The sequence below is a fragment of the Balaenoptera acutorostrata genome, chromosome 15 (assembly GCF_949987535.1).
Source record: "Balaenoptera acutorostrata chromosome 15, mBalAcu1.1, whole genome shotgun sequence".
Taxonomy (NCBI): Eukaryota; Metazoa; Chordata; class Mammalia; order Artiodactyla; family Balaenopteridae; genus Balaenoptera; species Balaenoptera acutorostrata.
In genome coordinates, this window is record NC_080078.1 from 89,758,547 (window position 1) to 90,028,573 (window position 270,027).

At 59.3% G+C, this 270,027-nt stretch overlaps 13 protein-coding genes across 47 annotated transcripts in view; 6 read left to right on the forward strand and 7 right to left on the reverse strand.

Moving 5' to 3' along the window:
- Nucleotides 1-2,948: 2,948 nt before the first annotated feature.
- Nucleotides 2,949-14,883, reverse strand: UCKL1 (uridine-cytidine kinase 1 like 1). Of its 6 annotated transcripts, none has more exons than XM_057528550.1 (15): nt 14,638-14,883; nt 8,653-8,852; nt 8,304-8,410; nt 7,847-8,017; nt 7,697-7,768; nt 6,781-6,970; nt 6,638-6,699; nt 4,951-4,970; nt 4,204-4,302; nt 4,030-4,123; nt 3,881-3,943; nt 3,676-3,798; nt 3,476-3,583; nt 3,250-3,406; nt 2,949-3,161 (listed from the first exon to the last, which is right to left on the reverse strand). In XM_057528550.1, the coding sequence occupies exons 1-15, from the start codon at nt 14,736-14,738 to the stop codon at nt 3,082-3,084; spliced, it is 1,647 nt and encodes a 548-aa protein (XP_057384533.1). In that variant the 5' UTR covers nt 14,739-14,883; the 3' UTR covers nt 2,949-3,081. The 6 variants fall into 6 exon arrangements, with proteins under 6 accessions (XP_057384533.1, XP_057384532.1, XP_057384530.1 ...); XM_057528549.1 differs by having other exon boundaries at nt 8,653-8,855; XM_057528547.1 differs by having other exon boundaries at nt 11,729-14,883.
- Nucleotides 14,884-15,024: 141 nt separating this feature from the next.
- On the reverse strand, nt 15,025-26,021 carry ZNF512B (zinc finger protein 512B). 5 transcript variants are annotated; one of them, XM_057528544.1, is made up of 17 exons: nt 25,274-25,786; nt 23,699-23,824; nt 23,277-23,419; nt 22,881-23,009; nt 22,165-22,787; nt 21,832-22,058; nt 21,630-21,701; nt 21,390-21,536; nt 21,104-21,228; nt 20,939-21,031; nt 20,634-20,732; nt 20,382-20,552; nt 19,951-20,145; nt 19,704-19,805; nt 19,331-19,393; nt 18,734-18,832; nt 15,025-18,465 (listed from the first exon to the last, which is right to left on the reverse strand). In XM_057528544.1, exons 2-17 carry the CDS (start codon nt 23,820-23,822, stop codon nt 18,220-18,222), a joined length of 2,658 nt encoding a protein of 885 aa, XP_057384527.1. In that variant the 5' UTR covers nt 23,823-23,824; nt 25,274-25,786; the 3' UTR covers nt 15,025-18,219. The 5 variants fall into 5 exon arrangements, with proteins under 5 accessions (XP_057384527.1, XP_057384524.1, XP_057384523.1 ...); XM_057528541.1 differs by lacking the exon at nt 25,274-25,786 and adding an exon at nt 25,904-26,021 and having other exon boundaries at nt 21,390-21,701; XM_057528540.1 differs by having other exon boundaries at nt 21,390-21,701; nt 25,274-25,787.
- Nucleotides 26,022-28,194: 2,173 nt separating this feature from the next.
- On the reverse strand, nt 28,195-32,771 carry SAMD10 (sterile alpha motif domain containing 10). Its single transcript, XM_057528334.1, has 5 exons — nt 32,487-32,771; nt 30,486-30,667; nt 30,234-30,405; nt 29,750-29,890; nt 28,195-29,550 (listed from the first exon to the last, which is right to left on the reverse strand). Exons 1-5 carry the CDS (start codon nt 32,575-32,577, stop codon nt 29,528-29,530), a joined length of 609 nt encoding a protein of 202 aa, XP_057384317.1. The 5' UTR covers nt 32,578-32,771; the 3' UTR covers nt 28,195-29,527.
- A 1,461-nt stretch (nt 32,772-34,232) lies between these two features.
- Nucleotides 34,233-70,799, forward strand: PRPF6 (pre-mRNA processing factor 6). The gene is made up of 21 exons (XM_007185178.2): nt 34,233-34,426; nt 36,010-36,178; nt 37,395-37,513; nt 41,426-41,504; nt 41,964-42,140; nt 42,365-42,520; nt 47,131-47,225; nt 47,677-47,833; nt 48,592-48,754; nt 52,918-53,036; nt 53,913-54,131; nt 58,970-59,092; nt 61,697-61,818; nt 63,260-63,398; nt 64,912-65,031; nt 65,282-65,458; nt 65,878-66,011; nt 66,650-66,741; nt 67,914-68,028; nt 69,992-70,118; nt 70,558-70,799. The coding sequence occupies exons 1-21, from the start codon at nt 34,356-34,358 to the stop codon at nt 70,708-70,710; spliced, it is 2,826 nt and encodes a 941-aa protein (XP_007185240.2). The 5' UTR covers nt 34,233-34,355; the 3' UTR covers nt 70,711-70,799.
- Nucleotides 70,800-70,980: 181 nt separating this feature from the next.
- C15H20orf204 (chromosome 15 C20orf204 homolog) lies at nt 70,981-75,256 on the forward strand. The gene is made up of 4 exons (XM_057529757.1): nt 70,981-71,127; nt 74,498-74,752; nt 74,836-74,988; nt 75,110-75,256. The coding sequence occupies exons 1-4, from the start codon at nt 70,981-70,983 to the stop codon at nt 75,254-75,256; spliced, it is 702 nt and encodes a 233-aa protein (XP_057385740.1).
- Nucleotides 75,257-84,751: 9,495 nt separating this feature from the next.
- Nucleotides 84,752-86,499, reverse strand: SOX18 (SRY-box transcription factor 18). Its single transcript, XM_057529521.1, has 2 exons — nt 86,047-86,499; nt 84,752-85,899 (listed from the first exon to the last, which is right to left on the reverse strand). Exons 1-2 carry the CDS (start codon nt 86,402-86,404, stop codon nt 85,082-85,084), a joined length of 1,176 nt encoding a protein of 391 aa, XP_057385504.1. The 5' UTR covers nt 86,405-86,499; the 3' UTR covers nt 84,752-85,081.
- A 9,908-nt stretch (nt 86,500-96,407) lies between these two features.
- TCEA2 (transcription elongation factor A2) lies at nt 96,408-104,610 on the forward strand. Of its 2 annotated transcripts, none has more exons than XM_057528998.1 (10): nt 96,408-96,879; nt 99,771-99,833; nt 100,144-100,249; nt 101,189-101,279; nt 102,350-102,480; nt 102,716-102,772; nt 103,132-103,286; nt 103,356-103,502; nt 104,099-104,170; nt 104,387-104,610. In XM_057528998.1, the coding sequence occupies exons 1-10, from the start codon at nt 96,547-96,549 to the stop codon at nt 104,393-104,395; spliced, it is 1,164 nt and encodes a 387-aa protein (XP_057384981.1). In that variant the 5' UTR covers nt 96,408-96,546; the 3' UTR covers nt 104,396-104,610. The 2 variants fall into 2 exon arrangements, with proteins under 2 accessions (XP_057384981.1, XP_007185238.2); XM_007185176.3 differs by lacking the exon at nt 96,408-96,879 and adding an exon at nt 98,891-99,021.
- An 887-nt stretch (nt 104,611-105,497) lies between these two features.
- On the reverse strand, nt 105,498-111,783 carry RGS19 (regulator of G protein signaling 19). Of its 6 annotated transcripts, none has more exons than XM_057529006.1 (6): nt 111,601-111,699; nt 108,239-108,336; nt 107,910-108,031; nt 106,734-106,808; nt 106,388-106,622; nt 105,498-106,316 (listed from the first exon to the last, which is right to left on the reverse strand). In XM_057529006.1, exons 2-6 carry the CDS (start codon nt 108,266-108,268, stop codon nt 106,125-106,127), a joined length of 654 nt encoding a protein of 217 aa, XP_057384989.1. In that variant the 5' UTR covers nt 108,269-108,336; nt 111,601-111,699; the 3' UTR covers nt 105,498-106,124. The 6 variants fall into 6 exon arrangements, with proteins under 6 accessions (XP_057384989.1, XP_057384988.1, XP_057384992.1 ...); XM_057529005.1 differs by lacking the exon at nt 111,601-111,699 and adding an exon at nt 111,021-111,156; XM_057529009.1 differs by lacking the exons at nt 107,910-108,031; nt 108,239-108,336 and adding an exon at nt 111,021-111,215 and having other exon boundaries at nt 111,601-111,783.
- OPRL1 (opioid related nociceptin receptor 1) lies at nt 111,740-130,456 on the forward strand. Of its 7 annotated transcripts, XM_057529000.1 has the most exons (5): nt 111,740-111,931; nt 112,670-112,774; nt 122,778-123,041; nt 127,916-128,271; nt 128,378-130,456. In XM_057529000.1, exons 3-5 carry the CDS (start codon nt 122,809-122,811, stop codon nt 128,899-128,901), a joined length of 1,113 nt encoding a protein of 370 aa, XP_057384983.1. In that variant the 5' UTR covers nt 111,740-111,931; nt 112,670-112,774; nt 122,778-122,808; the 3' UTR covers nt 128,902-130,456. The 7 variants fall into 7 exon arrangements, with proteins under 7 accessions (XP_057384983.1, XP_057384984.1, XP_057384985.1 ...); XM_057529001.1 differs by lacking the exon at nt 122,778-123,041; XM_007185174.2 differs by lacking the exons at nt 111,740-111,931; nt 112,670-112,774 and adding an exon at nt 122,061-122,305.
- On the reverse strand, nt 114,967-116,764 carry LKAAEAR1 (LKAAEAR motif containing 1). Its single transcript, XM_057529011.1, has 5 exons — nt 116,718-116,764; nt 115,947-116,091; nt 115,428-115,829; nt 115,174-115,296; nt 114,967-115,089 (listed from the first exon to the last, which is right to left on the reverse strand). Exons 3-5 carry the CDS (start codon nt 115,818-115,820, stop codon nt 115,030-115,032), a joined length of 576 nt encoding a protein of 191 aa, XP_057384994.1. The 5' UTR covers nt 115,821-115,829; nt 115,947-116,091; nt 116,718-116,764; the 3' UTR covers nt 114,967-115,029.
- A 3,662-nt stretch (nt 130,457-134,118) lies between the features above and the next one.
- NPBWR2 (neuropeptides B and W receptor 2) lies at nt 134,119-135,123 on the reverse strand. Its single transcript, XM_007198526.2, is given in 3 exon segments — nt 134,119-134,290; nt 134,292-134,916; nt 134,919-135,123. Coding segments are annotated over 3 exon segments (1,002 nt in total).
- Nucleotides 135,124-167,451: 32,328 nt separating this feature from the next.
- On the forward strand, nt 167,452-232,945 carry MYT1 (myelin transcription factor 1). 10 transcript variants are annotated; one of them, XM_007185173.2, is made up of 23 exons: nt 167,452-167,469; nt 188,239-188,339; nt 196,209-196,263; nt 197,253-197,283; nt 202,699-202,761; nt 203,511-203,758; nt 204,966-205,775; nt 206,872-207,006; nt 207,491-207,581; nt 208,620-208,733; nt 211,979-212,193; nt 213,566-213,753; nt 214,282-214,542; nt 217,248-217,402; nt 218,399-218,461; nt 218,574-218,642; nt 222,980-223,042; nt 223,372-223,455; nt 226,926-227,147; nt 227,731-227,822; nt 228,387-228,490; nt 230,625-230,768; nt 231,104-232,945. In XM_007185173.2, the coding sequence occupies exons 3-23, from the start codon at nt 196,209-196,211 to the stop codon at nt 231,242-231,244; spliced, it is 3,348 nt and encodes a 1,115-aa protein (XP_007185235.2). In that variant the 5' UTR covers nt 167,452-167,469; nt 188,239-188,339; the 3' UTR covers nt 231,245-232,945. The 10 variants fall into 10 exon arrangements, with proteins under 10 accessions (XP_007185235.2, XP_007185228.2, XP_007185230.2 ...); XM_007185166.2 differs by lacking the exon at nt 167,452-167,469 and adding an exon at nt 171,121-171,471; XM_007185168.3 differs by lacking the exon at nt 167,452-167,469 and adding an exon at nt 171,121-171,471 and having other exon boundaries at nt 213,629-213,753.
- An 18,760-nt stretch (nt 232,946-251,705) lies between these two features.
- Nucleotides 251,706-270,027, forward strand: part of PCMTD2 (protein-L-isoaspartate (D-aspartate) O-methyltransferase domain containing 2) — an 18,966-nt gene continuing 644 nt past the window's right edge. Inside the window, exons 1-7 of one of the 5 annotated variants that reach the window (XM_057529412.1) lie at nt 251,711-251,849; nt 252,298-252,357; nt 256,494-256,829; nt 261,302-261,404; nt 263,095-263,266; nt 265,013-265,136; nt 267,786-270,027. The exon at nt 267,786-270,027 is cut by the window's right edge and continues 644 nt beyond it. In XM_057529412.1, the coding sequence (XP_057385395.1) occupies nt 256,523-256,829; nt 261,302-261,404; nt 263,095-263,266; nt 265,013-265,136; nt 267,786-268,165 (1,086 nt within the window). In that variant the 5' untranslated portion in view covers nt 251,711-251,849; nt 252,298-252,357; nt 256,494-256,522 and the 3' untranslated portion in view covers nt 268,166-270,027. Of the gene's footprint in view, nt 251,850-252,297; nt 252,358-256,493; nt 256,830-261,301; nt 261,405-263,094; nt 263,267-265,012; nt 265,137-265,722; nt 267,756-267,785 lie in introns of those variants that run through there. The other 4 variants (XM_057529411.1, XM_057529409.1, XM_057529413.1 and 1 more) reach the window with 4 other exon arrangements.

Below are 270,027 nucleotides of genomic sequence, written 5' to 3' on the forward strand. Positions count from 1 at the left end.
CCCGGCGGGAGGAACCCGTCGCTGTGGGGCGGCCCCGGCCCCCGGCGCGCCCGGCCGCCCACCCGCTCCAAGTCCCGGGGACTCGGCTCCCTCTGGCCTCAGGGAGACCCCCCTGCTCGGACTCCCCAGAACTCCGGGGGGGCTCCGAGGCAGCACCCGCGGCGCCCGAGACCGCGGCTCCGTCCAGCCCTGTGCTCTCGGCCCTTTCCGTCCGGGCGCGTGGCCCCCAGCAGCCCTGGGCCGGGACACTCCGCTCGCGCTGGGACTGGGGGGGGCGTGGTGGCGGTTGGGGAGGGTCCAAGCCAGCGCCAGTCCCACCCCCAGACACGTGACGCCGGGGCGGTTCTCGGCCCCCGCAGTGGGCAGCCATCGGTGACCAGCGGCGCCCCAGGGCCCCGCGCGGGGAGTTAGGCCGGCCCGCCCGCCTGGCAGTGCGGCCGCTCTAGCGGATGTGTCGCTGCTGATGTCGCCATGGCTCCCATCCCGGGGTCACAGACCTGGGTCCCCGTGAACCCCGTGCCAGCTGCCCTTTTCTTACCCTTCTAACCCAAGCACAGCTAAAACCCACCTGCTGCCCCTGCCCTGTTCCTTCACATCTGAATCCACGACCCCCTCCCTTCCTGCTACCCACAAGCCCTCAGCTTGACCTCAGAGAGCCTGGAAGTCTCCCAGCGGCCCGCAGCATCTCTGGCTGCCTCGTGCCCCGGCCCTGGCCCGGGAACCTGTACAGGTGCCCCTTCCTCGGACTCACCCTGGAGCACTTAGGGCTGCGTCAGGCTGGGCCCAGGATACAGGCGTCTTGTGGGTGCGTCCTGACGCCAGGTGGCCCAGCGGAGACACCGTGATGGGCGGAGTCCTTGCCCAGGTGGTACCGACCCTCCAGATCCTTCTGCCGACCGGCTCAAGTGCACGTGCCCCTCGCCCCGTGGCAGCTGCTGCTGGGGAGGGGGCGGCACCTCGCGGGCTGACGAACCTGAGATTGTCCCTGGATGCTCACCATTCTCAGGTTGGACAGTCCTGGAGGCGCGGCCCGGGCGGCTGGTGGCGCCTCAGCAGGCACGTGGCTCCTCTGGGCTCCTCACCCTGTGTCCCCGGAACTTCTGGACAAGTGAGGGAGGGGCTCCGGGTCTGCCTCCTGCCCCCTGTCCTGTCCCGGGCTCTGAGGCTGCAGGCTGCAGCCCCACCCTCAGCTTCTTCCCCGCTTCCCCCCCGACCCCTCGGCCTCTCCTGGGCCCACAGGAGCCCAGGTGCCCGGAAGGCAACACCAGGGGCTGCTAATCAGTCCCAGCTGCCACACAGCCTGAGAGGTTTTCCCTGGGGGTGGGCTCCTCCGGCCCTGAAGGGCACCGCCCAAGGTTTCTTCCCAGACGGGAAGCCCCCGATGTTTCCAGTGGCTGTGCTGAGCCCTGTCCCCAGCATGGCCTTGGACCTTGGATCCTGGTCCCGTTTCTGGGACCAGGAGGCTCCCTGGGGCTGGAGGGATGCCCCTTCCTCCCATCGGCACCCCGAAGACCCTCTGTCAGGTCTGTTTGGAAGGTGACCCTCTTCTACCACCTCTTGGGGTCCTGGCAGGAAGTGGCCCAAGAACTCCCCTAAGCCGTGACCTCGTCTCTGATGAGGAACCCCAGCCTGAGCAGGCAGGGCTCGGCCCTAGGCCACCACCGACCCTCGAGAAGTGGGAGGAAGCTGTCCCACCCCCAGAGGCTGGTGGCTGAGTGAGGTGGGAGCCCTGAGCTGCATCACACACACGTGTGTGTCTGGGGCCATGTGGCCATCTGCACACGCATCAGCACATGTGGGTCTGATTTCTTCTGTGGGAGCTGCTCATCCTCTAGCTGGACTTGGGGACCCTCCCAGGACGACCTAGCTCCTGCCCAGCTCCTCGTCAACAGTTTTTGCCCCGTTGCTCATCTGGGAAGAGCTGGCCAGACAGAAGGGTATCAGCCGCGTCACAGCACCTGAGCAGGGCCAGGCCTGCTGCGGCCTCCAGGCTCCAGGCACAGAGCACAGGATGAATGAATGAACCAACCAACCAACCAACGAATGGGGCCCTGGAGATATGGGGGAGGGTCCACTCACCAGGTTGGGGAGGAGATGCCCCTCCTGCTGACCTCGGGGCTGTGTCGCTCCTCTACCCTGGCGCCTGGCCACCTCTGGACAAGCTCCCGCCTTTATCTGCTGCCCTTGGCCTGGGCCCCACCCAGGGACTTCCTGTCCCCGCCCCATGACAAGCTTTTCCATGACATGGCCTTTGTGAGGTGAGGCGAAACCGAGGAGACCAGGAGGGCAGGAAAGGGCAAGTGCCAGGCCAGGAGGCGGAGGACGGGGTGGGGATGGTTCTGAGAGCTCACCTGCAGCAGCTGTGAATCGATCGGCATCAGGCTCTCGAGCCAGGCTGGCGGTACCCTCGCTGGTGCCCTTGCCCAGGAGCGATGAAGGCAGGGCGGGATGTGGTTTCTGACCCTGAGCGGTGTGGCCGGCTTGGCGAGGCACCGGCCACGTCCCCTGCAAGTGGGGTTCCTGCGAGGCCAGGGCCGGTTCCTCACTCCCTCCTCCAGCCCCGCCCACACCCATTTCCGCCCCTGCCTTGCGGACAAACACGTGCTGGGGGAGGGAAGTGGCTGTGGAGGCTGTTGACATCTTGTAAGACCCAGAGCCCCAGGCCCAGGCCAGGTGGCCACCGAGGGGCCAGTCTAGCAGGGCCAGGAGCTGCAGGCCCAGCTCTGCCCTCTCCTAAATCTGCACTGACTCTGGACGGTGAGGAAAGCCACGTACAAGACCAGAAGCCCCTGTCCTGCTGCGGGGAAGGCGGGGGCCTAACCAGGACCCAGCGGAGGCCAGGCTCCTCAGTCCCTCCCTCTCCACAGTGGCCTCGCAGCTTGGGAGCCTCCCCAAGCCCGGGGCCCAGGCAGGACACCACTCCCGCACCCCAGCTAACCAGTCACAGCTTCATTTTCAAGTTTTATTTTACAAAATATTTAGACAAGGTACACCGGTAACACGTTTTTTAATTCAAATAAGTTAGCATCTCTACTCTGTAAGCCCCGGGGAAGCAGGAGGGGTTGGGGGCGGGGTGGGCGGCTACCCCGCAGAGCCCCCTTCCTCCTCATCGCTGCCATCCGGGACGGCGTCGGTCCCGAAGTAGCGGTCGCCGAAGTTCCCTGGGGGAAGAAGCAGGTCCTTGTGGTGGGGACTCAGGCCCACCTGCCCCCCCCCACAGCTGTCGCTGACAGGCCCGGGCAGCCTCACCTATGCCGGGGATGATGCGGAAGAGGTCGTTGATGCGCTTGTCCACCGCCGTGGTGATGATTCTCACGCGCGGGAAGGCATAGGCCACCGAGTGGACGCCCATCTCCGCCATGAGCAGCGACAGCAGGAAGATCTTGTCCTCGGGCACGTCGTGGTCCTGCGCGGCGAGGGCGTGAGCCGGGCCCAGCGCCCGCCCCCGCCCGCCGCCCCCCTCCCGCCCACTCACCAGCAGCACCCGCACCGCCATCATGGCCGCCGCGCCAGTGGACACTGTGCAGTCCATCAGGATCACGTGGTCGTCACTGATGTCCTTGGGGAGCCGCAGGTAGTGGAGCTGCAGGCGGCCGCAGGGTCAGGGCGGCCCAAACGGAAGGCTGCGCCTGGGCTCCCCACCCCCCCGCCCCCCCCCGTCCCCAGGCCCCCCACCTCGGGCTCCCCGGTGAACTGGTTGGTCTGGATGAGGATGGTGCCGATGCGCACGTCCTTGCACACGGCCCGCAGCGCCGGCTCCATGGTCTCACCGGCCCGCAGGATGGACACGCCTGTGATCTGGGGGGACGATGCTGAGCTAGCCAGGCGCCCGCCTTCCGGCCGCCCCAGCCCCTGGTCGCCCAGGTCGGGCCTCTGGTACCTGCTTCCCCGCGTAGCACTTGCCCGAGTAGTCCTGGCCCTGCGGGGTCTGCACGACGCAGTCCTGCGCAGGGCGGGGGCGGGGCGTGAGCGCAAGGAGCCTCCCCTCCCCCCTACTCCCCCGGCCCCCTCCCTCCCCCCGCCCCGCACCTGGAAGGGCAGGAAGGAGAGCGCGTGCTCGATGAGCAGCCGCATCAGCCTCTTAGAGTAGAAGATGAACTCGTCGCGGCTGGTCTCCCGGTCCCTGCCAAGGGCGGGCCCAGTTGGATTAGCGAAGGTCGGCCCCGCCCGCCCGCCAGGCCGCGGGAGTGGGATGGGCCTCACCTGATGATGGTGTGCATGCCCCGCACCTGCGGCGTGCTCTTGAGGACACTCAGCGTCCGGGGCAGGGGGTGGCACTGGTGCGCTGAGGCCAGCGCGGCCCTGGGGACACAAAGCGATTGGGAACTCAAGAAGGGTCATCTTCCCCCAGAGCCCCATCCTCCCGCTGCAGACTGTAGGGGGCAGTCGTGGTGGGCACGGTGGGTGTGCAGGGTGGAGGCCACCCTCCCAGTGGCTGATCTGGAGGGAGGGCCCCATCCTGAGATGCCCTCCCCCGTAACAGCCAGGCAATGGTTAACGGACAGGGTGGAAGGCAGAGCAGCTGACCGTTAGGCAGGAAGCAGGGGCTGCGGTGCGAGCCTCTCTTCCCGCTCCAGGTCCCCTCCCCGTTCGGAACCTGGCAGTGGGAGGGCGAGGCCTCACACATGCAGATGAATCTTAGCCCCCAAGCTGGGCACCTGGACCCCAACCTCAGGACACCTCTCCCTGGGGAAACAGCTGAGCTTTGGGGCCAAGCCGCGCCTAAGGCTTCCCCCCAGGCGATGTGCGGCCCCCTCAGGAGAGGCGGGCAGAGCTGGCTTCGCACTGCCCCTGCTGCCCCAGCCTGGAGCGGGGTGGGGCGGGAAGGAGGAGGAGGAGTGGGGGGGAGGGGGGAGGGGAAGGGAGGGAGGGGAGGGGAGGGGCGGAGCCTGCAGAGCGCCGGGCACACAGCGCGCAGGCAGCACCACGGCCAGAGCACTCTGTCCTCACAGATCCCAGCGCAGCTTCCTCTGCCCACCGGGTGAAGAGGCGAAGAGTAGGTCAGGGAGGGAACAGGGCAGGAAACCCCAGGGTTTACAAAGAAGAGGAAAAGAAGAGAGAGAAAAGACCACTTAGCGGGGAGCACAGTAGTCTCCGTGGCCACCGGCTGGCCTGGAGAAGGGAAGAGCAGGAGGCCGGGTTGGTGGCAGGGAGACCCTGCAGCCCGCGCCCCCGGGCCCGCGAGCACCCGAGAGTCCACTGCATTCGGCCCTGCGGGTCCCTCCCTCCCACCCACCGCAGCCACGCTTCCTGGAAACTTTTATTTCTCTGAACCAAGGCTTCCAGAGGACATGACGTGGCCAGACCCGCAGATGCCCCGGGGCCGGGTGAGAGGCAAGCGGAGACTCATGCGTGGGCAGGAAGCTGGAGGCCTGCGCCCGGGCCTGGAGGCATTTCCAATGCAGCTCGAGCTGGAGGCTCGGTCTGGTGCTTCCCAGCTCCGCCGACCACTGCGTGGGGACAGGCGCCCCATCCCTCTCGTGGGCAGGAAGGACACGCAGCCCAGGACTCCTGGGGGCTCCTCCTGGCTCTCTGTGCCTCAGCTCCAGGGCCAGGGTGGGCCGGGGTGCCGGGACGCGGTGGGTGGGGTGCCTCAGCACCGCTTGGGGGAGTAAAGACCCGCCCCTCGGCTCAAGCAGAGAAGGTGCAGACCCAGGCCTTCTGGCTGCTGAAGGACAGGCCTGGGGCACAGCGGTGCTGGCTCAGGACAGCTGTGCCCTCGGGTCCGACCCCACACAACCAGCCCCAAGTCGGGTAAGAGCCTCCAGAGAGGTCTGGCCAGCCTAGAGTAAGGGTGCTGTGTGAACTTGGGCAAACACCTTAACCTCTCTGGGCCTTAATTCCCTTGACTACTGGCAAGGGCAGGTAGAAGCGGTGTGGCGGCCACCACACCACTCCTTCTGTGCCTGGGGTGGGTCCACCACAGGGGGTGGGCATGGTGGGAGGGGACCTCGCTGCCTGCCTGGGTGACAGCCCAGACTCCGAGCTCCCTGTGGATGCTGGAAATGCCTCCGTCTGTGCAGACAGGTGTGGGAAGTCTTACCTGACACTGAGCTCACGCTGCGGCAGCGACACAGGGAGACACAAGGGAATGGGGTGGGGCATCAGTGATAGCAGACTGCTCACCTCGGAGTCACCGGACGGCACGGCCTGTCGCCACCGTGTGCCTCAGCCAGCCGGGCCACCCCCACCCAGGCACGGACACACCACAGCCCCGTAGCGGGAGAGTCCTGGGGGGCTGCCTGCCATGGGAGGGGGCCAGCTCCCTGTGGCCTCTGGGCTGGGCTGTCAGAGCCAGGACCCTTGCGGCTCTGTTCCGCAGGCCCCGAGCACCCCATCGTAAAGCCTGCCCGAGGGGTGGGTGGCGCCCTGGGCCGCCCCGCGGTGTGTGACCTCCTAGGATGCTCAGGACGTGGGACTCGGCACCAAAACCCAACGGTGGCCCAAAAGGGTTTGGAGGGACAGGAGCGCACCCTTCCGTACGAGGCCCAGCTCAGGCTGGGGGCGCTGGAGATACTCCGTGCCCCATGGTCCCTCAGGGAGCCCAGCTGCCTCTGGCCGGCACACGACGGGGCAGTAAACGTGGGCGCCGCCCAGGCAGGTGGCAGTGGGGAGCAGGGCCTGGACACCGGCTCACCTCTTCCAGCTGGCTGTGCACGTGCTGCACGATCAGGTCGATGGCCACTGTGTTCCCGCTCCCTGGGTCGGGACAGGAGGGAGGGTGAGGTCCGGCCTTGCCCGCCCCCCGCCCTCCCCCCACCAGGTGGGCCGCAGGCTCACCCCGGGGCACCACAATGTCTGCCACGCGCATGGTGGGCTGGATGTACTGATCGAAGGCGGGCTTCACAAACTTGTTGTACTGCTTGATGACACCCTCGATGTCCCGGCCCCGCTCGCTGATGTCACGGCGCAGCCGCCGCACGAGGCGGATGTCAGAGTCCGTGTCCACGAAGATTTTCATGTCCAGGAGCTGGACGGGGAGAGTGAGTTGCTGAAGCGGGCCTGACACAGGGGGCTGCAAGGCCCTGTCACCAGCAGGACCGGAGTGAGCAACAGGGGACGGCCTCAGGCAGAGACGTCTGGTCCGCGTGTGGGCCCAGGAGCAGACCAGGCCTGCGCGGCACCTCTCGGGTCTGGATGGGGCGGGGGCGGGGGGAGCGTGTGGTGTGGCTGCGTGTGTGGGGCGGTGTGCATTGCACGTGGAGTGTTGTGCGTGTGCGTGCGTGGCGAGCAGTGGGGTTCCTGGGGCCTGAGCACGCTCACACTCGGGACCAGCGAAGGAGCAAGGACAAGGGCATAGCCGGCTGTGCCCCCTCGGGCCTTGGCAGGGCGGGGAAGGTGGCTCCCAAGGCCTGGCCCGGAGTGGGTCACACCTGGGGCAGCTGCCCAGAGCCTCCCAGGGGACTGGATGTCCTCACAAACAGTGCAGACGCAGGAGGCTGACTCCCTCCCAGGCAAGAATACACACATGCACACCCACAGGTGAACCCACTCCCACCAACATCGCTCTGACCTTGGCAGCCACGAGGACCCAAGAGAACAGCAGCCAAAACCCTGACTCGGGGGGGGGGGTGAGATTCAGGAGACAATGTCGTTCCTCACCCAACCCTGGGGCTACGGGGATGGAGGCAGGTTTAAGGTGAGTCCCACGGGAGGATCCGGGAGCCAGGCCATCCGTCCTGGAGCCCATCCTCACCTCTAGCAGTGTCTTGTCAGCAAAGGCCATGATGCCCTCGAAAATGATGACGTTTGCACCGTAGAGCGTTTTCTGCAAAGGAATCGTGTGTGTTGAAGCGGCCCTGAGGCCCCTGCGCCAGCCCCGTGCAGCTGAGCCTGCGGGGCCTACCCAGTCCTTCTTCCGGCTGTGGGTGGTGAAGTCGTAGATGGGCACCTTGACACTCTTGCCCTGCTTCAGCTTTTTGAGGGTAGAGATGATGAGGTCGAAGTCAAAGGCATCTGGGTGGTCGAAGTTGAAGTTGTTGTGGGCGGCCTGTTCCTGCTGCTGCCTGGTGAGCACCTGCAAGGGGAGGAGCATCTGCAGGGGGAGGAGCACCTGCGGGGGGAGGAGCATCTGCAGGGGGAGGAGCACCTGCGGGGGGAGGAGCACCTGCGGGGGAGGAGCACCTGCGGAGGAAGAGCACCTGCGGGGGAGGAGCACCTGGGGGAGGAGCACCTGCGGGGGGAGGAGCACCTGCGGGGGGAGGAGCACCTGCGGAGGAGGAGCACCTGCGGGGGGAGGAGCATCTGCAGGGGCAGGAGCCGTGGACCTCATGGAGGCAGCTGCTCGTGCAGGACACCCTTACCTTGTAGAAGGAATCCATGGACAGCAAGACCACCCAGGGCACGTCCAGGGCCTCGATGATCATTCTGGCCACAGTGGTCTTCCCAGAAGCACTGCCGCCTCCCAGGCCTGTGGGGAGGGGCAGAGAGACCCTGAGCAGAGTGGCCCAGGTCAGTCTCACAGATGGGTCCCAGCGGTGCCCGCCACCCGACGCTGCCTCCACCCCGGGCTGACCTGGACCGAGGGGCCCGAGCGGCGCGGGTCAGGGAAACACCGGCTCGGGCATGGCGGTGGGTTCTGCCTGACCCGCCCACTCGGGGGTCTGGGCGGGCGGCGGCCTCGGCCCACCCACGCACCACAGCCACGCTCACCAATGGCGAAGGCCTCCTTGGACTGGGTGCCGTGCTCGTTGTACCAGGGCGGCCGCCCCGCCGTGTAGATGGTGCGCTTGCTGGTGCGCAGCAGGGGCGGCTCAGACTTGCACTGGCTGGTGGTGCGCTTCCGGGGCGAGCGCCCGGCGCCCACGGGTGGGAGAAGCCTGTCCAAGGACTCCGCGTTGCTGCTGCTGCTGCTGCTGCTGGGGGGGGGGGCGGGGGCACGCTTGCCTCGGCCCAGGGCCACCAGCCCCCCTGCCACCCCACACTGGGCCTGGCGTGACTGGTCCACGTGGTGCCTCCACGCAGGCACGTGGGCACGGCCAAGGTGAGCGGGCTCGTGCACGGACACAGCAAACCTGGCCGCGGCCCATCCGCTGGGCCCGGGGCCTCGGGCTGTCACTGTCTACAAATCCAGAGGGACAGCAAGTGGCAAGGAGGACACAAGGGGAGCGCTGTCCGGGCCCAGCTCTTCCTCCCACGTGGACTGGGCCGCAGCAGGGCCACGAGGGCCCCCTTTCCCCCAGGAGATGAGAGGTGGGCACGCCAAGGACACTCAAGACCCTGTCGAGGACTATGCCCTCTCCCCAGACACACTCTGGGCGGCCCTCTAGTTTTGTGCCACCCTGCGGGGCACGCAGGGAGAGGGGCTCCAGAGACAGAGGCCGCTGACAAAAGGGATGGGCCGGAGGTGGTGTGGACGGACCGGGAGGGAGACCCAGGGCGCCCTGCCGAAGGGCGGAGGCCCCCAGAGGCCGTGCACAAGGCGGGAACCCGCCTGGGAGACGCAGACGCCACCTGTGCCTGCTCTCGCCGTGCCACGCCACTCGAGTGGGGCTGTGCTGGCTTCTCTGTAGGTTTATACCCCTAAAGGGCACAGAAGTGATGACTGGCCCAAGGCCTCAAGGCCTCAAAGCCTTCAGGGACAGCTGGGGAGGCTCGGCTCGGCTGAGGGCCCGCCGAGAGGTAGCGTCTGCCCGATGCCGGCTCAGCCTATGCTGAGAGGCTGGGACGCAGACCCAGTGTGAAGGTGGCCCCGGGGGCAGGACCAGCTTAGGGAAGAAGGCGCTTCCACCACTGCCTGAGAGAGAGGCTGCTCACGGCGTCAGCTTGCAGGCCCGCCCCGGAGACTCCGGAGGCAAGCTGATCGGCTAGGCAGGAAGAAAGCACCGGGAAGCTGGGGGTGCAGCGGACAACCGTGGCAGGACGCGTGTCCACCCGTGGCTGGAGCCCCCGTGACGCTGCTCGGGGCGCGGGCGGGAGCCGGAGGAGGCGCCACACACGGCCGGCATCACGTGAGACGGCAGAGCGCCTCGAGCCATGAAAGCCAGCGGGAGCCTGTGAGACGCGTGCACAGAGACGGCCACCAAGGGCAGGAGCAAGGACTTCCGCCAGGTTTGCATGTTTTATGAGCACACGCCCCTGCTTTATCAGAAACCAAACCACGCCTCTGTCTGTCCTTGAAGCTCGCTGTCACCGCTACAGCCTGCTGTCCCAGCCAGGGCGCAGGGTGCTGTGAAAGTGGCCTCGGGGAGATGTCCCCGCGAGGGCAGGGCCGGCTGGCCCAGGGCATGACAGGCGCCTCCTGCTCAGGGTGGCCCGGGCATCCCCCGCCAGGAACACTGGCCTTTCCAGCTGTGCGGTGCTCCCAGCACACCCAGCGTTGCCAAGAGCCAGGAGGACAGCGTCTGTATGCACACGTGTGTGGGCGGGGGGAGAGCAGTGGGAGGAATTAGCTCAGGCCTAACACGTGACGAGCCACACCAGCAGCTCTCGAGGGCACAGAGGGCCGTGTCAGCACAAGTTATGCAGCAAGAAAGCCGGCCATCGGATGTGACAGGAGGCGTGCAGCACCGTCCGGGGGACAGAGAGCACCGGGCCGCCTCGGTCCTCCGTCACTGGGACGGCGTGGGGAGCGAGCCCCGGGAGTCACTGGCTGCCTGTGTTGCCTCTGGAAGCAGCAATTACGCGTCCGTGGAGCAAACAACACAGTGGGACACCCAGATGACGGGGCAGTGACGGCTCACTTGATGTCTCACTCAGCCAAGCAGGAGACGGACGGAGCGCAAGCAGTGGTGTCTTCAGGCCCCGGCCAGAGGGCAGCGCTGGCCATTGCCCTGGACGCACTCGTCCCCCAACAGCGAGCACGGGGCCCCCAGGGCTCACACACAGCTGCCCTGCCCGCAAGCGACCCACAGACCCTGGAGATGACCGACAGCCTACAGCCAGAGAGGGGAGCTCCGCACAGCCCCAGAGAAAAAGTCCAGTCTGCGCCTCTACCCGGGGAGGAAAAGCCAACACAGAAAGCCTGGCTTGCAAAGGAGCAGGGCCTCGGTGCCCCAGCAAACCAGCCCCTGTGCCCAGCACACTCACGGACAGCCAGACGGCCTCGCGGGACCGATGTGGGATGGGAGGCCTGGGCTGGCGCTCCTCCCGTTCCCCTGCGTTTCACCCCAGGCTGGTGCCCTTGGCCCGTCCAACAGGAGCCCTCACCCCTTTCGGTGACTGGCCCTTGTCCTACTGAGGTGACGACGACCACTACCACTGACGACGTCCAAGGCCTGTGGCGCCAACAGCCCGGGACGGACGCCTCCTCGGGGAAGAGCCAAAGGTTGGCCAGGGACGACCTTGCCAGAAACCCGCCCGGCCACAGGCCTGAACGGCATCGGGCCGGGTCCGCAACCAAGTCCAGCTCCGCTGCCTCCTCCAAAAGCCCAGCTCCCTCTCAAAGCCGGGGGAAGAGCTCACTGTGCCCTCAGGGCAGGCCTCACCCCATTTTCACAACGGGACAAACTGTGACGTGGGAAGGACTTCACCTCCCTGCTCACAGATGGCCAGGGTGCTGCCAGCCACAAGGACAGAAAGCAATTTCAACCAAAGGGTTATGAGCCACATGGACACAGGTCGGCTGGTAACTGAAAGCCCGAAGCAAAGCCGGCAGCTGGTCCCCACGAGCACCTGCCTGGCCTGTCTCTGCCCTGATGTCCACTAGACACGGCACACGGGGCTGGGGGCGGCCGAGACGCAGCAAAGACGGGCATCCTCACCGGAAGACAGCAGGCCTGCCACTCACCTGCCTTCTGCGCCAAGGGTCCAGCACCCCGAGACCCTGATGCCAGGGTAAGCCGGGGGGCTGCTCATGGCCAGGACACAGGGGAAACCGGGACGGCAGGGTGATCCCAGGTGTGTGCAGGCCATCATCGCGCCGCCTCAGACCCCCGGCAGCCCCCCAGCACAGCTCAGCAGCCCCCGGAACTGCTCCTCCACGGGTGGGCAGCACAGCAGGTGAGGAGCCCAAGTGGGGTCCAAGCCCTGGCTGGCAGAGGCTGTCCCCTGGGAGGCGGGGGGCCAGCAGGTGAGAGGCCCCGGGAGCCCGTGCTGAAGCAACAGCACTCACCGCTGGCCTCCGAGGCCGAGGCTACCGGCATAAGAGGATCACCCGGCTGGGGGCCGTGCGCTGGCCTGATATTAATAGCACTGACCTGCCGAAGACAGCCAGGCGGACCTCAGGCCAGCATCGGGTGTGAACTGCCCCTCCTGTGCTCAGGCTGGCACGCTGCCCACCCAGGGCTGGCTGAGGACCACTGTGCCCCCTCCTCCAGAAGAGCCTGGAGAAAGCTCCAGACCCTTGGTCTGCCGGGGACTGCAGGGCCCACCCCCGCACCCCCCCGAGCGGGACAGGGACATCGGAGGTGTCTCTCGGCCGGCCAAGCCGTCAGCGAGGAGCGGCGCTGAGCTGGGCACCCCTGCCCCCAGGTGCCTCCGAGAGGCATAAACAACCTGAAACTCTAGCCGGCTGAGGCCTCCTCCGAGAATAACTGCCCGCCCCACCCCTTCCACGACGGCTCCAGCACGTCCCCCAAGGCCACCCGCGCTCACTGCTCAGCTGGGGACACAGCCGTGCCCCAGTCTGGCAGCAGGAGGAAGAGCAGGCCCTCGGGTGGGCGGCTGCAGTATTCACTCCTGTCCCAGGTCCCTGGCCCCCTCCCTGTGATTAATCCAGCCCATACACCAGCTTTCCTAGTCGGCTTCCGACAACATCAACGTGGAGACGGCTGGCAGGGGCTCAGAGGAGAAAGAATTTCACTTGGGGTCCGCACACTGAAGGGGGCCCCTCCCGGGCGCTGCCTCAGGGTAACAGGCCTGCCCCACGGTAGCTGCTCCCTCCTGCTCCCGCCCTGCCCACCGCACTCAGGCTCGGGGCTGAGGAGCCCTGATGCCCTGTCCTGCTTTAGGAAAGTTTCCCAGGGGAGTGAGTCAAATGAAGCCAGAAGCAGGAGGGAGGAGCTGGCCCACTGGGGCCTGGCCTGGGGAGGCGGGGCGGTCCCAGACTGGCTCAGGGACAGGGAAATCAGGGCAGCTTTCTCAGAGCAGGGAGAGAACTGGGGGGCTGGGGGGGCTGCAGCCCTAAAGGGGTGCAACAGGCTCCAGGAACTTGCACTGTCCCCACCCCCCATTGGAAATCCCCCTATGGGACCCCCTCCTTCCCGCTGCTCTAGGCGAGTCCAGCCAGCTTCCTTCCAGGCGCCCAGCGGCAGCCCCCAGACCCGTGCCCACCTGGACCTCACCAAGGGACAGCCCGAGGGTACCCTGTCACCACTGCGAGGTGCTCACTTGTCCACCAGCATGTCCAGTACAAAGGTAGGCCGAGGTCCCCGTCCTCACCAGACTGACCTTCCGGAGGGACAGGCACACAAGAAGCCACGGCAAGGTACACCGACCACATCGTGCAGCCACGATGATGCGGAAGGCGAAGCCGGAGCCGTGGTCAGGCGGGGAGAGCCTCGGTTTGGAGACATCTGCACAGACACCCGGACACTGACCAGAGCCAGCTCTGGCCCCCTCAGGCCATGCAGGGACGGAGGGGGAGGGCACGTGCTTGAGGAACATCGCAGAGAAGGCAGGGTGTAACGGGAGCGATTTCCCCGTGACATCCAGAGGCAGCTCCAGGGCCACCCCATGGGCCCTGGCTCCCCTCTTGTCCCCTGAGGACCACGCTCCGAGGAGAGAAAGACCACTGCCGCCCCGGCCCCGTGAGGGGCACCCATGCCCACTACGCGCTCTGTGCACGGGGCAGAGCCAGACGGCTGCTGCCACCGTTCTGTGTCTGCAGGAAGTGTTCTTCTCAAGAGCTTATGTGGTCTCAGGCTACATCAGATTCTCTGGAACTAACAGGTGTCACAGACTCAGATCCTCCCTCTTCCACCTTATCACCCTGAGCCAGGCTCGGAGTCACTGCTCCCCAGGAGGGGGTGAGCCTAGAGGAACACAAGATGCTCCTCCAGGCCCAGGGAGCCTCTTCCTGCCGGCAGCTCACCCCTGAGACCCGTCTCCCCGCCTGCCCAGCGGCTCTGCTGGCAGCACCCAGACAGTCCCAAGCAGTCCAGACCACGGCACTTCCCAGGAACAGGTACCTGGCTGGAAAAGTTTCCTTTGGCCCCAACCTGGGGCCAGCGGTGGCCCTAGCCCAGGGACGGTTCAGATCCAGAAGTGAGGAGCCAGCCCTCGCCCGAGCGCCGCTTAGCCGTCACCCCCTGGGGCCTGGCCCGAGGCTGACAGCGGAAGCCGCCCCCCCAACCAAGTGACAGCGGCCCCCACCACCTCCCCTCCTGCAAAGCCCCCAGAGCCTCCAGGGTCCCCTCCCCCGGAGCCTGGCCGGCAGTCGGAAGGCACTGAGCACCGCGCCGCCCAGCATCACGACCTCCGGCCTCGAGTGGGGCAGGCCGAGCCCGTGCGGCTCCCGGAACGAACTGACCATCTAGGAACATCCGGCGGGCGCACAGTCCAGCCCGGGTGCTCGCTGGCCCGGCGCCCCGTCTGCTCGGGACAGACCGAGGCCCCACGCGGGCCCTGCCCACGGGCCCCTTCCCGCGGCCGTCCGCGAGGGCCCGCCACCGCCAGGCCCCGGGGACCCTCCGCTGGTCCAGGCTCGGCTCCCGGAGCCGCCCCCACCACGAGACGCGAGGGGCGCGCCGCGCCTACCGGTCCTCGTTCTTCCCCTCCAGCCGGTCTGGCCCGTCTCCAGCCGCTAGGGGCGGCGGCACCGGGCGGGGTGCGTCGGCTGAGGCCGGGAGCGCAGCCATAAGCTCGGGGGCCTCTCCGCGGGCTGGGCGGGGCTCGGGGGCCGGCCGCGCAGCCTGTCGGAAGCTGTGGTTCGGGGCCGGCACCAGGCGCCCGCCAGCGCACCAGGCGCCCGCCAGCGCGCCCCGCGGACTGCAAGTCCCATCAGGCTGCGCGCGCCCCGCGGACTACAAGTCCCACCAGGACGCGCGCGCCCCGCAAACCAGAAGCCCCACGAGGCCGCGCGGCGCGAGTGCGGGGAAGGGCCCCAACCCGCGCTTTACCACAAACTCAGCTGCACAAAACCCCTGGAAAAAAATCAATAAACATTTATTTGATACAGTCATTTTTAATACATACAGTTGATGGCCCGCCCCCGTGCCACTTGGGGCCGGGGTGCGGGGACGAGGACCGGGGACAGATGGTCACAAGGCGGGCAGGGCCCGAGCTCACCGTCAAAACATCTTGCAAATAAACACTTTGTAGATAGAATATATACGTATATATATGGTTACAAGTTGATAGCCGGAACCTCTCTTTCGAAATGCACTTATTACGGAGAACTGGCATTAAAACACCCAAACCAAGAAACCCCAAGTACAGGATGTGCGGCTGCCAGGCAAAACCCCAGGCCTCCAGGACAGCTGCCTGGGGCCCACCCAGGGGGACACACCGGGACGGCCCTCCCCTCTACGGGTCAGGGTGCACCCATTCTTTCCCTTCCAAACCAGAGGGACAGGAGGGGCCTACGACTGGGAGGGCCACCACTCACACCAGGGGACACTCATCTGCCCTCGCATGAGCACAAAAGCGCATCCTATTTTCGTGTGACGTGTCGGTCCCTTGAGTCGACCCTTTCCTGTTCTCAGGGCAAGGGGGCGTGGGCTGGGCCAGAGGTAGATCTTCAGAAAGGGACCTGACATTGTGCCCTGGGTTTGGGGTCTCAGGCAGGGTCCACACCCACCGCATGGAGGGGGGTGTCTGCCGCTCAGTCCCTCTCATTGAAGGTGTCAGTCAAGGCTACCTGGCTGCACTCCCACCAGAGTGGGAAGTGGGCAGATCTTGCTGAGCCGCCCAGGGCTCTGCCACCGTAGGAGGAGGGCTCTGAGGACCAGCTTGCTGCTGCCACCCACCAGCCAGAGCATGGAAGCCGGGAGGGGAGAGGGGAGAGAGAGGGGTCCAACCCAGCGCCACTTTGGGCAGCAGTCCCCACGCCCACCTTAAAGACAAAGAAGGGGGTTAAAGTGCTAAACATCAAGTTACCCAGGACCCCACCTCTTCCCACGTATCTGGTGGGGTTCCCACGCCAGGGACCACACGTGGACTTTCGGGGGTGACAATGAAACGCATCCCCCAGCCAAAACCAGCCCCCGCTCCCCAAGGGCCAAGTACCTGAGAGGCCGGGGCAGGCAGCTATCCCCAGCAGAGGTGTTGAGGTCCAACCTCCTCCAACCATTGGTGACAAGGACAAAGTGCACGTGGGGCTCCCATCAGTGCCTGCTCCCCACCCTCCCCCCGGCAGCTGCCCCTGCAGCGGCTGCCCGACCCACCTCTACCTCCACCAGCTGCACCCCAGTGACACCCAGGAGCACAGGAAAGAACGCCCTCCTGCCCCGAAGTCATGCTGCTTGCCTCAGCCTTTGATGCTGGATTACCGGCACCTGCCCAGGCCTCCACCCCCTGATCAGATCAGGTGCGTGTGAGTGGCGGGGGAGTCCACGTCTCCACACCCCCTCCCTAGCACATCAGGCCAGGACTGCCTGGCGTCAGAGCATTCTGGCTGAAGGAAGAAGCCGGAGACGGGCAGCACGGCGCCTCGGCCCCAAAGCCCTCCTGGAAACTGTCTCCCTAGCGCAGGGTGAGGAGAGCTGAGCCCGGATTGCAGCCCCTCCTCGCCACGGGCTGGAGGAGGACAGGAGCTGGGGAGCAGAGGGGTGCCCAGTCAGCACCGCCTCCCTGAGCAGGAGAGGGACCCCAGCCCAGCCCCCAGATCCACCGTCGGCACCAGGAAACCCTTAGCACCAAAATGTCAGATTGTTGTGAGTTTTTGTATAAAAAACAGAATTAAAAAAAAGGTTTGTTACTTGTCACAGCAACAAGACTGGCATCCACTACACCCAGGAGACACACGCACACGGGCAAATATCAAAATTCACATCATCCAGGGTCGGCAAGGCCGAGCCCTCAGCCCACCCCACCCCCCCCGTGGAAAACAGCCTCCATCCAAACGCAGCAGCTCTGAGCACCCTCCCTGTCCCAGCGATGCCATGGTTGGAAGGTGGGGCCCAGGCAGGAGGTCAGAAACCACGTGGCCGCATCCTCAGGGTGCCCTGGACGCTACCTGACCCAACCTACAGACCTCGCTGCCCTCAGGGCACCAAAGGGAGCCAAGACAGAGCCCTGGAGCTGCCACCAACCTACTGTGACCTTGGCCAAGCTCCCCCCGGCCTTCGGCTCTCACATCAAAAGGCCACACAACCAGAAACGAAGGAGCAGGTAAAAAAGGGGGAAGGAGGCTCCCACGGGAGCTTGGCCATGGGCCAACCCAGGCCAGCGACAGAGGCTGCTTCCCACAGTGGTCACTACTCGAGCCAGGCCCCAGGTCCCCGCCCCTCATGCCCGTGGGCCCCAGGTGACCCCGGAACCCAGACTGGCCCATCCCTAAACCCATCAGGCTACCCGACTTGGGCCAGCGGCGTTAGCGAAGCTGGAGGCTGAGGCCAGAGCTCACTTCACGTGGCCCCTGCTCCACAGCCCTGCAGTGGCAGAAGCAGAGCCTCCGCCTGGCCCCCAGCGGGCAGCGCTCCTGTGGACGGTGCAGCAGGGCTGCCTCCGCCACCATGATGCACACGGGCCAGTGGGGCAGGGCCCGGGCACAGCAGGGGCTGCACCGCAGGGGAGGGTGGGCCTGGAGAGGTAGAGAGCGGAAGTGCAGGAACCAGAAGACGGCAGGGTGGGGGTGGGGGTGGGGGGGGTGGGGTGTGGTGGGGCGGGCAGGTCAGCACGGCAGCTGTCAGACTTGGGGTCTGTCCCGGGAGGTAGCTGGGGGGTGCCGGGGTTCCAGTGTCGGGTCACGAGGTGAGGCTGCTCAGGTACCCTCATCAGCCCAGAACCACGGGCCACCAGGGACCCCCGAGCCTTGGGCCCGAGAAAGCAGATGGGGCATGGAGCTCACATGCCGAGGACCAGAAGGCCATCTGCCTGCTCCATGCCGCCCCAGCACCGAAGCCCAGGCTGTAGCCCTTCCTCTTGCCGGCCCGTGAAGGTCCCTCCAGACTATTGCACTTCTGCAGCTGCCCTGGCCCTCCTGGGAGCCCCAGCCCAAGGTGCCCTGCGGCAGCCCGTGTGGGGCAGGGCCACCCTCGGGGAGGGGAGAGGGCTGGCCGCCCCCGCTGGACAGATGAACAGGCAGGGGTGGGGGGTGGAGACCTGGAGGGCAGGAGGCTCTGGAGCCCCACCCTGGACAGAGGGGGCTGGGCCCCACCCACCTGCCAGGCTCCGAACTCACTTCTCGGGCGCCTTGCCGGCTCCCACCTTCCGGCCAGCAGAGCCCCGGGCCCCCTTGTCTCTGCCTCCTGGGGGCCAGTCGTCCCGGTGGGGAGGCGTCCCAGGGGCTGGATCCTCAGGGGGTCGCTCCTTGGGCTTGCGGCCCCGCTTCTTCCCGCCAGCCGGACTCTTCTCCTTCCTGGGCACCAGGGAGTCTGGGCCCTTGTGTCTGGGAGGCGGGTCTGCCGAAGTGCGGAACCAGTTCTGGGGGAGGGAAGCAGCGATGGAAACCCTGGGCCCCAGGACCCTGGAGGGCGGGCGGCAGGGGACCTGGGGCCTGGGGACACCCGAGCTTCTAGGGAAGCCGGAGATTGCTCTGAAGAGAAACCAGCAGACTCCTCAACGTCGCCCACTCGCTCAGATGAAGAGCCGTCACCCTGACGCCCCTGCCCTCCCCGGCCCCCTCCGTGGGGCCAGCGCATCCAGCCGCAGGCCCGGCAGGGCTCTCACACCAGGCCCGTCCCTGACGCACCTCCGCGTGGGCCTTGAGAATGTGGTACTTGACGCCACTCTCGGAGCTGAACTCCTTGGGACACAGCAGACAGCAGTACTTCCCCACCAGGTGGTCCCCCTGGAAGGCACAGGGCAGTCCGGCCCCTGGAGGTTGGCCCCCACCACTGGCCCTTGGAGGACCAGAAGTACCCAGACGCAGCCAGGACCACCCCAATCTGTGTGGCTCATCTGGATGGGTGCCTGACAGGTGTGCTTTGGGGACCCACGAGGCCACTCCGTGGCAGGACCACCAAGGTGCCCCCACTGCAAGGGAGGCGGGAAGCAAGGAGAGGGTGAGAGGAGGCAGGTGCTCCTGGGAAGGGTCGCAGCCCTTTGCCAAGGGCCCTTACCCCAAGCCCAGGTCGGGCTGCCCCGGCACAGACGAGCAACCCCCATAGGCAGAACCACCCGAGACCGAGTGACTGATGGCCGGGGCTGGAGGCGGCGAGCATCCTGGGCTGCGCTGGCCCTGGCCCCACAGGGGCAGGGGCGCACACTCGGTGTGTGCGGACCCCTGGGGGGCAGCTGGGAGCACCAAGCACGCACGCCTGGCCGCCGGGAGGGCCTGGACACTGACCTTGCTGCAGCCGGCCAGATGGGCCTTGAGGCCGGACACGCTGGAGTAGACGGCTTCGCAGCACTGGGGGCAGGAGGCGACCGTGGGGGTGGGCCCTCCGGCAGGCGCCCCCCGACCAGTGTGCACCCCTCGCCCAGCCCGGGGGACCCGGGGCCCATCTCGGGCAAGTGGGGGGACTTGATCCCAGGAGTCACCCCTGCCCAGGGGTGTGGGCAGGCTGGGCCGCTAGGGCTGAGGTCAAGGCCTCTCTGCCTGTGGGGCTCCGTCTGAGGACCCTGCAGGGGCCACGTGGAGGGCTCCCCCCAAAGGCCACCCCTGGGCCCTCCGTCCTGAGTCCCAGCGTTCCCACGCCTGCCCAGCCTCCCTGGCTCACATCGTTGGGGCAGTTGACGTGGCCCTTCTCCTTGACCTCATTCTTCCACTCCTCCAGCAGCTGGGGGTTCAGCACAGGAAGGCCGGGCCGCGTGTAGTTGAGCTGCAGACGTGGGCAGGTGCCAGGGTAAGCTCGGGGCTTGGGCTGGAGGTGACCCAGACGCTCCCTGCTGAGCTGAGAAAGCCCTCAACCACGCCCTCCCAGGTCACGGGGGCCTCAGGCTCAGAGACTGGGAGGCTGGGCTCACCCGTGCGGTCTCGGGCACCAGGTCGTCCTTCATCCGCCGCTTGGTCCAGTCTCGGGCCAGCTCGTCCTCTGCGATCTCCTGCAGGTGGAACACAGCGACCTGGGCCGACGTGCGGCGGATGCGGCCACTGGGGGTCCGCTCGACACCCAACAGGTCCTCAGCCTCGGGGGCCTTGTCTGCAGGCTCCTCGGGGGGCTGCGGGGGTGGGGAGGGGGAGGCCGGATGAGCCACGGGAGCCACGCGGCGCATGCCACAGAGAGCACGTACGAGCAAGCGCCCTGGGGACACGGAAGCCCACCCCAGGCTCACTCCCCCCGACCCATGATGCACGTGGGCCCCTGGGAGGGAAGGCGGCGCACGCGTGGCAGGCAGCACATGGACGCGCCTGCCTGGTGCCCGAGGGACAGGAGGCCGGGCTGTGGGCCGCTCACCGGGGCTGCGTGCTCCGAGCGCACGTGGTAGTCGTGGCCAGCCTTGGAGCGGTAGGTCTTGCCGCAGTGGGTGCAGGGGAAGGAAGGAGTCTCCACCTCGCAGGGCGGCTTCCCGCAGCGTCGCTGGTGGTACTGGTAGCCCATGAGGCTAGAGAAGGCGGCCCCGCAGCCCTGGGGTGCCGGGGGCAGGTGAGTGGCCGGAGCGCGGCGGGCCCCATCCCGCCTGGTGCCCGCACCCGCCGGCCCACTGACCTCATGGGGGCAGCGCAGCCGCCCCATCTGCTTCAGCACCTTCCGCAGCCGCTCCCGCCGCTCCTGCTCGCTCCCCTCCGAGGCCTCGGCGTCAGAGGGCTGGGGGGCAGGCCAGCCTCAGTGCCCCCGCCACCACGGGGCCCCTGCCCCTGCCCAGGGGCTGGGGCCACGGACGCCCCCAGTCAGGCACGGGAGCCACTAGGCTCTGCCAGTGAGAGGCCAGCAGGCAGAGCTGCGCGGGTGCGGGGGGCGCAGACCAGCGGCCAGCGGGCAGGGCCAGACGGCAGCTGGGCCCAGTGGCGTACCTTGGCGCTGTGCTCAGCCATGGTGTGGTAGTTGAGGCCCGCCTTGGACTTGAACTGCTTCCGGCAGTGCTGGCACTTAAGTGCATCCTGCAGCTGCAGACGGGCACGCTTGTGAGCAGCTGGCCCTGGGCCGCCTCCCCTCCCCGGAACCGGGGGCAGCCTTACCTTCTGACACACTTCCATGTGCTTCTTGAGCCCCACGAGGGTCTTTCGGGTGACCACGTTGCAGGTGGGGCAGACGGCCTCCCCCCGTTCGTGGATGGCCCGTTGCCACTGCTCCTCAGGGCCACCTGTGGAGCAGGGCCAGGGCCTCAGGGGCAGGCAGGAGCTCCCAGATGCCCTGGACGCCAAGCACAGAACCCAGGGTCCACGCTCGGCCCTCGTCCCCGCGGCTCAGGACCCGCCCCACCATCAAGACCTGGCCTGTGCCCCGCCACCCGGCAGCTCCCACCTGGGGCTGGGTGGGCCACGGGGGCCAGCACCTCCTTGCTGACGGCGCTGGGGGGGGCTGGCCCCTTCTTCCGCGCCTCCTCGGGGACCGGCCCCTCCTGCTTCTTGGCGCGGTGGATGCGGGCTTTGTCCTCCGCCTTGGCCAGGCCTACGTGCACACGCGGGAGGGGCAGGTGCAGGCTGAGGGCGCGGCCGCCGCGTGTGCTCGGCCCCACAGGTGCCCGGCTGGTCCAGGCCTCACCTTTGAGTCCGAAAGTCCCTGAGATGGAGGGCTGCTCACCCGTAAACTTCTTGGGTGTCTTCTGTTTCCTTCCTGACTCGGGGGAGAGAAAACAGAGAACAAGGCTCTGGTCAAATAACCATCGGGAGGCTCGGGCCGGCTGGCCGCTGCCCCCGCCCTGCTGCCGCCCCCGCCCTGCCGCTGCCCCCTGCTCTCGTCTTACTGTGCTTCGTGCGCTCCGCACCCTCCTCAGGCAGGGACACGGGGCCCGCGGCCCTCGGCGCCTCCTTGCCCCCCAAGGGTCTGCTGCCCAGAGAAAGGGGGCTGCTGCTGGGGTCTGTGCTCAGCGGGAAGGCTGAGCTCTGGTCTGTGGTGGACGGGCCGTACTCCCCGTTCTCCGGCCTCGCCTGCTTGGGCGGGAGGGGGCAGGCATCCAGGCCGTCTGCAGCCCTGCAGAGAGCAGGGAGGTAAGGGGCGGGAGGGCCCGCTCTGGGCCCTGTTACCCCTGAGCTGCAGCCGGGGACACCCAACCCCAGCCCAGCAGGAGACCCCATACCTTTTCTTACCGCTGCTCCTCCCCGCGGCCCGAGGAGCTTTGTTCTCAGACTTGGTCAGCAGCACCATCTTGCAGGGCGGCGTGTGTCTGCTGATGGCAATGGGCCTGCTGACCGTCACCGGCTTACTGACCACAATGGGCCTGCTGACCGTCACCGGCTTCGCAACTGGCACGGGTTTCGTAACTGTCACAAGGTTTGTCACAGACACCGGCTTGTTGATGGTCACTGGTTTGGTGACCGGCACCGGTTTGTTGACTGTTATTGGCTTGGCGATTGGCACAGACTTGGTGACCGGTATAGGCTTGTTGACTGGCACAGGCCTAGTGACCGGCACAGCCTTGGTGACTGGCACGGGCCTGCTGGCCGTCACTGGTTTGGTGACCGGCACGGGCCGGCTGACCGTCACTGGCTTGCTGATGCCGATGGGCTTGCTGATAGTGACAGGTTTGCTTACTCCAATGGGCTTGCTGACCCCTACGGGCCGGCTGACGGGCCCAGGCTTGGGGGCAGGCAGGGGTCGGTCCATGTGGTTCCAGATCCGGTGCTTCTCCAGCTGGGTCTTAGAGGTGAACGCAGCCTCACAGAAGGGGCAGGGGAAGGTCAGCCTTTCTGAGATGGCACCCTGGGTGGAGAGGGCAGGCGTGGACACCCCCAAGCCAACAGCCAGGGCAGGGTGGGCCCCAGGCCTCCCCTTCCCCAGGCCGCAGCCCCTTACCCCTTGGCACCGCTGGTAGTGGTACTTGAGCCCATAGATGCTGGGGAACTCCAGCCAACACCCAGCGTTTGGACACTTCACCCTCGAGTGCGCCTTGAACTCGTCTTTCCACTGGTTCATCAGGGAGAGCTGGGCGTGGGAAAGGCCAGGCTGTTGACCCTGCAGCCGCCCAGGCCTCTGCTGGCCAGCCCCCGACTCAGCACTGTCCCCAGGCCTGCAGGAGCCCCGCACAGGACCCGCTGGGCCCCAGGCCGTCTCTCGAAGCCCTCGCACACAGAGCAGCCAGTGGATCCGGGCTGAGGGCTCGGCACTGGACCCGCAGCAGGCAGGCCTGGCAAGGCAGTGGGCTCCCCGGCAGACCCTGCAAGAGCCCCACCCAGCCCTAGGGGAGCTCACAGGAATGTCTCGGAGTGCCTGGTTCTCGGCTTTTGGACGCCCCTTTTTCTTCCCTTCCGTTCTGTCGCTGGCTGGACTTCCCGGGTCAAAGCAGAGCGGGGCCTGGCTGGGCGCTGTCTGCCCACCCCGGACTACCGGCAGCCCTGCAGCACACAACACACCAAGGCTCAGAGGCTGCATTCCCCGCAGCCTTGTCTGCCACCCAGGGCGCTGGTCCCGCCTGGAAGGAGCCTCATTCCCCCTGCACTGAGGCACGAGGGGCAGGAGGCCGTGGCCCACCCAGGGCCCCAGGCTGCCCCCACCCTGGGAAGCCTCTCAGGAGCCAAGGCTGGGCGCCCAGGAGCTGGACACCCAGGGAGGCCCACACCCAGCAGTGGCTGTCCGTGACCACCTGGAGCTGACCCTGCCCTGACTCCTCTTACCCAGCTTCGGTGGGTCGCGAAGCATGGGAAGTCGGACTTCATTCCGGCCGCCATCCTTCCCAGGCCCACTCTTGCTGGACCCCGGGAGCCGGCGGCCTCCTCCAACACAAAAGGGATCGGTCATCTCTGCAGAGCAAGTGGACAGGCCCATGAGGTCCACTGGGCCCAACTCAGGACTTGACATGGGCTGCTCTTGACCCTGCCCCAGACAGGCCCACTCTCCGGCCTGAGGAAGGGGAGCCTGCCCGCCTGTGTTTTTAGCCACAAGGGAAAGCAGGTGAAGGGGTGGATGGGCGGGGGGGTGTTCCGGTTTAGGGGAGGGGCTGCTCAGCCAAAGTCTCCCTGGATGACCCAGAAAACACTATCAGCGTGGAAGAATCTAGCCCTGTCCTGAGACCTTCACCAGCTCCCGGGGGCTCCCTGCCTCCAGACACACAATCCCAGAGAGCGAGAGAATCATGCACCTTTCATGCACCTCGTACCTGGTGCTTAGCTGGGGATGGCTCCAGGAGAGGCGGAGTGCCCCAGGGGAGGGAGGCCAGTGACACCCCTCGGGGGCCAATTATGACACCAGCGTGGCTGCCGGCTCACAGGCTGTGCTGGCCCAGCACCTAGAAACACCTTCCCCCACAGCCCCACCCAGACCCAAGGCCACGTTCTGGGGCCCAGGTGGGTGCCCTCGCATCCTTCTCCCCAGGACACAGTTGGAAGATGGCCCAGGTGGGCACTGAGGGCCCCAAACCACTCCCCAACTGCGCACACACCCTCTCTAGGGGGAGCAGACCAAGGACCCTGCAGCACCGGCTTCTGGTCCCTGTGCCAGCTGAGCCACCCTCCCTGACCCCCTGCCCTGCTTTGTTTCCCGCTGGGGCCCCTCCAACCAGACGGACGCCTCATGCTGGATCCCTCCACCTGGCTGACCTCCTCCTCACCTCCACCCTCAAGAGACTCTCTGTCCCCAACCTACAGGCCCACCAGCGCCACTCCAGAGACCACAGGCCCCTGGCCACAGAGAACATTCCGCCGACTGAGGCTGGGCTTCTGTGGGCCTATTCTGCTGGGGGACCCCAGGCTCTGAGAGCTGGGGCGACTCTGAGTTCAGCCCTTTTGGGTCCTCCCACAGGGACGCTTAAGGCCACAGAGGAAGGGGGGGCGGCATGTGGGCAGGTTACCCCTCCCCTGATGGTTTCTAACTTTTTTTTTTTAAGGCTGCGCCGCACAGCATGTGGGATCTTCATTCCCCGACCAGGGATTGAACCGGTGCCCCCTGCAGTGGAACCGTGGCGTCTTAACCACTGGACCGCCAGGAGAGTCTCCTAACTTCTAACAGAGAGCAAAGGAAGGACCTGCTGTGCCTAGGAGGTCCAGAGGCCATCTGGGCGGCTCAGATCAGAGATCGGGACACTCACCGCCCATGGTCAGGGGGCTGCCTACAGCCTGGGCCTGGGGTCGGTAAGGGTCCAGCGGGCTCTGAACAAACTTCTCTGGAAGCCCTCACACTGATACTTCCAAGGAGACATGCCAGCGCCCTTTTGACCCCAGCAGAGGCTACTGTGGGTACCTGCTGAGCCCCACCTTTCCAGTCTTCCTCCAGCTTGGGTGGAGAATTCGGAGTTGGGAGCCCCCGGGACCAGGGCTGGCCTAGGAGGCAGACTCCCCTTCCATTCAAGGCCTGTGACTCGCGCACCAGGAGGAGAAAGGGCTCGCCCCTCCCCAGAGGGGCCAGCAGGGTCGCAGAGGTGGGACCCTCTGGAGGGGGCGATAGGAGCGCCTCGCGCTGACCACAGGCGACGCTGGCGGTGGGACCGCGGCCCAGGCCGCTCGGCCCGGGACCCCGGCCTAGGCCCGGGCGCGCGGATGAGGCCGGCCAGGGGACGCACACCTGGGGGCTGGCCTCGCCACCTACCTGTCACCTGCGGCGGGTGCGGGCCCGGCGTGGCCCCGGAAGGGCCGATCCCGGGCGCCTGGGGAGGGGGGGGCCCAAAGGCAGTGAACCAAAATGGCGACTTTTTCTGGAGAAGAAGGAGGCAGGGACGCGACGCCGGCGCGGGGCGCGGGGCGCGGCGCGGGGGTCCGGGCGCGGCGGGGGCGGCGGGCGGGGGCTCCGGGTCCGGCCCCCCGACCTGCGCGCGGGGTCAGGGTCGAGGGCGCGGCCGGCGAGGGGGCCGCCCGGGGTCGCGGCCGGGAGCGCGGCCGGGCGCTTACCTGCGGCGCCCAGCGGGCCGGGGCCGGGCGGAGGCCGGGGCCGGGCCGGGCCGGGGCGCGGGGCGCGGGGTCCGGGCGGCGCAGGCTGCGCGCCGCGCTGCGCACATGCGCGCTCCCGCCCCTCCTACCTTTGACAGTTTTACTGTGGGGGGGAGGGGGCGAACTCTCGCGGTATTCCTGCCGCTATCCGCGACGGGAGAGACGGGTCGGGGGAGGGGGCTCGTGCGGCCATCCGCTTGCCCGGTACCCCGTCCGTCGCCTGCGTGGGCTGGGCCGTCAGGGCGAAGTGGCCAGTTATGCCTCCGTCGGGCGGGAGGTGTTTTTCAGGCATTGGGGTAAACTGAGGCACGATGGGGCGCTGGGTGCTGCCCCAAGCCCAGGGCGCACGGATGGAAGCGACTGGAAGGGGCAGCGAAGGAGGCCGCCCTCCCCTGGGACCTTGACCTCCTGGCCCCCGGGGGCCTTGAGCCTGCAAAGCAGGATCCAACCTCTTTGCCAAGCAGCCCTGTGACCACGTCTGCCTGTGGCCACGCTCAGGAAGTGGCCCGGATCCTGGCACTGCCGGGGCAGTTTGAGGCCGTGGGCTTTATTGGGGTGACTGAGCAGCCTGTCTACTTTAGGGCGGTGGTCCTAGACCAGCAGCCAGTGCCCGCCTTGCTCCTTTGTGCCCCAGAACTGGGCTCTTGGCAGGGATGCTTGTGTCAGGTCTGGGGGTGATAGGGCACCCACCTCACCAAGACTTGGGAAGGAATGAAGTAGGGAAGGAGCGCTAGTTTGGAGACAGAGGTAAAAGGTGCTCCTCCTTCCCCGAGGCTCTTTCTACCTGCTCTGTCCACGCTGGAGCAGGTTCGGCTACACTGTTTGTGGGCAGGGCACAAAACATGTGGGCAGATTTGGAGTCTTCCTTTTCTCACAGGGACCTTTGGGAGCTGCTTCTCTCGAGGCACAGAGTGTCCATACTGGGGCAGAGGCAGGGAGGGGCCCTCTGTGGAGGGGTCAGTCAGTCCTTCCTTTGGAAATCAGAGCCAAAGAGACCTGTGTAATCCCTCCCTCATTCACTGTGCCCACCCCAGGGTCAAGACATGCAGGATTTTGGGAGGGGGGGCTCAGTGTGTGTGCCCTCAGGTGGATCCAATTGGTAGGTGTGTGTCTGCATGACCACATATGTCAAGCTGTGTCCTGTTTGGCCATCAGGGTGTCAGGGTATGTCTCTGTGTCCCGTACTAGGTGACAAAGAGGCTGGTCGTATGTTAGTATCCGAGTGACTGGACACAAGGTGTGGGGGGATGTCTGGGTCTTGGTGGATGTGTGTCCAGGCCACAGCACGTCTGCATGTCAGGGCAACGTGTGATGTTGTGTGTGTTGTGTATGGGGGGCACTGTGCCTGGTGTTTTTCTATATGTTAGGAGTTCATGGGATGCTGGGACCCTGTGTGTCAGTGTGTTGTGTGTCTGGATGCTGGTGTCATCGTGTCTCTGTGTGTTGGTGCATGTGTGTCCAGACTGCAGGGCTCGGTTTATGCCTCTGTGTTAGTATTTGTGTGTCTGGTTGCTGTGTGGGTATGTGTGGGGGCATGCGCTGTGACGTGTGTTTCTTATGTCAGGGCTTTCACTTGTGTGGGGGGCTAAATGGGGATCCCCAAAAGATAGTCACTTCAGATTCCTGGAACCTATGAATGGGACCTTATTTGGAATAACGTTTTTGCAGACGTGATTAAGTTAAGGATCTTGAAATGAAGAGATCATCCTGGATTATCCAGGTGGGCCCTATGTCCAGTGACAAGTGTCCTTGTAGGAGGGAGATTTGGCAGAGATTTGGAGATTTAGGAAGAGGTGATGTAACCCTGGAATCCAGGATGGAGTGGTGTGTCCATGAGCCCAGGGATCCCCCCAGGGCAGCCCCCAGAAGCTGGAGAGACGAGGAAGGGTTCTTTCCTGAGCCCAGGAAGGAGTGCTGCCCTGCTGGATTCCAGACTTGTGGTCTGTAGAACAGTGAGAAAGTTCGTTTCTGTTGTGTTAAGCCTCCCCGTCGTGGTCATCTGTCACAACAGCCCCAGGAACCTAACACACCTGTGTCCATGCTCTGGGTGCGGCCCATGGGGCAGCTGGGGCCAGCAGGGGCCTGGGGTAAACAGGCGCCCCACCAGGACGGGACACCATTGCCCCCTGGTGGCCCCAGCTGGAGGCAGCTGGCCCGGCGACCCCTCCTCCCAGGCCCAGGCCCAGGCCCCACTCAAGGCTCTCAGTGTCCCCCACATGCCTGGGTGGCCAGAGTCAGACACCACACTCGCGGCACTTGAGAACCAAGTTTACTTCTCAATTTTTTGTCAGAATATAAAAAAGCGCAAAACAAGGAAGATGAGACAGGAACACAGCAGGGCTGAGGGTCCAAGACAGGGAGGGAAAAGGGGAGAGAGACAGGAAGGGCTCCCTGGAAAGGGTCATGTCGTGATGGCATGAGGTGGCCAGGGATATTCAGGGCAGCCGGGCAGGATGAGGGGCTTCCCATGGGGAGGCACACGGGATGGGGGGCACCAGGCCAGTTGTTCAAATTCCACAGGGGACCTGCAACAACCAACCTCCCATCCTGAGGCTGGCACAGGGCACGGATTGGGGTCTGGTGGCTCAGCCTCATCTGTCCCCAAGATTTTCAGAATCCCCTAGGGGATTGAGTGGGCAGAGGTGCAAGAGGGTGGGGCTGCCAGGACTGCCCTAGCTATCCCCCTGCTGGGCCCACGGAGCGGTTGCTCAGGTGCTGGCTGGGTCTCCACTGGGTGGGCATGGGGGGTGCAGCTGTCACAACAGTTCTTGTGTGGATCCGGGTTCTCCTGGGAAAGGGGCAGTGGGAACGCCCACCCATGACTAAGCCTGGAAGGCAGTCTCCATGACCCTGGGAGGAGGGAGCTGTCCCCCAACCTAAGGCCAGGACACAGGTGAGCCTGGTGCTGGGCACTGGGCGTGGGGTCCTCCTGGGGGTCAGGTCTTGGGCGTGTGTCCAGTCCCCATGAGTAGATGGGGGCGTGGTAAGGGTTTCAAAAATGCGTGAGAGCACTTGGCACGGTGGCTGGCTGGGCTGGGCCGATGACCATTCTCTGGGCAAGGGCAGGGGAGGGGCACACACCAGAGGGAGCCTTGGCAGCTTACCCCGCCTGTGCAGGCAGCCCTCTAGGGGCCGGGGGAGGGCGTAAACGGGGCGAGGGGGCAGACCTCTGGCCCTGGGAGAGGACAGGATGCCTAGAAGACGCGTGATTCAGCGGGCGATGGAGGGCGCAGGTGAAGGGAATATAAATAAACAGACTCCTTGGGAGTCTGGGGGGATGTCCAAGCCGGCTCTGGCTCCAGGTGACTGCCCTGCATGCTGCCAGCAGCACCAGGGGGTGGGCCTGGGCTCAGGTCCTGGGAGGAAGGGCCCCACTCAGGCAGCCCCTGCCCGCCCGCCCGCCCACTCGCAGGCACAGCCTGGAATGCACACCCAGAGGTGGCTGGAGGTGGCGATGCTGGGGCTGGGCTTGGCCCCTGGGGCCTCACGCGGGGTCTGAGAGGGGCTGCACGGCCGGCTCTGCCTCGTCCTCGTCAGGGGCTCCGGTCACAGTGCTGAGGTCCGGCGTTCAAGCCTAGGCAGCAGCTAGGACATGTTTCCGAAGGAAGCTATGGGGTGAATGGGGGTGAGGAGGGTCGGGGGCCTCTGGCATCATCCCCTCTTGCCCCAGGTGCAGGACAGCCCTTACTGGGGTCCCCGGCCACCCTCCAGAGGTCAACCCACCCACCCTGCACTCCGGGGCCTCGAGGCCCAGCCCCCCCCCAGGCCTTTCTGAACCTGTGGGCATTCCTGGCTCCTCCCACTGACCTTGGCTGAGCAGCTGCAGGCTCCGCCCCTCCTCGCGCACCTGCAGGCGCAGCAGCTGCTGCAGCACCTCCTGCCGCTGCGCCTCCTGCGCCAGCCCCATCCGTTGCAGCTTCTCCGCGTTCAGCCGCAGCAGTGCCCGGCCTGGGAGGGAGGGGAGAGGGGTTGAGCCGAGGTTGCCATCCAAGGGGCTTCGAGAGCAAAGGCGGAGAGAGAGAAGGGAGAGAGAGGAAGAAATGGGTCGGGTGGGCAGAGACAGAGATGCAGAGAGAGACTCAGAGAGACAGGGCAAGCGAGGGAGAGAGGCGGAGGGAGGGCAAGGAGGAATAGAGGCTGAGCAGAGCAAAGCCAGGCGGCGACAGAAACAGAGACAAAGACCCAGACGGAGAGGCAGACTGGGGAGGAAGCAGAAGAGAGAGGGGAGGGGGAGGAGGTTCTCCGGGGAGCCCGCCCCTGCCACACCCCAGCCCCCCAGCCCCCACGGCACCGGTGATGGCGTGCTGGGAGAAGGCCTCCACGTAGACGAGGTAGTTGTGGGGACAGTGCTTCTTGAGCCACTTGCAGACGTCCTGCTGACTCCACAGGACCACGGGCCTCGTCAGGCCACCCAAGGAGGGACTTGTGTGGTACAGGCCATCGTGGTCAGAGTACAGCCGGCCCTGTGGGAAGAGGGGTGGCAGGTGGAGTGGGGTGGCAAGGAGGGCAGGGGCTGAGGTGGGTGTAGTGTGTGGGTGGGTACCTGGGGGGCCTCGGTGCCGGGCTGCTGAAGGAGCTTGACCTGCCGGCTGCCAGCTGCCCTCTGGCTGCGGGAGTCGTGCCACGTGAGGCTGGTGCCCTGGGTCCGAGGCAGGGGACAGGGGATGCTCTCGGCCGACACCGTGTGCTCCAGGAGGGTCCGGCAGAAGCTGAAGTGGGCAGTGGCTGCAGAGCAGGGGTGCCTGGTCACAGCGGTCAGGGGCAGGGCCTCCCTCCCTGTGATCCGGCTTCCTGCTCAGCCCATCTTCCCTCCACGGAAGAGGAGAGGCACGTTCCCAATTAGGGGTTCCCAAGCCTCCCCAAAGAGAAGGAAGTGTGCATGAGCTGTCCTGAGGACTCCACCTTCCAGAAGCATAGTCTGTGCTCTGGGGAGCAGGATGGAGTCTGTTTAATTAGAGAGAGACGTGCCCACCAGGGAGCCTCGCACTCAGAACCAGCTGGGGCTCTCCTGGGACGGCCCTGACCTTCTCCTTGGGCTGGCACAGCCACATCAGACCAGGGCGCACGCACGCACAGGCCTGCCTGTGAGGGAACGCGGCCCCCGCGTCCTGGGAGACTCTGTGCGCTGGGGAGACCCCTGTGGCTGGGCTGCCGGCCCACGTCGTCGAAGGCACCTGGTCCCTGCAGCCCCACCTGGCGTTCGTTGGAGGCTTGGCCTCTGTCCTGCTATGCTCACTGGCTGTGACTTGTGAACAAGAAGAAGCCTGAACTCTGGGCAAGCCCACAAGGTTCCTGCTCCCACTTCCTGCAGGCCCCCCGGCCCAGGGCAGCTCCCGTGCGCGGCAGCATCAGCGCAGGCACGCAGGCTGCAACCATGCGCTCGGGGACCCAGGCTGACGCCTTGTGCTTTCTCTTCCCACGCCAGCTTCGTTACGCTCATCGCGTTTTAGTTTTACCATCATTTCTGTGCTGGTTGCTGACAGGAGTCAGGGGAGGGTGACACCCGGACTGACTCCTCCCAAGGCCTTGCACAGGTCTCGGGACACAGGAGGTGCCCAGAAACACGGTGAATGACTGAATGGATGGATGAAGGCTCCGTGTGGTGTCCACGAGTCAACAGAGCCCTGGGGAGAGACAGGAAGCAGGGCCCAGCCTTGGCCCATCTTACAGCATCCACGCCCTGACTCAGCAGGCAGGATCGGGTTCCCAGGCCGGGGTCCTTCCCGCACCCCCTCAGCAGGAGAGTCAGTGACCCCCCTACCACAGACACAGCCCCTCACCCCCACTGAGGGCAGGGCTTGGTGGTGCGCCCAGGAGGTTTCAGTAATGAGGGAAACCCGCGTCTTCCTCCCCCTCCTCCCTCCCCGTTCTCGCAACTTTCTGGAATTGGATGGCAACTCTAAATTTGAGGTCTGGGGTCAGACAGAGGGCGCGGCCGAGGGTGGTTCTAGTACGGTGGGAGGAGACTCATTCTAAGCAGGCACGTTTCGGGGGACGGGCGCCCGGGTCGCAGGGCTTCGCCTGGAGGGGCCTCCAGGCGGGAGAACCAGTCGGGAGAACCAGTCGGACGCCTGTGCCCGCGCCGCACCTGTCCTGGGCCAGCCGGGCCCCGCCCATTTCCTGCCCGCACTGGGGGAGGGCTCTCCGTCCGTCTGTCGGTCCGTCCCTCCTTTCCAGCCCCAACGTCAGAATTCCAGGAGGAAATGGGGCGGGGACCCCCTCTGGGCCCCACTGCAGGGGCCGGGGAAGGTTTTCTCCGCGCGAAGGAAAAGGTGACCGCAGGGTGGTGCTAGCCTGGGGACAGGAGCCTCGGCGGGTCACCTCCCCCAAAACAGGGGGCGCCGATCCCCGAGGCCTGACCGCCGCCCCCCCCCCGCCCTCGCCCCAGCGCGGGATAAAGACACCGGGAACCCCGTTCGGCCGGGACGCGCCCCCTACTGCGAGCGCGACTGCAGTTCGGAGTTCGCTAGGACCCGGCCCTGTCCCTCCGGCCCTCGAGCCCCCAGACCGCGACAGCTCCGCGCCCGGGTCCAGCCCTGCTCACCGTCCACATCCCGCTGCTCCCCGAAACCGGCGCGCACAGCCCCGGCGCGGCCTCGCGGGGGGCTCGGCTTGGGCCTCAGCTCCGTGAACATGGGGCCCGCGGGTCCCCAGCCGGTGCACACGCCCCTCGCCGGGCGCAGGGCGGCCGTGTGGCCGGCGGGGAACGCGCGCCGCTGCCCCGCCCCAGCCGGCCCCGCGCCCGAGCCGGTCCCCGCGCCCGGCGAGTCTGCGCGGCGAGGCACCTGCTGCCGAGCCCTGAGAGCGGGGCGCGCTCCGGGAGCTCCGAGGGGTGTCGGCGGCGCGCGGATGTGCGAGCGCGGAGGGCGTCTGCCAGGGCAAGGGGCGGCTGTGCGCACCTGGGCATGGCTCCAAGGACGAGTGACTCTGTGCGGCCGCCCGGGGTCCAGGCGTCTGCAGGAGCATCTGAGGGTGCCTTAGTCCTCTCTGCGTGTGGAGAGGAGGGCGTGTCCTACCTGCTCCTGGGACCCTCTGCCCCATGGGGCCTAGGTCAGGGGCCAGACCCACCACTTCCCTCCATTCTCCTTTGTCAATTTACTTACTGATTCCTTTATTCATGCATTCTCCAGACCTCTCTGGAGGTTTCTCCATCGAATGGGCACTTGCTTCCCCAGAGAAGCCAGTTTGACCCTCTCTTACCTCCCCCCCCCCACTCTGTGAACTTCAGGAGGACATCAGGGTCTCTCCCCTTCCCTCTGTAGCCCCAGAATCTGCCTCAGTGCCCAGGATGTGGCACCGAAAAGGGGTAGGCTGGGGACAGGGAGGAGAGAGAAACTCCGAGGGGGCTGCAGCAGGCAGGAGGGATGTGCTTGCTTCAGGACTCCAGTGAGAAGTGTCAGGGTGGGCTGGGGGCTGCCTGCTCCAGCAGAAGGCTAGACTTGTGACCAGCTTTTTGCCTGCTCTGCCAAGAGCCCAAGGGCTCTCCCCAGGTGTATGTGGGGACCAAAGAATGTCCCACTGCCACCTCAGCAAAGGTGCACATGGACACACAGTCATGTATCCAGGTAACAGTCCTGCACGTCCACCTAAAATATGAGCACGGGTGGTCGGACTTGCACCCGTGCGCACCAACACACACGGAATTCACCCACATGCTGTGACCGCCCATGCCCACATACTGACTTGTTCTGCTGCATTTATTTATTTTCGTCAATTAGCTCTCTAGGGTCTGGGCTCCCACGGTCACCGGAATCACCGGAATGTTCAGGGTATCGTGGGGGTGTGGGCGGGGCCCGAACTGGGCCCAGGAATCTGAGCGCGGAGAGCTAGGGCAGCAGTCTGTACCGCGATCAGGGCACATACACCCCGCACACCGCGATCAGGGCACATACACCGCGCACAAGCCCTACACAGTCGGCTAGGTGTGCAGCCTGCTCAGGCGTGTTAGGCCCTACCCCGGGGCCAAGGCGACTCTGAAGGGCAGGGTGGGAGGCTCAGGGAGGAAGGGGACCCATGGGCCCTGCTCGTACAGGCAGGTCTCGGAAATGCATCGAAAACACGCAGTAAGCAGGGTCGCCCCTGCTCAGTTTTGAGGTCCCCCAGGGCTAGTCCAGGAGCACATCGCCTGCCCGCCGCACCAGGAGCGGGCGCTACAGCACATGCGCTCGCCGCGTCTCTGTCCCCTTAGCCGCGGTCCAGAGCCGCCGGGAGCCGCCGGAAGTCGAGTTTCGGAAACTTCCGCCCAGGGAATCCGCGGTGGGCGGGGCTACGTGGGACCACGAGCTCTGCTTCCGGGGCGCGGGTGACGCGGGCCGTGATCCTTCCTGTTACAGAGCCTCGGACGTCTGTGGTTTTTCGCCTCCGGCCGCGGCCTCCATCCCTTCCCTTCTTGGCCGTCGGCGTCACCGGCGCCATGAACAAGAAGAAGAAGCCGTTCTTGGGCATGCCCGCCCCGCTCGGCTACGTGCCGGGGCTGGGCCGCGGGTGAGGCCTGGGGCGGGCCGCGCGCTGGGGGAAGGGGCCCGGGTCTGGGCGGCCGCCGACAGCGACGGGGAGGACGAGAACAGGGATGGCGCGGGGTTGGCCTGATCTTGGTGGGAAGAACGGCGCTCTGGGTTAGGGCAGACCCGAGGGAGGCTGTCTGCCCCTAGGAGGCGGGACGCTTGGGCTTGAAGCGACGGCTCTGAGCCCGGTTTCTGTCCCCGGGGTGGGTGGCAGCACCGTCTTGCGAGTCTGCCGTGGCGAGGACGTAAATCTCCGTCATGTAGTCGGAGCACCGTGGCTACCTTCCCCCCACCAGGCCGGGCAGACCGGCCCCCTCCCCATCCTTGTCTTGAACGTGACTGATTCTCTCCCCACGATCCGGGCTGGAGTCCTCTGTGTGGCCTCTCACGGTGGTACCTTATTCTTCCCCTGAGGTGCTGGTGGTCACATTGCTGCTGCTTCAGACTCTCTGCTCCGTAGGGGTAGGGATGGCATCTGTGAGCCTTGTGACCGGGTCCCCCAGGTCGGATGACCACCACGTATTGTCGAGTCCGTGAGCAGGCATCGTCACCCTGTTTATTCGGTATTCATTCGATCAGGTTTCTCTTGTTGGGAGTATTATGTCCAGCGTTATGGACGTTAGAATCTGGGGCGCACACAAGTCTAAGATCTTGACAGTGTCTTCGGAGGACCTGCGGTTTACTAGGGGAGACGAGGTGGTTGCATAAATAAGTGCATAAAGAGGAACAGATTTAGAACTCTGGGGTTCCCGCGATCAACATCTGCGCCAAGTTCAGGAGGACGTAGGGGTGTACAGATGTGGCAGGGTTAGAGGAGAAACTGGTGCTTTGTGTGTTGGGCGTTTGAGAAGGAAGATGAGGTGCGGAGGAAGAGGAAGGAGCTGTGAGGAGTCTGTGTGGGTGGGACGTGCGGTGGGTGGCGTGGCGCTGCGGGAGCAGAGGGCCCAGAGCCCCCGTAGGCACTGCAGAAGTAGACACCTCAGTACGCCGTGCTCAGAGCTGTGTTGAAGCAGAGGAAAGCTACGCGCGGGGGTAGCTAACTTGGATCCCAGCCGTGATGGGAGTCATGGTCTCGGAGGAGGGATTTTGGCGGTAGACCCCGTAGAATTTAGAGACAGATGGGAGGGAGAGGGAGGCAAAGCTGATGCCGTGGTGCCTGGGACGGCACTGCCACCATCGGCTGAAACAACCCAGAGCAACCGTAGGGCAGGCGCAGAAGAGGAACTCCGACTGGGCCACGTTGGGTTTGGGGGCCTGGTTGGATTCAGACAGAGGGCTGATTGGCAGATTGTTGGGAACGGGAGACTGTGACCTGGGAGCAGAGAGGTCTGGTGCCCGGGGGAATCTCCCTCAAGGAGAATGTGGGGTGGCAGAAGGTAGCCTCAGAACCTTCTCAGGTTTCTCTCTTGAAGAGGACAGCTGTGTGGAGTTCACTGCTTCTGGGCTCTTTGGAGGTTTCCCAGAGGAGTTAGAAAAAAAGGTGTCATTAGGTGACAGCTGTGGAGGGTCTTGGCACAGGAACAAGGCCACTCGGATAAATGGGCATCTTGGGGTCTCCTGCAGTGCCACTGGCTTCACCACCCGCTCGGACATCGGGCCGGCCCGGGATGCCAATGATCCTGTGGATGACCGCCATGCGCCCCCAGGCAAGAGGACTGTCGGGGACCAGATGAAAAAGAGCCAGGCCGCGGATGACGATGACGAGGATCTGAATGACACCAACTATGATGAGGTGACTTGTGAGGGGCCCCCCGGCCAGCGTGCCTGCTCTTAACCCAGTGTGCTGTTGGCATCTGTGAGGAGTGGCTTGGAGTGCTGGGTACATTGACTGCTTCAGCTAGTCGGGGTAGGGGATAGCTCAAACGGAGCTTGAGAGGGGAGCAGGAAAGGTATAAAGAGATGTACCTTTTGTGGTCTCTTCAGAAGAGATGCACTTGCAAATATTAGCACCGTTGCGTTGGTGTGGTGTCTTGGCGGGTCTTTAATGATGAAAATTTTAAGTGGAATTGGTAATATTTACCTTCTTTTGCTTTAGTGCTTATTTTCTTAATGAATTCATGTTTGGTCTATTGAAGTGTTCTACAGGTATGTTACAATAGATGGCATTTTTCCTCAGAGAAAAGTTTTTTAAAAATTCAATTTTGAAAAAAAAAAAAAAATCAATTTTGAGTAATTTTTAAGTTACAGAGAACTTTCAAAGATAATATGGAGACTACCTGCATACTCTTCACAAGTTTCTCCCCATCTCACATGACCCTAGTGCTATTATTATTTTTTTATTTTTAAATTTTTAAAAATTTTCATTTTTTTGGTCGCACCGCATGGCATGTGGGATCTTAGTTCCCCGACCAGGGATCGAACGAGTACCCCCTGCAGTGGAAGCACAGAGTCTTAACCACGGGACTGCCAGGGAAGTCCCTATTTTTTAAATTTTTATTTATTTTATTTTTGTCTTTATTTTGAGGTATAGTTGATTTACAGTGTTGTATTAATTTCTGCTGTACAGCAAAGTGACTCAGTTATACAGATATATACATTCTTTTCCATTACGGTTTATCCCAGGATATTGAATTGGGTATATGCACCCTAGTACTGTTATTGAAACCAGGAAATTAACACTGACGCAGCAATATTAACTAACCTGTAGATCTTACTTGAATTCCACTGGTTTTTCCACCTGTGTCCTACTTCTGGCCCAGGACCCCCCCCTTGCACTTAGTTGTGCCTCCTTAGTGTCCCTGGTTGGTGTGGGTACTCTCTCTTTCATGCCCTTGACAATTTTGAAGAGTACTCATCAGCTATTTTGCTATCCTTCAGTTTGGGTTCGACTGATTGAAAAAAATTGTTGAGCAAGCATTTTGCAGCTAGACGTGTTCTATTGATGTTTCTGTTGGTGGGGGTTGTATTGGAGAAAAGCTGACACTCTAAGTGTGTTGTTTGGTTCTCAGTTTAACGGCTATGCTGGGAGCCTCTTCTCAAGTGGGCCCTACGAGAAAGATGACGAGGAAGCAGATGCTATCTATGCAGCCCTGGATAAAAGGATGGATGAAAGAAGGAAAGAGAGAAGGTAAGACAAATTATCGCTCTTCATGCTGTGTTTATCCAACTTAAAAAAAGTGTGTGTTTGTTTGTTTTGGGGCTGCACCGCGTGGCCTGCGGGATCTTAGTTCCCCGACCAGGGATCAAACCCGTGCCCCGTGCAGTGGAAGCGCAGAGTCTTAACTGCTGGACTGCCTGGGAAGTCCCAAAAAGTTTTGTTTCGATTTATTTCAGACTTTGAGAAAAGTTGCAAGAATAGGACGTGTGTCTGCTCAGCTTTGAGGCTGCCTGGGGCTTGGTCTGTGGCAGCCACACTTGGAAAACCCTGGACTGTTGCAGAGTAGCCTTGGGGCCTGGGGACTGGAGTGGAGAGTTTAGGAACTCCATGTTTGACTTCCCAGAAATCGACAGAATTTGGGGGATTATTTTGCCTATGCATCAGGGTTACCATCTTTGAAATGGGCGTGGTGATGTCGATGAGTGTATATTAAGTAATTTGGAGGTTCACTGAAGATGGCAAATGACCATCGCGGTCCTCGTGGGCATGCGGCTGTGTCTTGAGAATCTTATTGCACACGTCATTGTTGAGCTGGGCTGGTGGGGACGGACTCCAGTGAGCTGGAGGGTGCGAGGCTCAGGCAGGCTGAGGAAGGGGCACCCTCTGTTCCTGGGGGTCCGTTGGGGGAAGACCACTCCCTCTCAGAGCCCTCCTGTTTTCCCTCTGGGGCTCTCAGGTGGGTGTGTTGGACTGAACTTGGCCCAGCACGTCTGTCCTACTGATGTTACCTCATTGGCAACTTTCTGATTCCTTGTCGTTTTCTGGGGAAATATATGCAAAGTCAACATAGGATCTTGCAAACTATGATAAGTTTTATTGCTTCATAACATTTTTATATTTTTTACTACAAAAAGAATGCATTCTCACTCTAGAATATTAGGACAATAAGATTAAGTGTAAGTAAGAGCATAATGTTTATTCACAAGCCTGGAAGGTGACAGTTAACATTTTGGTTTACGTTTTTCTTTCTTTTTTTTTTTTTTTTAACATCTTTATTGGAGTATAATTGCTTTACAATGGTGTGTTAGTTTTTGCTTTATAACAAAGTGAATCAGTTATACATATACATATGTCCCCATATCTCTTCGCTCTCGCATCTCCCTCCCTCCCACCCTCCCTATCCCACCCCTCTAGGTGATCACACAGCCCTGAGCTGATCTCCCTGAGCTGATCTCCCTGTGCTATATGGCTGCTTCCCACTAGCTATCTATTTTACGTTTGGTAGTGTATATATGTCCATGCCACTCTCTCACTTTGTCACAGCTTACCCTTCCCCCTCCCCATATCCTCAAGTCCATTCTCTAGTAGGTCTGTGTCTTTATTCCGGTCTTACCACTAGGTTCTTCATGACCTTTTTTTTTTTTTTTTTTTTTTTCCCCTCTTAGATTCCATATATATGTGTTAGCATACTGTATTTGTTTTTCTTTTTCTGACTTACTTCACTCTGTATGACAGACTCTAACTCCATCCACCTCACTACAGATAACTCCATTTCGTTTCTTTTTATGGCTGAGTAATATTCCATTGTATATATGTGCCACGTCTTCTTTATCCGTTCATCTGATGATGGACACTTAGGTTGCTTCCATGTCCTGGCTATTGTAAATAGAGCTGCAGTGAACATTTTGTTACACAACTCTTTTTGAATTATGGTTTTCTCAGGGTATACTTTTTTCTTTCTATTGCTCATTATACATACAGTTTTCTTTTCATAACTTGTAGAATTTTTAGCTTTTTCAAAATTATATTAGAAGAGTGAAGTACCGTTCTTCAGGGGAGTTTTTTAAAAGCACGTTATTTTACAATGGAATATTACTCAGCCATAAAAAGAAATGAAATGGAGGTATTTGTAATGAGGTGGATGGAGTTAGAGTCTGTCATACAGAGTGAAGTAAGTCAGAAAGAGAAAAACAAATACAGTATGCTAACACATATATACGGAATCTAAGGAAAAAAAAAAAGGCCATGAAGAACCTAGTGGCAAGACGGGAATAAAGACACAGACCTACTAGACTTGAGGATATGGGGAGGGGGTGGGGTGAGATGTGACAGGGTGAGAGAGTGGCATGGACATATATACACTACCAAACGTAAAATAGATAGCTAGTGGGAAGCAGCCGCATAGCACAGGGAGATCAGCTCAGTGCTTTGTGACCACCTAGAGGGGTGGGATAGGGAGGGTGGGAGGGAGGGAGATGCAAGAGGGAAGAGATATGGGAACATATTGTATATGTATAACTGATTCACTTTGTTATAAAGCAGAAGCTAACACACCATTGTAAGGCAATTATAAAAAAAATATAAAAAAATAAAAAAATAAAAGCACGTTATTTAATCAATGTGCATGAATTTATACGTGTCGTAATTAGGTGGTTTTGCATATTAAAGAAGACTTGATTCCAATCTTCTGGAATTCATTCATTAAAGAAATCTGAGTGATGCGGATACATACAGAAAGTTGTTGTATTAAGTGGTTTTGGGGAAGTGGTTGGCTTTTGAAAACTTTTCACAATACAGAAAAGCAGAAAGAACCGCGCGGCAGATAGGCGTGTGCCCGCAGGGAGTCTGCGCTATTCGGTTTGCACGTTCGCTGCTTCTGCTTCTGCAGGTGGGCTTTGCTGGGTCCCGCTGGGGTCCGTTCGCCCTGGCGCTGAGCAGTCCATCCTTGTCACCCGGCAGCCGGTCCACATCCACTGTTCCCTGCTTGTCCCCAGAGCGTCGTAGGACTGCCTTTGACGAGCCATGCCGCAATCAGCACCACTCCTCGGGCATGTCTCCTAGCCACCACCCCCCTCTACGGAATGACCGTCCACCTCCTCATGGCACCCTTCTACTTGTTAACGCTCTCAGCGTTTCCTGTGGATTGGAAGTTGGAGCCTGAGGCTTGATTCAGATCAGGTGGAACATCTTTGGCCAGAAAACCTGACGGTATCTGTGCGAGTTGCTTCCCATCAGGAGCTGTGACGCCAGGCTGTCTCCAGCCGGTCGAGAGGTGTTTGTCTTTTCCAAGCACGTCATTATTCACAACGCATTCAAGTTCCTGTCTAACCTTATGGAGGGAAATATAAATCTCAGCGTTGGGAAGCCCTAGCTGCTGGGCTCATGTCGACTCCGGTTTGCCTAACTTGGTCGATACTTTGTCACCATTGCCCACGGCTCTTTGTGTTCACATATGACCTGGTCCTAAGTCACCAGGAACCCATTTGGATGAGCAACTAGGACAACGGTTTAGCTTTTCTTCTGAGCTGAGTTATTCAGAGGATGGCCCTACCTTTGGGATTTTGTAGAATTTTAAAGCAGTAAATGTACTTGTGTTCAAATGCAAGTATTTAATGGAGTAAGACAACTTGCTTTTTATTTTAGTGAGTTCTGCATGTTTTCATGTGGTAGCGAGTTGAGTTATTTGTGAATGTATCCATTGTTGCCTTAAAATAGATTTGATTTAACTGCTTAGTGTGTGAAATTACTTTTTTTTTTTTTAAAGAGCTCCTGACTTATTTATTTATTTATTTATTTATGGCTGTGTTGGGTCTTCGTTTCTATGCGAGGGCTTTCTCTAGTTACGGCGAGCGGGGGCCACTCTTCATCGCGGTGCGCAGGCCTCTCACTATCGCGGCCTCTCTTGTTGCGGAGCACAGGCTCCAGACGTGCAGGCTCAGCAATTGTGGCTCACGGGCCTAGTCGCTCCGGCATGTGGGATCTTCCCAGACCAGGGCTCGAACCCGTGTCCCCTGCATTGGCAGGCAGACTCTCAACCACTGCGCCACCAGGGAAGCCCTGGAATTACTCTTTTTGGTGATTTAAGTAGGAAGGATAATAAAGTGACTTTGTTTCAGAATGGACATCCAGGATTTCTAATATGTGCACACATTTTACTTCTAGGGAGCAAAGGGAGAAAGAAGAAATTGAGAAATACCGTATGGAGCGCCCCAAAATCCAGCAGCAGTTCTCAGATCTCAAAGTGAGCAGATGGGTGGCCGGCTGTCCCTCGTGGGCTTCCCAGCGGAGGACAGACGCTCTGGGGCACAGCTGTGCTCGCTCTGCTCTTTCTTTCATTCCGGGGGGAGAAGAAGGGCCCTGCTTGGGTGTGCTGAATCCTACATGTGTGTGCAGAAAAGCTCTCCTCCCCAGAAAAGGGGGGACAGAGGGGCTGATTTTCTTTGTAACTTTGTAACTATGTCCATTTAGACATCACGTTTTCTGAACTGTGTTCCCTGGGCTTTGACAGAACAATTTACATCTGAGTGAAGTAGAGCAGATCCAACAGGTTGATTTTTCTAAGCGAAGTAGATAAACCATGTCTGCATCAGAGTCCTTAAGGCATCATGATTTGGGCGATAGGGGTCAGGGAGAACATAATTTTTCTTGTGCATGTGCAATTCTGCCAGAGAATTAATGTTTGGGGGCCGGGTGTTTCCAGAGGAAGTTGGCAGAAGTCACAGAAGAAGAGTGGCTGAGCATCCCTGAGGTCGGCGACGCCAGAAACAAGCGCCAGCGGAACCCCCGCTATGAGAAGCTGACCCCTGTTCCCGACAGTTTCTTTGCCAAGCATCTACAGACTGGAGAGAACCACACGTCAGTAGATCCCCGGCAGACTGTGAGCACCCACAGAGAAGGCACACGGGGCTCCTTGTGTCTGGTCGGACAGATCAGTGCGGGGGGGTGGGGGCGGCGCTGGAGGAGCCGGAGTATGTGCTCCGGCTGTGCTGCGGCTGAGTCTGTCCGCTGGTCCAGATGTCGGGCTCCAGTGGAAAGAGTTTCCAGAGGTGAGAATGAAATGCATGCAGATGCAAGCCAGCGTTTTGTCCTTGCTTCCCCCAGCAATTTGGAGGTCTGAACACACCCTATCCAGGCGGACTGAACACTCCATACCCAGGTGGGATGACACCTGGATTGATGACACCCGGCACAGGTGAGCTGGACATGAGGAAGATCGGCCAAGCCAGGAACACTTTGATGGACATGAGGCTGAGCCAGGTGAGAGGTTGTGTCATGCGTTATTTTCCTACAGATTATATTAAAGAATTTTTGGTTTTGCTTATAAAACTAATTTATATTTGTGAAAAGTTCACCCTTTGAAGTGCTTCGTCACATGTTAAACAGACCTGTGACATGTCCAATTCCCTGTCCCATTACACAGTGTGATGGGATTCTGCACTCAGGCTGGCGCGTGTGTCGACCCGGAGGGCGGGCACAGGTGTGCTGCATTCAGTGCCGGCAGCAAAGGGCCACCTGATGCGGTTCTCCTGCTCCCTTGGGGCTTGGGGTCTGTGGCAGGTGACAGAGGGCTGCCTGAGGAGCAGCCCAGACAGGCACTCGTGACAAGCCACGTGCTTACTGTTGATGTCGCTTAATGCCCTTCCCTCTTTACATACAAGTTAAACATACGTGTGTTCCTCCTGCACTCTAGTGAATCCTTGTGTCCTTATGGGGCGTGCACTTGGTTCCGTGCTCTAGAAAACCCAGGCAGAGTGAAGACCCTTTCTCATATGACACGCACGTCAGAAACCGTGAAGGAAAATACTTTCAAATTGACTACATACAAATTAAAAACTTTTGCACAATAGAAAGCACTGTAAAGTCAAGAGAACCAGCACATCGGGAAGGAGTCATCATGCACATGAAGACCAGACCCAGAGTAGTCGTGTGTGTCGAAGAGTGTGGATCTGCACAGGCCAGGACGTGACCAGGGCGGCACACCCACACCACTGCGGAATGCTTTGTGTTAAACATCTTTATGGAAAAATTTCACACATACTTAGAAAAACAGCAGAGTGAAGTACTCAACCATTCCTGTTGCTGCAGTGGAAAACTTAAATTTTAATTGAGCTTTTGCTATACTTGAGGTTTTTTTTTTTTTTTAATTTATTTTATTTTTATTTATTTATGGCTGTGTTGGGTCTTCGTCTCTGTGCGAGGGCTTTCTCTAGTTGTGGCAAGCGGGGGCCACTCTTCATCGCGGTGCGCGGGCCTCTCACTATCGTGGCCTCTCTTGTTGCGGAGCACAGGCTCCAGACGCGCAGGCTCAGTAATTGTGACTCTTGGGCCTAGTTGCTCCGCGGCATGTGGGATCTTCCCAGACCAGGGCTCGAACCCGTGTCCCCTGCATTGGCAGGCAGATTCTCAACCACTGCGCCACCAGGGAAGCCTATACTTGAGTTTTTTATGGTGAGCAGATATTTTACAGTAAAAAAAAAATAGTAGCTTACAGATCCAAAAAATTGCACGTTTTCATGTTGCTAGATATGTATTTACTTTATAAATAGGAGAGTAGTTCATTGTGAATATCATGATTTAGTCTTTGATTGATGGACCTCTTGGGTGGTTTCTGCTTGTTCGTGGTTACAAACCATGTTTTTTTTTATTTTTTAATAAATTTATTTATTTATTTTTGGCTGTGTTGGGTCTTTGTTGCTGCGCGCGGGCTTTCTCTAGTTGTGGTGAGCGGGGGCTACTGTTCGTTGCGGTGCACGGGCTTCTCATTGCCGTGGCTTCTCTTGTTGTGGAGCACAGGCTCTAGGTGCTCAGGCTTCAGTAGTTGTGGCACGCGGGCTCAGTAGTTGTGGCTCGCGGGCTCTAGGGCACGCAGGCTCAGTAGTTGTGGCGCACGGGCTTAGCTGCTCTGTGGCATGTGGGATCTTCCCAGATCAGGGATCGAGCCCGTGTTCCCTGCATTGGCAGGTGGATTCTTATCCACTGTGCCACCAGGGAAGTCCCACAAACCATGTTTTGATGAACTCCTCGTGCTTCTATCTTTGCAGATTTAAGTAAATATTTTTACAGTATCTTTAAAGTGGAATTGTTTGATTGGCGTATTTTCACTTAGGTGCCGAATTGTCTCTCAAAGGCACGACATTTCACACTCGGCAACATGGGGGAGCTGGCTGTGCGATCGATTGCCCCCCACCCCCACCCCATTGGCAGCTCTGGTCAGGGGGCCTTTGTCTTTGTCTTTGCCAATCTAGGAGGCCCATTCCCTCCAACAAGCCTCCACTTAATTTGCATCCTTGTGAGTGGTGAAGTTGAGCTTCATTTATGTTGCGTGGATCTAGTTTGTTGTTTATCTTTCACACTTGTGTGTAAAATGTAGAGAGAAAATTGTAATGTTTTGTGCTAAGATATGTATAAGATAAAATTTAAAGTTTTAGCCGTTTTTAAGTGTATAGCTCGGGGGCATTGAGTACATCCATATTGTGCCCCGTCACCACCATCATCTCCAGCACTTTCTCATCTTCCCAAACTGAGACTCTGTCCCCATTGAACACCTACTCCTCATCCCCGACCTTAGCCCCTGGCCCCACCATCCTACTTTCTGTCTCTCTGAGTTGACTGCTCTAGGGACCTCATATGAATAGATTCATACAGTATTGGTCCTTTTGTGGCTGGTTTATTTCACATACTTTCGTTTATGTCCTCAAGGCTCACGCATGTTGGAGCAGGTGTCAGGATTTTCTTCCTTTTTGAAGCTGAATGATGCTCCATTGTATGTATGTATAAACCGCATTTTGTTTATCTTGTTATCTGTCGTGACACTTGGGTTGCTTCCACCTTTTGGCAATTGTGACTAATGCTGCTGTGAGCCTTGGTGTACAAATACCTGTTCAGGTCCCTGTTTTCAGTTCTTTTGGATATAAACTCAGAAGTGGAATTTCTGGATCGCATGGTAATTCTAGGTTTACTTTTTTGAAGAACCACCATGCTGTTTTCCACAGCAGCTGCACCATTTTAGATTTCCAGCAGTGCAGCACTGCACAAGGGTTCCAGTTTCTCTGCATCCTTGACAATATTGGTTATTCTTGGCATTTTGATAGTAGCCATCCTCATGGGTGTGAAGTAGTAGCTCATGGTGGTTTTTCATTGGCATTTCCCTGATTGGTGACGTTGAACATCTTTTCATGTGCTTATTGGTAGTTTGTATCTCTTCCTTGGAGAGATGTCTGTTCAAGTCATTTGCTCTTTTTTTTTTTTTTTTTGGGTGGAGGGGCCATGCTGCGCGGCTTGCGGGATCTTAGTTCCCCGACCAGGGATTGAACCCGGCCCTTGGCAGTGAGACCGCCAGGGAATTCCCCGGGTTGTTTGTTTTCTTGAGTTTTAAGAGTTCTCTGTGTATTTTGGATAACAGTTCTTTATCTGATATGTCTTTTCCAAATGTTTCCTCCTGGCTATAGCTTGTCTTTTCATTCTCCTGGCAGTGTCTTTCACAGACAGAAATTTTTAATTTTAATGAAGTCCAGCTTATCAGTTCTTACCTTCATGGATTGTGCCTTTGATGTAGTATCTAAAAAGTCATTGCCAAACCTCAGGTCATGTAGATTTTTTCCTGTGTTATTGTCTAGGAGTTTTTTTTTGCCAGTACCACACTGTTTTCATTACTATACCTTTATAGTAAGTCTTTAAGTTGGGTCGTGTTCTCCGACTTTCTTCTTCTGCTTCAATGTTGTGTTGGCTGTTCTGGGTCCTTTGCCTCCTCTCCATGTGAACTTTAGAATCTGCTTGTCAATATCTACAAAAGTAACTTACAGGGATTTTGATTGGGAATGTGTTGAATCTACAGATCAAGTTGGGAAGAACTGACATCTTGACAATACTGAGTTTTCCTGTGCATGAACATGGAATCTCTCTCCATTGATTTAGTTTTTCTTTGATTTCATTTGTTAAGACTTTGTAGTTTTCCTTTTACAGATCTTGTACGTATTTGTTAGATTAATGTCTAGGTATCGTTGACCCTTGAACAGTGGGAGGTGTTAGGGGCACTGACCCTGTATGCAGTCGAGGGCCGTTCATGGCCATCGGTTCAGCCAGCTGCAGATCGTGTAGCGGTGTGGTATGTGTTGAGGGGAAAAATCCAAGTATAAATGGACCCACGCAGTTCAAACCCGTGTTGTTCAAGGGTCCACTGTGTTTCACAATTTTGGGTGCTCTTGTAAATGTTGTTGTGTTTTTAATCTCAGATTCGACATATTCACTGCTGATATGTAGGATAGTGATTGATATTAACCTTGTATCCTGCAGCCCTGCTGTAATTACTTATTAGTTCTGGGAGTTTTTTGTTGATTTTTTTCAAATTTTCCACAAAGATAATCAATCAAGTTACCTGCAAACAAAGGGAGTTTTATTTCTTCCTTCCCATCGCTTTTCTTCTCATCCCTTTCTTGTCCTGCTGCATTTTTGCCCATTTTTTACTCAGGTGGTTTTGTTTTTGTTGTTGTCATGGTAACTTTAAGACACAACTTGAGAGAATGCTACAATGAACTGCTCCTTGAAAATGTAAAGAACATTAGTTGAAATCATCAATCTTTGTGATTTCTGGGTTTCATGCATTCTTAGATGGACCTTATGTTCAGTTAGGCTTTTCCTCCTGGGACTTTTTATGTTTTCTTTTTTTTATAAAATCTTTGTTCTGTATGGGTGAAATTTGCTTATTATCGTTACAAACTATTGTTTGAGTTAAGATTGTTTTCTTACTTAAAAGTTCCCATGTCCACTGGTAGTCGGGATTATGGGAAGGGGCTTCAGGGACCCTCCGAGGACCTCGTTCCAGGCATTCCTGGCTCTGTCCGACTAGCTGGGCTTGGCCTGTCTTGCAGGTATCTGACTCGGTGAGTGGGCAGACTGTGGTTGACCCCAAAGGCTATCTGACAGATTTGAATTCCATGATCCCGACTCATGGAGGGGACATCAAGTGAGTACCCTGCAGGGCCGGCAGCTGGGTGGGCTCAGGTTGCCGGGAACGTGTTGGATTTTATTTGAAAAATATGCAGCCAAAACAGGATGTGGATATTCTAAGAAAGGTAGAGTGGAATTGTTTGATTTCTCATTTAAAGCATATCCGTACCCGTTCATCGTGGACATTAAATTTGTTACGGATAACATTCCAAATCTGTGTGTGTGCCGAGCTAGCGAGCAGCTTGCCGATTGCGTCCCATGTTTCTGACCTTGACCTTGGGCTCGACGCCTGTGTGTGTGGAGGCGCCGCAGACTTGGAAGGGTGCCGACTGAGTTCTGACTTGGTTCTGTCAGCAGGGGCATCCGATGTGACAGTTTGGACGTCGTGTCTGCAGTGGCACCCTCCTCCGGGCCGGGCACGCCCTCGGCAGGTGGCGGCCTGACCCTGTGCTTTCTCGCCTGTACAGCGACATCAAGAAGGCGAGGCTGCTCCTCAAGTCTGTTCGGGAGACAAACCCTCACCACCCGCCAGCCTGGATCGCGTCGGCCCGCCTGGAGGAAGTCACTGGGAAGCTGCAGGTGGCCCGGAACCTCATCATGAAGGGGACAGAGATGTGCCCCAAGGTGGGCGCCCTCCCCAAGCCGCACCAGGCCCCTGAGGGGCTTCGCGTCTGGGCCGCGCAGGACGCGTGGGCGTGAGCTGGACTTGGAGGGAATTGCCTGCCCTTTGGTGTGGAAGCTGCAGGCGGTGGGACAGGCGCGGAGGGGAAGAAAGCGGGAAAGGGTTTTTCCTGCTTATTTTTACTTGGAGTGAAAGCCCGACTGCCGCTGCTTCAACAGGGAGATAACCTTAACTGGAGAGAGCAAGGCTGGTCAGCCCTTCCCCCTCCCTGACGTCAGAAACCTGGAGGTGGGCCTGACTCTGAGGGGGTGGGAGTAGATCAGCTCCAGAAAGTCCTGAGACCCTCTGAGGGCCTGTACGCTCACTGTGAAGGCTGGGGCACCCTGACAGCCAGAGGTGCCCTGTGAATTCTTCCCCCAGGACGTTAACACCAATCCGAACCTCCCAGGCAGACGCAAGGCTGCCTGCCTGTGTGCCTCCACCTCGTCGTGGGTTGACTTCCTGCCCTGAGGGCAGGCTGTGCTCTCCTCACAGTGTGGTGGCGTGTCTCCCACACAGGCACAGACGTGCTGTAGCTACGCTCCCACGTGTGGGGCTTTCAGGGGGTCTCTGGCGCAGGCGTGCTGGGCGCCCAGCTCACCGTAAACCCCGGGCCCCTCGGGTGGGAGGACCTTGGCCCCCCTGTCTCCGAGACTCGTGTGCGCCCTGCCGCCCCACCAGCCTGCGCGTACGCTGCCTGTCCTGTCCCTTTGCCCCCCAGAGTGAAGATGTGTGGCTGGAAGCAGCCAGGTTGCAGCCTGGGGACACAGCCAAGGCCGTGGTGGCCCAAGCTGTCCGTCACCTCCCACAGTCCGTTAGGATTTACATCAGAGCAGCAGAGCTGGAGACAGACATCCGCGCCAAGAAGCGGGTTCTTCGAAAAGGTGAGCCTCCCTTAGGGACCCGGCAGGAGCGGTGCCGCCTGGCTGTGTACCTGAAGGTGGGGGGCAGCCTCGCCGCTGCTTCGCTCGGGCGCTGCTGGGAGGGCTTAGAGAGTGGGGGACGCTCTCCAGGCCTTCGTCCGGCCTGGGTTGCTTCTGCCCTTGGAGCCTCTGTCAGGGAAGCTTCTGGCTGAGGTGCTCGGGCTTAGAGCTCACGCCTGCCTCTTCCTGCTGTGTGGCCTTGGTGAGGGCGGGTGCTCTGTGGCGCTGTGGAGTGCCGCGTGCAGGCGCTGTGTGTGGGGCGAGGGAGCCACTAGAAGCCGGCCTTGCGGCGCCAGCCTTCCCGCCTCCGCCTGCAGCAGGTACAAGGTGCCACCCGGGTCTGAGTCTTAACTGCCTTGGTGGTCGCACCAGAGTGGCACGTGAATTAACTCCATCCCGTCTTGGGACACTCCTGCAGGGCAGCATGTTGGCGTGTACGCCGTTGGCTTGTGGCACGCTGAACGGTTTGCACGCCAGGGAAACTGAGTCCACCTAGGACTCACTGCCAAGATGGAGCTTTTGTGGGTAGTTTGCTTTTCATTGTTGCAGAAGTGAGAAAAGAACAGCGTTGCTCCCTTCACTGGAGCTGTAGAGGAGATGCTGCTTTTGACTTTTGTTCCAGATTCAGCACCAGCTGGTCGGAGGGCTGACCTGGAGTAAGCCTGTGCAGACCGCTTGTTCCCCTTGAATTTGTAGCGTGGGTAAAATAGGTGTGTTTTGGGGAATTGAGGGCAGCTTGCAGTGGGCAGTTTCCAGCTCTTGTTTCTAAGCTGTGTGTTTGCGTGAACCGTCAGGGGCGTGTGATGTCAGATATGCAGGGGTTGTTGGCTGCGGCCTGTGGTGCTCTAGTCTCTGTGCTTGATAGGGGCCAGGTGGTGGCCACCTTGTGTGTGACCCTGACCGTGTGTGAATGTGTGTTCCAGTGTGTTTTCCTCTCTTGGGTCTGGTTTCTTGATGGCAGCCCTGCCACACTTAAAATGAGGCCGGGGCGGAAAGTTAGCCCCTGTCTTGGTTTATAGAAATCAGCTCATCTCTTTTCAGCCAGGAAAATAGTTCTCTAATGACAAACACATTAAACTCTGGGCAATTAGCACGATTTATTTAGGAAAGCGCTACTGAATTTCCCCTGCCACAGTGTGATGAATGGTCAGAATGGCTTTGTGGCCACTCCCTGTTCACCCCCAGATTACCTGGGTTCATTTCCAGTTGGCTTCAGATTTGGAGAGGGGACTGGGCCTGGAAGGGGGCCTCCAGGGGAGTGTCGAGTGATTGGTTTCCAGGCCATCCTGGGCCTCAAGGGGAGCGGGCTTCCCGGCTCTGCTTTCCTTCTGGCTGTGCGAAGGGGGGGAGAGCGTGGAGCCCCTCGCTGGCCTCCGCCCTGCTCCCTGGTCCTGTTCCTGGCCTTCCCCGTCCTTAGAGTGTTTCCAAAAACAGTGCTCTTTCTCTAGGTGCCTGGGGCACAGCTGGCGATGCCTCCTTTAGCTCTTGGTGAACCTGACAGCTACTGCCGGAAGGATCTGATATTTGGAAACCAGTGACAGTTACTTCCATCAGTGACCGGGGAGGACTCGTGCCAGCTCTCAGTTTCTGCTTGAGCTCTGGGTCCCAGCTGGTGCAGCTGACGTCGTGGTCCTTTGTTGGGAGAACTTGAGCTTCACGTGCTGCTCTGAGACCTGGGGCCTTAGGAGGCTGAGTGACGTGGGGTGGGTGCTTGGCCTCAGTCTGCGTGCTGTCGTCTGTGGGGGCCCCTGTGGGCCTGTGAGCACTGCGCCCCGGGGGCCAGGCTGCGGCTGCTTCCTGTGGGCTTCGCTCGCGATGAAGGTGTCAGGCACCGCGTCCCTCTGCTGACCACGCGGGCCTGGAGCAGTGGAGTGGCTCTGTCTCCAGACAGTGTGCTCTGGTCCGTGAAGCGAGTCCAGGGTGGCGCCGTGTGTCCCGCCTCGGGGCCAAGGGCCAGAGAGTGCGTTGGCCTCTGATCGCAGGCCGTCTGCTTCAGACTGCTCCGTTCCGGACCGGGCCGGCCCTTCCACCCCGGCTGGCCACAGCACTTGGAGATAGCCTTGACCTGGCGTGGTGGATGGTCTCTGGGGAGCACCTTGGTGAGATCTGAACTCACCAGCAGTGGTTGGCTTCAGCTCCGGTCCTGTGGGCTATTGATGAAATGCCAACAGAGGAGTTCCCAGTCTCTCCCGAAAAGTGGGGACTGTCCTGGGCCTCATGCCCATCGCGGGATGAAGTTAATGACCCCATGGCCACTGGCGTGGAGTGTGACCAGGGGGAGGGGGCGGGCGGGGCGGGCCCCCGCAGACCTCCTTTTCTGACATCACTGCTGAGTGGCTGTTTTCTCGGTGGTATTGGCTTTCTTGGGCTGCTGTGCTTCCTGGTGACTGTCACTCCGGGAAGTGGGGCTGCTCAGCCAAGCCTCAGGACGCTCTGGGCTGTGGTTGAGGTCTCCCCTCCCGCACACGGTGGCAGACCGGTCTCACCGTGGGGGTCAGGGCTCACCTCGCCAGCCGGGGCTGGTCTGGCAACACGTGGAGGCCAGAGAGCTGGCTCAGCCTCTGCCTCCAGTGCAGGAGAACCACGGCCACATCGTCCCTCGGGATGCGACCTCTGGACAGCTGAGTTCAAACCCGTGGGGACAGGGACCAGGCTCCCCCAGGGATGGCCACGTGCCTGTCGGCGCTCCCTCCTGGCCCTGGGGGTCCTGCTCGCGCGAGAAGCGCCGCTGTCACTGCGTGTGGCCTCCTGCGAGGGTCCCCCAGCTGGCGCGCTGCTGGCGCTGGGCCGAGTAACAGGTGTGGTCAGGCCAGGGAAGCCCAGGGGCCAAGCCCTTGGCTGCACCTCTTCTGCAGGCTGGTGGCGCTGTGGTCCTTGCAGAGCCCTGGGCCTCAGGCTTGGGCATCGTCTTGCATGGCAGGTGGTTCCGGAGTGGCAGCTTGTTTTTTGTCCTAGAGGGGAGGTCCCCATGAGCCCTGGACCATGGCAACCTTTGAAACTCACTGGGGGTGGGCCCCTGGGGTTCGTGGGGTGTGTCTCCCCACCTCTGGCCCACTGGTCTTCAGCGTCTCGGGCACTGCTGCTTCCTGCTCACCAGCCAGGGAGGGACTGGCGTGGTGTGCAGTGACCTGCAGCCACTGCCATCTGGTTTGGCCATAGGAGAGAAGGGGCACCCCTTTTTCAAGGGCCTGTAAAGGGGAGAGGGGTGCCCCGTTTTTACAGGGCCTATAAAGGAGGGAGGCCCGTCTCCCAGAAGTGGGAGGGGCTGCTTCTGCTGAAGGGAGGAACGCGAGAGACTTGGTGGGTCTGCAGATTCTGCACCATTGAATCTTAGGGCTGTTTCCCGCAAGCTTGGCCCGTGTGGTTTCTGGAAAGGAGATCTCCTTTGGGCTGTTCTGGTTTCCTGCCTTCATCAGCTCTTAGTCACCGTCACTCCTGCCAGGGGCTGACTGGAGGCCTTGCCTCAGCCTCCCTAGTCCCCCTGCTGCAGGGCTCTGTGTTTAGCTGCCCAGTGTTTTGGCCTTTTCAGTATGTTGCATCTGAAGGAAGGGCTCTGCTGCTTAAACAGAGGTTTGGGAGTTTCCGGACTGCAGGATGTCATGGCTTCTCCTGGGAGTTGGTCCCCCTCTCCTGCTGTCACTCGTGTGAACTGAGGCCCCGAGGCTGCCAGTGTGGTGCAGCACCTGGTGCCTTTGCTCTCGTGCTCCTTGGGGTCCAGGGAGGAGCCCTTGCTCTGCTGTCCTGGGCAGATGCGGATCGCAGAGTCATTGGCACTTTCTGTCCCCGTGACTTCCGCACACTCACTCGCACGCAGCCTGCTCGGCTGGCCCTTCCTGGGCAGCGGGTGTCTGGTCTGCGCTGCCTCGTTTTCTCGTGTTGATTTTCAAGCGTGAATGGGTGTGAGGTGACGCACAGCCTTCTCTGCCACCCTTGCTTGCCGATTCGGGACGTCTGCACTGGTCTCGTTGCTGTCTGTCCAGACCCGAGGGACCCGTGTGAAGTCCCGGCCTGTCACCCCGGACGGAGACCATCTGGACTTGCTGGCAGCAGCGTCCTCTGTGACACAGTGTCTTGCTTTCACTTCCGTTTTTCTGTGATCTGGTTTCTTGTTTGACCTTTCCCAGCCCTTGAGCACGTTCCAAACTCAGTTCGCTTGTGGAAGGCGGCCGTGGAGCTGGAAGAGCCCGAAGATGCTAGAATCATGCTCAGCCGAGCTGTGGAATGCTGCCCCACTAGCGTGGAGGTGAGTCGCCTGCCCTGCGGAGGCCTGAGCCCGAGGCCAGTGTCTGCAGGAGGTGTCGGCGGGGCCTTGAGCTCACTGAGGGACTCCTGGGCTGCTGCCCTGTGGCCCAGCTGCCAGGCAGCACAGTGACCATATGCTCCTGAAGGAAACGCAGAGCAGACCCTCAGCTCGGCCCGACCCCGTGGGGCGCTCCGCGCTGAGCACTCCTCTTTGGGTACCGGTCCTCCGGGTTCAGCTCGGAGTTTGTCAATGGGACCTGAAGGGTGAAGGGTGACACAAAAGACTGGCGTGTCCTTCTGCCGGCCCAGCGGGAGGTTGGCTCTGCCTCAGAGCTACTTGGAGCTGCTTTCTTTAGTTTTAAATTTTCTGATTCACAGCGTTTTTGTGATGTGACTTTTAGTCATGATTTTATGACGTCCCGTCTGTCTTTAATTATCCTAAGGGGTGTTGTGAAATTCTCCAAACAAAATTAATCTTAATTTATTTACATAAAAAGAAATAGAGCCCACACACATTTTTGGTGATAAACTGTTGCAGAATCAAGGCCTGGGGTGTGAGAACTCCAGGCAGCTGGACACCCGTGTCCTTTCAGTTTGCGCAGGCGACAGTCACACCCTGCTCACCTTCTGTCCTAACACTGTGTACCTTTAACCAGTGTTTGGAACGCGGGGCTGAGAACCCGTCAACTCTTCATGTTGCCCACATCACTAAATAAGTCAGAAGCATAGCCAAACAGCTTTCAGATGAGGCAGAAAATGCTGCCGCACACGTTCCTGGGCCCTGTTTAAATGGTCCTTGAAAACTTGTACAGAGGACTTTGTGCAAGGGCTGTGGCCTGTGGAGGGCCTACCTGACCTGGCGGGTCTCTCCGTGCAGCTCTGGCTCGCCCTGGCCAGGCTAGAGACCTACGAAAACGCCCGCAAGGTCTTAAATAAGGCCCGGGAGAACATCCCTACGGACCGGCACATCTGGATCACGGCCGCCAAGCTGGAGGAGGCCAATGGGAACACGCAGATGGTGGAGAAGATCATCGACCGGGCCATCACCTCCCTGCGGGCCAACGGCGTGGAGATCAACCGCGAGCAGTGGATCCAGGTGAGCTTGGCAGGTGCCGTGGTGTCCGCTTTAAACACGGGCGCCCTCCTGCTCGTCAGACTCCCTTGGAGGGTGGGGACACCGGGGTGGCGCCTGAGAGGCCCGTCCTCACGCTGGCAGGCAGAGCAGGCACAGGGGTGGCCTCTCCTTATGTGACCGCCTCGTGGCTTTTTATGGAGGTGCAAGCCTGAGTGCATCTTGGGGGAAACATCAGTGTCCCGATGCTTGCGACCAGCCCCGCTTTTCCAGTAGAGAGGATACGATTTAAGAGAGAGTGAGCCTTAGAGCTTCTGTCACTCAGGTCCCCGTCTTTAACTCCTTCTGTAGATCGTGGCCAGCGAGGTCTTTGAAAGCGCTCTAACCCGCCGCCAGGCCACAGCTGCCCTCTCCTGCCTCCTCCTGCCCCTTTGCTTCACCCGCTGCCCTCAGCCTCGGAAGGCGGCCCCAGACCTCTGCCGCCTCCCGTCTCCGCCCCTGCTGCCGCAGTGCTGCTTGCCCTCTCCCAGCGGCTCCAGTGCTGCGCCGGAGCTGCTCCAGCGTCTCCCTCCTCCCGGGGAGGTGGCGATGGATCAGTGCCCCTGTTCTCTTCCCTTCCTGTGTTTGGGCAGTGTTTTAAAATCTCAGGTGCAAGGCCTCATATGTATCTCTAAAAGCTAATCATCTAGATCCAGCTCCTTTACTTATTTAGTGTTGTCTAACCATTTTTGACATCCTCACTCCTTTGTGTGGATCCCGGTTTCCAGCTGGTGTCATCTTCCTTCTGCCTGACGGACTTTTTTGAACATTTCTTTCAGTGCAGGCCTGATGGTCAGTTCTTCCAGTTTTTAAATGTCTGGAAACAGTCTTTATTTCATCCCTGCTTTTGAAAGATATTTCCTCTGGGTGTAGAATTCTAGGTTGACAGTTTTTTCTTTCAGTGTTTTTTTTTTTTTTTTTTTTTTAAATTCACGTTCTTTTATTTATTTACTTATTTATTTATGATTGTGTTGGGTCTTCGTTTCTGTGCGAGGGCTTTCTCTAGTTGCGGTGAGTGGGGACCGCTCTTCATCGCGGTGCGCGGGCCTCTCTCCATCGCGGCCCCTCCCGCTGCGGGGCACAGGCTCCAGACGCGCAGGCTCAGTAATTGTGGCGCACGGGCCCAGTTGCTCCGCGGCATGTGGGATCTTCCCAGACCAGGGCTCGAACCCGTGTCCCCTGCATTGGCAGGCAGATTCTCAACCACTGCGCCACCAGGGAAGCCCTCTTTCAGTGTTTTAAAGACACTGTTCTTGCCTGGGTTGTTTCCAGCGAGACACCTGCTGTCATCTTTGCTCCTCTGTTAAGTACTTTTTTTAAAAATTAAATTAAAAATTTTTAAATTTCTAAATTAAAAGATTTCTATCTGCTTTTAAGATGTTTTTCTGTATCATGGGTTTTGAGCAGTTTGATTGTAATCTGACTTGGTGTGGTTTTTCATGTTTCTTGTGTGTAGAGTTCGTTCAGTATCTTGGATCTGTGGATTTATAGATTTTATCAGACTTGGAAAATTTGTGTCCCCTGTTTCTTCAACTCATCCTCTTTCAGGCACAATTACCTGCTCATTAGGCTACTTGAAGCTGTCTTCCAGCTCATGGTGAGCTATTCATTTTTTAAATTATTCTTTCTGTTTCATTTTTTAACAGTTTGTTAAGCTATAATTAACCGTCCATAAAATTTACCCATTTAAAGTGGGTAATTCAGTGGGTTTTAATATAGTGGGTTATTTATCTTTTTATTGTTTATTGTCTATTTTTATTATTGAGTTTTAAGAATTTTTTGTATATATTTTGGATACAAGTCATTTTTCAGATGATTGTATTGCTTATAGCACAAATGTTTTTGATATAGTCCAGTTTATTTTTTTCATTTGTTACTCGTGCTTTAGGTGTTATATCAAAGAAACCTTCCCTAACCTGAGGTTATGAAGATTACTCCTGTGTTTTTTAAGATTTTTATTTTTTTAGTGCTTACATTTAGGTCTGTGATCCATTTGCCTTAAAAGAGTTGAACTTCATGCTTTTACAAGTGCGTGTCCTGTTGTCCCAGCGCCACTAGATCTTCCCCTGTTGAGTAGTCCTGGCACTGTTGTGGAGAACCAGCTGGTCATAAGTGTACAAGTTTACTTCTGGAATCTCAGTCCTGCTCCGTTAGGCTGTATGTCTGGGTTTATGCCAGCACCACACTGTTCTGCTTACTGTGGCTTTGAAATGAGGAGGCTTTGTGAGTCCTCCTACTTTGTTCTTTACAGATTGTTTCGGCTGTGCTTGGTTCTTTGTGTTTTCATATGAATTTTAGGGTCAACTTGTCAGATCCTACAAAATAGCCAGCTGGGATTTTGATAGAGGTTGCGTTGAATCTATACTACAGATCATCTGGGCGGACTGTTGCCATCCTAACAGTAGTAACTCTTCCAGTCAGTGAACGTGGGGTGTCTTTCCATTTATTTAGTTTTTACAAAATTTTTTTCAGTAATGTTTTAGTGTACTAGTATTACACTTATTTTATGTAATCTAAAGTACTTTATTATTTTTGATGCTGTCATAAATAGAATTTTTTCTTACTTTCATTTTCAGGTTGTTCGTTGTTAGTGTGTAGTAATACAATTGATTTTTAAGTATTGATCTTATGTCCTGTGACCTTGCTGAAATCATTTATCAAATTGTAATAGTTTCAGCAGATTCTTCAGGATTTTTTATGTATAGGATTCTACCGTCTGTAAATACAGTTTTACTTCCTCTTTTCCAGCACGGTACCTTTTATTTCCCATCTGCTTGCCCGGCTAGAAGAGCAGTGGTGAGGGCCCCCACCTCTGGTCATGGACCTGGGGGACGTCTGGTCTTTCCTGTGGGTGTGGTGTGAGCTCATACGCCCTCTGATGCTCTGGTCGGTTACAGAAATACTCTTCTTTCTCTCAGTTTCGTCTTGGATAACTTATATTGCTTTGTCCTCAAGTTTCGCTAATCTTCTGTAATGTCTAATCTGCTATGTCATCGAGGACATTTTTCATCTTAGATCTTGGCAGTTTTCACTTCTAGGAATTTTGATCTTTTTAAAAACCTTCTATCACATCTTTCATGTTGCCACATAACATTCTGAACACGGGGATCATGATTATAATAATTGTTTTAGGGTCCTTGTCTGCTCTTTCTAACATCTGGGTCAGTTTGGGGTTGATTTTGGTAGACATTGAATATTTTCTTCTTCATTATGAATCGTCTTTCCCGGTTTCTTTGCATGCCTGATAACCTTTGCTTTGCTGCGGACGCTGTGTGTTTTCCCTCGTTGGGTGCCAGATGCTTTTGTGCCACTGTGAGCGTTCTGGGCTTCGGTGTTGGAGCGCGGTTCTGTTACTGGAAACGTTCTGACCCCGTGGGTCTTGCCTCGACCCTTGCTGGGTGGGACCGACCGTAGTCAGTGTGGAGCAGTTTGGGACTCGCTCTCCTGTGGAGGTGACCTCTGGGTGTTGTGCTCAGTGCCATGCATCTCCTGGGGGTCTCCGCTCTGGCCGGTGGGAACAGGCGCTGTTCCTGGACCCAGGTGTACTCCGAGGACCATTCCCACTAATCCTTTTGGATGGTTTTTTCCAGCCCGCCTGTGCTGGGTTGTGCTCAGTGGAGATCACGGGGGACCCTCTGCAGAGCGGGTACCCGGGGCTGTCTCCCTGTGTGGCTCTCCTCTCTCGTGCCTGGTGCTGCGTGCTCTGCCCTCCGTGCTCTTCCGGGGCGCTGAGCTCTGCCCCTTGGCTGTGGGTCAGCCTGTGCCCTCTCCTGAGCCTTTGCCCTCGGCTCTCCTCTGCCTGGGATGCCTTTCTGATGCTTATTACCGTGCCCGAGGGGCTCAGGCGAGGGCTGCCGTGCTGTGCTCCTCTCACAACCGGGGAAGCCTGGCTCGGCGTGTCCAGCCGGCCCGGAGTCTCTGGGTGATGGCGTCAGCAGGGTGCTTCCTGCTCCTTTAGCTGTTGCAAACAGTGCTGCAGAAGCGTCCTGGCGCATGCGTCGTTTTGAACGACTGGGAGTACCTTCCTTAAAAGGCATTGCTGGGTCAGCCTGTGTGAGTTTTGTTTTGATAGGGAGCTTGAAGCTGCCCGCGGTAGAGGTCGTCCCTGTGTCCATCCTCGGCCGCACGCACGTACCTCTGTCCCCACCTTTGCCTGCACACTTCGGTGTCGTTGGTCTGACGTGTGTAAACGCGCGTTCCTCTCTGCGTTGCCGGTCCTTCCCACCGGCCGTGCCGGAGGCTTCGGTGGCGCCCGGTGTCTCGCCTCTAGAACCACAACTGTCTTCTCTCTGCTTGTCCTGAGGTCCAGTGCTTTTCTGCCGGTCAGCCCGCGCCCCCTGCCTGCCGGAACGCCCTGGTGGCTGGTCCCTCCCCAGGTTTCCGTCTCACCTTCCATGTGCTGGGCTCCTTCCCCCCGTCAGGTCTGCCTCTTTGGGTTAGAGTGGCTCTTCCTTTTGTCCATTTCGAATCTGGATCCCAGGCCGACAGTACGAGTGTGAGTGACCTCATCTTTTACCCCCAAGTGCTTTGGAACTTTCTTAGCATAGCAACCCCTTATGGCCACTGAGTTGCCTACTCTAGTACTTTGTACACAGTAGGTGCTTATGTAATGTTTGTTCAGTGGGTAGGTTAGGGATTTGTGGAATACTTACCTGCTGGGTGGCAGGGAAGGATGATCACAGTCAGCGGGCGGTGGCAGGGCCACGAGGGCATCAGAACCCTTGGCGCTCACCCCCTGCAGCCCGCTCCGTCCAGGCCTTGCGTCCACCTGTCAGGCTCCTGCAGCTCTGGGTGGTGAGTTCAGTTCTGTGTCCCTCTTTCAGGACGCCGAGGAGTGTGACAAGGCTGGGAGTGTGGCCACCTGCCAGGCGGTCATGCGTGCCGTGATTGGGATTGGCATTGAGGAGGAAGACCGGAAGCACACGTGGATGGAAGACGCTGACAGCGTGAGTGTGGCCGCGTGGGCCTGGAGTCTGTGTTTGTGGGGAACCCGCTCTGGTTTGGAAATCTTTCTGATCTGCTGATTTTTATTTTATTTAATTAATTAATTTATTTAATTCATTTTTGGCTGCATTGGGTCTTCGTTGCTGCACGCAGGCTTTCTCTAGTTGCAGCGAGTGGGAGCTGCTCGTTGTTGGGGTGTGCGGGCTTCTCATTGCGGTGGCTTCTCTTGTGGAGCGCAGGCTCAGTAGTTGTGGCTCGCGGGCTTAGTTGCTCTACGGTCCATGGGATCTTCCCGCGCCAGGGCTCGAACATGTGTCCCCTGCATTGGCAGGCAGATTCTTAATCACTGCGCCACCAGGGAAGTCCCTGATTTTTAAACATAAGTTGCAACTGTAAGGAGTACAGTTTTCTATTAGTCTGCTGCAGAGCTAGAATTTGAGCGCTTGCTAACCTGGACCTGGAATCCATCTCCCAAGCGTTCTCAGCTGTTCACCACTGACCTCTGGGCCGTCCCTACCTCTGGTCTTTGCTATAACCTGAGCTTCAGAAAACATTTGCACATGAAGCTCTTGCCCCCTCTGAAATGATTTCCTTGGAGTGGTGTTCCAGAGAAGAGACGATGTGTTCAAAATCAATAAAAACATTTGAGGCTTTTAATACCTTAAATGTGGCCCTCTCTTTTTAATAGCCTCTTCCCCCCAGCTGTGTTGGGTCTTCGTTGCTGCGCACAGGCTTTTCTCTGGTTGCGGTGAGCGGGGGCTACTCTTCGTGGTGGTGCGCGGGCTTCTCACTGCGGTGGCTTCTCTTGTTGTGGAGCACGGGCTCAGTAGTTGTGGCACGTGGGTTCAGTAGTTGTGGTTCGCGGGCTCTAGAGCGCAGGCTCAGTAGTTGTGGCGCACGGGCTTAGTTGCTCTGCAGCATGTGGGATCTTCCTGAACCAGGGCTCAAACCCGTGTCCCCTGCATCGGCAGGCGGATTCTTAACCACTGTGCCACTAGGGAAGCCCAATAGCCTTTGATTTAAAAATAACTTTAGACTTAGAGAAAAGTTGCAAAAATGTAAGAAGAATTCTTTTACACCCTACGCCTAGATTCCCCCAGATTTACCCGTTTCACCACATTCGCTTTTGTGTTCTCCACACGTGCACACACACGCCCCTTATTTTCCCTGAACTGTTTGAGAGTACATTGCGCACGTGGTGGCCCTTTCCCTCTGAACAGTTCAGTGTGTGCTTCTTTAAAAGGGGGCCTTCTCTTGTGCAAGCACAGCATAGCTGTCAAGCTCGGGAGGTCACTGTTGATGTAGGACTACGATGTAATCTGAGGCCTTACTCAGACTTCACCGATTGGCTCACTAAGTGCCTTTTGGCAAAAGGAAAAACCCAACTGTGTTCTGGTTGAGGAGCTGCCCGGGAGCTGCCCAGGGTCATACCCACAGGGCTCCGTGGCCCCGAGAGTTCAGGGGAGGGCTTTGGTTTGTCGTGTTTCATGAGTGTGACTTCTTTGAGGGTACAGGCCCCTCGGTTTGGTCTCCGCGCTGTGTCCTCACGGCCGGGCTCTGTCCGTCCCGCGGGGTCGGTGGGGGCACACCCCCGAGCAGCTCAGGCCGCCGCCTGCCGGGCCCTCCCCTGGAAGGCTGCTGTGGCCCTTTGCAACTAGTACGTGTTCTGCGGGGAGGCACTGAGACTGTGTGAACATGCCGTTGCTCACCAAACTCTGACCTTGCTAGTTTGCGGGTCCATTAATGATGCTTCTGGCTTCTGTCGGTTATTACTGTGGTATCTGTCAGGTGCTGGTTTTCTAAATGTCGTGGCTTCTGCGTTTGACGAGAGTTGATCAGTTGGACTCCTGCAGTGCAGAGCTTTTCTTTCTCCCTTGTTCATGTGGGCGCTCTCCTGCTCCTCCGGTCCCTGGATGCAGGCCGTGGCCGCTGTCTGCATGGAACTCACGCGGTGTCACACGTGTGACCCGGGTGCCTCGTGAGCACTGAAGTCTCCAGTGCCAACATCGTGGTTTCAAGGCTTTTTTGTTACATGACATTTAAGACAGAAAAGTGTGAAGAATGACCTCACAGGCTCCCATGGTCTCTGCCCTGGGAGGAGACCCCCCCCCCCACAACGTGTGGAAGAGCCCAGCTCCCTCTGGTTGTTGAGCCCTTTTAATTCTGAGTGTGGACTTGAACTCTGTGCTTCTCCTTACTTTCCTCATCGCCCTTGACAACACAGGGGCCTCGGTGGGCGTCACCCTGCAGACAGATGACAGACTGGGGGAGCAGTAACTCTGGAGCCCTTTCAGACTTTCTTCCGTTTCTCTGTCGTCTCTTCACTTGGGCTGGAGCAGGCAGCTGTCCTCGGCGCTTTGTGACCTGCAGGAAGAGCGGAAGCCCTTGGTGCCCACGAGCGTGGGGCTTTCCAGGGCTCACCCCCAGAGATGGGCTGGCCTGCCCATCCCCCAGGCCCTGAGCGACTGTCACTTGGTCCCGTGGGGCCACAGGAGCCCCAGAGTCTTTGTAACTGGCCTACAGGGCTCGGGTCAGGAGTCGCAGAGCAGGTACCCGTCCTGGGTCGGTGCCGGGCTGCCCTGTTCATGGCCCTCTTTCCGCCCTAGTGTGTGGCCCACAGCGCCCTGGAGTGCGCCCGAGCCATCTACGCCTACGCCCTGCAGGTCTTCCCCAGCAAGAAGAGTGTGTGGCTGCGGGCCGCGTACTTTGAGAAGAACCACGGCACCAGGTACGTGGCAGGCCCGCCTTCCTGCGCCGGCTTTACGCCTCTTGTCCCCGCGGCTGGGCTAGGGCCTCGTTCGAGGTCCTGCCTCTGCGGCGAGGGGCGGAAGCTCTTGGGCTTTTCAGCCAGGCTGTCTTTCTGGCACCTTCTGCACTAGCATTGCTGCTGTTGTATAGTGCCAAGGCACCGAGGGGCCCATCTGCCCAAGTGCCTGCAGCTGAGCCAGGGGCACTGGTGGTTTGAGGGGTCCCTGGGGCAGGGCTGGAGCTCAAAGTCCCACGTCTGTGGGGCTCTGGCTTCGGCAGCGTGGGTGGTGCGGCATCTGGGCCCCGGCAGGCCTGTTTTTCATTTCAGCTGTGCTGCATTTGGGTTTGGGCTGGTTTTTGTGCTCCGAGGAGGTCCTTGACAGTTTTAATTGTGCTCTTTAATTGAAAAAACCTTTCGGGTCTGCCTCATTGGCTGTAACTGCTGATTAAATTAGATGTTGCAACGTCTGCAGTTAGGTGGGCAGCCTCTGCCCGGGTCCTCTGCTGCGTCCTCTCTGCTCGGGCCTTGCTGGTCCCACCTGGGCTGCAGCTGGGAGCACGGAGCCCCTGTTGCTTTTCTTTTGTCTCATCGATCAGTCTTGGGCTTTTTAGGGAGTCTTTACTGCTGAAGTTCCCGTTCCCACTGGCTGCTGTGTGTTTTGCAGTTAACTCCTTTGGGGACATTTTGAAATGACCCTGCCGGTTCACCCTGTACAAGTTCACCCGGACAGTCCTGTCTAGAGCAGGGCCGCTCCCGAGGGTCTTGGTCCCTGGGTTCAGGGGCAGTTCCCCTCCCCTGGCTCTGGCGTCCTTGGCGGGGTGGGGGGGCCAAGTGCTTCAGACCTGGGGGTCTTGGTTCCGGTGTCGAGCTTCACGCCATGCAGACAATTCTGTGCGCTCACTCGGTCTTGCTGCCGAGGCCCGGGGAGGTCGTCTGTGCCGGGGGTATTACAGGGGTGGTGGGCTGCACAGGGGTTGGGGGCTTCACACCTGAAACCCAGGCTTCTTGCTTGATGGTGACCTAAAATAACTTTCTTCCAATAAGACAGTTTCTCTGGATGCCGGAGAGTAGACTCGGGTCGTAATCTTTATCGGCGGATCTGTGGTTAGAGATGAAAAGGCCCCCGGCCCCCAGACCGCGAAGTTATCACGCCTCCAGGACACACGGCTGTAAAAGGCTCTCTTGAGAAGTTCCATCAGACTCTGCTGTTTGAACAATGCATTGCTTTGTAGCACCCTCTTCAGTAGTTGACTTTCGAGCCTTTATGGAGAGAAAAGATTTCCCCACACTCTCCCCATTGTAAAAGTCTGGTAAATCATTGACAGCGTCGAACTTTGAAGCGCTAACTGTCTTTTCAGTGCCCGTGGCTTGGCTGAGAGCGGCCTGCATGCTCTGGTGGTGACCAGCCCCTGTCTTGCAGGGAGTCGCTGGAGGCCCTGCTGCAGCGGGCCGTGGCCCACTGCCCCAAAGCAGAGGTGCTGTGGCTCATGGGCGCCAAGTCCAAGTGGCTGGCCGGGGACGTGCCTGCGGCGAGGAGCATCCTGGCCCTGGCCTTCCAGGTGGGTGAGGGGTGAGCCTTGGCCTGAGGGCGCCAGGGTCCCGTGCCCTCGTCAAGCCCTCCCCCCTCGTCGACAGGAGCTGACCCTAGAGGGGCCGAGCACGGTCAGGCCGTGTGGGACTTGGGCTGCTCTGTGGGCAGTGGGGCCCTGAGGGGGCCGGAGAGGAGGAAAAATGGCCCAGACGATGGACACCTACCTCTCAGTTGCCGCCACTCAGTCTGACCTCGGGCTAAGTGTTCCGCAACACAGACTCAGGGAGACGAGGGACAGCGCAGCAGCCAGAGCGCCATGTCCCCACATGAGGGCACGGCGACCGCCGCTTTCCTACGTGAACATTAGGGTGTCCAGTCCCTGCAGGAGGAAGGCCCGAGCATAGGTGCCTGCATTGGGGTCACACGTGGGCCACCTGTCGCTGCCCAGGCCCATCGGCGGGTGGAGTTGGGCTCAGACAGCTGCGCCTAGCAGGCTTACCACGCTGATGCCGTGAGCTGTGCATTTTTCGTTTCTTTTTTTAGATTTTTTTTTCCCTCTTTTTTTTGGCTGCGCCGCATGGCATGTGGGATCTTAGTTTCCTGACCAGGGATCAAACCCGCGCCCCCTGCATTGGAAGCGCAGACTCTTATCCACTGGACCACCTGGGCAGTCCCTGTGCGTTTTTCTTAGGACCTGATTTTGATTGTCACGTGTAACATCCTAATACTTTATGACCACAGGGGTGTTAGCCAGTGGTTTGCAGCACGCTTTTGTATAAACGAGGGAGTCTGCGTCCCTCTGTTGTCACCCAGGCTGGCATAGTCAAGCCTGTCCTTCCCTGAGTAAATACGTGGAGGGGCCTGGCCTGGGTCTCCCGTCTGCTCTCAGCTGTCGTCTGGGCGCCCAGGGTGGGGGACACTCCTCCTCTCCCAGTGGTCCCGGCGCTCTCCCGCCACTGCCCGGGCAGTGCCCCCTCTTCTCCTTAGCTGCCACCGGGGGGCTGCTTCTCAGGTTGGGGACGTGGTCAAGCTGAGTGTGGCCAGCAGCTGGCTGTGCTTTCAGGAGGCCGGAGGGCGCCACCCCCGTGTCTGCTGGACTCTGGGTTGTACGTGACCCAGTCCTGACCCTGGGAGCCCTCTCCGCGCCGTCCGTGATGTCCCGGGCATCCTTCCGTCCTATCCACGTTGACACACTGGGATGGCCAGTTCCTCATTGCCAGGCTTGGGAAAGAGCAGGGTTGGGTGGGCGGATCCACGCGGGTGGGACGTGAGCGACGGCGTCAGCAGGCAGAGGGTGGCGGTTGGCACCACGGCCCCAGTGCCATGGAGGCTGCACGTCTGTGCCAGCGAGACAGGCTGGCTTGTTTGTGAGGAAGTCGGTGTCCCGGGGCTGGACTCTGCTGTGTTCCCCGTTAGCCCAGGCCATGCCTGGGTCAGACGTCCTGCTGCTGAGTGAGGCCCGGTCTGCCTGCCAGGCGGGTTGCCTTTGGTTAGGGTGCCCTCGCCCTGCTCGCTTCTCATGCTGCGTGCTCGCCCCGCAGGCTAACCCCAACAGCGAGGAGATCTGGCTGGCGGCTGTGAAGCTAGAGTCCGAGAACAACGAGTACGAGCGGGCCCGCAGGCTGCTGGCCAAGGCGCGGAGCAGCGCGCCCACCGCCCGGGTAAGCAGAGCCTCCCTGCCCGCCACGGGCGGGGACCCCCCGCGCCCCCGCGCCCCGCCTGAGGCCACGGTGCTCGGAGCTCATTTGTTCACTCTTGGCTTTAAGATGCATTCACGTGTGTAGCCCTAGCTTGTCCCAGAAGATACGAGACAGCGCTCGGGGTGAGCTCTCGGTGAGGCGAGTGCCAGGAAGGGGCCGGCCCGGCCCAGGCTCAGCGCCGGAGCCGGGCTGAGGCCGTCTGATCCCTCAGGTGTTCATGAAGTCTGTGAAGTTGGAGTGGGTGCTGGGGAAGATCGCGGCCGCCCAGGAGCTGTGCGAGGAGGCGCTGAGGCACTACGAGGACTTCCCCAAGCTCTGGATGATGAGGGGCCAGATGGAGGAGCAGGAGGGGCTCGTGGAGAAGGCCCGGGAGGCCTACAGCCAGGGGGTGAGCCTCCGCCCGGGCCCGTGCGCCCTCTCCTCCCGCGGCAGCCGCTCAGCGGCCTGCTCGGGCCCAGGCTCGCAGGAGCTGCGGGCTCGGGGCAGACCCGTCCCCTAACCCGGTCCCGGCTTCTGCCCCCCACCAGGCTGTGCACTCAGCAGAGTACGGTTTACGGCCCGCGTGAGGCACAGGCTGCTGAGTCAATACCCGTGTGGGCGTGCACATGGCACAGCGTGCTCATGAACACGCACCCCGTGCACGTGGGCACAAGACAGCCGTGCGTGTAGACACACGCCTGGGCGTGAAGCGGCTGGGTCTCTGGAGGCAAAGGTGGCCCTCACTCCCGGCTGGAGGAGCCGCCACGGCTGTTACAGCCCCTCCCAGATGCCAGCTGAGCCCTCTCTCACTTGTGTCTGTGGCTGCAGTTGAAGAAATGTCCCCACTCCACACCCCTGTGGCTTTTGCTTTCCCGGCTGGAGGAGAAGGTTGGGCAGCTGACCCGAGCTCGGGCCATTCTGGAGAAGTCTCGCCTGAAGAACCCGAAGAACCCCGGCCTGTGGTGAGCCCCTGCGCCGCCCCCCCGTGAGCCAACCTCGCTCACACCCTCAGGCCGAGGACTTGGTGCAGCATTTCCAGCTCAGGCTCCGTGGGAAGGTGCCAGCCGTGAGGAGTCCTGTCTCGGCCGCGGGAGGGTTCAGACGGGCCTGAAGGTAGTTGGACACAGTGTAGCTTGTGTTCAGATTAAGGGTTCCTCAGGAGAGCCAGGAGCTGTTGATGGGGCATCGGGGGTGGATGACACCGAGAGAGTGGACTCTACAGAAGAGGTGATATCTGGGAAAGGCCTTGAGGGACGAATAGGAGTTTGCCGGGTGAAGAATGTCCATAGGAGGCTGTGCACACAGAGGTGCAGCGTGCGCCTTCAGGGCGTCAGCTCACTGCGGCGCCCCAGCAGCCATCAGCAGGCCTGTCTGTCTGCATCCTGGCCGTCTTCGTTCGCACCTCAATGACATCAGAGTCCCAGGTGTCGGCTCCTGCGGCGGCTTGAGGGTGGGGGGTCACCAGTGTCTCCCTCCTCTGTTAGATGAGCCGCTGGGCAGAGCAGGGAAATCCAGCCCCTGCGGCTCCCCAGGACCTTCCGCTTGTCGTCGGGCTGCCAGTGGACGGCGCTCGACCCCCGCCTTGGGCCTCTCTCCGCAGGCTGGAGTCCGTGCGGCTGGAGTACCGCGCGGGGCTGAAGAACATCGCCAGCACACTCATGGCCAAGGCGCTGCAGGAGTGCCCCAACTCCGGTGAGCACCCTGCTCCCAGGCCAGACAGTGGGCGTCAGGTTCAAATAGACAGAAATACATCTGTTATACGCGGTCATTTAGACGACTGAATCCAAGCCTCAACGTGAGGAGTTCGACCTCGTGTTCTGAGGTGCTACCATTCCTTTTTTTATATAATTTAATTTTTTACTCTTTCATCTCAAGTCTGTAAGTTAGTGCATGTGCAGTATAAACGCATTTGGAGCAGAAAAGGACATGAAAATCACCTGTAAGCCCAGTACTCCGAAATCACTGCTTTTAGCTTGTTTGTATTTTTACAACTTGTATTATTGCACAAAAAGTCATACTGTGTGTTTGGTTTTGTGCATTTTTTTTTTTTTTGACTGTGTTGGGTCTTCGTTGCCGCACGTGGGCTTCCTCTAGTTGCGGCGAGCGGGGGCTACTCTTCCTTGCGGTGCGTGGGCTTCTCATTGCGGTGGCATCACTTGTTGTGGAGCATGGGCTCTAGGCGCGTGGGCTTCAGTAGTTGTGGCTCGCGGACTCTAGAGCGCAGACTCAGTAGTTGTGGCGCACGGGCTTAGTTGCTCCGCGGCACGTGGGATCTTCCTGGACCACGGCTCGAACCCGTGTCCCCTGCATTGGCAGGTGGGTTCTTAACCACTGTGCCACCAGGCAGGGAAGCCCCGTGCCTTTTTTTAAAGCTGAACATTTTGTGAGAATTTTTCATTATTGAATTCTTAAGATCGCACATTTTTTAGTGGCATCGTAGAATTACCTGCGTGTATGTCAGAAATACACCACTCACTGGGGGCCAGTTTGCAGGCTGCTATCAATCCCAGGTTGTCTTTCTGCCTGAATCTTTAGTCGCACTTTCGGTTATTTTGTTACAATAAATTCTCAGCTGTGAAGTCATTGAGGCCCTGGGAGTGAACCCTTGGAAGTTGTTGGGGCTTCCAGCCTCGCCGCCCCCAGGATGTTGTCCCATCCGTGCCAGCGGGGCCCTGCGGCTCCAGGTGGGCAGTGGGACCGGCGGCACAGGTGGCCTCTGCTCTCTGCCCGAGCAGACGTGAGCGGCCATGCGGGAGGTGCAGCTGCGGACACCCGCAGTCTTCGAAGGCTGCCCTTGGGCAACCTGTGTGTGGACGGGCACGTCTCTGAAAGCTGAGGCGGACGTCTGTGTGTCTGGATTTCAGGGGTCCTGTGGTCTGAAGCCGTCTTCCTGGAGGCGAGGCCCCAGCGGAAGACCAAGAGCGTGGACGCCCTGAAGCGGTGTGAGCACGACCCGCACGTGCTCCTGGCCGTGGCCAAGTGAGTCGGCGTCCTGGTGGCGGTGCGGCGCCTCCCACTGGCCCCGGAGCAGGGCGGGCTCCCCTGGTCCGCGGCCCCCGCAGCTCCATGACCGCGCGCATCTCTGGGCAGAGGCCCCCTGGACATGGGCTACCTGGATGGCCTGGGTCGTCCTGGACCCCCAGGAGGGCGGCCTCTTCTGGACCCCGACCCTCTGTCCTGGTTCTTTCCTGTGGCTCTGCTCTCTCTGTCTCTACTACTCAGTTTATTCCTATGCGGGCCTTGGGTTGCAGGACAGACAGAGGCTTGCTGAGGCTGGTCCACACGGAATTTAGGTTACAAGCGAACCTTCTTTGGTTCAGAGGGCTGTAAGCAAGACAGTTGTTTCCAGAAACCAGACCCTTTGACCTGTGTGACCCTGAGAACAACCCAGGGCCCGTTGGTCAGGCCGTCAGTGTGCCTGGGGGTGTGGAGGCCACCTCCCAGCCTCAAGGGCAAGAGGAGGTGAGCAAGCGACCTCCCACTGCAAGCTCATGCAGGGCGTTGGGTCCGGGGCTCCCTGGGGAGGCGTGGAGGGCCTTCAGAACCTCCTGGCCCCGCAGGGTCTCTGCTCCCTTCTAGAAGGAGGACGACGGCCTGAGAGGAGCAACCTGAGTACCGGGCCGGGGTTGGGTGTGGCCGGGCTAGGAGCGACTGGGGTTGGGGCGGAGGGCTCCTCGGGCTCTCAGCTGGGCCGGGGGTGTGTGGGGCCCAGGAGCTCCTGTGCGCTGTTGCTGCCCCGGCAGGAGCCTGGCCCAGCGGCTTGCTCAGGTCCTGCCAGCACCTCCTCCGTGGGGGCCGAGGGCACCGTGCGTGGGGCTTCCCGCAGGCCCCTGAGGCGCAGCCCGGGCCGCAGCCTGGGCCGCCCCCCACCTGGCGGCTCCCTCCCTCCCGCCCGCCCGCCCGCCCTGTGCTTCCGCCTCCTATTCCTACTCCATTCTGATAGGGCTGCCATAAAACCTCATAAAAGGCTTTGTAAGGTAAACAGGCCCCTCCTTGCTGTTCCCAGGCTGGTGCTCTGTGTGCTGCTATCTGGGTTTGTGCTCTTTAAATCACAGTTTATCTAACATTAGCAATTAAGAATACCACAAGGCTTAAAAAACAATCAAGCTATCAGAGCGTGAAATTGTTCCGTTTTGTAGCTGAGACCAGCCCAAACAGCTGCCTGGAGGGTGCGTGGTGCACGTCTGCTCTGGTGCTTCTGGCTGCGGAGCTGGGTGGAGGGTGGAAGCCACCCACAGGCCCCGGCTGTCAGTGCCCACCGTGCCTCCCCGCTGGCCTGCCCTCCCCTCGCTGGCATGTCGGCAAGGCTCCCTGGGCCCCTGACTTGGTTTCTGACGCTGTGGGTCCTCTCCTGGGCCTAGTTTTCAGGTTTCTGTGTCTGCTGGTATAGCCCAGGTTCTCACTGTTGGCTTGGGTTCCTGCTGGAGCTGCCTGATAGGGCAGAACGTTCCAGAAGGTGAATATGGAGGAGCAGGCGGAAACTTCACTTTCCCTAATCAAAGCCTTGACTTAATTTTTGTCAGGTTTATTACTTTCATCTCCCTGTATTTTACTCAAAGGAAAATAATTTAAGGGAGTTTGAAGTTCTTGCTCTGGGGGTGGTTTTTTAAGAAATGCTTTGGTTAGACACTTGAAGGAGGGTTTCAGGTTAGTCACCTGGAGTGGTTTCCGGGTGGTCAGGACTGGTTCCTCGGCACCCCTGTGGGAAGCCCAAGCTCTCCAGGGAGAGGACAAGACCAGCAGCGCCTGCGCCAGGCTCTGTGCCGCTGCGGCTGCCTGTGGCAGGCCACTGGGCTCACCAGGCTCGTCGTCCAGCCCACCCGGGAGCGAGCTGTGGCCCGAGGAGGCCAGGGCCACCCCCAGCGTGGCTCCTGTGGCCCCAGAGTGCCCCCCAGCACCATGCCCTGGCCACTCACTCGGTCCTGCCCTGCTGTCCCCACAGGCTGTTCTGGAGCGAGCGGAAGATCACCAAGGCCCGGGAGTGGTTCCACCGCACCGTGAAGATCGACTCGGACCTGGGGGATGCCTGGGCCTTCTTCTACAAGTTCGAGCTGCAGCACGGCACGGAGGTGAGTCACCTGCCGCCCGCTGCCCCCGCCCCGCCTGTCCCGCAGCGCTGACGGCTGATTCAGCTTCCACGCGGCTTTCTGGCTACAGCCTTGGAGCCTCTCAGCCTGACATTTAGCTGTTTGGGGCATCTTTTAATGAGTTGGTTGTGATGGGGGCTCGGGCCATGGCAGAAATGGGACTGGAGCTGGAGGCCTGGGGGTCGTCCTTGTGCCTCGGGGGCCCTGTCCTGCTGTGCAGGAGCCCTCCCGGAGCCCAGTCCCGTGGGGTCCCCACGGGACGTGGAAGCCAGGCTTGGGGGAGCTGGTCGGCTCCTAGTTGGGTGGCGGGTGCGGGCCCTGGTGTGAGGCCTGGTGGAATGTGGCGGGCCTGCTCCCGGGGGGCAGGGCTGGGGGCGGCGGGGGAGTGGGGGCGCCTCACGCGCCCGCGGTCCCCACCCAGGAGCAGCGGGAGGAGGTGAGAAGGCGCTGCGAGAACGCCGAGCCCCGGCACGGGGAGCTGTGGTGCACCACGTCCAAGGACATCGCCAACTGGCAGCGGAAGATCGGGGAGATCCTGGTGCTGGTGGCAGCCTGCATCAAGAACGCCTTCTGACCGTTCCGGCCCTGCACTGGCTGGGGGCGGGGCGGGGGGTGCGAGAGCTGTCTGTCCTGTCTTTGATTAAAGGCTTTCTAGTAGTTGTGCGGTTCGTGGCCGGCGGGTGTTCTCCGAGCCCTCCCCTCGCGCGCTTTGGCCGCCCCAGTCTGCCCCACGCTGGACGGGGCTCACTTTCCAGGAGGCCTCGTGAGAGCCCGTGCCCACAGGGGAGACGCCAGGGGAGCGGTGAGGCTCTCCAGGGCTTTATGGAGATGGTGGCGGGACCTCATGTCCTGGGTAAAAGCCCTGCGTGGGGACAGCCGGGGTCTGGCTGGCCCAGTGACTCCAGTGCCCCTGCGGGTGCACGCGCTCTCCCGCCCCGGGGTTGTCTGCGGCCCCCACCCGCCCACAGCGGCAGGCTGCGTGTGCCCCTGGGTAGGTGACTTTCCTGGGTGCGGACGGGCCTGGCCCCTGAGGTGCTGCCCCCAGCGTGTGAGAGGCTCGCTCCCATTGGCAGGTGAATTCACTTTTGCTAATTTGTAGTCAGCAATTTTATGCTAAAGCACTTGTAGCTGTCCTCTCTCTAGACTGAAAATGCATTCATTACTTGGGAGACTTGAGTGTGTTTTCACCATGTGAGGATGAAGGACTTCCTCGGGCTCTGGATCCCTGCGTCTGTGTCCAGTTGGAAACTAGCTAGTTCTCTTGGAAGGGGGTGCGTTGGCCACGGCTGGAGACATCTGGCCGGAGGCCAGGGTTGGTCCAGGGGCCATGGGCCAGAGAGAAGAGATGCAGATTGTCACGTGTGGTGACGAGAAGGGCGGCTGGCAGTTATTCCCACACGTTCTTCTGTAAGAAACGATCCCAGAGGGGCTCCTCGGTGCCTCGTTCTGCGGGTCAGTCACTGACCTGTGGCTTAGCCCTCTGGCAGCAGCCGAGGTTGGGGAGCATGCCCTCCTCATCAGCACCAAGGGCGTGGGCGTGTCTGCCTGCAGAGCGCGGGCCCAGCCGGGTCCACCTCCGATGCTCTGGGAGCCACAAGGACGTGGCCAGCCCTGGGCAGGATCGGACCATCCCTGTGTGGGGTCAGGAACTGTTGGTGCCAGGGTGGGCGGCCGGGGCAGGCCCCGCTCACGGATGGTCTGTGGCTCTGGAAACCCTTCCTCTCCTCACCCGAGGTCAGCCGGTCCCCGAGGGCCGTGCCGGGGGTTCCTGGGTGTGTGCACTGACCCTCAGGAGTCGCCTTTGGTCTCTTCTGGAGGAGGTGGGAGGGATCCTGCCCGTTGCACTGAAAAGCGAGTCCTGAAGTTTTTAGGAGCTTGAAAGCCTGTCCCTGTACAGATGTGGAAACTGAGGCCCAGGAGGGGGCAGTGACTTGGCTGCGGCCACAGGGCAGCTGGCAGCCCTTGGTTGTGGCTTCTCCCGGACACTTTCTCTGACCTCAGGTCAGGTGAGGCCTCCCACAGGGCCCTTGGAACGTTCCAGAGCATCTGATTGTCCACGTGCAAATGTCTTTCCTCATTTGCCTGGGGATTGTTTTCTCAGTGCCTCGAGGTGGTGGTGAAACTACTTTTCTCCCTGGGAAAAACATATCTTAGCTTTTCTTCCACTGACATTTTTCAGTTCCAGCTCAAGGCTAGCTGAGTTCCTAGGCTTCCCTTGTTCGGAGGCACTGCTGGGGACAGGGCGGGCTGGGCAGCACCAGGATACCGCCCAGCAGGGTGCTGCGGCCCAGCTCCCTGTAAGCCTGGCTGGGTGAGTGGCCGTGAGCTCCCCCAGCAAAAGACCCCCCTCAGCCCAGGACGGGCGAGCAGTGGGAAGCAGCTCTCCCCTGAGTGCTGGGCCAGCGGGGAGCCCGGGAAGTCCCCTGCCTGGGACCTGCTGGGGCAGGACCCCCCGGACGTCAGGGTGGGGGAGCTGGGGGGTGGGGGGGGTTAAGTCCTGCTCACCTGGTCCTGCCGGTGGCCAGGCTCCTGGCAGAGGCAGCACCTGCTGACCACTGAGGAAGGCCCTGGAGGAGGGCGCAGGGCGGCCCCCGCTTCTCCTGGCTGCCCTTCCCCACCAGCTGGGCCCTGCCCTGCTCTCTGCCCACGGAGCACCCTACCCCCTCCCCGGCAGAGAAGATCTCCCAGGTCCGATGGCTTAATCCAAGATCCACTGGGTGGGAAGACAGCCCGCTGGGGCTGGGCTCCAGGGTCAGGTTAATTGAAGAAGTGATTGGATAGCGGTGGGGAGAGGGAGGGGGCAGGGCTGGGATCCTGGGGCCTCCCTGCTGCTCCCTCCCCCCTTTGCTCAGAGGAGCCAACTTCAAAAGCCTCGTCTGCCTGCCGTCCAGGGAAGCCTTGTTGGCCGGGTTTGGAGCAGGACCTGGAGCGCAGCGGCACTCCCCACCTGAGGACCCCAGGACCATGTCCGAGGCCCACTGGCGGGAGTGAGGGAGGGCCTGACCCTGAGAAGCCCATGGTGAGCAGCGGTGGGCCGATGGGGAGGGGGCTGACTTCGGCTGAGGGGCAGGGAGCGTGCACAGCCCAGGAGAGGCTGCTGTCCCGCTGTGTCCCCACCGGGAAATCCCCCTTGGTTCCCGTCACCGCAGCCTGGCCCGGAGTGCTCCTGACTGGCCTTCCCGGCAGCGGCGGGTGGGGGGAGTCTCCCTCCTGGAGCTGGGGCCACCGTGTCCTCATGGGTTGGGCTGGCCTGAGCCTCGGGCCCTGGTCAGGGGCAGACAGGCCTTCCCGGGACCCCCTGGGCAACCAACCTACCCCACTTGGACATCCTTCCAGCACCAACGGCTCTTGTTCTCACTATGATCTCTGACCCTCAGCAGGCAGAGGGGGCGACCGAGTCGACCATCATGCTAAGCCTGTCTAGGGAGGGGGTGGGTTTCAAGAAGGGCCCACAGCTAATTGCATTTGATCCTCCGGCCAACGCTGCCAGGTGCCTCAGGCAGGGAGCCCCCACGGACTCCAGGTCCGGCCCTGCGTGGTCAGGCTCTCCTGCCAGGCTGGGAAGCAGAGTCGAGTCCTGTGTCTTGAGTCCCAAGTCTCGCTGGGTTCGCATGATTGATTTTCCAGTGCTGTGTGACTCCAGCCTGGGGGCTGGGAGCCTGCAGACAAGCTGCTCTTGCTCTCTGATGTTTGGGCTTGTGAGTGGGGGTGGGCTTCTTCCCCGTGAGAGCCAGTTCTCTTCATTCTGGGGGAGGGGAGCCCTGGTGGTGTGGACCGCAGTCCCCTTCCTCCCTTCGCCTTGGGCTTTCCCCAAGCCTTCCCCTTCCAAGGGGGTGTGGCCGTGAGCTCTGAGCCCTCACCCCTGTCCTGGTTGGGTTGGGGGTGCAAGGGAACCCCAGCTCCCACGGCTCTCAGAGCTGGTAGCAGAGCCATGGGGAGGGTGAGGAGGAGCTGCCCGGCCATCGAGGGGGCAGATCAGTTCTGCCCTCTCCTGTGGGGCACCTGGAGATGAGCCCAGCTCTGGTGGGCATGGGTCAGGGCATGGCCAAGGGTGAGGCTGTACAGGGGGTGCTTCCTGCTGTAGCCAGACCTAGGTCAGTCCTGCCCTCCAGTCTTATGGGCACTTGGGCCCTCACACCCATGCAGACCAGAGCTGCGGTGCTGTCGTCTGTCCTTCCGCAAACCTGCCAGCCCTGTGCCTAGAGCATTTGTTGAATGGCATGGCGACGTCTCCGTTATACCAGCTCAGAGATTCCTTTGTACGTGTGTGTGGAGTCGGGTGCAGAGGCGGGGAGCACATTGCCCGCAGTGCTGCAGGAGGGTCGGCCCCTCCGCAGACTCTGAGCCTGTATCCCTTCCAGGGGCCCCCCAGGCCCGCGCTCTGGGCGCTCCTGCTGGCGCTGCTGGGGGCTGCACCGGGCCGGGCCAGGCTCGGCGCCTGCAGCGTCCCCGACGTGCTCCACCACTACCGCGCGGTCATCTTCGAGGACCTGCAGGCCGCGGTGAGGTGGACCGGGCCGGGCTCCAGACAGCTCCATTTCATTCAGAAAAACCTGACTGGAGCCGCGGCCTCCCGATGGCGGGGCCGGGTGGGAGCCTCCTGTGGCGCCCAGAAGGTATGGAGACATCACCACCCAAGCCCTCCAGCCCCCTCCCCACGGGGCTCCTCCCCCAGTCCCCCGCTTCCTCCCCTCCCCAGGAGCACAGTATCCTACTGTCCATCGTGGCCCTGGGTCGGACCCTACGTGGGGCGGTGGCCGGGGGCCGCCGCGGGGCTCTGGAAAAGGCGGCTTGGACCGTGGCCGTGCGCACCGAGGCGGTGATGCGGCGCCACTGCCGGACGCTGCGCCAGGTGCGCGTCCCCGCTCGCTCCCACGGCCCCGCGGGCTCCCTTCCCAGGGGCTGGACACGAGCTGCGGGGGAGGGGGCGGGCGGGGACCGTGCCCACGCCCTGACCGACGCGTCCCCGACAGCGGAGCCGGCGGCCCGAGACGCGCCCTGTTCGGCGTCGGGGCGGCCGGAGGCGGCTCCTGCTGCGCGCCCTGGACGCCGTCGCCACCTGCTGGGAGAAGCTCTTCGCGCTGCGCGCCGCGGCCACCGACGGCTCCTGGGGCTCCTAAGCGCCCCGAGCGCGCGGGGCTGGGAAAGGGCCTTGCGGCCCGGCCCCTCCCTCGCCGCGGCCCGCACTCCTCGGAGGGCCCGGGACTGGGAGGCGGGGCCCGCCTGGCGAGCAGGTCCCGGAGGGGGCCCGCCCTCCGCCCCCAGCAAGGCCTCAATAAACTGAGCTGGTGCTGCGGCCCTGTTCGCTCTTTCTTCGCCTGCCAGCTGTGGGGCCAGGCAGCCCCGGGTCCGCGCCTCGGTGGGGAGGGGGCGCTGGGGCCTCCTGCACACGCGGTGTTGGGGAGGGGTGAGCGGCGGTGCTCCCAGGCTCGGCCAGCAGGGGGCGCCTCGGGACGGGACTCCTGCTAAGTCGGCGCTGCAGGCTTGGGCGGGGGGCGCGGGGGCAGATGGGGACTCCTGCTGGTCCTAAAATGTAGCATCGTATCCGTCCTGCTCCACTCTGGGATGGGGGAAGGGTGGAAATGGAGGGGAGGGGAAGGCTGAGCTTTGTGAATTCGGAGCAAAACAACCGGATAAAGGAAACGGGCCTGAAGGGAAGCGAGCTGCGGCCCTGGCTGCAAGCTGGGCCAGGCCATTTCCCGTGGCCTGGGAAGGGTGGCAGCAGCTCCTCTGCAGGACTGGCCAGGCCAGCCAGGGACCCACCGTCTTGTGTCCTGGGACCTTATGTTTGCGTGGCAGGGTGGAGGGCTGATCCCTGGAGTCCCGCGCCTACAGCCGCGTAGGCCTGGAGGTCCGCGGCCCCCTCCCGGATCACAGCCTGTGGAGGGGGGGGCGCAGTGGGGCAGGCAGAGCACCTGGTCAAGGTGGATGCCTGGTCGGCACACCTGTCGTCATGCTCTTCCCTGACAGGTGGACGGACCCAGTAGGCACCGAAGTGGGCCTTGCCCTGGGCACCCTGGCAGAACAGAGGCAAGCAGGAGATGCAGACAGGCCTTGCTGGCGGAGCCGTCAGCGGGGCGCAGCTGGCCCTGGCCGCCCCCACTGTGTGTGTGTGAGCGCGTGCAGCCCGAGCAGCAGGAACTACTGTCCCTGGTTCGTACACTAGGGAACTGAGGCCCGGGGAGCTTTCAGGACTTGCCCCAGATCTCACAGCCAGGAAGTGTGAGAGCCGCGATGAGAGCCAGGCCCCAAGCAGATGACAGCCCGCCTGTGCCCTGTGTGCAGGTTGGGGACCTCAGGGTGCATCCCGTCACCTTATAGGCTCCCAGGCCACGTGGTCGCACTCTGAGTGTGAGGGTGGCCTGGGCAGGGGGCCTGTGTGGGTGGGGTGCAGCTGGAGGAGGTGGGCTTGGCCGTGAATGGGGTGAGGGGAGGTCCGGGCAACCCCAGGGTCCTGGCCTGAGTCCCTGGGGGAGTCCTCATCTTGAACTTGGGGAACACTGGTGGAGGAGCAAGCTGAGGGGCGCGGTCACGTCGCTGGCTCCCGCTGTGCAAGCCTGGGGCTGTGGCCAGGTGTCCGGGTAGGAGGGAAGAGTCCTGCTTTGGTTGGAGCCCAAGGCTTGGGGGAGCTGAGTCGGGCCTGGTAGAAGGTCAATAAGAGAGTCCGGGGGTCTGGGTGTGGGGACGGGGAGGGGACAGGCCCTCCACAGAGGCCCCCACCATGCTCCTGCTTTCCCAAGGGCACCTGGCTCCTTGCACTCGGACCTGCCTCCGCGCCAGGGCCTGTGGGGAGAGCTCTTCTCCTAAGGGCGCCTGGGCGTGGCCTCTGGGCCGTCATGGCTGCCGCCCGCCCACAGCACTCCTTGCTGCCGTGGTGAGCGGGCAATGGGCAGCCCTTCCGTCCGCCCACGCCTGAGGCAGTTCCCAACAAGCCCGTTTCAGGGGGGCTGGGAGGAGGAGCAGAGGCCTCAGTTACGGGGACACAATCTCCGCCTGAGTCCTGGGCTGCAGCCATGGTGGTGGACGAGATGCTCCTGTGCCCTGGCCCGGCTGTTCCTCCCTGGGGGCTCCTGCCAGAGCCTCCCCGGTAGTGAGCGTGTGTGTGTGTGTGTGTGTGTGTGTACACAAATGTATATGTCGAGGTGTGTGCACGCAGGGATGTGTGAGTGCGCGGGTCCAGGTTCCTGCCCCACGCTGCCTGGCAGGGCGCCCCTCTCTCAGGCACACCCTCCTGACGGCTAACCCTGGTCTGTCCTGGCAAATTGACTGCCTGGGCGTGGGGGCTGGAGGCCTGTGGCCTGAGCTCGAAGACCCCAGTGGTCCCTCCCTCATCTCACTTCGAAGTTGTTCTCAGCACAAGACCCCCACCCCCCGCCCCGGCCACTGCTGTCCACCCTCTGCACTTTCTCTCGAGGCCTCAGTGCCAGGCAGAGGCTCTGCACATCGTGCCCAGGCCTGCTTCTGCCAACCCCAGATGATGGGTCAGCATCATGGCTGTGGGGACGTGGGCCGCTGTCCCCATATCTCAGAAACCATCTGTATTAGTTTCCTAGAGCTGCTATAACAAATTACCACAAACTAGGTGACCTAACACAATAAAATTTTCTTCTCTCACAGTTCTGGAGGCCAGAAGTCCAAAATCAGTATCATTGGCCTGAAATCGGGTGTTGTAGGGCTGGGCTGTGCTCCCTCCAGGGGCTCCAGGGGAGAAACCATTCTTGCTTCTTGAAGCTTCTGGTAGCTCCGGGTATTCCTTCGCTTGTGGCTGCGTTGATCCAGTACCTGCCTCTTGCTTCGTGTGGCCGTCTCTCCTCCCTGAGGATCTCTGCTGCTGGATTTAGTGCCACCTGGGTAATCTAGGATGATCTCCTCACCTCAAGATCCTTAATTACATCTGCCAAGACCCTTTTTCCACATAAGGTCCCACTCATAGGTTCTGGGAGGTGGACGTATCTCTGGGGCCACCGTTCAACCCACTTCAGCATCTTTGCTCATGCAGGATGAGGGCAGGGTGGGCTTCTGGCTTCTGGGACGAAGTTCACTTGTCCAGGGCGGGGACATCCCAACCAGACCACGTCTGGGGCAGGTGGAGGGAAAGCTGGGGCCGCCCTGCTCAGACCTGAGGTCTGGCCCTCCAGGCTCAGCACTGGGGCACATGAACTACCCAAATCTTTGCTGGCTGGAACTGACCAGAACCAACAGAGAGATGGAAAGAGACTCAACGGTGAGGACAGAGCCACTGGCCACGGGTCACGGTGCCACGGAGGGCAGAGTGTAGGCGGTGTGACCCGGTGGATGGGCCCCGCCTGTCGTGGACTCGAGGTATCTGCCAGGCCCCAGTGCCCTGCCTTCCCTGCCAAGGCCCCGGGCATGTGGCCTGAGCCTGGTTCTTCCCCCATAAAACACTCTTTCTGGGGCACACACGTGGTGGGGTTGGGGCCTGCACCCCGTGGTGTCCTGTCCTACACGCGTGCCTTCTCAGCTGCTTCCCCGGGGCGGAGTGGGGGGCGTGGGCGCTGGGACCCAGGGGGAGGGGCTGTGCCGGGGTGGCAGACACTGGCCAGGGAGCCAGACCGCCCATGTGCAGCGCTGCAAGGAGGGGCCAGGCAGGCTTTGAAGGGTAGTCCGGGTCCCACGGCCTTCCCAGACTGGGAGCCTTTGAAAGAACATCTGGAACACGGGCGACAGGCAAACGAGTCTCTGGATTCGGAAAACCAAAAACGTGACCCCACCTGTGCCCCTTGTGTGTCCCCCGCCCCTGCCCACAGGCCCCTCTCTCCCGACCCCCACTTCCCACCTCTGCCCCTCCTCAGGCTGCCAGCAGACCGCAGGGGTGGGGGCCGTGCCAACCTCGAGCACTGGTCCTTCTGAGGGCGGCAGAACGCCTTTGCCCTGCCTGGGGCCCACTCATGGGCCCCAGCGGCACCTCCCCCGTGTCCCCTCCCCGACTGGCCGCCACCCCAGCCCAGCTGAGCGCCAGGAGGCGGTGGGAGGTTGTGGGAAAGACGGGTGCCCGCCATGCCAGGCCCTGAACAGACACACCTCCGCGTTCGCGGAGCCAGGGCTCTGGGACAGGACGTGAGTCGGCCGGACCCTGCATCTGGCGCTGGGTGCCGCGAAGGCGCGGAGGAAACACCTGCAGCAGACCTGAGGGCCCTCGGGCTCTTGCCTGTGAGCCTGAGTGTGGGGTCCCTGCCTGCAGGTGTGCGCGGAGGCGCCGTTCCAGTCGTGGTTGACGCGGAAACACACGCGGCCCCCCACTCCAGGAAGCAAAGCACATACTCATGGGGCGGGGGGAGGGAGTGCCAGGTGTTGGAGCCCATTGTCCCTGCCAGTGGCCTGCGGGACCCTGGGGGGCGCCCAGGGACAGTCCCCATCCTGCCCCCTCCCCAGGAAAAGACCCAGCCTTGTAAACACAGAAACAACCATCGGCGCGCCGTCCCCCCCCAACCCAAGAGTTAAAGCCCGGAAGAAGCAGCAGGGAGCCCGCACCTGCAGGGCAAAGCGAGTCCTCGTAAGGGGGGAAACGGGGTGGTCAGGGCCTGGGGTGGGGCGGGGCGGGCCAGTGTGCGTTGTGGGGAGGTGGGGCGTCCTGCGGTTGGACACCGGCCCCTGGGTCCCCGGGCTGGAGGGGCACAGCCTGGCCCAGTGAAGTCCTGTCGCCTCCCTCCATGGCCCAGTTGTGACAGTTGTGGCTCGGTGGTAAGGCGGCCAGGGCCCCCCGCCAGGTGAGCAGGCCTGTCCTCCGGCCGCCCCCACGTCCCCTGCCCGGCCGGCGCGGGGCGTGAGGCCAGGGGTCCGGCTGGGGCCCGAGATAAGCGCCGCGCCCGCCGCCGCTTCCTGCGTTTCCTTCCAGCGCCGCCGCCGCCGCGGGCCGCTTCCTGTTTTCTCGCGCGGGCGGGCGGGGGCGTGGGGCAGGGGGCTGGGGTCGTGGGGGAATGGCTCGGGGGCATGGGAGAGGGGTCCTGGGGGGTGGGCCGGGTTGTGCTGGCCAGAGCAGGACGGGGGCGTGGGTCGGGGGCGTGGAAGGTAAGGCAGAGGGTGGGGAGCCCTGCCGGGCTTCCCTGGGAGGCTGGGTGCTTGTGCAGAGGTAGAGGGGGTGGAAGGAAGCGGAGTGGGCTGTGTCCTGAAACACAAAGAGGAGGAACACTGGTGCTCCCATCCCTCCTCCTCCCCAGTCCCGGGCCAGGAACTCCCACACGCTTGGCCAAAACCCACTGTGGACTGGACAGGAGCCTGCTCCTGGGGGCCCCTCCCCAAGCCTGGGGCAGGAGTGGGGGTGGGTGGGCTGGGTGGAGGGTTGAGTCTTGCTTGTGAGCGCCCAGTTGGGATTGGAGATCAGCTGCTCTGGAGCCCCCCCTTTGGGGGTAGCTGCTCTAGCATATGATTTTTTTTTTTATTGGAGTATAATTGCTTCAGAATGTCCTGTTAGTTTCTGCTGTACAGTGAAGTGAATCAGCTCTATGTATACCTATATCCCCTCCCTCTTGGACCTCCCTCCCACCCCCACCCCCCATCCCACACATCTAGGTTGTCACAGAGCACCGAGCTGAGCTCCCTGTGCTATACAGCAGGTTCCCACTAGCTCTCTATTTTACACATGGTAGTGTATTTATGTCAAACCTAATCTCCCAATTCGTCCCACCCTCCCCTACCCGCCCTGTGTCCACATGTCCGTTCTCTACCTCTACATCTCTATTCCTGCCCTGCAAATAGGTTCATCTGTACAATTTTTCTAGATTCCACATATGCGTTAATATATGCTATTTGTTTTTCTCTTTCGGGCTTACTTCACTCTGTATGACAGGCTCTAACTCCATCCACGTCTCTACAAATGACCCAATTTCATTCCTTTTTTATGGCTGAGTAATATTCCATTGTATATACGTACCACATCTTCTTTGTCCATTGTCCTGGCTATTGTTAAAGAGTGCTGCAATGAACATTGGGGTACATGTGTCCTTTTGAATTATGGTTTTCTCAGGGTCATTTACCCAGCATATGAATTTGAGGTAATCTACTTGTTCAGACTTGGTCATTAGAGATACACACTTATGTTACTTTACTGAAAACACATCCACATACAACCTTGCACACGAATGTTCATAGCATCAGTAATCACAGTAGCCAAAACATGGAAACAACCTCAATGTCCATCAGCTGATCTAGAGATAAAGAGACTGTGTTCCATCCATACAATGGAATATTATACAGCCTTAAAAAGGAATGAAGTATTGATTCAAATTACAACATGGATGAACCTCGAAGACTCAGTGCTCAGTGAGAGAAGCCAGACTCAAAAGGCCACTTATTGTGTGATTCTACTTACATGGAAAGTCCAGAATAGGCAAGTCTACAGAGACAGAAAGCAGATTAGTGTTTCCCAGGAGCTGGGAGCAAGGAGGATGGGAAGTGACAGCTAGTGGGGACGAGGTTCTTTTGGGGTGATGGAAAAGTGCTGAAGTTAGTGATCATAGTTATACCACCCTGTGAATAGATTAAAAACCACTGAGTTGTCCCCTTAGAAGTGTCTGTAGGTGTTGCAGGCCGACAGCTGAGCAGCTGGAATGTCTAGCGTATTTGTTCATCAAGTGGACAGTTAAGTTCCTCTTCACCTGCCCAGCCTGGCCTTGTTGGGGGCGGGTGTGTGAGCACAGCTTTGCTCCTGGTGTGGTGTGTGGCTGGTTGTGTGTGGGGTGTTCCTGAAGGTGTCGAGGTGATGATCGTGCCTACTGGGGAGAGGGGTGCACCTTACCTGCTCTTCCCCCCCCACCTCCTCCTGTGGGCGGCTTGCTGGGGAGGGTTCCACACCTCGGCTCAGGTCACCCCCGGGCTAGGCTGGGTCCTGGGTGTGGGAGCTGTGGCTTAGGCCAGGCCGGGCTGCTAGAACTTCCCGCCAGGAGCTAGGTCGCCTGGGTCTGTTCCTGGCGGGCCTGACTCAGCGGGAGCTGGGGGTGGGGACTTCCCTTCTCTGACCTTAGGGGAAGCAGGTGGGTGGAGCCGGGGGGGGTGCGTGGAGGGGGGGAAGCCTGACCCAGGGCTGGAACCACCCAGACCCTGGAGCTGTGGTCCTGCCTAGGAGGGCTGCCCAGCCTGCCTTGGGTCCCTTGGGAGGGCCCCAGGCATGGTGCCCACCTGAGGCACTCCCTGAAAACAGCTGCCCTCCGTGTGTGTGTGTGTGTGTGTGTGAGTGTGTGTGTGTGTATGTGTGTCCCCAGTCCTGATTCTGCTCCTGAATGCCCCCAGCCCCTGGCTCCAGGGACTTGGTCCAAATTGGGACCCCCGGACCCCCCCATTCCCCCCCCCGGCATCCCACCCTGGCACTGAGGGAGGGTCTTCTGGGGAGCAAGCTACTCGGCCCTTCCCCACTTGGGCAGCGGGGCCTGTGCCACCCCAGGCACCTTGGGGCCCCCATCCTCCTGCCTCCGAGGGTGGGGTGAGGAGGGCATTAGAAAACTGTTCCACGTACAAGAGAGACAGCCTTGCCTGCCCGTCTGCAGCCTCTCTCTGTGTGTGTCCATGGCTGTCTCTGGGGTGGGGCACAGGTGAGGCGATGCCTGGGCCCGGGCAGGGGGGCCCTCCGAGGGGCTTGTCACCTGGCTCTAGGCGGTAGGAGAGGCTGGGCTGGTCTTCCCTTCCCCCGGCCCTGGCCAGGGGGTGGGGGGAGGAGATGGGAGGGTCTGCCTCCCAGGGGGTGGCAGGGGGCAGAGGCTGCTGGACTCTGGCGGCTATGGGTCCCCATCCGTACAGAGGCCATCCCCACGGGGGGGGGGGGTGCACCTTGGCCCTGCTAACCCAGGGCTCCAGTGGGTGGGTCACCTGTCCCCCTACCAGGGGCAGGCCCAGAGTGGGAGTCAGGGGCCATGAGAGCTGGTGTGCACACTCATGGGTGACGTGAGCCTTCGTGCGTGAGCCCAGGACTCAGCATTGGTGTCTCAGAGCTCCCTCCGCCATGACAGATGCGGCTGGACTGGACCACCCTTGTCGCTTTGGGCCTCATTCCCTGCCTCCTTCCTGTGTACCAGCACTGTCCTTGGTGTCCTGGGGGCCATTTCTGTTTGTGCCTCGACCCGCCCAGGGCTCCTCTCTCCACCTCCGAATCCATCTCCTGCCCTCCTCAGCTTGTCTTTCTCTGTCCCTTTGTCTTTGAGGTTTCTGGGCCCTGCTCACTATGAGGTGGGTGTGGGGGCCCAGGTGTCGCTCCCCGACTCCACCCACCGAGGTGTGGGGCTCATTCCAGCTAACAGAGAGGTGATGTCCCCGTGCCTCTCAGAGGCAGGACACCTGTAAGAACAGCCCCACACCCTGTTCACCTCTGCACACACGCTCAGGCAGCAGACCCACGTGCACGGACACCCAGGCTGACACACAGACACACGCATGCGCACACAGAGGCTCAGACACCCCGGGTGTCACACACAGTCATCCTCACGGAGGGTCCCGTCGAGTCACATGGTCACACTGTCACAGCATCACAGCCATGCTCGGAGCACGTGCACACACTTGCTCACACTTGCTCACACACGCAGTCGGATTCAGGCTCACGGCAGCCACACGGCAGCGCACGCCATCAGAAGATGCCCACGCCCCAGGGCGCACGCACGACATCAGAGCTGTCGGAGGGCAGCGGGACACCCCCCCATATGCTACTGGGGCAGCACAGGCCAGGGGGACACACGACCTCTCGTCTTGGCTGGGAAGACCCGTCAGACCCTGGGAAGGGTGTGAGTGTGTAGACGCCTCACTTCAGGACCCGGTCCCAGGAGAGAAGAATCGCCCAAGATGATTGTTGCCAACTTTCCCTGAACCCATGGGCTCCCCAGTGAGGGGGCGCTAGTGGAACCAAGGAAGCCGTGTGGAAAGAGGGTGTCCGGTCCTGCTGGGAGAGGGCCCACGGCTAGTGCGATGGGTTCCAGAGGTGGAGGCTTGAAACGTGAGGCCTGAGCTCCCCTGCTCTGGTCATTGACCGCGTGTCACTGGTAGAGCCCACACACGTCACCCTGGCAAGCAGTGTGGATTTGTCATGGTGCTGCCCTCTCTGGGGACACTGGGTTGAGAGAGAATGACGGATGGGAGTCCCAGGATGTCATGTCTGCAGACAGGCGTCAACCCCACCAGCCTCCTTCAGAGAGGGGCGCTGTCCTGGGCACTCACTGGGCTTGAAGGAAGTTGTTTTCAGGATGAGATGAGGATGGTGAAACCCGGGTGAGGGTGTGGAGGGAATTTCTGGGTGTAGTCTGACCGCGATGAGGCTTGAGTTAAAATGGGGGTTGGGGGGGTGGAGAGCTGGCAGGGTGGGGAGTGCCCACGCCCCCTGCCTCCCATCGGCTGTCTGGGGTAGTTGTCCTGGAAGGGTGCAGAAGTGCATGCTGTGGAGCCCAGCTGCGAATCCGGTTCCCTGGACTTCGGAGGGAAGGGCACGCCCAGGACCCTGGGGGGAACTGCTCCCCCACCCCCAGCGACCACAGACGCGGGAGTTCCGAGGAAAGGAGAGGCACTTTATTGTGGCCTCGCCAGGGGCACCCAGCTCCCGGCTCCTCCTTTACAGCAAACGAACGTTATTTAAAGAGCCCTTGCTACATTGGTGCTTTGCATCACTGAAACCCCTTGCAAGAAAAAGTTTAAAAGTTTAATTAAAAATTAAATATATTGTTTCATGTATATAAAAAAGGCAAAGTAAAAAATACAGCCTAGTTCTAGAAAATACACGGCAAGAAAAGGATTAGGCGCTTCAAAAACTTAGCCCTGGCAGGGCCAGCCCACACGTCCTAGGCCTGGGCTTCCCGGCCAAGCCCCGGGACGTGTGGGGACCGCCCCGTAGGGGCGCCCTCCGCCCGGCCAAGCCCCGGCGTTGCCGGTTCCTGCGGGGCTATGACGAGTAGCGGCAACTCCGCCTGCGAGAGAGACAGAGCGGTGACACGGTGACACGCGGCGCCCCGGGCGGCCTAGCCGGAGATGCAGGCGCTGTAGTAGACTGCGGAGCTGGCGTCGGACAGCGCGGCGAGCAGGCTGCCCTCCTCCGGGCAGGACATGGCTCGTGGGCCCAGCTTGGCCAGCGCCACGTGGTACGGGAGCCCGGCGGCGTCGGGGCGAGTCCGGCCGCAGTTGAGGTACTGGTCGAACTCGGTCAGGTCCACGTCGCCCCACAGGTCGGCGGCGGGCCCCAGCGGCTCGGCGCCCTCCAGCGGCGGGGCCTCGGGCGGCGGCGACAGCGGGCCGGGGTAGGGGCCCGGGCCGGGCACACCCGGGGCGCCGTAGTAGAGGCCGCAGAGCGGCGCGGCGGGGGCGGGCGCGGTCCTGAGCGCCTCGGCCGGGGGCGCCCCGAAGCAGCCGCCCGGGTCCCGGGGCAGCTCGGCGGGGCCGTAGGGCGCACGGAAGGCCCGCAGCGCGCAGTCCTCGGGCGCCGCGGGCGGAGGGAAGAAGGCGGCCTCGCCTGCCTCCAGGCCGTCCAGCGGCGAGCGCTCGGGCGTGGGCAGCCCCAGGCCGTCGAAATCGGCGCCCAGCGGCGGCAGCTCGCGGAAGGCCCGGGCCGGGCCGGTGGCCGCGGGAAAGGGCTCGGGCGGCGGCGGCGGCGGCGGCGGCGGCGGCGCCAAGCCTGGGAGCAGGAGGCCGGGCTCCAGACGCCGGGCCTTGCGCGCCTGCTTCTTGCGGCGCGGCCGGTACTTGTAGTTGGGGTGGTCGCGCAGGTGCTGCACGCGCAGCCGCTCCGCCTCCTCCACAAAGGGCCGCTTCTCCGCCGGGCTCAGCTCCTTCCACGCCTTGCCTGCGGGCGGCGGGCGCGGGTCAGCCGGGTGCCGTCGGGCGGGCGGGCGGCGGACCGCCGAGCTCCGCGAGCGCCCTGGCGTGAGGTCCCCGCGCGCCCCGCCCGCCCACCCCCCCACGCCCCCGCCCGCGCCCGGCGGCCACTCACCCAGCATCTTGCTGAGCACCGCGTTGTGCAGGTCTGGGTTCTGCTGCGCCAGCCGCTTGCGCTCGTCCTTCGCCCACACCATGAAGGCGTTCATGGGCCGCCGGATGCGCGACTCGTCGGCCGCCTGGCGCTCCCCGCGGCCGGCCGGGCTGAGGCCATAGCGCCCCGGCTCGGGGCTGCGCGGCGGGCTGCGTGGCGGGCTGGGCGGCGAGGCGGGCGCGGCGGGCGCGGCGGGCGCGGCGGGGGCGGTGGGGAGGCCGCGCGGCTCAGCGGCGGCCCCGGGGCCCGGGGCCCATGCACAGTCGCGGCGGGCGGGCGGGTCGTCCTGTGCGCCGTAGCCGGGCGGCGATCTCTGCATTCCAGCTGGGCGCGGCCTGGGCGGAACGGAGCGCGGGAGCGCGGAGGGTGGGCAGCGGGCACGTCGGGGTCGGACGCGTGGGGCGGGTGGGCGGCGGTAGGGACGGCGGTGGCCTCGCGCCGGGTGGGCGCCCAGATATAGCGGCGCGGGGCCAATGGGCGGTGTGGCGGACGGGGCGGGGCGGGGCGGGGCGGGCCCGGGCCGCCCCCTCCTCCCGGGGGCTCCCTTTCTTCTCGGCCCGGCCGGATTCCGCCTCCTCTGCGCGGCGCCCCCCGCACCCTCTGAAGGAGAGACCCCCCCCCCGAGTGGGAGAGGGTGGCTGATGTGACCCGAAGCTTGGCAGGGGGCGTCCTCTTGGGGGCTGTCAGGCTTTCAGAGACGAACCCACACACACAAAGAGTCAGACCCCCCGGGGAGGAACTGGGGAAGGCTGCCTTCCCAACCAGAGGCTGGCTCCAAGGGAAGGGCGCCTAGGGAAAAGCAACTTGTGTCTTGGGGGAGCTGCTCTGGATAACCCCGTGGCATCATGCTCGCCCACCCTCCACCCACACGTGGAACTTGCAGCGCTGGGGGCTTGGAGCCCCTCCGCCACCCCAGGCCTGTTCATGGGGTTAAAGGAGAAGATGGTCTCCGTGTCCCCCACCCCACTCCCAAACCGACTGGGAGAGGGTAGATGCCCCGGACCCATAGCAGAGCCGGAGGGGAGGGGCCCAGAGTGGGTGGAGCCCCGGGCCTCATCCCCCTCCCCCGGGCCTGATGGGACCAGTAGTAGCTGGTTACCCAGCGGACCAGACCAGCGCTGCAGCAAGAGAATGAGGCTGGACCTCGAGTTGGGGCAGGTGGGGGGAAGAGGGGCCCTCCCCTGGGCCATCAGACCCCAGAGGGTTCCCCAGAGGAACCCCTCCTTGCAGTCCCCTCCCACCCCATCAGGAGGGGTTCTGGGCTCCAGACATTGAGGGGTCTCCCCCAGGGCAGGCCCCCTCCCCGCCCCTCCTGCTGAGGGTGGTTCTCTTGGGGCTGGCATGAGTTTTCCCTCCTGCACATCCATTCGCAGCTTGGGAGCTCTGTAGCCCCACTACCACATCAGGAGCCCCACCCCATGTGCTGGGAGCTCCACGGTGCGTGCGTGACCATAGGTGTCGGTGACCCTGGGTCTGTGTGGCCAGAGCTTCTGGGTCCTCTGTCCCTGGTAGTCCCTCTAGGCCACAGTCAGTGCTTAAGAGTGGGGCGGGTCCCCTGTGGGTCCGACAGCTCCCCCCAACGGCTGCTCCTGAGCTGTCCTGGGGAGAGGCCAGCGCGCCCACAGGGGTCCTCTGAGGGCCGTTGGGTGTGCACCCTGTCCCCAGGGCAGGTTCTGTGGTGTAGGGCTGGGTGGCTCAGACTGATTTCCAGATCCCCCAGGCCCTGGCACCTAATTCATGGACCCTCACCCCATGCTGGGGCACTGGGGATAGTCAAGGTGGGTCCTCTTGGATCTCGGGGGAAGACTGGCTTTTCCTGGGAGGCAGGCAAGAACGGGGGGCCTGGGGGTGGACGGGTGCACAGCCCCTCCCAGTGGTTCCAGCTCGCCTTTGACCAGTGTGGGTGGGTGGACTGGGCAGCCTGCAGGGGTAGAGGGGGGAGACGTGTGAGGAGGACTCCAGGCTGAAGGATGGGTCCAAGGGGCCAGCACTCGGCAGAGGTGGCCTCTCCCTGCAGCCTTCTGGGTGTGATCTAGGGTCACCAGGGCCTGGCTCAGCCTGGGCAGCCGTGGGTCTGGGATGATCATCACTGGGCTTGGGAAGGAGGCTTCCCGCTTCCTCTACTGTAGCGCCCTACCTTGGGACGGACTTTGGGTTCCCCTAGGGGCCCTGCCTGGCCCCGTGCAGCCCCTGACAGCTGAGTTGCTCAAGCTGCTGGGAGCGCAGTGGCCGCAGTGCCCGCCCCCCAGGGCGGCTGCTTCTTCTGGCGCCAGCCAGCGACCCTCCCTCTTGGCTGGGCTGCGGAACTCAGGTGTCCGGCTGTCACGTCCTGTGGGCCAGGGCTGGGCAAGGCAAGGGGAGCGTCTCCTGGGGTAACCACCCACCTCCTGGGGGTCAGGCTACCCTTCCCTGTGTGCTGCCCGGCGGGCACACGGACGGTGGCTCTGGCCCAGGGTCCAGTTGGGAAGACAGAGGGCTGGGAGCTGCAGTCAGGGGGGCCCTGACCTTGGAGCCTCAGGGCTGGCGGTACTCCCTGGGGCTGTAGGGGGGCCGGCGTGGGTGTGGCCAGTTGTGCATCCGAGGTGTGTGTCTGTGCATCTGTATGTGGTCTGTGTGTTCGTGTCTGTCTGCCCGGGTGTGGGGGTGAGGCTGGACTCTGCCATGGGGAGATGGGGCCCCGCGGGGAGTAGAGTGGAGGTTTGGCCCTGGACACCCACCAAGGGAGGGGTTCCCCAAGACTTCTCTGGCTACCAAACTGTGGCCCCTGATCCATCCACAGTCTGGGGGCGTTCCTACGTCTCCAGGACCCCCCTCAGGCTGGCCTGGTCCAGGTCTGCTGCCGCCCACCCTTGCGGGGGCCCTGTCTGCAGCCCGCATCTCCCCAGACAGAAGGTGGGAGGGAGGGCAAGCTTGCTCTGCGAGCGGGGGCTGGCCTGGGCGTCCAGTGGACACTGCCTTCCTGGCCCTCCGCCCACTCCCTCCCTCAGCCTGAACTGGACCCCTAGGCTCTGGTTGAAGCCTGCAAGGGATGCTGGGTAATCCCCTCGGTGGCTCTGAGTGGGGGTTTGGCTGGGTCCTGGGGGTGGCGGACCTCCCAGGCGCTGCTGCCCGGGGCATAGACCTCACAGGCTCCCAGCCGCCCGGGCCTGGCTGCTGCAGGAGCCGCGGGGCTGGGACCAGTTACTGAGTCCCGCGGGGCAGGACCCTCTTGCTCCCAGAGGGCGGGGGTGGGGTCCCCGTCAGACGCTCATCCAGGTGGAGAGGGCTCTGGTCTCCTGACACCTTGGCTTTGGAGCCAGGCCGCCCACTTCAGACCCTTCCTTGTGGTCCTAGAGACCAGGGCTCCAGGACTGGCCCGGATCCTCCGGCTTGTCCTTGAGGCTGCTCCAAAGGCTGGAGGCGGGTGGGGATGGGGGTGGCTTCTGGGGAGGCCACCCGATGGCCTAGAACCAAGTGGGCACACGCCCAGCGGCAGGCCTGATCCTGGTGGACCCTGGGGCTCAGGCCTGGGGCTGCAGGCTCGTGCCACCCATGCTTTCCTGCTCAGTCCTGGGGTGCCGGGCCCAGTGTGCAGAGGGCCACGGGGGGACGAGGGAGCTGGCACGGTGCTCACGCTTGCAGGGCGGTGCTCTCAGGAGTGCTGGGGTCAGTGCGTGGTTTGCCACCGTCGTGGGACCTGGGAGTCCCCGAAGAGCTGGGCGCTGTGGGAGCTAGGGTGTCGGTGTGCTCGTCGGGGTGCCCCGTGGGCACCTTGGGCGCGTGGAGAGAATGGCACCATTGCAGGTCTCAGGGCTGTCGCGCAGGGGTTGGACCCGCCCCTGAGTGCTTTGGGCCAGCAGGGGCAAATGGGTGGGGGGCTTCTCTGGGTTGAAGGGGCCTGTGGGTGGGGGGGCACTGAATGCAGTGTGTGTGAGGAGGACCCCGTGACGGTGGCTTCAGGGGGGCAGGCGGGCTGTGGGCAGTTGGGTTAGGTCACTTTTGTGGGTGTCCCAGGTGTTGGGGTCTTGAAGAGGCATTTCCAAACGCCGGGCTGCTGTGCTGGAGGGGAGTTGCGGTGCTGAGCCCGGCGAGCCCGGGGGCATCGGGGCCATGCTCATCATCCAGCGACCTGCGTCCTGTGTGGGCCCCGCTTGGTGCTCAGCGGGGGCTCCGTGGGAACCCGGGGGCAGGGGGCCCAGGCCCCTCTTGGTTTCCACGGCAACAGCAGGGAGGAGCCAGGAAACACCAGCTCAGGAAGGAAGGCCGCAGCTGAGAGGAGGGAGAGGAGGGCCAGCCTGATTGAGCAGGCGCCAGACACTCTGTCTGTCCAGTTCTCCGGCCCAGCTGGCCAGCCAGGCCCAGTGTTCCTGTCTTTGGCTCCACCCCCATGCCGCTCAGTCCGGGCCCCGGGCAGCCTCTGGGAAGGCTGGCTTTGCTCAGACCTCGGTGACCCCGGCCCAGGTTCTCCAGGAATGGTGCCCTGGTCCCCCTCAGGGGAGGTGGGGCAGAGATGGGGCTCTCTGTGTGTGCTGCCTGGGGGACTGTGTGTTGACACACTTGCGTATCCCGGGCTCCCACCCCGACTGCCCTGCCCTGGGCTGGCCTGGCTCCTCTTCTCTCCTACTGGGCTCTGGTGACAGTTCTCGTTTGCCCTGGGAAGCATGGAAAGAAGGGGCAGAGCCCCCCAGGTGGTCGGTCACTGGCCCACGGGGCCTGGTGGGCACGGCAGCTGTGAGTTTCTTTTCGGCTGATGCCCTGGCTTTAGTGACAAATGGCTTTGATGGTCCAACCGGTTGGGGCTGCCAACTGGCCGGGGGGCAGGCCTGTGTTCTTGGGGACCATCTACCCCTTCTTGCTCAGGGGCAGGAGCCATCCATTCATCCATCCATCGATTGGTTATCGACCCCACCGTGGGTCAGGCCCTGTTCCAGGAGATAGGGATTTAGCAGCGCAACAGAACAGCCCCAAGCCCTGCTTGTGGGGAGTTTCCGCTCTGTTGGAGAGGGAGCCGATCAACAAATCCACAAACAAGTCAGAATCCGGAGCGCCAGGCTGTGGAGGAGAGAGGGCTATGTCGGGGTGCTCACTGCCTGCCCATTCAGGAGGTGACCGTGGAGCCAACCCTGAAGGAAACACGTGAAAGCAATGAGGGGACACGTGGGGAAGAGTCTTCTATGCAGAGGAAACAGCACATGCAAAGGCCCTGGGGCAGGGACCTGTGCTGGAGAGGGGACCAGGGGCTGTGTGGGGCCTGGGAGGGTCTCGCTTTCTTATCTGAAGGAGACTTGGTGGCTTGGGAGGGTTTTGAGCAGGGGAGGGGTGTGATCTGGTTTAGCTTTCCACAGCTGCTGTGTGGAGATGGGCCTGTGCAGGCAGAAGGACGGACTCACCAACTCACCACTGGGAGAGAAGGGCAGGGGTCTGCTGTGGGAGTGGGGCTGGCCAAGGCCGCCTCCCAAGGCCTGGCTCCTCGGCCCCCAGTCTGCCTCTCCCAGGAGTTTCCTCTGTCTCTCTCCACCAGGGCAGGGCTGGTGTGCCTGGACCGCTAGGAGGCACTGCCTTGGGGACCCCTGTGAGTCAGACCCCCTGCTTTCACCGGAGCCCCTGACCCTGCGGCTGCTGGGGCCCCTGTGGAGGGGGAGGGTGGAGTGGCCGCCAGGCTGGCGGGCTGGCAGGGCAGGGAGGGCGGTGTTTCTGGGAATTGTGTGGGGGAAGCGCATTGTTAGAGCGAGCCTGGAGCAGGCTGCCAGGGCCGGCTGCTGCAGGCCTCTGGGGGATGCCTCCTGCCTCCCCCAAAGTTCTGCCTCTGGGGGAGGGAGCTGGGCCTGGGCCAAGGCTGTGGGCTGGGCTGGGGACTTTCCGCGAGAGGCTGCTGGGGGCGGCGGTTCTTCCCATTCTGCAGACTGGGAGACCGAGGCCCAGAGAGGGGGGCGGCTGGATGGCAGAGCCGAGATATGCACTGGCACGTGGGACAGGGGACTCGTGCTGGACTTGGTCCCTGGTCACTGCCCTGCCTGAGCTCAGAGGCCGGGATTGGAGGGAGGCCTGGATGGGGTTGGCTGGGGTCCGAGCTCCACAGAGCCCCTGTGGTGGGGGACTGCAGCCCCCGGGGTGGGCTGGAGGGTCTGATGAAATAGGGTACAGAAACAGCTGGGTGCCTGGGTCGGGGGAGAGCTGCCGACAGGGTGACAGGGGAGGGGTGGAGGCTTCTGGGGCTGAGAGATCTCCCTGCCCCACCCCCGTGGCCATGGGGAGAGGGGGAGCGGTCTCCGTGTGAGTTTGGCAGAACTGGCCTTCCCACCGAGGCCCCTGCCCCAGCCAGAAGGGAAGCACAGATTCGACCTGCTGGGGTCATGGCCGGCTTTGGGCGGCAAGTGGTGGGGGACACAAATAGAAAAATAAATGGCCTGAGCTTCCGATGTTTCCGTGCACTGAGGACGGGGGAGGGGCAGGCCTCTGGGCCAAAGGTGCAGCCCATCCCTTGGGGGATGGACCCTGGACGTGTTGTTGGGATGTCCCCAGACCCCTGTCAGGGCTGTGTTTGCCCCCTCAGAGCTCCCAGGACAGGGCCAGGCTCCCTACAGAGCAGGACTCCTGAGGGCAGACCCATGTATCTCTCGCCATAAAGGGGTCAAGCGTGGAAGACTCCTGCAGGAGGGGACACAAGCCCTAAGGGGGAGCTGGGGGGTCAGCCCCAGGGTGGGGGCAGGAACAGGGCTTCTACCAGGTGCTTCCCTGGGGACCAGCGCGGGGATGGAGGGAGGCCCCCTGGCGGTGGGCTGGTGGGGTGTCCAGGAGGGCATCCTGGAGTAAGGCGGCTGGGTGGGTCTGGGAAGGTGAGCTCGTCTGTCCCCCACCCTTGGGGGCTCTGTCCCTGCTCCTTGCTGATTCCTCTTCACCTCTGACCTCTAATCAGGAGCCCTGCCCCCACCCCACCCCTGCTCATGGCTCACAGTCTCCAGACATGGCCTGGCACCTCCTTGTTGGGTGCCCCTGGCCCTCAACAATCCGTGCCCCACTCCTGCTCCTCCTGGGCCCATCTCAGGAGGAAGTGGAGGGGCTGGGGGTCCTAGGGAGAGGGCCCCACCTGATTCTAGGAAGGTCTGTGTGTCAGGCCTGCAGCCCAGAGTAGCAGGCAAGTTGGTCCCGAGCTGGCCTCTCACGGGGTGGGGGTGGGTGTTTTGGGGGCTCCCCTGCTTGGGGGTGGCCAGAAGGTGAAGGTGTAAGTTCTTTCCAGCTCCCCCCAGGGTGCCACGTTCCTTCCGTTACCCAGTAGGTGTCTGGGGGCTGGGATGCAGCAGAGGGTGGAACTCAGGCCTGGTTCTTCTGGCCGAGCGGCCCGGGGAGACAGACGTCTCACAGCCCCTGTGCGTGTGTGCGTGTGATTTGTACCATGCCCGGCGTGCACGCACGTGGGCAGCTTCACGCGTCCCCCACGTGACCCGGGCGGTATGCCGACTCCCCGGGTGCAGCAAGGAGGACATGGGCTCTGGAGCCCCGGTAAGCACGCTGTTGTGGGCACAGCCAGGCTCGCGGTCCTGGTGTCGCCCGGCAGGCACAGCTTTCTGAGGGCGCGGGAGGGTCTGGGGGCCCAGGCAGCTTGTTGGGGGACGTTCCTTGGAGGAAGAAGTTCTCAAGGTTGGGTAGGGTCCGAGGGGTCTTGGGTGGGCCGTGACTGACCTGAGCAAGGTTCTGGGGGTTGTGAATTCATGAGGGGCCCTGGGACCAGGGACTTCTAAGGTGGGGAGTTGGGGGTTTCGGGGTTGGTCAGTCAGTGCTACCCTGGCCACGGTGGGACCCACCGACAGACCCCACACGTGAGGGTCACTCTCCAGGACTAACCACAGCCCCACCCGGGCTGCTTCGAGGTTGTGCCTAGAACCCACTGGACCTCCTGGGGGGTGGGGAGGGTGGTGGCCACCAGGCCCGCAGGCCATCTGTGGCTCACTCCTGCCACCTAGCGGCCTCTGCTCATTGTGGGACCTGCAGGACACAAGGCGGGTCACCCGGGCCGGACCCTGCGTGGGGGTGGCTTCCACGTGGGACTGCACCGTGTCAGGGCTCAGAGCTCCCGTGATGGGGCGAAGGGCCGTGGTCCGCAGGTCCCCAGCTGGGAAGCACCCCGCCTCCCCTGCCACGCACCCCCGCCTGCCCGTCCACTCCCCCTTCCCCACCACATGCCCTGCCCGGGCCAGGCTCCCCAGGCTGGGCCCTCCTCCCGCAGGACGCCCCACCTCCTGGCCACTCTTCTCGAGCGCCGTGGCGTCTTGGTCTCCCTTTTTTTTTTTTTTTTTTTTAAATTTATCCCTGTGTTTTTTTTTTTTTTTAAATTTTATTTATTTATTTATTTATTTTTGGCTGTGTTGGGTCTTCGTTTCTGTGCGAGGGCCTTCTCCAGCTGTGGCAAGCGGGGGCCACTCTTCATCGTGGTGCGCGGCCTCTCTTGTTGAGGAGCACAGGCTCCAGACGCGCAGGCTCAGTAGTTGTGGCTCACGGGCCCAGTTGCTCCGCGGCACGTGGGATCTTCCCAGACCAGGGCTCGAACCCGTGTCCCCTGCATTGGCAGGCAGACTCTCAACCACTGCGCCACCAGGGAAGCCCTTGGTCTCCCTTTGTGTGCAGCCTTGGTGGCCTTAGTCGAGAGCTTCTGAGACATGTCAGGCTCCTGACGAACTGTCTCCGTGGCCCTTGCCGGAAGCTCCAGAGGTAGAGACCACCTGGCCTCTCATGAACGAGGACGAGGGCCTGAGGTGGGCGGTCTGGGTTTCCCACTGGCCGAGCCGGGGCAGGGCCCTGGCGCTCAGCTGACAGCCCCTCCTCGCCTCCCTGTCCTCGCTCTGGGGCCACATCGCGCGCGGGGCAGCGCACAAGGTAAGCCCATGGGGTTACCATGGAAACCAATTACACCGAAACACAGTTACCAAATTATTTTCTAAACTGTGTGATACGGAACCTAAGTGCTTCTTTATCGCTGCAGCTCCCGACAGCAGTGGGCCTCGGCAGGACGCTGGGGTATCAGCAGGATGGCTGTGACACAAAGTGGCTCTAGTTTGTGCTGTGGTCAGTCCCAGCCCTGCTGCGACACGTGGTTCACTGCTTCATTCGTAACTGAAGGGACAATACGTGTCCCCTAGAGAGCAATGCAGAGGCGACCGGGAGTCTTTCCCACCAGTCTTTCTGCCAGGGGGTTGGTTCCTGACCCGCAGGTTGACACCCTGTCCTATTCTCCCTCCCCCCCGACCCAGTCCCCCTCCTCAGCTCCCAGACCTGCCCTGTCTCCATCTCTGCCCCCCGCCCCAAGTTGGTCCCTGTCCTGCGGCCGCCTCTGTCCCTCTCGGCAGCTTGGATACGGTCACAGGGGCTGGGTTACAAACTCTGCATCCTTGGAATACAGTCCCCAAGCCCCTGCCCTCCTCTGTGTGCCCAATGTTCAGTGTCTACCCGGCTGGCTGGGGGCCGGTGCCTCTGCCACTTGAGGAGAAAGGACAAAACCCTAGGGCCCCACCCCTGGGGGACAAGGGGCAGGGCCCTTCCTTCTTAACCAGCTTCTAGGTCATGCTTTAGAGTCTCTGTGGCTTGAAACATCCAACCCAGTCCCACACATAGAAGCCTCCCTCACTCAAAGCCAGGACAGAGGAGGCTACCCAGCTAGGCCTCCCCAACAGACAAAGTTAAGCTGATTCGAGGACTGATAGGAGGAAGTTCCTCCTCCAAGCACCACGACAGGGCATCCTGAGATGCTGAGCTCAGCCATGGCTTCTGACAAAGGCTGGAGCACAGGGGAGAGCGTGTCAACCACACGGTCAGCATGCAGCAAAGCACTCAGCCTCTCCCCTCTGGAGTGGGCGGATGTATCTCCGAGAAACCTCAAAGCAGCTTCCGGTCCCTAAGATTACAGTCAGAAAGGTGAGGATCAGGAGAGGCCTCCCAGAAGCATCACCTGGGCTGTCAAGAAGGGCTCGTGCCAGACAGTCCAACCCTGGCGGAGGCACCAGTTGAGGCAGGGTGTGGGCCATCAGCACAGCGCCCGGGAGTAGGTCACTGTTATGGAGCCAGCCTCGAGGCCAGTCCCCATCTGATTTCTCCGCAGGGCAAAGGAGGACAAAGTGCTGTGGGTTGGGGGTGGGCATGCAGAAACCCCGGAAAACCAGCCTGAGGACACCCCCCTTGACCATGCCCCGAGGGTCCCCGAGGGTCCCCGAGGCCACAATACCGGCCTGAGCGCTCAGGAGGTCGGGCAGCGGCCCCGGGACAGCGGAAGGTGGCGGAGGAGGGCTCATGGGGCGGGGAGAGGGGACGGACCTCAGCGTGCCTTTGCGTCCCTGCGCAGTCGGACCCTGGCCGCCCCGCGAGGTGTTGGGAGGAAAGCGCGGGCTCGGCGCCGCGGCCCCCACGCACGGCCGCGCCCCGCGCTGCCGCAGCGCCCTCCGCCGGCTAACCGGTCCACAGGCGGCTGCCCGCGGAAGGACTACACTTCCTAGGATGCCCTGCGCGCCCCCTGGCTCCTGGGAGTTGTGGTCCGGGGCAGGGCGGGCGCGCGCGTGGCGGGCGGGCGTGAGAACTACGTGTCCCAAGATGCAGCGCGGTGCCGCGGGGGCCGGGGGTTTGAACGGAGGGTCTCCCGCCCGTGGCGGGGCTGCGTCTGCTGCGGCGGGTGCGGGAGGCTGCGGCGGCCGGGGCCGGGGTCCGGGCCGGGAGGCCGAGGCTGGCGCGGCGGGCGCTGGGGGCGGTGCCCCCGAGGCGATGATGGGCAAGGAGGAGGAGATTGCGCGGATCGCCCGGAGGCTGGACAAGATGGTGACCAAGAAGAGCGCGGTGAGGGGCGCGGGCCGCCAGGACCCCGGGACCCCCGCCCCGCCGAGCCCCCGCCGAGCCTGCCGAGCCCCCGTCAGGGCCGCGGCGACCACCCGAGGGGCAGGACGAGACTCCGCCCCGGGAGAGACTCCCGGGACACGGGGAGACCCCCGCCGGAGGCCGAGCCCCCCGCCCTGGGCCAGCCCTGCCCTTCATCTCGCACCCACGGCAGAGGCCGCGATCCGGTCTGGACCTTGTCCCGGGAGCCAACCGCTCTGGAGTCAAACCCCAACTGCCAGACTGAGACCCCGCAGGCCTGGGATCCGCCCGCTTCCTCCCCTCACTCCGGAGCCCCTCGGGAGGCCGGGCTGGTGGAGACCCTCCTCGGCCCAGTCCCTCCAGGCCCTGCGGAAGCCCCGGCCCGTGCAGCCCTGACTGGCCGCCCCGCCCTCCTCGCCTTCCTCCTCCCCAGCCTGGGCATCCTCGAAGTCCCCCAGAACTCCCCGCCGAGCCCCATCCCCGACTCAGAGCCCTCTGTCCCACCCTAGGTCTCCCACACCCATTCTCCGCCTTCAAGAGTTTGGAGTGTGAGATTGGACCCCCTTTTCCCCTGGAGCTACAGCGCCTCCCCTACCTCTGCCTGGCCTGGGGTTTGCGGCCCCCATCGTCTCATTTTCACCGGCCAGCCGGCCAGAGGCCTTTCTTGTCTGGGAGGCCCTTTTTTTTTCCTTGTCTGTTCAGCCCCCCAAGAACCAGGTTGCCCTAATAAATCCTTTTCCTTCTTTAGCCAGGGCTCAGCCAGCAGCTACTGGGGAGTGGGTAGATGCGTAGGCACCCTTGGGAAAGAGCCCTAGGAAGCCCCCAACCTAGCCTGGGAATACACGGGCGCAGGACTCCCCCCGACCCCCGCGACCAGCTGTGCTCACTCTGTGGCCGGCTTCTGTCGTCCCTCGGCCAGTGAGCCTTTGGGGAAGGCTGTGCCCGGTCTCGGGCTGGTGGTGGTAGGGGTGGACAGCCCATGGGGCTTCAGTTTCAGGCCCCTCTCAACTTTGGACCTTGATGATCTGGGTATCCTCGCAGGAAGCATCTTTGGTGGGTGGTACCTGCCTCTAGGGGGTGGAGAGGAGTCCTGCTGGCTCCCTGAGAGGCTCAGTAAACGCGACCTGCTCTCTCCCCAGACTGAGCTCCTGGGGCGGGGCCGAGTGGTGGTGGGGGCCGTGAGGGAGGCTCAGCTGGGGTCTTGAGATGCCTGCCCAACCACCCCAGGGCTGTGTGCCTGCACTGGTGGTCTGGGGGTGACTTTTGGGCTGAGCATGGTTGAGTCTGGGTCTTTGGACAGGGTTCTCCCCCCGGGGCTGGGAAGGGGGCTGGCTCCCACGCTTTCATTCATCCATCAAGCAGCAGCCGCCTGCCCCAAACCCTGCATGATGTTCACACCCCTGGGAGGCTGTGGGCAGCACAGAGCAGGGATGTGGGAACACCTCTGGCTGTTTCCAGAGATGACCAGAGAAAGAAGCTGCTTCCGCTCTGAAGGAGACAAAACAAATGCCCCCCAGGTGGGGGCAGAGATGGGCTACGGAACCCACGGAGGGCTGGGTCGGGCCAGGCAGGACTGGGGGAGGGGGCATCTAGCTGGAGCACCGCATGGATGGAAGCCCAGGGGAGAATGAGGAGGGGGGACAGGTGTGGACTGGGAAGGGGGCTAGGGGGCTTGGGGTGCCATGGAGTGGGGAGTGAGAGCTAGCAGAGGCTCCTGGTGGGTCCCAGCACCTTTGAGGCCCCTTGGGGGAGTTGGGGGCCGTGACTGGGAATCACGTTTAAGCCCCTCTGGTCCGGAGGCCACAGAAAGCTGGCGTTCTGCAGCCCGGGGCTCCGTTTTGGGGAAGATGATCGATCGCAGAGTGGCGCTGTGCCCTCGGTTCTGGTGCCCATCTGTCCCCTCCGAGGAGCTGACTGCAGGGCTGGACTGTGTAGCCCAAGGGGCGGGGCCTGCGGGGGTGATGAGGGGGAGGCAGCACCCTGAGCAGAGGTGCCGTCCAGATCAGGGATGGGGCCGGTTCTGCCCCTCCCACGGCCAGGCTGCAGGACATCTGAGGCTGTCACCCCTTGGATGGCTGCCTCCTTCATGTCGTGAGAGAGGCACGCACACGTGAAACCACACCGGTGGGTTCCGTGAGCCTTCTGTGGAGGAAGGCAACGCAGGGAGCCGATGGGGTGGTGCTGGGCTGCTTGCCGTCTCCAGCGGGAGAGGCCTCACCGAGAATGTGTCATTTGCACAAAGCTCTGGAGGGAGAGTGGGGCAGGCGTGTCGCTGGCAGTGGGAGCAGCAGGGGCAGAGGTCCCGGGGCGGGCAGCTCGGCCCCCTGAGGGGCCCTGGGGAGCTTTGTCTGCTGCGGAGCCATGTGGCCTTTGTGTGTGCGGCTGCGAGGAGGCAGATGCGGGCAGGGATGCCGGGCAGCGCAGGGAGACGGGGCTCTGTCACAGCCGTCCAGGCGAGGTGACGCGGCTGGAGGGAGTGAGCAGGGGGTGTGGGGTGCACATGAGGGGAGCAGAGGCCCCTGAGGGCTTGGCCCCAGCAGGCGGCACTGAGGAGAGGCGGCCTGAGCCACGTGGGCGGGGGATGTGGGACCGGGCAGGTGCGGGCACTCCTGGGGCTGCGCTTCCCCCTGGTGCGGTGCCCCTGCTGGGGAGGGGCTTTGGCCCTTCCCCGTGACGGCCCTCGGGGGCCCTGGGCTGGGATTGAGTGCACAGCTGCTTCCCCTCTCATGCCTGCCTTCCCTGGGCATCTGACCCCAGGTGGATCTGCAAACTGTCACTGCCTTGTGTTCCCCCAACCCTCGTGTGTGGGAGGAGCTGAGCTTGCCCACTGAGACCTCAAAGTCGTTCACGAGGGTCCTCCCTTCTCCTTCCAGGAGGGAGCCATGGACCTGCTGCGGGAGCTGAAGGCCATGCCCGTCACGCTGCACCTGCTGCAGGTAGGGCCCTGTGTGCCCCCCCAGCTCCCAGGCACCTGGCAGAGCTTCCTGCCCCCACCCCGGCCCTCGGTTGGCATGAGTCCCTGCCCCTGAGGAGACTGTCCCTTGCCTTTCTCTGATGCTCCAAGAGACAGGGAGGGGCGTTCAAGGAAAATCCACTGCGTCCCTCACTGAGCTTCCCGCAGATGGGGCAGTAACCGTCGGGAGGGCATCCCTCCCCTCGCTGGTCCCCAGCCTGCACTGTGGGAGTCACCGAGGGTCTGTGGGGAGGGTCTGACCGCTGCCCCCAACCTGGCCGCTTGCCTTGCAGTCCACCCGCGTTGGCATGTCCGTCAACGCCCTGCGGAAGCAGAGCTCGGACGAGGAGGTCGTCACGCTGGCCAAGTCTCTCATCAAGTCCTGGAAAAAGCTCCTGGGTGCGGGTCAGGCAGCCTAGGCTGAGCGTGGGGGCAGGGGGCACCCACGACGCGCTGGCCCTTCGCAGACTGTGCTGTTCCCGAGCCAGGGCCACCTGGGGCCCAGTCCCGGCAGCACGGGCTCAGGCTGGGAGGAGAGGGGCTCCACGAGGAGCAAGGGGAAGAGTAGAGGGGAGGGGGCTGCGCTGAGCCCTGGAGGGGGACCTGGCAGAGCTGGGGGAGGTCGCCCGGGGGAAGAGTCAGAGGGCAGGGGGCAGCTCCGGACGTGGGGAGGGGAGGGGGCGGGGCGAGGAGGGGGAGGAGGAGGAGGGAGGGGGGTGGGGTTAGGAGGAGGAGGGAGGGGGGTCTGGAGCCGCTCAGGGGGAACAGGGGCAGCCTCTTTCTAGGGACAGTGGGGCGACTGGGATGCCACCACTGGACCCTGAGGTTCCCCTCCCTTCCCAGCCCCTCCTGGGCTCTGTCCAAACCCTTGGGAAACAGAGCTGCATGTCCTGGGCTTCTCTCCAGTCCTGCGTGGCTGTTGGGCTGCGTGTTGGACAAGCGTATTTATTCTGGTGGCGTATGGGACGCTTCTCGTCCTGTGGGAAGGTCCCCAGTGCAGGCTGGGACTCACTCGATGGCTCGCTCTGGGGCCTGAGGCCCAGCTGGGGAGTGGCCATGTCCAGCCTGCCTGCGGTGACCAGCCTTTGTCCAAGTCCAAACGTGCCATCCGTGAAGGCCGTCACTCTGGGGGGGATTTCTGTACTCAGAGAGACTTTTCAGGACCTTCCTTGGCTGGGGAGAGAGGACCCCAGTCGTTCGCAGGAAGCTGGGGCTGGGGGCAGGGTCCGATGGCTGGGGCTGTGCCTTGGTGGTGGTCTGCCCCCCTCCCTGGCCCTGCCCTGCCCTCCGGGTCTGCCTTCTCCCAGCCAGCCCTCCCTTCTTTCCCGGCACATGTAGATGCTTCAGACGCCAAAGCCAGGGAGCGGAGGAGGGGCGGGCCTCTGCCCACATCGTCCTCCAAGGAGGCCTCCGAGGCCCAGGACCCCAGGTAGCACGTCTGGAAGGCAGACACACACCCCGCCCATGGCCCCACCTTCTCGGCAGACCAGGGTGCGGATTTCCAGGGGCCCTGGGTGCGGGGGCCGAGGTCATCAGCCCTTTCAGCTCCTCGGAAGGGACTCTCCCCAGGGTCAGCCTCTTGCTGGACACTTTCCCTCCAGAGACGCCTCTGGATCTTTTAGCCCCAAGCATCTGAGGGGGAGGCCCTGTCTGCCGGGCTGCACGGAGCTGACCCACAGCCTGAGCGGGCCTGTGGGAGCCCATCGCCCACACCCCCGGATCCAGGCCCCGGTCCAGGGTCTGGTTCTCGCGGGCTAACTCTGGCTACCCCCGTTGGCCTGGTGTCTCTGGCTGCCGGCCCCTCCCTCCCCGGCGATGCCCCAGGCTGTGGCATGGTGCAGGTTTTGGGGCTACTGAGGCCTCCCTGCTCCTGCCGCCCCAGGGATGGGCTGTGGCTGAGAGGCTGCTTTGCCCTTGACCCCACTGGGCAGCAGTGGCCAAGGGCGAGGGAAAGCTGAGCTTTGGATTCATGGCATGGCCGTGCAGAGACGTGGGCTCATCCGCCCACCTGCACGTGTTATTTTTCCTCCAGGAAGCCGCCTGCTTCCACTGACTTCCGTGGAGGTCACAAGGTCACGAGATGCAGGGGCGTGAGAGGAGGGCCGTGGGTGGACAGAGCCTTGTGGACAGGCAACCCATGGAGGGGGTTGCCCAGACCCACAAGGGGTGGGGCTGCCTGCATAGTGGTACTTGGTCTTGGGTGATCCCTAGTCCCGTCTGCCTCTCCCTGACCTGGCAGTTTGCGTCGGGCAGTGTGGCCCCACGTTCCAGGTCTCCCTGAGGGTGGGGATCCCGTCTGGAGTGTGTCCCACCCAGTGGTCCTCACTGCCTCTGGCCAGACCACATGGACGTGCTGGACCTGACTGCAGATGGGCAGGGTTCTGGGCCGCTGTCAGGGTGGAGCAGACGGGGTCTGGGGGCATCGTGGCTGTGACATTGGCTCTTCTGGGGACCGGCATCTCATGGAGGTGCACGCGGCCCGAGCGGGCCTCTCTCCAGCCGCAAGAGGCCAGAGCTGCCCAGGACGCCATCGACACCCAGGATCACCACGTTTCCTCCGGTGCCGATCACCTGTGACGCCGTGCGCAACAAGTGTCGCGAGATGCTGACCGCTGCCCTGCAGACGGACCGTGAGTGCCTGGGCCGGGGCCACCCAGCACACCTCGGGGTCCTGGCTCCTGACACACGCTTGAGTCCCAGGTGGCCTGGGCCCTGCCTGCCTGTGGAGGCCTGAGTCCAAGCCCGTGCTGCTGACCTTGGGGGCAGGGAGCCGGGGGTCTTTGGGGAGCAGGGAACCTGGATCCCGCGCAGACTGAGGCGTTGTGGGGAGCCGGCAGGGCAGCTGGTCAGGGCTCCTTCTTGCAGATGACCACGTGGCTGTTGGTGCAGACTGCGAGCGCTTGTCGGCCCAGATCGAGGAATATATCCTTTGTGCAGCGGCTCGGGGGCTGGAGTTCTGGAGGACTTGCGGGGCCGGCCAGGCTCAGCTCTGCTCGTGGTCACTGTACTGCGCCCTCGCCAGGGGGTTGGGCGGTCGGGTGGGCTTGCTTGTCTTTGACCAGGGGGCTCCTCCCAGACCCTCTGGGGTCTGACCAGGCCTGCGGTGGGCCTGGGTCCCGGGCCTCCAGCCTGCAGCTGGGTCTCAGCCGGGGAAGCGTCAGTGTCGACGACCCGGTGTGGCTGGCTCTTCCGACACGGCCCCCACGAAAGGCCCTGGCTGACCTGGGGCAGGGGTGGAGGGCAGGGCATCGGCCTCCCTACGGGTCCTTAAACGTCTGCACGCATCTTCCGGGACGTGGGGAACACGGACATGAAGTACAAGAACCGCGTGCGGAGCCGCCTCTCCAACCTCAAGGACGCCAAGAACCCCAGCCTGCGGCGCAATGTGCTGTGCGGCGCCATCACGCCCCAGCAGATCGCCGTGATGACCTCGGAGGTGAGCCTGTGGGGGCGCGGGGGGCTGCCCCTGGGGGGCCGCGGGCTAAGCACGCGCCCCTCGCCCCAGGAGATGGCCAGCGACGAGCTGAAGGAGATCCGCAAGGCCATGACCAAGGAGGCCATCCGCGAGCACCAGATGGCACGCACGGGCGGCACGCAGACCGACCTGTTCACCTGCGGCAAGTGCAGGAAGAAGAACTGCACCTACACGCAGGTGAGCGTCGGCAGCCCTCCCGGGGCCCCGCCCTCCCGGGGCCCCGCCCCTCCTCGGAGCCGCCCATGCCCCTGCTATGCAGGCTGGATCCCCCTTGCGCCTGGACACGTGCGGTGTGAGTGGCGCTGGGACGGGGGTCCGACAACCTAGTCTCCGATGGGGCCGGGAGCTGCAGTCACCCTTGGGGCCTCCCTCTTGCCGAGGACCCCTGCTCCCCAGTAGGCAGTCTCGGGCGGTGGGTCCAGCCCGTCCTGGGGCACTGAAGTTTGGGAGCCCGGCCCCGCTGTGTTGCTGCTGGTGGGAGGATGGGTGTCCGGTGGTGGTAGCAGGACTACACTCAGAGTTGTGGAGGTGGACGCTGATGTGGGCCCCAAGAGATGTCGGGGGCCCTGTAAGAGGAAAGCGGTTGGGGCGACTGCAAGGTTGGGGTTGTAGGGCAGCCTCAGCCCAGGTGACGTGAGGCCAGCGCGGCCCGAGGCCATGGGTGGCGGGCTCCCCAGGTTGTGACTCCTGGGAAGTCCTGCTCCCTGGGGCTTCCAGCTGCAAGTGACTGAGGCCCTGGGGCTGGGCCCCTCCCACCGTGGCCCTCCCCACAGGTGCAGACCCGCAGCTCCGATGAGCCTATGACCACGTTCGTCGTCTGCAACGAGTGTGGAAACCGCTGGAAGGTAGGTGGGTGAGCCCAGGCCATCCCCAGCCCTGTTCTCTGGAGGTGGGTGTCTCCAGCCTTTGTGGGGTCTGTGGTGTGACTTGGGGGATGGCCATGCCAGCCAGCCCCCTGGGAGTTTTGGAGATGGTGGATGGAGACCCCAGCCCTGCCTCCTGCCCTTTGGGGTCCTGCGGGCCGCACGGCTGGATGGACGCCTCTCACCTGTTTCTTGCAGTTCTGCTGAGCCTTGCGCATGTGTGCCTGCAGCCTTGGGCCACGGCCAGTGCGGTCCATCGCCCTTTCCCCATCCTCTGCCAACAGATACAGCTTCTCTGGAGACCTGCCCTTTGCCCACCTGGCCTTCCTCAGAAGGCAGCACACCCTGCCCCCCACCCTGCCTGCAGTGCACCTTTCTTCCTCTTTCCCCCCAGTTATTAAATGTTTCTTTTTGCCACTGTTTTTTCCCTGGCCCTTGGTCCTGGTGGGCCATGCACAGGCTTGGGCTTCAAGCTGGGTCCCCCATCCCCTCATCTCTGGTTTGATCCCCCCAACCCCCGCCGCTGCGGGGACAGCCCACCTCCCTGGGGTCAGGTGACGCTGAGGCTTGGCCTCGTGGAACAGCACTGGACGGAAGAGCCCGCTGGCTCTCAGAGGGGCCCGAGTGCGCCCGTGGGAGGGGCAGGGCTGGGCACGCATAGCATGAGGATCAGGTGGGGAGGGCCGTGGGCGCACGGAGGAGCCGGGGTCTCACGACCTCTCCAGGCACCGCAGCTCAGGGTCCAGGGATTATGGGCGGGAGGCTAAGTCTGGGCCCCACAGCCGTGCCTGCCTGCAACCCTTCACGATGCCCCACTGCTCGTGGAAGCAGTGTGGATGGGGGTGGACCCCTGACCAGACCCTCTGCGCCCCGGTTGGTTGCAGCGTTGAATCGCTTTACCAAGCAGAAACTCAGGGAACAGGGTGGCAAGTGTGTGCCTTGTGGGGCCCGTGAGACAGTACAGGTGACTGCCTGGCACCCAGGGTCTCGGGGAGGTCTCCCCCGTAAGTGTCCTGCCCCAGCCGGCCAGCCCCTGCCAGGGACCCTGCCTGCCCAGGACCTGGCCGGTGCCTCTTGCTGCGTTGCCACCCTTGGTGGCCAGGTGCCTTGGGGGCCACAGCGCCCTCACGTGGGGAGGGCGGAGCACAGCGGCCTGCTGAGGCCGTTGCTCTGAGGGGCGGGGTTGGAGCAGAGCACAGGGTCCCTTCACTGAGCCTGGCTGCTCCCCTGCTGGGGGTCCTGGGCAAGTCCTCCTCCTCTAATTGCCCCCGCAAATGTGGACAGAGGGGAGAGGCTTTTACTTTAAAAATATCTTCAATAATAAGATTCTATTTTGGGGGGAAGAGGAGTGGAGTTAAATATGAAAACTTTTTTTTTTGTTTTTTTGATAAAACACACAGTGCCATGTTTCCTGGTTTACACTCAATGAACACATAAAAGAGAGACCGGGTCCTGCTGCCTTGAGCCTCGTTCTGAGGTCCTGGGTCTGATCCCGGGGTGCACATGGCACCAGCTGGAGGTCTCCTCTCGTCACAGAACTGGACAGAGGTTCTGTTCTCCACCAGAGGCATTTCTCAGGGCCCCCAGGGGCCCGGGGAGGAGGACCGTGTGAGCTTTGCGGGTCCAGGATTCTTTCAGGGAGGGCGCCTCCTTTCACCAGGTGGGAACCCCAGCAGGAAGCGCTCAGTGGGGGTGGTGGTGCTGGAGGGGCTGCCTAGGCCCAGAGGCCCTCACGCCTGCCTCTCGGCTGGATCCCGGGGCGCTGGGTCCTCTGGGTGGGGAAGGGGGCTTCTGGCCTGCCCTGCACCCGGAGCTCCTGCCTGGGACCGCCCGGGGCGCTGGGCCCGGCGGGTGTGCCCCACACGTGAAGCGCTCTTGTGAAAGGAGTCTCTGCCCGCGGGAGGGGTCCCGCGTCCAGGCAGCCACGGTGGGCAGTCTAGGCTTCACTGGAGGACGTGGAGCGCCCCCGGAGCAGCAGGGCGCGGTAGGCGGGGGAGCTGAGGAAGCGGGGGTAGGAGTCTCGGTGCATCAGCGTGTAAATCTGCAGCTGCGCGTCGTCAAACGTGTGCGCCGACGGCTCCTGCATCTTCTTGTTGATGCCCTCCCGCACCCGGGAGTCCAGGCTCACCTGCGGGACAGGGGCCGCGGTCAGGGGCCCGCAGGCGCCCCCGCCCCCCACCCCGGCCCCGCGCGGCGCACCTCCTTGGGGGACAAGATGGACACATAGTCCTCGTAGATGAGGCGCGCCTTCTCGTCCACCACGTGCTGGTTGGCCTCGGCCTTGAGCTCCTCGCACGCCAGCCAGAAGAGCATGTTCTCCTCGCTGTACTCGGTGCGCAGGAACTCCCGGAACACGCTGCGGCCCGCTGGGCTGTGCATCAGCTTGTCGAAGGACTGCGCCCAGCTCCGCACCTCCTCGGGGCTCGGCGTGGCGCTGCGGGGGATGCGCATCCGGGTATCCGCCACCGGCCGCGCCAGGCCCCGCCCCCTCCGCCCGGATCCCCCCACCCGCCCACACCGCGCAGAACCCCCGGCCAAGACTCACCAGGCTTCGCAGCTGGGGAGGGGCTGTAGCCTGCTCTCGCGGGAGGCCCGCCACGCTCGCCGCCGCTCCTCGTTCCTGCCGGCAGAGGGGAAGGTGGCACTGCCCTCCGCGGCACGCGTGTGCGCGCAGGACGCTGGTCACACAGTGACACCGACACGTGTCTGTATGGGCACGAGGCCTAGGAGCTCTCAGCACACGTGTGAACCCCCTGCAGGGTGAGTCTGCTCCTTTCCCAGACTCCGGTCCGGCCCTGGGCCCGTTTTCTTGCCTTTGGGGCTTCACAGGCCCCTGGGGTAGCTCTCCCTCCCTGGCCTGACCTCGACCCCCACTGCTGTCTCCCAGAGACTCCGGCTGATGTGGAGAAAGCCCCCAGCCCGTGTGTCTGACCCCGGACTCTCCCTCGGGGTCCTGCTTCTCTCCTGCGTTCCGGGCACAGCGTCAGTGCTGGCTCCCCAGGCCACACCTCCAGCTGGACCTCTCCCCAGGGTCACTGAGACAGCTAACGGACACCTCAAACTCAAAGGGCCAGACAGAACTCAGTCCCACCCTACCCCCACCCGCCAGACTCCTCGCTTGGCCCCCACGGCCAGATGCTCAGCGGGCCCTGACAATTCACGGCCTCGTGTCTCTAACCCCAGGCGCTCCCTCTCCTGTTTCAGGCCTCAGTTGCTCACTGGTCAGCTGATCCCCCTTTGGGTCCCCTCAGCGCTGTCCACTCAACAGCCAAGGGATGGAAGCCCGAAAAGGGCCAGGCCTCTGCAAGGCACAAAAACCCCAACAGGTTCCCCACGTGCCTAGAAACCACATTCCCCCTGGAGGCCCCATGTCCACCCCCTGCACTGTCCCAGGACCAGGTCTCTGCTTAAAGCTCCTCCACCTGACACAATCTGTAGGACCTGCTTTTGTTCTGCTGTGGGTCCCCAGGGCCAGTCTGGGCCGTGCGCGTGCACGTGCTGGCTAGGTGCCTGCATGTGGACACAACCTCGGCACACCAGCCATGAAAGTCACACACACAGAGGGGCCTGGGCACTGGCCGCCGGTCACCAGGCCCCTGGACGAGGGCTGTGGGTGATGCCTCAAAGGCCCCCGAGGGGTTGAGGAGTGGGGTCCTGGGCCCCAGGCCCGCTCAGTGCCCCCCTCCCCGCTGGGCACACGGTGCACCCCAGGCCCACGTACCAAGAGCAGCTGCAACAGCAGCACCAGCACAAGCAGCAGGGGTTTCGCCCGGGGGGGGCCGGGGGGGCCGCATCAGGACTGGACATGGAGGGAGGCTGGTCCCCCTCCTCTGGCCCTGTGTGCTGGGGGAAGACGGGGCCACCTCAGCCTCCAGGCAGAACCTGTCGGAACCACCTGCTTCCCCCCCGCCCCCCGCCTGCCTGCTGGGGGCCGTGCTTGCTCCCGGGGGGGGCATGACCCTTCTGGCCTCCCAGGTGTCCAAGGGTCTCCCAACTCCTAGTCATGCCCCCAGCCCCCGAGGGACAGAGTCAGCGGTGGAGGCGGCCCACCTGCTTCTCAGCCTCAGGCGGGGTGGGCATGGGTGGGTGGAAGAGGTTGCCGGGGCTCCGTGGTGCCTGCTCCAGGACCCTCACCACAGCCTGGGGCTCTGAGAAGAGAGGCCGGGACTCTCACGGAGGACCTGACACCGGTGGCGGCCTGCCGCCCTGGAGAGGTCCCGATCCTCCCGGAGGCGTCCCCCCGCCCCCTGCCCGGCCTCCCGCCTCCAGACCGCTCTGCCCAGGCCCTGACCCCCACTCCAGTCTACACTGTGGCTGTGAGGGGATGTGAGGTCAGGAAGGAGGGGACCCCAGACAAGATCTCCACAGGAGGTTCTGGGACACCCCCATCTGCTCGCTCCCTGGGAAGCCGGAAGCCAGGGTTCCTCTTTCTTGGTTTCCGGCTCCTGGCCCCTCCCAAGGGGGCTGGAGGCCCTCAGAGTCTGGGGCTATAAGGGCGGTGCGTAGGGGTGGTGGTCAGACATTTAGACCCCCCCCATCCCAGCGCCCTCCATCCCAGGTTTTCCTCGGCTGGTGGGAGGTGGTGAGGGTTGCTCCCCACGAGGAGTCCGGCTCAGCCCTGGGGAGGCCCCCCACCTGCTCCTGGGGACTCAGCAGGGGCAGCAGACCAGGCCTGCGACAAGGAGGACTTGAGTAGGACTTGGGGCTGGGGCGGGACGTCCTGAGGGTGCGGGAAGTGCAGCAGGCGCCGGTGAGGAGGGCCGAGAGCCGCCAGGGACCGCCACCTTCTCGGCCCGGTCACTGGCCCGGCACCCGAACACTCGGCTGGCACCTTCCCGCGCCCAGGGTCTCCCGGCCTCCCTTCCCCTCCCCCCCCCCCCCCCGCCAGGCTGCGGAAACCGCTGCGGCCCCAGGCCTCGCCGCAGGGCAGGGCAGGGCAGGGCGGGCGCGCCGGGCGGCGGCGGGGGAGGGGGCGCGTCCTGCTCCCGGGCGGGTCGGAGCCGCGGGGTCCCTTCCGCTCGGCGTCGGGGCGCACCTTCCACGGTGCGGGCGCGCGGGGGACGCCGGCGCCCCATCCTGGTGAGCGGCCCCCGCGGGAAACCCGCGTACCCGAGCCGCGGGGGCGGCCAATCAGGGTCCAGGAGGCAGTTTTGAACGCCTCCCCACCTGCCTCCCAACCTCTACCTCGGCCTGCGCCCACCTCGGCCCAGGCGAGGCGCCCCGCCCCACCCCCGGGGCCGGGGGCGCCCCCTGGCACGTCTGCCGCGCGGACCTTCCTGAAACCCCGCCGCGAGATGCTCAGGACTTGGTTTCACTTTATTTTCTCACTAAATGATCATCCTCCCTGCTGCCCCCCATCCCTCAGCTCTTGGCCTTTCAACGTCTGTTTGGTCCATGTTGGCCTCGTGGGGTGTCCGATGGCAGGAGAGGAAAGTGGACGCTCTGGGACAGGCCCCGGGTCAGTCACCAGGCTAGGCAGCTCCTGCCTCCCAGCCACTGACCAAGTGCTGCGCTCAGAGGTGACAGCCCGGGATATGCACAGCTGGGGCACCTCTGCCTCCAGAGCCTGGGCGTGCGGAGGCCTCGGCCTTGACCCAAATCTGGGGGCCAGGTGTAGGGTCCCACGGGGCCTTGGCCACTCAGCCACCTCCCTGGCTTCCCCTGAGATCGCTGGGGGCGACCCTCAAACTGGATCCCACTGGCTTCCAGCAAACAGATGGGGAAGAAGCAGCCCGACAGCATGCCTACCCTCAGGGGTCAAGTTTCTAGGGAAAGGAAGGGGTGTGGCAACCTCTGAGGTCTGGCAGCTGTACCCCAGACGGGCTGTGACTTCCCCAGGCAGAGCCGCTCTTCCTCCTCTGCACCCCAGAGGTCCAGCGTTGCCATTACGGGGTGGGGTGGGGTGGGGTGGAGGTGGGGGGGAGTCCCCATAGGCTACTTGCCCCGCTCTTCCTCCTCTGCACCCCTACCCACTGTGAGTGGGGGCAGGGCCCCAACCCCCACCCCCCCCAGCACCCTGAGGCACCTCTAGGCTGCCTTCTCCAACTCAGCTCTGACTTGGACGAGGGGAGCTGCCTGAGGATGCAGGGCCCAGGTGCTGGGGCCGAGTCGGCGGTGGGGAGGGGCAGGGGAGAGGCCGTCCCTTCTGTCCTGGTTGTAGGCCCTGCACCTGGTCACCCATCCCTGGGCCTGGCTCCCTGCACCCTCCTCAGGCTGGCTGGGGCCACCTGTGCCCCTGGGGCACCTGCTCTCTTTCTTGGTGGGGGTACAGGGTCTGAACCAGGGTTCCCGCCCCTCATTCGGGCACGTGGGAGGGGGCTCCCTCCCCTTCCCCAGCCCCTCCAGGCTTTGGCCCCTAAGTCTGGGATGGGAGAAGCTGGACAGGCAGCAAGTTTGGCCTCTGGGGACCGAGGCTCCCTCGGGAGCGGCTGCTGCTCTGCTCCACAGAAGGAAAAAGAACGTCCCCGAGCCCGCCCAGTCCAAAAAAAGAATAAGAAAATGTGACAATCCCAGGAAAGAAATGCCATAACCTTTGGGAGGGGGGTTGACAGAGGGGCTCCATTCCCTTCTTCTCATCCTCCTCAGCACCTTTCCTGTCTGCTGCGCCGCCCCCCTCCCCCGTAGGGAAGTCCCAGCCTGGCTCCTCCAAGGCAGGCCAGGTCTTCCTGGCCCTGGTGACCCTCGCCACGGCCCACCTCTACAATGGTGGGGGCAACCCACTTCTCTCTACCTCTCTCTCATGGTAGGGTTTGGCCTGGAGAAGTCTGCCCCTTCCTCCAGCCTCTGAGGCCCCCACCCCAATCTCAAGGAACTCGCCATGCGCCCCACTCACCAGCGACCCAAAGGCGAGGCAGGGGCGGGAGGGGCCAGGTTCGCTCTGGGCCCCACCCTGGCTGCCGAAGGGGCGTGTACTGCAGCAGCAGGACTCAAGTCAGACGGCAGGAGGTCCTCCTGCGCGTTCTGGAGCGAGGCTGGCGCCAGGAGCCCCCGATCGGCTCGGGCCGGGGGCGCAGCGCCTCCCCTGCGACTGGCAGGGATGAGTGGCTGCCAGATCCAACAGGGTGGGGGCGGGGGCAAACCGGGTGTCCCGCCTCGGCCCCTCCCCACAGGCTGAGGGGGGGGACGGGAGACGCGGAAACCTGGGTTCTTCCGGCCCCCCCACCCCCGCTTTGAGCAATCACTTCCCCAGGCTTTGAGCTGCAGAAAAGGGGAACCCGGTTGCAACGGCCCCTCCCCCACGCGCGGGGACGGGCTCCAGTCCCGCCGCGGCCCAGGGTCCACGTGGACCCCGCGGCGGAGTCCTTGGGGCGCGGATTCCGGCGCCGGTTTCCGAGGCTCCCGCCCCGCACGGCCCCCGGGCCCTGGCCGGAGGGGCAGGGCCGCGGTCCTCAGCGCCGCGCGCGCGCACTCACCGGCCGCGCTCCCGAGCCACTCGCGCCGCAGCCGCCGGCCCGCGCGCTCCGAGGTCCGGCCGAATCGTCGGGGAGCGGGCGCAGGCTTCAGTGCGCAGGCGCCTCGGCCTCACTTCCCCAAAGCGCGGGGCCGGGACTTCCTCGCGCGGGCAGACGCCGGCCCGGCCCGCCCCGCCCGGCGCGCCCCGCCCCGCGCTCGGCCGGCTCCGCGCCCCACGCGCCCACTCCCCACCGCCCCGCGCGCAGGAGCGCGGCGCCGCCGTCCCCACCGTCGCTTGGGGTGGCCCGTGCTGATGATGGGGCCTCTGGCCCCCCCGGGCCGGCTGAGTTGGTACTGCGGCAGCTGGGGGTGTGGCCGTGCCCCAGCTCTGCTCGGCGGGGCCGGTCCAGCGTTGCCATTACGGGGTGGGGTGGGGTGGGGTGGAGGTGGGGGGGAGTCCCCATAGGCTACTTGCCCCGCTCGAGGGAGAGGCCGCTGGAAAGGACTGTCCCCCGTGGTCAGTCCCGGCCCGGCCCTAGCCTCTCTGGCACTGGGTGTCCTCCCCTGTGAAATAGGGTTAAGGGCGCGCTGTCACCGTGCTGTAGGGGACTTCCCAAGGAAGGGGGTTCCTGGGCTTCGGTGCCAGTGATGCCGGGGGTACTGGTTCTTATATCCGGCGTCGCCAAATGTCCCTGTCCGTGGGGCCTGGCTGAGTCCCTTTCAACCCCTCCAGTTGCCCCCAGATGTTCTACAGTTTAAAGCCACACCTCCCCTTTGCCACGAATGCCTGTCCCTTCTCTTTGGACAACTCTCCTCATATTTTATGACCTGGTATAGCTGTGAGTTAAATTCCTTATCCCAGCATGCTTTGGGCCAGTGTCTGGGAGGCCCTGAGCCTGCTCTGGAAGTGGTCTGCAGAGTGTCTGAGTCCCCCTGGCCTCCGACCGTATGCAGCGCCTGTCCCCTGGTGCCCACAGCCCGCTCACAAAATGCCTTCCAGTTGCTCAAGTTGTAGGTGCTCACTTTTTTCAGTGCTCTTGGGGGTATAAAGGGGAGTGGAGATTTCACATGTGCTCTTCATTCATCCAGCAAATGTCTGCGTGTCCCCTGTGTGCCAGTCAGTGGGAACTGGCAGTGAGCAGGACAGACAAGCCCTGGAGCAGACAAGAAGTGGACTTGCAGACTGGGTGAGAGGTGAGGAGGGCTAAGGAGAACCACAGAGCGCGGAGGGGGGTGTTTCAGTGCTGCCTCTTGCTCAGCACAGGACGGAGCTGGAGCCGCTAGTAGAGCAGCAGGGCAGGAGCTGAGCTGAAGAGAGTGCGGGCCAAGGTCAGGGAGGAGAGAGGGGCCCTGCAGTCTGGGGGGCCTCTTGATGCCGTGTGCCCAGGGGGCTCGGCTGCCATGTTGACAGGCTGGCTGGAACAGGGCAGAGGCTGGAAGCTTGCCCAGATGGGAGGTGGCTGCTTCTTATTTAGCCTAGATAACAGTCCTGGGAGGTAGGTCCTTCAAAGACGGGCCAGAGCTTAGTCAAGGTCACACAGCCCTGCCTATGCCATGGTGCTTGACGTGGCATCTTCACCCACCTCCTGAGACGTGTGGGGCAGCTGGATGCGGGTGTGGGTCAGCGCACTTCTCTTCCACTCAGGCCACACTCTATACGCTTCTCTGGCCCGCCCCTCCCCCTCCCAGCCCTCCATACACTGTCCTTCCTCTCGCCACCCCTGCATGTCCCCCGGCCACTTAGGCCTCTCCATGCCCCTTGCCTCAGCCCTCCTGGGTCTTCTGCCCTTCCTCTGGGGAGTCTATCCCATGTTCCACAGGAGGAACCAAGTGGGCTGGGCAGGGGCTCATTTAAGGCTGTGCAGCAGGTAATGCTGGGGGTGGGATTTGAACCCAGGACCCTCTGTCTACAGCATGAGCTCCCAGCCCCAGAGACCCACCTGATCCCTCACAGCCCCCAGTACATTGGGCTGTGGCCTACATGCTTTGCTTTCCCATAGCAGAAACCTCCTTCAGGCCCTGCAGAAATGTCCTCGGGCACTTTCCCGGGCCTTCTCTGCAGACCGAGGACCCTTCCCTGGTCTGGGGATCAAAGGGTGCCCATGTGCCAGCCCCACACCTGGTGCAGAGCTGTCTGTGAGGCCGCCCTCTTGCTGGCCTCCTCAGGGCGGTGGGTGCCTCTCTCGTCCTCTGTCCTCAAGTGCCTGCCTGATGCTCCCCTTCCCTGTCTCTCTGCCCCTCGCCCAAGCCACCTTCTCTTCCCCTGTTCCTTGTTTCCCCTACCTGCCTGAACCGCCCCCTCCCGCCCATAGAGAGCTCCCCCCTCCCTCATGGAGCTTCCAGTCTCCAGCTCCACACACAGTTCTGGGCTTGGATCAACGCCAAGGGTGCAACAACCCAGAACAGGCGAAGGGTCCTGTGAGGGGGAAGGGCTCGCTGAGGACACAGAGGGCTCAGGTCCCCATTCTGAGCTGCGTCAGGGAGGGCGTTGGCCGCCACAGAGCAGGAGTCCTTGCTGGACCCCAGCTCTGACCTCTGCCAGTAGAGGGCCCACCCCTCCAGGACCAGTTCTCTGCTGCAGGCTGGCAACTCTGCCAGAGCCTCCTGGCAGCGGAGGGCCTTGTCTGAGGCCCCCACCTCTGTAGCCCGCTGGACTGCTGGGAGGGAGGAAAAGGGAGAGCCGGCTAAGAGAAATCTCAGTCTCTGCAAAGAGCCTGTGTTGGGCAGGAGAGTAAGTTCTCGAAGGAGAGATCTGTGCAGAAACTTGGGAGGTTCTTCAGAATCCAGGGGGTTTGCAGGATGTGGGTTTGTCAGAATGGAACAAGGGCGGTGTCCTTCCTGTCCTCTGTGTGTGTGCATGTGTATGTACGTGTGTGTGTGTGTGGAGGGTCCAGTAAGGGGGATCACAGGGGCAGAGGAGGACTATCAGGATGGAAAGGAAAACCCGAGGGTGATTTCTGCCTGAAGGGGTCTCCCCTTCCCCAGTCTCCTGTCCAGAATGTCACCTTCCTCTCTGATCCTCTGATGGAGTGACCTGCAGTCTGGGGCGGCCCACTCGGGTACCACTTTCTCCCTGCGGCTGCCCTTACCTCTGGGGGTGTGACTGCTGCTGATGCAGGCTCTCCCCATCACACCCAGGCTGGGGGCTCCCACGGACTCGCAGGGCACCAGACTGCCTGATGGGGGCAGCGTGGGATTTGGGGGATTAGGGGCGTCCCTGCCCCCTGTGAGTCTGATGTCAGCCAGCTTGTAGCTTTCCACTTTGTTGGAGGAGCTGCACCCTGAGTACCCCAGCGTCTGTGACATCGGATGTGGGAGACGCAGCATCCATCCGTCCCCCTTCCCTCCCAGGGGACCTAGAGAAAGGAAGCCTAGAGACCAGGGGGCGCTTGGAAAGTGAGAACTTTATGTAGGAGGGTGGGGCGCAGTCGTGCACTGTGGGGTCGCCATCAGCGCGGGAAGATGCTGCCGTCGACTTTCTCCTCCAGAATGGTTTCCACGCGCCTCCGCTGCGGGGGAGGAGGTGCTGGGGCCGGGTGTGCGGGGCGGAGGGCGGGCTCCCCCCTCCCGGCCCTTCCCGGGCTCGCAAGCACCTCTTGACGGTCCAGGGGGTCTGGGATCCGCGTGGGCTTCAGCTGCGGCGGCAGGAACAGCTCCAGCCGGAGGGCGGCGCGCGCGGACTTCTGCCGCAGGATGAGGAGCGAGACTTCCTCCGCCTGCGGGTGCCGGGGTCAGGGCACAGGGGTGTTGCGGAGCCTTAGCGACGGGCGGCCCCGCCGCGCCCGCAGAGCCCCGGGCCGGGTAGTCCCCCCGTCCCGACCTCGCCCCGGCCCCGCCCCTGCCTCACCCGCAGGCGGGCGTAGCGCAGTCGGAGAGCGCGGACTCGGCCGCGGGCCTCGGCGGCCTTGAGGACGCCGAGGACCCGGTCCTGGCGCTGCGCGGGCGGCTCGAGCGGCAGCGTCCACGCGCGCGGGTCAGGCATGCGGTACCCCAGCTCCGCTGACTCGCTCGGGAAGACGGAGGCGGCCGCGCCCACGTCCTCCAGCAGGTCGCCGAAGAGCAGGTGGCTGTGGCGCTGCGCGGGCCGCATGGCCGCCAGCCCCTCCAGCGTGAGGGCCCAGCCCGGCGTCGGGGGCTCCGCCTTGGCACACCCCACGCGGGCCCCTGCGCCCTGCGCGCCCTTGCCCGCTCGCTCCCGCGGGACCCTGCGCGCGGTCCCCTTCGTCGGCTCTGGCTGCATCCTCGGGCCCTGCCGAGGGAAGACGATGTCCCGTTGGCGCCCGCTCCTTCGGTCTGACCTGGCCCCGCCGTGGGTTCCCAGCTCCGGCCCCTCCGGACCCCGCGCAGCCCGCCTTAGGGCCCGCACCTCTGACCTCTGCACCTTTGCCGCACCTCGCACACGTCCCGGTCAGCTCGGCCTCCTTACTCACTCCTGCATTCCGCTAGAACTTTCTGATCCACTCCCTTCCTGCCCACGGGCTGTTTCTGCCGCCCTGAGTTGACCTCAGGCACTACCCAGGGGTGGAGACAGCTTGAGACTGCTCTGGGTGAGGCTAGGAGGACACTTCCTCCCATGCCAGGACCCTCGCTGTGTTCAGTCGCCCATGTCTGCGTAGGCCTCAGATCCCTCTGTCTTAGTGTTAGGGGCTGGAGATGGAGGGGGTGGGCCTTCATTATATCTTGGGCAGAGGACTCATGCTTTTCTGGGAGATGTGTGTGCGTTTGATGTTGTTGTGTGGGTCCGTTTGTGTGTCTGTGGGAGGTCTCACTTGTGTGCGGGGGAGTCGCAGAATCGAATGGACAGCTGGCTTGCTGCAGGGGAGACGCCATCCCCCCAGCCTGGCCCCCGCTGGGTCTAGATGGAGTAAGGGAGAGAGGAGCCCAGGGAAAAGGTGGTAGAGGGGGAAGGGCCCACGAGGTGCGAGAGGGAGACACCGCGGAAGTCCCGGTGCAGCCCTGCAGGGCTCCTTTCCTCGCCCGGCCCAGCCCACAGCACCCCAGACCCCGGACCCCAGATCCTGGGCCGGGTCCTGGCCCACACTGGGACAGAGGCTGGCGGTCCGCTCCCTCCCCCACCCCGTCCCTAGCGGCGGCGGTCGAGTGCCCGGCCCTTGCCTCCCATTTCCACACCCCATACTTTCCGCCTTCTCGGGTCTGGGCCTCCAACGCAGCCCAGACTCTCTGGGACTTGTTGACGCGGTTGCTCGGCAACCAGGAGGCCCGCCCCTCCCCCAAGCCAACGGGGGCGGAGCGAGCCCTCGGGGAGGTGCGCGGTCAGAACCGCCGTCCAAGTGCGCTGAGGTCCTCGGCCAGATGCCCCGCCCCGGGACCTCCCGGCTGTCAAGGACCACGAGGGAGATGACCGCCAGCTTTAACAGCCCGGGTGCGCTCTTTTTCCTTTCTGAAGAGCCCCAAACGCACTCTTCTGCGGGCTGTGGGCCCAGCTTCCTGGCTGGAGAGGTCTTTGCTGGCTAGTTTTGGGGTAAAGGGGCGCAGATCTGAGGAGACCTTCGTGGGTGAGCCCCTTCCCCCTCTTCATGGCCCACGAGGCCTCCCACAGCAGAACTCAGGACTCTTCACCTCTTCCAGGGCAAGTCTGGGGGTCCCAGGGGTGGTATCGGAACAGAGTCGGTTTTTTTTTTTAGACCATTGGTTTTTTTTTTTTTTAAATATTTATTTTCTTCCTTGTTTGCAAATAAATTTATTCATTTATTTATTTTTGGCTGCATTGGGTCTTTGTTGTTGTGCACAGGCTTTCTCTAGTTGTGGAGAGCTGGGGGCTACTCTTCGCTGCGGTGCGCGGGCTTCTCATTGCGGTGGCTTCTCTTGTTGCGGAGCCGGGTCTCTAGGCGCACGGGCTTCAGTAGTTGTGGCACGGGGGCTCAGTGGTTGCGGCTCGAGGGCTCTAGAGCGCAGGCTCAGTAGTTGTGGCACACGGGCTTAGTTGCTCTGCGGCATGTGGGACCTTCCTGGACCAGGGCTCGAACCCGTGTCCCCTGCATTGGCAGGTGGATTCTTAACCACTCCGCCACCAGGGAAGTCCTTTCTTTCTTTTCTTTTTGGGCTGTGTTGGGTCTTAGTTGCGGCGCGTGGGCTCTTCGTTGCGGCACGCGGGCTTCTCTCTAGTGGTGGTGTGCACGTTTTCTCTCTCTCCTTGAGGCGCGTGAGCTCAGTAGTTGTGGTGCGCGGGCTTAGCTGCCCTGCGGCATGTGGGATCTAAGTTCCCCGACCAGGGAGCAAACCGCGTCCCCTGCATTGGAAGGCGGATTCTTTACCACTGAACCACCAGGGAAGTCCCCAGACTCAGGTTTTGACTTCTGGGTCCTGGGTCCTAGATTTCTGTAATTTGTTTGTGCATTTGTTAATTTCATAATATTTTATAACTGATTCACTTAATTGATTAATTCTTTAATTTGTTCGTGCACTCGTCAGATTATTCTGGATTCATTAATCCATGTACTCATTCCACAGTTGATGTTAGGCCAAAATTAGTGCATTAAGTCCATAATTTGTTAAAGTATTGGTGGTTCCCACAGTGTAAACATGCCTCTCCCCTTCATTCATGGATGTACCAAGGTGGTCACTGAGGCCCATGGATGGTGCGGCTTTGGGAGTTCACAACCTGAGTCCCTGAGGGGAGAGGCTGTCCTGGCTTTGGGGGTGGGGTCTCAGCTGAGGTTCTGGCCTTTCTGAAGCAGGCTGTTGACTGTTCCCATTGATTTTGGAAGCTTGCTCTGGCCTCCCAGTGAGAGGGTAAGCTTTTTTTTTTTTTTTAAATACATCTTTATGGGAGTATAATTGCTTCACAATGCTGTGTTAGTTTCTGTTGTACAACAAAGTGAATCAGCCATATGCATGCATATATCCCCATATCCCCTCCCTTATGTGGCCCCGTATCTCCGGAGCTGGCATGCCATCCCCTCCTTCCCAAAGCTGCATGGAACTGTCCATCCTTCCAGCCCCCAAGCCTTTGCAGGAGCTGTTCACTGGATGCTTCCCCTTGCTGCCGCCGGGCTTGTGCCTTTAGGGTGAGGCCTGGGCCTTGGGATTCAGCATCACTGAGGGGCTTGTGAAGGCAAAGGTCTCTGGGCTCCAGAAGAAACAGTGAGGGCTTAGGCAGGCTGACCTACCTCCTTCAAGCAGTCCTCCTGGATACACACAGCCCAGGCCAGTACCACCTCTGGCCCTCACTCTGCGCTCCCACAGGAGTGAGTTCTCTGAGACAGGAGTCTGGGCCCTCCTCTCAGCTTCCCAGGGTCCCGGCCAGGGAGATGCGGGGAGGAAGTGACTTGCACTTGGGGAGAGGGGGAGAATGGGCACACTCTCCTGCAAGAAGGGGCTTGTAACTTTCCCTCTGTTTTTGTAGGATTGAAAACCTTTGACACCCTCTCCTCCCTAATTCCCAGAGGGCCTGGTGTTGGCACAGTTCACATTCCTGAGAGGAGCTTCTTCCTGCTTCTCCACCCCCCTACGGCTCCCCTGGGAGTGGGGGTGCTCCCTGTGTCTGGGGCCCAGCCACTGGGAGGCCCTGGGCCACGTCTCCCGCCTGTTTCTGTGTCCAGGATTCACGTGTTTTTCAAGGGCTGATGGAAATGCTGAGATCTGAGAGCATGCTGATCAACGCCAAGGCCTGAAAGTAAAGCTTCAAAATAGTATTAATAAGTATTATGAAATGACTGCAAAATTTAACATTATATTGCAAATCTACAATTCTCTGTCACTGTATGTAAATATTAGGAAGTTAAAATCACAAGGAAAAAGTAATATTTTATGAAGAAGCCCAGAATTATGAAAATCCGTTTACTTTTTTTTGCACGCAGGCTTTTCTCTAGTTGAGGCGAGCGGGGGCTACTCTTTGTTGCGGTGCACGGGATTCTCATTGCGGTGGCTTCTCTTGTTGCGGAGCATGGGCTCTAGGCACGCGGGCTCAGCAGTTGTGGCTCGCGGGCTCTAGAGCACAGGCTCAGTAGTTGTGGCGCACGGGCTTAGTTGCTCCGCGGCATGTGGGGTCTTCCCGACCGGGGCTTGAACCCGTGTCCCCTGCACTGGCAGGCGGATTCTTAACCACTGCGGCACCAGGGAAGCCCCATTCCTTTTACTTTTTAACAGCACAACTGGCCTGGTGACCGAATCCCTGGGGATGGCTGTCCTGGGTGAGGCTGCTGGCGACTGTGCTTTGATTCCTGTGCCCTGCTCCCGGGGGTGGGGGGTGGCAAAGCATATGCGGACCGAGGGGCAGCAGACAGTGTACCATCTGGCGTTGACGGGCCCTGAGTCACTGGGTGCAGGAGTGAGGTGCGTTCACCCCAGTTTGTGGGTGTCACCGGCACTCTGGGACCGGGGTCCTGCCCGGAATGCCTGTGACCTCCAAGTGTAGCCCTGGTCAGGCTGTCACTTGATATGTTGCGGACCCGTGTTCTGTGCTGTCATTCACGTAAGCTGCGTGTCTTGGGCTGTCGCTGGTACCCTTGCATGTTTTGTTTGGCCTGCATATGATGTGTGTGTTTGAGGTTGTCTTGCTTCGATACAGATGCTCACACGTGTTCCCTGCTGCCCCATGTGTGACACATACGTTCTGTGTCTTATCCTGGCCGTACAGGGGTCGAGAGAGGCTGGGCCATTTCCTGGGCCAGGCCCCCTTTGTGGGAACCCTGCAGGGTCCAGGGCTGGGGGCTACCATCCCCAGGGAGTGTCGTCAGCACCCTGGCCTGGCCCCCCACCGTCCTGTCCTTGGGCTGAGACTGCCCGTGCGGGCAGGTGGACCCAGGTGTCCTTGTCCTCGGTGCTGTCTCCGCCCCATGTGCCCTCATGGGAGGTCTGTCCAGAAGGGAACTCACACCCAGCCTCAAGGCAGCCTCCGAGCCCCGCCCTTTCCCCAGGCTGAAGGCCATTAGGAAATGCAGCTTCGTAAACTGGCGGGCAGGTGGGCCCAGGTAGTGGGGGTGGGAGGGGCTGAGGTTGGCTGCTCAGGCCTCGGGAAGCCCAGGTCGGGGAGGCTGCAGGAGGGCAAGCCCCTGGGGTTCCTGCCCTGCGGGGATCCCAAGGTCAGTGGGATGGGGCTTCGAGCTTTGCCTGGAGAATGTGGTGCACGTGTGTCCCCTGGGCGTCTGAGGCTTTGATCTGCCTCTTCTCCCGTGTCTACCTCGTGCCTCACGTGCACCCTAGTGTGGGTTTGCGTGGGTGTGGCCCATGGGTCTGTGGGTCCCTTCGAGTGTCTGTGCGTCCTCTGAGCATGTACCCATGTCTGTTTGTTCACCTGTGTGCCTATTTGGGCATCTTTGTGTGTGTTTTTGTGAGTCTTTGTGTCCTGAGTGCCTCTGTGGATGTGCCCCAAGTCTCCACACGTGTCCCTGGGTCGACTGCAGTGAAGATGCAGAGATAAGTCCTGGGGGACAGCCTGGGATGCTGAGCCCTAGGGTATTTGCCTGCTCTGTCCTCTCCTGATTCGCCAGGTATCCTAGCGACGCTGCTGCCAGTCGCCTAGCAACCAGGTCCCCATCCTTGGAGACAGATGCTCCAAGCAGGGTCTGGGCTGTGTGGGCAGAGCCCGGGCAGGAAGAACGACCCCTTGACTGGGTGGGGCTGGCAATTCAGCTCAGGGGTCACCCACAAGGCATGTGACCCCAGGGATGGGAAGGAGGCAGCTCCATGTTCTGCTGTGTGGGTGCTGGGGGCCCAGGCTGTGAGGGAATGATGTTCAGATGTTGTTCAGGGACCCAGCTGTGGCAGAGGTGCCCTTGGTGGGTCTTCAGGTGGCAGACAGACCTGGCTTTGAATGCTGTCTCTGCCACTTTGACAGGTGGCTTCACACTGCTGAGGTGCTGAGGCTTACTGCTCTTGTTGGCACAAAGGTGGTGCTGAGGCCCACAGTTAGGGGTAGTGGGGATGGACAAGCTCGTGCTTGTGACGGGCTTGGCACCCAGGAGGCACACGGGACACACTGGACAGTCCAGACATCCTGCTTGTTTATGAGGCTCTGATCTGATCAGGGCTGGCTGGGCACGGCCCCAGCCACCCAACCGGCGGCCCCCTGTGGCTCAGCTGCCCTGGGATCCCAGCTGAGGGGCGCTGTTCTGGGCATGGAACTCAGGCTGGGGCAGGTCTGAGTCCGTCCAAGGCCCTGCTTCTGTGTGAGATGCAGCTTCACGTCTGTCTCTGTCTTGTGTGTGTCTCTCCGAGTCTCCGTTCCATGGCTTTGTGTGTTTCTGCATGTCCTTTGTGTCTCTTCTTGTGTGTTTGTCGCTGTGTCTCCATGTGTCTGTCCCTGAGTCCCTGTGTGTCCGTGTGTGTGTGTGTGTGTGTGTGTGTGTGTGTGTGTGTGTCCGTCCACGCGTCTGAGTTCTCACGTGCACCTCTGTCCCTGTGTCCATGTGTTCGAGCCTGTCTCTGTCTGGGCTCTGTGGGTCCAAGCCTCTCTGTGTTGTTCATCTCTAAGGGTGCACCCTGGTCCCTTTGCATCTGCCCCATCCAGCCTGGGACCGCCTCCTCCATCCTGCACGGCCCCTCCCCCTCTGGAGCTGCAGCCTCCTCCCCTCCCCCGGCTCCGGGCACCAGGCTGCTGCGTCTGGTCTGGCGTCTGAGAAGGAGAAGGAGCAGCTGCCACTGAACGGCAGCCGCAGTCCCGTCCAGACCCAGAGCCGGGTCGGGCTGGCGCTCCCAGCCCTGCTCTGCCGCAGGCCGAGGGTTCGGGTCTCCGGGGTCCCAGCTCCCAGGGAGGTCACTGAGGTAAGGCTGAGCCGCTGGGGGCTGGCGTGGAGGTGACCTGCGGTGGCCGCAGCCCTCAGGCAGGGCTGGGGAGGGGCAGGAGGAGGCCCTGGGCTCGGTTGCCCTGTGTCCAGTGTTCCAGGTGCTTCTGGGCGTGTCTTGGTCCCTTTTGTGTCTGCGTGTGCACGAGGGCAGCTTTGGGCATCTGTGTGTGTGTGTGTGTGTGTGTGTGTGTCTGTGAGCCCCCGTGGGTGGACACATCCCGCTGCGTAAGCGCATCCGTGCATCCCATGTGGGAGCCCGCAGGCCAGCTGAGACCGTGTCCCTGTGTGTGTGCACGTGTGCCCCTGTCCCTGGCATACACGTTTGCGTGTCTCCATGTGCCCCGGTGTGTGTGTGTGTGTGTGTGTGCGCACGCACGTGCCTCCGTGTCTGCGGCCCGGGGCAGGGTGGGTGCTGGGTGCCGCGCTCACATGCCCCTGTGCCTTCCCAGGTGCCGCGGGGCTTTGCGCGCAGGGCGGGGCATGGAGTCCCTCTTCCCTGCGCCGTTCTGGGACGTCCTCTACGGCGGCCACCTGCGGGGCAACCTGTCCCTCCTGAGCCCCAACCACAGCCTGCTGCCCCCGCACCTGCTGCTCAATGCCAGCCACGGCGCCTTCCTGCCCCTCGGGCTCAAGGTCACCATCGTGGGGCTCTACCTGGCTGTGTGCATCGGGGGGCTGCTGGGGAACTGTCTCGTCATGTATGTCATCCTCAGGTAGGCTGGGCACCCCCCCCCCCCCCCAGTTTCCCACTGGTGAGTCCCGAGCAGCTGCCGAGGGGAAAGGGGCAGGCGCTGCTCTGGCAGGCTTGGCGGTGGGGATCTCCCATTCCCCTGTTCAGTTCCCGGCCCCCTGCCACTGGGCAGGGTCAGTGCTGAGGCCCTGGTGGCTCAGCTCCGCAGGGCGGAGGCACTTGACTGTGGGGACAGGGAGAGGCCGGGGCCGGTCCGGGTGTGGGAGGAGGTGCAGCTCTGTCCCAGATGGAGCGTCACCCTGACTCCCGAGAGGCGACGTTCCATCTGAGCCATGGGCCAGGCTCCCAGCCAAGCTGCCGCGTGAGTACCCCACGGGCCCCCACAGTGATCCCGGAAGGCAGCTCTTGTGGGCGGCGTCCAGGTCCGGCGCTGGGGCAGCCTCACGAAGCCCCTTCCTCAGCTCCGGGGCTCCGTGTTCACCGCTGGTGTCTGGGCCGATTCCAGCATTTGCTGGCGCTCAGAATGGGAACGCTCGTGGGGTCAAGGATGGCAGCCACGCTGCTGGGGGGACATAATGGGGGATGGTGTGGGGACATTGTGGAAGGATGGCCGAGACCGTATGAGGGGACAGCATGGGGAAACAAAGTGGGAAGAGCGTGGGAGAGAGTGTGGGGACAGTGTGGGGGACAGCGTGGGGACAGCGTGGGGGACAGTGTGGGGACAGCGTGGGGGACAGCATGGGGGACAGCGTGGGGGACAGCATGGGGGACAGCGTGGGGACAGCATGGGAGACAGCGTGGGGGACAGCGTGGGGATGGCATGGGGAGCCAGAGTGGGAAGAGCATGGGGGGGGAGTGTGGGGACAGGGTGGGAACAGCGTGTGGGGATGACATCGGGACGGTGTGGGGACACACGCACGTGTACATGTGTGTACACACGTACATACATGTATGTGCACGCATGCATGTGAGCATGTAAATGGTTGTGTGTACACACACGGGAGTGTGCACCCGTGTGAATGTGTACACGTATGTGAGTGTGTGCATGTCTGGGTGTGTGCATATACGTGTGTGTACTGCACTCTGTACATACATCTGTGTGCATGGACACAATACATGCGAGCATGTATGTGTACATGTATGTGAGCGTGGGCATGAATGTGTGAGCGTGAACACACACACGTGTGTGCATGTGGGTACACGCACATGTGCTCGTGTATGTGTGTACACACACGTGTGCATGTGCACATGTATGTGTGCACGTGCACACACCCTTGTGGCTGTGTCCGTGTGTGTGCATGTGTGTAAGCATGCCCTTGTACATTTGTACGTGCTGGTGTGTGTCGTGTGTGTGCTCAGACAAGGGGCTGGGAGGAGCAGCCGCCCTTCCCCCAGTGCTGACCCCGGGGTACTAGACTCACGTGCCCCTTCGTGGCTGGAGGGTGTGCTATGGGTGAGAAATGTGGGTGGGGGTGGGCTTGTTCCTCCTTCCGGTTGTGAGTGTTTCTTTTGGGGCCTCTCCTCTGCGCGGGGGCATCAAAACCCTCAGAGGCACGTCTTGATTAGAGCAGAGAGGGGAGGTCGTCTTGCCCACGAGCAGTCCCCACGGAGAGCGGTGCCCGCGAGCTGCTGTGAGCACGCCGGGCTCAGAGGCAGAGCGATGTGTTCTGAGCCGTGGGGCCAGGGGGGACTGCCTCAGCGGCCAGAAACACCCAGCTCCAGTCCCTGCTCTTTTTTTACAGACAATGTTCTTAAAGCAGTTTTAGGTTCACAGCAAAATTGAGGAGAAGGTACAGCGGTTTCCCATATAGTCCCTGCCCTGCCCTCCCCTCCCCAGGCATAATCTCCCCCATTATCAACATCCCCACCAGAATAGTACATTTTCACAACTGATGAACCTACATTGATACATCATGATCACCCCAAATCCATAGTTTACCTTAGGGTTCCCTCTTGGTGTTGTACTTTCTATGGGTTTGGACAAATATAAAATGGCATGTATCCACCATTACAGCATCACACCGAATAGTTTCATTGCCCTAAAAATCCCATGCTCTGCCTTCTCCTCCTTTCCCACCTCCCAACCCCTGGCAAACACTGATCTTTTTACTGTGTTCATAGTTTTGCTTTTCCAGAATGTGGAATCATACAGTCTGTAGCCTTTTCAGATTGGCTTCTTTCACTTAGCAATATGCATGTAAGGGTCCTCCATGTCTTTTCATGGCTTGATAGCTCATTCCTTTTTACTGCTGAATAATATTCCATTTTCTGGGTGAGCCATAGTTTATTTATTCATCCACCTACTGGAGGACGTCTTGGTTGCTTCCAAGTTTCAGCAACTATGAATAAAGCTGCTATAAACATCCGTGTGCAGGTTTTTATGTGGATATGTTTTCAACTCCTTTGGGTAAATATCAAAGGGTGGGTGATTGCTGGATCTTATGGTAAGAGTCTGTTTTGTAAGAAACTGCCAAACTGTCTTTCAAATGGCTGTACCTTTTGACATCCTCACCAGCATTTAGTGGTGTCAGGGTTCCAAATGTTGGTCATTCTAATAGGTATGTAGTGGTATCTCGTTGTTTTATTTTATTTTATTAAAAAAAAATTATTTTTGGCTGCGTTGGGTCTTCGTTGCTCTGCACGGGCTTTCTCTGGTTGCGGCAAGCGGGGGCTACTCTTTGTTGTGGTGCACGGGCTTCTCATTACAGTGGCTTCTCTTGTTGCGGAGCACGGGCTCTAGGGTGCAGGCTCAGCAGTTTCGGCGCATGGGCTTAGTTGCTCCGCAGCATGTGGGATCTTCCCGGACCAGGGCTCGAACCCGTGTCCCCTGCATTGACAGGCGGATTCTTATCCACTGAGCCACCAGGGAAGTCCTCATTGTTGTTTTAATTTGCATTTCTCTGATGACATAGGTAGAGCATCTTTTCATGTGCTTCTTTGCTGTCTGTATATCTTCTTTGCTGAGGGTCTGTTAAGGTCTTTGGCCCATTTTTAACCAGGCTGTCTGTGTTCTTATCGTTGAGTATTAGGAGTTCTTCGTGCATTCTGGACAGCAGTCCTTTGTCAGTTGGGTCTTCAGCAAATCTTTCCTCCTGTCTGTGGCTGCCCTTCTAGTTCTCTTGACCCACTTTTCCTTTTACCAGCTCTGTGGCCTTGAGAAGACCATTTAGCTCCTCTGAGTCTGAATGTCCTCCTGTGCAGACTGGGCATCAAAATAGTGCTTCTGAATCTTAAATGAGTTAAAATCCAAGTGAAGAACTTGGCACAGGCATCTGCCATCATCACTGTCCTTGTTATTTGGTCATGATTAAGGCCTCTTTGAGCTTATTCTTAATCTCTCTCTAAGAGGCAGAATGAAACCCCAGATTCCTTCATGGCAGCTTAATTGACATGGAACATTGTCGTCTCTGGTGTTGCCACTGTCACCAGCACCACCACCACCACCATCACCAGCACCACCACCATCATCACCATCACCAGCACCATCACCATCACCACCACCACCACCATCACCAGCACCACCACCATCACCAGCACCATCACCAGCACCACCATCACCATCACCATCACCACCACCACCACCATCACCAGCACCACCATCATCACCAGCACCACCACCACCATCACCAGCACCATCACCATCACCATCACCACCACCAGCACCACCACCACCATCATCACCAGCACCACCACCATCACCAGCACCAGCACCACCATCATCACCAGCACCACCATCATCACCAGCACCAGCACCACCATCATCACCAGCACCACCACCACCATCACCAGCACCATCACCACCATCACCATCACCAGCACCACCACCACCATCATCACCAGCACCACCATCATCACCAGCACCACCACCACCATCACCAGCACCACCACCACCATCATCACCAGCACCACCACCAGCACCACCAGCACCATCACCACCACCACCATCATCACCATCACTAGCACCAGCACCACCATCATCACCAGCACCACCATCATCACCAGCACCACCACCACCACCATCACCACCACCAGCACCACCACCAGCACCACCACCACCACCACCACCACCACCATCACCACCACCACCACCATCACCACCACCACCACCACCACCATCACCAGCACCACCACCACCAGCACCACCACCAGCACCAGCACCATTGCTGCCACCACCACCACCAGCACCATCCCTACCACCACCATCACCACCACTGTCGCTAGCACCATCTCCACCACGACCACCACCACCACCATTGCTACCACCACCATAATTACCACCATCACCAACACTACCACCATCACCACTATAACAACTATTAATTCATTTAGCAGATAGTTATTAAGCACCCACAATTTCTCCAGACCCATGCCAGGTTCTTGCATACAATCAGACCCCATTAGCATCTGTCCCATCCCTGTCACCATTTCCTGTCTCGGTTGCTAGGCAACAGTGAGGCCTGGTTTGGTGTGCTCTTCCAGATTCTGGAGCCCCTGGAAACCTCTGGTGGTGGAAGGGCCAACATTTTGGTCCAAGAAGGGTCTTGGGGGAGACTTGAAAGGGAGGAGGACAGGTTCTTTGTCTTATGAGTCCTGTCTCTGCTCTCATGCAGGGTCAGGCAGACACTCTGCTCCCCCCCACCCCACACCCATCTTTTCCAAGGCAGACAAGTCTTTAGGTTGCGAACCATTTTTTGTGTGCTGTAAGTACTTGAAGAATTTGTTAAAATACTTGCCTTTGGGCTCCATGGCATTGGGCTGGGCCCATGAACCTACATTTTAGCAGGGGGCAAAGTGGGTTCCCCCTGTGATGGCCAAGAGGAAGGGCCCCTTGCCCTTTGCTGCCAGGTCTGCCAGGTCTGCCAAATGAAGCCTTCTTCCTCCCCGTCCTCTCTGCAGACACACCAAGATGAAGACAGCTACCAACATTTACATCTTTAACCTGGCCCTGGCAGACACTTTGGTGCTGCTGACACTGCCCTTCCAGGGCACAGATGTCCTGCTGGGCTTCTGGCCGTTTGGGAACGCCCTGTGCAAGGCAGTCATCGCCATTGACTATTACAACATGTTCACCAGCACCTTCACGCTGACCGCCATGAGTGTGGACCGCTACGTAGCCATCTGCCACCCCATCCGTGCCCTTGACGTCCGGACATCCAGCAAGGCCCAGGCTGTCAATGTGGCCATCTGGGCCCTGGCCTCAGTTGTCGGCGTTCCCGTTGCCATCATGGGCTCGGCACAGGTTGAGGATGAAGGTCAGTGCAGGGGACCCTCCTCCCCAGTGCCACGCTCGCCTGGCTCTGGGTGGCTCTCTCCCTGCCCGCCTGCCCGCCTGCCCTGACCCTGCTTCTCTCCCTGCAGAGATCGAGTGTCTGGTGGAGATCCCCGCCCCCCAGGACTACTGGGGCCCCGTGTTTGCCGTCTGCATCTTCCTCTTCTCCTTCATCATCCCCGTGCTCATCATCTCCGTCTGCTACAGCCTGATGGTCCGGCGGCTGCGAGGCGTCCGCCTGCTCTCCGGCTCCCGGGAGAAGGACCGGAACCTGCGGCGCATCACGCGCCTGGTGCTGGTGGTGGTGGCGGTGTTCGTGGGCTGCTGGACGCCCGTCCAGGTCTTTGTGCTGGTCCAAGGGCTGGGCATCCAGCCAGGCAGTGAGACTGCGGTGGCCATCCTACGTTTCTGCACGGCCCTCGGCTACGTCAACAGCTGCCTCAACCCCATCCTCTACGCCTTCCTGGACGAGAACTTCAAGGCCTGCTTCCGCAAGTTCTGCTGCGCGCCCAGCCTGCGCCGGGAGATGCAGGTGTCAGACCGCGTGCGCAGCGTTGCCAAGGACGTGGCTGTTGCTCGCAAGACCGCTGAGATGGTGCCACGGCCGGCGTGACTAGGCGTGGACCTGCCCATGGTGCCCGTCAGCCCGCAGAGCCCATCCACGCCCAACACGGAGCTCACCCAGGTCACCGCTCTCTAGGCTGACGTGCAGCTGCCCATCACCAGCCGCCACGGGCCACCCTGTGGCCTTGGAGGGTCCGGTGACATCATGGGACAGGTCAGAGCATTAGGGCTGCCCCGAGGCCCTGGTCATACTAAAGCTGCCCTCCTAGTGGAGGGCGGGGAGGGGGTGCAAGGACTCACTGGTGAGCATGCCCGGCCAGAGCCACCCCGGCACTGCCAAGCTTCATGGACTGTTCTGGCCTCTCCCCTGCTGCCTCCCGCTCCGGGTGGGCACACAGCTGGAAGCGTGACAGCAGCTGTACAGTCCCACGTGCCCCTCGTGCTGTGTGCCGTCTGCATGGAGCCTTGCGGTGTCTCCTCCGGGCAGCTGGATGGACCTGGCGCTGCCTGGAGAGCCCAGTGGGCATCCCTGGGCAGTGGGACTCGCCCTGAGAGTGGAACTCCTTTAGGAGGCTTCTCAGCAAGCCTGTTCCCTCCAGGACGCATGAACTGTTGCGCCGCAGACACGGCCGTTCAGGTTTGCGAGGTGGCCAGGAGGACCGCCGCAGGCCACCCTGTCATTTGTGAAGCAGCCCCATGTGCCTGGTCTCAGCTGTGGGGTGGGGAGGGCTCTGTGGTGCTCTGTCTGGGTTGCCTGGGCCCCGCCTCGGGCTGTGCCTCAAAGCCCCCCTTTCAGACTCCATCAGAGGTCAGCGGCTGTGCAGCTGTCAGGACCCTGTGTCCTGCTTGGGTCCTGGTGGCCTTGGAAGGATGCCAGTTGGGACAGGTTCTGCGCTGCACCCCCAGTGACTGATGCCCTACTTCACTTACAAGCCTCCAGTTATCTGTGGGGGGATGCCTGAGCTTCCCAGTCAGAGGCGGCTTCGTATGCAGAGCTGGAAGGAGAGCTGGGGCTGGCAGACCTGCTTGAGGGAGGCTGCAAGGACCATCTGAGCCGTGGGGACCTTGCCCGCTGTGACCACCCAGAGAAGTACCCTCCCAGTCTGCAGATGGAGGCTGCAGGTCGGTGACTTGGCAAGCGTTCTCCCTGCAGACAAGCTGCTGAAACATCTGCAGTGGTAGAGCTGCCTCTGCCTGCCAGCTGAGCTGCAGACCTGGCCAGGTGAGCTGAGGCACCTGGAAGGAGGACGAGGTGCTGACTCTGGACTGGCCTCTCCTGCTTTGGGGGCCCCGGCCCTGTGGGGTCGTTCCTGGGGAGGACGGGGCTCTGTCCGCGCTGCCAGCAGCGGGAGGCTCTGAGAACCAGAGCCGCTATGGCTGCAGCATTTTCGTGCCAAGGCTGAAAGACATGTGCATTTGTGCCGGTGTAACATGTGTCTCCCCGTATCTATGCATGTGGACAGTGTGATTTCCCCTGCACGTAACCAGCCCTGAACTGTCTCCAGGGGCCGTGTTGGAGGGTCAGAATAACCCCCTGCACGCTGGTCAGGGCGCTCTGCTTGCAACAGGTGTTTCTGACTCTTTGGGGGGCCATGGGGGTAAATTCTCTGGGATTAGCACGTGGGGTGTAAGTTGATTCGTCCTCCAGCCTGCTCTGTGCCCCTCACCTGGCTCTGTGCTTGGCAGACTGTCCCCCGGGAAGCTCCCACTTTGGGAAGGGGTCGACTAGTTCATGACGTGCTGGGGGCCTGTCTTTGCTTCAGCGCAAAGTTTCTCCCCAAACAATCAAGCGCTGCACTCCCCGCCCCTGTAGCCAGAGGTTCCTGTGGATCCGGTGGGTGGGCGCTTCCCCACAGTGGGCTGTGGGTTCTCTTCACTCCATCTAGTCTTAGCAGACCACCTCCCCCCACTCTAGCTCCTTTCTCGTTCCTCGGGCGGATCCAAGGGACTTTGATGACAGATGGACAGAACTGCTTCCTTTGGCAGCCCTGAGATTCTGATATCCTCCTGGCTCCTGCGTGGGCCCGGTTCTACCCAGGCTGACTGTCGGGCAGACAACCCTGTCAGAGAGAGGGGCTTCTCCAGGGCATCCAGGGCCAGCTCGGTCGCAGTGCTTGGGCACAGGCAGAGGGGCCAATCTCCGGGTTTATATAAGTTTTAATGACAAGCAAATTGCTGTTAACACAAAAAATTAGCATCAAGGGAAAGTTTAGGGTTCCCCCTGTGATGGCCAAGAAGAAGGGCCCCTTGCCCTTTGCTGCCAGGTCCGCCAAGGTGGCCAAATGAAGCCTTCTTCCTCCCCGTCCTCTCTGCAGACACACCAAGATGAAGACAGCTACCAACATTTACATCTTTAATGTGGCCCTGGCAGACACTTAGGTGCTGCTGACACTGCCCTTCCAGGGCACAGATGTCCTGCTGGTCTTCTGGCCATTTGGGAACGCCCTGCGCAAGACAGTCAGTGGCAGTTAGCATGGGGGGCGCTCAGGAGGCAGCGAGGTCCTGGTGGAGGAGGCGGCTCAGGGTGGGCTCCGGGCTGCCGACCAGGCCGACCCCGCAGCGAGCGTCTGCCCTCGTCCCCGTCCAGGCAGGGCTGAGGGCTCGGCCGGCAGCCCGCGGGACCTCGGAAGCGGGACCACGGCTGGCTCGTCCTCCCCACCTGCACCCAGACCTCACCTCGGTTCCCACCTCCGACCCCGCCCCCTGCCTCCAGCCCCGCCCCCGCCTCCACGCCCCACCGCCCCGACCCGGCCTCCAGCCTGCATCCCCACCTCCGCCCCCTGCCCCTCTCCTCGCCCCAATCCCCGCCCCCGCCCAACCCCCACCAGCTGGGCTCGGTCAAGTCTCCCGGCTTCCCTGAGGCTTGGTTTCCCCGCCTGCGCAGAAGGGACGCCGAACCTTCCTCACGGGGTAGTGGGGGAAGGCCGGGTGGGCGAGGGGTCAGCGGATCGGCTGGACCGGGGAAGCTGCGGGCTCACCAGGCGCTCTGGACTTTGCCCACCAGGGGCGCTGTGGCCCGCGGGAGACTGCGCCCAGGGGCCGCGCCCGGTGGTGCCGGGCCGGGGTCCGGGCCGCGGCGAGGGGATTTGGGGAGCGGAAGGAGAGGGCCAGTTCTCTCTGGGAAAGGAGCCCAGAGCACGGGGACACTCCCTCCGCGCTCGCCAGTCCGTCTCCGGAGTCACGGTGGAGGGGGCGGCATTTTCCCCGGCCGGGATCCCGGTGAGGGCTCTCCTCTCCCCCCAACCTTGGCTGGCCCACGGCTCCCCCCCGCCTTGGTGTCTCGCGGGCCCTGCGTGAAGACCCTCCCTCCCATCGGATGTGGACCGCCTGGCTGGGGCTGCTTCTCCCCGGTCCCCACCACGGAGTTCCCAGTGCCAGACGGTGGCCCCCGTTGCTGGGCTGGGTGTGGGGCGGGGGCCGCCCCAGGGAACAAAGAGTGTGGGGCCCGCTGAGGAGGCTTGGTTGGCACCTCCTGTGCTAGGGAGATGTTCTGCTGGGCACGGGGTGGGAGACCCTTGCTCGGCTCGGCGTTCCCGTGGGCTTCTGGCTGACACAGCTCCGCCCGCCCCTGCTGCTCTGCGTTCACGCCACGCGCATTCGCGCCTCGCCTCGGCCCAGCTGGGGTCTTAGCTGGGGTGTGGGAGCCGCAGCTTCTCCTCTCGAGGAGCTCGCAGGGCGCAGGATGAGCGCTGACGAGGTAATCACGGCTGCTGCTTGGAGAGGTGTGACTGCAACGCAGTGAGAGAGCAGATCGGGAACAGCTAGTTCTTCGTGGGAGAGGCTGGGCGCTAGTGGCGCTTTGAGAAGTAGCCACAGCCCCTGAGTGTGGGTGGGACTTGGGGACTCACTTCTAAGGAATAGAAAGTAGCAGAATGGCTTCCCAGATAGGCCTTAAAGGTGTGGAGGTTTCCGCCTGGCTCTCTCTCGGACGCTGCCCTGGGGGCTCGCTGCCACCCCTGGAGGATGCCCAAGCAGCCTGTGGACGCCCCGCAGGGCCAGGAACCGAGGCCTCCTGCCCGCGGCCACGGGAGGGGGCCGCCTCCAGCCCCAGTGCGACCTTCGGGTGACTGGGGCCGCGGCTGAAGTCCTGCCTGAAATGTCGTGAGAGACCCTGAGCTGGAGCCAGCTGAGAGCTGCTGGAAGGTTCCTGACCCACAAGAGTTGTGAACTAGTAAATGTTGTTCTGAGCTGCTAATTTGGGGGAATTTTTTGTACAGTAATGGCTTACTAATACCATGTGGTCGGAAAGATAACAGGACGCAGGTAGCCTCTGAGTTGTTTCAGGCTGAGAGAGGGACGGGGAGAGGGGTGTGGGCCCGAGCTCGTCCACGTGACTGGGTGGCGGGGAGGCGGCCATGCAGCCTGGGGGCCACCTCACCGCGTGGCGAAAGGTGTGTCCTGCTTGCCAGCTGGACAGACTGGCCAGAGCCGTGTCACAGCACTAAAACCGACCTGGGGCCCCATAAGCTTCGAAGGGTTGTTGGGTGCCAGGCAGGTGACTTACGGAACGGCAGGGCTGGAGCTCCAGGCCTGGAAGCAGCTGGGAGCCATGGGGCCAAGAGTGCGGAGCCTGGCCGAGGCCCACCAAAGCGGTCTTCAGGGACTTGTCCTCTGACCCCCCACCAGTGGCAGAAATGGTCTCTGAGCAGCCAGCCCCTTGGTGTCCCCACCCCACCCCCAGGCTCAGTGTGGAGCCCCTGCTGGCTGAGTCTCGGCCGCAGGCCACACCTCAGGGAGGAAGGGGTCCAGGTGCCAGCCTGTCTAAGTGACAGGTGCCCCCTCTAGACGGTGGGGGTCCAGAGGTCCTGGCAGAAGGACATGGGGGGGACCACAGGCATTGGCGTGAAGGCACAAGGGGCATGGGTGCTCAAGGGAGGCTGAGCCCTGCTGAGGGAGGCAGGAGGGGACATGGGCACAGGCCTCCTGGTGAAATGTCACCTGAGTTTCAGGCTGTGAGAGTGTGCTTCATGGCCTCCTTTGATGTGCGCCTTCGGCTTTTACAGCAACACCTGGCTTTGCTGCCCCAGGTGCCCCCCAGGATGTCTTTTGTGCCAGGACTTGAATCCCTGCAGCTGGCCACCCAAGGGCTGTCTAGGAGGCAGAGACAGGGGTGGGTCCATGGCCACCTCTGTGGGCTCGGTGGCCAGCCTTCGTGGGTCCTTCTCTTTCTGTCTGGAGAAAATAGTGATGGGATGTGAACAGGTGGGGTGTTGCTCTAAAGGAACAGAGCTTTTCTACGGTTGCGCGGGCCGCGAGGGAGGGGCGCTCACGCCCCGGGGCACCGGAACGTGGGGCGGGGGCTCTTCCACAAGCTGTGGTCCAGGAAGGCCTAGAGGAAGGGGTTGAGGCAGGAGCTGGTGTAGCTGAGGCTGGTGACGACATAGGAGATGATGGTGACCAGTGGCGTCTGGGGCAGGTCTGTGGTCAGGGCCACGACAGGCCCGGTGGAAGGGCGTCCAGCAGAGCAGGCCCACGGCCAGCACAGCCAGGACCTGGAGACTCACCTTCCGCTTGGCCTTGCCCAGAGCCTTGGCTCCGGAGTGGAGCCGCAGGGCCTGCAGCCTCCGCGGCAGGTCCGCGTAGAGAACACGGAGGGTGCACATGGGCACCGCGAAGCCCAGCACCAGCGTGTAGATGCGGCTCGCCGGGAACCAGGCCCACTCAGGCCGTGGGAAGCTCAGCCCGCAGCTTGTGACCTGCAGCTCATGGCTGTAGACTCCGGCGAAGGTGAAGAAGGGCAGCACTGCGACAGTGACAGCCAGCCAGATGCACAGGCTGGCGATCTTAGCCCCGCGGACAGTGTTCCAGGGCATGCGGCGGGACCGCGCCGTGGCCAGCACCACCAGGTAGCGGTCCGTGCTCGCGGCGGCCAGGAAGCAGACGCTGGAGAAGATGTTGCAGTGGTCGATGGCCAGCACCAGCTTGCAGAGCAGCTCCCCAAAGGGCCGGCGCTGCAGCACGTGCTCGGCGATGTTGGTGGGCAGCACCAGTGTGAAGAGTCCGTCGGCGGTGGCCAGGTTCAGGATGACCGCGTGGGTCACCGTCTTCATCTTGGGCGCTCGGGGATCACACAGATGACGGCCGCGTTGCCCGTTAGCCCCACGGCGCAGATGACAGAGTACACCACTGACAGGAGCTCGTGGAGAGCCGGCAGCGGCTCAGGGAACGCGACGCTGTGTCTGGTGCTGTTGTCCCAAGAGAGGCCGGCGCCCGTTGTGCCTGGCAAGGGGGAGCCTCGGCTGTCCAGGCCCTCCGGCCCCGTGGCCTCCATCGTGAGGCAGGACCGATAATGGTTTGTGCCCTGGGCAGGTGGGAGGTGCTTCTGAGCTGGGAATCTGGGCAGGGGCCTCCTTGGGCTGGATTCTGAGAAAGAAACAACCAGAAACTCTGGGATCTGGCTGTCAGCTTAGAATGGTAGCTGCCTCACGTTCTCTGGCAGAAGCCGTGGCCACTTTGCCGGGGTCAAGGATTCATGGCGTCTCTGTCCATCCACCCCTTTCCAGTGGCAAGAGACAGCCTGGCAGAGTGCGTGGGCACCTCCTTCTGGGCAGCACTTTCGGCTGGTTGGGTTCCTCCCCCAAGGGCCCCTCCTCTTGCAGAGAGCAACTGCCAACCACCCTTCTGGGAAGGGAGGGCTTGGATCTGCCCCCCAACCCCGACCTCAGCCCCTGTCCCGGCCACACCCCAAAGCACAAGCTACATAAGTCGAGACAGTCCCTTCGAAAATGCACCTCCCATCATATTCCTGGCCCCCTTCGAATCGGGCGTCCTGGATCGGTGCCCTCCCAGTCAAGCTGCAGACCCTCTGTGTGTGACCACCAGCACTTTTCCTCACTGACCTGTCTGGAGACACATGGCCAGAAGTTGGTGGCCTGGGTGACATGTGGTGGTGGCCAGCTCAGGCGGCCTCAGGGGTGGAGGGGGGAGGTGTGGCCCCCACCGATGGGCCCCCTGCCAGCGTCCCAGTCCGTCCTTAACCACCTGGGGGGCTTTTAGGACCTGCTCGCTGGCAGCCTCGGAGGGAGCTGGCTTCCTGAAGAGTCTCCAGCCTCGTGGCAGCGCTGCTACGTGCCAGGAGGCGGGGGGGTGGGGGTCCCCCGGCTGTCGCGGAGCCCTGGGCTGCGGGCGCTGCAGGCTCTGGGAGACCGAGGGCTGCGAGCCTTGGCCAGGGGCTCCAGCTGTCCAGCAGGGCCGAGCCTTCGTCCAGTGGGCTGCCCCCAGGTGGGACCCCTACTCCCCCGGTCCCCCAAGAACCCCGTGCTTCCAAGCGGCCTCTACACACAGGCTTTTGTTTCTGGTGTGAGGTGGGGACGGGGCACCGGGGCTAGAACTTTCCTCGGGATACTCACGGTCCCACGTGGGCTACACGAGCTTCACAGCTTTGGACGAGGAGATTCTCTTTGAGAAGCAGAGAGAAGGTGACCAGCTGGGCCTGGGAGGGAGGGAGCTGCCCTCTGGTCTGGGTGGCAAGTTCTGGACTGGTCATTGGTGCCCCAGCCTGAGACCCACCGAGGCCAGGGGATGGGTGAGCGTGAGGAGAGGCCCCTGCATCTGGGGCTGACTTTCGTGATTTGGGGGGGGTTCGTGTGTGGGGAGGGGTGCTGGGTCAGGTCACAGCTCCTGGACACCAGAGACAGGACGGAGAGAGGCTCAGGCCTGGCGTATGGGCCGCCCGTTCCCCTTGACCATGTGGCCTATGTGTGAGCCGGCGTGCGGGCTGGCCTGGGGGGTGAATGGCTGACCACTGCCCCGGTGCTGGGCCTGTAGGGAGTGGCCCAGGCCTCCTGTCGCTCAACGGCTGTCCTGGGGGTGGGGCAGGGCTCACCTCTCTGGGCCTGGTTGTGGGTGTCCCGTGGGATGGGTGCTGGGGGTCCCTATTTCCTGAGTGTCTTGGGGGGGCCCGGGGCTCTGTCTGCCTGCCAGCCAGCACATGGCCGACTGGTGCCCCCCGAGCGTGGGCCTGTGACGGGGGCTCTTCACCCTCCTGCCCCTCCTGCTCTTGCCCCAGCTCAGCAGGATGCCAAATGCCACCCCAGACTTGCCCAGGGCCGGGCTGCTCTAGGCAGGTCTCCCCTCAAGCCCTGGGAGGAGCAGGCAGTGCCAGAGCTACAAGAACCTTCCCGGCGGTTTCCCAGCATGGCCCTGGCTTCCTCTGAGGCTAACCGTGAGTCTGGGGCCCCTGCTCACCCCACCAGTGTCTGCCAGCGTCTGGGGCTCCGAGCCCCTCTCAGCCTGCTCTCTGCTCTCCTGAGTCTGTCCTGGGGGCTGCTGGCTCCCCACCCGGCCCGTCACGTCTGAGGGGGCTGGGGGTGGAAGCTGAGAGGATGGGGGCCCCGGGGCAGCAGGGGTTGGGGGGGCTGAGGAGGGGGCACCAGGCCTGCAGGTGTGGTGACCCCCCCAGGTGCCCCTCACGCCGGCCCAGCGGTGGGGGGCGCCTCAGCCTCTGCTCTCTGGCCCTCGGGGCAGCAGGGGGCTTTGTCTGCACGTGGGTGGGGCATTGTGTGCTTGTCATCCTGGGGAGATGAGTTCCATTTTCAGAAATGAATCGGCTGTTTCCAACCAGCCTGTGAGGGCTTTCGGGCTGTGGAGAGAGAGGTGGGGGCCGCAGGGGAGGGGCGAGGCCTCTGCCTGGTCTCCGGGGGCTGGGGGCTGGGGCCTGCGCAATGGGAGCCCGTGGGAGTCTGCGCGGTGTGAGTGTGAGTGTGTGAGTGTGTGAGTGCGTGTGCGCGCTCTGTGCAGCTGCTTGCTGTTGGGTGGGGGGGGAGGGGAAGCAGGTCCTGGCGGTGAGCCTCCCTCCCCACCCCTGTGCAGGGAGGAGGGAGAAGGGAGCGGGGTGCAGCCGCCCTGACCCAGCCCAGTGTGGCTGGTGGGCCCGGAGACCAGAGACAGCGTCGAGTCACGGGCAAGCTCAGTCGAGCGGCTTTCACAGCTGTGTGTGATTCACCTGGTGTGGCAACCACCTTCCACCTGAACCTGATGGTCGTCTCACACACACGTGCACACATCACACAGATGCACGCGGCAGACGCACGCACTTACGCAGACACGCATACACACGCGCAGGCGCGGGCGGATGTGTGCGCCCCTGCGTGCCTCTGTGTGTGCTTTGGCCCCAGGCCCGTCCCCTCTCTTGCTCTCCTACTGAGGGCTCAGAAGATAGCCCTGAACGGTAAGTGCTGACTCCAAGTAGGTGGCTGGGAGGCTTAGCTCACCGAGAAGGGACAGGTGATTCAGAGCGCATTCCAGGGAAGCAGAGAGAGAACTGTGCAAAACTGAGAGGGCCCGTTTCAAACCTAGCCATTCGGACCCCTGGCCCTGCCACCCGGCGCCCAGCTGCCTCTCTCTCCTTCAGCACCAGTGGCACTGAGCCGTCCCCAGGGGCAGGTCATGGCTTGGGGGTTCTTGACGGTTCCTGATCTCCTTGGGCCAGGCCAGGAGGGAGACCCTGGGCTCAGGGCCGGTGGGAGAGGCCTGGGGCAGCCAGACTGGGGTCCCACAGGGGCTCCTGCTCAGCCAGCTCCGAAATATCCCAGCCCTGGGCCCAGAGTCATTTGTCTGCTCTGCAAGTATTCATCTAGGAAAAGAGCAGTGAACAAAGAGGGGGAAACTCCTGCTTTCCTAGGGCCGCCCCTCTACTGGGGGAGGCAGGAAACAACATCTGGAAGTGCCAAGTGCATCGCAAGGTTTAGCTGGAGGGCAGGGGCTCTTGGAGGAAGAAAGCAGAGAGACACCTGTCCATCAACAGGGTGGTCCTGTAGAGAAGGTGATGCTCGTGCTGAAACCAAGGAGACAGGAGAGGCCTGGCAGGTGTGTGTGGCGCACGGGCCACGGGAGAGGGAGGAGCTTGGTCCGCCCTTCTAGGGACACGGGCTCTGGCCTTCCTGAGGGTTTTGAGGAGGGGAGGATGGGTCGGCCAGGTCCTTAGGCCAAGAGGGTCCGAGGGGTGTGGGGTGCGGGGAGCAGGGCGCCTTGGCAGGAGCCCTGGCCTGGGGGTTGGGAGGGGCGGGAAGGTTGGAGGTCAGGATGGAGTGCAGAGTCCAAACCCGTCCGAGGCCTTTGGGATGTGGGGCTTTGAGGGGCAGCCTGGGCTGGAGGCTGGGTGCCCTGAGGCCCCCTGGCCTGCCCTGCCCACACGCCTCCCCCCCCAGGCTGAGAAGCAGGAAGCACGGAGGAGGCTCGGCTCCCCTGGGCACCAGCCCTTCTCAGCCTGGGGGGTTGTTAAGTCGGTTACCGGAGGGTTCCCTCTCCCCTCCCTAGCAAGAGGAGGGGCGGGGGCGGTAAGGCCCTGTCCCCTCCTGCCTGCCCAGACGCCAGCCACCACGATCAGGCCTACTGGGCCCGGGGGCGCCCTGCCCTGCGCGAGCTTGGGGCCTGTCTCCTGGGAGGGCTTAGTGCCCACGGAGTGTCTGTGGACTGGTCCCCCGGTCACTCAGAGCGCAGGCAGGAGTGGGAGGGAGGGAGCAGGTGCCTCCGTGTCTCGGGCGGGAGGGGGTCACAGGTGCGACTGGGCCCTTGGACAAGCACGTGGGTGGCGGGAGTGTGTATGCGGGCGGCAGAGCGCTCAGAGATGGACCCAGGAAGGAAGCATCCGTGAGCCTGGCTTCCGGGTCTGTCCATGAATTCTCTTTTTTCTTTAAAATTAATTAATTAATTAATTTTTGGCTGCGTTGGGTCTTTGTTGCTGCGCACGCACTTTCTCTAGTTGCGGCGAGCGGGGGCTACTCTTCGTTGCTGTGCGCAGGCTTCTCATTGCGGTGGCTTCTCTCGTTGCGCGGAGCACAGGCTCTAGAGCGCAGGCTCAGTAGTTGTGGCGCAGGGGCTTAGTTGCTCCGTGGCATGTGGGATCTTCCCGGACCAGGGCTGGAACCCGTGTGCCCTGCATTGGCAGGCATTGGCAGGCAGATTCTTAACCACTGCGCCACCAGGGAAGTCCCTGTCCGTGAATTCTTACTGAAGGTTGGTGGGCAGGCAAGGCTGGTTCATGCTCGAGTCAACTCCTGCGGAATCCTGAGTCAGACAGAAGACCAGGCCTCCCCATGACCCTGGAGGGGGGCAGTGCTTGTCCCTCCACGTGGCCTCATGGCCACACAGCTCAGCTGCTTTCTGGGCCCAGTGGGTCTGGGATGCTCCAGAGGCCAGATGCGCTGACCTTGGACCAAGCTCTCTGTCCGTGGGACGAGGAGGACAGACCAAGCCGGCAGCTGGTAGGGCCAGGGTGATGGGTCCTGCTGGGCCAGGGGCCTCTGGTCTTGCTTGTTCCCTGCCCCTTACCCCCTGCCTGGCACCAACCCCAAGCTCAGAGGGTGCAGCCTGGCCTGAGCCTGCGGCAGAAGCCGAGGACAGCACGCAATGCCCCCCCCTCCCCGCCCGCCCCCCGCAGGTCCTGGTGCTCCGCCCTCCCTCCCCGAAGTTCACATGAACCTCCCGGTTCGTTCCAGATTGCGCACGGTGGTGTCCTGTCTGCTGCCTTTAGATCCACTTGGGTTGGAGTGGGCGCTGCCCAGCCCGGTCACTGAGAGACTGGGCCTCCGCAGGGGAAGGCTGGGCTCAGGTGAGGGGCCGTCACTCGCTGGGGGATCTGTGATGGGGGAGGTGGCCAGGGCAGGCCGGGAGCCCCGTGGTCACATGCTTGATGCACACGTGTGGTGAACACGTGTGTGTTTCAGCGTGCTCCCCCTCAGGCTGACACGTGCACACGTGGCTTGTTAACGCACCTCTGGGCCCCCTCAGGTCTGCACGGGGCAGCACCCCGCCGCCCTGCTGTGTCTCGTCTGCGCGCCCGAGGCTCTCCCACAAGGCTCAGAACCCCGGGAGGGGCCCCTGCCAGGGCACTGTCCACCGCCAGGCCTTCTCCGTGGCCTCTGGGGTCCTGCTGTGGGCGACCCCTGGGGAGGCCTGGTGTCCGCAGGGCTCTGAGGGCCCTGCAGGACCCGATGCTGGGAGGGCTTCTGTGGCAGGAGTGACGATCAGCACGTGAGGTCTGCGAGGGGCCACGCCTAGGGCTGGGGAGACGGTACGGGGGGCAGTGCCGGGGAGGGGGCAGGGCTCGGCCGGGCAGGGGGCCCGGGGAGGTGGCATCCTGGGCTCTGAGCAGGGCTGGGCGTTGGCTGCACAAGCGAGTACCTGAAGGAGGGGTGTCTCCAGGACCAGAGGGAGGCACCCGCAGCTCGGGGACCCGGGTCTCCTCAGGGTGGGGCTGCCCTGGACGCCCCCCCTGCCCTTGGTCCTGTGCTCGCATGAGCTCTGCTGGGCCACATAACAGACAGTGTTGCCTCTCTGCGTGCCCGGCCCGGGGTGGGGAGCCTCTTTCCAGGGCTCGTGGGAGGACCATTCTGTTGTCACCCTGGCAGCGGTCAGGAGAGGGGGCTGGACCCACCGGCCCAGCTGAGGACTGCGGCTCTACCCAGCCTAGAGCCATCGGCTTGGGGTGGGGGAGGGGCTTCTGGCTGAGGGTCTGAGCTGGCTGGAACTGTGAGTGATGACTCAGGTCTAGAAGCCCTTTGTCCTGGCCCTTTTGGTCATGTGTCCCGTGGGACACACATCTCTCCTTTCTGCCCGACCCTCCACAGAGCCCTGGGTTGGGGTCTGGGACCACCCTGTCACCACCACGGTGCGCTCAGCCCTGGGCTCTAGGGAGGCTCCCTTCCTCCGTCCTCAGGGATGGCAGGTGGTGGGAGCTTCCAGCAGGAGAGGAAGACCTGGCAGGAGCCGGTTTTCAATGTCTGGAGCTTGCACAGCAGGCCTCCCGCAGCTGTGGGCGTGGAGGTCGCGAGGGCGACTCTGGGCTGGTGTCAGGGCCCAGGTGGGGCCTGGGGCCTGGGCGGAGCTCAGATTTTCTTGCCTGGGACCTCAGCCCCCATCTGGCTCCAAATTGTGGGTCGCAGTGGGGAGGGAGGGACAGCCCCGCTGACCGAGTTGGTCTGGCTGCTGGGTCCTACAGCATCTGTGGGGAGAGTCCAGCAGCAGAGGCCCTGGGCACCGGTTTTTTTGGCGCTGGGGGAGGACAGAGGTTTGAATCCAGACAGGGCAGCTCCCCTCACCTCGCCCACCACAATTTTAGCTTCCGTTGGCATCAGCCGGGAACTCGGGAGGGTGGGAAGGCAGCACGTGTGCGTGGGGACGTTGCCTGTGCAGACAGCTCCTTCGTGCCGTGGTGGTGGACTTGGCAGTGGTAGAGAGGAGGTCAGAGGCTGGGCTGGGTGAGGGTGTCTTGGGAGGGGCCAACGTGGTCTGGGAGGGCCCCTGAGGGGAGATCAGGGTCCGCAGGGGCTGTGGGCATGGAGTTCACGGCTCCACCTTGGAGCAGAGCAGAGCCCAGCCCAGCCTGGGCACGGAGGAGCTGGTTGACGTGTGGCGGTGTCAGCCGGGACCCGGCTGCGTGGTGGCGTCTTGCCCCGGTCAGGGCCACCTTCTTGTGCCCAGAGGCCCTGCAGGTACTTCAGGGGCTTCTTCTCTATGTCCTTGCTGGACTGAGGCCCGGAGTGTGGCCGCTGTGTCCTCAGAACTGCGCCTGGAGCCCAGGACCTGGGTGTCTTTCCTTCCCGGGCCTCTTCTTGGTGCTCCAGGCACTGCCGGCTCCGGAGGAGGCTGTGGGCCCCCCACCCAGCCCTGCTGAGTCAGCAGCAGGGCCAGTTCCCACCCGCCCCTGCCCATGTGTGGGTGCTCCTGTCACCATGGCAACCCCGTCCCAACAGGTCTCGTTCAGGGACATTTCCCGGTGTCCACTTTGTGTCCTCTCGAGGGCCTCTCTGCCCGTGACCCTGTCACCGCCAATGTCCCCGTTTTGGGATGGCGGGTGGCCGGCCCCCCCCCCGTTTACCTGTGACTGTCCACGTTTCAGGCCTGAACGTCCACATTCCAGGAAACCCCTTGGTCCTGGACAAACCACTTACCCGGGGGGCCTGTCGGGGGGGACGTGAGAGGATGCTGCCCCCAGGGGAGGCTGCCTGGCGTGGCCAGGCCTGGGCTTGGCCAGAAGACAGCCCCTGTCCCCCCGTCGCCACCCAGGCCCGAGGCCCCTCTGCTGATCCCCTTGGTCTGTCTCCTCTGGTTTAAATGCCTGCTGTGCGCCAGGCACTGGCGGAGCCCTGACATCCGTGCCCTCTCCATCCCATGGTGACCCAGGAGGCAGGGCTGCTCTGGCCCCACTTCACAGGCGAGAGCAGGAGGCTCTGGTGGGGGGTCCCCTGGCAGGTGCCACCCTTGAGCAACAGGCAGGTGTATCTCCCGAGGGAGCTGCCACCGTCAGCAGTGTCCATGGGCGCACGCCCAGGGGCTGGCCCCGTGGTGCTCTCAGGAGCCTGGCAGATGCTAGAGCGGCTGGAGACTCCGAGGCCCGGCTTCCTTCCCAGGGTGGAGGAGTGTGGGCTTGAGCAGAGCTGGCACTCGTGCTGTGGAGACAGGTCTCCCCTGAGGTCTGTCCACACCTCCAGGCGACGGTCGGGAGTGCAGGTCTAGGGCCAGCTCTGTCCTTGCTGTTGAGTACCCAGGGGGAGGTACTCAACACCTCTGAGCCTCCATTTCCTCACCTGTCCAGTGGGGATCATACTTCTCCGGCCTCACAGTGTGGAGAGGTTAAGTTGAGATGATGCGGGCAAGGGCTCTGCCCCACTCAGTGCCTTTGATGCTGGAAGGAGCCCCGCCCCGGTCCCACCTGCCCGTGCTGCTCTGGGCCTGGTCCGGGGTTTCAGCCTTGGGCTCCGGCAGCTAGATGGGGGCTTGGAGTGAACTCTGGCCTCATGTCAGCTGTGAGTGGGACAGGAGGCCGTGTGAGGGGGTCACCAGCGTGTGCAGGGAGCTGGGAAACCTGGTGGCCAGCCGCTCGCCCGAGGTGTGGAGCGCTGTCGTGAGGGAAGCACCTCGAAGCCCCCCTCTTCCAAGAGGCCCTCCCGGATCAGCTCTGCCTGACCACGCAGGGGTAGCCATTTTCCCCAGGGCTGGGTGGGTGGGTGGGGTCTCTCCATTTCCAGCGGAGCCGGGTTCGCATCGTGCAGCTCAACCCTGACCCCCAGTGGCCAATTCTGAGCACTGCTGCCGAGGATTTGGGACCGATGGCCTGGGGGGTGACCCAGGGGGATGTCCTGTGGCCTAGCCCAGGAGCCTCACCGCCCTTCCCAAAGTCTAGCCTGGACACACCCAACGAAGGCCCCATGGTGGAACCCCAGGCTTGGTGGCGGGGCTTCATTCAACCCAGGTGTGCGCTCCTGTTGAGGGGCATGACCCAGGGATTCAGGGAAGCCCCATCTGGAGTTGGTCTTCGTCATGCTAGAGGCTTGTCTGGACGGGCCAGCCCTGAGAGGTGGCCTCTGAGCTGTGCTCCTAGGGTTCAGGGAGGGATGGAGGAGCATGAGGGGGAGCGGGAGAGGCTGGGGTGCGTGGCTGGAGTTGGGGAGGGGTGAGGCGGCAGGGCAGGCAGGGCTGCACTGGGAGGAGACCTGGGGCCAAAGAGGGTTTTAGGCAGAGCAGTGACACGGTCACATTGCGTTTCAATGGCTGCTGGACAGAAGGTGGACGGAAGGGTCGAGGCTGGCAGTAGGTGGCTGGTGGGAAATGGAGCTGCTAAGACGCCAGCCTGGTGGGGAGGAGAGCCCTGGCAGGCAGGGCCTGGGGACGGACTGGCTGAACGTGGGGGTGTGGCTTGGAGGGCAGTTGTGGGTGCCGGCAGTCCTGAGGGCAGGAAGAAGGGGAGCCCTGCTGCTGGGAGACCTAGGCCGGACTCTCAGCTGCCAGCTGACATGGTGATGGGGGAGGTGCAGAGGTCTGTGGGGAGGGGCTTAATGGGTCTCAAGTGTCTAAACTAACCTGGGCCCCTGGGGGGGTCCTGGACTCGGTCCCTGCCTGAAGCCTCAGTTGGCTTCCTGCTCAGCTGCGCAGGGGCAGCGGGGAGCTTGGAGGGCAACGCTGTGTGGTCAAATCCTACATTTCCAGATAGCAGAGGAGAGGAGCCGGGAGTCTTTGGAGGCTGGAGAGAAGTCTGGGTACCCGGAGGCTGCTTGGAGCCAAGAGGTTAGACAGATGAGGCAGGAGCTGAGGGCAGCCGCAGGGCTCAGGCCTGCATAGCTTGAGGGGCTCTGGGGACCTGATATTTCTGTGTGAAGGTGTCATCCAAGAAGGGGGGCTCGTGTGGTGGGCACGCAAGTATGCAGAGGCACCTGTGGTGTGCGTGCACGTGCTGTGTGCATGCCTGCGTGTGGACCTGTGTGCACGCGCGCATGTGCAGTGTATCCACACACGTGCACACACTGCATGTTTTGTGTGCACGCACGTGTGCGTGTGTGTGTGGTGTGGTGGAGTTCTCCCTCCTGCCTCCTCCTAGTCTCTTCCTTTAGTCCCTTCTCTACTTGGCAATGAGAGTGATTTTTCTAAAAGTCAGTAGGATCATGTCCTGTCTCTCTCTGAAAGCCTTTGCAGACTGCTCATGGAAATACTCATGAATGAAATGATGTGATCGTGTTTGGGATTTGCGTCAAGATGATCTTGCGGATGTGGGTGTAGAATAGACGAAACAAAGGTGGCCGGAGCTGATCTTAGAGTTTGGCAATGCCCACATGGGCGGTACTGGTGTTCTTCTCTCTATTTTTGTGTGTGTTTGAAATTTTGTCAGGATAAATTGCAAAAGACTTTGAAATGTCAAAAAATGTATTGGGTGTCCTGTTGGCTCACTCTTCCAGATTTTTTGTCTTTCATTATCTTTGAACTGTTTTATAGCTCTACAATGGCAGAAAATGGATAGTAATGCAAACAATTCTTGTTCATAGAAATGCAAATTAATTTTGTCCAGTGGAAAGCAATTGATGATTGCCCTTTGGGTACTGACCGGTCTTGCTTGTACTTACAAATTCATTTCAGGATTCTGGGTTGCCCGTGGATGTGTCTGTGGTTTGGATTCTTCTTTGATCTGGGTTGTAAAATGTTACTGGTTTCTTCATTAATGATTGCTGTGGGGTGAATTGTGTCCCTAGAAAGACATGTTGAAGTCCTGACCCCCAGTCCCTGTGAAGGCGACCTCATTTGGAAGTCAGGTCTTTGCAGATGTGACTAGTTGCAGTCAAGTCCTTATTAAAAGAGGGAAATTTGGACACAGACACAGAAGACACAGGAAGAACGCCAGGTGATGACAGAGGCAGAGATTGGGGTGATGTGTCTGTAAGTCAAGGAACATCTGGGCTCATCAGAAGCTGGAAGAGGTGAGGAAGGAACCTCAGCTATAGCCTCCGGAGAGAGGGTGGCCCTGCCCCCACCTTGATTTTGGAAATCTGCCTTCCAGACTGTGAGAGAATACATCTCTGTCGTTTTAAGCCCCCCAGTCTGTGGGCTTCTGCTAGGGCTGGTAGGGGGGCCAGGAAACACAAACAGTGCACGCGCCAGGGTGCTCCAGACAGGGAAGAAGGCAGTGCAGGGCCTGCAGGAAAGGCGGAGCCTGGTGGGATGGAGGGGGAGGTGGGGGTGGGGTGGGGTGGGGGTGTGTCACTGGGAGGAGTTTGGACATTTTCCCTGAAGGCAGCATGAGGCTTTTGAAACAAAAACCAAAAACCAACTAATTCTAGAAAATGTTAAAGGATAAATTTTTGAAGGTAAAATCTTGGCCCTCGTGTCAAAAGCTATCATTTCACTCGCAGTGTGCTAACTCCCGGGCCGAGAGCAGGGTGGGTGTCTGTGCGGAGGCTTCTGCAGGGAGGCCAGGGGAGGCCGTGTGGAAGGAGGCTGGGCGTTGAGGGTGGCTTAGATGTGTGCCTGTACGGACACACGTGTGTTTGGAGACAGATCACGAGGCGGATGCCCCCGCGGTTAGACGCGCTGGAGGACGAGTGCGCTGCAGTGTAGCTGCGTCACTGTGTGCGTGCTGCAAGGTGGATGCATTGGGGGAGATGCAGGGAGGACCCTCTGCAGTATAGACACACTGGCTGCGGTGCAGACCCCGCTGTGTAGAAGCATGTCTCCCGTGTCTACTCACGGCCGCTCTGAGGCCTCTGGCTGGGCCTGCGCCCCGGGCAGAGCAGGGGCTGTGGGCCAGGGGGGCACGGGCAGCCCATGTCCTCCCCAGCCAGGCCTGCCCTGGCCCCTCTCTCACAACCTGCAGGGACCCTCCTCCTTGCCCGTGCTCATGATCCCCCGGCCTGAGCTCTGTGCTGCTGGAGCCCCGGGGGCTGGTGGGGGGCGTCAGGCCACATTTCCTCCCTGGGATCCACGGCCGTTCCAGAAAGGTCCCTCACAGTGAGCCCGACCACACAGAACTGTGCCCAGGTGACCCTAACCCGAACCCTAACCCCATTTCAACAGGGTCCTGGGGACCCCCCTGGGTCCCCAGACCGCGTCCCCTCCCTCACCCTCCAGAGGGGGGCAGCGTCTCGCCGCGTTCACTCTCAGGACAGCTGCCAGCATTCTTGGGGCCCCTCTGTGGGGTGGGCGGAACACGCCCGCTAGACTCTCAGAGAGGCTGCCCCCAGCCCCGGCCACCAACACTTCAGAATTACTGGGGGGTCCCCATCCGCAGGCCCCAGGGTCAGAGCCTCTTATCCTGAGTGGATAAGCTAGAGGATTGGGAATTAAACAATGTGTATTTAAATATTTTAATATATTTTATTTTTATCTTTTTGGGAGGGGGAATAGGCCGTACATGCAGATGATTCAAGAAGAAAATGGCCCAGCAAGGAGGGACGTGGTGATAAAGAACCCCTCTCCCCCGCTTCCCCGGGGACCTGTGGTCCCTCCGTCAGTGGCCTGCGGGCCTCCAGGCCGTTCTGAGCACCACAGACAGCTCACTCCCACGGGCCTGTCCACACGGGGCAGGGCAGTCCCGTCCACAGTGTTGCTTAGCCCTTGCTGATGGACATTTAGGTGGTCTTTTTTTCACGGACAGTGTCGCCAACGATGCCCCTGGACCTGTGCCTTTGCCAGCGGCGGGCAGGCTTTAGGATAGGCTCCTGCACGTGCCGGGCAGTCTTCACTTTGAAAGATCTGCTGCCACATTGCCCTCCGCAGAGCTCGCCCCATACCGGCCCACGTCAGTGAGTCAAGTGGTTTGTCCCCCACAGACTCCCAGCATAGGAAACCTTTGGATCTTTGCAATCTAAGAGCATCTCTGCTGTTCAGAATTGCATTTCTCGTACCGTGAGTCAGGTTGAACAACTTTTAATTAATTTTAAAGTTATAGTTTCCCTTGTTCTGTAAACAGCCTTGACCCAGTTTTTTTTATTGGATTGTCGGACCTTGTCTTATTGATTGGACAGGCTCTTTACATAGTAAGGCTTTATCCTTAGATATTTGCAAATATTTTTCCTCGTCTGTTATTTGACTTTTGCTTTGTTTAAAGTGGTTGTGCCATGTAGAAAATTTTAAATCATGTAATTTTGCAGTTTGGTTTTGTGAGCTTATAATATGCTCTGCATTCTTCCTTCCGGTACTTTTATGGTTATTTTTAAACACTTACATCTTTGACCCATTTAGAACTTATTTTGGTATAAGATCCGAGTTAGGAATCTGTGTCAGGTAGGGTCCAGTAGCAGACAGACGTCATCCTGAAATTGGGAAATTTGAGGAGAGCTGAATAAAGGGATTAAGGTGTGGGCAGGGGGTAGAGAAACCACTAGTGAGAAGTGGGGTCCACCCTTAGAGCTGAGGGGACCCGAGAACCTGCCCAACAGGAGCTGAGACCTGGGAGTGAGGCCCGTGCAGGGAGGACGGCGCCCTGATCTCCTGGGGGCTCCCCGTTGGACAGATCCCACCAGCAGCCCAGAGGCAGGTGGTCCACTGGCACAACTGCAGGTCACCTCCGGCTCTGGGCAGGGTGGGCCTGGCTGGACGCCAGACACGTCAGCACAGGATGGGGAACCAGGTATTGTGCCAACACACTGACTTAGGAATGGGTGGTTTGAGGGCTCCCCAGGGGACTTGGACAGAGCCCCCCAGGGTGCAGGGTGGGGTGAGGGGCTAGAGGGCTCGGAGGCCGAGGGGAAGGGCCTGTGTGAAATGAGCTGACCGCGAGCTGGACCCGTCTGTGATGGCCTTCCCTGCCCGGGACTGCCCAGTAAGCTGGTCCCTGGGGCAGTGGGGCTTGAGGCTGGCGTGTGGAGATGAACAGAGCAGGGTCTGTGGGGCTGGGGAGGGGTCCCCCCTCCTCCCAAAGGGGGGACCAGAATGAGGGCCCCTTGCTGCCCCCTCCATCCTTCACTCATTTGTTCATTCACTCGTTCAGCACACCCAAAAAGTTAGGATGCTCCTTGACGTAAAATTCAACATTAAAACAACGTTAAGCCATAAGTTGGTGTAACAAAGTCCTAAGCATTGACGATTTGCCCCAGGATGACAATTTGGAAACTTCTGGGGGAAAAAGCCCAATTATTAAAACAATTGTTTTTGGCACCCTGCTTTGATAATGCCCTGAACACCGGGCCTAGCTGTTGGAAATTCAGGGTCCAGGTGGGCGAGGTCCTGCCCTGACGTGCAGATGCGGGGACGGGAGAAGGAGCCTGGGTCTGCCGCAGACCCAGAGAGAGGCTTGACCGTCGTCCTGTAGGAGCTGCTGATGGCGGCGCCCTGGTGTGCGGGGAGCAGGGGACCCGGGGCCACCGAGGGTGGCGCGGAGCAGCGTGGGGGCAGCGTGGGAGGCGGTGTGCAGAGGGGTGCTGCACAGCTCCTGGCCGGGTTGAAGGAGAAGGTTCCCTGGGGCGGCTGTGGGGAGGGTCCAGGACCACAGGAGGCCCACCCCGCAGGCTACCAGTGTCCTGGCAGGGGAGGGCCATCCAAGGACAGAGACTGGTTCTGCTGGTGACAGCAGAATTCGGGGACCCAGACGGCGGGCTCAGGGGCTGAGCCTGGTTTGCCTGGATGGGGTGTTTCCAGGCTCTCAGTTTTAACAGCAGGACAGTCCGGACAAATCTTTATGAGCTGACCGCCCCCCTTGTGTATCTTTGTTCTGACGTGGGTGAGCTAAGTGTCCCACAACCGCCCCCCCCGCCCCTTCTGAGGACCCGGGGTCCTGCGGGAAACGTCAAAGTTCAAGCTGCTTCCCCTGCCTCAGACCAAGGGACCTGTGGACACAGAGGGCAGCCCTGCCCACCATGCTGCCGGCTCCCAGGCGAGGTGTCTGGCTCCGTCCTGCCGGGCGTGCTGCCACAGGGGACCCCCCCTTGTTCCCTTGTTCCAGACAAAATCCTCTGCACACCCTGGGCCTCGACCGTCATCTGATTTCCACGGTGGCCGTGGCCCTGGTGTCCGGGGCAGTGAGGGCGGGTCACCCGTGCGCTGTTTACCTGGAGCGAGGCTCCTTCCTCCTTGTTGGTACGAGGCTGACTGCTCTGCATTTTCACGGTAAATTTGTTTTCTGAGTCGCTGTTGAAATTCTGGAAGCAGAGAAAATGCATTTGCTCCATCACCTTCCGGATGTGACAAGTCCTATAAAATCTATTAAAGCCTTTAATGAAATCCCTGCTCAGAGCTGCTCTGTGAATGAATGTGGAATGAGAATTTAAATGAAAATGTTTTTGTAGTCTGGAGGCTTTGCCTGGGAAGAAATTAAAGGGGCAGCTCACCTTTCTGCCGTCATTCTCAGGCTTGATGAGTGCTGTGCTTGGTGGCCCTCTGACCGGATACTGGGGGCCTTCCTCAGCCCCTCCACGCAGAGGGGAAGGCGGGTGCACCTGTGGGCCGGTATAGCCACTTGTGGCTGGAGATAAACGCATTTACTTATAAACAGGTGCGAGCCCTGCACTCGCAGAGCCCACAGTCTGGGGGGACAGACGTGTCCAGAATAGGTGTCAATGCCCAGACAGCGGAGTGCAGTGCAGGGCTGCTGGGGCGCTCAGAAGGTCCATCTGGGGTGGGGAGGACAGGGGCAGGGACAGGAGTGGGGGTGGCTTGGCTGCGAGCAGATTCCTTCTCTCCCTGTGAGCTGAGTCCTGCCCTGGGGCCCTCAGACACGCTCAACTCCCAGGTCTCTGGCCAGCCCTCTCCACACTCCACCCTCCTCCAGGCACCCCTGCCTGGGGGGAGAGACACAAACATGCAGAGCCTGCCTCAGGACACCAAAAAGTGCTTGTCTTTCCTGCTTTCTGGGGTGGCAACATCGCCCCTTTCCTTCTATGATGACAAGTTCTAAAAAACACCCAGAACGTGTGCAGCACAGAGTGCCGAGGGGCAACTCTTCCCAGAGGAGGCCCAGGGACCCTGTGCTGCAGGCAGGGGGACCACGTGGGGAGCAGGTCCAGGGGTTAGGCTGTAAAGTGTTGTGACCGAAGGAAAGAGGGGAGCCCCAGCTGGATGTGGAATTTGTTTACCCAGCAAGGGTTACTCCCCCAGTATGGGGAAATACTTACAGATCAACAAGAAAATCACCACTGAATAGAAAAAAAGGCAACACAGGCTGTGCAGAGATGAGCTTTCCGGAGAGACTGGCAGTGGAAAGCTGCTTTTGGGGACCTGCTTGCTGCCTCCGTTTCTCCCCAGATGAAGAAGCGGCCCTACGGGTGCTGAGTGATCCTTGCAACCCTCCTGGGGGGCGGGGGCAGCAACGTCAGTGGATGTGAAAGGGCGGGTTTGGCGTGCAGAACGTTCCAGGCACAGGACAAGCCTCTCCTGCCCTCCCTACTGTCCTGAAGTCCTGGGCCCTTGGCCGCCCAATCGGAAACTTGAGTGTGGGTCCCTTCCGCCAGTCCCTGAGGCTGTCTCTACAGCTCCTGCCTCACTGGTCACCTGGGAAACACATGAGGTTGGCAAAAGGGACAACTCAGATACTCCAAGCGTGAGTGGGTAGACGTGAGTGATTGCTGCGGCATGGGGACCACATCTAGCTCGAGCCCTGCAGAGCCTTGTCTGTGCACCAGGGCTACCTGAGGCACCCAGGGTCATCGGCTGCACCCAGCAGCAAGGAGACAGGGTCATTAAAAATGGATTTGTCATGACAAAAAAGTGGACCTGGGTGTCCCTCAGCAGGAAAACACAGAGGTGTGTGTTATTCATGCTGTACAACGCCACGCAGGGGTTAAGATCAGCCAGATCAGCCCTGATAGACCTCAACAGCAATACTGATCGGTAAAGGCAAGTTGCAAAGGGTTTTGTTCTGTGTGATCACATTAACTAATCTGCAAAGAGTGTTACGCGTTGGTCTTGGATATGTATGTAGATGGTAAGCCAATGAAGACATGCGGAGAGATGATACAAACCAATTTCAGAGATGCTCCTCTGGCGAGGATGGCAGAGTCCCGAGCGTGTATCGTCATCTACGTGTTGATGGTATGGGGGATGGCATGAGGAGCCAGCATGCTGAAGGAAGTTGACCCCCAGCTGGCGGAGGGAGTGAGCGGGCAGTGGGAGCTGGGCGGAGGGAGGGCTTTGAGGGTTCCAGGCAGCGTTCAGGAAGAGGGAGAGCTACAGAGAAGGGAAGGGTACCAGGCAAAGGCATCTGGGGAAGGTCGCGGGGGCCAGGCGGACTGTTGCTGAGCGGGTCGCACCCAGTTGGAAGGACACTTTGGGAACCTGGAGCCCAGGGGGGACGTCACCTGCGTCACAGCCTGGCTTCTAGGAGCAGAGGCCATAGGGGGTCCTGGGAGGGGTCAGTTCCTCTCCGTCCAGGCTTCAGGGGCCTGGTACCGCTCAGAATAGGGCTGGGTACAGAGAGATGGGGTAGAGAGGGCTGGAGAGCGGAAGAAAGATCACCTTCCAAGGCTGAGAGCGCACTTAATTATGCGTCGCACACAAGACGTTTCACCAAGTAAACAGGGTTTTAAAGACTGGCTCCGTCATGGGGAGCTGCTTCCTGTGGCTCAACAAGTTTATAATAAACACAGTTAAACTTTTATTCATGACACAGCTGCTAATTGCACCATAAACGTTTCTTCGTCAAGCAATTGCTGTTTACTCACTTGCCAATCAGCTCGATATCTGGCTCTCTCTCCCCGTGCTCCCAATATTCCCACTTCCAAATCCCGCTGCTTGAAGTGTCTCCCTGCAGCTGTCCTCCAGGCCCACCGGCCCAGGGCCATGCCCGCCCACCCGCTGGTGGGCACCCCCTCTCAGCCCCCGAGCCCTCTCTGACCTGCCGTCCCTGCCCTGAGGGTCTCTCGCGACCAGGCACAGCGGTGGAGGCCCTGGAGGATGGCCCTGCCGAGCTGTCCCTACGTTCCCCCTCCTCCGGCTCTCCAGCCTCAGAGCCCAGCAGGCCTCGCATCCTCTCTCTGCCCGTCTTTATCGCAGCCCCTCCGCTTGTCAGGGTCTCCCCACCCATCTCTCCACAAGACCGGGAATTACATAAACCTGACCCCTGGGTGCCCAGCGTTCACCCCTTCCTTAGGCAGTGATCCTGGCGCTCAGCCCCCGCCTTCATCCCCCCAGGAGGTGCTCCTAGAGAGCAGAGGTAGGTCTCACATCTCTTCATACCTTTGTCCCGTCCTGACCACCGCCTGTGTCCTGGGCGTGGTGAGAACCCTTCTCTAGGCTGGGCCCCTCAGGGGCTCTGGTCCCCTCCTTCCCACGGCTTCTCGGCAGGCTGGCCCCGGGGCGAGCCGTGTGGTGCTGAAGCAGAGTGAAGCCAGAGCTGGTAGACCCTCTGGGTGGAACGGGCCTCCCTGCCATCACGCAGACACGCTGACGCCTGCCCCCGCCAGACAGCCGCTGGGCCTTGGTGTCTGAACGCTCTGAGTGACCTTCTGAGTGGGATTTCTAGAGTCCTCTCCAGGCACCTCAGGACAGGGACATTGGCTGGGTACGTCCTGTGTGCAGATCCTCCAAAACCTTCCCCCGAGGGCCTCCCCTCCATGCCGGCGGTCCAGCCATGTTGCAAGGCCAAGCTTGGGAGGGCATATTTGCTCTGGAGGCTCTTGGGAGGAAAGGGAGTGAGGCCATTCCCATCCCACCAACCCCTTCATTTCCTAGATCCAACATGGTTAGAGCCACCTGGATGAGTTGGGCGTGTCCAGACTGAAGCTGGCTGGTGGGAAAGGACTCCAGGGCCCCTCCCCCCAGGGGCTCACGCCAGGAAAAGGGAAAGACCAGGTTCAAGACAGGGCCTGGAGGCCAGTGGGTGGTACACGGTGGGGTCACGTGGGGAGCCCCCAGGCTTTGGCTCCGTGCCAGGCTGAAGCTGACCCGTCGTGACCCCCGGCCCCGCAGCAGCCTGGGGCCGAGGCTGCTGGTTTGCGGACCAGGAGCCAGTCCACAGGGCTGTGCAGGTCCCAAGTCCACAGTGACGCCCGGTGGCCGCGACTGGAGCAGCGCCACCTGGGCTGGGGCAGCGCTGGGCAGGCCCACCGCAGCTTTGGGCAGTTGGGTGCGCGTGTCTGAGGAGAGGCTTAGGAAGGGAATCGTAGACTGCGTGCTAACCGAGGGTCTGGAGGCATGCACACTCACGGGGAAACAAACCCCCATGCCTGCCTCTGTGCTTGGAGCTGGTGAAGGGTCATCTCCTACCCACTCCCCTTCCCGCGTTTCCTGGTCCCTCCCCTTGGGGTTCAGGGGACGATCTGGCGCAAGCTGCTTTTTGAGTCGCTTGGCTGGGTGAGGGGACAGAGCTGTCACCACCACACCAAAGTGCTGCGGTGAACAGAGGGCTGTGGCGTCGGGGCCAGTGACTGACAGGTGAGGACTGACGCTTGTCAGGGGTGCTGGTGCACCAGGGCTTGGGCTGTGTGCGGCCCCAGGGCCTGGTGTGCCGCCTCAGACCCCCTCGTGGATCCTGCACGTGCAAGGAGACTGGGTCCGGTCCTGTCCAGTCAGCCCCGGCCTGTGTCCAGTTCTGGGGTCGGGCACTCCCTGGGTTTGAGTCTGGCCCCTTCAAACCTGGCAGGGGCTCGGGTTAGGCCGGGGGTCAGGAAACAAAGAGCCGCCCTGGCTGAGGCCCTGGGCAGCTGAGGGGCTTCAGCTTGGCCTGGGGGATGGGCCTGACTTCTCAACACCATCCTCCCCTTCCTTCACCCTCCCGGGCTCTGTTTTCAGTCAGTTCAATTAGTACAGCTTTAAAGCAATTAGGGAGAATGGCAGTCAGGCCGCGCTGCGGGCCATGCTGAGTGCGCTCCTGCCCCCCCTTGTCCCCCAGCCTGGCAGCCTGGAGGGTCTGCAGAGGGGAGGGTGGGCAACCCAGGGGAGAGACCCCGACACGGCTGGGACTGGAAGTGGGTGAGTGGGGAGGGACAGGGAACAGAAATCCGTCTCCCCTGGGACCCTGGGGCTGGGCTTGGTTGCAGAGGAGACAAAGTGAGGGTGCTGGTTAGAAGCTCAGCCCCTGAGCCAGGGTGCTGGGTGCAAATTCAGGGCCCCCTCCAATCAACTTCCCCTCCCTCCCCCTCCCTCTTCCCCTCCCTCCCCTCCCTCTTCCCCTCCCTCCCCTCCCTCTTCCCCTCCCTCCCCCTCCCTCTCCCTCTTCCCCTCCCTCCCCCTCCCTCCCCCTCTTCCCCTCCCTCCCCCTCCCTCCCCCTCCCTCTTCCCCTCCTCCTCCCTGCTTCTCCCTCCCCTCCTCCTGTCCCTCTTCCCCTCCCCCTCCCTGCTTCTCCCTCCCCCCTTCCCCTCCCTCAGTCCCTTTGGGAGGGAGGAGGGAGGAGGAGGATTAAACCTCTGCTCTCTGGTGTTGAGGCCGCTGAGTCTGTGACATTCCTGGCTGTCACAAGCGGCTCTGCTTCTGTGGTCTCTGGCCGCAGGGAAGGAGCCTGCAGCAGTTTTCTGAGGAGGGGGAAGTGTACCAGCCTCTGACCTCACTCCATGGCCTCCAGGGGCCCCTTGGCGGGGTGGCCTCTGTTTAGGGCTCTGCACTCTGAACACCAGGGCAAGTGGGTGCCTGGCCCTGTGCCCCCGCACGCGGCAAAGGCCTTCTGGGCCAGCTCCATGGCCGCCTGGCGGAGGCGACCCCTCGAGCTGCGGACACCCTGCGTGGAGGCCTGGGCCTCCCCTCCAGGTGTGGGGCTTGGTGGGGCGGGGCAGGTGCAGGGTCTGACTGCAGACAGAGCCCTTTGTGTCGGGACCCCCGCCCCCCCAAGCCTTCCGGCCCTGCCCCTCCACACTCCCCCAGCCTCTCAAAGGAAGCCTGTGCTGGGAGCCTCCTCTGGGAGACCCTCGGCCAGCACAGCCTCCCTCAGATGTGTGCGGAGTCAGCGGTCTACCACGTCCTTTCCTCCTTCACCTGTCTACACTGGCCCAAGACTGGGCGGGCCCTGAGCTGGGCGCCGGGTGAGACAGACCCCCGCTGCCCCCTCCTCCCCCAGGAGCTGGATTCTGAACAAATGGTGACACAATACTTGGTCCATCTGTGACAAAGGCCACCAGGAGGAGGGGGCCCGGCCTGGGGGAACTCTGAGGGTGCCCTGACCTAGTCTGGAAGCTCCCAGGAAGGAGCTGGGTGGGGCAAACCCTGGGAGGCAGGCGGGAGCCATGGCTCCGGGGAGGGGGCCCGGGCTGAGGCCTGAGGGCAGGTGGAGGCTCGTGCTTTGTTCTGAAGCCGAAGGGCCTGATGGGCAGTGCTGCTGTCAGGTGGGTGCAGGGAGGTGCCGGGCGTGGGCATGGGGAGGGGTGGGCCCTTCCTGTTCTCCAGCCAAGGGAGGGGCTGGTAGGGTTCCCTATGGACAGCTGAAATGGTCTGGAAACGAAGGGGACTGGCCACCCCCAACTCTTAGCCTGACACCTGCGTCCAGCCGCCCCGCCCTGCTCTGGCTGTCCACGCCCACACCTGCCAGCAGCCTTCACTGGGCCCCATCGCGCTGGGCTGGGGCACAGGCCCCGGGTCTCCACAGCTGCCGCTGAGCAGATGCGTGAACCCGAGGGGAGGGCTCCCCAGGAAAGTACGCTGAGAGGTCCAGGGGAGCGGATCTCACAACCCAGTCAAGTTCTATTAGGAAGGGTGGGACCACCCATGGAGCTATGATCGGCTCAAAATAGAAGCAGCTCCTTTCTGGCCCGCTGAGCCTGTTGTGGGGTTGAGGGCCTCCCGGTGGGGAGGGGCTGCTTCCTGCCCCCCCTCCACTCTGCCGAGGCTCCTGCACAAACACGGGGAGGCGGAGGGGCCGTGGCGGGTGCCTAATGGCCAGCACGTCCTCTCCCGGTGCCCGCTGTGCCCATTACAAGCGTCTCACTTCCCGATGAAGCAGTTTCCCGCAAAATGGCCCCACGTTGCAGGATAAACGTGAGGAGCCGCTAAGGGGAGGCAAGCAGAGGCGACGCTCAGATCCGTGGAAGGCAGTCCGGCTGCAGGCAGCTCGTGGCGGGGCCCTTGCACGGCCTCTGCTCAGGTCTGGGGGAGGGACCCCGCAGGCACCGACAGGCACCCACCCTGAGCAGAGCAGACCAGACGCCTGCCTCGCGTGGCCCCTAGCTCAGTGGGAGAGGCACAGAGAGGCAGTGCCGGGGCCACGCCCCGGGGTAGGTGCGGGCAGGTGCGGGGCAGGGGGCTCTGACGGGCTGGCTGCAGGGTCGCAGGCCGCTGGAGGAGGGGTGCTTGAGCGGAGACCTCGAGATGCAGCCTGTTCCCTCGCGTGGGCAGTTGGACAGCGTCCCTGGTGTGGCCAGCAGGTGCAAAGGCCCACAGGAGCTGAGACCCAAGAGACCTTGGTTTGGGGGAAGCACATGGCCCATGTAGAGGAAGGCCTCATAATCTGGGGAGGGGGATGTAGGCAACACAATGGGCCCTGAGTTGAGAGGGACGTGGGCACCAGTGGACCTTGGCCTGAGTCTGGGCGCACACCCACCAGATGGCAGCTGATGGGGGTGGGTCCACAGGGGCCCTCCTGCGGGTGACTGGCTAGACCTGTAGCTTCTGGGCTTTTTTCCAGCCCCACGCCCCTTCGTGGGGGCAGGAATGGTGTGTGCACGCAGATGTGCATGCACAAGCACACACACACACACAGATATGCAAACACCGGTATGCACACGCACACATGAACAGATGTGCACACAGTGAGCACACAACAGACAGGCACACACGAAAGTGTGCACACACACATAAATGTGCACGTACTCTTGTGCAAGACGTGCACACTGACACGTGACCACAGATGCGCCCATCCAGACGTACACACACGTGGACGCACACAGCACACTCACAAACGTCCCCTCTGTGCAGCCCCGCTTCTGCCGCCGGCTGTCACTTCTCCCTGTCCTGGGCCCTTGCCCCAGGACAGCGGAGCTGAGGGCGGAGAGCGAGCTCCTGAGGCAGAAGGCCTGGACTCTTCTCTGGGCCTTGGCGCCCTGGTCTGTGGCCGGGGACGCTGGAGCTTGGCTCACAGGTTGCAGGAGGGATTTGGTGCAACAGTGCAGGCGAGGGGTTGGCCTGGGCGCTGGGTCCGGGTCAGGGTTAGGAGGGTCCCTGGGAGCTGAGAACTTTCACCTCTGAACCCTGGCTCAAGAACCAGATCTACGGACCCTTGGAGGTCTGTCTGGGGGTGGGGGCTCCAGCACTCTTGGCTGGGCTCGGGGAGCCTGCCCACCAAGCCCCCGAGATGGCTAGTTCACTACACCCTTGCGGGGTGGTCTGCATGAGGCCACTGTGGGGTCAGGCCAGCAGTCAATCCTGGAGGGTCGAACTGCTCAGGGGTTCAGCCCCGCCCCTCCCACGGCAGACACAGTAGCTGGAGCGACCACCCCAGCCCACTGGGTGCAGTGGCCCCTTGCAGGCCCTGTGCCCCAGGGGCTTGGGGGTGGGGGCAGGACTCACTGCTGTGGGGCTCCTGCTTCCAGCTACAGGAACGTGGACCTGGCTTTGTGGCCACCCTGGGTAGGAGTTGCGAACTGAGACACGGCTGACCCCGAGCATGGGGGTCCGCAGACCTCGCGGTGGTTGGGGACAGTGGTGAGGGGCGCCTTATGGTTTGGGCCACAGAGGTTCCCGTGTCTGGTCGTGGCTTCCTCACCCCTGCTCTAGGCTCCGTGAGGCGCACAGAGTCCCAGACGCTCACAGTGAGTTCCAGGCCGACCTGCCCAGAGGAGCTCTGGGCCTTCAGGAGCACACAGGCCCCTGGTGTGGAGACTGAGTGAGCGCCCGTCTAGGCATGAGGGGCACCGAGGCTGGCCAGGCCCTTCCCGAGGAGGTGCTGGAGGACGGCGGGGGCGTGCCACGGAGCTTGGCCACGGCTGAGGCCACGGGGCTGGGGCGACGGGACCAGTGGCAGGGAGGCCTCTGGGGGGACCCCTAGGGAGCTGGCTGTGGTTGAGGGGAGAACACCAGCACAGGACCGGCCGGGGCTCGCAGGGGAGAGCCTCGGAGCCACGGCAGGACGTCAGGGCCTCGGCCACGGGGGCAGGGAGGAGTGGGGTCCCCGTGGGCGGCCGCCGCGGGGCCTGAGAAGGACGGAGTGAGCTGCCCTGAGGAAGCTCGCGGGACCAGTTGGGCCAATCGGTGTCTGTTTGTTCATTTGACGGACAGTGAACAAGTGCCCCAGGTGGCAGGAGCGGCTCGGGGAACCTGGGTCCGTGCCCTGGCACCCTCCTGAGGGGCTTGTGTCTCTTGGGGAGAGCCAGCCGCGCACGAACCCTCCGGGCTTCCGCTACGTTCGAGGGTGGGAAGCGTGGCACGGCCAGGGCGTCCAGGGTGCTTGGGTTGGTGAGAGTCAGCCCCGCTGGGAGCCGGGAACACCCCGGTGTGACTGCAGGGACGGCGGGCTCAGCGGGCTGTGAGGGCCTCAGGGTGACGGGCCTGGGCTGAGGTCGAGCCCAGAATGGGCTTTGGGGTCAGGCCGTGACGGCCCCTCCCCTGCATGCGGGGTGGGTCTGGGCTCGTTCCTGTGTCGCCCAACCCCGGCTCCTCTGTTCACAGGACGCTGCTTGGCTGCCAGGAGCTGCCCACCCATCCTTCCAGGGTGAAGGTGGAGGTAGAGGCGCTGATTCCCAGGTAAGCCTCCCGCTCAGGCTTTCCATGTGTGTCTGCCTTCTCCCTGGCATGGGGAGAGCTCAGCTTTTTACAGACGTGATCATGAGTGCTCGGTCTTGCAAAGGGCAACGGCATTGCCGGGACACTGCAGGCTGCCTTGTTAATTTGGAGCCTAATGTGGTGTCTGGAGTCGTCTTTGATTTAGATACAAGTGGCAGCGTATGTCCCGTGTTTCTCGGTCCCCCTCAGGGTCAGGCTGGGGGGCGAGGCAAGCAGCGAGGGCGCGGGGCAAGGTGTGTGGAGCACTTCCGCGTGCCTTGTGTCTCCAGCTGAGCCTCAGCCCCCTTGAGCCCGACCCCAGGGCTTTGCCTGGTCTCGGGACTCGGTGCGTCCAAGCCCCGCGTGTACACGGTGCACACGCGCGCCTGTTCTGCGCTCCCGTGCCGCGTGGGTGACCCTAGGGGACGCTGGCCTGGGTTTTGACCTTCCAGCAGGTCCACCTCGGGTGAAGCAGGATGGCGCACTGGGCCGTGGCTCTGCTGTGGTTTGATTCCGTGGCCCTCAGAGAAGCCCTCTAACTTCTCTGAGCCCATAAAACAGGTCAGATCAGTCTTACCTGAAACACAGTGACGTTTCACTGGGGTAACTGTGTGGGCACCTGCTGGGGGGCAGTTACTGGCCGCCGCCCTTCCTCCTGCCCCTGCCGGACGTGAACTCAGACTGGCCCATCGCCGTGTTTCCGCGCAGCAAGTAGCTTCAAGGCCACGCAGGGACTGCCGTGCCAAGGTCACTGCAGGCCCACAGTCCGAGCGTCCTGTTCCTCGGCCCTGAGGCCCCCAGGCCCCGGGTGGGGGCCAGAGCCCTTGCTCCTGTGGTCCTGCTCACCCCTTCTGGGGCGGCGCCTTTGGCCGCTCCGAGCACGTGGATGTCACCCCAGGTCGCCAGGGCTCCCCTGCGGCCGCCCTCCTCCCCGACACCTTGTGCACGTTGGGTTCCTCAGCCCTCCCTCCCCCGTGTCTGTGGGATTTGCATACAGGTGCCCCTGCCTGTGCAGCTGAGGGGCTGGGGGCGGGGCCAGCAGCCAGGCCGGGAGGCCAGCAGCGCGGGAACACAGGTGGCAGGACAGTGGCCCCTCGGAAAGCGGGTTTTGTTCCCTTGCCGGGCTCCGGTGCTGCGGGAGCGGGTGGGCTCTGGTGTTCGGGGCCTCTGGGAGCCCCTGCAGCACCGTCAGGTCCCTCTGCGGCCTTGTTGTGCCGGCCACCGTCCGAGCCTGGGGACCGGGGACCGGGGACCGGGGACCGGGTACCGGGGCACGGCCTGCGCGGGCTTGTGTGAGCTGAGGACCCGCGTCTGCTGTAGACGGACGGCTCGGGGGTCCCTGCCGTTGCAGGAGGACCCTCAGCCCAGGCTGCACGTTCACAGAGCCTCCCCGTGAAGACTTTCTCCCAAATGGGGTGGTGCTCGGCCGGGCAGGCTGGCGAGCTGGGCGGTCCGTGGGCGGCTGCGACGGTGCTGTTGTCTGAAATGTGTGTTAACCCAACACCGCCTGTGAGAAAGCCGACCGTGAAAGGGATGAGCTGTGAAGGCGGACGTTGGGCACGCACCCCAAGTTCCGTCACACAGCTTCGAACAGCCTGGAGGCCCCCTGCATCAGAGGTTTCCCGCCGCCTGGTTACCGCCGTGGTGAAGAGCTGGGAAGGGGGTCCCGGGCTCACGCACCCCTCCCAGCCGGCTCTGGGCCCTTTCCCAGCAGCCTCTCCTGCGTCTCGTATCCCGGCCTGCGCTCCTGGGGCCGGGGTGGCCATGCTTGCCGGCCTGTGCCTCTCGCCTTCCCGACTCAGGGATGCCTGGTGTGTGGGGTTGGGGTCGATGTCGTCACACGGGCCTCTGGCTGGGCAGTGGGCGGCCTTGCCTGGATGTGTCTGGGGCTCTGGGGGTGTGTCTCTGGTGGGGGTCAGGCAGGTAGGAGCACACAGGGTTCTGGGCTCCGGGGCCTTGTGGATTGTCACACTGTGGACCCCGGTGAGCCATGTCCCCTGTGCCCAAGCCTGGATGGAGCCCTTCCCACCTCTGCTGATCTCCTCCAGCAAACCGTGTGCTTATCCATCCATTCGTCTGTCCACCTGCTGTCTCCCATCTGTCCACCCACCTGAGCTCCATCCACCCACTCGCCCACCCACCCACCTACCCATCCATCCATCCATCCACCCGTCCACTCACCCATGCATCCATTCATGTACTCATGGCAGAGTTGGGGCATGGAAAGGTCAGGGCTATTGATGGGCCAATCGCGGTCTCATCCAGTAGGTTCGGGGCTCTGCCTTTGTGTGCACAGGGTTTGGAGGGTTCTAAGCTGCTCTAACCGGTGAAGGCTGGGATATCCAGAGCGTGAATTTGGTTGGAGACCAGGGGACGCTGTGGCCCTGGGGCACTGGGCAGAGCTGCTAGGCCTGGCCTGCAGTCCTAGGTCCTGGAGGCCCCGTGGTCCGTCTTCCTTGCGGTCGTCCTGGTGGGCTTCAGGCGCCTGCCCAGGGGCCCCTCGGCCATCTCTGCTCTCTCCCACCTTCTGGCTCTTCTCATGTTCCCTTCAGATGCCTCCTGCTCACTCCAGGCAGGGACTAGAGTGAGGCCTCAAGACCACCCCCTTTGCCCACCCTCCCCCTGCCCCGTTCTCCCTTTGAAGCCTGGGGTGAGACCTTCCTCACCCAGAGACTTTCCCCAGCGCCCCCCCTTGGGGAAGCGGGCCCCTGAGGTCTCTCCTTGTGGGGCCGCAGGCCCAGACTCTGCCCTGGGGGCTTTGGGCCCTCGCGTCCCGCAGCCACGTCTGCAAGGGGGCCCCCCCGCTGCCTACCCCGCCGGGGGCCCTCTGTGCGGAGGTGCGTGGCGCCGCCCCCCCCCAGGGGCGTCCTGCCTGGCTCTCTCGGTGGGATTCCTGTGCTTGTTGGGGTGACAGGGCCCGGGGGGAGCTGACGCCAGGATCTGTCCCCCGAGAGCAGCTCCGTCCAGGGCTCCAGCTGCCCCTTCTCGCTCTGGGCTCCGGGACCCCAGCCTTAGCCCAGGGCGCTCCTCGACTCACCAGGGAAGCTGCCCCGTTATCCCCAGAGGGTGGCGCTGGCCCCAGGCTGGCTCTGGTCTCCGGTGCCGGGCGGGCGCGGCTGGAACCACCCCAGCACCAGCACGTCCTGGGCTCCAGCCCGGCTGTCTCGGGATTGAGTCTGGGGAGGGAGTGCTTCACCCGACGTGGCTGGGCTGTCGTCCTCATGTCTCAGCCTGCGCCCACCAGCTCCACCAAGCTCCGTCCTTGTGGCCACGGGGGCTGGGCGTCCAGGTGAGGGTGTCTCCCCGCTGGGGCTCTGCTGGGGGCCCCCCTCCCCAGAGCCCGTGTTGACATTGGTGGGCTGTGCTCTCGTGGCAGCTAATAGGCAGAGGGCACCGGCCCAGCCTGCCATGGCAACCGCTGCGGCCTCGCTCTCGCCCGGGCTCCTGCGCGGCTTTATCTCTGAGGCCATCTGTTCCGGGAGAGAATTCCAAAGCCATTTAAACAGAGCCTGGAGCCCTCTGTCCCCCTGCTCTTGTGCGCGCGTGCGCACACACACACACACACACACACACACACGTGCACACGCACATGCAGATGAGGTGTGACCCCTGCAGGGTGCAAGGCCTCGAAAAGGACAAAATCAGGGGAGGCTCCCAGCCAGCCCTCGAAGTGAGGACAGCTGCCGTCCCCGAGCCCCGGGGCCTGTGGCCTTCTTGCTCCCTCACCTCTGTCTGTCTGTCTGAGCCCGTCTGCTTCCCGCCTCCCCTCTCTGTCTGTCTGTCTGTCTGAGCCCGTCTGGTTTCTGCCCCCCTTCTCTGCCGCTTCTCCCTTGTGTCTCCCACCACTGTGCTCATCCCTAACCCTGGCCTCCAGCCCACTGCCGCCTGCCCCTCTTCCCACTCGGTCGGTTGCGCGCTCTTCCTCTCGCCCCCTCGGTCCGGGCGGCACCGAGCCCACGGGAGGCTCTGGTCCCCGCAGGCTGGACGTCCTGCAGAGTCACAGGGCCAGCTGCTCAATCCCTCCTTGGTCTGGGTCCCTCTGTCCCCTCTCTTCCTTCCTCCCCTCCTCCCAATGGCCAGGGCGGGACGAGGGGCCACCAGACCTGCTGTCAGCTTCCTGGGGCCCCACGCTTGGGGCGTGGCCTCTCAGCTGGAACTACAGACCCTCACTCTCTGGGCCCCTCACTCTCTGAGCCCCTCACTCTCTGGGCCCCTCACTCTCTGAGCGCCTCACTCTCTGGGCCCCTCACTCTCTGGGCCCCTCACTCTCTGAGCGCCTCACTCTCTGGGCCCCTCACTCTCTGGGCCCCTCACTCTCTGGGCCCCTCGCTCTCTGGGCCCCTCGCTCTCTGGGCCCCTCGCTCTCTGGGCCCCTCACTCTGGGCCAGCAGCCCTCTGATGCCAGCCTGCAGGGAGGAGACATGTGGTCTCTCTGGGTCCATCTGGACCCGGGTGCTGAGCTGGGCTGTGCTCGCCGTACCCCGGCTGACCCCGGCCCTTAGCTGAATCTGCTGAGAGCCGCCTGCAGACCCCAGGACCCCTGGGCTCCAGCCTCCATCTCGAGCCCTGAGGGTCCTGCAGCCTGGAATCTGGCAGTGGCTGCCACCCTTGGGGTCAGTACGCGCAGAGCCCAGCCGCAGTGCCGTGTTCCCAGGAGACGGCTCCTGCCCCTCTTCTGAGCAGCGGGCAGGCCTGTTCGTGGCTCGAGTCATCACTTCCGGGGCCCCTCGTGCCTGAGGAAGGGGGGGTGCCGGGACCTCTGCAGAGCCAGCAGCAGGGGGGCCACAGGGCAGGCCCCACGGGGCGTCTGGGGCACACGTGGGGCTCTACTGAAGCACCAGCAGAAACTAGTGCCAGACCAAACTGCCCTCCCAGCCCGCGTGCCTCGTCTCCCCAGGAGCCCACCACCAGCCCCTGGAGCATATCCTGCTCCTGTGTCACTTCGGCCCTGCAGGGCTGGGGCCTGTGTGAGTCTCAGCTGGGAATACGGCTGAGGGTCCTGAGGGCTTTCCTGGCGCGGGCTGGCTGTGCTCAGCTGACCTGGCTTCTGGTCAAGGGGAGGGAGGGGCCACAGGTGCTCAGAGCCCAAGAGAGGCTGGTGTGACCACCACCCTCGACAGCCCTGCAGGTGGGAGCCCTCCCGGGGCTGCTGGCCAGAGGTGAACGCTCCTCAGACTCTAAGGGGCCCGCAGGTCACCTGGGGTCTTGTTGGAATGAGGATTCTGACTCAGCTGTCCAAGCTCTTGTCCCATCTTTGGACTCTTGTGCTGGACCTCCAATCCCTGAGCGCACTGAGTGGGGGGAGGGGGATGGAGGCGCCTGAGGACCCCCCGAGGCCCCCAGGCCTTCAGAGAAGACACTGACTTTGTCTCACTGGACTCTGAACTTCTCCAAGGGCTTTTATCATGTGCTGGATTATAAGGCCATTTGGTTTCATTAAGGGAAACAGCACAAGTGTTCCAAGGTTGCCCCCGTTGTTCCTCTCGGTAATTAACTCCTTAATTAACTGCATCCAAGGACACATTTCCCCAGGGTTTGGGAACCTGGTGGACTCAGAATCACTCACTGCAGGAAGCTGGTGTCTCCAGGTTTGGGAGGCCGGTGTGGGAGGTGACGGGAAGCGGTCAGCAATGACTCAGAGCAGGCCGACTGGTGGGGCCCCATCTGGGCACCCGCAGGGCAATGTCCCTGATGCCCTCACTTTGCAGACGAGTCAAGGAGGGTTGGCTAATGCGATGGAGGTAGGCATATCTGTCCCTTCAGATGAGGGACCGTGACAGACATGGAAGGGACCTCCTGCCCAGCTTCAGCATCCCTTCCCCGTTCACCCCTGTTCCCCATCAATCTGCCCCAAATTCCCCCCATCTTTCCCTGTACCGCCCCCCATCTGCCCCCGATCCACCCCACAGCTGCCCTTGATCTGCCCCTGATCTGTGCTGATCCGCCTCTGATCCGCCCCCCATCTGCCCCTGCCCTCCCCTCTCTCCCCGTTCCCTCACCAGCCTCTCTGCACATTTGCCCCCCACCTTGCTGCCCTTTGACCAGGTGGCTCACCTTTATTTCTAGCCTCATCTTGCCCCTGAGCCTCCGACCGGAACCCATGTCCTGGAGTCAACAGGGCTGTCAATCCCCACAGACCTGCTCTCCCCCATCAGCCCCTTTCGTTGCCCCTCCGATGGCTCAGGCCAAACCCTGGAGTCCCATGTGTCCCTTGATTGGCCCCCACAGACCCTCAGCAGCCTGGCCCTTCCCCCTGCTTGTCTCCTAACCTGGGCAGCTTCCCCCTGGGACCACCCGCTTGCCCGTTTCCTGCCCAGCTGCCCTCACTGGAGGCCTCACAACAAGCGTGGGTACAGTCAACTGCTGGCAGTCACGGGGCTGTGAGGGGACAGGGGACAGCCCGGGTTCTGTCCAGCTTTCCCTCCTCCTGGCTCCAGGACAGTGAAGCCCGCCCCCCCAGCACGCATCCCTCTAGCTTGTGAAGCAGCCGGGGGTGCCGCGACTCCCGATGGCCTGAGTGCAGCGTCCCCACCACCCTCAGGCTTTATTTAAGGGGCGGGTCTGTGAGGACGGGACCAGCCTAGCCCCCAGGGGCCAGATCTGAGGCCTTCTGCTCTAGAGGAATGTCGGAGGGGGGCCCTCGGGGCTCATCTGCCCCTTCCCACCTCCCAGGGGTCATCCTCAGGTCCCTTCAAGGCCTAAGAGAGCCCACCCAGCCCCATCTCGCAGGTCTCCCCTAGAAACGGTGAGTGTGGGGTTCTTGCCGTGGGCTTTAGCTGCCGCGGGCTGCATGGGCCTCACGTGTCGGGGGCAGACACCTGCACGTAGGCAGGGGAGTACCCAAGCTGAGAGTGCGATGGAGACGCGAGGAAGGTGACACCTGAGTGGCCTCGGGGTGAGTGGGAGCTTCCTCCCAGCACCAGGGAAAAGCTGGGAGGGTTCAGCCAGGTCTGGTGATGGCCGACCTGATTGCTCCAAAGGCCCTGGTGTGCGGCAAAGGTTCACGGACATGGGGTAGGGCAGGAGGGGTCACCCCAGAAAGGCCTAATACATCCCACACCGACACGTGCCCCTCCCCTGCCCCTGTGGGTCCCCCTCCTAACCCCGCATCCCTGAGGGAGTTGGTCCTCTCTTCACCTTCCCACCTCGCCCCAAGCTTCACACCTGGGTGGTGGGGAGTCCGTTGTCCGGGGGCCACAAGGGCCTGCCCCCTTGGTAGTCAGTATCTGTGTTGCAGGCAGGTCCAGGCTATCCAGACCTGATCCCACCCCACGTATCGTGACTGGTCTTTGACTAGGTTTCTAGCCTAACTTGGTCTGGGGTTAAGTGGGGAGAGAGGAAAGTGGGAGGAAGAAGAGGGGCAGGGAAGGGGGACAGGGAGAGAGAAAGGGAGGGGGAGGGGAGGAGAGGGGAAGGGGGAGGGAAGGGGAAAAGTAGGAGGAAGAAGGGGAGGGGGAAGTGGGGGGAGGAGCATCTTCGGGAAGGGCCCCTCCCATCCCTCACTTGTTGGTCCCTTAGTGTGAAGGGGCTGTGTCTTTGCTCCCCCCACCTGCAGGCGGGGCTCATTGTCTGGGGCCCAGGGCCCTTTTGTGTGGGCCAGGGAACCTCATTGGCAGGGCATCGATTTGTGATTATCTGCTCCCTGGCCCTGATTGGCTGCATGAGAAGGGAGCTCTCCAGGGCCCTGGGACACAGAAGTTAGTGTCACAACTTTTTGCAGCATGAAGTGACGGTGTGTACAAGCTTCGGAGTGGAGGTGTGTCTGCCCAGCCAGGATGACGCTCTGCGGGACCTTCCTGGGTGCGTACCTGCCCCCTCCCCACACTGAGCCCCACCCCCGGCAGCCCCCCCCAGCACCCCGCCTTGTTCACAGGTTTCTGCCAAGACGCCAAAGGGGCTAATTAGATGTGTGTCCCCATCAGCTCTCAGTGCTCTTTTCTGGGCAGCCGAGGAGGTGACAGACACATGCTCCCTCCTGAGCAAGGCCAGGGCCCTTGGAAACTGATGGCGGGGCTTGCAGGGCCCTGTGAAGCCTACCCTGTCTTTGGGAGGCGGGGGGGGGGCGGCCCGCGGGTGGGGTGTGTGTGACCAACGCGTCCACCCAGGACTCGCTGTAGTAAAATGCTTTGCCGGGGCTGCTGCTGCTTGTGTATCCATCACGGGCAAAGTTACTCTGTGTGTGTGAGAGACTTTAACACAGTGCAGTACTCTCCCAATCACACGTGTGTTTGTGTGTGTAAGTGTGTACACAGGGTTGGTGTGTTTGATGTCTCTGCACGAAACAGTCTCACAATATAGCCAGAGTGTGTGTGTGAGTGTGTGAGTGTGTGTGAGTCAGCCCAGGGTGCTGGAGAGAGTGGCCCTCGGTTTTGTTTGCTCCATCTGCCAGAGACTGCCTGGGGCAGGGCCCCCCCCCTCGCCCTCAGCTGTTCGTATACAATATTAATGCTGACCATTGCAGCTCCACACACAACGGCCCTAATTGTCGTCTGCAGCTTTAAGGCGGGCGCCCATCTGCAGGGAAGCTTTCAGAGGGAAAGAAGAAAACCCTCACCCCCAGCTGGTCACCGGAGAAGGTGGTGCCAATTACAGATGCAGAAAGTTTAGACCAAAATTACTTGAAAGAGTTTTTATGAAACAAATGAACTGACACTTGGAATGTCTGTGTGCAGATCTGCACAAGTAATTACACTTTATTTGGAATGATCTTACCAGCTAAGCGATCCTTGAGCCTGCCCGCCCAGCTCCCACAAAACACTTCCTAAGCAAGTGCTGCAAGTTTGGTTTTGCCCATCTCCCCATTTTCTCCCGTGTGGCGTTTGAGGACCCGCCAATCAGGCAGAGGGTGTTTCCCTGTGGATCTTCCAAACTTAAGAGTCACGAGCGTCCTCCCCACAGATCTTTCATGAAATAAAGCTTAGAGGAGCAATGCGCTCCTTGCTTAGTTATGGAAAAGAAAAGATTTTATGATTTAAAATACTCCTGACAGTTTCCCCCTGTGTAAGAAAGAAGGTTTTTAGTGACACCTTGCTGCTGTCACTTACAAGCAAGGCTGGGAACCTTGGTTTGGAATCGCGTCTTCCGCCGCCCCGACTGTGCCGGGAACAAAGGGCCCTCGGGCGAGGGAGCGCTGTCCAACGTGCTGACCAGACCCAGGCTCGTCCGGATCCCACCACTCATGCTGAAGGAAGCCACCAAACCTTAAAACTCGCCGGCTAAGGCCCTTCCCTGCTCCCTTCCTGTAACTCCTCCTTGTTCTCTTGATGGAGTGGGAGGAAGATTTTGAACCCTTACACATCAAAACCTGTCCTCTGAACCGGCTCTTGCAACTATGACCTCCTTGGCGCGGGGCTCCCAGGGCTTCTCCCCAGGTTCTTGGAACAGGCGCCAATTTGCAGTTGCTGAGCTCGTTCGAATGCTCCCTGAGCAGCCTCACGTGGAGTCCAGAGGCCCCACTCCGGACCACCGGGCTGCACGCCTTGGGAAGCCTGGTTATTCAGCGGGGAGGCGTGAGAGCTGCAGGCACCCGAGGGTGTGAGCAAATGTAAGTTGCTGCCTGCAAAAACAGCTATGTCATCCCAGGTCTTTTTGTTGCACGTACTGATCTCTTCTAGCTGTTACCTCTGCTTGCTGTTGTTTCCTGAGTTTGACTGCTCTGTATCTGAATTAATGCTTTCATGGAACCCTGGGTATTGTTGGGGAATTGGCTGATTCAGCACCAGCCCTCCCTTGATTCCATCCCCATCCTGGAACAACGGCGTGCAGGGCTGTCTGAGCCTGCAGCCTGCTGATAAGAGTTTAATAGAATTTCTGAATGCCAAAGGTTTGGGATGTAAAATATCCCAGCACTCACAGCGTGTCCAGAGGAGACAGAAAATGGCTTTTCAGGAGAGCTCTTAACTGAACGCGTCCTTCTATGCTAATGGGTGTGAGCTTAGAAAAGAATAAAAACAATGTTCGGCTGTCATGGCAGGGGCCTCAAGCTGTTCTCATTTGGCTGATTAATATTTCATCCTCAGTTTGACCAGTGAGGGCTTGCCTTTATTTCCTTTTGCTCAAACTAAAAGATCACTCTGAGTACATTTTATTTGTTGAGAATAATGTGTGTGTATAAGAACTGAACATACTTGCTTTTCGGATGAAGCTTGTTGGTTTACATGTAATGTGGAAGCAGCTCTGCAAGTCGAAAATAATTGCTTGTGGAAGGGTTTTAGCTGACCTTCAATAATGTTCTCTTAGAGAAAGCTAAATGTTTTAGTTCTGTCTCATTCATGCTTTTGGTGGCCTGAGCGCTTCAGTGCTAATGAACGTAGGGGCGTTGTGTTCCCGCATAACTTACCAAGAACTGATATTTACTGTCTGTCGCAATCTCTGCACCGAACTTCTGGGCCACGGGTCTCGCTGGCCCTCGGGCTGGCCTGTGGCAGTGCATTCTGTGCAGGTGTCTGAAATTCAGCTTGTGTCGTGTTTCACAGTACCGTTTCTGACAACCTGATTGTGATAAAGGACAATTGTTTGCTAGCTTTATCTGTAAGGAAAGGGACTCTGGAGAGCAAGCAGGAATACCCTGGCTCCTGGGTACTCTTACTGAGGAAAGTCCTACACTTATCCTCGAATGTGGAAAACAAATCACAAACCCAGTACCTAAAAAAGCAGACAGTTGGGTTGCTTAAAGAGTGGGTGGGCACTTCCATTGTGCGTGTTATGAATTTTTTTCTCTCCTGATTTTCATTGGCTGGCTCCTTGCAGGCAGTTTGAAAAAGACTCAAAAAGATAGAACTTGAGTGGTGTGCTTCCCTCTGGCTGGGATAAACTTAGTGGTTTCAGGGTGTAGGATACTTGTGGCTTCGGGAGTGCTCAAGCTTTCTGTGAGAGGGTTTTATTATTTTTAGACTTGAAACAAAAAGGGAATGTGTGATAAAAGCAAAGTACCTTTTCCTGATCTACTCTTTGTGTATGTGACTATGTTTTGGTCTGTGGCCATAGGAACCTTTTATGCACTTTAACAATATATACATATCCATTTAAGTCACTGATACTTGAATATGCAGATGAGCCAATATGTAACCCTCCTGGCTCATCTGAGTAATAAATTCTGCAGTTCGTTCTTTATGATGGTAGGTCATCTTCCTAACCACCAATAAATATTGTAAAGTACTTTCGCTGCAGTCGTGCTAACCCAGGGCATCTGTCATTCCGGTGGCTGCTATTAGGAATTATTGGACTGAACCACTGGTGGAGAAAGCAGAGGGGGGTGAGCCTGGTGACTGTGACGCTCCCTGCCCTTTTGTGTGTTTTGCATTAAAAAAACCCAAATCGTGCTGCATATTAATTATGAATCAGTGTGGGCCAGCGCGGGCACCTTCTGTTGGCTGAGGCTTGGAGCGGGAGACAGGGGCTCTGCCGGCCTGGGCACCTCTCGCTCCCCGTCAGCAGATCCATCTTTCTGATGCTATACTGTAAATTTATTTCACCTCAGAGAGTAAACAGATATATTGGAGCCCCAAGGGTTCATGGGTAGCGTATTTACAAAGGAGCCTCTCCGCCAGCCCGTGCCACCGCTGCTAATGAGAGCGGTCATTAAGTAAATGAGACGTCGCCTTTAGCTGGCTTAGGAGTTCGCACACTAAAGGGAGAGGATATTTAATTGAAACCCGCACACAGGCTTCCCCACATGCGACCACCGGAAGGGAGGCAGCTGCCTTGCCTCTCCTCCCCGAACACCCGCACCCCCATGTAAATTTCATGATTGCTTTCCGTGATGTCATTTTGAAAGAGGACAGACAATAGCTGTGGGGAAAGGTAAGTCAATGTTACGTTCTTTCGCTGACAAAGGCAGATACCCAGTGCTTGGCTTTTCCCCTCGGGTGGAGACGGGGAGAGGGTACGCAGAGTTAATTTCTGACGTGAAGGCTTTCTTTGCTGGAAAAGCAGGTCTGGGGATGGCTTTTAAAGCTGCTCTGTTGGACCGAGTCTTTCTTCTCCTCCTGGGTCTGCCCGCGGCCGTTTTCCTCCGAGTCCTCTGTCCCTCTTTGGCTTGCTCATGCGCTTGGCCACTCTGAGAATCTAGGGGACACATTGTGCGTCTGACAGAAAAGACATTGGGGGACCTTGTGTCGAGACGAGAAACTTTGTGTGCTTTTCTGAAAGAGAAACACAGATGTATCTGCAGCCGTGGGACCCAGGAGCTAAGTTCCCCGGGAGAACGCTGGCTCCTTAAGCAGAAGACCTCTCTCTCGAGGGGGACGCCGTCGGGACCTCATGTGTGCTCCCACCCAAGACAGAGCAGAGATGGTCATGTGAGCGTCCTGTCTTTGCGTGTCACGTATTTCTAAACTTAAGGAACAACAACTAGGGTGCGTGTGTCTGCAGGATAGATGCCCTGCAGTAAATATCGCTGTCCCCTCGGCTCCTTTTCTCACTGTGTGATCGGGGTCACAAGCGTGGTTGTTTATAGCGTTAGCGTAACTGGATTTTTATATTTAAAACTAGAAATCAGGTTTAGGCACGAAGTCCGTGTGAGCCTTGAATGATGTGATGCCGTTGCCTGTAGGGTGATGTGTTCTGGGCCGTGGACTTTGTCTGCCGGATTCGCTTTCCTCTTTGTGAATCAGGAAGATAAACAAGCTGCCAGCGGCTCCTGGGCTGTGGTGTGGCGGGTCCTTGTTGCGAGAGCTGCTCGGAGTCACCGAGGGCTTCTCCGCTCTCGGCACCACCTTTGCATCCGTGGGCATCATTGGCTGGTAAAGTTGGGCTTTAATTTCTGAATCAAAACCTCTGAGAGGTGGGTCTGGTAGCAGGATGTGGGCTCTGTCTTGGGCCATCAGACTGTGTCACTGTAATGGCGATAAAGACAGCGATAATTATCATTATCCTTTTGGGAGAGCGAGATGAGGACTTTTGCCCCAGTGGTTAAAAAAAAAAATCAGAGAGACTTGAGGGCATCTCTGAGGCTAGTGGCTGAGTGAACAAAAGGCAGGAGCGTGTTGGGGCGAACCAGAGGAAACGAGCCCTCCGCCTCGGTGTGAGAGGGTGTGCTTGGACTTTGCCCTTCCGGCCCAGGGAGGCTGGGTGGGCGCTGGGGAGAGGTCCAGGCTCCTCACCACCAGGGCTCCCCTCCCACTGGCCCATGGCTGTGATTCTCACCTCCTTCCATATGGCCCTGTTAATTAATGGTAAACAAAAGAATGGGAGAGCAGGGATTGGAGTTTGTGGTACCAGCGGGGAGAGAAGGCTGGCTGAGGACTTCAGGGCAATTTGTTTGCAAAGAGAAGGAAGTAGCTTCATGAACCCTCTGCCCTGCAGAGCTGGAGACTGAGGCCCCTACAAGGTGCGCCTACCTCCTGGGCACTCACAGGGGTGTCCGCTGATCCAGGGGGCTGACCAGGGCCCTCAGAGAGTTGGACTTCGAGGCCTTTAATTCTGGAACCCCCGGGCTCTGACCCTTTTGGACCATGGCCCCAGATACGGGCCTGGGAACTCACTGAGGGCAGGGGGCTGCTTCTGTTTAAAGTGTAACCCGGGGTGGGGAGCCTGTGCGACCCTCAGGCAATTCCCACAGGTCTGGAGGCAGACCCAAATATTCGGAGCCAATGCTCCAGAGCCTCTTGGAAGATTCTGGCAAAGGCAGTGGTTGCCTGTTGCCCCGAACGCTCCTGATGCCTGAGGGAGTAGGACCCGCCCTGAGATGTCCCCACACAGCAGGCAGAGGCTTTGGGTCTGCAAAGAGGCTCTGCTCCTGGGGCCATAGAAGGTTGTCCTAGAAAGCCCTGCCAGTGCCCAGAGGTGTTCGGGAGAGGCTGCAGAGAGTGTGCTGGCACGGGACAGCGCTCTGGGCCCTCAGACCCCCAGGCAGCTGACCCGCAGCTGCCCGTTCTGGCTGGAGCTTGGCCTGTGCCCTGGCCTTGGCCGGGGTGGGCGCGCTCCCCGGTGCTGCCCAGAGCCAAGGCCCTTCCTCTCTGGGCCCTGCTGTCCTCCTCTGGCCTGGGGTCGACGAGTGTGCCCGCGAGGACCTGGGTGACTCTGTGTGATGGGGGTGGGGCATTTGGAGTGGGGGCAGAGGGGATCTGAGCCAACTCTGGGAGCTGGTCCGGGAGCCTGGGGTGTGTGTGCCGTCCAGCCCCTGCTGGTGGTGCCCAGCCCGGGTGATGGTTGCACGGTTTGGAATGCTGCTTTGCATGGCCCAGTGCTGGCAGAGACGGCAGGACAAGGGGCCTGCAGACAGGATGTGTGAGAAGTGCCCCTGGGCCTCGGGCCCCTGCTCTGATGGCTGGCTGGGGCCGAGCTCCCCCTGGTGCACGAGGCACTTCCACTCGTGTGAAGAGAAGGGGGGGGAGGGGCTGCTCACCCCCCCCCCCCGCCCCCCGCTCACTGCCTGGGCTGGGGAGGGGGGCCAGGAGCGCCCAGAGCACCTTGCTCAGCCCTGGGCCCGGAGTGGACGAGGTGGCGGCGGCGAGGGTGTCTGCCGGGTGGGCAGGGGCTGCCTTGTCACCTGACCCCCCAGGCAGGCAGGGCACTGGGCAACCGGTCAGCCTTGCGCGTTGGAGAGATAAACACCGGTCCCAGGCCTGGGAGACCCGTCCAGATCCCCTTCTTGCTGGCGTTTATCTTGTGGAAAGCTGGGCTGGGGAGCCGAGAGGGGCCTGGCTGGGGGCCCTCCCTCCACCCCCACCAGCTCCTAACCCTCCCGCCTGCTCCTTCCTTGTGAACTCACTCAGAAGTTAGCTGTCTACAGAGGTAATTTTAACAGGAATTTTGTGGTGTGAGTTTACAGGAAGACAGTCTTTGGGAGCCGGCATCACAAGGAGATTACTCAGCCAGGAAAATGCTGTTTCCCGGAAGGAAAGAGAGCAGCTGCCACCGGTGCTGCCCCCGCGTGGGCTTTCTGCTCCCTGAAGACCCCGGGGCCACCCTCTCGGGACCCCTCCCGGCTGCTTGCAGGGCTTCGGGGTGGAATGCCTCGAGGTCCCCGGCATGCGTCCCGTCCTTCACAGATGGCTGAATTCCCCCAAATGTTGCTTGAAAAACCCTCAAAACAAAACGAGAGATGTTTTCCACCTGACTTAAAGTGCTTTGCTCTCAGACGTGTTTGGGCTGGCTCCAGGGGGACGGAGTAGTGAACACTCGCCATCAGGAAGCACGGCTCGCGGTTGGCCTCCCTCTGTTGGGAGCCTGGGGTCCATACTCCCTCCTTTTTTCATTTTTCAATTTACACTTTAAAAAATGCAGTGTTATTTTAATCAGATGCAATGAAAGTAACTCCAAGGACGGTTTAACCTGCCTCTGTCCAGGATTAGTCCTGGCCGGAGGGGGCAGAGCCCTTGCCCGGTGCTGGCCGCTCTGCGTCCCCGGGCCCCCCTTCTGCCGCTCAGGCACCTGGAGGGGCCGTGTGGGGTTGTGCGGACACGTGTGGTGTGTGCGGGGTTACTCGGGACTGCAGCCTGGGAGCGGGGCCCGCATGGGGGGTGCGCCGGGGACAGGCCCGAGGTACCGCGTGGCGCAGGGCGGCGGGCAGGGCGCAGGCGTGTGTCCATCCGGACGCACCATCTGGCCGAGCTGCCGCCAGACAAGCCCTCACGCCTGGCTTCACACCTTGATCCCGCTCGATGTCGGTCTGAGGGCTCCTGCGGAAGCCATCTGGGGCCTCTCCTTTTCCCCCGTTTTGTTGCCTAAAAACTCCACATTAAAGCAGCGGCGTGAGAGAGAGCTCCCCGGGGCTCCAGGCTGGACGGCTGCCCTCCCCGCGGCCTGCAGCCCCCGAGCTCTCTTGGCTCAGACTCCGGACCCAGGGCCCACCTGCCCCTGTCTGGGAGTGAGGGGGGTCCGGCTTCTCCGTTCTTCTTTATCGCCGGGCCTGCTTTACTCGGTCCTAGAGGGTTAGACACCTCGGGTCGCAGGTCTGGAGCGCGTCCCTAACTTCCTGCATGCCAGGCGGTGTCCCTTCACTCTTCACACCTACAGGGTATAAAACGGCTTGGCCCCCGTTGTCCCCGACGGGCAGCCCGGTGGTTCCCGAGTGAAGGGGCGGCACAAGGCGTTTCACAGACTCAGAGCTGCACCTGTGACATAACTAAGGTGCTCCGAGTCTGTAACTGTACTAGGACTCCCAGGCTCAGTGGTTCAAAACGGCCTGCTTGGTTACCAGACTGCTAACTGAGCAGTGAATTGGTTTGTTAACCATCAGTATGCATGTGTAATTATGCAACTTCTCACTCAAGTCCCAGACCTGCACAGCCTGACTGCCCAGCACCCCAGACCGCCCAGGAGGTCATCCTCGGACCACACTGACCCTCACTGCCCTCCTGGCTGCCTTCCCGCTGCGTGGGAGCCGTCCTTGCTCTGTCTCCAGCCTGTCTTCCAACCTGATTCTCCACCACCCCATCTGGGCCACCCCAAGATCCCTGACCCATCTCCTGTCTCCTTTCACCTCCAGCTCCTCTTCCACGGCCTCGAACAGACGCCGCCCGGGCCCCTTGGCAGACCCTCCCAGGCGTCACAATCACACCCTTAGGTGTCCAGTAGTTGAAACATCTCAGCTATCGTATTGGATCAGCCTCGTGGGTGTCCCCACTTGCCTTGCAGGAGGGCCGGCAGGCCACCAGGTCGGGGCCGCCTGGCGGGCAGTGCCCCAGCGTTCGGTTCTGGTCCATACGCAGGTGCTGGCCTGGGTGCCCTTGTAAACGCGGGCACTGAGCTGCCAGTGCTGGGCTGGAGACAGCCAGGGAAGGTTCTGAATCAAGGTGGGAAGAGAGTCCTGAAGTGTTCAGTTCTGAGTTTTCCCTCCACCATCTGTGAGTTAAGACCCTGTTGGCCTGGGTGTAAAGTTAGACTCTGTTGTCCAGACTGAGGGGCGTTTCTGTTATTACCTTTGAGTGGTCTGATTAGGTTCTGGCTAAATTACTTAGATTTTGGTGGATCTCCTTTTATTTCATGAAGCCCACGCCCCAGCCCTGGCTTCCTGGGGTCTCAGTGTTTTTTTCTTTGGCCGCACCGCATGCGGCAGGTGGGATCTTAGCTCCCTGACCAGGGATCGAACGCACGCCCTCTGCATTGGAAGCACGAGGTCTTAACCACTGGACTGCCAGGGAAGTCCCATGAGGTCTCATTCTGCACCAAAGCATGTTAGCTGTGAGGTTTCCCCTCCCCCACACACATAAAGCAGCACTTTTCACGCTGTGTGAGGGTTGTGAGGAGCCGTGAGCTTGCCGCCTTCCTTCACCCTGCAGCTCTGATGCTTCTGGAAATGCCACTGAAGCCATCAGAGAAACCCGTGGAGACCCCGAAGTCAGTGCATCAGCCCAAAGGGAGAGGAAAGGCGGGTTGTATTTGATATTGAATTGCATTAGCAAACTTTGTAGCCCCCTTGAAGGCTACAAACGGGTGTGTCATGGGACCGGCTGCAGACTTCTGGGCCCAGGCTTTGCTGGGTCAGCTGCAAATCACATGTTCAGCTTCTGGGTTCAGAACCTGCTGCCTGGTGTGGTTTAGGCCCTGCATGCCCCAGGGTCTGAGCTCTCAAGCTCAGCCGCAGCCTGCGCCTCTGGCGTGCGGGGGACCCCAAACGGGCCCTGATGTGAGAGAGTCCCACTCTTGCTGTGATGCCATCCCGGAGAGCATTCTGACAGCTCCCGAGCGCGCGTGTCAGCCTGGGGGAGGCAGTGAGGGGCACAGGACCTGGAGGGGCTCTCCCCACCGCGCCATGCCCCCTCCCGGCGATGGACCCCTTACTGCCCAGAGCCGTTTGGAAGCCAGCTGCTTCTGGGCTGTATGGTTTGTGTTTTCTGCAAATTCTGTTCCGCGTGTCGCGCTCTGCGTGTCGCGCACGCCCGTCCAGACTGGGAAATTCGCATGCGCAGCCCCCCAGTATTTCTCACTTGAAAGGCAGCCGAGTGGGCAGTGTAGGAGGCTGACAGGTGGGTGTCTCTGCTGGCCACGCCTCCCCCGAAAATCAGCCGCCACGTGGGGGCCATTCTGAGCCCTGGGGCTGGGGCTCCAGTGTCAGCCCCCCGGGCTCGCTCTCCTCCCCCAGACAGGAGTGCTTCCACGTCCTGGAGTTAGAGGGACTGGGGTGGGAGAAGAAGAGCGGGACTGTTGTCGAGCCCGTCCCCCAGGCTTCGAGGCCCCAGAGCTGCCCGGACCTCCTACCCTCCTGCCGGTTTCCTGTCCTTCTGGACAGGACACGAGCCAGGGCATGAACAGACCTTAAGGGAGCCGCGAGCAGCTTGGATTTATCCTGTTTGTGCAAGAGGGAGCCCGTTCTAGTCTGGTTAACTGCAAGAGCCTAAGTAAAGTGCGGTTTCAAGGCAGAAGGAAGAGGCCGTCTTCCCTCTCCTCAGGCTGGACAGCTCTGCCTCCTGCAGGGGGAATCCCGGGGACCCTGCGGGGTGTGGGGGGCACGGCGAGGATGCGGTCAGTCGGGTGGGTCAGGGCAGTGGACGCCCCCAGCCCAGCGTCTCCTGTGCACCCAGTAGCCGTGTCCATTTCCCAGGCCCCTTCTCCAGCCTCCCGTCCAGGCCTTTCCTGCTGGCCTGGGGGGTTGAGGGAGGGCCTCCCCCCACCCCCCCGACTCCTCGTCTGGGGGTGAAGCACGTGTGCCTGGGTGGGGGTCGAGGTCGGGGTCACCCGTGTTGACCCCTAGTGCTGAACTCCATTTGGGGTGCGAAGGCCCTCTGTGGAATCCTGTGCATCTGCCTGGAGCAGACACTGCCTGAGGCCCGCGATCCCCGCACCTGCCTGGGTGTCGGAGGCCCGGCTCCACGCCATTGTGCCTCTCCGGGACGCAAGGCCCCCCACCCCTCGTCATCCGGGGCCCCTCCCCTGCTGGCCGGCTCCCTGACAGGCCGCCTGGGGAGCCGGTCCTGCGATTGGGTTTGGAAAGTCTTCATTACTGCCTGGCAGTGGAGCTGTTGTTGTTACAGCGTGGGTAAGTTTAAAAGAAATAATAATAATCATATAAGAAAGACCCAGCCACAGTAACTGCCTGCAACATGCTATTTGCATTTTTAAGGAATCACTTCTTTGAGACAGCCTGGGTGAAAGGTCACTATTTGCATATAAATGGAAAAGAAAGTGTACGATGCTGGAAGTTACATCTGTATTATTTTCTCAGCAGTGAGCTGCTGTTGGAGAGATTAGGGGACGTGGCTTGCGTTTGGCTTTTATTGAATAGAGAAAGCACCAGCGAGGCTGATTTAGAAGCAAAATAATGAGAATCGTGCAGAGCGATGGAACTGCCGGCTCCCCTGCCCCCAGCTCTCTTCTCTCATTTTCACCTAAACTCAGCAAAAGCAGGTCTGTCTTTGCTCCACTCAGCAAGTCTTCATTTTACTTCTCTCTGAATTCCAGCAAGAAAGAAAAAAAAAAAAGGAAAGAAAAAGAGCAAACCTTGCCCTCATTTCCCCATCGGCCCCGTTTGCATTTCCTGCCAAAAGCTGGTGCAGTGGGTGGGACACCAGTGCTGCCTCCAGACCCCGGAATCCAGGTCACAAACAGGCCTGGAGCAGAGAAGGGACGGGGGAGGGGGAGGGGGGGAACGGGGAGAGGGGGAGGCCACCCAGGTCAGCGCTCCTGGGGGCTCAAGGTGCCCCACCTGTCCTGTGCCCGGCCTGGGACCCGCAGTGTCCAGGGCATGGGTGCCACTCCCTTTTGGATTTTCCAGGCTGTCAGACTCTCCCCGGGGCACGCCCTGCCGCCGCTGTCCCCGCCTCTCCAGGAGGTCCCTGGGAAGCCAGCCTTGACCCAGGACATTTTTGCCTCGTGATCTTCGAGGAACAGTCCTGGGACTTAGGAAGCGGGAGACGGGCCGCTGGAGGGGCCTGAGGAGCCCCCGGGCCCCGGCTGCAAGCTCTCTTCGCAGAGGCCTCCCCTGACCACTTGTTACTGAAATCACACCCCACACCATGCCATTTTAAAAAATATTTTTTGAAGCAATCTCAAACTCACAGAAACTTTTCAAAGGTTGTTTCTCCTGACCACTTGAGGGTGCGTTTGCCACTCTGTGCCCGTCACCCAGAGGGGTTTCCCACGGAGATGTTCTCTAGAACCACTGTCACCCAGGGTCGCCTGGCCCTCAACAGCGTCTCAAGGCGGGGCTCGGAACCACATGGGGTGCTGGTCTTGGCCAGGTGTGACCTCCCCCTCGGAGGGCGCCGGGCGCCGGGTGAATTGTCCTGGGGCCTGGACGTGGGCTGCTTGGTGACGCCCAGGGGTAGCCCTGTCCCCGGGTTGGGGGCTGTCATCCCAGCGTCTCTTGCTGCAGTGACACTTTCCTCTTTGCGATGAATAAGTTATTTGGGGGGAAATACCACATTCCTCTTCACACTACCAACGTATTCATTTTGATTGACCTCTGAGTAGACGCACGGTTTATTTTATCCGGTGGATTATAGTCATTATTTTGATGCTCAGATCATCCTGCCGGCCGGGGGCAGCCCGGCAGTGCTGGCCTCTGTGTCCTTCTGATGCGTCTGTGACTGTCTGAGCGCTCTGTGCCCTGGGCCTGGGGCCACCCCTGCACCTAGCGTGGATGTGCTGCCAGCCTTTCAGCGGACGCACGCGTGGACACGCACGCATCTGGCTTTGTTTCTTGCTGAGAACCACACGTTCACACTGACGCCTCTGACTCCAGTCCCCCGGGATGCATTCTAGATCTCTCCCTTCCCGCGTGAGCGGCTTCTTCCTGCAGCAGTGAGGGGCCCAGTCTCCTTCGTGTGCTCACTTGATCAACCACGTGTCTGCACCAGGCCCCCCTCGCCCTTCCACACGCGCTCGCCTGGCCTGTGGGCTCTTGACACCCACCCCCGGGGGACGCCCCACCCTCCACTCCGGGCCGGGCCTTCATGGGCCCCGTTCGCCCGGGACTGTGGGTTCACAGGATGTGGGGCAGGACAGACCCAGCAGGACTTACGGCCTCAGGACCAGAGTCTTCTGCCACTCCCCACCCCAGCCCCCGGCTGGCTCCCCCTGTGTAATGCTGAGTGTCCTCTTCATTCATTCATTTTCACTGCTGCGTCCAGACATACACACCAAGATTATTTCTCATACAAGTTTTCCTTCTCTTGTAGATAACTTTCCCTGTCCCCTCTACCAACTATCTTAGTGTCCAGTGGGGAGCATGCTTTTGAGACTGTCTCTGGAGGTGTTTTCATTCCACTATTTTCCTTGATTGATATTTTGTCTGGGCCCAGAGGGCAGAGGGAGTTGATTTTCAGCCTTACAGATTGCAGGTCTGGCTTCGCTGTTGGAATGCCATCCCAAGGATATCTTCCGTGTGTGACCTTCCCGCTGTGGGAGCTTTCAGGCCCTCTCGTTTCTCCCGGTGTTTTAGAATTTCACAGTGCTTGGCTTGGTTGGAGCAGGTCTTTTTTTCTTTCACTGTGTTGGGCACTTGATGGGCCTTTCAATCTAAAAATAGAATTTCCTTTAGTTTTGGGAAATTATTTGTTATTATTTAGTACATGTTTCCCTCTCATTTTCTTGGTTCTCTCTGGAACTCGGGGGTTGGCCATTAGGTCCTGCGCGGCTTTTCCTCCTTTTCCCCCATCTCTCTGTCTTTTTCTTTCTTTATTTTTCTGGCTGCCCCGCACAGTATGCGGTATCTTAGTTCCCCAGCCAGGGACCGAGCCCGCGCCCCCTGCAGTGGAAGCGCGGAGTCTTAACCACTGGGCCGCCAGGGAAGTTTCTCTCTGTCTTTTTCTTTCATTTACTTTTCTAGCATGTTTCTTTGACTCTCTCTCCCAACTCTTCTACTGGATATTTCATTTTGGTTTTGCATTTTATTTCCCAACTGGGGAAGACAGATGTGATGGTGTGAAGCCTTCTAAAAAAACCTCCCATACCAATCTCTACCTGCTACTGCCGGGGCCAGGCCACCTCCACTCTGTCCCGCCGTCCCTGGCTCTGTCCTGCCTCCTGCTCCTAGACGCCGTCCACGCTGCAGAGGAGGGGCGCTTCCTACGATGCTTCCTCACTCATCCACTGAAGGTTCCCGGATCCATTCCACACCCCACCCTGCCCAGGGTTCTGGCCCACAGGTCTCAGGAAGGTCCTGGGAACTCCCTTTGACGCTGGAGGGATGCTAAACCTCGTCCTGCAGCCCTGGGAGCTGTGCAACGTGGCCTGGGCCCTCCAAGGGCCTCCGAGGGCTTCCCGTGTCTGCGAACACCGTCTACGCCTCAGGGCTTTGGGCTCAGAGGTCCTCTGGCTTCAGAGGGGAGAATTCTGGGCTGTGACTCCACAGCCCCCGCTCCCCCGCCCAGTGTCTACTGTGACCTGTGGTCAGTTTTGTGTGGGCCTTACATTGTTGCTACAATTGTATTCTAACCCTTTTCTTCCTGCCTTTCTGGGCTTTGCCTTAAACCTGAATAGCCGGAAGGGGAGGACGAATGAGGATTGAGATGAAAGGAGGAGAGAATTTTTCCTTTTAAATGGAAGATGTGTTTATATAGTCGTCCTTGGGTCTCTGCTGGGGACTGGTTCTGAAGGCGGAGGAGGCCTGGCCTCTCCAGGACAGCGGGGGCCCCGGCGTGGCAGCCGCACTGACGCACAGGCCGGGCACGGGGCCATGTGGTCAGTCGTGGGGGTGAGGGAAGGAGAGATCGGCTGCAGCCCTGGCTCGGCCGTGAGCTGCCGACGGTCCTGACGTGGCAGAGAAGGGCTGCGTGCGCTGCTCGGGGTCACGGTGTCCCTGCTACACAGAAGCACTTGTCTTCTCCTGGCCTGTGTCCCCAGAGCTGCTGTGGGGTGGGGTCTGAGACGCCTCGCCCTGCCCCCCAAGGCCCGTCCCACACCGCTGCCGTTAGCCGTCCTCTTCCTGCACCCCTGGGCCCAGCCCTACCTCCTCTCCAGGTGGGCCCAGGACACAGGCCCACAGAAGCCAGGCTGGGGGAGCCAAAGGCAGCGTGCTTGCACCTGCTGCCCCGTACGAGGGTCTTGGGTTGTGGGGGGGCCTCACTGACCAGCCCCAGGCCTCCGGGCCAGCGGCTCACACATCACGGAGGACGCAGTTCACCGCTGGTCCTGCAGCTCCTGTCGTCAGAAATTTATTTTTGATGTGAGCCTCCACTACATGGACCTCCTGCAGCGCCCAGAGCACACCGAGCCCTCCTGTGGCTGGACGGCCCTGGCAGTCGGAGCATGCCTCGCCCGCCCTGCGCTCCTGGCGTGGACGGGAGCCCCTGCCCTGCTTGTTTCCTCAGCTTTGCTCGCTTGGGCCGAGCCGCGGGCCTCCTCCCTCTTTAAAGTCGGTCATCGTACCCGTGTCCGGGTGGGAGTTCCGTGTGTTGAGAGCTTGCCTGTGGGGCTCTCACCATTATGCTCCCTCGTGTGTGCCGTTGACTTTTAAAAAACTGCTTTACTGAAATATAATTTACTCGTCACAAAATTCACCCATTAGAAGTACACAGTTCAGTGGTCTTAGCATATTTCTAGGGTTAGGCATCGATCACCACAGTCTAACTTCAGAACGTTCTCGTCCCCACAGAAAGAGACCCCGTGCCCGTGAGCAGGCGCGCCCGCTGCCCCTCCCCTGAGCCCCGGCACCACTAATCTGCTTTCTGTCTCCATGTGTTTGCCATTTTTGGACATTCTCTAACTAAGGAACTGTACAGTCTGGGATCTTTCTTTTGTCTGACTTCATCCACTGAGCTTCTTCCCCTGATGCTTTTGAGGTTCACCCACACTGGACCCTGGACGGACACTTTAACCCTTTTTATTGCCAAATACTATTCCGTCATATCTTGCGTCGTCCGTTCAGCAATTGATGGACATTCGGGTTTTTGCCACTTTTTGGCTAGTATAAATAAACCTGTGATAAAGAGTTGGGTACAAGGCTTTGTGTGGACATATACTTTCACTTCTCTTAGATCTGTACCTGGGAGTAGAATTGCTGGGGCCTATGGTATGTCTATGTTTAATATTTTGATGAACCACCAGAATGTTTTCCAAAGTAGTGCCATTTTACACTCCCATCAGCAACGTACGAGGGCTCCAGGGTCTCCACATTCTCCCCAACACTTGTTATTGTCTGTTTTTAAAAAAAAAAAATTATAGCCATTTTAATGGGTGTGCAGTGGGATCATATTGTGGTTTTGACTTGCATTTCCCTGATGACTAGATGATGAGCATCTTTTGTATGTTATCTTTGGAGGAATCCCTATTCAAGTCCTTTGCCCACGCTGTGCGGCTTGCAGGATCTTAGTTCCCCGACCAGGGATCGAACCCGGGCCCCGGCAGTGAAAGCACCGAGTGCTAACCACTGGACCACCAGGGAATTCCCCTTTGCCCGCTTTAAAATTGGGTTATTTGTTTTATTCTGGAGTTGTAAGAGGTCTTTCTATACTCTGAATACAAGTTCCTTATCAGATATGTGATCTTGCAAATGTTTTCTCCCAGTCTATGGGTTGTCTCTTCATTTGACTGGTGGTGTTATTTGACTTCCCAAAGTGTTAAACTTTGATAATGTCCAGTTCATCCATTTCTTCTTTTGTCGCTTGTGTTTTAGGAGTCCTGTCAAAGAAACCACTGCCTAACTCAAAAAGTCAGGATGATTTACTCCTGCGTTTTCTAGGAGTATTAACACAGATGTTTAGATCTCTGATTCATTGTGTGAATTTTTACGTATGGTGTGAGGCAGGTCCACCTTTATTGTTTTGGTTATTCTATGTTCCTTGATCTGCCATATCAGTTTTAGAATCAGTTTATCAATTTTTGCAAACAAAACAGAACAGCTGGAGAGGTCAAAAGTGCTCAGATGCTGGTGAGATTCAGAAAATAACAGGCAGGATTCAGGGCGCAGGACAGGCTGGGAGCAGGGCGGGGAGAAGTCAGAGGAGGAGGTGGTAGGATGGCCAGCGGAGCAGGAGGAGGAGAGGCTGCTGGCGGCGGGAGTACCCCAGGCGAGGAGGGAGGGAGCGAGTATCGGTGCAGGACGGGCGGGTGGCCAGGATGTCACCGGTGACCCTTCAAGGGCTGCTGCTTTGGTGGAGGGCTGGGAGCTGGCCTGGGAGCAGGGACGGAGTCAGCTTCTCGGGGTCCCTGAAGAAATCGGGCGGTGAAGCGGGTGGAGATGTGGAGCCCCGGGGCTGGGGTGCGGAGTCCAGACAGATGGTGTTTTGTGAATGCGGACGCCTCAAGCTTGTTGTAGAGTCGAGAAGCCCCAGGAAGGGTCCAGTTAGGGCAGGTGAGCAAACAGTTGAGAGGAAGATGGTCTATGGTTGCTTCTCCGAGGACACTTTAATTGGCATTGGGAAGAAGGGCCTGACAAGCCCCGGGGGGAGAGGTGGGCTCAGCCAGGATGGGACAGAGCGGGGACAGAGGAAGGCGGGGCATCAGGGGCTGACAGGTCCTACCGGGTGGGGGCATGGGAGAGCCAAGATGGGGGCTCCCTCTAAGCGAAGACCCTCCTCCTTTGCTTGCTGGGTGGAAGGCCGGTAGTGACAGCTCTTGGTTCCACAGGCAGGTCACCGGAGACACACAATCCAGTGAAGACTCTGAAAACATTTTGACGGGAGCTTCTCTTGAGTCCACAGGGTCTCTACTGCCTTCAGAGCTAAACAATCCACATGCCAAAGTGGCACGTGCTGGGGAGGCCTGATCTGACCTTGAACACCGGCGTCATTAGGAGAGGGACAGACCTGACTCTGGCCCCAGGAGGGCAATGCCAGTTGAGCTCCCAGGAGACTCCCTGCCCTGAGGGCCCGAGTGCGGCTGTTAACAGGCCTGGTTGCTTTTCTGAGCTTGTCTGCCGGCCAGAGTCCTGCCGAAGTGAGTTTGGGGCCTCCGTGGGGTCAGGCGCTGGGGCGACAGGGAGCAGGCCGTCCCGAAGCGAGGCCACGGCCAGGGCCACCGGCTCCCAGGCGGCCTCTTTGTTCTGTGTGTCTGGGAGCAGGGCTTCAGACGAGCTCACTAGAGACCGAGAGCCCAGGCAAAGGGCTGGTGTTGAGGAAAGCCCTCCCCACATCGGATCCCGGGCGAGGGAAGCAGAGCCACCCTCACGCGGCCGCCGTGTCCAGCCGCTCAGGCTCCGATGGCTCTTCCTCCTGCCCCACGGCTGGCGGCCGTGGTTTGGGCGTGTGTGGGCCCAAGTGCGGCCTCTGTGGCAGCCGGGGTGCTGCAGCTCAGTGCGTCCACACAGCGGAGGGCTTGTCTGCGGTGGGACGTAGGTGGGTCCCAGCGGGGGACCAAGGGGGCCCCGGGGTTATCTCCAAGCAAAGAAGAAGCACCACCACACTTTACTGTGGCGACTATGGTTTGCTACCAGAAAATTCCCGGGAAAAGGAAGGAATCGTGTCAATTACGGACCCACGTCGTGTGGTTCTGGTCTCGGGGTGTGTGACTCCTGCAAGTTCCCTCCGCCTCCCAGGGCTGGTGCTGAAGACATCGCTGGGGTGTTGTTGTGAGGGAGATGCTCGGCACCTGTTCTTTTTACTCTTTTCTCTTAAGCTTTACAGACCATAGTCTTTATTTTATTTTTATTTATTTATTTATTTATTTTTGGCTGCGTTGGGTCTTGTTGCTGTGCACAGGCTTTTCTCTAGTGGTGGCGAGCGGGGGCTACTCTTCATTGCGGTGCGCGGGCTTCTCATTGCGGTGGCTTCTCTTGTTGCGGAGCACGGGCTCCAGGCACGCGGGTTTCAGTAGTTGTGGCACGAGGGCTCAGTAGTTGTGGCGCACGGGCTTAGTTGCTCTGCAGCACGTGGGATCTTCCCGGACCAGGGATCGAACCCGTGTCCCCTGCATTGGCAGGCGATTCTTAACCACTGCGCCACCAGGGGAGTCCGGGGTAGATGTTCTTAAGGCCCTCTTGTGTGGCCTGAGCCGGCGTGGGGCACAGGGAATGCAGGTGAGGGGAGGATTCCCCTCAACAGGGCTTCGCTTCAGGAGAGAGCGGCGAGGCCCCTGTGAGCTGGTTCCCTCCCGTCACAGAACACGGAGGCCCCTCGGCACAGACCCGCGCCCTTCACCTGCTGGGCTTCTCTGGGAAGCGTGTGGGACCGAGAGCAGGAAGACCTGGGAGGGGGGCTTCCAGGACAGCTGCTGGGACGCCGAGGGGGAGCGAGCCATCCTGCGCGCGGCAGCACAGATCTCAGGGTTTGTCCTTCCCTCCAGCTGCCAGGGAGATGTGCCCAGTTGCCCCACGTATGTCACCATGGTAAGAAACTCCGCTGGAGGCTCGCAAATCAGCCCAGGGTGAGGGTTCCTGCAGCGTCTTCTCTGACGGGAGGTACGTGTGGAAAGGGAACCCCATTTGTGGCCAGGGGTCTCCCAGCCGCCAGTGTCGCTCTAGATGCAGAGTTCCTACCACCCGTCTTCAAGCGCGACGCACACCCCGTGGCCAGAGCCGTTCTTGTCAGCTCACCTCCCAAGCGTCCTCCCTTCCATCGCCTTTGGAGGAGACTGTCTGCTCTCTCCTCACCGCAGATGCTGTTTGCTGCCTCCTCCTCCGGGGTCCGGGGCCCTGGGCGACCCCTGTCATAGGTTTGGGTGGGTGGGCCTGGCTCCTCTTACCGTCTGCTGGTGGCCGTGGGGCAGCTGGCCCGAGATGTCCGGTTCACACCTCTCTCGTGGAGTCCAGTCCTCAGGGGCGCCCCCTGCAGCTCAGTGAGGGTGAGGCACACAGTTGGTGCACACAGTAGGTACCAAATTCTGGTGGTATTACCCATTCCTTTGAAGACCGTGCATTAGGCCGTCTCCTTGACAACCAATCTGCTTCCCTCCTGTGCTACTGGGGCTCTTTAATGGGATGGAGACGTTTCCAGACAAGAGGGCAGTGTGGCCGGAGCACAGGGCAGGAGTGGTGGAATTATAGCAAAACAGCATTGGGGATGCACATCAAAAACGTGAGGAAAGAAGGATGATGGGTGTTACAGCAGTGTGCCTGACCTGCCTTCAGCAGAACCCAAACTCACTTCCAAGGAGGAGCAGAGAGCAGAATGCAGGAATATTCATTTCCTGTTTTTATTGTTGGTTACTTCATGACCTTCCTTTGAAACGCTGCAGTTGTAGAAAGCTGGTTGTCATGGAAACAAGGGAGTGCCGTGCAAGGAATAGGTACACAATGCATTTCTTTGTCCGGTCCAGCTGATGCCTTTAGCCTCTGCTTTGACGTGTGAATTTATGTGAGGAATTAAATATTAACTGGAAGTATTGCCCTGGAGAGAGGCAGAAACACAGGGAGAGGAAAGATGCCGGGAACCCTGGCAAAGGGGAGGCAAAGCGTTGGACCTCACCTGACTTGTGCCAGCCCCCTGGTTGGAGTGGCTGTTAGTGGAAATCCACCCCCACTTCCTGACATGTTCCATGAAACAGTGCAGGAGCTGGGATGATGGTGCAGGGCTGAGGGTGCTAGAAGCCCCTGAGGACTGTCCGAAGCAGAGAGTGATTTCCCCCCAAGAGCTCCTGTCCTTTATTCCTGAGACGGTCATGGGGCCATGACCTTGGGTGTCTTTCTGGCGGATTCCAGAAAACAAGGATCGTGTGAGTGCTGTGTACAAGAGTGGCCCAAGTTTCTCGATTTCTCCCCTTGAGCTGGCACAGCTGGCGTTCATTAGGTTTTCTTTTTCTGACTCTCAGAAAATGAGTTCCGGGGTGAGCTGCTGAGTCAGAGGTGGACGCACGGAGACAAGACCGACAACTGCAGGACCCCGAGACTCTTCCTGGGCGGACACGGCAAGGTGAGGTGCTTGGAGCGCAGCCCCCAACCTGGGGCCCCTGGGTCCGGGCAAGGGTCCTTCTCACTCTTTGGCGTGGAGCGTGGAGGTGACTTTTGGTCTAGTCATTATCAGTCTAGATTAGGCAAAGAATAAGTGGAGGCTAGGACCATCAATGATCTTGTCACTTTAAAATTAAAGGAAGAAAAGTGACTCTTGAGTAGAGTAAAACTAAAATGTGACAGCAGGTCCCACGTCTGCCAGGTCTCTGCTCTGGGACCCGGTCCCACCGGGCTCCCTGGTGCACTTCAGTACTTGCTGTTCTCCCCGCTGCTCGCTGGGCAGCCTTTGCTGCAGGGACTCCTGAGGTCCGCTGGTCTGGTTTATTGCAATCTTCCCAAGTGGGGGCCTGTGGTGCCCTGCTCATACCTGCCTGGAACTCGCTGGTGGAGGTGACTCGGGCACTCCACCTCCACAGGGATGCTCCAAGCCCAGATATCACATGCACTCATAGCCATACCAAACCTCTAATTCTGGATGTGCTCTGGGTGAAGCCAGGTCCCCAGGCTCAGGTGACCCTCAGAGATGGAAGTGTGGGTGACAGCGGGCTTGGTGGGCATCCCTTCCCAGATCTCAGATTCTGATCTCTCATACTCTTTGACATGTAGACGCTCCCCATCAAGGATCCAAGCCATGACCCAGAGCATGGCCACCGAGAAGTGGCAGCCCAGGCTATAGACAGGCAGGGCTGTGAAGTTTTAGGCGGCAACCTCATTTGAGGGTGCTTGTATTTTACTCTTGAAGCCCAGCATTTTTCTTTTGAATCTGGTGACTGGAATGCACATGGAAGGGGTCTGTCCTAGCATCTCATCAAGCACCTCCACTCACACTCTTATTCCTGTGTGATCGTCAGTGCTCTGCTGAGCCACGTTTGAGCCTGATGTAAAAGGAAAGACTGTAATGCTGGCCCGGTCTTTATTGAAAGTTTTGTTATTTTGCTCATCATGGAATTTTTGCATTAATTTAGATGTTTTAAAATATTGCATTAAATTTAATTTGATCACTTAGTTTTGTTTCCCCCTTAAATTTGCACCTGACTGAATGACTTACTCGCCTCGCCCATCTGGCCCTGAGCACTCAGGGATCACGTGACCACGAAGCGACTTGATTTGAGGCCAGGGGCTCTGGGTGCCGTGTCTTCACAGCGGCTGGCGTTGTGTAAGGGACAGGTAGGAAGGCTGTGGTCACCCCGCGGCTCAGGCGTGACAAGCCTGGAGCGTGTGGGACCTGCTGGGGACATGCCCGTGGCCACGCTCAGCTTCTCCCCCAGCGCCCACTGTTTCACAGCTGCTCCGTTAGGGTCATTTCCTCTAGTTGGGCAGGCAGGGCCAGAGGTACTGCTCTGAGCAGAGAAACCAAGAAGAGTGAGCCAGAGGAGGAGGGACTATGGGGCTGGCGCGGGGGCGCCTTCTGACTGAGGAGGCCGAGAAGGGGTGGGGGCACAAGAGGGCAGAGCACGCGCAATGGCACGGCTGGCCCGAGAAGGAGGCGGGGGGCTGGGGAGCTCGGTGCCTGGAGGGCGGTGGGGGCAGAGGAGTCCTGTGTGGGAGGTGCTCACAGCCGCCTCGGCCTCTGAGTTCAGCACCCGGCGTGTGGACAGCTCGGAGGTGCGTTTGGAAGGGGCTCTTAGACAAGATTAGGTGGTTGTGTGCTTTGTGGGAAGTGCTGGGCATTGGGCTTTTTTTTTTTTTTTTTTTTAAACTTAAGGAGAAAGGGAGTAGGTATGGATGGTAGGACCTTAAACCTCTTCTTGACCTTGAAGAATGAGGCATTTGGGCCCCAGATCATGGGTGTTCAGTGGATGACTAGCGATATGCAGCCCAGGGCAGGGTGGTTGCACGAGTGCTCAGCGGGGCCTCCTTCCTGCCACCCCAGTGGACGCTCCCGGCGAGGGAAGGAGGTGGCGCCGGGTGTGTCCTCTGACCTGCCTCCTTGGATGTGGCTAGATTTCCACCCTGAGAAGGTGGAAACTCCATTTATGCTGAAGTTTTAGACAGATGGACCCAGGCATGGCTGCTGTATCAGGGTGTCTATTATGTAGTTATAATTTTAATGTAGGGGTTGGAGTGAGCCATGACCCCATGCCTGGAGATGCCAGGAGAGCCCCTCCCAAGACGTGCATTAAATAATGCTCCACGGGGTGTCCTTTCTACAACCCAAGGAGAGGGCTGGTCTATTCAGCCGCCAGTCGGTTGAACAATGGGTGGAGTGTCAGAGATTTTCAGACACACAGTCAGGCGTCCTCCAAGGGGGACACAACCGTCACCGCCAGGAACCAGGGGTGCTGTGACAGCTGTCAGGAGGTGCAGGGGTGCGGGTGTGTGGTTTAGCCTCAGCCATCAGAGAATGGAGAGCAGGATGTATGCTGAGGGTCCCTGAGACAGCAGGGCTTCAGCATCTTCAAAGCAGAGGGCTGCGCTTGGGTCTGCCCCTGCTGCGGCTTGCGGGCTGGGCTGGGGGTGGGGAGGGTTCCGCTGGAATGCTTGGTGGGAGAGGGAGCAGGGGACGTACTTGAAAGCTGCTCTGAAATCCTTCAGGGGAGCGTCTCCCCAGAGGTAGGAGCATGGATTTGTCCCAACACTCTGCCCCCAGGCTGTGTGCACGGTGAGAGAATAAAACCAGCCCAGACCGTGCCCCTCCTCTGCCCTCCTCTCCCCACGTCACCCCCTCCTTCTAGGCAGGCTGCCTGGTCCTGCGAGTCAGCAGACACTCCCCCTTCTCCATCTGGGTCTTCCCGGAGGAAAAGGGACGCTATCACCCAAGTAATCTTGTGCATTTTAAAAGTTGCCCTAAGTCCGTTCTAATCCCCAGCTTTGCAGGCTGTTGGAACGCATCCTAAGTAAAATGGAGCACTAGCCTGAGTTCCCGGACTTCCTCCTCCAGCCCAGGGCCAGCGCGAGTCCTCTGTGGTCCCAGGCGGCCTGGACTCTCCAGCAGCTCGGAGAAGAACCGGGAAGAACCAAGAAGAAAAGAGAATGAAAGAGAGACAGAGAGAGACATAGAGAGTCAGGGAGAGGGAGACAGGGACAGAGGGAGAGAGCCGGAGAGAGAGATTCAGGCTCTGGTCTCTGCTCTGACAGCTCCTGGCCACCCTCCCCAGCTCCAGGATCTCAGAGACGTTTCAGATTGTCCCAGTTTGTCTGTCCATCTGCCTGTTTGTCTGACCTTCCGCAATATGCCCCGAGCAGTGAATGAGGTCTCTGCAGGGAGACACTGACCTCAAAAACATGAATGGTTGGGCTTCCCTGGTGGCGCAGTGGTTGAGAATCCGCCTGCCAGTGCAGGGGACACGGGTTCGAGCCCTGGTCTGGGAAGATCCCACATGCCGCGGAGCGGCTGGGCCCGTGAGCCACAATTGCTGAGCCTGCGCATCTGGAGCCTGTGCTCCGCAACAAGAGAGGCCGCGATAGCGAGAGGCCCGCGCACCGCGATGAAGAGTGGCCCCTGCTTGCCACAACTGGAGAAAGCCCTCGCACAGAAACGAAGACCCAACACAGCCATAAATAAAATAAATTAAAAAAAAAAAAAAAGATGGCTAGCAGGACATCAGAGCCATTTAAAAAAAAAACAAAAAAACATGAATGGTTGAGCTTATTTCAGATGGAGCTGAGCAGGCCCAGGGGGAGAGTGAGAGAGGGGCTGCAAAGAGGGAGGACGCAGGCCTGACCACTGAGAGGTGCTGGCCACCCAAGGGTGCACTGTCTCCACGGGTCAGGGGCACACGCCCCCTGAGGCCCTCTTCCCTGAATGTCCTCAGGTCCTCTCTGATCCACGGGGCCTCCCCACTCCCACCCAGGCTCCCACGGCTGAGCAGCCCCTTCCTCTTGAGCTCCCCCCCGACGCCCTGACATCTCCCCTTCTCTGGAGTGAGGGGCCTGCTGCCTCGGGTCCCATAGCTGGTGCTACTCAGGCCAGGACAGCCCGCAGGGGCCAGAGAGTCAGGCGACGTCCAGGGCTGCTCAGGGCCAGGCTGCAGCGTGGAGTCTGGTTTTCGTCTAGCCCTTAGCCGTGGTGCAGAAGGGCAGGGACGTGGTGTAGGGTGGAGAGGGGGCGAGCTCTTCAGCTGTGAAGGCCCCCGGAAGAACCAAGAAGAAAAGAGAATGAAAGAGAGACAGAGAGAGACATAGAGAGTCAGGGAGAGGGAGACAGGGACAGAGGGAGAGAGCCGGAGAGAGAGATTCAGAGAGACACAGAGAGACAGACGGACAGAGAGAGGATGACTGAGCAAGAAAGAGAAGCAGGGGAGGCGCCCCTCCAGGAACCGCCTGCAGGTCCCTGAACCTGGCAGGGGGTGGGCAGACCTGGGTTCTGGGGGTGAAGTTGAAGATCGGCACAAAGCCCGCTGGACCTCTGACTGGACATTCCCGGGGAAGAGGCCACCCCGTCAACTGCGTTACTGGCTGTGCGTCTGGATTCTGAGAGCCCTTCTCACAACCACAGCCTAAGGAGCTGCTGGTTTCAAGGTTGCTCGGCACGTTTGCTCTCTTGGTCCCCGGGTTTGTAAACATCCAACCCGGGAACTCAGGTTTGGCAAGGGTGCCATGTGGAAGGGGCTGGTTTTTGTAACAAGTCATTGTGAGAACCGTTTACATTTAAGAAGAGCTTACACGATTACCCTTGACTTTCCAAAAAATACAAAACAGAAGCAAGCATTGCCACCACCTTGAGTGAGACCATCACGTGACACAACAAAGCAGGTTCAGAAGAAGGGCGAAGAGACTGTTCTCGCTGGTTAAGAGATGTGGTCAGGGCTTCCCTGGGGGCGCGGTGGTTGGGAATCCGCCTGCCAGTGCAGGGGACACGGGTTCGAGCCCTGGTCCGGGAAGACCCCACATGCCGCGGAGCAACTAAGCCCGTGTGCCACAACTACTGAGCTGTACTCTAGAGCCCACGAGCCACAACTACTGAAGCCCGCGTGCCTGGAGCCCATGCTCCACAACAAGAGAAGCCACTGCAATGAGAAGCTTGCGCACCGCAACGAAGAGTAGCCCCCGCTCACAGCAAACAGAGAAATGCCTGTGCGCAGCAACAAAGACCCAACGCAGCCAAAAAATAAATAAATAAATAATAAAAAAAGGAGAGATGTGGCCAAACGGGGTGTGCTTGCGTTTGTAAATTATTCTCCCATAGTTTTCCTACTGAAGACAGAACAACTGAAATATTAATTAGAGCGAAGAGCTGGTTTAGGGAACCCAGGGCAGCCGTAGACAGGCCGCTGGTGGCGGAATGCAGTTGGTGTCACAGAAGCAGCGTGGACCAGTTCTTGAGAGATCGCTAGCCCCACAGGGGGGGCATTGAGGCCGGCTAGGCCGGGACGGGGGCCTTTCACCCTCCAGGTGGGAGGTCACTCAACTATGTGTGGGCCTTTCAGAAACAGACTTGACTGGTTTGTGCTCAGAACAAGGGAAGAATTTTAAAAAATAAATTAATGAAAAATTGGGAAGTGTCTCACTGTCTTGGCCTGTCTTGCTGTGGTGGCGGCAGCAGGCGGGGCGGCCAGCAGGCTGAGCTACCCATCCACACATGAGGCACCAGTGCTGAGGGTGGGAGGGTGCAGAGAACCACCCTCAGAGAAGGAAGACAGTAAAAGCCCAGTGGAGCTGGTTCAGAAATCAAGGTTTCCCTGCTTGCCCGTCGATGGCGGCATCCGCCTCTTAGAAGCTCATTCTCATATTGAAGTGCTAACCCTAGTTCTTCCTCCCCTGGTTCAGTGTTTTCCCTTTTCACATCAAAGCTCCGTGCACTGGAGAGAACTTCTCACTTATTGACCATTTGATGCAGATAAATTGCAAATGGAAAGGTGCTTGGCAGAATGAATGCCACAGCTGTCAGCTCTGTCAACAGGAGCTTGCAGTGTGCAAGCAGCGCCCGTACACATCCTGCAACCCTCTCTATTCTGTGCTCTTTGAATAATTTATCTTCAGGAAATCCAAATTGCCAAGGCACGCTTTAACCTAGCAGAAGGATCGCCAATTTCCTTGGGAAAACTGACAAAAAAAAAAAAAAAAAAAGGAGCTGTAGATTGCATTTCAGCTGAGAGCGGCCTGGCAATCAGACGCCTCGGCCCCTTTGCGCCACTGCATCGGAAGCCGCTGTGCTGGGCTCAGCGCAGACGACATTTGAAGGCTCATAAATGTAATGAAGTCCCTTTGACACCTGCTCCTCTCTTCACTTTAAATGTGAGCCATTGGTCCATGGGGAACTCTGCTTTAAAAATAGAAATTATAGTAATTGTCGTCCGTGCTGTCGGGAGGCTGTAAACGCATAGCTCTCAGCTCTACCGCCTGGAGTCGACGTCTGCATAAATTACCCCAGGTTGTGATTTCCGTCCTTAACACGGCACATGAACCTTTGTACGTTCGTGCTGCCCGGGGTGGGGGGCTCACTTTGCAAGTTCTAGCTTACGAGCTGGGGAGTTAATGGGAGGAGTCCCTCGTCTTTCTTCCTGAGCGGGACCTTAGCTGCTTGCCCCGTGCTGGCCTCTGGGGACTGAAGCCCCTCTCCGGCTGCTCCTTTCTCACCGCCTGGCTTTGCTCTGATGGCCTCTTGGGGGCCTGGGCGGTGGGGCTGTTCCCTGCCCTCCCTGACCACAGGGCACACGTGCCGGGAAGAGGGCCCCTTCTGTCTCCTGCTCCTGCCCAGACCCGGCTGAGGATCCTGTGTGATGACCCGTGCCCCGGGGGCGTCCCTGCCCTCGCGGGGCTCTGCCTCGTTCCCTGGAAGGACAGGGCGTGGGCAGCAGCCCGCATGGAAGTGGGTCTGAGGCAGAGAATGCGGGGCAGGAGCTGATGGGCTCAGGCAGGGTGGCCAGAGGACGTGTGGGGTCTGGACAGTGTGGGGTCCCCGTGCCCCTCGAGGGCCTCCGCTCACTCTCTCCTGGGGGAGTCAGCATCTCTGGGAGGGTGGCCTGTGTGTCGGGTCCAGGTGACACCTCGGCCTGCACTCCTACCAGCTCTCACCCCCATCTGCTTCCCGCCTCCAGAGCCAGTGCCGTGGCCGTGGGCCCTTGGCATGTGGCTGGTCAAACTCAGAGGGGCCGTGAGTCCAGGACATGTGCAGGATTTCTAAGAGTTAGCACTAAACAAAATCCCGTTCATAACTTTTTCTGTTGATACTGTTGAAATGATAATGTTTCCGACAGATTGGGCTAAGTAAAGTTCAGTATTAAAATCAATTTCACCCGCTTCTGTTTACACTTGTGACGTGGCTGTTAGAAAATGTTAAACGATGCGGAAGGCCTGCACTCTCTTCCACTGGGCAGTGGTGCCTGGAGGCCCCTGTGCTGCCGGGAGCGCCCACGCTTCGGGGTGCCCAGCTCATGTTGAGGACGATCAGGTCCCCAAGCTCAGGCTGCCCCCTTGGGCTCTCCGTGGGACAACGCACAGTGGACAGTGCCCCGCTCAGGTCCCAGGCACCTGTTTCTGACAAGACGACCCTCGAGTGCCGGGGTCACCAACTCCCAGGGGAAGCTGGGCTCTCAGCACAGCGGGGTCAGAGTCTGCGGTGGGTGGTGTCGCCAGGGGACCGTGTGTTACGACACCCCGACGTTAATGAAGGCTTGGTGGCTGCAGCTTCCTCCTCGGATGTGAGCCTGGGGGCAGCAGGAGACGAGGGACACGACGGGGCCAGCGGTCTCCGCCCCGAAGCGCCTCTGCCTCACCTGCTGCGTGCAGGTCCGCAGGCCATTCCTGCCCTGTGACCTGTCCTTGTCTCCTGTGTCAGATTCACAGGCGCCGGTGAAGCTTGAGACAGAAAATGCCTGGAGGTGACGCTGCAGACACAGGGGTGGTTCTGCCCTCTTCCCGTTGACAGCACAGTTGTTTTTACTTGCAGATGAGCTTAGAAAATGACGAAAAGAGAGCTCGTACAAGATCCAAGGCCCTCCGAGGTGAGTTCCACCCTCCCCTCCCAGCAGAGTCTGGCCTGGGCCGTCCACAGCCTGTCTCTGGCCAAGAGTCCCAGGTCCTAAAGCTGTAAATGCCACTTTCCGCAGCAGTGCCTCGCCCCTGGGACGCTCCTCCCCTACGCTGGGCACCTGGTGGCCTCAGGCTTCTTCAGCCTCAGGGTGCATTTGAGGGCCACGGCCACTGGGGGGCTTTTGGCCCAGATGCACCTGCTGGGGAGGAGATGAGGTGGCAGCCCCCGGCGCTGCAGAGTGGGGAAAGCAAAACCTGGTTAGACCTGTTCTGTTTGGGAAGGAAAGGCTGCCAGCCTCACATCACTAGCTTCTCTGCCTCCCAGGAGGTTAGTCTTGGCGCTGAGGGCATTGGGATGTTGCTGGGTCGAGCTGGCACTGGGGTGGGGAGAGGGGCTGAGGCCCCGCTTGCTCGGCAAGGACCAAGTCCCGACACCCTGGCCAGCCCTGCCACCCCGACCCCACAGGGCACACACTGCTCCTGGGCGTGGGTGGCCCTCAAGGAGGGGCCAGACGCCCCGAGCTTCTCAAGTGTCTGCCAGGCAGACTCCTGAAAGTTCTTGTCCCAGAGGCCCCATCACTGAGGGACCAGGTGCTTGGGCCACCTGTTCTCTTCTCCAGCCAGCTTCATCCTCTGGGTCCTCTTTCCAGCCAGAAGCTGACCTCTCCCTGAGATCAGAGAAAGAGATGCTGTCCCAGGGAGCCTGTCTTAGCTGGGGCCTCTGTCCGGCTCTGCAAAACCAGCAGCCACCGGTGGGGGGGGGGGAGGTCTGACATGAGCACCGGCTTGGAGGAGGCAGCTGCCTCTGTGAGACCCTGGAGGACATTCTAGGAGGCCAGGGAAAGCGGGGTTCAGGACGGAGGTCGCCCCCGCTCTTCAGTCGCTTGTGCTGTGAAGATACACGTGCCTTTTCAGTTCTGCTTCCCACACGAGTTTCCCTGTTTCTCTTTCTCTCACTCAGCTCCCCCAGAGCCCACAGGTGCCGACCTCAGGTAAGAAAGGTTTCCTGCCCGCACCCAGCATGGTGCACGCCTGTGACCCCGTTCGTCCTAAACGTTGCACTGGGTGCCTGGAATTGAGCAACCGCGCCCGGGCCCCTGCTTTCCCTGACGAGGCCCCTTTCTGCCTGGCCTGTGTGCATCTGTCTTCGCCCGGCCTCGTCCTCTCCCACCTGGTCCTGGCGCCACCACGCAGCCAGCCTTGCACGGTGGCACAGATGTGCTCACACCTTGTCACCCCTCGGACATGACCGTCACCATGGTCCTCAGCCAGCAGCAAGGTGCTGTCTTAGTGGCTCCTCGGCCAGAGATGAGGGCACAGGCTGTCCCACGCCCGAGTCTTCCACTGACTTGAGGGCAGGCAGTGGCTTATGTATCGGCTGAGCTCTGTGACTTTCCAGATTCCAGGCTGGCCTCACAGGGACGGGCATCCTGAACAGGAGGGAGGACAGACACACGGCAATTTGCTGGGTTGAAGCAGGAGGGGGCCAGGCTTCCTCCCCAGAGGTCGACTTGCCCTCGCCTGCTGGCTTCCGTCCTGAGCTTGGCCAAAGCCTTTGTGTGTGTGTGGAGGGGAGGGGCTGGGGGGAGGCCAGAGAGAAAGCCACCCCAATGCTTACGTGCTGGACTGCCCCAGCACCACCCCACGTGGCCTTCGGACTGCAGGTTCTGTGGGCCTGGGCTCTTCCCGGGGCTCCCAGGGCCGGCCCCTGGGCCATCTTGCCCAGACAGAGCTCCAGTGAATGGTGTCCAGTGACTGGCAAGGAAACCAGCCTCTCGCATCCCCCCTTTTCGGGCGAGGGGTAGTGCCAATGCATCTGGCTCAGAACACTGGAGGAGGAAGGGAAGGCCCCCAATGTACCGGGTGGCTCTGGATGCCCCGTCTAATTTTTATAAATTTCCTGTGAGATGGGGCCAGACTTGAACTGCGGCCAAGGTACCCTGCCTGAGGCTTGTCGGAGGGACGAAGGGGCTCCGAGCCCACCTCCCGCCCCTGGGGCAGCTCTGGGGCTGCGTTCACCACGGTGCTGCTCCGCCTGTGCTGCGGGCTTGGGGGTGCTGGCCGCTCCCTGATGGACATTTCTGTGGGCTTCCAGACTCGCGGATGGAGGCAAACAGAGCTTTCTAGTTACTGAGGGGGGGGTGCTGTTCTTCCGTGCTCCCTCTGCCCCAGCCTGGACCAGCTCTCTCCGCCTAATTGCATGGTTCCAGGGCATAAGCCACTACGACGATCTTAGGGGTGAAGATTCTCGCTAGACAGTGAACACATCTGGGGCTGGGACCATCTTATTCTTCACCAGATAGTGGCTGAGTGGATGGCTTTTGCCAGTCAGGAGAATGAGAGGACCCCAAAGCATCCCAGCATCTCTCCAACCTTTGAGGCTGTAACTTGGAGGCGGGAGGGGAAGGACGTGGGAGCGGTGCTCAGAGCCCCACGCATGTGGCGGGCCCTGCAGCGGCTGCACAGTGCCGTCCGATCTCAGGGATTCTCATGGAAGCGCTGGCGGCTGGTGGTGTTTCCCCACTTGTGAAGTGTGGAAACTGAGGCTCGGAGGGTTCGAATTCATGCAGCCAGAATAGCTGAATCACACACCCTCCTGCTCAAAGGCCGGTCCTGGTCGCAGGGCTGGAGGGTGAGGGGGGCACAGCAGCCAAGCCAGGCCCCTGGGAGTTGCAGGGAGCACAGTGGTCGGCTCCCTGGAGGGTAGGGGTCTGCGGGTGGACCACTGGAGGAGACCCCACATGACGCGCAGAGGGGCCGCGGGCCGCAGGGTGGAGAGCAGGTCTCCCAGAGGAGGTGCTGCTTCCCTTGGGCTACGTGACGTTCACCTGGGGACATCCTGGGGACAACGAGGGGGAGGAGGCTGGGCACAGGACTTGAGTTTTGGTAACAGCTGTTAATTTTGGCAACAGATGAAGTAATGGAGGATATTGGAAAGGCAAACCCGAAGGGCTAGGTTTCTCTTGAAACTTTGAAGCAAAAATGACCCAGACTAGATTTGTTTTGAAATATTCTAAGAGCGGACTTGCCCAGTGTAAGTAAGGGGATCGTGTGAACATCTGGATTTTGCCCAGCGTCATCGATCTCTTGGTCTCACCCTGTGTACATGGTGATAGTGAGACCCGCATGCAATCTGATGGAGAAACTGGGGAGAAATGCACTGACGTGTTCTAGCAACGATGTCCTCAGCAATTCTTCCCGCTTCTGAGAATTGGTGCTTAGAGGGAAATCCACGTGGAACGTGCCACTCACGCCTGAGTTCACAACTGCTTGCTGGCCACGAACCACCCGTGGGGCACGATCCATGGGGCGCTGTGATTGTGCGTTCACCCCGCGGGAAGGGGCAGGCGCTGCGAGCCCGACTCCTGCTGCCAGCACGTGGCGGGCTGTGGTTGGTCCCGGCGGGGCCTTCGCAGTGGGCGCCAGCACAGGGAGAGCGACCCTGGGGCAGACGCGCCGCTGGGGTGTCAGAGGAACCCCTTCGGAATCAGTTGACGGGAGGATGGGTCACAGGGAAGCTGTACCCGCAGGGCTCACTCTGTGGACGAGGGACTTGCACCCTGTGGACCCAGAGTCTGTGGCCCACCGCCCCCAGCGGCCCTTTCCCCGGCTCAAGCAGAGACTCCGGGAGCCGCTTGCCGGCGAGGGGTGGTTGCTAGGAAATGAGCTGAGGAGCGGGTGGGCCTGGACCAAGCAGGACTCCCAGCTGCCTCCTCCCACCCAGAGCCCCTTCAGCTCTTGCTCTGCCATGAAGCCGAGTCCCTGAGAGAAAACAAGCGGGTCTGGTGGCCTTTCCCTTTGCGCAGTGAAGAGCCAGCAGACCGCCCCCCCCCACCCCGGTCTCCATGGGCCCGTCTGCTGTCCACGCTGTGGGAGGTGGCTTACGCAGGGAAGGTGGGCGCCGCCCTCTCTGCAGAAGGGAGTGGGTGGACCCCTCTCGGAGCATCCCTGGGGCGTCTCCCAGTCCCGGAAGGACGCCCGTCTGCCACGCCCGCGCCCCAGTCCCCAGCCCGCCTGTCCTCACCTGAGGGCCTCCTCTTGAGCCACTGGCCAGCTCCCGCCAAGGCGACAGAAGGGAGTGGGGAACCCTCTACCTGCCCCCACGGGGCCGGGGGGAAGCCGGTCCCTTCCAGGGGCTCCCGCTGGGGCATGGCTCCTCCCAGCCTCCGCCACGGCCTGAGAACTACTGTTCATGTTCAGATCCTCAGATCCCTCCGAGCCATCGCCAGGACCCCGCTCAGGCTGACGGCAGGCAGGCCCTCTGCCCACCTCCCTGTCTCTGCCGCACGCGGCGTCATGCTGGGGCATCGGGGGAGGGCTTGGCCGGGTCTCCCCCTTCCCCCATGCTGGGGCATCGGGGGAGGGCTTGGCCGGGTCTCCCCCTTCCCCCATGCTGGGGCATCGGGGGAGGGCTTGGCCGGGTCTCCCCCTTCCCCCATGCTGGGGAGGCGCTCCAGAGGCCGGGAACCAGAGCTGGTGCCTCACCCTGCCCTCCGGCCCCGCGCACACAGAGGGCATCCTACCAGCACTGGGGGCGCCCATAGGGTGACCTGCTGGCCCTGAACCCCTGGGGCCCCGGCTGGGTCTCAGGTCGCTTTCACCGGGTACTCTCTCTGCTGGCACATGGGGAGAAGGGGGTCCCCAGATTCCTCTCCCAGAGTGGCCCTTGGCAGCTCTGCACATGTGGTGCATGCCTGGCCCACTGCCCTTGGAGGGGCTGGCGCTCAGGGCTGGAGGCCAGGCGCTTCTGAGCCGGTGGGCGGAGGTGCGGCTCGGAGCAGGTGACGTGTTTGGGGGCAGACAGCAGCTGGCACCTAATTGCCTGACGGACTCAGTGATTAATCGACTAATTGGGACCTCAGCTTCAAATCCCCAATAACAAGGAGCTTTTGTGAAGAGTCTCAAAGCTAGTTTTTGAGAAAGTGACAGCAAGTGTGGGGCATAGATTTCAGAGTGAGAGGCCTTGGGCAGCAGCAAGTCCTGTCTGCCTGGAAAGGAAACGCACAGTAAAGTTCGCATGTTCCCCCCCCCCCCCCCCGTCCTCCCCCTTCCTCTCCCTCTCCTCCCTCTCCTCCCTCTCTCCTTTCCTCTCTTCTTTTAAACACCAGGAGACGAGCCACGGTGGCCTCATCATGGGGGGCTGCAGGGTGCGTCCCCCTCAGAGACCCCGGCTCCCGCAAAGGCCACTGTTGAGCTGGGGGGCGCGACCCTGCCTCCACGGGCTGTTCTGTTTCTTGCTGATCCGTCAGCGAGTGTGGCCTGCCGGCCGGTGGGACCCCACAGTCCTCTGTAGTCAGGTCCGTGATCGATCAGATTAGACACAGCAGTGTGTCTGGACAGAGGTCCAGAGTGGTGCCCCTCTCCGAGCCTCATGAGCCCACTGGGGTCGGGGGGGCCGCACAACCTTCCTCCCAGGCTCTGGGAGAGCCTGCTCGGAGGTGGGGGACTCAGACCCCGTGACGACAAGGTTGTCCCTTCTTGGATGGGGGCACCTTGCGGTGATTCCTCCCGGGAGGAGCTCGGGCTCCCCCTGTGTCCACCACAGGTTCTCCGTCTCAAAAGCCCACAGGACCCTGCCCTCAAGTCCCACACAGGCCCCTTGCTGCCCTGGGGAGCTGACTCCTGGGGAAGTGGGTTGGGTGGTCTGTGCCCGTGACTGGAAGTTTCCAGAGCTTCCCACCATCTGGTTCTGTGGCGAGACAGATGATGGTGAAGGGAGAGGAACTCCTGGAGCTGTAAGAGGCCAGGCTTCGCCCCACCGAGGTCTCACGGCAGCTCCTGGGTCATCGGCCCTCCTGGCTTCACCTCCCTTTGTGGGAAGCTGGGATCACACCAGGCTGCAAGTTCTGGAGTGGGGTCTTTGCTGCCACCTCCAGCCGGGGTCCTGTGGCTTGGGTCAAAACTGCACCTTTGCAGAGTTGTTCCTGCCTGAGGGCGTTGGCTCAGTGTGCCAGTGAAGGGCATGCCTGGCAGGGCCTTGCAGCATCTTGAAGGCCATGGAGGATCCCCGTGTTTGTGCTTTGCCCTTGGGCCAGCTTCAGGTGCTGGTTCTGGGGGCGCCCTGGAGGTTCCCTGTTCCCAGCTCCCTGGAAGCCTGGTGGTGGTTTGCCTGCAGTGGGAAAGACTCATTGTGGAAAAAGGAAGTCGTCCAGCCTTGATTTCATACACACAGATCTTTAATTAAACACTCTCATAAAATTGTAACGAGCCATTCATTTGTATAAATGGGGGTGAGTTATTTCATTAATTTTTTGCAAACTGCAAGCAGCCATTCTGAGATGAACTGTTTGGAGACAATCTTCTGCTTCCCAGGGTGAGGGTCTGGGCTGGGCCCCGAGATTCGGACCCTCTCCCCATGCCCCACGGGGCCCGCCCCCAGGTGACCCCTCCTGCTTGTCTCCCCCCAGCTGTCCCACTCCCGGATGCACGGGCTCGGGACATATCCGGGGCAAGTACTCCAGGCACCGAAGGTAAGGAGGCTGGAGGGCCCTCAGCAAGGTTCCTGGGAAAGAGGCTGGGCTGCTGGGGGGGTTGGAGCTCCTCTCCTGCTCTGGGACCCTTTGTGGGTCTAGAACCTTCCACCTCTGCTCTTGGCTGCCGAGCTGCGGTGGCCTCCCATGTGACCCTGTTACTGGGAGGCCGAGCGCGACTGTGGCGTGCCTTTCCGGTGTCTCCCCTTCGGGGCTGCTGTGAGGCCGGAGGTGTCTGTGCGGGAGAGCCTAGAGCAGAGCCGGCGCACACGGGCTGGCTATTCTCACTGCTATCATCCCGGGGGTCTGCTGGACCTCAGGGGCCCCCGACTGCGGTGCCAGGTTCAGGGGGTGGGTGAGGGTGCGAAGGGTCTGGAGGCGGTGAAGGAAGGGCCTGGGCACTCCTGACGACCTGCCTGGGGGGCGGTGGGCACAGAGCAGGACAGCCTGGGCCGGCCCCCACCGCTGGCCACCCCAGGGGGAATGACTGGCGTGGACAGGGCCATTGAGGTTGGACCTTCCCAGAGAAGCAGGAAGTGAAATGTAAAGCACAATCAGGTCCTTTTTAACGCGGACAATTACTGTAAAATTTTGAACATGTCAACCTGCCAGTCTTGAGTCTGGGGCTTTGGCGGAGGGGTGGTGACGAGATGCAGAGAGAGATTTTCAGGACGGGGAACGCGCTGCAGAGGGTGAAGGCCGGGGGCCCGGGCGGTGCTGACGGGGCGGCCCGGCCTCCTCCCTCCCAGTTTGCTGAGCTGCCCTCTGGCCAAGAAGAGGAAGCTGGAGGGCGCCGAGGCCGAGCACCTGGGGTCCAGGCGGAAGGCGCAGCCCCTGAAGCTGGCTCTGGACGAGGGCTACGGCGTGGAGAGCGACGGCAGCGAGGACGCCGAGGTGAAGGGAGCCTCTGTTTCTGGTGAGTCGGAAGGAACTGCGGAGGAGGACGAGGCCGCGGCGTCAGGACAGGAGGACATTCATCGCCCCGAGCCAGCTGAAGGTGCTTTGTTGCTCTTTCTCTCCTGAATAAAGGCGCTTAGTGTGGCCCCGGAGAATCGCAGCCTGTGAGCAGGCGGGGCTCCCGCGAGCGAGGAAGCCCTGCTGAGAACAAGCGCCGCTTGTCTGACGTTTGCAAGGCCTCCTGGGGAGGGGCTGGCGCTTGGGGCTCGGGGGGGCCCAGAGGCTCATCTGTGGGTGAACCTTGTGCATCTGGGTGTGTGTCTGTGTGTGTGAGAGACGGACGGACAGATGGACGTGGCTGTGTGTCTGTGGGGCGGGGTCTCGGGTAGACCCGCCCCGCGTGGCCTCAGGAGCGCCACCTGCAGGGGGGCAAGGGGTCTGCTTGGCATTAGGGGGGATGGTGCGGGTGTTCAGGGAAGCTGGGCCGGGCAGGGGGAACTGAGGGGGTCTCCCTGCTGGCACCTTCTTCCCTGCGGGGCCCCCAGCCCTTGGCAAACACTAGTGTGAAGGTGGGACACGTCCACGTCCCGAGACGCTGGCTGAGGCCTGAGGCCCAAACCCCCCAGCACCTCCGAGCTTCTGGCGCTCTCACCTCTCAGGGCCTGAGGCGGATTTTTATTCCATTTTGGAGCCACTGCAGGGAGGGTCCTCATACCTGCCTCCCTCCTGGGGACCCGGCTCTGCCTGAGAGGGTGCAGGGCCAGGGACCCTCGCTTGCTGGGTTTCTTATAAAGGAGGGAGCTTGGCGCTCAGGCATCGGCCCTGGCTCGGCCGCTCCTAGAGCGGGAGCACGTGGGCTGGTGCTGCGCCCGGGGGTCCTTGTCGATGGTCCCAGGGGGCACCCACTACTTCTTAGCCACGGCAATTCAAAGACTCAAACTTCAACTTCTGCTGCTTCTCAGTTATGAAACAATTTTTAAAAATCTGATCCATTCTTTAAGCTCCATTTTATGAAATGTAGATTTGCCTGATTTAAGAAAGTACACGTAACAGGGAGGACCGTTAATCAAAAATATCAGAGTAATTCTCAGCTTCAAAATACAGCGGTGATTTCTCCATCTACCTCCCAACATAAGCTTACTGTGATCTCCAGATCTGGGCAGAGGGGCTGACAAAAACGGCCACCCCGAGCCAATTTCTGGGGGTTTGGTGTCCCCCCGCTGCAGTGGGGCAGGCTGGAGGAGCCCCGCCTGGAGACCTGCCCTCTTTCCCCGTGTACCTACCACACAGTTTCTGATTTTGTGCAGGAAGGAGCCCCGTCAAGGCTCGTTTCGGATCCAATCCCATCAGCAGCCTCACGGGCCCCTCCAAGGGCAGCTACAGCAGCTATCAGGAGATCATTGCAACTTCTCTCCTAAATTTGGGCCAAATCGCTGAAGAGACACTGGTCGGGGCAGACTCGGGCCAGGGGGCCAAGCCGGGCTCTGGCATCGTGCGCCTGGTGCGGGAGGAGGCTGAGGAAGGAGCCACCAGCGACGAGGGGGAGAAGGACGTCTTCATCCAGCCGGAGGACGCAGAGGAGGTGATCGAAGTCACCAGTGAGCGCTCCCAGGAGCTGTGTCCCCAGTCCCTGGAGTGCGTGGCCAGCGAGGTGTCCAGCAAGCAGAGGGTGGCCCTGGGCAACGAGGACGAGGACGAGGACGAGGACGAGGACGAGGACGAGGACGAGGACGAGGACGAGGCCCCTCCTGACGTGATCTGCCAGGACAGGGCCCCCCACGACCCCCCACCGAAGGCCTCTGAGCCCCGGCGCCCGGCGTCTCCCAGCCCCAAGCCCGCGTTCTCCGTCCTCGTGGAAGTGCGCTCCGACGACGATGGCAAGGACGAGGACTCGAGGTCCCAGAAGTCCACAGTCACGGACGAGTCGGAGATGTACGACATGATGACCCGCGGGAACCTGGGCCTCCTGGAGCAGGCCATCGCCCTGAAGGCCGAGCAGGTGCGGGCCGTCCGCGAGCCGGGCTGCCCACCCGCTGAGCAAGGTCCGCCGGGCCCGGGCGAGCCGGGGAAGGCGGCGAGGCCCCTGGACGCCACCCGGAAGAGCTACTGCAGCAAAGGTAGTCTGGGCACCTGGCCCTGCCCCGCCCCCTCCCAGGGATGCGCAGTCCTGGACCCAGGGACGAGTCCTGAGGCCTTTACAGGCTGGGGGGCATGGGCGGGGGCAGGTGGTGTGGGCCAGACAGAAGCAGCCCGTGGTCGGTGAGGCAGGTGGCCAGGCTGGGCGCACTGGGCAGTGCAGAGCAGGCCCGAGCCACGGAGGACAGTGGGACTGGTTCTCAGGGACTGACTGACGCTGAGGTGCAGACGCCGTACAAGCCCTGGACAGAGAGGCCAGCGACAGCGAGCCCAGGAAGGCGGGGCCTGGGAGAGGCTTGTGAGCCCCTTAGGGTGCCCCTGCCTGCCTGGTGGTCAAAGGACAACGTCCCCCCATTTAAATCACACAGAGCCCGCCTGGGCCCTGCCCTCCCTGGGGTGGGCTTTCCCAGCATGGCCTGTGACTTCCGCATTGTGGCTTCCCTACCAAAGGGGACGGACGGCTCCACTGGAAGTTTCTCTGGGACACTGGCTGTGCTCTGGGGACCGTGCGTGTCCTGAGAGGCAGTCCCTCTGCCCCACACTGAAAGTGACCTCTCTGGGCCTGCAGAGGCTGTACGAGGTCAGTAACTGAGATTTGGGGTCAAATTTCTGCCCAGGCCTTTATTAGCTGCTTTGGGTAAGTCACTTAGCCCCTCTGTCCCCGTTATTGTCACATACAAAGGACGTGTCCTGGCAGAGACCTTGTCACATAGCTCTACCTCTCTGTGCAGAGGCCTGGCTCCCCCCCGGAAGCCAGTGGCCCTCGCATGACATTAGCAGGACAGGGCAGAGGTGCCAGCCGCCAGCCGGGGGGTCCTCCCTGAAGCCCTGCAGGTCCCGCTGTTTGTGGCTTGCCGCAGTCTGTGGGCTTTTCCACCCAGACAGCCAGCGTGGACGGTCTCTCCGGGGTCCCCGTGCGGTCCAACCACGGTCCCTTCTGGGCTCTTGGGAAGTCTGGTCACTCCCCTCTCTGGACAGCCAGAGTGAAGGATCGTGAGCTGCCCTGCCGCCGCCCTGCTCACCACCTCCCACCCAGCTTCCTGGCCGCCCCCTGACTGAGAGGCCTTGTGTGTTTAGATCCCGCAAGAGCTGAGAAGCGTGAGATCAAGTGTCCGACCCCAGGCTGTGACGGCACCGGCCACGTCACTGGGCTGTACCCGCACCACCGCAGCCTGTCTGGCTGCCCCCACAAGGACAGGATCCCCCCGGAGAGTGAGTAGCTCGGCGCGGCTCAGGCCGCCTCTGGTGTTTGGATGGTGTCCACATGGAGTGGCCACCCAGGACCCTGTCCCTCTGGACTGGCACGTCCAGAAGCCCAGACTTGGGCCCTACGAGCGTGGCGACACGGAGCACATGCCCCGTTATTCACCCTGAGACGGCAGCCTGGGTCAGGGCCCCTGGAAACCGGCCACAGGCACGGACACGCAGGAGGGGAGGCCGGGCCCTGGAGCTGGGGAGCGGCCGCTGTCTGCGTTCTGAGGGCTCAGGAGGAGAAACGCTGTCCTTGCTTCTAGGCGGGGGGCAGTAATCGTGACCATTAAGTTCAGAGGAGGGAGGTTGTAAGGCTGAGCTGGTTTCTGCCTCAGGGAGGCCAGGGCCGCCATGGGAGGGGGCGTGGCCTGAGTGAGCCGGGCCTGGGACTCCGGCATCCCCCGCGGCAGGTGGTGCTCACCGGCTGCCCCCGGTTGTCTTGCAGTATTGGCCATGCATGAGAACGTGCTCAAGTGCCCCACTCCTGGCTGCACAGGCCAGGGCCACGTGAACAGCAACCGTAACACGCACAGAAGGTACGCGGCTGGGCTGGGCTGGGAACGGTGAGGGCCATGGACGGGGGTGCCTGCAGTGCATGCCCCAGCCTGGGACACGGTCTCCCTGTGTGCCGCCCTGGGGGGTGAGTGCAAGGTCAGGGCAGACCTTTGGCGAGAGCAGGGCAGCACCTGTGCCACTGTGAGTGGGGGTCCCGAGAGACCAGAGGGCGGCTGGAGGAATGGGTGCATGCAGCGCGGGGAGGCCTGCAGCCTGTGGGGAGAGCCAGGTAGAGACCCTGTCCTGCTGAGATCCGGGAAACCTCTGGACACTAGCTTTTGCTCAAGGCAGAACCTCAGCAGCCGGGACCGAGCCTGGCTGCTCTGTAGGGGCGCTGAGACCCCGGTGCTTGAGTTGTCTGCCGTCTTCTGGCGAGAGGTCACCGTATCCCCCGCCCTCGCCCCGAGCCCTGGGTGGCTGCAGCCGTGGCGGGACGTGAAGTGGCTCTAGCAAGTGACACTCAGCTGGAAGGATTGGCCAGAGTTTTTGAGGTCCAATCACTGAGAAGAGGCTAAATTCCCCAACACGGCTGGGATTATGTCACCTCTCCTGGCTGATCGCAGTTTCTCAGTTCTGACAGTCGAAGCTGCATCCGTGGGTGCTTTCCTGGGAAGGACCTGTGCCCTCCTCGTGTGACCCTGGTGGTCCATGTCCTCCAGGGTCAGCAGCCAGTTCGTGGCCCGTGGGCTGATAGAATGTGAGCAGCTCTGGTTGGTGGTGAGGGGAGAGGAGGGAGGTGAGAGGCAGGCCCATGCCCCAGACCCACCCAGAGGAGGTGCCTTTGCTCAGAGCCTTGAAGAACTTTAGGGTGTGTTTTGTCTCTGTGTCATTGGCTTAGAATTTCCAAAAACAGAAGCTGACTGAGCAGCAGGTGCTTTGAGGGCTTGAGGACAGACCTGGGGGAAAGGCCGCCTCTATAGGGAAGACAGCCTTCCCTGAGCTCCTGCTGACGCCTGGCTCCTGGCTCAGACGGGTGGGGCCTGGAGGAGGGCTCAGCTGTCCTCCCGTCCTTTCTCTAGTTTGTCTGGGTGTCCCATTGCTGCTGCCGAAAAATTAGCCAAATCTCATGAGAAGCAACAGCCACAGACGGGAGATCCTTCCAAGAATAGCTCCAATTCGGATCGGATCCTCAGGTGAGTGAAATGAATCACAGACCGGGAGGGGTGTTTTCGAACCCAAGTTCATGTGCCTGATGTGCAGTGAGGCCAAACAAACCAAAACTGGGTCAGAGTTTGGAGCAGAGAAAGGTTTATTACAAGAGCCGAGCAGGGAGAACAGGCAGCCCGTGCTCAGAAGACTCGACTCCCCGATGGCTTTCAGGCAGGGTCTTGACAGCCAGTGTGAGGGGAGAGGGTCCAGGATGGGTGATCAGCCCGTGAACCCTCTCCTGGTCGGCTGATGGTGAGGCAATTGGGTGACGTTTCGGGAATCTCAGCCTTACGGTTCCAGCCAGTCAGGGGTCCACATGCTTGTGGTCGGCATGCCATCACCACCCTCCACCGGGAGGGGGTCTTAGTTTCTGCAGAATGACTCAGAGATACGTGTCAGATTGTTACCTCTGCCTCTTCAGGAGGAACTAGGAGCCCTGTGACTCTGTTGTCCTGTTAACTGATTGAACCTGCTCTTTGGAACTGGGTGGGAAGGCCTAGGGGATGTAAAGACTTTTTTTTTTTTTCCTACAAACAAGAATCAGGGACACGCAGGGGCTTTTTTACCCGGGAAGGCCCTGCAGGGTCCTACTTGGCTTCACGGGCTGCCTCCCCAAGTGCCCAGGGGGCTTCTCGCCTCTCCGCCGCTGTGTGTGTGTCCACGCTCGTGCGTATGTGCACGTGTGTGCTGGTGTCTCCCAGGGTGGACTTGGAGGGTGGTTTCGTGGGCACCGACACCCGCACAGCTGACCCTGCCGTGCTCTCCCCAGGGGTGTCTGATGTCACCGCATGGGATTGTTCAGGGATTTGTTTGTGGAGTTGCTGGTCCTGTTTGGAGAGAGGGGGCTGCCCCAGCCCAGGACCCCTGCTGTCTAGGGGGCCCTGGGAGCTGCTCACCCCAGGACGGACCCTGAACCGGGGAGAGGAGTGGGGGCCAGCGGCACCCTCCGGAGTGCCGCTCCCCGTGACCCTTGAGGTGCTGTGTGTTTAGGTGCATATGCACACGTGTGAGTGTGTGTGCACCCGTGTGTGCGTGTAGACGTGGCTCATCAATGAGGGGGCTTCTGAAAGACCATTCAGGACGAGTCTGCTTAGTGTGACCTCACCCGCAAGGCCCTGTAGGTGCCACGAACAAGGCCAGAGGCTGAGGAGCTTTCCCAAGGCCACTCACCCCCCTGGCAGCCTGCCTTCAGAATCTCCTCCCAGTGGGACCGGTTCTCCGGCGCCCACCATGCTGGGGGACCCTCCCTCACCCCCGTGTCCTTGCTCAGTGGACTCCCTGCTCCCTCGTCTCCGAGGAGCCAGAACTGACAGGGCGTCCCGTCTAGACTGCTGTACCACATCTGTCTCCCGAAGGAGAGTGTGGGGGACCAGGCCTGCTGTTCCCTGCCCAGGCCCAGCGCCCGGCAGCCACGAGCATGGGCGACGGCACAGACCGCGGTCTGGAGGTGGGCGGGCCACCTCCGTCCCCCACCTGTCCCTTCCCCGGCACGTGCCTGGCGGGGCCTCTGCCTGAGGAGCGTGGCCTCCCGCCTTGGCCTCAGCGGGTCACGTGCAGGCAGTCTCCGGGCCGGGCCTCGCCCTCCCGCCCTGGGGAGCCCTTGCGGCCCTGGCCTTGGGGCGCCCTGCGCTCCAGTTGGCTTCGTTCAACCAGGGGGCGCTCACGATGGTGGAAACTGCTTCCCTCCTCCATCTTATTCCGTTCCTTCTGGCTTCTTGTCGGTTTTCTTGCCTTGATCCAAGTCACTGACAAAATGTCAAACTGCCAGGCAGGTAAGGCTTGGTGAGGCCAGGGTGGGGGCCAAACAGGTGCCAAAGGTGGAGGTTGTGCCCCAGGAATGTGACTCAGTTTGTTTGCCTGTAAAAGTGGGACAACAGCGTTATCGACTTCAGAAGTTTCTCATGAGGCCTGAATGAGGCAGTGACATTTTGTTCCCCGGGCCCTCGGTGAGGAGCCCAGAATGGTAGCAGTTGTGGCCGGGATGCAGAGCTTTCCATCCAGGCTCCATGTGTTCCGTGGGGCCCCGTTTCTGGATGCTGTACCCCAGGGTGTGGGGAGAATCTTTGCAAAGCTTTGTGGGCCTCACGGACACTGAGTCTGCTGCTGGCGGAAGCCCTGGCTGAGGAAGCCACCAAAACGTGGCACAGACATTAAGCGTAGGACTCGTCTCCCCCCAGGGGTGCCTGAGCACCCACCAGCAACTTCTCAGATGCCACTGGCTGGTCCAGAGGGGCCCCTGCCCCTCCCGGGGAAGGAGAGCCGCCCGCGCTCTGGTGGCATCGGTTTCCCAAGGCCCTTCGGAGCCGCCTTATCGTGGCTGCAGGGCCCTCCTGGCACCAGGCTCCTATTTTCGGGTCACACGCAAGTTCTTATGGTGCCTGGCACCTTGGGGGCCCTCACCACTGGCTCCTTCTTAATTCCGCCCACCCACCTGTTCCAGACTGAAGTCACTGCTTGGCCCTCCCAGGCCTCCTCCGCTCTTCTTCTCTCTGAGCTGACTGGTACACAAGCCGCTCCACAGAACGGTACAGAGCCTGCGGCCTTTCTCTGCCAGGCTGGTCCCCTCCTGCCATGGCTGCAGTGCTGTCAGGGCTGGTGTCTTCGCACCGTCTCTTGTGCACTTAAAAATCCGAGCTCTTCCAGAGCTTCAGTAACAGCGACCGAATGCTTGCAGCGTCCGTTCCTGCCTGTCTCTAACCCCTGCAGCAGCCCCTCCGGGGGCATCTCAAGTGACTTTCAGCAGAAGACAGTGGAGGGCCAGGCCCCTCGCTGCGAAGGCCTGGGTCGGCCCGCCCTGAGGCTGATTCTCAGAAACACCTCCATGTCCCCTCCAGGCACCCCAGCTCCCTCCCCTCTGGGGAATTGTAAGTTATTCCCCCACCAGAATTCTGCCTTGGCTGCCTGCCGCCCTAAGGATGCTCCTCTAGGGCTCCCTGCAAAGGGCTCAGAAACCTGCTCTCCTCATTCCCTCCTCTGTTGACGCGGTCCGCAAGGGGACATGCACTGTTTCTTCAAGGCTCCTAGCGCTTCTTCCCTGTGGCGGTTCTTCCTGCACATCGGCCCCTAGGCACCCTGCAGTGGTGGACGTGCGGGAGGGCCTGCCTGGGTCTCTGTCCGCGCCGGGGTCTGAGGCATGGCTGGGCCAGGCCGTGGCACGGGGCACTGGGCTGAGTAGCACAGAGTCCATGCGTCCTGTCTTCGTGATTCTCACCTCCGTCTCACACCCCAGGCCCATGTGCTTCGTGAAGCAGCTTGAGGTCCCTCCGTACGGAAGCCACCGGCCCAGCGTAGCCTCCACCACACCCAGGGCCAACCTGGCCAAGGAGCTGGAGAAGTTCTCCAAGGTCACCTTCGACTACGCAAGTTTTGACGCTCAGGTTTTTGGCAGGCGCGTGCTTGCCCCAAAGATTCAGACCAGCGAAACCTCACCGAAAGCCTTTAAATGTAAGTCGGGGAAAGCTGCTCCCGGAGGTGTAGCGTCTGAGGGGCAGTGGAGGAGGAACCCTCAGCAGCAGCGGGTCGGTCCTCTCCAGCCTGGGGCCCAAACCATCCCAATCCCCGCGGCGGCTTTCTCAGAGTCCGTGTCTCACCCACGTTGCTGCCCACACACTCACCATCAAACTGGACGTGTCTCCTCACTACGCGTGACACAAACCCAAGTCCATCATGCCGTGCGTGTCCGCAGACTTGACAACGTCGCTGACATGGTTCCGCCTACGAGCGTGCCCTCCCCTGGCCGTCCGTTCCCAGCCAGTTTATCCTAGCTCGAGGGGTGGGGGTCTGGGAGGGTCAGACAACCGCTGTGCCGAGCCTGGGTACCCGACAGATGCTTCCTGCGCGGGGACCATCTTGCTGGATACAACGTGCCATTTGTGATATTAGCAACAAACTTTCTGGGTGCTCGCACTGACAAAATTCATTCCGCCAAACCCTCCAGAACAAGCTTTCCTGTCTTTTTTTTGGGGGGGGAGAGGGGTCACTTATTGCACTAATTTGTGAGTTGCAAACCTAGTAGCCCTGGAAATACAAATAAAATGGAAAAGCACTCCAGTGTACGTGAGATTGGACCTGGCAGCCCCTGGTGGTTGCTGTCAGCCCCCAAAATTGCCAGTGATGAGTTTCCTACAAGTTAATAATAGAAACGCTGATCAGTACAATGGCCACCTGCAGTGCGAGCGTCTCTCCAACTTGTTGGGACTGGGGCTTCATGCCTTCCCGCGAGGTGCCCACTTACGCTGGGGCGCTGGAAATTTGCCGGCGATATCCTGACTACTCAGAAATCATACCTGAGAGTGATCTTATGGTTATAGCACAGTTACTAGAAAAGATAACATTTTATGCCTCCATGTATCATGTTTATTTGAACAATAATGTTATTCACCAAAGCTGTGGCTATTGGCGGAGGGGGCGGGGGGCGACACTGAAATCAGCCTTTTGAGATGTTGTGATAAAATTTTCCTCCTTGAATGATATTCCAGACACTCCTCCTATTTGCAGACTTTAGCCTCTCAATAAGCATTCACCGATAGACAGCTCGTTTTGTCTGAAATATCAGGGAAGCTAGAACATCTTTGGAGGCTTTGCCCTTTCTGCCCAAGTTACGGTCAAGATGGAAATGGCCTTCTCCATACCCGACAGGGGTGGGGCTGGGTGGGTGTGCAGGCGGCGGGTGGAGGGCCCAGCCCTGGGCCCACCTTCACGTCGCTGCGCCCGGTGTGCTTGCCCCCAGCCACCCCAAAGTACCCCCCACCCTGTGTCTGCGTGGCCGCCTCCCGTTCAGGTTGTATATCAGCCTGCTGTTGTTCCCTTTTTGCAGCCAAACCTTTCCCAAAGGCCTCTCCCCCCAGGCCCAGCCCCTGCACTTCGTCCTCTTCTACAGGCTTCGACTACGCCCACGACGCGGAGGCCGCACACATGGCCGCCACGGCCATCCTGAACCTCTCCACGCGCTGCTGGGAGATGCCCGAGAACCTCAGCACGAAGCCGCAGGACCTGCCCAGCAAGGTTGGTGTGTCCCCCGCCGGGAGCCCCATCTGAGGCAGAGCAGGGGGTTGGGATTTGCAGTCAGGAGCACGTGCCGCCTGCACGAAGGGGGCTCAGCAAACCCAGGGTCTGCTAGGTGATTACCACTCTTTCCTCTTCTCCCTCCTGACCGCTGACCCTGCTGGGCAGAGACATTGGGTGGGTCCCCTCCGAACTCCGTGCACTGTGCCTAAGGGGGCCCAGGTGCCTGTGCACACGTGTGCTCCCTTGTCTCGCCGAGTCTGAGGGCCCTGCACGTGTTCTGGGGCCCACACGAGCTGCCGTGTCGAGGGTCTGCTGTTACGGCGCTGGAGGCCTCGAGGGAGTGGGCAGAGTGTAGGCCACACCAGCTTCAGGACGCCTTCTTCTCACAGGCTTTTCTCTTCCTGTTCGGCTCTGCTTCCTTTGGGGGGAGACACTGTCTGGGCTTCCGGTGAGCTGAGTAATGGACCAGGAGGTGCACGTGGGAAGGGGGTGGTGTCTAACACAGACATTGCCTCGGCCCTGCAGGCCACGGACATCGAGGTGGATGAGAACGGAACCCTGGACTTGAGCATGCGCAGACACCGCAGGCGGGAGAACGCTTTCCCCGGCGGCGGCGGCGGCCCCGGCGTGGCCTCACCTGATGCCTCCCAGGGCCAGAGCGTCCCCGGCGCCCCCAGCAGCTCCGTGACCTCGGCCCCGTCCAGCCACGCCTCCCGCCAGGACGAGTGGGACCGGCCCCTGGACTACACCAAGCCCAGCCGCCAGCGAGAGGAGGAACCTGAGGAGGTGGGTCCCGGGGTCCTGGGCTGGCAGATGGTCGAGCAGGTGCTGGTGGTCGGTGTGCCTTCCCCGAGGGCGGCTGTGAACGCACTTGCGCTCCGGGCAGAGCCTCTATGCGTCCTGCCCCTTTCCACACAGGGTCCTGCACCCTTCGGGCAGCTAAGCCCACCTTCTTGGAGGGGTTTTCACCGTGGGGCCAGTCTGTGGCCTTGTCCCCTCCGAGAGAGAGGTGGCCTTCTCCCCTCGGCAGAATCAGCGGTCAGCACCAGTGCGGTTCTCCGAGAGCACGGGGAGGAGAAGGGCTTTTGTTCAGATCCCACGGGGGAGGATTTGGGAGTGGCTCCGAATTCCTCGTTTTTGTGGGCCTCCCACCAACCTGCTGGTGTCCCAGATTAGGGACACCCTGAGCTCTGGCAGCGGCCTCTCCTCACTGTCCCCAGGACACTTCAGGCGCCTGGCTCCCGGGACGGGGGCAGGAGAAAACTCCTGGACTCAGGAGGCCCTTTGGCGGCCAGTGGCCAGAGTCCCAGCACAGCTCTGCCTGGTAAGGGGCAGCAAACCAGGCTGCTGTGTAGGAGCTGTACTCCGGGGGCAGTGGAACCTTCCCTCCCAGTTACTCCACCCACCTGAGATGGGGGCCGCTGGAGGGCTTTTCCCCCCGGAGAAGAGCCTCCCGGACAGCAAAGCCCTGCTCTGAGGGCTCAGAACCAGGTGGCCTCTGCACGGTGTGGACAGGCCTGTGGGTGCCCTCCCAGCCCTCCCCTCCTTGCCAGCCCCCACTCCCAGGAGGGCAAGGGGCGCAGGTCCCTGTGGAGGGGGAGGAGGGGGTGGTGAGGGTCCCTCTCTGAGAGCCCAGCCCCTCCGCAGTCCCACCCTCAGGGCCAGCTAGGGCCCCTCTACAGGCTTCGCATGCAGCCCCACTTTACAGGGGAGCAGACTGAGCCCCAGGCCTAGGTCTTCTGGCTCAGTCACGTGGCTGCACCTCAACGTCTGGCCTCAGAAGAGGGACGCCTCTCTCGGGGGGGCCCCCAGGGGAGGGAGGCTGGCTGAGGGTGCCCACCTGGGGCTGGCAGGAGGGTTTCTCCCTGGCCGGTGGGGCCCCAGTCCGAGCCTGGTGAGGCCCTCCTGTTCCTGTTCTGGGCCACCAGTGTAGCGTCCCCACGTCTGCTGTCACCCTTATTCAGTTCCGCCCCCCCGGCCCCTGCTTTGGCTCCTTCCCTTTCCCTGCCCCTTTCTTTGACCCCCAGCTGAGGCTGGTCTCTCCGGCCACGTTGCCCCGCCCCCTTCACATGCCCTCTTCCTCATCCCCTCCCAGGACTGTCATGTCCTCTGCGGATGACCCTGGTCTCAGAGGTCCTGTGGTCCCTGCCCACAGAAGCCTGCCGCTATGCCCCATGGTCGACAGTCCACTCTCCATCAGGAAGCCTCAGCTGACCCCCAGGTCCTTCCTCTCCTCCCCTGTGCCCTGGGCACAGGTGCCCACGTCCTACTGGGTGACCCCCAGAAACACCTGGATCCGGCCTTCCCATGGCCCTGGATTCCCTGCTCAGACTCTCCTTCTAGCTCTGTCCGAGGCTCCTTGACCATCCTGGGTAGGGCTACTGCCCCACTCTTTAGCCTTACCTCACCCAACTCTGGCAGCAGCCCCCCCTCAGGTCCCGCTAACACCCCAACACCCCTGGCCCCGTGTCTAGGGGCCTCCGGGACGCCCTCCCTGCTCTGAAGCAGCCTCTACCCCTATGCTGCTGGGAGGCCCCCGTTTCTCCTGAAGGCTGGGCTTAAGTTGAGGCACTTCGTCCACCCAGCTGTGCCTTGTTCAGTGATAGTAACGGTGGCGACGGTGACAACAGCACAACGTGGTGCGATGGGCCTTTCCTCCTCCCATCCCCAGGTGTCCTGGGACGGGCTGCTATTTCCCCCAGTTTAAGAGTGTGGTGCCCAGGAGGCTGGACAGCGTGCCTGGGACACACAGCAAGTAGCAGTCCTGAGATCCGAATTGCGATCCACCACGGGGGCTGATGGTCTGCTGCAGACCGACCTGTAGGGCACTGACCTCCCTGACTCTCGTGGACTCCTTCCCTGCGCCTGGACGGAGGGACTGGCCTTGTTCACCCCTGCATCCACAGCACCCGGCCCTTGGGTGGCGACTGAACACTTCCAGGCCCCGCATTTGAGGTCAAAGTGCTTATGAAGTGCCTGCTGCCGTCAGGTCATCGTGCTGGCTGGGGGCGGTAGGGCCACATGGTCCAGAGGTCGCTGTGATGATTTGTTATCATACTTTGTACATTGTGCCGTCTCATCATCATAGCATTTCAACAAACGCTTCCTTAGTGCCACTGTCTACTGAGCGCATGCCGAGCCCCAAAGGAGCCGCACTCGGTGTACACCCTGGTGTGTAGATTGCAGCCCAGGGCGGGCAGTTGGAGGTGACCCGCCAGCCTGAGGCCGCGGAGGGCACAGAAGCGGCGGTGCTGGGCAGCGCCCGGGTCTCCTCGTTCCTGGGCAGCTCAGGAGCAGTGGCCGAGGTGAGGGAGCACCCCAGCCCCTCGGGGTGCTGTTTCCCGTGTCTTCCTCCTGCTTCCAGAAGACAGGAGACTCCGGAAAACGCCTCTGTGGACGTAGTTCTGAAAGGCCCCTCTCCCTCAGCCCCCGGGTCGGGCGCCCGGCCCCCCGCCAGCTGGTTAAAACCTCTCCCTGCTGGTTTTTTGCAGTCAGAGCCAGCAGCCCATTCTTTTGCTTCTTCTGAAGCAGATGACCAGGAAGTGTCGGAGGAGAATTTTGAGGAGCGGAAGTACCCCGGGGAGGTCACCCTGGCCAACTTTAAGCTGAAGTTTCTCTCCAAGGACATAAAGAAGGAGCTGCTCACGTAAGTCCCCACCTTGGGCGGCAGGGCCCCTCAGGGGACCGCCACGGTCTGGAAAGGAGCGCGCCTTGGTGGGAGCCCGTGACGATCGGGCTGGCCCCCGCGCAGCCCTGTGCTGACCGTCCTCCCGGCCTGGCTGCCTCGGTGGGCAGAGGCTGGGCCTCCGCTGCTAGGACCCTCCCGGGCCGGGCGGCGGGGGAAGGTGTCCTCTCGCCCCTGCACCACGCTGGCCGCTAACCCACTCCTTCAGGCTGATAAAGAGTGAGGGCAAGCCCCCGTCTGGCCCTCAGAGCAGACAGGGCTGAGGGGAGTGGACCTCTCCCGAGCGCCCGCCGCGCTCCTGGCCCTCGGCCCCCAGGCCTGAGGTGCGCTCTGCCTTGGGCTCCGTGTCCTCAGCTCCGGCAGCCGGGTCAGTTCACCCAGATGCCACCGGGGAGGGGGCAGCTACTGGTAGACATGAGCCACCCCACAGCCTTCTGGCCAGCCCCCGCTGAGAGCCACCTCCCCGAGGGGACCGTGAGGGCCTGGCCCCTGCCCCTCAGGTGATCCAGCCCCCACCGACGCTTAGAGCTTGTTCCTGGGGTTCCTCTTCCTGCCCCGAGCCCCACCGGCTGCCAGCTTCCTCCTGCCCCGCAGCTGGCTCGCCCCAGGGTGGCTCTGGTCTGGGGCCCCGTCCTCGGGGAGGGCCCTGCCACGTCAGGAAGGGGCTCCCCGCACACCCGTCCCCCAGCACGCACACGTGTGCATGCACAGCGCGTTTGCTTCGGAGGCACCCCAACCTTAAGCCGAGCTTCACGCGGGTTCCCTTTGCTTCCCGAGTTAAGCTGTGTGGGAGAGACTTGTAGTCGGAGAGGCGAGGGCCCGGCTCTGAGGGCTGGTGGGGAGGAGTCGCGGCTCAGCTCTCGGGCGGGCCCGGGCCGGAGGCAGGGGCCAGCCTGGGGGGCGGGCCTGGCGGGGGTGCGGCGCTCCCTGTCCTGACGCTCTGTTTCCTTTGTCCAGCTGCCCCACCCCCGGCTGCGACGGCAGTGGCCACGTCACTGGGAACTATGCTTCCCACCGCAGGTTCGTCCCCACTCGGGTCCGGCCCGGCCTGGGGGCCGCGCGGTGGGTCTCCCTCCTCTGCTCCGCTGCTCCCCTCTTGGCTCACCCCGATGTCCCATCTCTTCTCTTTCAGCCTCTCTGGTTGCCCTCTTGCTGACAAGAGCCTCAGAAACCTCATGGCTGCCCATTCTGCTGACCTCAAGTATGTCTGCCCTCCCGGCCTCCCGTCTCTTGGGCGGCTGCCTTGCTCTGCTCGCTCCTTCCGTGAGGCTCCGGCCGAAAGCAGCCTCCTCCAGGGCTCTGGCCCAGGCTGGCCCCGGCCAGGGGCACGGGGCCGCGGGGCCGAGAGGCAGGGCCACGGAGGGGCTGATTCTGCTTGGCTGGGCTGTCGCCACTGCTGCCTGTACCTCCCTGCTCTGAGCGCCGCTGTCTGCCTGCCGCCTTGGGCCCCGGGCCGCTACAGGCTCCCGTGCTCCCCTCTGAGGGCCGAGGGCCGGGAGGGCCAAGCAGGGGTAGGGCCTGCCTCTGGCCCGTGGTGGCCCGGCCCGTTCTCTCCCTCTCCTGAGGACCCCTGACGGGCTGTCTGGGCCTGCTTTCCTCCCGCCGTGGAGATTCGGGAGAGGTCCCGAATTGGCTTTGGCTTGTACGTCTCCCCGTGGCTCAGAGGGCTACAGGCTGTGCAGCTCTTGCTAAGCGAGCTGGAGGCTGGTGATGGCAGAGAAAACTCCGTGCTGCTCCCTCCTCATGCAACCCCTTCCAGCTGCTTCCGTCTTGGCGCCTCGTGCCCTCCCCCCGCGCCTCTCCCCCACGCTCACCCCTTCGTTCTGCTGCGCCCTCCCTCCGCCTCTGCTCCCCCTGCCCTGACGTCTGGGCAGGGCCGCCCTGTGGCACCAACCGCGCTGCTTGGTAGCCCTGCTCAAGCGAGGAGCGAGCGCCCAGAGGTTTCCCGGCTCTCAGCGTCCTCTTGGGGCTGGACCTGGGGACTGTGCCTTTGGTTTCATGCCTTCAGCTCAGCTGAGCCCTAAGCCCCACGGCGCTGGCTCTGGGTTTCCAGGCTGAACCGAGGCTGTGGAAGGAGGGCCCCCTCTTGGCCCCTCAGGTCGCCCCCTCTTCAGGGGGTTCCTCCCGCCCTGGGCCTCTGTGCTGGGGGGCCTGAATCCAGGCCGGGTTTCCCTGGCTCATCCCGATCTGGGGCCGGAGAGGACCTGGGGCTCTGGTGCCTCTAAGGAGAGGAGCCATGGCTGCCGTAGGCTTCCAGCGACCTGAGCTGACTCGGAAACGGCGCAGGAAGCTCCAGGTCTCTCGGAGTGTCCGGCCCTGCCGGCCTCATTTCTGTGGCTCTGGGGAGCCCGTCTGGTCCCAGCAGCCAGGAGAGGCGTGTCGTTGCCTCTTTTACCAGTGGGGCCTTCCGTTCCCGCAGGCCAGGCTGGGCAGGGTTCGTGACCAGAAGTGTCTTTCTGGGAACTATTGGCTTTGACACGTGCGTGTTCTGAGGCCCAGCCCATCATGGCAGATTCACACACGTGCTCACTCACCCCGCGTCCAGCTCCAGAAACGCAGTGAGACCCTCAGTCCTGTAGGCTCGAAACACTCTTCCCCATCCTCCTCTTCCCGCTTTCCTTCCTCTCTTCTTTTACCATCTTTCTCACGATCCTTTCTCCTATTATCTTTTCCAATTCGACTTGCTTTTCTAACTGATCAGTTTTCATGGTGTTCCAGTTTGAAGGCCTGCCTGAGTGGTGGTGGAATTCTAGAAGTGACCACACACCCTCAGTAGCCCTTTTCCTGCAGAGCAGTTAGTCAGGGCTCCTGGAAGGAACACGCGGACTTGGTCTGGGTCCAGAAATGTGGCCGACAGGGAGGGTCAGCGCCCTTCTAAGACTGAGAGCCTGTGAAGAACTGCAACCCAAACTTGTCTGGAAGTTAGCAATGGGGAGTCTGCCTTGTGTGAAGACAAATCGCTCCCTAACTCCCCCCGACGTGCTTCTCTCCCCCAGGGGTCCTTCCGTAGAGCCCACTCCTTGCTTCTCTCAGGCCGCGGGGTGGATGCGGCCTGGTTCCCCCATGCTCCTCTCTCCGTCCCCCGCTCGGTGGGGTTTGGCACCCTGATCAGCCTCGTGGCAGTGTCGGCTGAAGGTGACCTGTCCACGGGGGGCAAAGGCACCTGCGCCATGCCTTGCAAATGAGGCTCTTTTGGTGGCCCCCCCCATCAACACCTGGTTTGCAGTGACAGTTGCAGGCGGTGTGTTTTCTGTGTTTAATCAACTCCCAAGGGCGTCTGCTCTTCCCATCCACGTGCCCAGTGTGGTCAGGAGCCGGGGGCTCGGCTGCCTTGGGCTGCACAGCCCACCCCACGTGTGGGCGCTCAGAGTGCAGCCACGCGACCTGCAAGGGCGTGATGGGGGAGCGCGGCACAGGCTGGGGGACAGCCCCCCGCCACGCCGCCCCGGCCACGGGACAGGGCTGGGGGTGGGGTGACGTCTGGTGTGCGCCAAGCTGCATGGACCCCCCGTCTTGCCCAGACAGCGCACTCAGAACAGAAGGGGCGAGGGTTCCTGAAGCCGGCCCTGGGGTTACCCAGGGCCACAAGAGTAGCCGATGCTACGGCGCCCAGTGCAGACACCTGCTTCTCCAGCCGGGTGACGTCATCCTCGCTTGGACATGACTCTTGGGGAAAAGCCGTTACATCAGGCCGGCGAGCAGCGCGGGGCCGCCCCGCCTTCCTGGAGCAGGAGTGCCCCAACGTGCGTGTCCTCGCCGAGTCGCCTCCCCCAGACCTGAGACCCACTCACAGGCACCGCCGGAGGCTGCAGCGCGCAGGCGTGTCACCCACAGACCAGAGCTGTGCTTATGGCCACAGAGGCCTGGGACTGCTGTGGACCCGCCGTCCTGGCCACTGCCTGCAGCGCCGAGCTTGTGTGTTCCGCAGCTGCGAAGGAGCAGGAAGGAGAAGCTCTGTCCTTCCAGAGGGTGTCACAAGGCCTGGGCCTCAGCGCAGAGAGCCATGCGAGGGACACCCTGGTGCCCTCAGTGCGGCCCAGAGGGCCTTTCTGAGCAGCTGCCGCCCTGGGACCGCGGGCCACACAGAGACGCAGTGTCCGAGCGGGAGGTCCCCGCAGCTGGGGCTCATTTGAAAGGGTGACGCTTACCTGGACAGAGGTGGTGGGTGGTTTCCTTTGAAACACAAAAGCCTCTTTGCCCCAGATGTGGGGGTTGGAATGCGACCACACGTGACGGGCGGGAGGCGTCCCAGCCTCAGTGGGGCCTGAGTTACCCCAAAGCCCGACAGGAGGGAGAGTGACCCGTTGGCCGCTGCCAGGCCAGGGAGGCGCTGATGTGTGGCACTTGGGGCAGGGGTGAAGAGGGGGCCCCAAGAAAGTCCGAGGGGCCAGGAAGGAGGCTCCTGGGCATCTCGCCCCTCGTGTCGCCACGCCAGCCTGAGGTGGGCGGGCAGTGTCGCCCGCTGACGTCTGGGAGGAGGATGCAAAGGAAGGGCCTTGGACGCTGCCGGAGCCTGGGCGCAAGGGACCCCTCTGTTGATTGACGGGCCACCCGTGTCCTGCCCGGCTGGCGCTCGGCCCTGTGTCCTTCTGGGTCCACGTTTGAGCTGAGGAATGGCCTTGGCTCCACAGTTCTCTCTCCGTGTGAGGATGAAGCCAGGAATGGCAGATAAGCACCCAGTGAGTGCCGGGCTCTCCAGATGCAAGCACCAAGGTCCTGCCGGGGCCCACAGGACGAAACCACGCCCTCACGAGGGGCACGGCGCAGGCGGCAGATCCACCCCGGAGGAGGCCTCCTGAGGACCCACCTGCAGGATCGGGTGCTCTCCCCACTGACACCGGCGGGAACGGATTCATTTTTCTCCAGTGGACACGCAGGGAGAAAATAAGAAAACCCAAGCTGGTGCATCAGAGGGGAATTTTTACCTTCTACGTGATGCGTTCATCAAACCTTTTGGGTGTATGCAGCCGGGCTTTTGTGTTTTGTTCCTCCCCTCCCTCCCCTCGGCTGGTGCCAGCCACCCCTCGAAAGCCTGCGTCCGTGTGGACTCGGTGCTCACCCAGTACGACTCACGCCCCGACGTCGCCACTGCTGGGGGTGGCGCGCCTCGGGTGCTCAGTGCTGTCTGCTCGTGCTCACGACGGTGGCGGCCCTCGGTGAGAATAGGCCGTCTTCCTCCAGCAAGCTCACGGAGGAGGAACCGGTCCTAGATGTGAGCTTTGCATCCTGAGTGCTTGTTTAAAGGCCCACATGTGTTCTGGAACCTTCTAGTCCAGCCTAGTCCTCTGCAGGAGGCTGAGTCAGGAGCCCATCATCCCGCAGTGGAAACGTGCTCTCCTCTCCGCCCTCCTGGGCCCCCTTGGGGAGAGTGGGTGGCCAAGCTCTGAGGCCCGGAGGTCGTGGCAGCAGGCCGGCCGGGACACACGTGGCCGTGTGTGAGACCTTAGTGGGTGGACTTGTAGGGGGCTGAGTACAAAGGCATCTTCTGTGGCCAAGTGACTTCCGCGGCTCTGGTCCCAGCTCCGCTCTCCTCCGCAGGTGCCCCACACCCGGCTGCGACGGCTCCGGCCACATAACGGGGAACTACGCATCGCACCGGAGGTGAGCCTGCCGTGCCCCGGGTGCCAGGCCGGAGCGGGTGGGGGCGGTTTCCTCCTCAGACGAAGTTCCAGGCTCCGAGTAAGACATTAACGTTGCTGCGTCCAGAGACGGTTTCGTCCCTTTCATCGGAACCGCCAGTGTTCCCAGAGCCCGATCAGGGCGCCCTCTGACCAGAGCTGGGGGCTCACGGTGCCGCTTCCTGCGTGTGGCCCTGCTGCCGGGACCCGCCGGGGCTGCTGTCACAGAGCTTAAGGGGAGGGGTGAGGCGGGGGGTGTGAGATTTTGCTGTCCTTGGACCACGGTGGCATTGTTTCCTCTTTCAAAACCAGCTTGTCAGGCTGCCCTCGTGCCAAGAAAAGTGGAGCCAAGGCTACACCCACGAAGGATGACAAGGAAGACCCTGAGCTGATGAAGTGAGTCTAGGCCCTGCTGGCCGCTTGGCTGCTGTGCAGATTTGGGGTTTCCCTGTATTTTATAATTTTAAAAGCTCCTTCTAGATTCTGTTTGCATTAACATAGCCCATTAACAATGCCCATTTTTACAGACGTGCTCATACCGTGCACGGGGACGCCCTTGCAGGCGGGAGCCGTGTGCATTGTGTGGGGGGCACATGTGGGCGCTGGCTCCTGTCTGGGCCTCTCAGGTTTGCGGTGTTTGACGGGCCGGGAGAGGCAGAGTGCCCTGCTGCCCGCGCACCTGGGCACCTGGGCATGGACCTCAGGGCCTGGCAACCCCAGGCACTCACGGGCATTGCGGTCTGCACGGCTCCCGGCCTGGTGGGAAAGGTCAGCTGCAAGAGTCAAGGGGGAGAGAGCGGCTGGAAAGACAGCAAGGCTTTGGGTCACGCGTGCGCGCGCCCACACCTCTGGAGGGAGCTGACGTGCAGTGAGGGGGCCTGGGAGGGTCACCTTGAACTGGGACCTCAACAGACCTGTGGGGAGGAGAGAGGACATCCTGGGCCTTAAGTGACTGGAGTGCCTGAAACCCTCTACTGACCTTCTCACTGGGGGAGCCTGACATGTCATGAACCCTGACCCAGACCCCGACTCGCCTGGTGGGGGCTGGTATCGCTGAAAACTGATCCTTCCAGGAGGGACCCCCCGAGCTCCCCACTTGCAGGTGGGGGTAGGGCTGTGCCACAGGTGCAAACAGGGTGACCCACCACCCAATTTGCCCAGGACTTTCAGAGCTGACACCGGGTAGAGCAGGCAGTGGGTGCCCCCAGGCGGGTGAGGACTGGAAGAGAATGGGTCTGGCTGCCTGGTGGCCCAGGAACTCGGGGGGCTCAGCTGGGGCAGGGCACGCAGTTCCACGGGAAGCAGGTCTGCCCTGGGCCCAGGAACTCGGGGGGCTTGGCTGGGGCAGGGCACGCAGTTCCATGGGAAGCAGGTCTGCCCTGGGCCCAGGAACTCGGGGGGCTTGGCTGGGGCAGGGCACGCAGTTCCACGGGAAGCAGGTCTGCCCTGGGCCCAGGAACTCGGGGGGCTTGGCTGGGGCAGGGCACGCAGTTCCACGGGAAGCAGGTCTGCCCTGGGCCCAGGAACTCGGGGGGCTTGGCTGGGGCAGGGCACGCAGTTCCACGGGAAGCAGGTCTGCCCTGACTGTGTTCCCTGTGGACCAGGAACAGCTGGACACTCACCTCTGTAGAGGGGATCAAGCTGGCCCGAGGTTCCGTTGCTCCTCCTGGGAGCTCATCCCAGCTGCGCCCAAACATCTGCTTGGCCACAGAGGAGGGGCCTAATTGACCAGCATTATGCCCTTCAAAGGGGACAGCCCCACCGGCTGTTTGCTGTAATAAGGCAGTGGCTTGTTTATTTAATTTATACAGTAAAACTGTAATGAATGCTAAATCAAAAATGCAAAATACATGGTTGTTGGTATTGTGAATGCTGCCTACTAAATGAGAGGGTGGACAAAGAATATTTTTTCTTCTGAGAACCTAGGAATTTGCCTGTGATCATACAGACGCGTTGCTGTGATGGGTTTAGCCAGGGTCCTGCTGGTAGGGATGAGCAGTGAATTGTGCTGCACTTGCAAATGATTAAAGTCAAGATCAGCGTTTTTCAAGTTAACGGGGAAGAATGGTTTTCCTCTTCCTGATGTGCTGTCAACTTTGCTTTAAAAACAAACAACAAGATTTCGCAGCCAAGTGGAGAATGTGACTTGCAGAAACAGTTCAGCATTTACAGGATGGATGAAGTTTCTAATGGCTCCGTGGCAAGGAGAGGGGGCCGCCCACTTAGCACCTCCGTTTTATAGGGTCTCCTCCCTAGCCATAGACTAACCGTATTTATAACTGACGAGCATCTTAGACGAGGGCAGGTGGCCGCAGAAACCTCCATCGGTGCGCCAGGCCCTGCTGCGTGGCGTGACTTGGTCGGCAGGCACTGGCGCGGCTGCGGAGGGACCCGTAGAGGAAGAGCTCCCTCTTGGGCGTCTCGTGTCTGCAGCGTTTGAGTCGGTCAGCACGTTGCAGTAAATCCCTTTGGCCACGACTGAATGACTGACCTAGACAGTCTGTGGAGGTGGCGGGTGGGATGTCTTGGGAGACTGGGATTGACACATACGCGCTAATACGTGTAAAATAGGTAACTAACGGGAACCTGCTCTATAGCACAGGGAACTCCACTTCGCTCGCCGTACAGTAGAAACTAACACAACATTGTAAAACAGCTGTACCCCAATAAAAAAAAAGAAGGAAAGTCTATGGAGGTTCCAGCGTGGCGGGTCGGGAGCTGCATATCCATCGCCCGTGGAGAGGCCTCGGCTGCCCCCGGCCGCCCTGGCACCTGACCGAAGAGATGTACCTCTGGCCGGGGGCCCCTGGGTTTGCCACACGTCTTAACGCGAGGTCACCTGACAGCTCTGAAGACTTGGACTGGGGTGTGGAGGGAAAGACCAGCAGTGTTATTGTTGACGTATCTGAAGCACTCACCATGAAGGCAATTCCGGGAAACGCCAGCAGTCCCTCCTGAGGAGAAGGCAAGGGTTTTGCAAAGAGAGGGGGGATAAAGCGCTTAGATTCAACTGTGTGTGGTGACTTGAAGAGCTGCCTCTCACTTGGCCTTTTGATCTTGTAACGTCAGGTACCTCACAGGTACCTCAGAGGGCCGGGCCCAGTGGTCCCCCTGGGACCCCACAGTTGGGAGTGGGCATAGAAGGGAACCTCCCCAAGTCCCCTGCAGGGGCCCCTGGCCGTGACTCCGCTCTGGATCGGCGGCGGAGGTGACCTTGGGCCGGCTCGGTGGACAGCCCACATTAGGGCCCACGTGGCTGGGATGAGTAAGAAAGGAGTGAGAGCCGAGACAGGGGACGTGTGAGGATGGGCCCGGCTGAGGAAGCCGCCTGTGAGATGAGTGCGAGTGTGCGGGCCACGAGGCAGCACGCTGTCCCCCAGCCCTGCCACCTGCCAGGGGCTTCCTGCCTCTGACCTGTCTGCACCCCAGCGAGCTCTCTGTGAACTGGGTCCTCTGTGCTTGCTGGGTCTGTGGCACGTAGAAAGCGGTGACAAACGGCTAGTGCTCAGGGCAGGCTCCCAGCAAGTGGCCTCTGGGGTGATACAGAAATGATGCTGGCCACAAGGTCCAGCTGTGGACCCGGAGGCCACCAAGAGCCAGCCCCAGGCCCCAGGGGTCACTGCTGCTGAGGGACGGGGTGAGAAGGTGGCTGCTGACCCCCCCGCTGTGCAGGGGGTGCGAGGCCAAGGCTGGAGGGGGAACACGAGCCCTACGCTGGGGAGGCCCAGGTCCTTCTGTGCTTTCTGTCCTTCTCTTGCTCCAAGGCCTGGAGTCCATCCAGGACACCCCGGCGTGTCTTAGGGTCTGGCCTGGGGGGTCTCTGGGCTCCGGCGCCTGGGGCTCACCTCTGACCTCTTTGTGCCCAGGTGCCCAGTTCCAGGCTGCGTGGGGCTTGGTCACATCAGCGGCAAATACGCCTCTCACAGAAGTGCGTCGGGCTGCCCTCTGGCCGCCCGAAGGCAGAAAGAGGGCTCCCTCAATGGCTCATCCGCCTCCTGGAAGCCCCTGAAGAACGAGGGGCCCACCTGCCCCACCCCAGGCTGCGACGGCTCCGGCCACGCCAACGGGAGCTTCCTCACCCACAGGAGGTGACTGTCCCAGCCTCCCTGCCCCTCCGTCACCCAGGAGGGCCCCAGCTGCGGGGCTGTGGGCGAGGCTCCCGGGGAGGGCCAGGCCGGGCTCAGGTGTACATGGTAGTTTCTCGAGGAAAAAGACAGACCCAAACTGGTAGCCCATTCATTCCACAAGCCATTACTGGAAGTCCATCAAATATCAGTCTCTGGAGATAGGTGGTCTCTGGAGAACGAGAGGACAACCAGCCCTCCCTGCAAACCAGCACATAAGTTAAATACCTAGTTTGGTGAAGGATGGTACACACTGGGGGGAGATAGCAGCAGGGAGGGGGTAGGAAGTCCTGGTGGTGTGGCGCTTGTCCCGAGCCGTCCGAGGGACAAGACTTCAGGGCAGTGGCTTGAGCTGGGAATGGCCTGGGCTGCTGAGGATTGAGGGAGCCTGGAGGCTGGAGTCGGGAGCGAGGGGCACCGGGGATGAGCGACAACACTCCAAACAGGATCCCACCAGGCCGCCAGCTCTCACTGTGACATGTGACCTCAGACTGGCCCGTGGTGCGTGAGCTTGGACTGGCTTTTCATGTGTGACCTTTGCTTCCAGCTTGTCTGGCTGTCCCAGAGCGACCTTTGCTGGAAAGAAGGGAAAAGTCTCAGGGGATGAGCTTCTTGGCACGAAATTCAAGACGAGTGATGGTAAGGCTGCCCTCCTGCAACCCCTGCATGTGGCCTTTGCAGCCAGAGTGGGCGGGTGGCACTGGCGAGAAGTGGGTTGGGAAGCAAAGCCGCCCTGGAGTGAGTCGCGGTGGGGACCGAGCTCTTGAGCTGAGCCGCTGGTCCTCCTGACCTCGGCTCAGAGCCTCTGGCTGCCCTGTGCCCTCGCGTGGCCATTACGGCTCTAACCTGGGGGTTGGTGAGTCCTGCTGGCAGCGATGGAAGCCATAGTGTGGCCCTGTGAACTCACTCAGGCTCAATGAAGAGGGAAGCTGAGGAAATCAGCACCATCTGGAAAAACTTCCATTTTTATCTCAGCAATTAACACCTTGCCAAGAGGCGTCTATTTCCCCACAAAGACCCAGGGCCAGGAGGCAAACAGCTGACACACGTCTACTAGTCCTGAAGGCCACCTTTCCCAGCCTGAGATGTGGGCCATGAGCCAGGGCTTCTGCTTGGGAAGGGGGTCCCTGGGTCCGTCTAGAAATCAGGCCTCGGCTGACCCCCGCTTGCGGGAGCCGCGACTGAGGTTTCTCTCCGGGGCAGTGCTGGACAACGACGAGGAGATCAAGCAGCTGAACCAGGAGATTCGCGACCTGAACGAGTCCAACTCCGAGATGGAGGCCGCCATGGTGCAGCTGCAGTCCCAGGTGGGTGGTGCTGCCTCCCTGCCCCGCCCCCCCGCCCCGCCCCCCCACCCCGAGGATGTCCGTCCCATCCTCGGCCTCCTCTTCTGGGCAGTGTGAGGGGAGCCCAGCCCCTCGTCACGGTTCTGCTCCGCGCGTGCTCCGCCCAGCAGTGTCAGGGGTCCTGAGGTGCCGGCGGCTGTCGGTCCCGTCGGTCAGTAGGAGCAGGACCGCAGTGTGGGTCCTCAGAGCCCGGCTGGAGCTGGGTTCCAGCCCAGCACTGCCACAGCCCGGCTCAGTGACCTTGTGAACCTCTTGTCTGATCCGTACCCTGATGTCCTCCCAGGTAGAGTGGAGATAATAAGAGAATCTACTGCATTCATTTGTTGTAAGGTGAATGCACTTCTACGAGGAAAGCGATTAGCACAGTGTCTGACCCAGAAAGAACTGCTGTGCTGAGGGGCAGGGCTACACCTCACTTTAGGTGTCTGCACCCTCTCTCTCCGATTTCCCCAAAACGAACATTTGCAACCAGCAGAAAAAGAACAAAAACCCACAAAGAGCGGTGATGGTCTATTTTGAAAAGAAGACCATGCCCTCCCCTTGGCTGCTGAGTGGGGGCCGGAGCGGAGCTAGGGGCACAGAAGGGGAGGCCGCACACAGCCATGTCCCCAAGGACGAGGAGGTGACCTGGCCCTGCGGAACTGGAGGGCAGAGGGGATGGGTGGGAAGTGTGAGATGTTGGAGTCCACGTGACCTGTGCCGCCCCTCCTTCCCCTGGCAGACGGGCTTTTACGCTGACCTCCTGTTACCCAGAAGCTGGTGTAAAAATAGCATCAGCTCATGAGGATCAGGAGGGATTTTTGTCCTGCTGTGCAGCATCTTCTCCACGTTCACGGGCAGTGGAAGCAGAGAAGGGGTGCAGGGGCTGTCTCTGGGGACCGAGACACCCCACTGGGTGGCTGTTCCCCCCATACCTCCCTGCTCCTTTCCTTCTCAAATTCCAAGGGATCTCCCAGTGTCAACACCCTTGGGAAGCACCTCTGATTTCTCTTTATTTGCCAATGCCCACCTATTTATAGACAGATTATTCACTAGCGTCCTTTTGGAAGGACTTGGAGTCCCCTTTCCCGTCCAGGGAGTTTTGCGTTGTGTGCTCCGCAGGAGGGCTCAGGCAGAGGAGGCAGGCTCCAGAGCTCTACACAAAACTTTTAAAGCCAAAGGCTTGCCACTAGGTGCTGAGAGAGTGACGCTCTTCAGCCGCAGGGCACAGAACCACGGCCTCCTAAGAGGCGGCCCACCGTCTTGCACCTGAGCGATGGCTCGGTGTGTCATACACGCTGCGCGAGCTTGCCTCTGCCCTGAGGCTCCTTTCAGATGCAGTGAGGCCGGGGGCTGCCCTCCCAAGCGTGCCTCCTCTGGGCCCGGCCCCGGGGTGGGCTTCTCGGCCCCTTCCCCACAGGGTGGTGACCCTCTGCACAGGGTTCTGCTCACCCTGAGACTCACGTGGTGCCTGTGGCACCTAGAGCAGGCGAGACTGCCCGTGGCCATCAGCCCTGTCATCACCGTCCTCTGCTGTCCACGTGCAACCCTTAGAGCCCCCGGGAGAACTTCCAGCCTCCCTCCTGGTGCCCTGCTGGGTCCAGAGGAGGAGAAGTGTTTGTGCCAGAAACCCCAGGATGCTCTCTGGTGTGCTGGAGGGATCATCGGCTGGTTCCACTCAGCCGTGAGTTGCAGAGAGCTGCAGCGGCCTGCTTTGCTTGCCTTCACAGCTTTAATAAGGCACTTGGCTGGTCCTTCTGGTGGGGGAAACCCAAAGGCAGGCGGACTTCCCACAAGGTGTGTACAGTGTCCCTGCCAGAGAGGAAGAACAGGAAGCTAGTAGCAGGCTGGGACTGGAGCCCAGGTGCCTCAGTCTGTGCTCCTCTCCACCCCGTAGGACAGATGGGGCACGTAAAGCCGCGGCACCCCCGCCCTGGCTCGGTCACTGCATCCCCTCCTCCGCCCAGGGACCGGGGTGCTGCCAGCCCTCACTTGTGGCAGGGCCCCTGCCTCTTCGCCCTCTCGCAGAGGGACGTGTGGCGTGGCCCGGCGGGCCTGCCCCGCGTGCTCCCCGGGGGATGCGTCAGAAGGCAGCCCCCGTCTCTGTCTGGCGCAGATCTCGTCCATGGAGAAGAGCCTGAAGAACATCGAGCAGGAGAACAAGCTCATAGAGGAGCAGAACGAGGCCCTGTTTCTGGAGCTGTCCGGCCTGAGCCAAGCCCTCATCCAAAGTCTTGCCAACATCCGCCTTCCGCACATGGTAAGTAGCGGCCCTGCGGCCGCCACAGCTGAGCTGGCAGCCACGTCCTGGGGCTCTTGGGAGGGCGGGCACCCCTCTGCCTCTGGGGCCTTGCTGGAAGGGCCCCGACCTGGGGGTTCTGCCTGGGCAGACCGCTGGCCACGGTGGCTGTAGCGTCCCGAGCAGCCCGTGCCGTGGTTGTCTCAGCCCGAGTGCTGCCCGTGGTGGGTCCGTGGGCTTGTCTCTGGTGGCGTGGGCATGTGGGTCCGAGACTTCCCCCATCGATTTCCCTGGCTTCTGGAAACCCTGGGGCCCCCTGCACGGGTGGGCCTCGCTAAACTGGTTCTGTTCTCTAGGAGCCAATATGCGAACAGAATTTTGATGCCTACGTAAGCACGCTCACCGACATGTACTCCAACCAGGAGTGCTACCAGGACCCCGAGAACAAGGACCTACTCGAGAGCATCAAGCAGGCCGTGAGGGGCATCCAGGTGTAGCCCTCCTCATCCGAGGGGCCATCGTGCTGAGCCGGGGCACCTGGGGTACCCCAACCTGCCTCCATCTTTTACCTCCCTTGCCCTGCCCTCCCAGTGGAGATTCCCAACTCACAGTGACTTCTAGTTGGCAGCCCAGGGCGGCCTCGGGGGGTTTACCCAGAGGGGTGCCTGGAAATGCGCGTCTCCCTCGATGCGATGCGCTCGCCGGGCCAGAGGCCTTGACCTCTCCACACGAGTGCGGGGCGTGAAGTGTTACAAAGTGATTTATTTTTGCTTCTGAAAGCTCGACGTCTCCAGGGGAAACTCAAGGACAAGGTTCTCAGGGAAGTTTTGGAGCTGCAACCTCAGTACTCCTTCGTCTGTCAAGGCCGAGAGGGCAGCCCGGCCGGGCGGTGGTGCGTGTGACGAGTCGGCCTGGAGCGGCCAGTGCGCCTGCGCGGTGAGGCCGCGTGGCGAGTGTGTCTCCTGTTGTCCTTTAATTCAGTTTGTATGTTAAGGGTGGACGAGAGCAGCGTTCCAGAGGGTAGGTTAGGAGTAGGCCTCGAGGAAGCTGGCCCGGGACCCCCTGAAAGACGGCGCTAGCTCCACGTGGAAGCACCCCCGGCCGGGCCTGCAGACCCTGCGCTCAGGGTTTGGCTCCCTCCAGGCTGCGGCCTTCAGACCCACGTTGCGGTCAAGGCCGGGGCCTCTGGCTCTCTGTGTGCCCACATGGCCCGTGACCCGCCCATCACCCGGGTCATGGCTGAGCTTTACCGAGGTGGGGACAGCGTCAGCGAGGTCAGGGGGTAAATTCCTCACTAGAGACCACCAAGGTGTCACTTCTCTTTAGATCCATTCGAGATTCGAAAGAAGGTAAATTTTGATTTAATGTGTTGAAAACACAATGTTCCTAACATGTAAATAGAGTCCAAATCAAGTGTGACTGCGATTCCAAGTTAGTATTTAAAAGTAGAGAAATTGCACTTCCTGGAAGAAATAAGAAAGTAGTTAGTTTAATTATTCTGTAAATTATTTAATTTTGTCAAAATGTAAGTATTTATATTCACAACCTCTTATGTTAGCGTTTGCTATTTATTTAACATTTTTATTTATTAATTTTATACTATTTTACCTAGACCCCACACCAGGACACACGAGAGGGAAATAAATGAAATCAAAGCAAAATTAGCGATTTCACTATGAGATAGGCCACACACAAAAAATCTTGCTATAACTTCTAGTTATGATTTTAATGCAACTGAGTTATTTTTTATATATTTTGTTATTTATTCTTTTAATAATGGAATTTTAAAAAAGTATTTTGTAACAGGCATTTTGATAATTTGGGGATATTTCCCCCTCGGTCCAATGGAAAGAACGACTTTTTGGTTTTCTTCATCCCTTTTGGCTCCTTTTGTTTCAGGCGCGGACGACAGCAGGTGGAATTCTGTATTTATTGTTTATTTAAGCGTAGTGCAGATGTGTGTGCTCTGGCGTGTTTCTTGTGTCGCGTCTGTGTGCCGGTCCTTGATGGCTGAGCCCTGTCGCTGCGAGGGGTGCTGGCCGCAGGCCGCCCTGAGCAGCTGCCCGCTCTAGGCTCCCGTCCCTCTGACAGCTCTGATACTGTGATTCTCCTTCCTCAGGAAACGTTGAACCCACAGCACAGCTCTTCTCAGTGTGTCTGCAGGGTCATTTCCTAATAAAAGTCCACTCTGACTGTGAGTGGGAGCTGTGTCTGGTGAGGGTGCCGTCTCTGTCCCGAGAGCTCTGGGGTCACCTTCCTGGGGAGTGGGTGGTGGGTGGGCTCTCCCATCTCAGGCCTCTCCTTGATACTACACGTGGAACCCACATCTCCTTTGTGGAACCGCCCTCCCCCCACAAGGTTTGAGTCACAGACCTGCATGTGTAAATCAGAGTTTTCTCTTAAGGTCAGAAGAAGTCTTCCTGCTGGGGTTGCTAGACTCGGGGTGTGAAATGGGAGCTGCCCCAGGCCACCTCTCCTGGCTGCAGGAGGGAGCCATCTCTGCAGAGGAGGGAGTTTGGACATTTAGGAGGGAGGCAGAGCTGGGAGGGGGAGAGAGAAAGGTGGAGGTGGGAGGGGGAGGCAGACAGAGCTCCTGGATTCAGCCATACCTGAAGGCGGCGATGGCTGTAGTGGCTCCTCACTGTTTTACCCTTTTGTGTCAGGTGGGGCTCTCCCAGGTAAGACTTAGGTTTGGGGCTTCTGGTCACATTCAACCCAAACTGTCAACACACTTTGACGTTACTGGGAATCTGGCCCTTGAGGGCAAACTGGAGCTCCCACCCGACTTGAGAACGAAGGGAGATTCTTAGGAATTCTGGACCTCACTTCCAAGACCTGTCCCAGCTGGACAGTTGAGGGTCTGGAGGACTCCAGCTGCTGGCTGTGGGGACCAGAGCATGTGGCAGTGCATGGAACCTGTGTAGCCTTGAGGAGGGGCTCCCTGGGGGGCACAGGGGACCAGTGGTCCGGGTTGGTACTCATCTGTGTCAGCATGCAGATGCTGGGGTGACAGCATTCTGGAGGCATGAGAGTTGGCAGGAGATGAGCAGAGGCCAGGACTGCGGAAGAACGGGCGAAGGGCCACGTCCGTCCCACGTGTGACATCCTGCTCCCACCCTCTCCCAGGGCTTCGCCCGCTCCCTGCCGAGGGTTTAGCGGGCCTCTTAGCCTCCTGACTCTGAAACATTGCGCTTCGGGGGACCCAACTTACCGCCCCCCCCCCACCTGGCACCAGTTCAGCCAGAACCTCTCCCCAGAGCCACACGGCACGGCCTCAGCACAGATTTCCAAGGGCTCCAGCAACGTGAGAAGCACTGGTGCCCGTGGAGGTGACGGTTGGGTGCCGGCACACTTGCCATGCTGGTCTCTAGCTGGCTTCGTCGCGGTAAGCTCTGCCTGTGGGCCCTGCAGAACCTGGTTGGTCCAAAGAACCACAAAGACAACACGGCTGGGAAGAGGGCCCCAGAGGTCAGCCTCAAGAGCAGGTGAGTGTGCAGATGTGGGGGGACAGAGGGGCTGTGGAGGGTGGGGACAGGGGCGGGCCGGAGGCTCCCTCCACGAGCTGCATCTCGGTGAAGTCCTCTGTGCATAGTCGGGGGACAGGTGGGCCATAGCGAAAGGAGAGCCCGGGGAGAGGTCAGTTCCAAGCCAGCCCTGGACTGGCCCTGGGCCTGGGCTCCAGCAGAGATGGACTCAGCCTTGCCCTCAGGGCTGCTCAGGCCCATGGCTGGCCGGGTGGGCCGAGGGCGTGCCCCTGGAGTGTGGGATCTCGGAAGACCTCTCAGAGAGGCCGTGTGCGGGATGTGGCAGGTGGATTGGAGGAGAGGGGGCACCGCGGGCACGGATGCTGGCGTGTAGGGCCCTGACGTTGAAGAACCACAGCACTGAGGCGGCTACTTTGCTCCTATAAGACCTGTAGGTTTTCCAAACTGTTCTCCGGCTCCAGGATTCTGGGAGGTACTAGGCAGCCTGGCCTCGGGGTTCTGGGTCCTCAGTATCTCTCGGCTTCCACCCACGATGATATCCTGCGCTTCTGAGGCTTTGCCCACTGTGGGGTCAGCAGACCTGGGCTTGAATGGGGCTCTGCATTTACCTGCTGGTGTTGCTGTGGGCAGAGGGACCACGGCAGCCCCTCTGGTTTCAAGCAGATGCAGTATCACCGTGATGCTAGAAGGTTGCATGGTCCCACAGTCTGCTGATGACATTAGCTGTTCACCCCCCAAAAAGCCGCTCCCACCTCCTGCTTGGAGGGTCTGCCCCAGCCACCAGCCTCCTGGGGTCCAGGGTTGGGGGAGGGTCTCGGTGTCATTGGCATATGCTCTCTTAGGATTTATTTTTGGTGTGGGGACCTCATCCACAGCCAGGCCTCCTCTCCCAGCCTGCAGACCCTTCTTTTACCCCCTGCAGAGAATAAAACTCAAGGCTTTATCCCCAGGGAGGGGAGCGTTCCCCAGCTCTCAGAGACACTTGCCACCAGCCATCTTTGTTACGGGTCCTTCCTTCCTTCTCCAGCATCACCTGAATCTGCCAGTTACCCGGGTTCTGAGGTGTGGACGGCCTTGGTGCTGAGCTTCCCACACTCTGGCCATAATTCAGGTTTGGGGTCTGCTAAGTCATGCACTGCATATCTGTGTCTTTTCTGCCTTCTAAATCACATTGTTGTCTCCTCTTCCATCTTCCCATTCCTGCCAGTTTATACCTTTTTTTTAAAAAACATCTTTATTGGAATATAATTGCTTTACAATGGTGTGTTAGTTGCTGCTGTATAACAAAGTGAATCAGCTATACATATACATATATCCCCATATCTCCTCCCTCTTGAGTCTCCCTCCCACCCTCCCTATCCCACCCCTCTAGGTGGTCACAAAGCACCAAGCTGATCTCCCTGTGCTATGAGGCTGCTTCCCACTAGCTATCTATTTTACATTTGGTAGTATATATATATCCATGCCACTCTCTCACTTCGTCCCAGCTTACGCTTCCCCCTCTCCATGTCTTCAAGTCCATTCTCTACGTCTACGTCTTTATTCCTGTCCTGCCCCTAGGTTCTTCAGAACCATATATATTTTTTTGATTCCATATATATGTGTTAGCATGCGGTATTTGTTTTTCTCTTTCTGACTTACTTCACTCTGTATGACAGTCTCCGGGTCCATCCACCTCACTACAAATAACTCAATTTCGTTTCTTTCTATGGCTGAGTAATATCCCATTGTATAAATGTGCCACATCTTCTTTATCCATTTATCTGTCGATGGACACTTAGGTTGCTTCCATGTCCTGGCTATTGTAAATAGAGCTGCAATGAACATCGTGGTACATGACTCTTTTTGAATTATGGTTTCTCAGGGTATATGCCCAGAAGTGGGATTGCTGGGTCGTATGGTAGCTCTATTTTTAGTTTTTTAAGGAACCTCCATACTGTTCTCCATAGTGGCTGTATCAATTTACATTCCCACCAACAGGGCAAGAGGGTTCCCTCTTCTCCACACCCTCCCCAGCGTTTATTGTTTGTAGATTTTCCAATGACGCCCGTTCTGACTGGTGTGAGGTGACACCTCATTGTGGTTTTGATTTGCATTTCTCTAATGATTGGTGATGTTGAGCATCCTTTCATGTGTTTGTTGCCTGCCAGTTTATACCTTAAAAACTGTCACTTTAGCCAGGTTTTGAGAGGGTGCCGGTGTAGATAGGCGTGTCTACCTGCCCTCCTTACCTGGACCCACAGGTAACGCCCCAAGTGGGTGAGCATCGGGCTGTGTGTGGAGGCTGTGTTGACGCCACCCCGTGTTTGCAGGAGAGACTTTCCCCTGAACCACTGCACCCCCGAGGCTCATGGCTCCGTAGAGGCTGTTACAGCTGTGGATGTGGAGTGTTTCCTAACACTGGGCAATACGGGGCCAGACCTTGCCGTACGGGTCTGCAGGGGTTATAGGCGCTGCCTTCCTCTTTGCTTCTCCTTGAAATAGGAGGTGGCTTCTCCGAGAGGACCCCAGCCCACACCTCAGCCAAGTGCCCATCAGGTTAAAACACACAGGGGTGCCAGGGGATCCACGATTGTGGGCACACCACCAGTGCTGGCAGCTGACCCTAGGGACAGGCCCCTGCGGTCTCTTCTGCCCCCCAGATCCCGCCCCTGCTAGCCTTGCCCCTCTCCCTGTCCCCTCTGGTCTAGGGTGTGTGGGCCACTGAAGCCTGGCCGCTACCCTCCCAGCGCCTTTTATGGCTCCCTCCATCCCTCCCCCTCTGTGCCCTCCTCCAACCCATCCCCCTTGCGCCCCGCAGAAGCTGCCCTGGGTCTCCTCCTGGCCTCTCCCCTCCCTTTCTCACCATCCCTACAGGAGTGTGCCACGTGCAGGGAATGCCCACACTGTTCCCCAGGCCTGCCTTTCCCAGTTCTAGCACCTTCTGGGTCTCCACTTGGATGTCCCACCTGCCACAGGAAGGCTGAGCAGGGCGCCCCCTAGCTCAGGCCAGAGTGGGGAGAGGGGTGGCTGCACGGGGCAGGAGGTGGGCCCAGGGCCCAGGCTGTGAATTAGGAAGATCCAGTTGTGCCCCTGGACACCTGGGCTAGGAGCAGCCCACAGGTGGGAGCCACGCCTGGCAGGGGCCCCAGGAGCTAAGAAGTCCCCAGACCTGCTTGGACCGTCAAGGGAGAGACCCTGAGCCTAACCCTTCCTGACAGGTGGCCCCACGGTGAGCTCCAGAGGAGTTCTGGTCCCTCCTTCCAGGGCGCTAAGCTCCTGAGAGAAAAGCAATCAGTGCTTCTGATTTATAAATAACTTTGATTTAAAACGGGAAGGAGTGGCTACAAAGAGAAAGTGTTTGTCTCCCTTCACCTCGGGCTGATTACAGACTGGGTCTTTTTTTTTCCAGAATGAGGAGAAGGCTCTCTGCAGATCGGCTTGTCTGTAGTGTGGCCCCAGGTACCTGACGCCCCAGGGCAGTGTGGGAGGAGCCAGGAGGACGCTGGCCTCTGTGTCTGGGACGAAGCGGGTGACGTAGCCGCAGGGGGCCCCACCTGGACGTAAGGGGTCTGGGGCCACCGGGCCCAGGGGATTCCCTCCTCAGCTTTATTTCCAGGCTCACAGAGTCCATGCCCTCCGACGGGAGGAGGACGGACCAGCCACATGTTCTGATCTCCTCTTTCTGGATCCTGCTGGAGAGGGTCCTCCTTCACCGTGAGCCGGGGATGGTGGCGGCCACCAGGCAGGCCAGACCTGCTGTCGAGCGGCCCCTCTCCAGTTGTTGTCTGGTGGGGGTTCACTGCCACTGGAGCGGCCGTGGGTGTCCCACAAGGGCGGCCAGGCTCGTCCAAGATGTCTTCTCTGGACGCCTAAAGGCGGTCTCCTCCGATGCACACATTTTCAGTCAGAAGCAGAGAGGAGTAAGACATGGTCCTTGCCCTGGGACCACATTTTCCAGAACCTTCCTGATCATTCCGGAGCCACCTCGACACTGTACCCTCCCTGGAGGCCCCTCCACATTCATGCTGTCCCCAGAGGTTACAGCGGCCTCCTGGCCTCATCCCCTGTGCTGACCCTGGGTGGGGGAAGGTCTGTCCCACGTGATTCCTGCCAAGCTTGGGCCTGGGATCACGACCAGACCCTCAAGCGCGTTTCCTTCTTAAAGTGCTGAGTCTAGGGGCCTTTTAGAGTCCAGACAACTTTAAATTGAGAAACGATGTGTGCATGTTCAGAGGGGACCTTTTCCTGGCCCACAGCCCACCCCGAATCCTTTAGTGTGGCAGGGACACTTCCCAGCTCACAGTCTCCACGTGTCCTGCGAATACAACACTCAGAGTGGTCCAGGCCCTGGGCAGGTCGGCCCTCTGTGAGGCAGTTTCCTCATCAGTTCAGGGGGCATACGCGCTGAGACACGTGCGTGCACTGCAGTGGGGCCCAGGCGGCCCTGGGACATCTGGACGCCCCACCCCTGCCATCGCATGTCCCCGGGAAGCCAGATCAGAGGCATCTGTGAGAGGGGTTCATGGTGGTGGTGATCTGCTCCAGGCCCCAAGGCTCGCCCCCGTCCACAGAGCTCGGCCCCAGGGGCCATCCACACCCACCCCGCACTCATGCTGGAGGGGCCCTAGGGCACCTCCAACAGGTTTATGCGCCCCTAGGTGGCCAGTGGAGTGGGGGAGAGATGCTGCAGCTGCCCTGCACGTCAGAGCCCTGCGTCGGGACTGGCGGTCTTCAAACGTTGCTCAGTCACCTAAACCCTTTAGATGGAGCGTCACCTGGAGCCCCCACGCTGCTCTGGCGGAGGCTGAGGGTCAGACTGGTGTGGCCGTGGGCGGCCAAGCACAGAACCCGTGCGCGGCAGGGTGGGGGACTTGTAGGGCTGGAGGAGGGCCCAGGAAGTGTGTCTGGACAGTGGTGCGGGGCAGCACGTGGGCCTGAGTTAGGGGTGCTGGACGAGGCGCCCCTCACGGGGGCTCCTGGCTTCTGACACGCTAGCACAGGTGCCAGCTCTCTGGCTTGAGTCCAGGCCCGTCTCATAGCTGGGAACCTTGAGCAGGACGCTTCCAGCCTCTGTGCCTCAGTTTCCTTCTCTGTAAAGGGGTCCACAGCACATGCTGCTGAAGGAGAGTGGGAGGGAGCGAGCGGGAGCCCAGGCCCCGGGCCACAGACCACCCCTGACACTCTGGGGACACCCTCTAGCCCGCCTCTCCTTCTTGCACCCCCCATCAGCACCAGCCACCACTCCTGGCTCCAAGATCTGCCCCTGGTGGGTTACCAGACACCTGATGTCTGACCACAGCTGCCAGCTAAGCCCTGGGTTTGGAGGCGCCCCCCAGGGCACTCCTGTCTGCAAAGTCTAACTGCCACCCACCTGGTGGCCGCAGGGTGAACACGGCTGCTGCTGCCACCTGCACCAGCAACTGGTCTTGTCCACTGACAGCTGCAGCCAGAGGTTCTGGAGTTTGCTCTTCCCAGGCTGGCCCCATGTCTCCAAGGCTGCTACCCGCTCATGCTCTCCCCCCAAGCTTTCCCTCTCATAAGTCATAAAACACAGAGAGAGATGGCTAAGGGGGAGGGGACCCTCGAATCCCGGGAACGGCATCCTAAGAAATGCGGGTGTCAGCCCCTCACGGGGCTTCCACCCCAGGTGTCCTGTAGAGACCTCTGGACCCTGATCTGGTACCACTTCTGTGTCAGGAGCCTGTATTAGCCAGGGTTCTCCAGAGAAACAGAACCAAGAGGAGATACCTATATCAGCTATATCTATATCTATACCTGTATCTGTATTTGTATCCGTATCCATATCCGTATCCGTAGCTATATCCATATCATGTGTATCTATCTATACCCATACATCTGTATCTGTATATGGAGAGTGGTTTATTTTCTGGAACTGGCTCACACAATGTGTGTGGGGGGGTAAGTCTGCAATCTGTAGGGCAGGCCAACAGCCTGGAGACCCAGGAAGAGTTGATGTCTGGAGGTGGGTGGCGGTGAGAGGGTGGGGCGTGGGATCTCCATCTTTGCTCTTAGGGCCTCAGCTACATGGCTGAGGCCCTCCTCCATTCTGATGGGTAATTTGCTTTATTCAAAGTTTACTGATGTAAACGTTAACCACGTTTAAAAAATACCCTCACAGCAACACCTAACTGGTATTTGACCAAATATCTGGGCACCATAACCTAGTCAAGTGGACACATAAAAGTAATCATTGCAGATTCCTGTGCCCAGGCATTGCTAACCTTTTATTAAGGTGGTTTGTTTTAAGATGAGAAGTTATTTTTCAGAATCCCTTCCCAATCATTTTACTTATATGAATACGTTTGAGTTCACCAATATTTTCAGATCAACATCAAACTGCCATCACCATATAGTACAAATAGCAGAGAAGCCTCAACTCATATCTGAAACTGTGGTTAATTCCACCACAAATGGCTTAAAATGAAGAAGAACAAACTTTTTTCTCTTTTCAGATGACCTAGTTCGGGCGCTCTCAACACAGCAGTGCAGCGGCGACGCCTTGTGGTCAATATCGGGTCTCGTCATTGCCATGGCCTGGCCCTGGGATGCGGATCCGTCCTGCCTCACTTCACAGATGGCCAGAGGCAGGAGAGAAGGTCCAGGTGTAACAGCGTTCACTTGCGCTGAGGCCCCCTCCTTGACCCCCCCCCCCCCCGTGGAGTTTGATGCGTCTGTGGGCAGTAATCTCACTCCGAGGCCCCAGATGCGGAGAGTGGACGTGAGCCCTCCCCCCTCTGTTGGAGGAGACGTTGGAAACGGGGCTGGGGGTGGGGTGGGGTGGGGGAGGCATGTTTTAGTTACTGTAATTGCAAAAGCAATTCTTGTCCATTGTAAAAACAGCACTGAAGTAGGTAAAGTGAGAAGTGACATCCTTGTCCAGGACTGAGGCACACTAAGAAATAATCTTATATATTTACCCACAGAGTTATCATTTCCAGGGGTCTTCATTCTTTTGTGTAGATCTGTATTTCCATCTGTTATTATTTGCTTTCTGCATGAAAAACTCACTTTATCATTTCATGTGTCAACTTAAAAAAATGCACAACGTGAGAGTTGAGAGTTAAGTTTTATTTGGGGCAAAATGAGGACTGCAGCCTGGGAGACAGTGTCCCAGATATCTCTGAGAAACTGCTCCAAAGAAGTGGGGGGGGAAGGTCAGTATATACGTGATTCTGGTGAAGGGGGAGTACATGCAATCGAGCACATATTTTTTTGCAGAAGGTTTCTGCTAGTCACGAGGAGCAGTTGTCATCATGATGGATTTTAGTGCTTTTCTAGATATGAGGAGATATAAGAATTGGGCTCATAAAATCGGCTCCTGAAAATATCTAACTATCTGAAGACCTGTTCTGCCACTTTTTCCCCCCGAGCACAGAGCGCCTCATTTCTGCTCTCCACCCTGAACTCCTTTCAGGGGGTGTTGAAAGTCAGCAGCTGCAGCTGCAGGAGAGCACATGATTTAATCTTTGTAGAGGTAGCTGGCAAGTGTCCATGGCAAGGGACGATTTGTTGTTGACACATGTTGTGTGGGTCTGCTGCTGCTTCTAGCTTTTGTATGTCTGAAAAAAATTTCATCTCCTTTTTAAAAAAAATTAATATACTTCACTTTTTGCGAGTAGTTTTATGTTTACAGAAAAATAGGGGATAGTACAGAGACTTCCCATATACCCTCTCTCCCCTGCACACGGTTTACCCTATTATTAACATCTTGCATTAATGTGGTACATTGTTACAACTGATGTACCAATATTGATACACTATTAAAGTCCATAAGCATTAGGGTTCACTCTTGGGGTTGTACATTCTGTGAGTTTTGACAATGCATATGTCATATAGCCACCATTACAGTATCACACAGAATAGTTTCACTGCCCTAAAAACCCTATGTGCTTTGTTTATTTATCCCCCCCTTCCCCCAACCCCATCCCTGGCAACCACTAATCTTTCTATTTCTACAGTTTCGCCCTTTCCAAAATGTCGTATCATACCGTATGTACGTAATCACACAGTCTGTAGCCTCTTGAGACTGGTTTCTTTCATTTATTTAGAAATAGCATAAGGTTCCTCCCTGTCTTTTTATGGCTTGACAGCTCATTTCTTTTTAGTGCTGAATAATAATATTCCATAGTTGGGATGTACCACAGTTGTGCACAAAAATTGGCAATTATGAATAAAGCTGCTATAAACATTCGTGTGCAGGTTTTGGTGTGTACATAAGTTTTCAACTCCTTTGGGTAAATACCAAGGAGACTGCTGTATCTAATAAGACTGTTTAGCTTTGTAAGAAACTGCCAAACTGTTTTCCAAAGTGGCTGTACAATTTTGCATTCCTACAAGCAATGAATGAGAGTTCCTGTTACTCCATATTCTTACCAGCATTTGGTGTTGTCAGTGTTTTGGGTTTTAGCTATTTGTAACAGGTGTGTAGTGTATCTCGTTGTTTTAATTTGCATTTCCCTGATGACATAGGATGTTGAACATCCTTTTATATGCTTATTTGCCATCTGTATGTCTTTTTTGCTGAGGCATTTATTCAGGTCTTTGGCCCATTTTTAAATTGGATTATTTGGCTTCTGTTGTTGTTGAGTTTTAAGAGTTCTTTATATATTTTGGATACGAGTCCTTTATAAGTTATGTGTTTTGCAAATAGTCTCTCTCAGTCTTTGGCTTATCCTTTCATTCTCTTAATAGTATCTTTCACAGAGCAGAAGTTTTGAATTGTAATGAAATCCACCTTACTGGGACTTCCCTGGTGGCGCAGTGGTTAAGACTCTGTGCTCCCAATGCAGGGGGCCCGGGTTTGATCCCTGGTCTGGGAACTAGGTCCCACATGCATGCCACAACTAAGAGTTCGCATGCCACAACTAAGGAGCCGGAGAGCCGCAACTAAAGAGCCCGCCTGCCTCAACTAAGATCTAGTGCAACCAAAAAAAAAAAAAAAAAAAAAAAGAAATCAACCTTGCCAATTGTTTCTTTTATGAATCCTGTCTTTGATGTTGTATGTAAAACATCATCGCCAAGCCAAAGGTCACCCAGATTTTCCTCTTTATCACCTTCTAGAACTTTTATGTGATAATTGTGAGGTTTGTGTCTAGATCCTTTTTTGTGTATCTGTATGTCCAGTTCTAGCACCATTTGTTGAAAAGACTATCCTTTCTCCATTGAATTGATTTGCTCCTTTGTCAAAGAACAGTTGACTATATTTGTGCAGGTCTTTTTACGGGCCCTCTATTCTGTTCTGTTGATCTATTTGTCTATTCTTTCATCAATACCACACTGTCTTCATTACTGTAACTTTAAATTAAATCTTGAAGTCGAGTAGTGTCAGTCTCCAATTTTATTCTTCTCCTTCAATATTGTGTCGGATATTCTTTTTTTTTTTTTGCCTTTCCACATAAACTTTAAATCAGCTTGTTGATATCCACAAAATAGCTTGCTGGGATTTTGACTGGATTGCATTGAATCTACAGATCAACGTGGGATGAACTGACATTTTAACAACATTGAGTCTTCCTATCTGTGAACATGGAATATCTATTCATTTATTTAGGTTTTCTTTGATTTCTTTAATCAGAGTATTGTAGTTTTCCTCTTATCCATCTTGTACTTCTTTGGGTTAGATTTATACCTAAGGTTTTTTTTGTTTTGTTTGTTTGTTTGTTTGTTTTGGTGCTAATGTAAATGTTGTGTTTTTTATTTCAAATTCCAATTGTCCATTGCTGGTAAATAGGAAAGCGATAGATTTTTGTATATTAACATTGTATTCTGAAACCTTTCTATAATCATTTATTAGTTCAGGAGGTTTTTGTTTGTTTATTTTTAATAGATTTTGGGGGTATATTCTATGTAGACAATCTTGTCATCTGTGAACAAAGACAGTTATTTCTTCCTTCCAAATCTGCATACCTTTTCTCTCCTTTTCATGTCTTATTGGATTAGCTAGAGCTTCTAGTACAATGTTGAAGAGAAGTGGTGAGAACATTCTTGCCTTATTCCCAATTTTATGGGAAAGTATCTATTTTCTCATCCAGTATGATGTTTGCTGTGGGTTTTCTGTAGATATTCTTTACTAAATTGAGAAAGTTCCCCTCTAATCCTAGTTTGCTGAGAGTTTTTATAATGAATGGGTATTAGATTTTGTCAGATGCTTTTTCTGCATCTGACAAAATCCAATTTCATATCCAAAATTGATATGATCAGAAGATTTTTTAGCCTGTTGATGTGATGGATTACTTTGAAATGTTAAATGCTTCCCTGGAATAAACTGCACTTGGTCATGGTGTGTAATTCATTCTATATATTATTGGATTCCATTTGTACATATTGGATTTTTGTGTCTATGCTCATGCGAGATATTGGTTTGTATTGGGTTGGCCAAAAAGTGCCTTCAGTTTTTAAGTAAAAATAAAAGACAGATTTTTCATTTTCACAAAGACCTTTATTGAACAATGTATTCACTCTTTTGTTCCACTACCTTCTGCCATTTTTCAGGCAACTTCATCATTCCATCTTCCCAAAACTTTCTGTCTTTTTGAGCAAAGAACTGTTCCAGGTGCTTTTTACAGTCTTCCAGGGAATTGAAATTTTTTCCATTAAGAGATTTTGTAAAGACCTCAATAAATGGAAATCCAAAGGTGCTATATCTGGGGAATATGGCAGATGAATCAGAACTTCCCAGCCAAGCTGTAACAGTTTTGCCTGGTCATCAAAGAAACATGTGGTCTTGCATTATCCTGATGGAAGATTTTGCATTTTCTGTTGACTAATTGTGGACGCTTTTCACATTTTGTTGAGTGCTGCTTTCAGTTGGTCTAATTGGGAGCAATACTTGTTGGAATTAATCGTTTGGTTTTCTGGAAGGAGCTCAGAATAGAGTACTCCCTTCTAATCCTACCATATAAACAACATCACATTCTTTGGATGAAGACCAGCCTTTCGTGTGGTTGGTGGTGGTTCATTTTGCTTGCCCCACGGTTTCTTCTGTTCCACATTATTGTACAGTATCCACTTTTCATTGCCCGTCACAATTTGTTTTAAAATAGAACGTTTTTGTTATGTTTAAGTAGAGAATTGCATGCGGAAATACGGTCAAGAAGTTTTTTTTCACTTAACTTATGTGGAACCCAAACATCAAAGCAATTAACATAACCAAGCTGGTGGAAATGATTTTCAATGCTTGATTTGGATGTTTTGAGTATGTCAGCTATCTCCCGCGTGATATAACATTGATTGTTCTCAATCAATGTCTCTATTTGATCCCTGTCAACTTCAACTGCTCTACCTGACTGTGGAGAATCGTCCAGTGAGAAATCTCCAGCGCGAAACTTCACAAACCACTTTTGACATGGTCAATTAGTCACAGCACCTTCTCCATACACTGCACAAATCTGTTTTTGCGTTTTGTTGCATTTTTACCTTTCTTGAAATAATAAAGCATAATATGCTGAAAATGTTGCTTTTTTTCCTTCCATCTTCAATATTAAAATGGTTACACAAAAATTCACCAATTTTGATAAGTCTTGTTTTAAATGCACGCTGATATGACAGCTGTCACATACAATCTAACAAAATTGCTTCGAATGAAGTTAAAGACAGCTAAGTGCTACTAGAGCAATCTTACAGAAAAAAACAAATGAAACTTTTGGCCAACCCAATACTTTCCCTTTCTTGTAATGTCTTTGTCTAGTTTTGGTATTAGGGAAATTCCGGTCTCGTAGAATGAGTTAGGAAGTGTTCCCTAGCTTCTGTTTCGTGGAAGAGATCACATAACTGGTATCATTTCTTCCTTAAGTATTTGGTAGAATTCACCAGTAAACCCATCTGTGCCTGGTGCTTTCTGTTTTGGAAGGTTATTAATTATTGATTTCTTTAATAGATGTAGGACTATTCACATGATCTATATATCCTTGTATGAGTTTGGTAACTTGCATCTTAGAAGGAACTGGTTCATTTTTTTAGATTATCATATTTGTGAGCTAGAGTTGTTCACAGTATTCTTTTTTTAAAAAATTAATTATTTATTTGGCTGCACTGGGTCTTCGTTGCTGTGTGCAGGCTTTCTCTAGTTGTGGCGAGTGCGGGCTACTCTTCACTGTGGTGCGCGGGCTTCTCATTGCAGTGGTTTCTCTTGTTGTGGAGCATGGGCTCTTGGCGTGTGGGCTTCAGTAGGTGCAGCACATGGGCTCAGTAGTTGTGGCGCACAGGCTTAGTTGCTCCGCAGCATGTGGGATCTTCAAGGACCAGGGCTCGCACCTGTGTCCCCTGCATTGGCAGGTGGATTCTTAACCACTGCGCCACCAGGGAAGTCCCCACAATATTCTTTTATTATGCTTTTAATATTCATGGGATCCATAGTGATGGCCCTTATTTCATTTCTGATAATAATTTGTATCTTCTTTTTTTCTTGCTTAGCCTGGCTAGAGGTTTATCAGTTTTATCAATCTTTTCAGAGAACCACCTGCTGGTTTCACGCATTTCCCCTATTGATTTCTTGTTTTCTGTTTCATTGATTTCTGCTCTAATTTTTATTATTTCTTTTCTTCTGCTCACTTTGGATGTAATTTGCTCTTTGCTGTGTCAGTCCCAGCCTATTGATGGTGATGCTCTCAGCTAGGAACGCCTGAGGCACTTCCTGGGCCTGTATTACTTGTAGTGAGCCCTGGAGACACCCCCACTAACCCTGCTACCGGGCCAATGTTGTGGCTGGACTGGCCCTTGTGGTTCTTATTATGATCGCTGGATGCACTTTAGCAAAAACCGCGAGGGAACGCTGAGGCACAAGATTTATTACTCACAGGTGCTGGAGGGTACATGGCACGGCTCAGGGCCGCACAGCAGGGTCAGAGGGGGAGAAAGAGAGCCTGGGGCTTTGCCTTTATTAGGGTCTGAGGGTGGGGTGCCTAGGATCATGGGGTCACGCGTTATTGGCAAGCCTGGAGCATAAGGGCAGGAATTAGGGAGTAGGCAGGGTCATTCAGGTGCTCAGTTTTCCAGGTCTCCCAGGGTTTTCTGAAACGGGAGCTCCATGCAAGGGGGGAGGGGAATTCCCTACCTGATTGTTTTGCTAGTAGTCGTGTCATACAGCTGGTGATATGTTTATTCACGAGCCATGTCATCTGATATGATGCCTCGGTAATCAAAGCTTCACGCCAGGCACTTACACTACACTCTCCTCCCCTTTGTTTTTGTTTTTTAATTTATTTATTTTTGGCTGCATTTGGTCTTCGTTGCTGTGCACGGGCTTTCTCTAGTTGTGGCGAGTGGGGGCTACTCTTCCTTGCAGTGCGCAGGCTTCTCCTTGTGGTGGCTTCTCTTGTTGCAGAGCATGGGCTCTAGGCGCGTGGGCTTCAGTAGTTGCAGCATGTGGGCTCAGTAGTTGTGGCACACGGGCTTAGCTGCTCCGTGGCATGTGGGGTCTTCCCAGAGCAGGGATCAAACCTGTGTCCCCTGCATTGGCAGGTGGATTCTTATCCATTGCACCACTGGGGAAGCCCCTCCCCTTTGTTTTTGAAAGCTAGAATTCTAGGGTGGCAGAGTTTTGTTCTCCCTTTCAGTATTTTAAATAGGTTACTTCACTGTCTTCTTGCTTGTATTGCTTCCATGACGAAATCTGCTGTCAGCCTTATTTTTATTCCTTTGTACATAATGTGTCTTTTTTTTCTCTGGGTGTTTAAAATTTTTTTCTCTCTATCACTGGTTGAGCAACTCGATTGTGTTATACCTTGGTGTAGTTTCCTTCATGTTTCTGAGCTTGAGATACATTGAGGTTTGTAGTTTTCATCAAATTTGGAAAATTTTCAGCCTTCGTTTTTTCAAATAATTTTTTCTCTCCCAACCTGTCTTTCCTTCTTTCTGGGACACTAATTACATGTATATTAGGCCACTTGAGGTTGTCCCACAGTTGTCATTGAGGCTGTTAACTTTTTATTTTCATTTCTCTCCATGTTTTATTTGGGACAGTTCCTATTGCTATTTCTTCAAACCTTTCTGCAGCAATGTCCAATCTGCTGCTAACAACATCCACATATTTTTCAACTCAGACATTATAATTTTCATTTCTAGAAGTTATATTTGAGTCTTTTTTTGTAACCTCTATGTCTCTACTTAACTGTTTTCAATACTTGATATTCACTTACAGCACCCATGTTAGTGTCTTTGTCTACTGATACTAAGATCTATGTCAACTCTGGGCCAGTTTCAATTGCTTGATTTTTCTCCTCATTAGGAGTTGTATTTTCCTCCTTTGTGTACCTGACAATTTTAGATTGGATGCCAGACACTGTGAATTTTACCTTGTTGAGGGTTGGATATTTTGTGTTCTTAAAAATATTCTTGAGCTTTGTTTTGGGATACAGTTAGAAGGAAATAGTTTGATTCTTCCAAACCTTTCTTTGATTTGTTAGGTGGGGTCTGTGCAGTGACCAGTCTGGGGCTAATTATTCCTCACTACTGAGGCAAGAGCCTTCTCCGTCCTCTACCTAATGTCCAATGAACCAAGAGGTCGTCCAGTCTGGCTGGTGGGAACCCGCACTACTTCCTGCCTTGTTACGGTGTGGGGCATTACCTCGAATCCTTCTGGGCGGTTCTTCTCCCAGACTTGGGTTGTTTACTGACATGCATGTGCTGATTAGTTCTCTGCTGAAAATTTGGTGGTGGTGGGGGGTCTCCTGCAGATCCCCACGTTCCTTCTCAATGTCGCTTTCTCCTCACCAGCTGTGGCCTCTAGCTGCCTTGGCTTCCCTGAATTCTCAGTTTTATCTCCTCGACTCAGGGAGTCCTTCTGGCTCTGCTTGGGTTCCCTTTCTCTGCACTGCAGCCTGGAGATTCTCACAGTGGTAAGATGGGGGCAATTGCAGGGCTCAGCCCATTGGTTCTTCATCTCTCAGGAGTCACTGAGCTTTGTTGCATAATGTTTAGTGTCCTGAGAACTGCTGCATCACGTATTTTGTCCATTTCTTTGTTGTTTCATGAATGGGGGCAAGTCCAACTCCTGTCACTGCATCTTGGTCAGAGCTTCAGAGTTTCTTTTTTTTTTTAAACATTCTTGTTCTCTCTTTTTTTTTAAAATTTTATTTATTTATTTATTTATTTTTGGCTGTGTTGGGTGTTCGTTTCTATGCGAGGGCTTTCTCTAGTTGCGGCGAGTGGGGGCCACTCTTCATCGCGGTGCGCGGGCCTCTCACTATCACGGCCTCTCTTGTTGTGGAGCACAGGCTCCAGACGCACAGACTCAGCAACTGTGGCTCACAGGCCTAGTCGCTCCGCAGCATGTGGGATCTTCCCAGACCAGGGCTCGAACCCGTGTCCCCTGCATTGGCAGGCAGATTCCCAATCACTGCGCCACCAGGGAAGCCCCAGAGTTTCTTAGTACAGAGTTTCAGTTTGGAATTGTGAAAAAATTCTGGAGATCGATAGTGGTGATGGTTGCACAACAATGAGAATGTACTTGATGCCACTGAACCGTTCACTTAAAAATGGTTAAAATGGTAAATTTTATGTTATCTATATATTACCACACACAAAAAAAAAACCTTAAAAAAAAAAGGGCTACCTGAACAAAGGGAAGTCCTAGTACCGTTCTTTGAAGATGACAGCACAACCCCTCATGTGACTCCTGCCTCAGGCCGATGCACGACCACCCCTGTGCCTGGGGACCCCTCCCCCAGATACATCAACCATGAGTGGCCCACAAATCACCCAACCCAAGCCTCCATCTTTCAGTGAGCCTTCCCAATACCTGTTAGAGACACCCCACAGCTCCCCATGGTGTGCCCCCCACCCCCTGGGACAAGGAATAATCCCAGCTCACCCAACTACAGTGTGTCTGGTGGCCTTGGCAGGGCACGGACATCTCTTTTACAGACGGACGAATTCTGCATGGGCTGGATGCAGTCAGGAAGCAGGGGTATCTAAATGAGTGACGCCTGTGAGGGCAGAGGCAGGCTCAGCTGTGCTGACGGAGGAGCAGGCCTCATTGCTGTGGGCTGGGAGAAGGCACGCTGGTGGCAGAGACCTGGTTTTGGCCTCTGCCTGGACACAATTATGACATGGCCTTTGTCACAGTGCAGCTCTTCTGCCAGATGTCTGTGTCCAGCAGGACAACCACGGGACCACCTTGCTGTGAGCCCAGGCCAACTCCCATCGTCAGGGCTGCTCTTCTCCTTCTTGGAGAGCACGCTAATGTCTACTCCAAGGAAATAATCTCTGTAAAGTGCTTAGCATGATGCTCTACAAAGACCAATACTGATGGTAAGTTGTCTATTATTTATATTAGGAAGACCACTCGGCAGAGCAGAGCGAGGGGTGGTGAGATGCGAGGCTACAGCCTGGCCCCATAGAGATGAGGGAAGCAAGGCCAAGGCAGGGTGGGGTGGATGGAGGGCGTATCCCCTCACAGCAGGGAGAGGGTCAAGGATGGCTCCAGGGCCTCTGTAATTTGAAACAGTCACAGACTATCACAGGCAATCACGTAGGAAGGGCTCTGAGAGCCAGTGTGACCGTCACTAGGTTGGCGGCAACCACAGGGCCACTGATTCGGGGCTGTGGACCACCAAGAGAAGCAAGCCTTCCCTGGAACATGGAAAGTGGTGAAAACTCTGCCCCCAAGTGGAGCTCAAGTCTGGGGAGGAACGTGGGGGCAGGAGGAACCCAGGCAGCAATGCTTGCAGCTGTTAAATATACGGGGTTCCTTATAGGACTGTGTCTAAAGAAAGGCTTCGGCTGCTCAAGACTCAGTTGGAAAACCTATGTGAGCTTTGGGCAGATTTCACAAAGTTCACTGGGTAGGCCGGGCAGGTGGCCCACAAGGGATGTGTGGCATCAGGGGGCAGGAGGCCCCCCGCGTCGGTGGGTGGCTGGGGAAGTAACACCGAGGATCTGCCAGTGGGCCAGGACGCAGGGGCAGGCCACTTCTGAGACGCAGAATGATCCTGACTGATGCCCCGACAACTCTCACAGGAAGGGCTGACCAGGATGCGGCGTGGGAGGCGGCAGTGAAGCCAGGGAGGGTGGGCGTGCAAGTCGGGGCTGCGTGGACCCCTCGCAGGGGTGGGCATGGTAGGGGGCTCCTGCCCACTTCAGCTCTCCCTGGCCTGAAGCCACTGGACCCTCTCTTGGCACAGCTGGATCCTTCCTGTCCTGCAGATCTTCGCTTGCATGTCCCTTCTGTGTCACCCAAGCCACAGCAGCCACCGCCGCCGCCAGTTGCTGTCTATCCCCTGTGTTTTCATTTCTTCCTCACCGGTCAGTCCCCTCCTGGAACGTCACTTCCAAGGAGTGAGCCCTGCCTGTCGTGGTCACAGCTGAGTCCTGGCTCGCGGTGGGGCGCGGAAGAGATAACGCTCACCTGCGGCTGCCCTTTCACTTCCGCCTCCCAGCGGAGCGCATGGCCAGCCGGGACGTCTGGATGGGGCCCACCTCTGCGCCGTTGCCCCTTTAAGCGCTGGACCCGGGCGCACGCGCAGTAGGGCGTTCGGGCGCGCAGGCGCAGTGGGGCGGTGGATGTTTACGGCGGCGGAGGTCGGGGCTGCGTAGTGGGAGGCGGACTGGCGAGGGGCGCCAGAAGAACTGCAGGTGCGGCCCAGCGGCCGATCCCGCGGGCCCGCCGAGCCAGGAGGTACTGAGCTGCCGCCGCCGCCGCCCTCGGCCCGGCCTGCAGCGGGGGATGGGGGGCGGTGCGGCCCCTCGGCGCCCTCCCCCTCTCTCCCTCCTCTCCACCCCTCCCCTTCCCCTGGTCCCGGGCTCCCGGACCCTCCCCCGGGGCCGCCCTCTCCGGTCCGCGTCTTCCTGTCCTCTTCCGCTGCCCCCTCGTTCCCCGCCCCCAAGCATAAACACCCCTCCGCGTCCCAGGCGTCTCCCGTCCCCCCTCCCCCCTCCCCGGGGGTCCGCCCGCCTGCGTTCCGGGGGTTCCCGAGGTCTCTCCCGGTGCGCATTGCTTACACCCCTTGGATTGACTTAACTCTCCAGACGCGTAGCTTGTCCCTAACTTACTAAGTAGGAAACATTTGCAATTAGCACGGCAAGTGGAGAGTTACCAAGGTTTGAAACAGGTTGTACCTTTTCAGAAGGTGACAGAGTCTGTTAAGGAAGTATTGGCCCTTCAAGCCTTGGGGACTTAGCTTCAGGTAAGACCTGAAAGAGGTCTTCGGTTGGGAAAGGAGAGCTCGCCGGGCTTTGGTGCGTGTGTTTTGTTTGTGTTTGCGAGGGCCTGTGTCTCCCAAGTTGATGTTTGCACATCAGAGAAGTCCTTTATCTCCCCCCTTTGCTCATGTGCCTGTCAGCGTTTTCTTCGTTCTTTTTGGCCAAGGAGAGGCTGAAGTAAACAACTGCATTCTCAGTGTTGGGTAGACCGGCAGGTTCCTATATAAACAAGTCCGAACTTGTGGCTCTGCTTGGGGGAAATAGAGCCAGAAGCTAGGGTGGGAGGGGCCCTTGGAGATGGTGGGTTTTGGCTCCTGAGACCAGCGCCTGGGCCCCCTCCCTGCTTGTACTTGGCACGGGACGTCCCTGGCGGGGAGAGGCTCCTCGTTCTGACAACGTGTCAGTATTTTCAGTTCCAGTTTTAGAAAGCTTTTTCTTGTGTGTTCAGTAGAAATTATCTCCATCCAACACGTGTTCCACTGGTCTGGCTTTTATCAGGCTCATGTATAGTGTGTATATGGCAGCCTTTCAAGTATTTGGGAAAAAAAAATCCCTCTGCATTCCTTGTAAGAGTTTTGGTTTTCAAAATGAAAAAAGTCTCCATTTCTTCCATTATTCCTGCGGCAGGAGGTGTGGTTTTGGTTCCTTCTCCCCAGCTCATCTTCCAGCTGAATTACTTTGTCCATATTGCCCTTAATAAGTAGCCTGATAAACCCAGCGTCGACTTGAATCTTGGCCCCGGATATCAATCAGCCCTGCATGCTGTGTTCACCTGGCCGCCGTCACGGCCTCCTCTATTGTCAGTCTGAGACCTTCCGATGCCGGCTCCTGCTCAGCCGTCTCCTCCCTGTGCCCTTACGGCTGGTTTTGGAAGAAGCAGCATTAGAGTAAGGCGTTCTTGTTGGGTGGTGCCCAGTTACTGCGGAGCGGTGAATTCAGGGCCGCAGAGTATAATCGAGTGCAGCATCCGAAAAATGACTTGCCATTACTTTGAAAAATTGAATTTGAGTGGCTTGTAGGTCCAGATTTGGTTTGGCAGGGACATCTCTTGACCTGTTGGTGGTGTTTTCGGTGGTGTTAGGACTGGTCACATTGATGGTCAGTAATAAGCAGTGATTGTTTCCAGTGTAAGTGAGTGTTAGATCGCCAGGGAAAGTTAATAATAAATATCAGATCCCACAGGTTATCACGTGCAGCCTACCAGTGGCAGCAGATAGGGTTACCACATAGTTATTTAGTCTGTCATTTTGGATAGAGATTACCAGTGTGTTCACTGGTAAAGAATTTTGCTCCCTTGAGAATTTTTTAAAGCTGTGCTTGGTGCGGGGTAAAGAACATCGGCCCGGGGCTGAACGGCACACACTGGTGTGTGACCATGAGCAAAATAACTTCTCAGTCCCAATATGCCTACTAATGTCGTAAAGCCAAAATGAGGTCGGGACTGGCAGGTGGTGCATGTAAAAAGGTTGTAGTTAGTTGCTAGTTTTACTAAAAAGCTAGCCTTTGCACATGGAATAAACTTTCAGAGTGAGGCAAAGTTGAAAATAAGGGGTAAATACTTAGTAGACAATGAAACATACCCAACATATACTTCGTGTTTGCTTTCTAAGGATAGAACATTATACTCTGCGGGCTTCTGGGTGAAGAGGTGGCTTTCAGATCCGCCTTGGAGCAAGCAAACATGACTCAACTTTTAACTAGTGACCCAAATTTTAAGATGACTGTCCAAGCCTAGGGGTATAAGCTTTAGCCTCAGAACTAAGTGGCTCATGCAGGATTAAACTTGACCTCATTAGCACTCTATCCCATCTGGCTAAGTTAACTGGCCGTGGGCTGTAACCAGCAAGGGCTCTGAAACCATTTAAAATGGGGTGAGAATCTAATAATTGGAAGATCCCAGTGATTTGGAAGTCTATTATTCAGCTCTAAAATCTTTATTTTATTTTATATATTTTAAATTTTTTTAATTAAATAAAATTTTTTTTTATTTTTGGCTGTGTTGGGTCTTCGTTGCTGCGCGTGGGCTTTCTCTAGTTGTGGCGAGTGGGGGCTACTCTTTGTTGTGGTGCACGGGCTTCTCATTGTGGTGGCTTCTCTTGTTGTGGGGCATGGACCCTAGGGCGCGTGGGCTTCAGTAGTTGCAGCACATGGGCTCAGTAGTTGTGGCGCATGGGCTCGGTAGTTGCTTAGTTGCTCTGTGTCATGTGGGATCTTCCCAGCTCAGGGCTCGAACCCACGTCCCCTGCGTTGGCAGGCAGATTCTTAATCACTGCACCACCAGGGAAGTCTTCAGCTCTAAAATCTTGACGATGAAGATGGACTGTTCCCGCCATAAAATAGAAGAGTGTTTGTATTAAAAGTCCACCTTTCACACATTTTGTGTCCTTGTGAGAACCTGAAGGTTAGTCTGTGTGGTTGGTGGCTTTCATTCCTGGGGAAATCTCTCCCACCGCAATTGCCAGTTTTGTGTGTGGGATGTGTGTGTTTGGAACTCTTAGTTGTGGCATGTGGACTCTTAGTTGCGGGATGTATGTGGGATCCAGTTCCCTGACCAGGGATCAAACCCGGGCCCCCTGCGTTGGGAGCGCAGAGTTTTACCCGCTGCACCACCGAGAAGTCAGTGCTGTTTTCTTTTTTCCCAGCAATTTATATCAAATGTTTTGTAAACATTACCATTTTATTTGAAGTAAAAGTCCCTAGGGTAAGTGTAAAATTGGAGTTGTTTAGGAAGAGTAGAACCTCTACAGGTGGAGAAGCGTTTTCCCTGTGAACTAGAGGAGGGCCCGTTGTGCTTCGGTAGCTGGCTCAGAGGGGAGCGCGTGCTGTTACTTTGTCCTCTTGAAGGCAGTCGGGAGGGGAGCAGAGTGCACTTTCCATTGTTGACGAGCTGGGGAGGCTGTGTGGTAGGTATTGGTACCTTGAGGGGCTGAGGGAATTCTAGTAGCAGCTCCTCTTGCTCCTGAGCTGTAGCCTCGAGGCGGATCCTGTGTTTGTTACCGTGAGGTGTTTGTCACAATATGTTTCGTGGGGAAGAGGGTTTTGTGGATGTTGTTTTTGCCTGAAATTTGTATATCAGAACGTCCAAATCAGAGAGTGAATGGATCGCTTGACTTGATGTTTATGGGTATGTGGGATGTGGAGTTGCTAGATAAAATATAAGACAGCAGTTAAATTTGAATTTCAAATGAACAATGAATAACTTTTTACTATTTGTTGACCTGAATTAAAAATTTTTTTTTTTGCTTTTGAAGATTTATGTACAAAAAAAAGGATCTACAGCACTTGAAATATTCAAAGAGGTTGATATTAGAATGATTTTGTAGTAGACATACCTGCTCTCTTTTTATGTTTACATTCAATGATTTTTCCATATGTGGATATATACCTGTTAAGATAGATACGTATTTGGGATTTCCCTGGTGGTCCAGTGGTAAAGAATCCGCCTTAACAATGCAAGGGACGCAGGTTTGATCCCTGGTCGGGGAACTAAGATCCCACATGCAGTGGGGCAACTAAGCCCGGCACCATAACCACTGAGCTCGTGTGCCTCAACTAGAGAGCCTGAGTGCTGCAAACTACAGAGCCCACGTGCCCTGGAGCCTGCGCGCCACAACTAGAGAGAGAAAACCCACGTGCCACAACTAGAGAGAAGCCCGCGTGCCACAATGAAAGAGCCCGCATGCCGCAACTAAGACCCGACCAAAAAAAAAAAAATCTTAAAAAAAAAAAGAGATAGATGTATATTCAAGATGATTTTAATTCTAAATGCTTGACTTTCTAGAATGATGACTTGTAGTAAAGTTTTGAGTTCATACTTTAATGATGTTTTTAAGTCGTCAACTATGTTTTAGGTACTGCATGTTCATTTGTATTCAGTCGATATTATAAATTACAGACTTACTTTTGGATGGATATAATTAAATTTCAAATTTAACTTTTCTTTGTTTCGAATCTGGCATTCTTGGGAGTGGGGGGGGGTAGGGTGGGGGGGGTGGGTGTTGACTAAATATAGTCCATCTGTATTACTTTCAGAATTCAGAATCTGAAATTGGTATGTGTTTAGAACTCTTATTGCTCTGCTCTAACCTTTAGCATGAACTGCTCTCTTAAACGTTTTAAGATGGCGGCTTTCCGCAGGTGACCCCGAAGATGGGCGGCGCCGTGAGCGCCGGCGAGGACAACGACGAGCTGATAGACAACCTGAAGGAGGCGCAGTACATCCGCTCCGAGCTGGTGGAGCGGGCCTTCCGGGCCGTGGACCGCGCCGACTATTACCTCGAGGAGTTCAAAGAGAACGCGTACAAAGACTTGGCGTGGAAGCACGGTAACATCCACCTCTCCGCCCCGTGCATCTACTCGGAGGTGATGGAGGCCCTGGACCTGCAGCCTGGCCTCTCCTTCCTGAACCTGGGCAGCGGCACCGGCTACCTCAGCTCCATGGTGGGGCTCATCCTCGGTGAGTCTGGCTCCGTCCCGCGTGTGGGAGGGAGAGCCTGCCGGCAGCGTGTCCTTTGGTGGGGACCGAGTCGTAACTGCGCTCGGCCTTCCCGGCCGTCGTGTCCACACGGTGCCTGGGTGGGGGGTGATGGTATCAATGGAGAAATCCCCATAAGGAGCAGAAGGGCCCTCCTGCCGCTTTCCCGTCCCCCCAGCTGCACCCCCAACATCTGGTCAGCACACCCTCCTTCTGGACAATGGAGGACCTGGAGGTTGTGTAAATCTGGACCTTATGGTCATTTCTCGATTGATACAGTCACTCGGCCTGCCCTGTCATGGTCTCTAAGCTGGGAATAGTTAACTTTAAAGTCCCCTGGAAGTTAAAGTTCTTCCAAGCAGTTTTTGTTTTTGTTGTTTTAATACTAAAAAAGTTAATACTTGTAAGTTGTTTATTTTTAAATATATTCCAGGGATGGGAAGGATTTCACAAGTTATCTCATTGGAAGCCATTTAGCCTGTTTTCCCAGGTTTGCTAAATATCAAAGCTTTCGGCTTTAAGTATCTTAACATCGTCACCAGGTCCGTGTAAGATTCCGAATATTGGCGATTTCAAGTAATAACGGCTTTAAGGTCATGTTTAAATCATTAGCGGTCCATCACAACATTGTTTCTTTGTGGTTGTTACAGGCACTTAAGAAAATCTTAGCAGCAACAGTTGCTTTTCGTGGATATGGAATGAAACTTTTGGTTTCTTTATAAGTTCATATACTTTAGAATTTGCTGAAGTTTTGAGATTCTCATCATCTGACTTTAGGCTATAAATTGCTACCCTCAGATTATTAAATGTGAAGGTTTTTTTTTTTAAGCTAAATGCTTTTTGAACTTAACTTGTCTTGGATTGAAACTGCTTTGCAAAGGGAGCCTGGGTTATTCATCATTCTGGAATTAGTGAATTGTAATTTCCTCTGCTGGAGCTGAAAAATTGGAGGGGCTAAGGATAAGGTGGTCAGGTTATCAAACTGATTAGATTAGAAATGCTACTGAAAAGAAATGAAATGCTCAGGAAAAGATGACTTAAGTAAACCTCAGCTGACCTGCTGCACTTGATGTTGTGTAGAAGTTATAAAGAAATGACTTACAATTGATGTTGTTGTTTGTCTTTTCTGAGTCCCCTCCTTCTTGGGAATTTCACTAGATACTAGGGGAGGAGAGTTCTGAAGGAAGGAAAGCTGTGTTTTCGGCTGCAGTGGACACTGCGTGCTGCTTTTATGTATTTGAAGGAGGTAACTTGAGAGGTTGCGTTCACGGGTAGACATCTTGGGTCTGCAGGGAGAAAGCTGCGCGCACTGGACCGTGTTCGCTGTCTGGAAGCTGTGTGTCCCGGGCCTCCCTGTCTGGTTCATTCAGCCGAGACGGTGCTTTGTGCAGATCACTGCAGAGGTGAAACCTTGCTGGCCTCCCAGTGCCTGCAGACGTGAGGCTTGAAGTGTTTCATCCGACTTAGGGGTTCTTATTCTCTGACCGCAGCCTTTGTGCCCGGCTCTGAACCGTGCCCCCTTTCTGCCACATGCCTGTGCTCATTCAGGGGCTCCACCCCTTCGCCGAGGGCGCTCCCTTCTGGAGGTTCCAGTTGGCGGTGGGGAGGATGCAGCACTTGTCAGCTTAACCTGAAAGTGTCGTGTGATGTCGTGTGATGCTCTGCTTGGGGGGCCTTGTGGGACTAGTTTCAGGCTTGTGTCTTTGGTGTCACCATCCTGATCGCCCCCGCCCCCTGTACTCCCTACCCTTTTAGTTTTCTTATTGGGGTGGGTCAGGGGATATGTGTTTTTACTCTGGGGTGGAGCTTCTTGGGAATAGGAAGTGTGTCCTCAATAAGTGTCTAACAAAGGTGAGGGGCTAATGAGAACATGATGAGTGGGGAAAAAGGGCAAGTTTTCTTGGTCTCTGGCAAGTGACCAAGAGAGCAGTGGGGATGGAAACGGAATAATGTGGATGTGATATAAATACTGGAAATGTGACTTCTCAAGTAGGCTGTGTTTTTTTTTTATAAGTATGTTTATTCTTTTTTTATGATATATTTTTAATTTATTTTATTTATTTATTTTTGGCTGCGTTGGGTCTTGCCGTGCACGGGCTTTCTCTAGTTGCGGCGAGCGAGGGCTACTCTTTGTTGCGGTGTGCGGACTTCTCATTGCGGTGGCTTCTCTTGTTGCAGAGCACGGGCTCTAGGTGAGTGGACTTCAGTAGGTGTGGCACGTGGGCTAAGGAGTTGTGGCTCGCGAGCTCTAGAGCGCAGGCTCAGTAGTTGTGGTGCACGGGCTTAGTTGCTCTGCGGTATGTGGGATCTTCCCGGACCAGGGCTTGAACCCGTGTCACCTGCATTGGCAGGCGGATTCTTAACCACTGAGCCACCAAGGACGCCCGTAGGCTGTGTTTTGATGAGAGAATGTTTTAGCAGCAGCTCTGTACGTGACAGGTGTCGAGAAAGGAGAGCGCATGAGTCATCCAGCAGAGGCAGGGAGGCCTGGGCCAGGGGCCAGGCTGCTGCACCAGGAAGGGGCCGGATGAACCAAGTGGCAGAATGCAAAGCTGTGGGTGCACGGATGGTTGCATTTACCAGTATTTCTGTTGGACTGTAGGGTTGAATGCTGCACTGTGACTTTATATGTGTGTCTTTTATTTATTTTTTTTATAAGATTTTTTTGATGTGGACCATTTTTAAAGTCTTTACTGAACTTGTTACAGAATTGCTTCTGTTTTATGTTTTGGTTTCTTGACTACGAGGCGTGTGGGATCTTAGCTCCCCAACTAGGGATCGAACCCGCACCCCCTGCATTGGAAGGCAAAGTCTTAACCACTGGACCGCCAGGGAAGTCCCTGTATGTCTTTTAAATAAAGCCCTATGTGCCCTGTTCATTTTCACATGCAGATTTTTTTAAATTGAGGTATAACTTACCCGTAGTAAAGTAACAAGTGTGAAGCGTGGAATTTGGTGAGTTTTTACATCCACCTCCACGTAAGCACCACCCAGAACAAGATGCAGAGTAGAGTCTGTGCCCCAGAGGTTCTCATGGCCACCGCCCCATAGCAGGACCCCACCCCTCCAGAAGGGGGAGGATGGCCACCTCCATCACACAGATGAACATCACCTGTTTTGACCTTCATACAAATGTTTTTATTTTAATTTAATTCAATTTAATTTATTTTATTTTTTAATTTCTTTTTTGCATTTTTTAAAAAAATTTATTTTTGGCTGCATTGGGTCTTTGCCCCTGCACGAGGGCCCTCTCCAGCTGCGGTGGCCTGTCCTGCTGCGGAGCACGGGCTCTAGGCACGCGGGCCCCAGCAGTTGCGACATGCAGGCTCAGCACCTGTGGCTCGCGGGCTCCAGAGCACAGGCTCAGCAGCTGTGGCACACGGGCCCAGCTGCTCTGCAGCATGTGGGATCCTACCGGATCAGGGCTCGAACCCGTGTCCCCTGCACTGGCAGGCGGACTCCCAACCACTGCGCCACCAGGGAAGCCCTATTTTTATTTTTTATTTTTTTAAAGTTTTTGGCTGCAATGGGTCTTCGTTGCTGCACGTGGCTTTCTCTAGTTGTGGCGAGCGGGGGCTGCTCTTCATTGGGGTGCGTGGGTTTCTCATTTCGGTGGCTTCTTTTGTTGCGGAGCATGGGCTCTATGCACGCGGGCTCAGTAGTTGTGGCTCGTGGGCTCTAGAGTGCAGGCTCAGTAGTTGTGGCGCATGGGCTTAGTTGCTCCGCGACACGTGGGGTCTTCCCAGACCAGGGCTCGAACCCGTGTTGCCTGCGTTGGCAGGTGGATTCTTAACCACTGCGCCACCAGGGAAGTCCGACCTTCATACAAATGGATTCTTACAACACAGAGATTTAATGAAGCTGTTTGTGTCAATAGTTCTCACCGAGATTTAACCCAGAGGCGTCTCTATGTGGGGGAAGCACTTTCATCAAGTGGGCTCCTCACTTTTCTCACAGCTTTATTTCCAGTTACTGATACATTTCTTTTGATTAAAAAAAGTTTCATTTTGATTTTGGAATTATAGTTTTATTTTGATGATGATTAAAACCTATTTTGTGAAATTAAACACCACATTTGAGTGTTTGGGGAGACCTTTGATGGAAAACAGGCCTGTGTCCACTTTCATTTGCAAATACATGTTTCTTTAATTCATTAGTGGCACTTTGAACTCTTGGTTACAGGCCTTGGCTTTTTCACATTTTCAAATGATTCCTTAGAAGTTTGAGGACAGGGAGGTCCAGGCTTTAGGAAGCTGTGAGAAAGAGTATTGATGATGTGGTGAGCAGAGGCCAGCCTGCATATTTAAATATTGGGTTGGGTGATTTAGGTCCAATAACGTGTATTTCTGTAATTATACATGCCAAATCAAATGTGTTGTAGTCTATGAAACAGAAATAAAGAGTAGGGGTTCTCGCCCTAATTCTACATGTTTCCTTATCCTGAAACCTTTTAGGTCCTTTTGGTGTGAACCACGGGGTGGAACTCCATTCAGATGTGACAGAATACGCGAAGCAGAAGCTGGACTTTTTCATCAGGACAAGTGACAGCTTCGACAAGTAAGATCAAATCTGTCCGTGGTTCTGGGTGTCAGTTATAACTTAAACTTTGGATTAAAAGGAAAGAAATCAGTTTATTACTGTTCGTGTTCCAGGAAACATGATTAAACTGTGGCAGGAGAGTCAGGGATATGTGTGTATCTGTTCTAATTATTCTTAAAATATTTTGTGTTTTTAAGGGCCTTAAGTTTTTTATTTATTCATTAATTTTTATTTTTTTACAAATTTATTTATTTATTTATGGCTGCATTGGGCCTTCGTTGCTGTGCGCGGGCTTTCTCTAGTTGCGGCGAGCAGGGGCTACTCTTTGTTGCGGTGCGCGGGCTTCTCATTGTGGTGGCTTCTCTTGTTGTGGAGCACGGGCTCTAGGCGCACGGCTTCAGAAGGTGTGGCACGTGGGCTCAGAAGTTGTGGCACGCGGGCTCATTAGTTGTGGCTCACGGGCTTTAGAGCGCAGGCTCAGTAGTTGTGGCTCACGGGCTTAGTTGCTCCGCGGCACGTGGGATCTTCCCAGACCAGGGCTCGAACCCATGTCCGCTGCATTGGCAGACGGATTCTTAACCACTGTGCCACCAGGGAAGTCCAAGTTTTTTAATTATGATACCTGAAGGTAATTTCTCACCAGTATAAGAGAACAAATAGAATGTTCATTTTCCCCAATTTTCGTGTTTCCAATAGAGACAACATTTTATCACCTACTTGTTTGTAAAATGGAATTGTTGCATTTGTCTTTATCTTTTTATTTTAAATTTATTTATTTATTTTGGCTGTGCAGGCTTCCTAGTTGCGGCATGCGGGCTTCTCTAGTTGTGGTGCGTGGGCTTAGTTGCGGTATGTGGGACCTTAGTTCCCTGACCAGGGATCAAACCCGGGTCCCCTGCGTTGGGAGCATGGAATCTTAACCACTGGACCACCAGGGAAGTCCCACGTTTGTCTTTTTTTTTTTTTTTAAATTAATTTTATTTATTTATTTATGGCTGTGTTGGGTCTTAGTTTCTGTGCGAGGGCTTCCTCTAGTTGTGGCAAGCGGGGGCCACTCTTCATCGCGGTGCGCGGGCCTCTCACTCTCGCGGCCTCTCTTGTTGCGGCGCACAGGCTCCAGACGCGCAGGCTCAGTAATTACGGCTCACAGGCCCAGCTGCTCTGTGGCATGTGGGATCTTCCCAGACCAGGGCTCGAACCCGTGTCCCCTGCATCGGCAGGCAGATTCTCAACCACTGCGCCACCAGGGAAGCCCCCCACGTTTGTCTTTAAATGGCACTATGTAGCTAGCTCTTGCATTTTAAAACAAAGCGTTAAAGTTCTTATTTTAAGGATTAAAATTTTTAGAAAAACCAAATATAATTTTCCCTCTTTTTACTCGGTTAGTAGATCTTGAATGAGATAATAAAGATATAAGATAATAAAATAAGATAATAAAAATAGCAAATAGTGATGCTTGGAGCTTGGGTGATTTAAGCTTGGATTGCGCTTATGATATTGACTTTCATAATATTTTGTTTGGAATTTCTAGGGTTCTGATTATTACTAGCATAATTCTTTCTGAGCCTGACGTCCAGCTTCTGCCTCTAATTTTGCTATGTTGCTGTGGGATTGTGTAATGAAAACATACCCGTGTTTAGCGTAGATGTACCATGTAGACTTGTTATAATGTGATATATTGAGTTGTGGAAAACATGTTTTGCTTCAGGTTTGACTTCTGTGAACCCTGCTTCGTTACCGGCAATTGCCTGGAGCTTTCTCCAGCTTGTTCTCAGTATGACCGGGTGTACTGCGGGGCAGGCGTGCAGAAAGAGCACGAGGAGTACATGAAGAGCCTCCTCAAAGTCGGGGGCGTCCTGGTCATGCCGCTGGAAGAGAAGGTCAGGTCCCCTCGTAACCGACGGTTTTGCACACTTAACTGTCTGCCAAGGTCGGTTCCGGGGAGTTGACATGCACTTTCCCTCGTAACTCTTGTAACAATGCCCTCCATTCCACGGATGAGGAGACAGGCCGTAGAGGCGGCCAAGGTGGGGCAGGTCCTGACTTGGGCGGGCACCCCAGAGCCTGCGCTGGAAGGCTGACCTGCCTCCCTCTCTCTCCTCCTCCTCTTTTCTGTCCTCTCCCCCGCCCCCCCCTTAGCTATTCTTTTATGCTTTTTCTAGTATTAGAGTTACTATACACATAAAAAAAATTATTAGAGTAATTCTATTTTGGTAGCTAGTCTAATTGTTAAATTCCATGGTGGCGGGTACTTTACAGAATCCCTTGCTTAGTGGGAATCTTGTCCAAGTCTACTTGGCTATGCATGTTTCTGTATGTTTTAGATACTGTGTTTCATTGGGAAAACCAGATTGTAATAAATGAGCAACCTCTCCGTCACAAACAACTAGGAAAAACAGAAATGATAAATGTTAGGAGATTGTGCGATTTGGTGAAATTTTCTTCAGTGTTAAAATATTAGTGTTAAATTCATTTTGTGTGAAGAGTAATTATTTATTTTAGAAAATCCAGAAGATACAAACATTAAGAAAAACTGTTCCCAGTCCCTGATGACTGTTAGCCTGTGATTCTTGTAGCCCTCTCCTCTTAGTTTGTATCCTTTCAAAAAGGTTATTGTACACTAAGGTGTTTTACTTAACAGAGTTTGTGAATATAATTTTAAGTTACTTAGTATTCCACACCATCATTTTTTAGTGCTTATGTGGTAGCCGGTTGAACCATTGACCAGTTAATTACCTGGCTCCTATAATCAGACACTAGGTTGTATGTCGTTTTTATTGTTATTTACTGTTATGTAAAGACTGTAGTGAATGTCCTTAATAAAAAAAAAAAAGAAAATATTCTTCAATATTTCAGTTTGTATCTGCAAAAGATAAGGGCTGTGTGTTTTTAAACTTCATAAAAAAACCATTATCAACCTAAAAATATTAATAGTAATTCCTTAATATCTTGAAATGTCCAGCTAGTGTTCAGGTTTTCCTGATTGTCTCAAAATCAGATTGAACAGCTTATTTGAATGAGGCTCCGTTTAGGGCTGTGCACTGCACTTGGTGGATTCTCTCTTCAGTGTTGTTAATCTCTGAGTTTTCCTTCTTTCTTGCAATTTATTTGTTGAAGAAATCAGGTCATTTGCCTTAGAGAGGTTCCTGCTGCTGTTCAGTGGGGGCAAGATGGTCTTTTTCCGGTTCCCACCCTCCAGAAACCACAGCCCAGGACTCAGTCCAGGCTGAAGCATCGCAGCTGGTTGTGTGGGCCTCTAACGACTTGTACTTGAGAATCGCCCCATCTCCTTACGTTTCCCCCGCCACACTGACTTTTTTTGTAGAGTCCAAGAAAGTTGTCTCATCAGAATCCCCACATTCCTTCTCTGATTGTTTCCTCTTGTTACCCGTTAACTTCTTTCCCTATTATATATATTTTCTGTACTAGAAGCTTGAGTATATTTGCAAGAATATCATTAAGTTATGTGTAATTCTTGTCACATCGCATTAGAGGCCCATATTGTCAGGTTCTTTTCATTATTAGTGTCTGTGTTTTTTTAGGTTGTATATAGGAATGATTATATTTAAATAGAGACTACCAGTAGTCACATCTTTTGAATGTTCTCGTTTTTGTCTTTGGGATAGTTGACTAAGATAACTCGCACTGGCCCTTCTGCTTGGGAAACCAAAAAGATTCTGGCTGTTTCTTTTGCGCCGCTGATCCAGCCCTGCCACTCAGAGTCGGGAAAATCAAGACTTGTCCAGTTACGTAAGTATGAAGATTCTTACTTACTTTTTAGATCTTTTTACTCTCGTTAGAATTTGAAGAGAAATAAAATTCATAAGAAACATTTTAATGTTAAAGAACACTTTTCCACCCATTGAAGCCTTTAAAGTTTTACAAGTGATTTTTTAAAAAATCACTCAAAAAATTATAGTCTACTTTTAGCCTCTTTTGGGTTATTTTAGGATGTTTGTGCTTGATGTTCAAGGACGAAAAGGACCCTAGAAAGAAAGAAAAGGGGAGAGAAGCCGGAGCAGAGGCGCGTTGGCCGTGAGCTGGCATCCCGGGTGCACGGGGCACGTGCGCCGGGGATGTCCAGGGTTAGGCTTAGGGTCAGCAGCCTTTGGCTGCTCTGTGTTATTTGAAGCCACAGGATGGATGTCAAACCAAGGATTAATAGGCATAAGCGGAGAGGAGCTCGCCAGAGTGGGGGGTCGTGGGAGCATGAGGTGGGCAGGTGGGTTAGACCCGAGTTTATCATGTAGGTGGTAGAGTCCGCTCCATGTTTTAAATAGAAGATGTGGGGACTTCCCTGGTGGCTCAGTGGTTAAGAATCCACCTGCCAACGCAGGGGACACGGGTTTGAGCCCTGGCCCGGGAAGATCCCACATGCCGCGGAGCAACTAAGCCCGTGCGCCGCAAGTACTGAGCCTGCACTCTAGGACCCGCGAGCCACAACTACTGAAGCCCGTGCGCCTAGAGCCCGTGCTCTGTAATAAGAGAAGACACCGCAATGAGAAGCCCGCTGCACCGCAACGAAGAGTAGCCTCTGCTCGCTGCAACTAGAGAAAGCCCGTGCGCAGCAACGAAGACCCAACGCAGCCAAAAAATAAAAAACAAAAAAACCCCCAAAAAACTCTAAGTAGAAGATGTGGCACCTCTGTATTCTGGATTCCCTGGTGGTCAGGGGAGGATGAATTTGTCAAATGTGTGCTCCCTGAAAATCCCACCGGAATGGGTAGGCAGGCACTGCCCGTGGGCGGGGAGGGCACTGCCTTCCAGAGCCCCTGCAGAGTTTCCGAAGGTGAGGTCACAGGTGGGATCTACGACAAGTGTCTTGATCATGCCTGGGTAAGAACCTTGAAGACGTGGAGGGTACCCTGAGATGTGGGTTTTGAGGCCAGGGCTTCAAAGCAGACGTGGCACAATAAACAATTTCGATGCTATTTAGGGCTCCTGAAGTGAACTTGTAATTTTGTCTCCCGGACCAGAGGTTCTTAGACGAGTAGAGTCATGTTGATGAGGGCAGTGCACGTCGAGGCCCTGAGCATGTGGCCGTGTGCTGCACAGGGGATGGGGTCGGCTCTCGGGGGACGGGCGAGCGACCAGACTGCAGGCAGGAGGTGGTCAGGAGGCCGCTGGGATCTTCCAGGCAAGAGACAAAGACTGAAGCTAAGACGCTGGGCTCTACAGTGGCAGGGGCTTCGGAGGCAAGTAGGGCCTTTCTGAGGAAGGATGTGGGCCTGAGGTGGCTGGCATGTTATAGAGGCGGGTCTGCAGGAGGCTCTGACCCCAGCAGCACTGGATTAGAACCCGGGGAGCCTTTGGCTGCTCTGTGTTATTTGAAGCCACGGATGGATGTCAAACCAAGGATTGATAGGCCTAAGCAGAGAGGAGCTCGCCAGGCTGGGTGGAAGAGGAAGAGGCAGCAGGGGAGCCTTGGGCCAGGGGAGGAGGTGGCCCCCACCGATGGCACTTTGGGGTGAGCCGGAGAGGCCAGAGCTGGCCGTGGGAGGTCTGAGAAGGCATCCTGGGGGCACCAGCGAGTGGACGCCGTGGTGGGGGCGTGAGGAGCGGGTGAGTGCAGGGCCCCGTGTCCTGACAGAGGCGGGGAGGGTGCTGCGAGCCTGGGGCGCCTTCAGGGCGTGGGGCGCTGAGCAGATTCTGCTCGGGCCTCTGTGACGCTGGTAAGAGACGCGGGCAGCAGAGGAGCCCTCCGTATAGTTCGGGTTGTTATTTTTTGGAGAAGTTAGGTTCGGGGGGTAAAGAGTGATGCTGACTTGCAGGGTAACGTGTTTAATCACATGACGCCTGATGACTCTCTTCCCCTCAGAAAAGCCCTGATGTTGCCACGTGCGCATTGCCTACACATTTGCCTAAATTGAGCTTTAATGGCCAGATTTTATTTTTCCTTGATGTGCTTCGGGATTTTTGTTCTTAAAAATATTTTGGAACTGCTTTTTCTCTACTTTAATAAAAAAGGAACAAATTCTTAAATTTCTGAAATACTGTGAAAATATTAAAACAGATAAAAGAATTGTAGAGCCATGTGGTCACTGTATTTCTAGTGGATGAGACAATGCATCACTGCACACGGCAAATAGGGAAATCAAGCCGGTTGTCAAAGAACCAAACGCTGTAACCCTGGTTCTTATTCTCCCATTGATTGATTAGCCAAGCAGTACTGCTTCCTTTTCTTATCTGATTTAAAGGTCAGCGCATTTGAAAATATCTTTTGAAAAATACCATATGAGTGCAAATTAGAGTATAATTAACATTTGCCTCCAACACTGTCCTATTCCTGTAATGTGTTTGTAAATACGCCAGTGAATGGAAATGTGGTGGGAATTTTCTCAGGCGTCTAGGCCTTGTGGTGTCACGGGGGTGAGGCTGACGGTCTCGCTCTCTGCACAGCACCCCTGGCGGTTCGCAGCCTCCAGGACCTGGCGCGCATTGCCATCCGGGGAGCCATCAAGAAGGTCATCCGCCAGGAAGCTGTGAACAGAAACGGGAACGGACTGAAGAACACTCCCAGGTTTAAACGAAGGAGAGTTCGCCGCCGCCGAATGGAAACGATTGTCTTTTTGGACAAAGAGGTGTTTGCCAGTCGGATCTCCAACCCCTCTGACGACACCAGCTGCGGAGACCTGGAAGAGGAGCGGCAGGGAGAAGAGGCGACGACCCCGCCGGACACCAGGCCGGAGCCCCCGGTGAACTTCCTGCGTGAGAAGGTCCTGAGCCTCCCTCTGCCAGATCCCCTGAAGTACTACCTGCTTTATTACAGAGAAAAGTAAGCCTGTGGTCCAGGGGGGGAGGCCAAGCCTTCCTGGAGGGCCGCCCGCAGCAGCTGCACTGCAGGAGGAAGGGGCTCCCGCTCTGCATCTCGTCTTCTCGTCTGTCCTTGACTGTCCTGTGGAGCTTTCATCCAGCGGTCTGATTTCTGTAAACACAGTCTGACAAACATAAGGTGCAAGGGAGAACGTTGTCTCAAAAGGGCGAGTGTCTCCTGGAGGAGGGGTTGACTTCACACTCTCGGGAAATGCTGAGGTCTGCACGTGGAGGTGGCCTGGAGACCGTTTCTTACACAAGGTACACATGTCTGCATCAGAAAGGAAAACTGAAGTTGAAATTAACCTGTGTTTCTTATAAAAGGTGAGACAAAAAGCACAAGTTGGTAAGTGTATAGAATCTTTTCTGAGTGGGACATGCCTATGTGCAAGTTTGAATTTTACGGTATCAACCTCTTAATTACTGGCACTGAGTAATTAAAAGATTTATTAAAAGATTAATTAAAAAGATTTACCTAAATCTTTTAGTTATCTGGAACGTGGATACTTGATTGAAAAGCCCTCTCTTATTTTAAGTAAATTAATTACATCTTACGGGAGTTGTCAATTGTAATTTTAAAAAAGAAAAATTGTGATGGGGAGAGGAATGAACGTATCAAATTGCCAGATGTCTTTGTGGAATTGCAAAAGAATTCCAAGGAATTTTTTTCTGACACCTTTTGTTACCTTTAAAAGAACCAACATTGAGTAATCCCCTCAAAGAAAGTCCTGAAGAATGAAACAAGTGTTGTGTGTTAAGTAATGAGCTACATTACTTTTGCCCCAGAGACAGAGAGTACTGTTGACTCAACTTTAAATACAGTCACGGTGTTTAAGGCTCAGTCCTCCGAGCAGGTGGGAAGTACTGGCTGCAGGAAATGGATTGGGGACGATGTAGACGGCCTGTGGGTTGGTTTTTTTTGTTTTTTTTTGTTTTTCAGTTGGCTATTTTTCTGTAATCACATTACAGTACTGATTGATAGATTTTATCTTTTATAATACTGGAGAAAAATATTTGTTAGTTTTGTAATTTTTCCTAAGAACACACGTGTGTTTAGTACATTGCATTTGAACAGTTGCGCTCAGAGTGGCTTGTGGAATCCATCTTCTCCAGCGCTGTGTGTGGAGAGCTTCCTCTCTTATCAAGTCATGGGTCTAGAAGAAGAGGCCGTCCTTTTAGTTAGGTGGCAGGATGTTTACAAGCGACACTGCTTCTTCCAAAACATTGGCTCTTTTCAGACTTTTCAGTTTTAACCAAAGGCTAGTATAAAACGTTAACGCTAAACCCCAAATCAGAGTGCGGATGGAGGATTAATCATCCAGATTTTATGATTAATTTTATCTCTTAGCCTCTCAGGTGTTGCTGGATTTCAATGTCTTTGTGGTTTTACCAGCTTCGCTGAGTTCTGGTTATTTTGTTTTGCCATTTATGCTTTTTTAAAGTAACTGAATCATTTTATCAAAGAATACTGTGTGCACACATAGCTGGGAAAGCGTGTATATTGCCCTAAATTGGTACAGTTAAGCTATTGTAAAGAAGTGTTTCTTCATAGTTGTGTTTACCTGCCTTTAACTGAAAGTCAAGCCTCATTCTCTCAGAGAGAAAAGTATGAGTCACGTTTACTTGCTAAGACTTCAGTTTGCAGATCTTGTTGACGTTATTCTAATTGATTTGTAGAGACCTCTGCAACGTGTGGACATTTTTGGACATGATATCTGAAATATTTTTTATTAGGTGGCTTGACTAAATTTTTTTCTGTAATTGTATATGGATTTCCTTTTTTTTCAACCACATTTGCCTTTATGCTAGATTGTAAAAACTCTTTACA

What these genes read in the sequence shown, in the direction of transcription:
- UCKL1 (XM_057528545.1), bottom strand. Translation starts at nt 11,856, where the DNA reads ATGATGGCCTGCACACACCTGGGATCACCCTGCCGTCCCGGTTTCCCC. An exon ending in CTGACAAGACACTGCTAGAG is followed by an intron (nt 6,971 to 7,696) that starts GTGAGGATGGGC and finishes CTCCCCGTCCAG; the next exon opens with CTCCTGGACATGAAAATCTT. An exon ending in AGTTCACCGGGGAGCCCGAG is followed by an intron (nt 3,584 to 3,675) that starts GTGGGGGGCCTG and finishes GGCCGCCTGCAG; the next exon opens with CTCCACTACCTGCGGCTCCC.
- ZNF512B (XM_057528541.1), bottom strand. Translation starts at nt 23,822, where the DNA reads ATGACCGATCCCTTTTGTGTTGGAGGAGGCCGCCGGCTCCCGGGGTCC. An exon ending in CGTGGCCCACCCAGCCCCAG is followed by an intron (nt 21,229 to 21,389) that starts GTGGGAGCTGCC and finishes CCTGCTCCACAG; the next exon opens with GTGGCCCTGAGGAGCAGTGG. An exon ending in GGCTGCGCTGCCCCCATGAG is followed by an intron (nt 20,553 to 20,633) that starts GTCAGTGGGCCG and finishes CCGGCACCCCAG; the next exon opens with GGCTGCGGGGCCGCCTTCTC.
- SAMD10 (XM_057528334.1), bottom strand. Translation starts at nt 32,577, where the DNA reads ATGTTCACGGAGCTGAGGCCCAAGCCGAGCCCCCCGCGAGGCCGCGCC. An exon ending in GGAGCAGCGGGATGTGGACG is followed by an intron (nt 30,668 to 32,486) that starts GTGAGCAGGGCT and finishes CCTGCTCTGCAG; the next exon opens with CCACTGCCCACTTCAGCTTC. An exon ending in CCGGCACCGAGGCCCCCCAG is followed by an intron (nt 30,406 to 30,485) that starts GTACCCACCCAC and finishes CTCTTCCCACAG; the next exon opens with GGCCGGCTGTACTCTGACCA.
- PRPF6 (XM_007185178.2), top strand. Translation starts at nt 34,356, where the DNA reads ATGAACAAGAAGAAGAAGCCGTTCTTGGGCATGCCCGCCCCGCTCGGC. An exon ending in ATGACACCAACTATGATGAG is followed by an intron (nt 36,179 to 37,394) that starts GTGACTTGTGAG and finishes TTTGGTTCTCAG; the next exon opens with TTTAACGGCTATGCTGGGAG. An exon ending in CCGAAGAACCCCGGCCTGTG is followed by an intron (nt 66,012 to 66,649) that starts GTGAGCCCCTGC and finishes CTCTCTCCGCAG; the next exon opens with GCTGGAGTCCGTGCGGCTGG.
- C15H20orf204 (XM_057529757.1), top strand. Translation starts at nt 70,981, where the DNA reads ATGTCCTGGGTAAAAGCCCTGCGTGGGGACAGCCGGGGTCTGGCTGGC. An exon ending in CCTCCTGTGGCGCCCAGAAG is followed by an intron (nt 74,753 to 74,835) that starts GTATGGAGACAT and finishes TCCCCTCCCCAG; the next exon opens with GAGCACAGTATCCTACTGTC. An exon ending in ACTGCCGGACGCTGCGCCAG is followed by an intron (nt 74,989 to 75,109) that starts GTGCGCGTCCCC and finishes CGTCCCCGACAG; the next exon opens with CGGAGCCGGCGGCCCGAGAC.
- SOX18 (XM_057529521.1), bottom strand. Translation starts at nt 86,404, where the DNA reads ATGCAGAGATCGCCGCCCGGCTACGGCGCACAGGACGACCCGCCCGCC. An exon ending in GGTGCTCAGCAAGATGCTGG is followed by an intron (nt 85,900 to 86,046) that starts GTGAGTGGCCGC and finishes CGCCGCCCGCAG; the next exon opens with GCAAGGCGTGGAAGGAGCTG.
- TCEA2 (XM_057528998.1), top strand. Translation starts at nt 96,547, where the DNA reads ATGCCCTGCGCGCCCCCTGGCTCCTGGGAGTTGTGGTCCGGGGCAGGG. An exon ending in TCACGCTGCACCTGCTGCAG is followed by an intron (nt 99,834 to 100,143) that starts GTAGGGCCCTGT and finishes CTTGCCTTGCAG; the next exon opens with TCCACCCGCGTTGGCATGTC. An exon ending in CGCTGCCCTGCAGACGGACC is followed by an intron (nt 102,481 to 102,715) that starts GTGAGTGCCTGG and finishes TCCTTCTTGCAG; the next exon opens with ATGACCACGTGGCTGTTGGT.
- RGS19 (XM_057529006.1), bottom strand. Translation starts at nt 108,268, where the DNA reads ATGCCCACCCCGCCTGAGGCTGAGAAGCAG. An exon ending in TGCTGTTGCAGCTGCTCTTG is followed by an intron (nt 106,809 to 107,909) that starts GTACGTGGGCCT and finishes CTCTGCCGGCAG; the next exon opens with GAACGAGGAGCGGCGGCGAG. An exon ending in CCATCTTGTCCCCCAAGGAG is followed by an intron (nt 106,317 to 106,387) that starts GTGCGCCGCGCG and finishes CCTGTCCCGCAG; the next exon opens with GTGAGCCTGGACTCCCGGGT.
- LKAAEAR1 (XM_057529011.1), bottom strand. Translation starts at nt 115,820, where the DNA reads ATGCAGCCAGAGCCGACGAAGGGGACCGCGCGCAGGGTCCCGCGGGAG. An exon ending in TGCGCTACGCCCGCCTGCGG is followed by an intron (nt 115,297 to 115,427) that starts GTGAGGCAGGGG and finishes CGGCACCCGCAG; the next exon opens with GCGGAGGAAGTCTCGCTCCT. An exon ending in ACCCCCTGGACCGTCAAGAG is followed by an intron (nt 115,090 to 115,173) that starts GTGCTTGCGAGC and finishes CCTCCCCCGCAG; the next exon opens with CGGAGGCGCGTGGAAACCAT.
- OPRL1 (XM_057528999.1), top strand. Translation starts at nt 122,758, where the DNA reads ATGCCCCTGTGCCTTCCCAGGTGCCGCGGGGCTTTGCGCGCAGGGCGG. An exon ending in GTCATGTATGTCATCCTCAG is followed by an intron (nt 123,042 to 127,915) that starts GTAGGCTGGGCA and finishes TCCTCTCTGCAG; the next exon opens with ACACACCAAGATGAAGACAG. An exon ending in GGCACAGGTTGAGGATGAAG is followed by an intron (nt 128,272 to 128,377) that starts GTCAGTGCAGGG and finishes CTCTCCCTGCAG; the next exon opens with AGATCGAGTGTCTGGTGGAG.
- MYT1 (XM_007185173.2), top strand. Translation starts at nt 196,209, where the DNA reads ATGAGCTTAGAAAATGACGAAAAGAGAGCTCGTACAAGATCCAAGGCC. An exon ending in AATTCGGATCGGATCCTCAG is followed by an intron (nt 208,734 to 211,978) that starts GTGAGTGAAATG and finishes CTCACACCCCAG; the next exon opens with GCCCATGTGCTTCGTGAAGC. An exon ending in TGGTGCAGCTGCAGTCCCAG is followed by an intron (nt 228,491 to 230,624) that starts GTGGGTGGTGCT and finishes TGTCTGGCGCAG; the next exon opens with ATCTCGTCCATGGAGAAGAG.